The sequence below is a fragment of the Botryllus schlosseri genome, chromosome 8 (genome assembly GCF_051294905.1).
Source record: "Botryllus schlosseri isolate E-star chromosome 8, Bs_hap1, whole genome shotgun sequence".
Classification (NCBI taxonomy): Eukaryota; Metazoa; Chordata; class Ascidiacea; order Stolidobranchia; family Styelidae; genus Botryllus; species Botryllus schlosseri.
In genome coordinates, this window is record NC_137243.1 from 734,826 (window position 1) to 1,023,183 (window position 288,358).

General features: G+C 40.9%; 18 protein-coding genes and 5 long non-coding RNA genes across 30 annotated transcripts in view; 9 read left to right on the forward strand and 14 right to left on the reverse strand.

Moving 5' to 3' along the window:
* The first annotated feature begins 1,075 nt into the window (after nt 1-1,075).
* Nucleotides 1,076-9,597, forward strand: LOC145444602 (uncharacterized). 2 transcript variants are annotated; one of them, XM_080322616.1, is made up of 5 exons: nt 1,076-1,304; nt 1,792-2,007; nt 3,545-3,751; nt 3,816-4,110; nt 5,871-9,597. In XM_080322616.1, the coding sequence occupies exons 1-5, from the start codon at nt 1,247-1,249 to the stop codon at nt 6,202-6,204; spliced, it is 1,110 nt and encodes a 369-aa protein (XP_080178742.1). In that variant the 5' UTR covers nt 1,076-1,246; the 3' UTR covers nt 6,205-9,597. The 2 variants fall into 2 exon arrangements, with proteins under 2 accessions (XP_080178742.1, XP_080178741.1); XM_080322615.1 differs by having other exon boundaries at nt 1,082-1,304; nt 1,789-2,007.
* On the reverse strand, nt 5,771-18,952 carry LOC145444594 (uncharacterized). Of its 2 annotated transcripts, none has more exons than XM_080322606.1 (12): nt 18,767-18,952; nt 18,613-18,711; nt 12,772-12,867; nt 12,685-12,703; nt 12,493-12,628; nt 12,341-12,422; nt 12,179-12,280; nt 11,949-12,124; nt 11,266-11,425; nt 6,552-6,735; nt 6,303-6,404; nt 5,771-6,251 (listed from the first exon to the last, which is right to left on the reverse strand). In XM_080322606.1, the coding sequence occupies exons 1-12, from the start codon at nt 18,855-18,857 to the stop codon at nt 6,221-6,223; spliced, it is 1,278 nt and encodes a 425-aa protein (XP_080178732.1). In that variant the 5' UTR covers nt 18,858-18,952; the 3' UTR covers nt 5,771-6,220. The 2 variants fall into 2 exon arrangements, with proteins under 2 accessions (XP_080178732.1, XP_080178731.1); XM_080322605.1 differs by having other exon boundaries at nt 6,303-6,407.
* A 14,406-nt stretch (nt 18,953-33,358) lies between these two features.
* On the reverse strand, nt 33,359-38,135 carry LOC145444599 (uncharacterized). 2 transcript variants are annotated; one of them, XM_080322611.1, is made up of 10 exons: nt 37,904-38,131; nt 37,708-37,806; nt 36,028-36,123; nt 35,925-35,943; nt 35,733-35,868; nt 35,594-35,675; nt 35,435-35,536; nt 35,203-35,378; nt 34,150-34,309; nt 33,359-33,615 (listed from the first exon to the last, which is right to left on the reverse strand). In XM_080322611.1, the coding sequence occupies exons 1-10, from the start codon at nt 37,980-37,982 to the stop codon at nt 33,416-33,418; spliced, it is 1,149 nt and encodes a 382-aa protein (XP_080178737.1). In that variant the 5' UTR covers nt 37,983-38,131; the 3' UTR covers nt 33,359-33,415. The 2 variants fall into 2 exon arrangements, with proteins under 2 accessions (XP_080178737.1, XP_080178736.1); XM_080322610.1 differs by having other exon boundaries at nt 35,925-36,123; nt 37,904-38,135.
* Nucleotides 38,136-44,812: 6,677 nt separating this feature from the next.
* Nucleotides 44,813-53,839, forward strand: LOC145444601 (cholinephosphotransferase 1-like). The gene is made up of 9 exons (XM_080322614.1): nt 44,813-44,990; nt 46,052-46,182; nt 47,185-47,332; nt 47,516-47,657; nt 48,159-48,243; nt 48,949-49,080; nt 50,009-50,167; nt 51,235-51,360; nt 53,354-53,839. Exons 1-9 carry the CDS (start codon nt 44,900-44,902, stop codon nt 53,477-53,479), a joined length of 1,140 nt encoding a protein of 379 aa, XP_080178740.1. The 5' UTR covers nt 44,813-44,899; the 3' UTR covers nt 53,480-53,839.
* Nucleotides 53,840-54,453: 614 nt separating this feature from the next.
* LOC145444620 (vacuolar protein sorting-associated protein VTA1 homolog) lies at nt 54,454-57,007 on the reverse strand. The gene is made up of 2 exons (XM_080322640.1): nt 56,713-57,007; nt 54,454-55,886 (listed from the first exon to the last, which is right to left on the reverse strand). Exons 1-2 carry the CDS (start codon nt 56,950-56,952, stop codon nt 55,308-55,310), a joined length of 819 nt encoding a protein of 272 aa, XP_080178766.1. The 5' UTR covers nt 56,953-57,007; the 3' UTR covers nt 54,454-55,307.
* A 6,140-nt stretch (nt 57,008-63,147) lies between these two features.
* LOC145444641 (uncharacterized) lies at nt 63,148-90,307 on the reverse strand. The gene is made up of 2 exons (XR_013916734.1): nt 89,471-90,307; nt 63,148-63,383 (listed from the first exon to the last, which is right to left on the reverse strand). It is a non-coding gene; the product is annotated as an uncharacterized LOC145444641 (long non-coding RNA).
* On the reverse strand, nt 65,031-67,941 carry LOC145444579 (nudC domain-containing protein 1-like). Its single transcript, XM_080322583.1, has one exon. It carries the CDS (start codon nt 67,185-67,187, stop codon nt 65,532-65,534), a length of 1,656 nt encoding a protein of 551 aa, XP_080178709.1. The 5' UTR covers nt 67,188-67,941; the 3' UTR covers nt 65,031-65,531.
* LOC145444590 (phenylalanine-4-hydroxylase-like) lies at nt 71,508-100,227 on the forward strand. 3 transcript variants are annotated; one of them, XM_080322598.1, is made up of 13 exons: nt 71,508-72,826; nt 78,667-78,727; nt 78,789-78,896; nt 79,384-79,594; nt 81,729-81,817; nt 81,930-81,997; nt 88,986-89,036; nt 89,095-89,240; nt 92,476-92,611; nt 92,674-92,800; nt 96,385-96,540; nt 99,473-99,662; nt 99,724-100,227. In XM_080322598.1, the coding sequence occupies exons 2-13, from the start codon at nt 78,707-78,709 to the stop codon at nt 99,768-99,770; spliced, it is 1,350 nt and encodes a 449-aa protein (XP_080178724.1). In that variant the 5' UTR covers nt 71,508-72,826; nt 78,667-78,706; the 3' UTR covers nt 99,771-100,227. The 3 variants fall into 3 exon arrangements, with proteins under 3 accessions (XP_080178724.1, XP_080178725.1, XP_080178726.1); XM_080322599.1 differs by lacking the exon at nt 71,508-72,826 and adding an exon at nt 74,321-74,653; XM_080322600.1 differs by lacking the exon at nt 71,508-72,826 and having other exon boundaries at nt 77,881-78,727; nt 79,384-79,567.
* A 2,670-nt stretch (nt 100,228-102,897) lies between these two features.
* On the reverse strand, nt 102,898-105,537 carry LOC145444638 (uncharacterized). Its single transcript, XR_013916731.1, has 2 exons — nt 105,398-105,537; nt 102,898-104,876 (listed from the first exon to the last, which is right to left on the reverse strand). It is a non-coding gene; the product is annotated as an uncharacterized LOC145444638 (long non-coding RNA).
* A 139-nt stretch (nt 105,538-105,676) lies between these two features.
* On the forward strand, nt 105,677-112,606 carry LOC145444587 (phenylalanine-4-hydroxylase-like). 2 transcript variants are annotated; one of them, XM_080322595.1, is made up of 13 exons: nt 105,677-105,827; nt 105,889-105,996; nt 106,924-107,107; nt 107,782-107,832; nt 108,666-108,754; nt 108,867-108,934; nt 109,291-109,341; nt 109,400-109,545; nt 109,949-110,084; nt 110,146-110,272; nt 111,470-111,625; nt 112,226-112,415; nt 112,474-112,606. In XM_080322595.1, exons 1-13 carry the CDS (start codon nt 105,807-105,809, stop codon nt 112,518-112,520), a joined length of 1,374 nt encoding a protein of 457 aa, XP_080178721.1. In that variant the 5' UTR covers nt 105,677-105,806; the 3' UTR covers nt 112,521-112,606. The 2 variants fall into 2 exon arrangements, with proteins under 2 accessions (XP_080178721.1, XP_080178722.1); XM_080322596.1 differs by lacking the exon at nt 107,782-107,832 and having other exon boundaries at nt 105,678-105,827.
* Nucleotides 112,607-112,762: 156 nt separating this feature from the next.
* Nucleotides 112,763-120,358, forward strand: LOC145444589 (phenylalanine-4-hydroxylase-like). The gene is made up of 13 exons (XM_080322597.1): nt 112,763-112,903; nt 113,592-113,690; nt 114,479-114,653; nt 114,731-114,778; nt 115,514-115,602; nt 115,662-115,729; nt 115,789-115,839; nt 115,903-116,048; nt 118,006-118,141; nt 118,579-118,705; nt 118,765-118,920; nt 119,823-120,012; nt 120,071-120,358. Exons 1-13 carry the CDS (start codon nt 112,883-112,885, stop codon nt 120,115-120,117), a joined length of 1,353 nt encoding a protein of 450 aa, XP_080178723.1. The 5' UTR covers nt 112,763-112,882; the 3' UTR covers nt 120,118-120,358.
* Nucleotides 120,359-121,211: 853 nt separating this feature from the next.
* LOC145444592 (uncharacterized) lies at nt 121,212-140,070 on the reverse strand. Its single transcript, XM_080322603.1, has 12 exons — nt 140,052-140,070; nt 139,477-139,606; nt 138,731-138,853; nt 138,568-138,672; nt 138,416-138,501; nt 125,102-125,315; nt 124,915-125,044; nt 124,763-124,865; nt 124,562-124,673; nt 124,133-124,325; nt 123,908-124,077; nt 121,212-123,853 (listed from the first exon to the last, which is right to left on the reverse strand). Exons 5-12 carry the CDS (start codon nt 138,496-138,498, stop codon nt 123,533-123,535), a joined length of 1,326 nt encoding a protein of 441 aa, XP_080178729.1. The 5' UTR covers nt 138,499-138,501; nt 138,568-138,672; nt 138,731-138,853; nt 139,477-139,606; nt 140,052-140,070; the 3' UTR covers nt 121,212-123,532.
* A 4,254-nt stretch (nt 140,071-144,324) lies between these two features.
* On the reverse strand, nt 144,325-147,430 carry LOC145444633 (uncharacterized). Its single transcript, XR_013916727.1, has 2 exons — nt 147,288-147,430; nt 144,325-146,973 (listed from the first exon to the last, which is right to left on the reverse strand). It is a non-coding gene; the product is annotated as an uncharacterized LOC145444633 (long non-coding RNA).
* A 12,860-nt stretch (nt 147,431-160,290) lies between these two features.
* LOC145444629 (uncharacterized) lies at nt 160,291-162,334 on the reverse strand. The gene is made up of 2 exons (XM_080322653.1): nt 160,773-162,334; nt 160,291-160,515 (listed from the first exon to the last, which is right to left on the reverse strand). Exons 1-2 carry the CDS (start codon nt 160,966-160,968, stop codon nt 160,331-160,333), a joined length of 381 nt encoding a protein of 126 aa, XP_080178779.1. The 5' UTR covers nt 160,969-162,334; the 3' UTR covers nt 160,291-160,330.
* An 8,523-nt stretch (nt 162,335-170,857) lies between these two features.
* Nucleotides 170,858-178,253, reverse strand: LOC145444631 (uncharacterized). Its single transcript, XR_013916726.1, has 2 exons — nt 177,104-178,253; nt 170,858-172,838 (listed from the first exon to the last, which is right to left on the reverse strand). It is a non-coding gene; the product is annotated as an uncharacterized LOC145444631 (long non-coding RNA).
* Nucleotides 178,254-180,602: 2,349 nt separating this feature from the next.
* LOC145444635 (uncharacterized) lies at nt 180,603-186,812 on the reverse strand. The gene is made up of 2 exons (XR_013916729.1): nt 183,929-186,812; nt 180,603-183,456 (listed from the first exon to the last, which is right to left on the reverse strand). It is a non-coding gene; the product is annotated as an uncharacterized LOC145444635 (long non-coding RNA).
* Nucleotides 186,813-189,169: 2,357 nt separating this feature from the next.
* On the reverse strand, nt 189,170-190,795 carry LOC145444610 (uncharacterized). Its single transcript, XM_080322627.1, has one exon. The coding sequence runs from the start codon at nt 190,170-190,172 to the stop codon at nt 189,216-189,218; it is 957 nt and encodes a 318-aa protein (XP_080178753.1). The 5' UTR covers nt 190,173-190,795; the 3' UTR covers nt 189,170-189,215.
* Nucleotides 190,796-192,373: 1,578 nt separating this feature from the next.
* LOC145444563 (uncharacterized) lies at nt 192,374-207,888 on the forward strand. The gene is made up of 13 exons (XM_080322560.1): nt 192,374-195,272; nt 196,248-196,352; nt 196,418-196,489; nt 197,538-197,755; nt 198,770-198,939; nt 199,822-200,204; nt 200,485-200,791; nt 201,578-201,984; nt 202,466-202,528; nt 203,665-203,767; nt 204,411-204,556; nt 205,647-205,835; nt 206,468-207,888. Exons 1-13 carry the CDS (start codon nt 192,822-192,824, stop codon nt 206,840-206,842), a joined length of 4,989 nt encoding a protein of 1,662 aa, XP_080178686.1. The 5' UTR covers nt 192,374-192,821; the 3' UTR covers nt 206,843-207,888.
* A 652-nt stretch (nt 207,889-208,540) lies between these two features.
* LOC145444625 (ubiquitin-conjugating enzyme E2 H-like) lies at nt 208,541-211,643 on the reverse strand. Its single transcript, XM_080322648.1, has 2 exons — nt 211,432-211,643; nt 208,541-210,053 (listed from the first exon to the last, which is right to left on the reverse strand). Exons 1-2 carry the CDS (start codon nt 211,556-211,558, stop codon nt 209,629-209,631), a joined length of 552 nt encoding a protein of 183 aa, XP_080178774.1. The 5' UTR covers nt 211,559-211,643; the 3' UTR covers nt 208,541-209,628.
* Nucleotides 211,644-215,598: 3,955 nt separating this feature from the next.
* Nucleotides 215,599-226,672, reverse strand: LOC145444574 (elongin-A-like). The gene is made up of 13 exons (XM_080322575.1): nt 226,531-226,672; nt 225,251-225,307; nt 224,737-224,864; nt 223,809-223,896; nt 223,661-223,747; nt 223,030-223,125; nt 222,407-222,486; nt 221,924-222,111; nt 220,795-220,847; nt 220,097-220,736; nt 218,082-218,371; nt 217,103-217,340; nt 215,599-215,889 (listed from the first exon to the last, which is right to left on the reverse strand). Exons 1-13 carry the CDS (start codon nt 226,597-226,599, stop codon nt 215,825-215,827), a joined length of 2,079 nt encoding a protein of 692 aa, XP_080178701.1. The 5' UTR covers nt 226,600-226,672; the 3' UTR covers nt 215,599-215,824.
* A 7,125-nt stretch (nt 226,673-233,797) lies between these two features.
* On the forward strand, nt 233,798-255,281 carry LOC145444564 (tectonin beta-propeller repeat-containing protein 2-like). Of its 2 annotated transcripts, XM_080322562.1 has the most exons (26): nt 233,798-233,856; nt 233,923-234,001; nt 235,928-236,934; nt 237,689-237,817; nt 239,792-239,923; nt 241,023-241,183; nt 241,622-241,712; nt 242,020-242,182; nt 242,359-242,520; nt 242,606-242,661; nt 244,413-244,514; nt 244,574-244,730; nt 245,626-246,260; nt 246,714-246,852; nt 247,494-247,631; nt 248,179-248,435; nt 249,723-249,834; nt 249,896-250,011; nt 250,595-250,690; nt 250,749-250,863; nt 251,294-251,398; nt 252,524-252,769; nt 252,939-253,102; nt 253,164-253,281; nt 254,304-254,453; nt 255,044-255,281. In XM_080322562.1, the coding sequence occupies exons 3-26, from the start codon at nt 236,488-236,490 to the stop codon at nt 255,214-255,216; spliced, it is 4,164 nt and encodes a 1,387-aa protein (XP_080178688.1). In that variant the 5' UTR covers nt 233,798-233,856; nt 233,923-234,001; nt 235,928-236,487; the 3' UTR covers nt 255,217-255,281. The 2 variants fall into 2 exon arrangements, with proteins under 2 accessions (XP_080178688.1, XP_080178687.1); XM_080322561.1 differs by lacking the exon at nt 233,798-233,856 and having other exon boundaries at nt 233,893-235,277.
* Nucleotides 255,282-257,256: 1,975 nt separating this feature from the next.
* Nucleotides 257,257-264,917, forward strand: LOC145444143 (E3 ubiquitin-protein ligase TRIM32-like). Its single transcript, XM_080322067.1, has 13 exons — nt 257,257-257,457; nt 260,848-260,977; nt 261,055-261,177; nt 261,235-261,339; nt 261,400-261,485; nt 261,544-261,648; nt 262,288-262,399; nt 262,457-262,594; nt 262,646-262,737; nt 263,942-264,053; nt 264,103-264,295; nt 264,352-264,530; nt 264,585-264,917. The coding sequence occupies exons 1-13, from the start codon at nt 257,330-257,332 to the stop codon at nt 264,909-264,911; spliced, it is 1,830 nt and encodes a 609-aa protein (XP_080178193.1). The 5' UTR covers nt 257,257-257,329; the 3' UTR covers nt 264,912-264,917.
* Nucleotides 264,918-281,626: 16,709 nt separating this feature from the next.
* The window catches only part of LOC145444619 (protein meiotic P26-like), a 7,378-nt gene continuing 646 nt past the window's right edge, over nt 281,627-288,358 (forward strand). The window contains exons 1-3 of the mRNA XM_080322639.1: nt 281,627-281,895; nt 281,973-282,084; nt 288,025-288,217. Of these exons, the coding sequence (XP_080178765.1) occupies nt 281,843-281,895; nt 281,973-282,084; nt 288,025-288,217 (358 nt within the window). The 5' untranslated portion in view covers nt 281,627-281,842. The remainder of the gene's footprint in view (nt 281,896-281,972; nt 282,085-288,024; nt 288,218-288,358) is intronic.

Sequence of the window (288,358 nt, forward strand, 5' to 3'; positions counted from 1 at the left end):
TGCATATAAGTCTATGTTGCCTCGTCCTATAACGTTTTATCGTTAGTAGGGTTGGGCTCAATCATGATTGGAATCGACTAGTGAGAGTTCAGCTAAGAGTTAAAGAGTTATACGAAACATTTTAAGATGAAGAAGACGTTATGTATTTTTGTCCTTGGTGTTTTTGTGGCATATACACCGACTCATGATATGCATACACAATACACATGTAGTACAACGCTACGCACGTTAGCGGAAATGGCATATCTGTGAAATTGTGATGAACTCACAGCATTGTTATAAAGTGCAATAAAATAGACATGGTGAAAACATACCAAATTATCTTTAATGTAGTGTGGAACTAGTGTTATATTCCTTCTGGTCGCATAAAAGGTACAAAAGTACTCATATGGCGTCATCATGAGTGATACTCGAATCCTCCAATCGAATCGAATAGTCGAAGCCAAGTACTCGCCTATAATTATTTTGTAGAAAGCACTTTCGAAGCCACCCGACCGACCTTTGCTACGTCACGACGCTATGAGTCATCTCCAGTAGGTCGAGTTATTCGTGGTGGTAAGCACATAAATCTTTCAGGTTTTCAACAGCGGCATCTCACGAGTATTTTCGCGTCCTGCGCGTGTGAAGTGAACACGTTTTTTGCGCTTTAACGCCGTAAAACACGTCCGGTGCGTCATCAGCATATGGACGCGGATACGAGTCAGAATGTGACCAGCGGTAGTAGTCTATTGAAGGAAATACTTAAGCCACAGTTGGACAACTTAACTACTATTAGAATGATAGCTATATCGTCATTTTCAAATTAGATTATGATTATAGTTACTGAATTCGCAAAAACTAGGAGACCGAATTAAATACGGAATTAGTAATACATGCAACAAAAATCAAGCTCAGTTCAAATAAGAGTTGATCATGATAATGGCAAATGCACGTACACGGAGGTTTGGCTCGTTTCGACTATCCAGTTCTCCTGTGGCATTTTCAGGGCAACAGGAATTATATTAGAATTAAAATTAGAGCATAGAGACTGTTCATAAATTAGATTAGAATTATATTACCAGTATTGCGCTCTAATGAGTCTAATTAGGCAGCAAGAACAAATGTTTAAAGTCATTTTGAAGTCTGCAATTTCCAGCTGTGAAATAGGATTGCCGCTAATTCATGTCTTTGTATATATGCACGTGCAGCTACCTATTTGGAATAGTTTTTTTAACAATCAATCACAGAAGAAGCCCGCCAGCTATAGATGATGGAGACGAATGTTCTGTTTGCTGCCGCGTTGGTGGTTTGCCCTGCCCTTGCCGGTTAGTTTTCTATCGCGAGTTCTGAATTCTATAAATATGCGAGGATCAGGGTATGGCGAATGTAACTACAGTTGACCGATTCCAATATCTCGGATAATATCGAGTCGATATCACACGTTGAAAGAAATCGGTATCGGTAAAAATAGATCGGTAATTTTCGTGCAGTCGTAACATGGTATAGTAAGGGAGTCGGAGGACTATAATCTGCTACTGCTTTATCGAGAACAATTATATATTTCTTAAAGGTTACAAGTGCCCAGATGCAGCCTTTCTACAGTTTATTTCACGTCCATTGTCCAAGCATAATAACGGCTGTAATGTAAAGCTGTCCAAATTATTTGTAGTCCTTCTATTTTGAATACCGTCTGAATATATCGGGGATTACCGGTGCAGGCGTTAGTTATCGGTTTTTTCGGTATCGGCTTGAAAATCCGATATCGGTCTGACTCTATATTAAACCACGATCTTGAAAATTTCTACGCAGCAGTGACTTCACACCCATTCGTATTTCCGTTCGATATTTACGCGCGGCCCGTCGTCCTGAACGGGTGGGTCGGATCAGTGAACGCGTCGAGCGATGCAGAGAAATCCGACAGCAACCATCTGAATTGGCACTTTAACGTCCCGCCGGGACCGAGAAACTTGATATCTGTGCGTTTCGAGCAGCTACCTGAAGACACAGAAAGCCTCACTCTGGGGCGAGGTGAGTTGCAGAAACTATCCTGTCGCAATATGCTGGTGAAAATCTCTAGTTACGATATGACAAAAGGAATTCCTACCCTTAACGGATGGTTTCAATAAAATTTATCTGATGCAATAATGTTCCATTTGAGCTTCGGTCAGTGTAGGCCAGTGCTTCTTAACCTGGGATCCCACGAACCCCATACAGGGGCTCGCAAGTCTTCTCGGGGTCACGCTGTGGGTCAAGAAACACACCATCACACCAGAAGTGTTCAATGACGAAATACTTCTACTTTTAGAAGATCTTTTCTACTTGAACGACCTCCTCAAGTGGTTATGAATATACACTACTTCTAGTGACAGTTTTTAGTTTTTCAGGCAAAACTGGACCTAGCGCTAGCATACCTACTTTGTACTTACTTGTAAATCGCAAGTTATACTCTTTGGGGTATAAAGTTATGGAGTTACTTCTACTTCTACTTGAGTAGCGATGGTAACGACTTTAACCACCTTAATGTTCCATTCATAATATTTTAGTTTTATCTGAACTATTAACCGATGTCGCCGAGTTAGTGATGTTGTGTCATAGATTGCTATCATTATCACCCGTAATGTGACGTAATTTCCAAGATATGTAAGAGATGGTATTTCAGACTACGACGCACCATGATATAGTTGATAAGCGCCATTATACTTTTACAAGACTAAAAATAGGCTAGGTAAGAAATCCAATTCTTTATGCCGTAGGACGTCATAGGCAGACTTCACCATACCTACTTATGTAAATGGATTGGGAGGTATCGTTTTCAAGTATGTAACAAGACATTTACTGCTCGAAACAATAAGTATAACTCAATTCAAGTGAGGTTTAGTTACATGCACATGATTAAAAAAATAAGGGATAGTAAATTATTAATACTGTAGTACGTATACGGCTCAGTCCAAGGCAGCTCTACTGTAACACCTCACGTCACCAGGGGTAACGTCTCGTTACCGCACCATTATGCTAAGTGGATTTAGTCTTCATTTAGCGTTGTTTGCTTCTCCATAGATGACTTGCATCCCGGTTAAAATCTTTTAGCTTTTAATCCCTATTATTTTGTGGTACCGGTGCCTGGCTTAGTGAGGTATTTGATATATTAATGTACTAATTTGACCCTGTATGTGTGTGTGTTACTCAGTGATGCAGTATAGGCCTACTGCATTTTATCAAGTCCTTTGGTATCACAATATGGTACAATACGACGAAGCTGAGGGTATAACCGTTGTGCGTTTATGGGATCACTGCCGATTGACGCAGTGTAGCGCATCTGCAATTCATTTATCACCCAACGATAAAAGTATATTTAATTCGTTGTCTTCATTGACGCTTGTTAATGAAACAAACAAAATTCGTTTAATTCGGACAATGCCGTTTTTTTCTCGCTTAATTCGCCCAAAAGTGAGCCGAACCAAAGTGTCCGAATAAAGCGTGTACGAATACGCTGATTATGATAATTATAAAGAGACCATACCGAAAATTGACTCGTGACTTTCATAGCATCACTCGTCTCGTACAGATGGCGCGGAACCCTTCCTAAAATCGGACGTAAGCTGCTACTATTTCGCTTCTCCAAACCAGACTGAACCGAAATGCAGCGATGATCAAGTGGAGCAAACGTGCGAGTTCGTCGTTTTTCCCGGACAAACAAACTATTTGAATATGTTTTACAAGTCGACCATTCGGCCAGATTTCAGTTTCAAATTTGAGTATGTGGATTGTCAAGGTATGTATAATAAAGACGTCACTCCTTCACCAAATAACACCCCTATGTTGTTACACTCCACCAGGAAAATCACTGCTCGCTGTCATCCCACCTCAAAGCACCTCTGCTACTTCTAGCACGTCATCAACATCGACTTCTAAGTCATCAATTGCAACTAGCACGTCCGACATATTGCTCTCAACGACCGGCAATCTAGCGACTCCGACGCCGACCAAAGATGACAAAAATCGCGGCGAAATCGCGCCTTCAACACCAGCCTTGCAATCAGCTGGCATCGAGCCCACGACAGTCGCAGTGATCGCTGTGGCCTCGATTCTAGCGATCTTGTTGGCGGTATTTCTGGTGATCTGCACCAAAAGGTAGCTGTTTAGCTTACTGTATCTATTCTCTTTTGGGAAGCACGGATCGGGATCCTGTTCGGTAAAGCGGAATACTGATCCAATCCAGACCCCGTTTCTACTTGAGTAACAATGACAACAAACTTGGTCACCTCTGGTTGTAGAGGTAGTTTTCTATTATGCCCCAGGCAATGCATTGAGGTTTGCTGGAAGTCTGCGTAATGCAGGAGCTAGCCGAGTTCAAGTCGACACAAAGCAACAAAGTAAACAAACACGCAGTCACTTTCTAGAAATTTAAAATTCTGTCCTGATCCGGCACTCGGGTAACAAGTTAGAATCTGCTGGGTCAGACCTTATTAGTAACACTGGTATCCACGACTTCTCCGTTTAGCGCTCAACATTACCGGGATAATATGGAGGTGTTGTTGCAAGACTTCCAAAGCCTTAAAGGGCTATTTCTGCACCCTCCTTGTGCAGTACAGCGACATATGCACATCATGCACCATGGTATGCATATGGACAGATCGTGTGTATGTATATCATGAGTAGGTGTGTATGTCGCAAAAACATGGACTAAAATATGCAACGTCCTATTTTGTATCCACTCCCGTTTTAAAAAAACGTGTCAGATATCTCTCCAGTTATAATCCAAAATCTCTACTATTCTCACAATGCGATAGCTGTTCTGTAGCTATGTTCGCCCCTCACCCTAATACCAACTGTACAACTTTACTGCGATGTCTCTACAAGACTGCTATGTGTTCCATATGTTATCAGTGGGGCAAGTTTTTGTTGTACTAAAATCGTGAGAAAACTGCACTTAATTTTAATAAAAGTTGCGGTAAGAAGTTGCATTTATAACTTTTTATAATCATTTGGGTATGAGATACTCGAAAGGTTTCGTTGTATATCTCAACAGTTCAAGATTTACAGGATATCTGCTTGTTTCGTTTATTTGTTCGCTATTCAATCTATCCTGCACACACATTTATGTTCTTTGGTTTCAAACCTACATGGCATCATTTCACTGTCAGCTCCCACAGAGCTGTCAAAGTCGGTACTTCCCCATTTCACGGACGCGACCTAGGCCTATTACATTTTGTCCGGTACGCAGCATGAAAATAACACGATTCAGACATAATTTAGTTGGTTCATAAAAAAGTCAAACACCATGACCCAAACATCCCAAGTCTGCAAACTTGGTCGAAGGAAATGCAGCAAAACTCAGTGTTGGCTATAAAATCAATAGCCAGAAAAGGTGACATATTAAAAATGTAATTTTCGGCGGTCTCGCCTGGGCGTCCGTGAAATGGGATAGGGCCTCAAATTTACACGACAGTGAATCAACCAAGCAATCGATTTATATATAGTTCATCCACTTCGGGCTGGAACTTCTAGCTTACATAGATAACATTGAGATGCAGCTAATCCATCACATAGCTCTTTGGTGCACATATCAAAGAGAGAAACATACCATAAATAGTTTTATAGCATGTTTTTGAAATAACTCCATTATATGTTGCGCAATACTTGGTAAAATTTGCACTAAAATATCGAAAGAAAAAAGAAAAAGTCGCAAAAAGCTGCACTATGAGATTCCTTAAAACACCTTAAAACATACTACATATATTTTGAGTATTTCGGAAGCTCCAGGAAGCTGTAAAAAAGTTGAAAACTTGCCTTTGTTATAAGTATATATGTTGTATTTGTATATGTGTTATATGATCAATATGCTCTACATGTCTACATTCTTAATCCGTCCTACATATTCGCTTGTTCAGGTTTAGGCGTAATCGGGAAGAAACCAAAGAGGACGACTCTCGCAAAGCTTCAACGGGAAACTCCGTATCGCCATCTATCGACCCATTGTACGAAGAAATCGCACCCAAACTGCCGAACCGCAACTCGAATATGAGAGAACCAGGTTACGAGATCCCGCTCTGCGTGGTCACAGAAAACGACAATTCAAATCCCTCTCAAAAATACGGTTTGACTGAAAATCAACTTTATCGGAAGTCAAGCGACGCGAACCATACTAGCGGCGAATCAAATCTTGTTGCAACAGAAAAATCAGATCCGAACTCGATCTCGAACGTCCTCTACGATATGAGATGAGATCAAGGGCCGGGATTCATAATTCTTCCTCTCGAAGGATCTTACTCCTGGAAACAGATGTCTTAGCACATCATAAACAGCATCTATGGAGCAATCACCTTATTTTGGGGTTCCTGCTTCTGACGTAAGCCGTTGCCAAGACGACGATGAGAAGCGCCAGCAAGGTTATGGAGATTCCAACAGCGATCGCAGTCTCGCTACTGCTGAAACATAATGAGAAGAAAAATACAAATTGGCTGTCATGTTAAAGACACAAACTAACAGACGCAACACGAATGATATACGGGGAGCGAAAATAGCCTAAAATGAGTCTAATGAGAGGCATTAGGTTTGTAGACTAAACGAACCTCACGCCACCAGCCTGACAGCCACTTCCTTCCGGCCATTTAGTTGAGATGCCGTTTCCATAGAGGCCAGGCTGGCAAACGCATATCGCCGACGTGTTGGCGGTAGGTGGAAGGTCGGAGCAATTAGCGGCCTCGTCGCAGTATCGGCCGCCGAAGTCGTTGTCAACGTTGCACGCGTCAAAGTCTGGAAAAGGTCACTTCGGTTGAGGAAGGGAGAATAAACACAGATAGGAAAAGAGTCTAAGTCAGAGGTGTGAAACTCAACGTGTGTCGCGGGCCGGATTCAAACCTTCAGATCGCTCGCCAGCCGGATTAGTCAAATGATTCTAAAATGTTAAATCCATGCCCTTGTTTTTCACTTGAACACCTTATTACCAAGCCTATACACGTGATATTATATTATATTCAGAGGTGGTCAGTAACGAAGTACTTCTACTTTTTCGAAGTACTCAAATAGATTTCCTCTACTTCTGGTACTTACTCAAGTAGATCTGATTTTCTCTACTTCTACTTCGTAATATTTTGTGATCTGCTTACTTACTATTCGCTATTTTTAGTATGTCAAGTAGAAGTAGTTTAACCCCCCAATACGAAAGATAGCCTGAGGAATTTCGGGGCTGTTTTCACGGAGTACCAACATTTAACATTCATAAAAGTCAAGCAAAGCCCAGAAATTTTGTTGCGCTTCGCGCATAGTAGTTATGGAATGACATATATGTTTTCACGAAAGTACCAGTGAATATAATTTAGGCACCGGATTGCTTATGGTTCCGCTCGCACCGCATTGCACCGATATCAAATATTTCATAACGTTTGAAACTACCGTTTTGCAATCTAGCAATTACCTATCCTGTCGTTATCTAGCATCCCATGACGTGTCCTGCTAATTTGGAAAATCTGCCTTTTGGGAAAGTTACACTTGTTTAAGCAGATCACCTTTAAAGCATTATGGACAAAAGACATGAAATACATTTTCCGCTTTCTAGAAGTGGTAGGCTATTTGTATTTCTATTTCAATTCCGAGTATGATACTCGGAGTATCATACTTCGAGTTCTAATTACTTTCAATTCTTTTGTTTGCAGAACATACATGTTGAAACATAGAAGCAAGTGTAGTAATGCCCAGGCCGATTTAATATATCGCAATTGCCTTAATATATCGCAATGAGATATATTAAGCCTCGAAAAGTGCGATATATTAATCTGCCGTACGGCAGGCCGTGGGGCGCTTCCTAGGCCGTGAGCAGCTCCTGGCACTTGTCATTCCTTACTTAACCTGTTGAACATGCCTCCTGGACGCAAGTATCCATGTCAAAAGGCCTATACGTTGAGCGACTCGGCATAGGCGTTGCAACTTGCAAGCAGTGAAATGTTACCCTGCGATCAGTTACGATTGGTTTCTGCGGTCAGTAAGTGTTAGGACAAAGTAAAGAACAAAACAATGTAATCTATGGGAGTATAAGTGCCACTGTGATTGTGGCTACGTGGCAAGAACGACACTGCGTCTACAGGACCGCATATAACAACATGCCTCCTGAACGCAGGTATCCATTTCAGAAGGCCTACGTTGAGCGATTCGGCATACGCGTTGCAAGGCGTGATGCCAGAGGCGTCGTTGATTCCGCTGTGTGTTCTTTCTGCCAAGTGTGTGGTCGTGAAACCCATCTAACTGATGCAGCAGTTCGGAAACGCAAGAAGACCAAGGTGTTCCAAACGTTCACGAAGGACAAGTTCAATCCAGGAAATATTCTCAAGCATATGCAACAACAGCATCCGAATATGTGGAAGGAGTAGGCCTACATTCAAGCAAGAGATAATCAGGAAGAAGCGCCAGACGCTTTCAAATAGTTCTTCTCTCAGGCTCAGCTGCAAGCGTTCTTTTTCAAGAAGGACGACGTGAATGGGAGGTTGTCATACTCCATTGACAAGTAGATTGTCGAGGTCGTCGTCAAAGGGATGTTGTTCGACTCGACCGAAGAGTCATTGGCTGGAAACATCGCGATGCGTGCGTTCACGCCGGTGAAGAACGAAGCTGGTGACCTGACATGCTACAGTGTTACCATTCGAAACAAGGCACAATTTAACCATGAGCTTGATTGTGTTGCTGCAGCTCTCAGCTTTCGTCAGGTTGCAAACGTTGCGCGATCTGATCGAGAAAATTTGGCTGCTGCTGCTACGAAAGTGGGCACCATATCACCGGGAGAAGCCACGAAAATATTGCGTATTGCATGTGAGATTGGTTTGCAGACGCTGTCTGAAATCATGAAAGCGTCGTGGGCACTCTCCATTGGCTGCGAGGAGTCGAACAATAAGGTTTCACAGGACTCCCACCTTGATTTGAGGATTCGATTCCCATCGGTTGTTGGATTTGAAGGCAGTGATGAAGTCACGAATGAGTTCCATCTTCTTGTCATAGCATTGTTTTCTCTCTCGCACACAGGGAAAGTTTATGCTGACCAATTTATCAAGCTCATGGACGCTTTGTGTTGGGATTGGCGCATGAAGTTGATTGGTTCATCAACGGATGGAGCTGGAAATATGACAGGCCATGCCACAGGGTTCTCGACCCTCGTAGGGAATGAATCTTAAGCGTATTATCGTTTGTGGTGAGTTGCGCATCAGCTCGACCTCGTCACAAAGAAGGCAGTGACTAAACTCGACGATTGTGGTGTATAACATAACTTTCTCAAGAGGATCACAGATGAGCACCTTCTATTGCAAGAGGCCGTTGCCAAAGAGCCCAGATTCAAGGCTTCGTTGCTGAAGGTGGAAGACAGTGCGTCCTTCAACAAGGTGTGGGGGCTACCGCTGGACAGCGTTTTGCATCCTTACGTCAGTTTGCTGCTGGTTTAGCAGCGGTCATGCCCACCACATCTCGTGTGAAAGCAGACTTCTCCTTGATCAACTACCGCAAAGACGAGTTCAACTCTGCACTCTCTGATTTTTCTCTTGAAGGTGTCTTGTTTGCTCGACAAAGAAAGGACCTCGGTTCGTTGTTGGCGTGTTTACACGAGCAGTGCATTAAACGATATTTTTCCTTACAAAACCAGTGCTTTCAATGCCTTTTGGTTGGTTTAGATGGGGTGCGATATTTGCGATATATTAATAAGGGCTCTAATCTGCGATATTTTAAGTAATATATCGCAATATTGCATTGCGATATATTAAATCGGCCTGGTAATGCCTCTATTTTCCGAAAATAAAGCTACACTAAATATAAATTTTATGATCGACAAATCGCGCAAAGTGTTCAAACCGTATCCGATACAACTTCTCCGTATTGCTCTTCGCCTAAACTTCGGGCCTTATAATATGGGGTAGGGCGCCATGCCATAATATTCTCTAAAACGGGGTCCTCTAGTAAACAAAGGGTTAGCATTGCATTTTCATATTAATACTATAATTTACATCCCATGATGCGAAAGAATGCTTATTCTGTCAAAAATTGATACCTCCTGGGATGCATCAATACGAATCAAGCTCTCTGCACCTTCCACATAGCTCAATTTGCAGCTTTTAACAGTCCATGCGAACGAATTAAGACTGTTTTCGAAACTACTTACTTACTTGAGTAGATTTAAAGTCAGTCAATTCTACTTCTACTTCAAGTAGTTTTAGGTGGCTCATGGAAGAAGTACTTCTACTCGTACTTGAGTAGATTTTTTTCGTCGCTACTTCTACTTCTACTTAAGTACTTCTACTTCTACTTCTTGACTACTTTGACCACCTGTAGTGCTGAATAATTACGAGTGTTTTCTTTCATTTCCTCAAAATTGCTTCGCGGACCGGATGAAATCGTCTGGCTGGCCAGATGTTTCACACCCCTAGTCTAAGCAAGAAAGACAGTCGGAAGAGCAACACCGAACGATGTCTTTTGCATTGTGTGCTTTGAGCGAATAAAAATAACAGTGTTTAGAACAACAGTCACAGAAGTCATTGCACATATTGACTCGATTCATGACTAGTTGAATTTTGGAAGTACGAGCCATGATAATAATAATGAAGTCTCTGGATATACCATATTCAAGTCATTGTATTTTGCAAGATGATTGAAGTACAGATTGAGTTGTTGATTATTTATTGTGAATAGAGTAACGAATATATAGTTAATTATACTTGCCAAAAGGCGTTTTATCTGTCACACATATCTTCAACTGCTATTTCAACTACGTTGATAGTCACGAGTCAATCCACATTTCTGAAACGCCAAGCCGAGTCTAATTACTTTTTCAAGATGAGTCCAGTCAAGTCAAGTCATGTGGAAAAGTTACCTCGAGTTATCCCAACAGTGAAACCGCTAACCACCGGTTAACGACTATCACTATTCTCTCGAATTAGAGGTCCGCGAAAAAGTTAAGAGTCAGTCACTGTTTCAAATTATGGTGTATGATTGTAAAACTACTCCAAGCACAATTATGAAGATTCGTGGTAATGCAGAACCGGAACCACTCGAATCGATCTAATTGTCATGTTTTTAATGCTAGTTTTCAATCGAACTCCTACTTGTAATCAGGCCATGACGATGGCTATGACGAAAGTCATCAGCTACACGCATTTCGCAGTTAGGCACTAACAAAAAGTATGTAGGGTTCCGCACTAACAAAAAGGTTAGGAACCTCTGTTCCAGGCCAAGTTTTGACTAAATGAAATCGAAATAAATAACAATAGAGCTCGAAATAAATAGAATAGAAATAGAAATAAATAACTGACTGACCTTCCACCAAATATTGCTCTAGAAAATGAGCTCCGTGCACTATTAGGACGTAATCCGAAGATTCGTGGTAATGCAGAACCGGGACCACTCGCAACGTATGAATCGATCCAATTGTGATGTTTTCAATAGTGATCGCGTCGTGATCATTACCTCCCAATTCCTGTGAAATTAAGCCGGTTTCAGCCTATTGCACGTTAATTAACTAGTATTTGTTGGCGGCCGTCAGCATGCATTTTGAATTAACAATTGGGTCCCAAACTTTTGAGAAATTTTAATTCAACTAAAAAAATTTATTTCCGCTTCACGCGCTTCAAGAGCACTTGCTTCTACGATTTCAATGTAGAAGTGTCCTTGCAATGTGTACTCCACGGTACAAACGAAAACGAAAATGATGCGCCCCATAAAGAAATGCCAATTTGGAATCGTGGGCACCTAACAAAATAAGTTGTCGCGGGAGTCTTCTGTATCCGTGAAAGGATTCTATATACTTAGAAACTGTCATGCATCAGCTATGTAACAGGAACGAAAGGTTTGCGCAGAAACAGCAAGAGCTGTCTGGATTTGATGTCTAGTTGGTCCATAACGATTCTCTCCTGGAATGCAGCCGTACGCTATTTAGGAAATCGATATGCGACCATGGATAGTGAAAAGACACCCCTGATCTAAATGAGCTCGAACAGGACCTGTGGCAATGGATGAGTTTCATCTTTGACAATCAGATATTTCTTCAACGTCGCGTTGGTATGATAATCATACGGACGTTTCCATCGGAAGGACACTTTGGCGCGGTTTTGAGTGTGGTCTATCGTGACGTCATACTTTTCGAAGTGCGAGACCGGCCCGGAGTAGATCTGTCGATCTGAAAACTTTAGGTTAATGGAAAGCTATGGAGGAATAAACGGGATATAGGCACCAGTTATTTGGAACTCTGTGGTGTTGGTGCAGTCATGCGTGTCGATCCCCGCGCCGCTGCAATATTTCACGACCTCATTTCCGGTTGCTAAGGCCCCGAACCCTGCAAGTAAAACACATTATCGCAACCGTGCCTAAATAAATTGAAATTCGTGTTTTTCACCCAATGACCAATAGCTGTACGGCACGACGTGCAGATCGTAAACCTCCCCGAATTCGACCGGAAATTCGAGTTTTCTCGCGTTCTGAAACAGATTCGAAATTATATTCGAAATTCTCTCCAAAAATCAACAATCACCACTCTCCAGTACTGACCGCCGCCACTGTTTTGTATCCCGCGTCCAATATCGCGCACAAATCGCCGCAATCGCGCGAAATCTTTCCCGCACAGGGAAGCTGACACGGGGAATCCTCGTCACGCAGCCAGACACTCCCTTCTACTCCGACACATCTGAAACGAAAGACTAGAACAACGTGGCTAAATTCTAGCAATTCTGCTTCACTTACGCTGTAGCGTTTTGATGATCTGCAACACAAAAGAGTTTGGTGAAGTTCTGAACTATTCGTGATGATCAGACATTTTAAAATTCTCACTTCTGCGCTTATTGAAGAAAAGATTATTTCCGAGTTCTTCGTCTCTGTGGCGAGCGCTAAATTTATAAGCGAACCCGTCGAGCTCGGACGTGTCGTCTGATAAAATCAAAGAAACCCACTGATCCTACATCATACATCTGGTCTCAATATTTTGAAAATGAATGAATTATGGACAAAGGCTTAGGAGAATCAAAATGTACCATTCGTATCTCAATTATCATACAGAGAGTAAGGGAGGGGGAGTATTTTGCTTACACGACGGTTTTCGTCTATTTGTAACCGAATATCTACTCATTAACGCTTGCTGCGTACAAATATTTGTATATTTACTCAAATTATAGCAGTATTTTTTCCTGCTGGCTATATTGAGGATAAAAGCGTGTTGAATAAGTAATTAAGCATACGGGGACGTCAACATGAATTTTACTCGTTTCGTGCGGGTAGAAAAATTATAGATTAAATTCCTTTTAAGGAGTCCAAAAACGTTCACAGCTGAAACGAGATCGAGAAAACCACATAATCCTTTATAATATCGGTCCTTATTTTGTCTTATCACCACAGGTCACAAGCGAAAGGCATGACCTTTTCTGAGTCATCAGGTATATTTCAGGCAATAAATAGACCATACGGCAATATAAGGAGTGAGGACCATGATTAGGCGGAAGTTGTGACCTTTTTCCATTATCAGCTTCCCAAATTTTGTAGTTAGGGAATCAACGCAACCGTATTTAGGGGTACGCGCTCCATAAAAGTTCCAGATATATGGCATATTTTCTATCTCTTTATAAAATATTTTCATTTGAGATATCAAGGAACCATGCCAAGATTAATTGGAATATTAGGTACTTTTACAGCAGGCATGGACTTTTAATTTTACGAAATACCTCCTGGCCCAACTCTGCCACCAATTTAGAGGCATTTGAACGCATGCAACCAAATATCGAAACACGGGGACCTTGCTCTTGGGCCATTGCGATGAACGTATTGCGCAGTTCTACCTCTTTCTTATTGTGGAAACCCGGGGTTTCCAGAATGTTCTGTATTTGCCGTTTAGAAATTATGTTCCGAGGGGTATGGCTGGAGACCGCGTGTTGAGTTAGTTGGCTGAAAGCATGCCTGAAGATGGATGCGAGTAATGTGTATGTCTCTATGTTTGGTAGCGTTAAGTATTAGTAGTAGGGCTGGGCAAAATCGAGTACATGAGTGATTCGATTCTGAATCGCGTATTATGCTTCGAGTCGAATCGAGTATTCGAGTATCACACATTATGACGTCATAACAGAATGTAATATGTCAAAGTTCAAATATATACCTTTTATGCCACAGCAAAGAATATAATGCCTGTTATCCATCACATTAAAGATGCTTTGATATCATTTCGACCACACCGATTTTATTGCACTTCGTGACAAGGTTATGGGATGATTATGACTTCGAAAATGTCTTATTTCACGTTAGCTTTGTAGCTTTGTACTGTGTTTCGTATGCTTCAGTGCAGCCAATCAGTGTTTTAAGCCTTCCACATTGGAAACTAGCATCAAAACTATAATTGTCGACTCGAATCATTAAAATTAATACTCGATTCAGATTCGAGTACTCGAATCATTGTGCCCAGCGCTAATTAGTAGTCGGGAGCAGCGGCATGAAGTAGTGGTGGCATTAGGCAGTTAGGGCGTGAAGTAGTAGGTATAGTTGATCTTGTATTTGCAGGCTTGAGTTGGATGTACCGGTAGGAATCTCTGTGCGTATAGTTGACTGGGGCACAGCCTAGTCACTGACGGTGCTACGCGAGCACCTAGTGAGTGATGTTGCCTCGTTGGTAGTCCGTACTCGCTTGTAGATTGCAAGGCAGCCGCTGGGCTAGGTTTAGGCTGATGGGTATGTGTGCGTGAGGTTGGCGTGGAGTTCCGTTACAATTTGCTGTGCAGTGCATCGATCGTACAGGATTTTTATAGGTCGTCTGGGTTCCGTCGTATGTGTCCGTGAGCATCGCTATTATGAGTTTCTTGTGTCGTATTAATATTATATTATAACCACAGTTCCCCGGCGTATTGTGTGTGTCTTTGAGCAGGCGATAGTTGCAAAGTGAATTGTTTGGTCATCAATTTTTAGTTTCTCCAGCTAACAGTAGGCCTACGTTATGACGGCATACGAGTACAAGTCACATCGGTGCCAGACCTCAGACGTACATGAGTCAAGTGCGGTCGAATGTCTTAAGATATATATTGTGGTGAAGTGATGTCTTCGGTCAGTGGTTCTGAAACTATTTTAGACACGTTATGATGATAGTGAAAATTACATTGCCGCCTCATCGTCATGTCTCAAAAGGCAACCAGAATGCTAGCAATATCAACGGATGATTTGGTGGCATGGGAGGTTATGACTGTAGATCAGAGAATTCTCAAACATGAAATTCGGACTATACACAGAGCAATAACTATGGGATGGAGGTAAATATCTCGGAGCGCGAAAAAAATGTTCAGTCGACCGCAGCTTCGTGCGCCCCTTCAGTTGCTTTCATGCCCACTAAGGGCAGCGGTTCCATACTATTACCGAGAATGCTATTACCGAGAATGGACATTACCGCGAACGGACATTACTGAGAATGGACAATATACCGAGAACGGACATTACCGAGAATGGCCAATGCAAAGAATCTTGCTTACTGTAACTGACGTTGTCGGGAAATTTATACCTGAGAATCGATACCGAATGTGACAACGTCGTGATGCACACACACGACCTGCTCATATGCATAATATGCCTACATTGCATGTATTGCATTCTCGGTAATGTCCATTCTCGGTGGTGTCCATTCTCGGTAATGTCCATTCTCGGTATTGTCCATTCTCGGTAATGTCCATTCTCGGTATTGTCCTTTTCGGTAACAGCATTCTCGGTAATAGCATTCTCGGTATTGACCGGTTTGAGAAACAGGATATTAACAGGATACGTTGCTGGAAGCAAGACTTTCGAAGCGAGATGTAGCTTAAGAATAATGCATGTAATGATAGCAGACATGGGGTAATCGCGATTAGTAATCGTAATCGATTACGACGATTACAGCATTTTCAAGTAATCGTAATCGCAATCGATTACATTCGAAAAAATTCCGAAGTAATCGTAGTCGTAATCGACTACTTCCCATATCTAATCGATTTCTTCGTGAAAGAACGATTACTTTTTATTTGTACAAGGACTACGACATAAACTGAACATTCGTGAATAAGGAAGAGACATTACCAGGTTTATGATAGCACAAACGACGAAACGTCTTATTTTCAAAGGCCATTGCTCATTATTACGTCAGAAGTAGCGTATTAGCTTTGGTAGTCATTCCGTAAGAAGTATCCACAGCAAATAGATATCCAATATACGTACATTAGTGTGATTGTAAGAACACCCGCCGTGCTCTATAGAAGGTTATCAACACGTTCCACACGCCAGTACCTCGCAGCAGGATAATTAATCACCAGTCTGCCTAGTTTAAAATAGTAACTTCTGTATTGATGTTTGGTTATGCTTAGTTAAACGCAGTTTGACCGTTGCTGCTTGGCGAGCAGTAGGCCCATGACCCTATGTAGTACGTGCGCGTGCGTACACCGGACAAAGATTTGAAATTTTGTACTCGTCAAATAAAACATTACGGCTTCCACAACGAAAGTCAACAGCTGCTGATATATATATCATAACCGAGCCGTTTTTGCCGTTTCTCGTAACGGCAGCTTGTAGTATACATCATCTGTATCAAGTTGAAGGCAGAGTTTTATGTTCTCTTCATCTCATTCTCAAATGACTCTACTTGAAATGGGCGCCAATCGTTATTTCACAATTCTTTACTCAACATTGGGACCAGCCGCCATAGCTATGGGCTTACACATCATGTTAGCGTGGGTTGTAGCTAAAATCAGGACCAAAACAGCAATTCGTCCCCCAGTCCAAACGTTGGTCTTTGGTCGCCATAGGGAGATATTTTCAAGTTGAAGACTGAATTTCGTCAATATGGTAATCGCATTATCTTATTATTAATTTTTAATCCTATCTCTGCCCCCGATGTTTAAATTTACCTGTAGAGCGGTGGCACATAATTCATAATTATAACGTCTGGTACCTTGTTATAATTACTTTAGTGTATGTTGTTAATTCGTGACCTCCGGTCTGTTATATAATCAAAAGATATTGTTGTATCCCAAACGTAGCAGACTAAAATAAAAACTTTCGTGAGACGCACTCACAAATTGTCATGTCTTTAATGCTCTGTGGGTAACCGGGTGGCATTTTCATTGTGGGCTGAGATTGGAAGGACCGGACTCTTAGTCACGCCAACCCAGCGCGGTTATTGACAATGGACACATACCCCAAGTTTCGGCCAAGTTCTTTCTTTAGTAGCACACTTCGTGAAGTCGCGTGTTGGTCGAAACTGCATATGTGTTTTGGCGTGTCGTGGCACGGTACTGACTGGAACCTAAATGCCTATGACTATGAATTAGGGCTGCATTAAAAACAAAAATCAATTTAAAGCAAACAAGGCCCTTGTGTTTAAAACATGTTTTTCATTTTCATTCTTTTTGTTTATTTTTAAGCCGGGACGTCACGAATGTAGATTGACATTGACAATTGAAAATATCGGGTAAATAAAGCTCCTTTGACGAAATATCTGTACTATAATTGTTGAACCGACTATTTTCGGGGTTCCAACCATTCCATATCGATGTACGACGGCTAAATCGGGTGGTTGGTAATTGTCCGTAGGCTCATACAACATGCTTTTTCTAAAGTATTTACACGATCATAGCATAATTTTACAATTTGAAAAAACATAATTTAGTTTTTTTTTAAAGCTAGTGTTTTAAACAACCATTTACTTTAAATGCAACCCTTCTATACATTATGTATGCTTTTTTTTGAGGGGGGACGTATGCATTTCAAAATCAAGCTCATCTAGAGAGAATTTTCAAGTTAATTAAATCTCTCGAAAATACTCCATAATTTATATTGGCTTACGAAATACTTTTGAGTCCCATTCGAGCTCGCTCCTTACCCTATTGGGAAATTTGGGGTGAGACAGTCATGGACCTGGCAAAAATTCAAATCGTTGGGCGCAATAAATCGTCCTCTATAAAAATGGCAATAGGTATATTATGACGTAACAAGCAAATGACACGTCTTTTTTTAAAGGAAGTTTGTTATTGCATTAGGCCTCTTCATTGCAATCCATATATTGTCTTCGAATATAACTTCTAAGATGCAAAATAAATGTAATCGTGAGTTATCGTGATTACTTTTCCAGTGTAATCGTAATCGTAATCGACTACTTCCGGATTTTACTGTAATCGTAATCGTAATCGCGTCATTCAGAAGTAATCGTAATCGCAATCGATTACATTCAGGAAGTAATCACCCCATGTCTGAATGATAGCGGATATGATAGGTACCGGTGGAAGTTTTCAAGCCGAAAACCGTAACCACATCATCTACTCTGGCTGTTATTAGTCATTTATTGTAATGTACCATACTAAAATCAATACTGATGTCAGCAGAATCCGTATAACCCTAGTATCAAGAAAGAGGCTGAGTCAGGTCAATTCACCCGAAGAATGATATTTAAGAGAAATTCAGTTGCACAAATACGTTTACTGCAAAGAATTGGAAGATAACCGCGTTGCTAGTACCCTGGTAAACTGCAGTAAGGCGTAACTTGTAGTTTTTGTAAATATTAATTTCGAAGTTGACATGGTACGGTCATCTTCGCTCTTTACGTCAAAGTGAATCTGCAGCGTCACGGTTTTCACACATGAACGCAGAGAGAGAGGGAGAGAGAGAGAGATTTCTTAAACTCACCCGCAATCTCGTATTCAAAGACTGCCCGCAACTTCGAGTCAAAGAAATTGTCGGATTTGTTGAGTCGAAAATCCGTCCACAACTCCGTGATTTTCAATCCTGAAAGGGATGATGTAGCTGCTGCTGCTTCTCTGGTCAGAACCGATGGACTCACCCGTTGCATGATCGCACTTTAGGCCCTCGGCAATCTCCAATATAACTATAAGTGATGACGCCACGATCGCTAAATCCATTTTATCGTACATACTTTGTTAAATATGCTGTCACTGCAAAGTCTGAGGTCATGAAAAGCAACATCATCTTTCTCCGTCGGAAGTTGAATAATGAGCAGCGATTTTCTAGTTCGAACAATTCGCCTTACGGCAACTTGCGTGGTGTATCCGATAATATCTCCGCCATGAAATCGATATCTTGATTTTCTCTCTCTGTTACTTCACGAAGAGTCAGCGGTGAAATCGGTAGAATCTACGTGGAAACCTGAACACCCATTATTTCCAGACATCTTATCCGAAACATTAACACGTTATATCTGTATCATATGTATTGTATATATAGGATATCATGCGCGGAGCGGTATATCTTTGGTTATCAACAAGTCATCGTAATTAGGTTGGACCAAAAACATGACAGGTAATTATAGCGAGGTTCTTCAAGTTGTCATTGGCAGCAGAAATCGCGACTACTCCCGAGAATATGACTCGTTGCGGTCAGTGATCTTACGAACCCAAGAGTGAGACGGAGAATTGTTTTGCAGTGAAACGCGATATTGCTGTTTGCGCATCACTGTTGTGTTGACGTTCTCGGCTGCGGCAACCACGCTATGTAAAGAAATAGGAATTATGTAATAAATGCGCATAATATACAAATCATGCCTACCACCAGCGGGAATATATTTCTGCGATGTTGTATTGGAAATAGATTCACGTGACCAAGCAGAAAAAATTGCATATTATGTAGTCTGATCGGTGGATTTACGTGTATGGGGCGTGATGTTTGTTGACTAGCAGATCAGTTTGATGTATTGCGGCATGTGAGAAAGTAGTGTGAAATTATTTGTTATATAGCGGAACGATTCTATCACATTTGATTTTGGGTTGTTCTAGTTCACGTGTCGTCTTTGAAATTCGCATGATTGAACGCCGACAAATCGGAACGTCTCACCTCGTAATAGTTTACGTTCGATGATCGGTTAATTGACCCAATGTTTTTACAATTGGATTGGGCTTCGGAAATAACTCCCTGTTCTTCTGATTCGTGTAAAGATATATACAACATACATGCGAGATTCGATTCTTCTTTGCGTTGTAAACATCTACAGAGCGAGGTGGGCAATTATTTTTCCCGGTGGGCCAAATGCGAAGCAGGAAATACGTTGGCGGGACGAGACAAAAGTTAAGAATTTAGTTAGACTATGTTCTGCGGCGTGAATTACATTGTTAACACATGTTGCTAAGTGGATGCGGTACTATTAGGCTGCGTCCCCAGCTCTGTGTGATTTGGTAAATAGCCTTGCTGTTTTGCTTCGCTAGCAGGTCCACGGCTTAAGCCGAGTGTATGTATTCTCTGCATGATTTTCTCATAACGCATACTCAACCTAAAAACGGAGAACTGCTCCGTACTCACCATAAACTAAAAAGACCGGTTCGTGACTGACTTCAGTCGACAAATATTTAGTGCTCCAAATCCTGTTGAAATATCAGCCTTCAGACGCATTTTTCATTGGTGGACGTAACATCGTTTGTGAGTGAGCATGAGCATTTGAGCAATGAGTAGGGATGGTGTGAACGTGAGGTTCACGTTCGGGTTCTGTGTGTGAACCTCGGAAATTTAGAGGTTCGCGTTCGCAACAGAACCTTGGTAGGTTCTGCACTATGAACCTTTTTCATATATAACGATTTTCACTTCATTAAACATCGTTGGTTTAAATTTATTGCATTTCAACTGCAGGCCACTCCATGCATGGTGCTGGCAGCATAAAAAATCAACACTAAACGAGCATGCATGCACCTTGACAATCTCAAAAGTTTCACTTGCTTTGTTGCAAAATTTTTCTCGAAAGATCCAGCTTTCCGTTTGTAAATATTTAGTGACTCTCTGCTGCGAGCTTGACCCGCAATCACAAAACATCAAGGGCGAAATAAGCTATGTAGTCAGCGAACGATGCTTATTCAACCAATCAATGAGATTGATATCGTTTTCTGATGTAAAAAATCTAGCAGGCGCACGGGGTCAATCTTGACTTCATGTTTACTGTATCATTAAAACCAAATCGGTACAATTGAGGTGTTGGCTACTGCTGTATATCTTGCTAATGGGGTAATATCAGTAGCAAGCATAGATACCCGGTTCACACTCTGATCAATGTCAATGTAGCAATACTCGGATGCCGAATACATTTTCCGGTCTGTCATACGTAAAAGGGGATTCGAGTCTGATTTGAGTCAAGTCATGACTCGAGCCATCCCAACACTGCTACAAGGCTATATCCGCATCTTCCTTGCCCGGCGGCATATGCACGTCATGTAATCATGGTATGCATATGCGCAGATCGGGTGTATGTATATCATGATTCGGTGTATATGCTGCAAAACATCAAAGACAAAAATAAACTTTCCTTTCCTTATATTCCCTGGTAAGTCCTCGTCGAAATTGTTGGCAAAGCGGCGGAAGATATTGATTTATGGGATTATTATATCATTTGATTGCCCCGGTTGATATATTTAACGACGTTTAAAACGTCAATATCTACTTCAGCATTGTGACGTTATGTTGCCCGAGTCGTCACTAGGTATCGTGTGCATTAATATAGGCTCTCATTTCTTTGGAGGATAGGGTTGGAATTAGCAATATGACGTCACGTGACGTCATGAGGTTCACGTTCGTGTTCACACAGAACCTTTCAGAGGTTCACACCATCTCTAGCAATGAGCATGAGCAGAGCATGGATGACGAGAGCCGCTAATCATCGTGATTGCATTATTTTATGAAATTATGATCTGGAAAGGCAAGACATGACAGCTTAAAACACAGACCTTGCAACAATCAAGATTTGAACTTGAATATGAAAACAGTGACTTGAATTGTTACGACATCATTTGCTATATTGACTTTATTGTGTACCTGGATTACTCACACGACGTACCTACTTACGTAATCACGGTGCATTAATAAACTACACTTCAAAGTAAGCGCATTCCCGGATCAGTTTATGCAGTTTATTCTGAGTGGCCCGCAAAAAACCTACTTTTTAATGTTTCTGCGTAGACTAAAACCGTGGACTGTATAAACTAAACCGAAAATTCCTTTAATATGAAGCCTGTTCATTAATATGCCGCGATTACACAGACTACGTACCTAGCGTGATCCAGATTCAAAATAAAGTCTATGTAGTAAATTATGCCGTAACAATTAAAGTCCCCAAACGTTCTTCGTTGCCATTGTCACATTAGACTACGCACTACACGGCATGTCTGTGCTTCAAATTGTTACGGGATACGTTTCCAAATCCCTAATTCATAAAAGAAATCAATCAGTGCCCGTGATTACTATGTGTCATCAACATAGGCGCCGACTTACGAGGTTACGAGGTGGCGCAGCCACCTCGTGACCATATTTACGAGGTGGCGGCCACCTCGTACAAAATGCTCAAACGCCCAAGTGATTTGTGACCAGTAATTAGTAATAAGGCGAATCGATGCGTCCTCGTTAAAGACGTCTTCGATTTCGATACGCGCGTGTACCACGGGGTTTCGTGGGTCGAACTTCCCTATTTGAAAAGCGAAACCACGTCATTTTGAAATTATCATTCTAACTCTAATATTCAGTCGCAATTCAATAATTGTGTAATCAGTGTTCCGCGCGGCGGATTTGCGAGAAACGTGTTGTCAATTAGCGAGAAGAATCTCCCGCTGAGATGGTCGCGAAATTAGGTCATTCATTCCCGTGCGCGTGGCAATCATCGCTAGCTTGATTTATCGCGTCTCGATCAAGCCTGGTTCCGCAGGCTTCAACAATCGCATCTGCCATAGGCCCAGTTCACAATATATCATCGCTTAACTGCGCAATCGTATCTGCATTGGCGGCTTCGGCCTGGTCTGCACGATATCATCGCTGGCCTACACAATAGCATCTGCAATAGACCTTGAGTGAAAGATATCATTGCTGGCCTATGGCTTAACTATCGCGCCTCGCGCCTAGCATGCTTTTGCTCCTATCTCTCGCTGGTTTCGAGACAATGCGGTCAAGTTTACGCTGATTAGTGATTGTTTTATGCCATATTGATTAAAAAGCGACATCGCGAAACTGAATAACATCAAATCGCTGCAAACAGACTTTAACGTGCGAAATTGATTCCCGCTAATACTTGAACGTAACGACCAGAAGATGTGTATCTCGAGTTCTGAAATACGACAGAGGTTTGAAATAGGTGCAATCAAGTTCGGACATTTTGATTTGCGAAAACTGTAGCCGAGACTGCGTAATACCCGCGCGTATTTAATTGTTCGCGAGAGATAGTGACTCGCTAATTGACAGCACTCCCGGTCTCTTTGGCAAGCTTATCATACGCCTAAAATCGCCGATACGAAGAGATGATCGTTATTTACACATGTACTTGACCCTAATTGAATTGATGCTATATTGGTAAATTTGAAAAAAAATATCCAAATCCCCCTAATTTTTCGACTGGCCACGCGCCTAGAGTGTGCTGAGAAGCACCATCCTAGATCTCCTCTGCCGACCAGGTGCCCAAATATACGTTCTGCTTTTCTGAAATCCATATTATGTGCAGTGTGCATGTGCACCCATATTCGTTTACAAAACCATTCATGAGCTAAGCTAGCTTCGTGATAAGTAATCGGAGCGCGAAATTGGAGGGTGTGTTGGTGTGCGCCTGCAAATTGGAATTCATTTCTGCACAGATTCGTTTCTCTAACAAGGCTTTGCCAGTGACATTAATCGGGAAATGCAGCAATACAGCTTGATCACCGATATAATGAGGAAACAATTGTCGCGACGAAAGCTACGCAATATGGTGTCACACTCAAAACCGATTCGTGGCGATACTGATTAGATTACACGCTCTCTTATTTGCCATCATCCACATTTCTTGTTATCTACTTGATACATTCGTACTCCGAAATTGTCGCACAAAGTCAATTTTCAGTCTTCCTTTCATTATTAACGAGATGCATCACAAGATTAAGGGTGGCACAAATTCTGATTTTATTCGAGTCGTTTGAACAGGGAACCTTCTACATTCCGATAAACTTGATTGCTGGATGTAGTCGTATCGAGAACAACATTATCGAATATTAAACTATTAGGAATAAGATGGACAGTGGATTTCTATTGGTAAGATCGTGGCATGCGTCTGGAAGTGGAATTAATTCTAGCCCAAGGGTGGCCAACCCGCGGCTGTTGAACGAAATTTGGGTGGCCGTCAACACGTAATTCAATTAGTATGCGTTGGCGGCAGTCAACATGCAGATTGAATTTACGAATTGACCGATGTACTTCCGAAATGCTTCGCGGACTTAAATCGGGAAATGCACCAATGTTTTAATCAACAAACAATTGCCGCGATGCGAGTTGGTCAACGCGAAGCAAGAAACCGCAAGAGACAACTGATTGGCTGCGCGATATCGCGTTTGTAATCATCATTATTGTCTGCTTAAGTATTCAAGAGTTGTCGTGTGTTACTTGCAAGGCCAGTGCTAGTGTTATTTCGTTAGTCACACTGGGCATTGCGCGTGAATAACATTGATGCTACTGCAGATTCCGTCGGACGGACTGGTAGCGCAGGCCGCAGTTACACTTCAAATGATCGTACCGTTTTAAGAGATAATACCTCTAATGCATGGTTTGATATTAATGAGTGCAAGGCCGATATTAAAAAGTCACGCGAATGGTTCAACTCTGTCTCTGCACGTACACCAGCGGCATGCACTAAAGTGCGTTTTCGTGCGGCGATGACGTCATCGATATGGAACAATTATGACGTCACAAGACTTCGTCACCTCGTAAAAAAATAAAAGTCGGCGCCTATGGTCATCAACGGATGAAGGGGCATAAAACAAGAAAGCCGAAACCGAAATTCAAAGATGGTTTGGACCAGTGATTCCCAAGCGCGGCCCTCAGATAGCCTTCTTGCGGCCCCCAAAATATATTAAGAAATCGATTTATGACAAAAAATAAAATTTATATTTATAAAATACTCTTGCTTGGTTTGGCCTCAGTAGTTTTTAATTATAGAATTGCAGGAAAGTTGTCAGTATAGACTGCTGTTTCAATGAAACGTGCCCTAACTTTCCAGATGAACGAGCGGTAGCTATAGATATAAATAGAAATTGATAACTTTCAAAACCTGAGGAAAATCCTGAAAAATGGTCAATTTTCCCACTTCGTGCTCGCTTGACCAAAAAAGAAAAAGAGGCACAACTCCCGGAAAATACAGTTTTTCTTTCACATTAACAGGTGGTTGACTGAAATTAAGGTCAACTTTCCGGTCCAGCTCCCATAATAGCCGCCGTAGCGTTCCTACAGTGCTGACTTAATGTATATCGGTCGAATTTGGCCCTATATGTAACCAAAATCCTCAGAAAAAAGAAGACAAATCTCAAAAAAGATGACACTTGGGCGTCCTCCGAGGACACTTTGAAAAAAAAAATCAAAAAAGAGGACAAATCATCTTAAAAGAGGACGTATGGTAACCCTATGATAAATAGATGTGCAACACGTGACTCACGGTTGAATACGCCGAGATGCATACTGCTTAGCCGGCTAAAAGCAGCATAATTGATAGTCCTATAGTCAGGGCCGTAACTGCCTCACTACAAATCCCCCAATTGAGGGGGGCCGAGCTCAAAGGGGGTCCAAAATTATTTCGTGGATTAGCATAAATTATAGAGTATTTTTTGAAAATTTGTGCAACTTTTTCAAAAGTTTTTCGCGCTGTGCGCGATTTTAATTCGCCACATATCTTGATTATTGGGTATTCTTCCCCAAGAAAAAAGACGCAAGATTTATAGAAATGGGCATATAAGCGTTGGCCATGATCGCACCACAACGCACCAAGACATATAAAGGTTTGGGCCAGTGGTTCCCAACCTTTTTCGACTCACCGACCCCTTTTAAAGTTCCACAGCGATCATCGCCCCCCAAATATTGGGAACTGAAAAACAACACTTCATCAGCCTCCCGCCCGAAAAAAACGTTGGTCTTTGGCCCCATATGGTGATCAACCAAACCGCAGACCCCCCTCAGCAAGTGGGCTTTTTGTCGCTATACATATCAGCTATGTCCTATTTCAATGTACTGTTTGGTGAGTCACCGTATTTCGCCTAAACACACGAAGCGCGACAAATTTATATCATTCATGTTTGAATCGGTCAATATGGTCGGTGTGATATGTTGGAAAAGGTAGGACCCCTAAATAATAATTAAACATCTTCGGGCGGAATCGTTGTTATATTGACTTCTTCACATTATGCTATTTCGTGACCTCCTGTATCTGCTATGTCAGAAGATTTGGAAATCGTCGAAACGTTAATCGACAATTACCATGGAGTATAGGGTTGCATTTAAAACAAACATGTTTAAAACCAGGCCCTTGTATAAAACCTACTTTTTTAAGCCATGACGTCAAGAATATTCAATAGTGACGTCATATTGGATTGACATTGACAATTGAAAATATAGTGTAAATATAGCTCCTTTGACGAAATATCTGTGCTATTGCTGTTGAACTGACTATTTTGAAGGTTCCAGCCATCTCGTATCGATATTAGTCGGCTATATCGGGTGGTATTCGTCCGTAGGCTCATACAGCACGTATTTTGGAAAGTATTTACACAATTATGGCATAATTTTACAACTTAAAAAGAATTTTTTTCAAAAGGCCTTTGTTTAAAACACTGTTTAAAGCAGGGGTCGCCAACTCAAAACGGGTCGCGGGCCACTTTCCAAACTTCGTGGAGGCCGCGGGCCGCATGAATTCGATATCGATGTAAAATAGGCAACCACGTTCTAAAACTCTACGTCAGCGCAACGGTGAGCTATCTAACATAGGCGATGGGCACATTTGACCACTAAAGAAATAATATTTAATTTTTAATTTAATTGTGGGAACCCTAAGCCAGTGGTTCTCAACCTTTTTTAGGCACACACCCCTTTATGATACTGAAAAGTCGTCATATCACAAAATGCAACCAGAATGCTAGCAATCCCAACGGCTAGTTTGATGGCATGGAAGGTTATGGCTGTTAATAACATAATTCTATCAGATGAATTCCGGACTATAAAGATAGCAATAACTATGAAATAAAGGTAAATCGTGCGGAGCGCGAAAAAAAATTCATTTGAGCGCATCTCCGCCTTCCCTTCAGATGCTTTCGCGCCCCCACAAGTAACGCGCGCTCCCCAGTTTGGGAACCACTGCCCTAAGCCGTTTTCTATGCGTCTCGGTTTTGGAAGTGTTTGGGCCATTGCAAGTCAAGACGATATGCCCATTCACATCAGCTGATTCTCCCTCGATTGAATGCTGTGGCCATCACCACAGCCGTTTTAGCTATAATGACGAAGTATGATGTTGGGCACAAGAGAATAGCTTATTTTGAAACAACAACAACAACATGTTGAAACTGTAATTAATTTCAGCATTTCAAATTGGTTTTCTTGGCTTTCTTCCTAAATCTCAAATCAGGTCGCGGGCCGCGTGTTGGTGACCCCTGGTTTAAAGCATGTTTTAAACATAGTGTTTCAAACACCGTTTGTTTTAAATGCACCCCGTCCATGGAGCATTTCCAATAACGAAAAGATAGCACGGCCTGTAATAGCAGCATTGTCAGCTTCTATGTCACTCAATGAAAGTTGATCAAGAAATCAACACACCATTGATACTTCTCTTCAGGTTCAAATGTAGCCAGGGTAGCAGTTTGGTACATATCATTATCAATTTAAGAAGCATTCGGTAGACCCAGTTGTTGAATTCAGCTGATATTTTGTTCACCGAGAAATAGTTTCATGACCGCAGTGAAGAAATTACCACCATGGCTTAACGGTACATCACGAATGGGGTTCTATATATCCCTGATGCAAACCTACTCCAGTCTAGAGATGTTTTGTTAGGGTCCGTGGAAAAGATGAAATGCTGGAGATAGCTAAGTCAAACAGGGTGACTTTTAAATGTTTGCCAAACAATCTGGATTTGGAGTGGTCAGTCTCTGCAAATTGTAGTAAACAGTCGTTTGAAATAGAAAATCCAGAATTTTTTCCTAATCTTTCCCAATGAAGGAATTGAAAACTCGCCACGAAATCCAGCTTTCTCCTGTGATATAACCATTAAATAACTTCAAAGTGAGATGCTTGATAGAAATGACTAGGCTGGACGTGATATGTTCATTAGAAACTCGCACCAAAAGCTGCTGTCGGAAGCGTTACGTGTTCATATTACATTCGCCACCACCTATCTTTGTGAAAATGAATTTTCGGCAATCGGCACTTGTTCATATCAAATGGAAGACACGTATTTTCAAGACAATAAATACAGCTGGAAAATTCTCTTCGAAATAATAAAGTAGAGCCAATTTCTACATATAGTGTGGCGCTATTTTCAAAAAAAGTCATTTTGTCGCTGTTTATCACTATAGTCAACAATAAAAAAATTGCACAAGACGGATGGCGGTTGCACTATAATTGAAGTAATGTTGAACTATAACTTGAGGAGGTCCGCGGGGTCTGTGACGGTCCAAAAGGGGCCCGCCAAGACAAAAAGGTTGAGAGCCACTGTACACTGAAGGTTAAACATATGAAGCTTATATATATAATATGTCCAATAGAATATGTACTGTTGGATGATGATTGTGCACAATGTGCAGCCATTGCTCGCTCAGAGCCACCACTGCTAACAGATGGTGTAGTCAGCAGGTGGCTTTTTGGGTCGGAATCTCTCCGAGATAGTGTAATGGTTATGCGTCCGGCTTCTCGATCGGTAGGTCGTGGGTTCGATCCCCGGCCGGGTCATACCAAAGACTCGAAAAATGGTATCCGCAGCTATCCTGCTAGGCGCTCAGCAATCACGGATAGCATGGAGGAGAAAAAAAATCGGGGGCGCAGACTAGATGACCTCATGGGGCCGTATCGCAACTCCGTCGCCAAAGCATCTCGATGGTGCAGGCGAGAAAGAATATCATATCTCTCTCTCTCTCTCATTTCAAACTCGAAACTCCGTTCCTTTGAAATGCCGATTCAATTCTGATATATCCGATAAAATAAAAAGTAATGTTTTGACTAGGAAAATGAATCCAGTTCTGTACGGTTCTTAACCTTTATTGACTTGGAAGCCCTACGTCACAGATGGACAACCATTTCTCTGAAAATGACAGCCAAGAAACACGTTGGCGAGCAAAGTAAAATATTTGTACTCTATTCTGCGGTTTATTAATTTCTAATAATTTATAAATTGAAAGCAATAAATTACGTGGTTACACAAACTTCTGGGTGGATGTGTTACTATTAGTCAATTAAGAATTTAGTGTTAAATTACAAAAATAATATTTATCCCACGCAATTATTCAAAACAATGGTAAACAAGAAATATTGTTAACTCTTTTCAATCACACTAACCCCTAGACACGTACTTCTATCAAGACACCAAAATGTATGGGATGATACAACTTGGTCACTATTCCAAGCGGCAGTCGGGAAGCGAGTGGCGCGGTGTGCTAAGCGACATCGTCACGACACCAATGGTTGTTGGTAGGGATGGGGTAAACCTCTGAAAGGTTCAAGTTCGTGTGAACGCGAACCTTTTTGAAAGGTTCTGTGTGAACGCGAACGTGAACCTCGTGACGTCACGTGACGTCATATAGCTAATTCCAACCCTATCTTTCAATGAAGTGATAGCCTATATTAATGTACACGATACCTAGCGACGACTCGGGTCACATAATGCCACAATGCTGAAGTACATTTTGGCGTTTTAAACGTCGCTAAATGTATCAACTGAGGCAATCAAATGATATAATACTCCCATAAAATCAATATCATCCTTCGCTTTGCCAATAATTTCGAAGAGGAGTTGCCAGGGAATATAAGCTTACGCCTTAACGGTCTTGACCAGACCGGACAATGTATTCGGTGTATGAGTATTGCTACAATGATATTGGGCAGAGTGTAAAACATGTTTTTATACTTGGTACCGATATTAGGCTACCCCAAAAGTTATACAGCTGTAGCTAACACCTCAATCGCATGGATTTGGTTTTAATGATACAGTAAACAGATGATGTGAAGATAGACCCCGTACGCTAGCTAGATTTGTACATAAAAAAACGATATCATTCTTATTGATTGGTTGAATAAGCATCATTCGCTCTCTACATGTTATGTATGTCGCTCGTGATGTTGTTTGATTGCGGGTTGGCTCAGATCAGAGAGTCACTAAATATTCACAAACAGAAAGTTGAATATTTAGAGCAAAATTTTTGTAATAAAGCAAGTAAAATCTTTGAGATTGTCAAGGTGCATGCTCGTTTTGAGTTGTTTTTTTTTATGCTGCCGGCGTCATTCATAGAGTGGCCCGCAGTTGAAATGCAATAAATTCGATCCAAAGATGTCAATATGAAGTGAAAATTTTAATATATGAAAAAGGTTCACAGTGCAGAACCTACTAAGGTTCTGTTGTGAACGCGAACCTCTAAATTCCCGAGGCTCACACACGGAACGCGAACGTGAACCTCGCGTTCACACCATCCCTAGTTGTTGGTCCGAGTCTCGGCTCAACCAAGTTTCCATGCGTCGGGCGTCGGAGGTTTCTCTGGGCCAATGTGTGTGCTGTGAATAAAACAAAGAATTCCCGTGCGGTGTGGTTGTTACTTTGTAAAATCGCCCTGTGGTTTTGCTAATTTCGCTGGCAGGTTTTCCGAATTCGTCTTATCGCAGCCTCAGTCGAATCCCGATTTAAATAGACCCATGTTATATCGACTTTTGAATAGGGATTATACGCCAGGGATCGGCTACCCGTGGCACGCGTGCCAAAAGCGGCACGCAAGATGATTTTTAATGGCACGCTAAATCAGTGGTTCCCAACGTGGGCGATATCGTCCCCCAGGGGCCGAAAATAACGAAGGGGGCGTTAGGGGGCCGAAAACGGATGAAGGGGGCGATAGGGGCGAAAACAACGAAGGGGGCGATAGGGGCGATGGCGCGTTAAAACGGCTATTTTGGAGTCGGGACCGTAACTGCTGCACCCCAAACCCCCAATTCGGGGTGGGGGGCCGAACTCGAAGGGGCCCAATATTATTTCGTGAATTAACATAAACTATGGAGTAATTTTTTAGAAATTCATGCAACTTTTTCAAAAAATTTTCGCGCTGGGCGCGATTTAATAATTTCGCATATCTTGATTTTGGGGTACCCGTCACCAAACAAAAATACGCATGATTTATGGAAATGGGAGACTTCGCCGTCGGCCATTACTGTGCCACGACGCACCAAGACATATGAAGTTAGCGGCCATGTAACATGCGACTCCGAGAAGTGTGCCAGAACGATCAGCAGCGAGAAGACCTTGGCCGAAAAGGAATGCCCTTGTACTGACCGAAAACTTTGATATATTTACATATATGTTTAATTGTCCATAGGCAACTCAATGGCTGGCGTCGAATGTTCCTGTCCTGGCGACCTTAACCCTACAGGACAAATGCCATCCCGAAAAGAAAAAATTATTTGCCAGTAAAGAAATACCAATTTGACATCATGTGCGTCTTTTAGTAATTAGCATCCTGTAACGAAGTCAATATAACAACGATTCCGCCCGAAGATGTTTAATAATTATTCAGGGTTCCTACCTTTTCCAACACACACCACACTCAGCTCTACCGGAAAATCTGATTACGTGAGCAGAAAAAGGAAAACTTTATAGCAATATATATGCAATTCCCGATCATATTGACCGATTCGAACATGAATTACAGAAATTTGTCGCGCTTCACGCGTTTAAGCGAAATAGGGTGATTACCACCAAACAGTACATGAAATAGGGTGTAGCCGATATGTAGCGACAAAAAGCCCACTGACTGAGAAGGGTCTGGTTTATTACCCTATGGGGCCACAGACCAACGTTTTGGGGGGCCTGACGAAGTGCTGTTTTTTGGTTCCCAATATTTGGGGGGCGATGATCGGTGTGGAGCTTCAAAAGGGGGCGATGAGTCGAAAAAGGTTGGGAACCACTGCGCTAAATGATTTGATGTACATTATTCTAACTATAGGGTTGCATTTAAACAAAAATCTATTTAAAACAAACAAGTTTAAAACAAAGCCCTCGTTTAAAACATGTTTCTATTGTGTTTTTTAGTGTTTTTAGCAATGACGTCACGGATATGTGTTTGTGACGTCACAGTGGATTTACATTGACGATTTAAAATATAGGATAAATATGACTCTTTCGACGAAAAGGGCGCCGACCACTATCATAAACAGACCAAAAATATATTTAAACAGGACTACACCGTTATGCAGCATTTTTACGGTCGGGGGTAATCATCATCAGAACACCCATTCCGTACCAATGATCTCTATCTACACGCTAAAACTGTTGAACCGACGATGATTTCGACGGTTCCGGCCACCCCACATCGTATGCGTCGACTATTTTGGGTGCAAATCGTCCGAGGCTCATACTACATGGTTTTTCGGACTTATTTACACAATTACGGCATAATTTGGCAACGTTTAAAAAAAATTTTTGAAAAGAGGCATTTGTTTCAGACACTGTTTAAAACATGTTTAAACAAAGTGTTTTAAAACGCTGTTTGAAATGCAACCCCTATTATAACCATATTTCCTGCAAAAAGTGAAACAAAAGTTTTCAAAATGAAGAAAGCTCGAAGGGGAATCCAAATTATTTCGTAAATCAACATGAAGTATAGGGTCTTTTGGGACAGAATTTATTTTTCTTCAAAATTTTCTCCGCACTTCCCGCGTATAGTCCGTATTTGGCCCGCGGACCGTAAAATGCCCACTTCGGCCCGACGCTAATCTACAAGTCTTCGGGGAACCCCTAATTTTCAGTGAGTCACAAAACAAAAGTCTAATCCATGTGTGCATACCATATGCGTTGTAATCTGCAGGACAACCAGTAAAGCTAGTCTGGCAGACTTGTATAAACAACTCATTTAGTTAGTTGATGGTTTTGGTTGTTTGATGGTTTTTTTGAGTAGTTCTAGCTCTAGTTGCTGATGTTGAAAATTGAGTAATTCTAGTTCTAGTCGTAGATTTTGAAAATTGGATAGTTCTACTTCTAGTTGCAAATTTTGCAAATCGGGTAGTTCTAGGTCTAGTTGCGCTTTTTGAAAATCCAGTAGTTTATACAAGTCTGCATCTAATGTCAGTTTGATAATTACAAAATATTTTTATCTCGTGACTTGTATGGTCATTGTATCGCCTTCGGTATTTCATGTCTGACGAAATAAGCAAACTCTCATGCTCTCTCTCTCTCAGCCATATTGTATATCACAGAGTAGGGTAATTTGATGTGTGTAAAGCCTGAGCTCAAAAAAGCAGCTGACATATCTCTGGCCTGTCTTACTCGGACTAAATTGCGGTTTATACCAACGTAATATCGGCAAAAACGTACAAGTTCATGACACACTGGACAAGCGGCTCCTATTATATTGAGTAGGGATCTCCACCGTCAACTCACTGGCAAAGTTGAAATTATTGTTTGCATCTTTGTTCGCAAAAGAAATTCAAAATCACTGGTCTGTTTTATTTCATAAATACTTTGGTGAATGCGTAACGGAAATCAGTAACTGTAAGTGGTGTTATTGACAGCCTGACAGCCACTTCCTTCCGGCCATTTGGTTGAGATGCCATTTCCATAGAAGCCAGGCTGGCAAGCGCATATCGCTGACGTGTGGGCCGTTGGTGGAAGGTCGGAGCAGTCAGCGGCGTCGTCACAGTAGCGGCTGTCGAACCCGTTATCGACGTCGCACGCGTCGAAGTCTGGAAATGTCACTACGGTTGGAAGTCGAATAAGTAACAGGGAGTTAAAAAATCGAGAGCTCCAAACCACCTCACATATTGAGACATGCCACATCCATTTTCATTTGCTTATCCTTTATATATGTTTACCTAATTACTTTTTATTGTTTTTGTTCAAGACTTGGGGTCCATGATCTCCTGAGTGATTCGCCGACTAGTTTTAAGGAGTCTACTAAAGATCAATATTGACACCACAACTATACAAGTACATTGTCCTTGCATTTATGAGATCAATCAGATCAATGAGATCAATGAGAGAAGAACACTGTAATCGAACTCGTTCTGGTAATTACGCCGTGACGATGGTAGGACTAAAGTGATGGCCATATTTGGTCATCAGCTACACACATTTCGGGGTTAGGCACTAACAAAAGTAAGAACCACTGTTCTAGGCAAATGAGTGACTGAACGACTACTCCCAAGTCGTTTCGACACCCTCCCATCTTCATTATATCGTATTGAACCAATAAAAATCGTAATAAATGACTGACTGACCTTCCACCGAATATTGCTCTAGAAAATGCTCTCCGTGCACGATTAGGACGTAATCCGGAGATTCGTGGTAATGCAAAACCGGAACCACTCTCAACGTGTTATTCGATTCGATTGTGACGTTTTCAATGGTGATGGCGTCGTAATCGTCGCCTCCTAATTCCTGTGAAAATAAGCCGCAGAGATCACTTCGATCTGTAAGCTACTGTTGGTTCCCAAAGGAGGTGAGTTTGAGAAACAGGGGAGGAATACTTGGTGGTCCATTGAGAGCCGAAAATCGTAGAAGGTCAATTATATTGAAACAATAACTGTTTGCATGGCTTTTTGCTAATCGATTGATGTTGATGGAAAATTTGTTCAATGTTCGACTCATCGAAGCCCGCGAGAGGTAAAAAGTATCGAATCTGGGACAGTTGCTGTACATTACACCAGTGGTTCTCCGACTATGCGTCACGAAAGGTGAAAATTTGGGTCACAACCGCACTTGAGCGATCGTACGCTTTAATATAGCATAGCTGTCAGCATAGCGTCAAGATCACTATAAATGAAAATCGAAGAAATCAAGAAATCGAGACATGTGTGCTACCGCCTCACTAGGCACCCTTCGGTGACCTTATGGTGGAGAGGTACAACCAATTTTCAATGCTGAACAGTTTCTTTTCATTTTTCGGGTACCATTCCTCAAAAACAATTTCCTTTTGAAACCGGTACAAAGAGCAAAAAGGTATTCCACCCTGTTCGTAATATTTGCCGAATTTCTTGGGAATTAATTAGGCCTACTTCGCGCGGTCTTCTGACGGTAATTTGTACTTTTCCAAGTCCAGTGTGTTAGGTAGCCTACTAGTTGTTCGGTACTACTAAGTGACACGTGCAGAAAATTGTTACGAGTGAGAGAATTTTTTATTTCGTCTACTGTGAAATACAAGTCATGAAATGAGATGATTTGACTTGTAATTGCCAAAATGACATGAGATGGTATCGACAGTGTTGGCCTAGATAAGGGTAAATGAAACAAAAAGTTTGGGAATCACTAATCTAAACGAACTCGAACCGAACCTGCGGAAATGGATAAAATTCGTCCTTCACAACCAGATATTTCTCAAGCGTTACGTTGGTATGATAATCGTACGGCCGTTTCCATCGGAAAGACACTCTGGCGAGATTTGTGGTATGGTCAATCGTCACGTTATACTTCTCGAGGTGTGAAACCGGCCCGGAGTAGATTTGTCGGTCTGAATACTTTTCAGTTAGTGGCGAGGTTGTGGTTGAACAATCAAAATATTGAAACCTGTTAATGCGAATTCTGTAGTGTTGGTACAGTCATGCGTGTCGTTTTCCGCGCTTTTGCAATATTCGATGACCTCATTTCCAGTCTCTAGCGCCCCAAACCCTGAATGTAAGACAAAGAATTGAACCACGCCTAAAAAGATTGAAATTGATGTTTTACCTAACGACCAATCGGTGTACGGCACAACATGCAAGTCGTAAACCTCCCCGAATTCGACCGGAAATTCGAGTTCGCGCACGTCCTGCAACAAAATCGATTCGAAATTCTTTTCCTAAAACCACAATCTCCGAGCACTGACCGCCGCCACTGTTTTGTATCCCGCGCCCAACATCGCGCACAAATCGCCGCAATCGCGCGAAACATTTCCCGCGCAAGGCAATTGACACGGAGAATCCGCGTCTCGCAACCACACACTCCCTTCTACACCCACGCATCTGAAACGAAGGAATAGAGCAACTTCGTAGAAACCCGGCTTATCTGCTTCACTCACGCTGACGCGTTTTGATGATCTACAACGGAAAAGAGTTTTGTCATGATTATGGATGAAACCTTTAACGATTCGTGATGATGAACACACATAAAAAAATCCTCACTTCGACGCTTATTCAAGTAAAGATTATTTTCAAGTTCTTCGTTTTCACGGCGAACGCTGAATTTGTACGCGAATCCGTCGAATGCTGATGCGTCATCTAAGAAAATCAACGGGACCCCCTTACAAATCGCTTCACAAATATGGTGTCAAAATTGACAATAAATAGTCAGAATGCGTCCCTCATATTCTTGAATATGGCACAGAGAGAGAGAGAGAGAATAATTTATTTGTCACCCGTTCTAATCAATGGTTTACCTTCTAAAAATGCAGTTGAATGAAACAGGGGTTGATAAACACAGTTTCCGGGGGCCTGATATAACAGCATCAAAGCCATAGATACTGCCCAGGATGATTTTACTAGCAGGAGTCTTTATGCCCTCAAAACTAATATCTGGATGTAGGTAATTACATTAACTAACGAAGAATAAACTATCTGTGGTGTTTTGAGCCATCAGTGTTACGAACAAGTCACTACCTTCGAGTCACGAGTCATTTCGAGTCATTGCACACTTTGACTCGAGTCAAGTCAAGTCCCTCGATTTTTGAAGGTGACTCGAGTCAAATCGAGTCAAGTCAAGTCAAGTCAAGTCAAGTCAAGTCAAGTCAAGTCAAGTCACTAGTCAAGTCACTAATCGAGTCCAGTTGAATTTTCAAAGTACGAGAAATGATTCAAAGTCATTGCATTATGCTAACTGTTTTAAATACAGATGGAGTCCCCATTAATTCTGTATCGAGGAATGAATGAGTAGTTGATTATACACGCAAACAGGCGCTCGCTCATACCTACAGAACTGCTAAACTACGCAATTAGCGGTAGCCCCAGTCTTGACTAATCAGCCGAAATGCAAGATTAAATGTAAATCCTCAGAAAGTTGATAAACGGCTATAGTGCAATACCCTACCCACCCTACATATCTATAATATACAATTATAAACGCACAAACGATATTCGTTCGATTTAAATCCTACAAGAGGTTTGGTTAAGGCGAGCCGCAGCACTGGGCATTTTGAGCAGTTTATAGAACAGAGATACATTGCTAGTATATATTACTTTACTACTAGTTTACGACAACGTAGGCTGTAAGCTACGATTATAGATAACTAACCTACGGAGGTTAGTTATCTATACTACGATCACTGCGTTTGCGATCATATACATTTGTGATGTAACAACGGAGGCTCGGTAAAACGCACAATCATTTAGTTATGGGTTGCTCTCACAGGTAACACCAGCGTATCGTTAACAACAATCCGTACTTACACAAGATAGTATATAGCAATTTAGTCGACATCGATTACTTGATGACTTGAAATTGACTCGTGAATTTTGCTTCGAGTCACGAGTCAATCCGCATTTCTGAAACGTCGAGTCAAGTCATTTTTGCAAAGTGACTCGAGTCAAGTCAAATCATACGACAAAGGTGACTCGAGTCATCCCAATACTGTGAGTCATACCGATACTCGCCAGAGAGCGCGGGCAATGTTTCATAGGGATTCTCGTTAACTTTGATTCGTTGAATATAGCTGACCTTATGTTTTTTTGTTAATTCACCCTCTATAAATATAGGCAGATATCTTGCTCGTCTCCGACCATTCAACTTGGCTAATACGCTCACATATACAGAAAGAGAGAGAGAGAGAGAGAGAGAGAGAAAGAGAGAGAGATATTTGTCAAACTCACCCGAGACCTGGTATTGAAAGACTGCCCGCATGTCGGAATCGAAAGGGTTGTCAGATCTGTTGACACGAAAATCCATCGATAACTCCGTGATTTGCAATCCTGAAAGTGAAGATGTAGTAGTAGTAGTAGTAGTAGTAGTAGTAGTAGTAGTAGTAGTAGTAGTTGCTGCTTCTCTATTGGGACCTGGTAGACTTACCAGTCGCATGATGGCAATTCAGGCCCTCGGCAACCCCAAATATGATTAGGAGTGCTGACGTAACTATCGACAAATCCATGTTATCCTGAAGTCTGAGTTATATAAATGCTGTCAATGATCAAGGTATTAAAGTATTGTCTTGTTTAGTGCGGGGTGTGAGTCACTGATGAGCGGATATTGATTTCTGAGAATCCGAATCCGTCCGACAGCTCGAGCCTCTGAGAAACTATACGATCGGATCCGAACGGTCTCAACCAAAATCCAAATAATGCCGCCCAGAATCAGAAAAATCCGAATCAAATATCTTCTCCAAAGACACCTAATTATACAGCTGAGCTGCGAGTAGTTTCTACAGGGCCTAAGGTTAGAGTTAGCCGATAAATATCAGGGATATATAGAACTCCTATATATCCCTGATAAATATTTGCTTGGACCTGTGACAGAGCAGTCCTATCAGAACGTGTTTATTTACTGTCCGTGTTTGGTTGTCGAGCTGACGATATTTTTCTTTCGTCTTGAATCACGTTACGTGAAGTCCCGTCTGGCCAGAGCTATCCAGAAATATCCGAAGCAATAGTTACAACTATCCGGAAGTATCCGAAACAGAATCTGCAATAGAATTCGAATCCGATCCGACTGTCTCAAAATTGTGCAAAATCCGGTCCGAATCCTATCCGAGTCCGTCCGATGCTCATCACTGACGTGGGTATAGGCCTATGTGTGAAAGTGTGAAGTTTGGTGAGTCGGAAATTAGCTTTGATGTATTGCAACATGTAAAAAACAGGTATGGATTTTTTTTTTGGAATATTTGGTCTCAATTCTGCCTCGCCTTATTTTTGGATTGTACCATTTCACGAGTCCTGATTTGAACGAATGCCGACAACCGATCACGCTCGCCTCGTGCTAGCTTACGATTAATGATGGGTTTGTTGAAAGTGATTTCGTTTTGGAAATTATTGCCCGTCGTGTGTTTCCCGTTCATCTGATTGGTATACACAAGTTCATATATGCGATTCTCCTTGGTGTTATAAATATACTGCTATCCAACGTTTCTTCAAACGCGGCGGCCAGAGGTTGCTCTACAGCAGTGATTCCCAACCTTTTTTCACCCACGTACCATTTCGAGGTTTTATGCAGTGATCGCGTACCACCTACATAAGTTACGCGGCGCTGAAGGCGGTCTAAAATGTATCCGTCATTTATGACGTCATACTAACGTATTTGACCTATGCGAGGCGTAATAGCAAATACTATTAAACTAGGCATTATCAGCCAGGGTTGATGGGATGCATGGAATTGTTTTTCCACCACCAGTCACAAAAAGATGAAAAAATATTGAAATAACAGCAAACAACAAACGTCAATTTTTTAAATGCGATGGCTGCATTTGCTTATTTTCCACCAGCTCAGCGTTTCTGAAACTTTTTAGACATGCCCCTCCCCCTGTTAATGATAGCGAAAAATTTAGCGCCCCCTTATCGTCATATCACAAAATGCAACCAGAATGCTAGAAATTCCAGCGAATAATTTGATGACAGATGGAAGGTTATGACAGCTGATAGGAGAATTCTCAAATATGCAATCAGGACTATACACAGAACAAAAACAATAAATTGGAGGTAAATCGCGTATCGCGCGAAAAATATTCAGTTGGCCGCAGTTTCTCGCCCCCCTTCAGATGCTTTCACGCCCCCCAGTTTGAGAACACTGCACTAGCTGGTCGATGCGTGGCATATCTTTGCTCACAGCGCACCGAAAGTCATGCATGGGCGCAAGTCGGTTTCGTTTCTTCGACTTGATACTCATCACTCATCAGAGATGAAAATCCTTGCTCGCACTCCCCATAAAAAAGGAAACTTAGCAGTTGGGGAATAGCGTGAGAAGCTAGAGTTGAGTACGAGGAGGCCATGCTAAGCCTGATGTTTATTAGAGAACAATCTTTGTGTTCAGCCCCACCTTAACTAATAACTCCCCTTCGGTCGAAAAAAAAAACAGAATCCACTTGCGTGCCACCTGGAAGACCTTCGCGTACCACTAGTGGTACGCGTACCACAAGTTGGGAACCACTGCTCTACAGTATACGCATGGCCATTTTCAACACTGTCCATACGACTATAACGCTGGAACACTGCCCCAATCTTCTATAAAGGCGTGTAAGTATGAACATGTACATTTGTAGATGACGCAACATCTCATTATAAATCCTGTTGACGTTTAATAAAATTAGGTAACAGACGGCCTCAGTTGTGAACACCTAGAGGCGTAAGTGGGGTCTTGGGCCGTGCTACAAGTCGGCAGCTATGCCGAATAAAAATGAAAAAAATTGGCCTGGTGCAAATGACCGTATAGTATAGTCGGCAAACACCATGAATACCACAAGCAACGACAACCTGGAGGTCAATCACGCCAAGCGCGAAAAAAGTCAGATTAGATCAAATGAATTCTGTAAAAAAATATTGATTTGCAAAATCAGCATACAAAGTATTTTGGTGATTTTAATGGTCTTTATATTTTCTATGAGACCACTGAGATCAAACATACCAGAGTACTGTTTCGCTGGCCTACCCACGAAGTGCAAACATAATATTATGCATATTTTTAAATGCTGTTTATTTCGAAATTGATTCGTAGTATTGCAATATACTTTCGCTCACATAAAAGGTATAACAATGCTGAATAAGTCTCCATATCTGAACAGTGAACAAAGGCATTAACACCTGCCTCTCGATTAGCCCACTTCCCCGGACGCCACAACATATGCTGGATTTAATGTCAAATATATGAGGATGACCTTTATCTATCAGGGATTTTCAGACAGTCTATAGATATCCCTCCTATATACGAATGTACAGTTACCCATGCAGGCGCATTGCCAGAAATCGACTGGAATGTAACACTGTGACGTTTGAACTTATACTCCACAATGCATTATTGTTGTCAAGGTAAATTGGAGATGCACCGACAAGAGCCGTAAAGAGCCGTTATAATCTACGTCTCCAGATCACACGCCGTAATGATTAGAAATCATATTCCAGGCCGCAGACTATAATAGAAGCCCATCCCATAGTACAATGACCATAAAGGTAATTGCACATTTATCATTTTGATTCCAAAGAAATTTGAGCTTCCCGTGTTTTTAAGCGGACCTTTGTCGAACAACGGTTCACTTCCAACTATCGAATGCTTACTTTCGACACTTCCAACGCTCAACCGTAATTTGAGAAACCCGCCCTTCTATTATTTTACTTAACGCCAATCAATTAGCTTACTTGCTGCCAAGGTCGGTCATTACTTTGAGACGACGACATGAGCATCTCTCGCATGTTTTCATTTCATCGTGTTCGGCATTCTTGCGTTGGTTTTCGGAGAACTATATATCGCCGTGATAAATATATAGAATGGACGGCATATTTAGTATTAATGAAATTGAAATATTCCGCAGTATACTGATGTTCAACGTTTTCGAATTGACTCCATGCGAGTCTCAATCTAAAATCTAGTTCAGCATTACGACCGATGTGACTTCGTTAGATCCTGGTCTGTCGGTTGCGTTTTCCATTTTTGACTCTATATATATTGTCCTTGCTCTGTTCGCTCACCCTTATTGCGTTTTTCTATTGGTTTGTTTTTGTTTAGACGCCGTAAGAACGCCGAGGTAGGATAGAAGGAGCCCAGATAAACCTCCCAAAACATGTCATGACACCAGAGGTGGTCGGTAACGAAATACCTCTACTTTTTCGAAGTACTCAAGCAGTTTTCCTCTACTTGTGGTACTTACTCAAGTAGATCTTTTTTCACTACTTTTATTTCTACTTTGTAATATTTTGTGAATTACTTACTACCTTTCCGCTATTTTCAGTTTGTCAAATAGAAGTAGTTTAATCCCCAATAAGAAAGATAGCCTAAGAAAATTTGAGGCTGTTTTTACATAGTAGGGAGACCGTTGACAATTGTAACACTTTTTGGATTTTCCAACATTACGTGTTGTTCTCATGGAAATTTCATTTCCAAAGTTTTATATAAAGAAGCCAACAATTCAATAGTTTATATAAAAACTAAAATGGAACTCAATCAACACTCAATCATGGAAATTTTGGGTCGCGAAAATCGCCGCTCAAATGTTACAATCGCCCCGTACCCAGGGACAATTGTACCACCCATGCGGGGCAATTATAACAGTGTTATTTATAAGTAAAAACAAACAAAATAAACTACGAAAACAGGATCCCAACTTGTATTATTGCATTAAAAATTAAAAGAAGTAAAAGTTTGAACGTTTCCAGGCTACGCCCCATAGCATTTTGGCATCTGAATACAATATCACCCTTCGTGCCTTCTTCATGAGCTCAAAGTGTACAAGAACCACATTCATTCCATCATCTCCCTACACATATTAGGCATCTTCTACACAGGTGCTGTTGTTCAGCGTGCACAATGGGTTGGCCATTGGGTCACCTGCGAAGGTGCGAAAGCGACCTGGCTAAAATATTTTTGTTGAATGGGCCGATGATAGTGTAGCAAAACGAGGACACAACATTTCGTGGAGTCAAAGCTAATGGCATTCTCCTGTTCTGTACAAAATTAAAATAAATTCTTCACAACAATAAATGACAAAATGTAATTGGGTCCTGCTCAAAGTCAGGGGATGAGGATTCAGTCATGGGCAAATTCTTAAGTGACCATTGAAGGTCGACACATCAAAAGTCGATCAACATGAGGAAAGGTGTTACGTTTGCCCCTGACACGCTCGACCATGATTAGTGTCTCAGTATGGTACCTTTCCGGCGATGGAAGTCCTATAGTTTGTCTATCATCACGGTAAACAGTGGTAACATTGTTCCAGCTACATATATATTACGTTGTAGCCACTTGAGGTATTATTCGTCTGAACAAATTATTCCAGATATTTACTCAAGTGTCCAAAATTTCGTTTTTTTCAAATTATTTCAGAGTGTCGCGTCGTATCTCAACGTAACTTCAGATATGATAGGAGATATAACTACCACATGCGCACACAAAATATCAAGGTGATTTATCCACCCTACTAGCGGTGAGGTCGATTGTTACATTTGCCCCTAGTTACATTTGTCCTCGGTCTCCCCCCAACATTTAATTTTCATAAAAGTCATGACATATACTCAGAATTTTCGTTGCGCTTCGCGCACAGTAGATATGGAGTGACGAATATATGTTTTAACGAAAGTATCGCTGAATATAATTTAGATAACGGATTGCGTGGTTCTGTTCACATCGCATTGTCGACTTTATTAAATATTTCATCACATTAAGTATGGCCCTTATAACGTTTGAAACTACCGTTTCGCAATCTAGCAATTACCTATATACCTAGCAGCCCATGACGTGTCCTAATCTTTTTTATCGTTAGACCTGTTTCATCAGACCACCGTTGAAATTTTCTGAACAAAAGACATGAAATATGTGTTCCGCTTCTTAGAAGTAGTATTTGTATTTTTCTTTCATTTACGAGCATTATGCGTTTAGTTCTAATTATAGGTTAAGTCCTGTTTTCCAGAGAACATGCATGTTGAAGTATAATAGCAAATGTAGTAATGCCTCATATTTTCCGAAAATGAAGCTATAAACTATTGTAACCGCTCGGTTAAGCGAGGACTACGACCGAACGGCTACACTATATGGCATTTTTACGATCTGCCATATTCATAATTAACGTATTCTAATCGCGGAAAGTGTTAAAGTCGTATCCGACACAACTTCTCCATATTGCTCTTCGACTGAACTATTAGAGGCCTTATAATATGCGGGAGGGCCATGCCATGATATTCTCTTAAACCGGGTGTTCGAGTAAACATTAATTTAGTATCGCATTTCCATATCAATACTTTCATTTACATCCCATGATGTGGACGACTGCTTATTCTGTCAAAAACTGACAGCTGGGATGCATCGATATGAATCAAAGCTCTCTACACCTTCCGCAGCCAGACTGTTTAGAGTCAAGTGTACCTGTTTGATGCTGGTGTGATCAGACTAGATGACCCTCACGGTCTTATCGATCATTCCTGTCTAATACCGAATACTGTGCATGCATATTTTCTGTACCACCACCACTGCCGAGTGTTATGTATTTCGGTTTGATGAAAAATAAAGACTCTCTCTCTCTCTCTCTCTCTCTCTCTCTCTCGCATAGCGTCATTTGCAGCTTTTGACAGCCCATGCGAACGAATTACGATCGTTTACACAACTACTCACTTACTTGAGTAGATTTAAAGTCAGTGAATTCTACTTCAAGTAGTTTTATGTTGCTTATGAAAGAAGTACTTCTACTACTCGTACTTCAGCAGATTTTTTCGCCGCTACTTCTACTTCTACTTGAGTAGCTTTCTTAACTACTTTGACCACCTCTGCATGACAGTCATATATGAACACTGCGACACCTCATACAGGTTCCAGACATGATATCCGAGCGAAGAACGAAGCCGTTTCATTTCTTGGAGATAGGGCGTTTCGAAGTGTCGGGGGTGTATCTGAGCTGCATTCCTGATTACTTAGGGGGAAACGCCGAGAAAAATAAACGGTAAAGATCTTGTAAAATGAAGCGCATGAACATAACGGTGGAAAACGTCTAAAGAAAGACCACTGAGCTATATAGAGACAGTCGTAATATCAAGATCAAAAAATGTTACAAAAGGGTACTGGGCCCGTCCAGAGCGGATGTTTGAGAGAGACTTTAGTCAGTCGTTTCGACATCCTCCAATCCGTACACTGTATTTCATTTAAATCGTTTTTCTTGAGCACATGAAAATATAGAAGCCTACGATTACTGATTTATCTTAGAGCCCCGTTGATTGTAGCCAATGATATATATATTGCAGCTGATCAAATCCAGTTCTACCTTTTTCGCTGCAGCGATTGCGATGAGGTGGAGAGTATCATTCGAGCAAACAAACTCGCCGGTCGATTGCTCAGCGTATGCTGCGTTCCTCTTGTTATCTTATGGTGTGATTTTGCCAAATTATGGAGGTGTTGTCGTCTCAACAGCTGAAGAGGCTGGAAAAACACAAGTACAGCTCTCAAGGTTCCTCGCTTTTGGAACCATATTTTCAAGGTAAGTTAATAACTGTGCCACACTGCCATGTGATATAGCTGGTCGGTCCTGCACCAGCTGAAGTTCAGTTCATTTATTACTAATAATAATAATTATCCTTCTTTAAAAACACCGCAAGACTGGATACAATGAAAGAATAGGCGTGTGTTGAAAGGACTTGGAGTGGTCTTTGAAATCAGACACCTATCTAGGCCTAAGGTACACTGAATGAGAGAATGACCCCTACGGAATCTCGTTTCATTTTTTCAATTGAATCCTGCGAGATGAGAGCTTTTCTGCATAGAAGAATTTAGTAATTGAACAGAAAGTTCTGCGTGACGTTGCCAGCAGTTCCACTCCGGCTGAATCATAAGAACGAAAGATTATAGACTGTTTGGTGGTTACGTCTTTATCATCTTGGTGCTGGAACGGTGGATAGCCCATACGAAGACACTTTCTATTCTCAACTTGACCATGAATAATCAGGATTACCCATCTTATCCTTTTTAAATCAAGTGTACATGCCTCTTGTTGCACGCAGTAGGCCAAGGTGGGTGCCAATGCAAGTCGTTTCGACACCTTCACATCTTTTCATCATATCGCAATCTTGTGGTGTATTGATTGGACGATGATGATCCTAAGCACAATTCTAATTATATGGTACTCACAAATCATATGTGTTCTCCACAAACATGACGTAAATTGTACTACATGCAATGATGCATGGAACATTTATTGATGATGCTCAAGTTGTTGTGATGTGAATAAGGAAGTACTCCAGACTAGGAACCGCAAGGTTCTTGAGTCCGCACCACCATTTTCCCCTCCATGCTATCTGTGGAGCCTTTTCTTGCAATAGAATTTCAATAAAATGATTGATTGATTGATTAGTAATGACTTCTGTAGTAAGATGCTCCTTGCCTGGGTCGCTCGGGATTTGAATACTTTGTTATGTCGAGCTTCATGTCTAATGTCTGTGCATCACCTTTGAACGAATTGCATTTACATGTTATCGATATCAAATGAAGAATAAATAATCTCTACCTTTCCCACTAACTCATAGACGTCACTCTCTATTTCAGTGTTTTGGAGATGGTTGATTGAGATTTTCCCAAGGACGATTGCCCCAAACACGATCACCATCACCGGGCTTGCTGTGAACATCATTTCATCGTTTTTTATTATGTGGTCATCTCCGACCGCCACGGAAACTGTGAGTAATTACAATTGCTCTATAGCTATATAGGGCAATGGTTCTCAACCTTTTACTATGGCTGGGCAAGTTCGATACGATTAGGCTTCAAAACGGGTATTGGAATATCACTCATTATGACATCACAAAACTATATGAATGATGTGGAAAGTTCAAATATGTACCATTTACCGTTACCACAATAAAATGTCAGTTTTACTTCACATTGAAGATTATGTGGTAACCTATTTCATTGCACTTTGTCGTAATGCTACGTAGGATGACAGGCTTCCAAATTGGGACATCTTATCAATACAATGCCACTAAGAGTTGATTTAACAACGAGAATTAAAGATACTATCATTTCAGTGATGAACTCTAATCATTGTTCCCAGCCATAATCATTACCCCAATAAGAAACTACAGAATTCAGTCACCCCAATTTCGATACAATAATACTCGATACTACATCTTGATGAAAGAGCAGAATCAGCCTTGCCCATAATTCCACTTCAAACATTCACTCAATATAAATGATATTACAGTGCTAGCAATTACTAATTGAATATATGATGTAGTCGTTCAACTGGAGTGTCCGTTTGATGTGCAATTATGGACTGCTTATGCGGAAACCGGTCTGTATCCCCTATGAAAATCGGGTGTGGACACTGGACAGGCTAAAAAAAAAATTTGTGCATGAAATGAATTTTGACAAGTTACCCTTCAAGAATTGCCAATGCTTTAGTAAAATAGGAATGGTTTCAGGTTCGTGGTAATTAGTCAATTGTAATCAATAGTATTTTCATGTTGAAATAAACTGGAATATATTTGGCTGGCGCGCTTCTGGAGTAGTCAGCAACTAGTAGAGTAGAGAATTGAAAGGAACATCGTTGTTGTGGATTACTCCTGACGAGTGTCAGCCGAAAATATTCGGGTTCAATATGTATATATTATTTAATTGCATGTTGAAATTGTGTACCTCCAAGAGTGTCAAATACTGAAGGGTTTGCTTTCTGATTGCAGGTTCCATCTTGGATTTATGTTTTCAATGCATTCGCATTATTCATCTATCAAGCGCTGGATGCAATCGACGGGAAGCAGGCTCGGAGGACCGGTACGTCGTCACCACTGGGAGAACTGTTTGATCATGGATGCGATTCCATTTCAACAGGTACAATTAGGCTTGTAACCAAGTCACAAGGTTCCGAATTACTGGTCAATGATCTTACTTTTGTAGTTTTGACTCGGGTCAAGGTCAAAAATTAGGACTCTGGGTTGAATTTCGTGCTCCCTTTTAATATTATTATATTTATAACCGAGCTAACTCTGTTTTTTTTTTCACAAAATGTTTCAGTTGTGGTCGCCATCGCATGCAGCTGCTCCATGCTTCTCGGCAAGTCTCCGAACATGATGTTCGCCATGTGCATGGTCTCAGTAATGCTTTTCTACTTTGGGCACTGGGTGTCGTATGTTACTGGGACCTTACATTTCGGAAAGTGAGAACCCTTTTCAACATACTTGCACAAATGTGCAATCGAGATAGTTGACGATCATGTTTTGAAAAGCGAGTAGTTCTATTTCTTGTGGCACATTTTAAATTAATTTAGTTGTTGAACCACTAGAAAACATGTGTAATCGTTTGGTGTGAATCGTGATACCGGTATTCTGTTGTGTGATGTTCTTGCAGCCATTGCTAGATCAGAGTCATCACTACTAACAGTAGCGCAGCCAGGTGTGGGTTTTTGAAGGATGAAATTCCTCCCATTTCAATTTGAAATGCCGATTCTATCCTCAATACATCCTAGCTCATTTGCAATTCAGTGATTCGTATTATCGGTTATAAGTTAGTTGTGTTTTAGTTAGTTGCGTATTTTTGAAGGTCGTTAGTTGTAGTTCTAGCTTGGTTGCACATTTTATATATCCAGTAGTCTGCTTTTTATTCGTCTTTGGCTGAGCCCCGACAGTAAAAAACTGACCGAGAAACTTGATGATTGCAGGGTCGATGTAACCGAAGTTCAACTCGGCACGATGGCCATCTTTATGGTGTCGGGAATATGCGGACCTGAAATTTGGGAGATGGAGGTAAACTTGATTTTCGGAATGTACTCGCTGCAATTCAAGTACTCTTGAATCTTAGTCGAGTAATAATCCTTATGATTCGAGTCGAGTAGTAAAAGACAATTTTTTCGAGTAATGAATTTACGTGCTCCTCTCCACTGAAAGGTCATTTTTAGACGAGAATTATAGTTTCGATACTGTTTTCCACTGTGGAAGCCGTGAAACCTTGATCGGCCGTATCGCAACATACGAAACATACAGTACAAAGCGACCCACGTTAGTGAAAATAACACTTTTGCGAAGTCGTGATCATCCCACAACATTGTCACAAAGTGCAATGAATTCGGTCTGGTCGAAAAAATATCAAAGTATCTTTAATGTGATGTAGAGCCGGCATGGTATTCTTTGTGGTTTAATAGCGTTAACGCTGTTATGACGGCATGTGGGATACTCTAATACTCAACTTGAAGCTTAACTCGAGAATTGAATCACTCACTCTATTTTGCCCAGACCTATACATGACAGAATCAGCTGTTTGGGGATGAATATAATCACTCGACATGATTACACGACTAAAATCGTTTGTTCCGAATTACACTTCACAATGGAAGGAAACATTCGTACGTCACTATTTCAGCCGTATGTTGTCAGGAAGTTGATGTGATTTCGTAGAACACTGGTTTGATGGTTGGTGCACTACGCTGTTTACAAACTTAATTTTGATTTCAGCTGCCGATGTTGTCGATCCCTGCGAAATTCATCCCTCTGTTGTTTGTGTTTGGCGGATGTGCGATGACGGCTCTACGTTTTGGGGCGCTCATCGTGAAAGGGGGTTGCGGACCGAACGGATCGTCCATCGCGGTAAGTAGACCTGACTTGGTTAGGCTGTTTGATTTTGAAAATGCTCAACCACTATTAGAACTAAAACTACTCACTTTTCAAAACCAGCAACTTGAAATAGAACTTGAATTAACCACTTTTGAAAATCCACAACTAACTAGATATAATTTCGGACTTGTACAAACTACTCGCTTTTGAAATCTCCCAAAAACAGTAGTTAGTTGACGGTCAACTAGCTAGATAGGTAGTGTGTTGTGATTTTGATGCTATCGGTTCGTCAGTGATATCAAAACGACATTGCACTTTGAAAGAAATATCGGTATCGAACATTATAGGTAAAAATTCGGCAGGAGTTCATTTATCAACGAGAATTAAAGTTAGGATAGTGTTTTCCACTCTGGCAGCCTGAAAACCTTGATTGGCCGTATCGCAGCATACAGAACATAATACAAATCTGCGAACTTTACTGGAACTAGCACATTTCCGAAGTCATGATCATCCCACAACATTGTCACGAAGCGCAATGAAATCGGTATGGTCGAAAAAATACTAAAGTATCTTTAATGTGATGGATAACGGGCATTAAATTATTTGTGGTAGCATAAAAGGTACATGTTTGAACTTTTACGTATTATATTCTCGACACGAAGCATAATGCGGGATTCAGAATCGAATCACTCAGGTACTCGATTTTGACCAGCCCAACTTACGGGCGTCCAGAGTCAACCTTTCTTTAGCTTACTTCATGTCCAAACATAGCAACCGGTGTAAAGCTAGCTGTTCAAATAAATGCTCTGAAGTTTTTGGAATGTGCCATGAGCATTGAGCGAATTGCCGTAGCTTTTCAATATTGCCTGAATATAACTGGGTTTTCGGTGACGCTGCTGGTTATCGGTATCGGCTCAATAATCCGATATCCGTGAATGTTCTAATCTCGGTTTTGGTCCAGGGAACCAGCGTCCTGTCCCCGTTTTTCAACATGGCCATCGTTTCGTTGCTTGCCCTGATTATCGCGAAGAAATCGGAAACCGATCTGTTCGAGCAACACCCTGTATTGTATCTCATGTTTTTCGGGGTCGTCGGTGGCAAAGTCACGAATCGACTTGTGGTGAGTGCAAAACCGTTTCTATCTCTCTAGCACAGGTGGTGACTAACGCAGTACTTTTTTGGAGTATACAATTGAATAATATATTGTGTGAAATAAACCTCGAATATTTTCGGCTGACACTCGTCAGAGGTTATCGTCAGCAACTAGTAGACAATTAGAAATAATACACAGTCATATACAAGTTTTATTGAATTATATACTAGTTGCTGATGATCGAGTGTAATTCAATTTGAATATATTGTTTAATTGTATGCCAAGATTCACTTATTTGGAGTACTCAAATAGGTTTTACCAACTACTTATACTTCTACTGCACAGTTTCAATGCAAAACTAATACCTTTAATTATACAGTTTTCATTTTTTAAAGTAGAAAATAGTTGGGGTGTCTGTTTTCACGTTTTATGTGCAAAACTGTCGAATGAACTGGACCTAGGTTTCCCTACTTTTACCGCTTAGTTGGATATGCTTTTAGACTACTTCTACTTAACTTTCAGGGCAAAACAACTTGCTTTTGCACTTTGGGTTTTTGGGAGTAGTTTTATGATGGGTTTGCATTTGTCATACAGACTCAATATATTTTCTTAGAATCTACCTATTTCTAGTGCCATTTTGTGTGAGTCACAAAGATATATCTTGCCATTTCGAAAGATGCCATCCCTAATCAAAGTATGCGGCCCCTCGACCCAATCTACTTCTTCGTACTACTCGAATAGTTTCAGATCTCATTTTCTGCTTTCACTTGAAGTAGTTTTGTCACGTCTTTGGTCTTGCCACTTCAACTTGTAATTCAGTAGAAATGTAAGGCATTACTTCTAGTTGAGTAGCAACGATGGCTACTTTGACCACATATGCTCTGTCGATAAATGACTTGAAATTTCATGCCGGTGACGTCACATTTTGTGATACCGATTGTTGATATACAATGTTCTTTCGAATTATGTACTAGTTGCTGACGATGACCCCTGACGAGTGTCAGTTGAAAATATTTGGGATTGTTTCCATATGAGTATATTATTCAAAAGTATGACGAGCCCTGTTTAATTTCGCATACTTTCGTTACTCAAAGGTCGCTCACATGACACGCAGCGAACTGCAACTTCTGGACACTTCCCTCCTCGGTCCAATGCTCTTGTTTCTCAATCAATATTTCAACACAATCTTCAACGAATATTTCCTCCTGTGGATATGTATGGTGAGTGATGGATATGATGTTCAACTCCCCCTACAAACACAACAGGTTTTGCGGATTGAATGAAAACTGCACGATCAGCAGTAATGCGCTCTCACTCTTCAGCAAATTTATATGCACCGCTGATGAACTTTATACAGACTGATTCGAGCTGTGTACATTCTCTGCAGTCTCCTTATTGTTGTGGACAGACTCGTAGTTTTCTATGCATGCAGTCAGACTTGAACGAACTACTCTCTTCAAACTAGAACTATGTCTGCTCACTTTTCTAGACTCGCAACTAGAACTGGAACTGCTCGCTTTCAAAATCTTGCAACTAGACCCAGAACTAACAGCCTTTGAAAAATCTGCAACCAGCTAGCTACAACACAACCAACTAATAAGTGATACGACGAATTACTGAGTTGCAAATGATCTAAGAAATATTGATGAATGATGATTAAATTTGCATTTCAAACAGGGTTGTAACCAAGTCACAACGCTCCGAGTCACAAGTCAATCTCACTTTTATAGTTTTGACTCGAGTCAAGACTAGTCATTTTCAATTCACCACCGAGTCAAGTCCAAGTCATCAATCAGAGCATGGAGTCTGAGTCGTGGTATTATGACTCGGGTCCGAGTCATTGTATTGACTGCTCAGTTTCCAGTTAAAGTAGGCTTACCATATTTTGAAAATGCAAAAAGAGGACACTTTTTCAGAAATTTGCAAGATACAAAACCGGAGTAGAATTCTTAAAAACCGGTGAATTTTTCCCACTTTGCGGTCGGTTGACTAAAAAAAAAAAAAAGGTCATCACTTCCGCTCAGATCTCAAAATACCGTCTTTTACTCTAAAAAAAAAAAAGGTCATCACTTCCGCTCAGATCTCAAAATACCGTCTTTTACTCTAAAAAAAAAAAAAGGTCATCACTTCTGCTCAGAGCTCAAAATACCGTTTTTCTCTCCGCATTGCCAGATGGATGACTAAAAAAAAAAAAAGGTCATCTCTTCGCTCAAAGCTAAATTCACCGTTTTTCACTCCGAAATATCCGCCGGACCGTCACTTCTGTGCTAATTTGCGGCATATCAGACCTACATTTTCAAAAAAGAGGACAAAATCTCAAAAAAGAGGACAAAAGGGCGTCCTCCGAGGACACTTTCAAAAAAGTCAAAAAAGAGGACAAATCCTCTTAAAAGAGGACGTATGGTAAGCCTAAGTTAAAGTCACTTATAATATACTAATTTCCCTCACTTTTTGGTTTCTGGTCGCATGTTCAAGTACCAGTACCAATGGACAAAATCCCTCTATGGTGGTTACTTGACTATTCTTCGGAAATACAATGAAATGTCTGTCTTGGCCGTCTGAGTCTCGAGTCATATTCATATGCGCAATGACTCGAGTCCAAGTGGAGTAAATACACAGATCATCAGAAAATCGTGATACAACCTTGATTTCAAAAGCGCAGGGTTTCTAGGTGTACTAAAGCTGAATTCTTTTTAAAATACACATCTAAAACCAGATTTACTAAAAAAAAAAAACAGTTAGTTGACCCTCGACAAACCAGACCAGGGATGACCAACCTTTTTGAAACCAAGAGCTACTTTCTTGGGTACTATACGACAGGCTACCAGTTACTCCCGCGGGTTATCCGTGATCAGTCGGATTTCTTCTCTTGGACATTCAGAGCACTCATTAAGGGTCTCCGACCCTTGCCAAGAATGGAAAACTCTTACTGATAGGAACTCACACCAGCGTCTCCAGGCTCCGCTGTGTTGCCGTATTACGCACCGAAGCACAAGTTTCCATGTGGAGACTTGGGAATATTAACTAGAATCCCGTTAAGCCTCCGTATGGGCGAAAACGCGCAACGCCGCGATCGAAAACTGTTCCTTAGGGTCAACTAACCCATGTAACACTGGTGCTCATATGAAACCCTTCTTCGCTTCGTCTGTCACATCTCTCATTTGCATTTGCTATGAGAAATCAGCACATATTGTTTTGATCTCATTTTTTCAGATTCATGCAAGTGTTGATCTTCTGCTTTACTTGACGAACACATATCGGCAAATTTCATCGCATCTTGGCATCGCTATATTTACAATACCGCCTCCAGAACAACAGGTTGTTCCAAAGAGTCACTGAACCAACTTCATATCGAGATTATTAGAATTTATTTGTGAAAACGTCCTACTCCCTCCACCGATCTCCCTATTTTTAGAACCTCGCTGGAAAGTTGCTGGTTTAAATTCGCTTACCATTTGCAAATGTGTCGTGACTGTTCTGTTCTGTTGCTCATTTTGACGGTATAACTGTTTCGTTACAATCCAACTTTCGCAGAGAAACCGCATAAATGAATGTGTTTCCCTCGTGATTCTTGCCAATTGCCGTCTGCTCTGGGATATTTTGTGATACGAACATTCCGTGTGAATTATTACTGTAATTTATGAATTGTGATGTTTATTTGGAAATCGGGACAGTTCCTGTATTACATTGCTTGTTGTGCTCTGGTCTTCTTGCATTTAGATATATATATATGAGCAGATCATGGTTTGGTAGAAACTGCAGATTTTGTATACAATTGAAACAGGTCACTTGACTCAGATTTAGAATGATATTATATATTTCAGCTCAATTACAAGTGAAGTAGCAAAACGTCTCAAAGGGAAACACAAAAAAGTATCAAGTCGTTTCAAAAGTAGATTTTGTGGAGGCATCCCAGTTAATTAGAGTTGGTCAGGTAGACAATTCTACTCATTCTTGTAAGAACAAAATCAAGTTCTCATCATTGTCCAATTTCTTTCAAACAACTTCTTCAATTTACGAATTCAGTCATTCAAATCTAGGAAGAAGCTGAAAGTAGTGTTAACTAATGACACAAAGAACAGGTGCAATTTTCAAAGATCTTATTCACCGTGCGATGAGCTATTTCACATATTGATGACCGTGTCTCCATTAAAGTGGTCGGTCCCAAAAGTACTTTCTCCTTTTCAAAGTGCAAAAGTAAATAGTTTTGCATAATAGCCAGTAGAAGTGCGCGTACTCTAAAAGCAGCCACAAATTGTGCTGTGTATTATTCTCGCAATGCAGTGGATGACACTTGTAAGGAATCACACTCATCAAGGAAATTTTGTAATCTTACGTATATGACATACATTTTACTACATAATACAATTTGTGCTTGCCATCAAGTGGCATAAAACCGAAGTTCTACAGAGAAAGCATATAAATCCAAGTTCTGTCAAGAGGATGAGCAGATAAATAGCGAAAAACGCACCGGTCACACAACCCCGAGATGATTTGAGTAAACGTAGTATTCTTGATTCTTACCAAAATCATACCATCTGTTCCTTACAGATCAACAAGAACTCTTGGAAGTGCATATTAAGGTTGTTCAAAATTAAGAATTTTTCTAAATTTTACAGGCTACTTGATACTTGTTGGCTAAAAAATGCAGCATATCAAAATTATCTCAATTTCAACCCCATAGCTATAACAGTAGAATAATTTAGATTTTACTGGATACCTCATGAAAATTTTAAGTTGTCTAAAAAAACAATGCAAAACAAATTTCACTCAATTCCAAGCCGTAGTGATGGTGTAGAAAACTTTTGATTTGGATTTGAAAAAAATAGTATTTACGGTGGGAAATCGTTTTAATTATTATTGTACAGTTCACTAATTTCGCTTCTACCATTTGGAATTGAGCCAAATTTGCTATGTATCGTTTTTCGGATAACCTAAAAATATCATGGGGTAGCCTAGCCAGTAAAATTTCAAAAATAATTATTTACTATTTTTATAATCTAAAATTTTTTACTCTTACGGCTCCGCTTCTACAGGTTGGAACTGACCCAAATTTAGTGAACAGCGTTGTTTTAGCCCGTCTAACATGTGTATCAACTAGCCAGTATAATTTCAAGAAAACGGTTCTTTTAAACGACCATATCGCAACTTCTTGAACCATAAATGTCTATTCCGCGCCCGTTTTCAGAAGTCTGATACATTTTTCGAGGTTATCCAGAGCCGTGGCTACGTCTTGATACATAATCGCGCTGGACGCATACTTGCAAAGCTTCTGCGCATGGTTATATTGCGCGGCCGTCAGTTCCACGCCACTCGCTGTCTGATATGACGGTTCTGGTTCGTAGGATTCGACCGGGGCTTGAGGGGCAGGCTTTGAACGTGTCACAGGTTTGGGTGGTTGTGATGGTTCAGGTTGGGTGACAGGCTCTTGGTAGCTTGAGCCGGATGCGCCTTCTCCGAGTTCATCCTCCCAATTGTCCTCCAGTCCCCCGACGGGGCCAGGTTGCGGGGTTTCGCCATTCTTGAGACAATTGTGGATGTACGTTGCCTTCCAACGGGCGTACTTACGTTGGACTTTCCCCTCATCTGACAATTCATTGGTTAAACCCTCAGCTACATCGTAAAGTACTGAGGAAGTGTAGAAGGCTCTAACAACGTTTTTCCCGAAATCAGAGCCTCTATCTTTGGCGTCGGCGTACGTGAACAATTTCGACGCCTGTTCTTCAACGACAACAGAACCGACCACCTGTGAAAATTTGTATATCTATTACAAAGGGACTTTACTACTAAGACAAAAAGGCACGGATCAGGTGATGATAGGGTTACCATATGTACTCCTGTTTCCAGGAATGGAAAATGTCCTCCAAGGACGCCCAAATGTCCTAATTTTTGGCAATTCATTTTCCTTTATAGCTTTGAGAACCAGGCGATTGTACACGGCCAAGAAAAAAATGACATAAATGACGCAAAATCTGGATTTTGACGGCAGTGACAGTAAGGTTCATTAAAAAGGTCAACAGCAACCTATTTTACATAGTAGAGTTGGAAAAATGACCTGTTTTTCCGCAAAAACTTCCAAATTACCTGTTTCCTTGTCCGCTATTATATCTATTGTAATTTGTAAAAAGTGTGTCCTCTCTTTCGGATCTCAAAATTTGGTAAACCTAGGTGATGAAAAAGAAAGAAAAAGATAGAGACCAGGCGATCGTATTACTGAACAATTAATATAAGTAATTATTCAAATGGTCATGTTTATAGACTACCTCCAGTTCTACAGTTTTCATATTTTTAGGAAAAATGATGTCTAGAATTTTTACTTGAAAATTTCAACTTGTACTTCAGTATATATATTTACAAATTTACTTCTACTTTAGCAACATGTACGATGGCAACTTCGACCACATCTGGAGACGAATGAGTCATTGAACAGGACCACTCAAGACTTAACTTAAGAAACTAGAAAATTTTCAGCTTTTACCGAATTTACAAAAAAAATCTTGGAACTTGAATCAGTTACTTTCAAAACAGACCACTGAGATAAGAGATCGAACTCTGATGACTACGGTACGTACATCAGATGAAATCTGTTCTTTCTTCTCGGGATCTTTAGATAAGTTGCCTTTTTGCGTCTCCAACGAAGTCATCAACTGCAGCAGGAATTTCTTGCAATCTGGTGACTTGCTGTCTATCTTCATTCCAGTTTGCATCGCGTGCATGTCGCAATGATATGCAACAACTGGTTCTCTTTTGCGCATGTCATTTGCCACTTTCAAGTATGGCTGAATAGCCTTGAGATTACCAGGTAACGCCATCAAAGGTATACTGCTACAAAGCAACAATTATGCAATTGAATAATATATTCCAATTCAAGTAAACCTGAATATTGATGGCCAACAATCGTCAGGGCCTCAGGGGTAATCGGCAGCAACCATTTACATTTAGAGATTTCACGAATTTCAGAAGAACTTGTAAAAGCATGTAATAGCGGTTAAAATAAATACTCTCAAGTTTGGGAATTGGCAGATAGATGACATGTCTTTTGAATACGGGCTGAACAATCGGTAGTGAAGCTTTATAGTATTCGTTTTTATCGGTATCGGCTCAAAAATACAGTATTGGTTGGGCTGCTGACTGCTGTCATTGTATTAGCGCATTGGAATTTGCTTCACTACACTATAAACGAGTATAAACAAATGAACAAGCAGATATTACTGAAATCTAATATGAGCTGCATAGCCTGTGTTTGACGCTGTATTTGCATATTTGGCCGAATGGGGCTAGTTTGGTAAACGACAGCTAACCTATGCCTGGTTGTGATGGTGGTTTGGATACTTTACTTGCTAAAACAACTCCCAAGCAGTTTCGACACCTTACTATCTTCTCACTTCTCATTGTATCGCATTTTTGTGCTGTACTGAACTGATAAAATATAGCTAATAAACCGAACTGAATATATTCCATTATATTGCAGGTGGGTGTCTGATCTCAAAGACTACTCCAAGTTATTTCGACACCATCCTATCTTTTCATTGTATCGCAGTTTTGTGGTGTTTTGAAACGATGAAAATATTAATAAAACTGACTGACTGATCAAAGGGAAGTCAGGACTCACTGGAGCGTATACATTTAGATAAGTCATGTGACAATAACATTTTTCGGGTGCCTCTAAACTAGCGGTCCCTAATCAGTCATTGGCGAGCAATGATATATATAAGTGAAATATTTAAGGGTAAATACGGTAATTTTGGGCATTTTTAGGGGTATAAATATCTTCTGACAAAGAGCCAATCTGACAACACTAATGTGCTATTCGGAATCAGCAACCTCAAAAACCCCAGAAGTGGCTCTCAGATGGTCTGCCTAAAATTTTTTTTCATTTTGTTGGCCAGTGTAATTCATGAAACAAGTGAATCAATGCCCATGATTTCTATGAATATATCACCAACCATAAAGGATGTCAAAAAAAAAGAAAGCCGAAAGTTGAAATTCAAAGATGGTTAATAACTGAACCTGCGCTAATCAACAAGGCCATTTCGGCAAGCTGCACACTTCTCAGAAGCCAGCTGCCGAGACAATAAGCTATATATTATCCTTAGGACCGTAACTACCGCACCTCAACCCCCCAATTGCGTGGCGAGCTCGACGGACGCCGAAAATTATTTCATGAGTAAACATAAATTATAGGGTATTTTTTTTGAAAATTTATGCAACTTCATTCAATGGTTTTTAGAATGGGCATTTCGGCGTTAGCCATTACCGCGCCACGACGCACCAAGATAAATGAACTTTAGGCCACCACGGGATTCCGAGAAGGCACTGTAATTGCAGCTGCTGATCAAATTAACTATGTAAAGGGAACAAAGCCAGTGTTGGGATGACTCGAGTCATGACTTGACTCGAGACAGACTCGAGTCACCTTTTTCGTGTGACTTGACTTGACTCGAGTCACTTTGCAGAAATGACTTGACTTGACTTGACTCGGCGCTTCAGAAATGTGGATTGACTCGTGACTCGGAGCAAAATTCACGAGTCAATTTCAAGTCATTATGTAAACTGGTTGATTTGGTGTTCTAAACTTAGAAGATATGAGGAAGCTAGAAATTGCCAAGTTTATGTATCAGTTCCATTGCGGTCAATGTCCCTCAAATTTCAAGGACTACTTCACCTCGGAGACAAAAGCGCACAAGTACAGCACACGCGCGTCAACGAAGAACAACTACCATATGATCAGGACTGAATACAAGAAAACGCATTGCTCTATCAAGTATGCCGGACCCCAATTGTGGAACAGCATCTCGCCGGCTATCCGTCAGTCGTCGAGCATGTCCGCATTCAAGTCGAAATACAAGCAATTTCTTCTAAATCAACACTAGCCAGTCTTCAGGATTACCGGACCACGACCTAACATCGACCTCGCCCTCCGCCACATGCCACCCCATTTTGTCGCTTGCGTCTTATATTTCTCTGCATTACTTTTCATTCAGTGTGCATGCCTCTTATTTACTTCGCCTAGGCTAAGGTGGGTGTCTGATCTTAATGGCTACTCCAAGTTGTTTCGACACCCTCCTATCTTTTCATTGTATCGCAGTCTTGTGATGTTTTGAAACGATGAAAATATTAATAAACCTGACTGAATGACTGACTGTGTCGAATAAATCACCCAATCTTATGTATGTTCGGGTTGTTCGCGACACGCCAGTGTCACTTGTGAAAGCAACCAGTCATTCGCTGATTGTACGTTTCACTGATTCTCCATTGTTACATCACAAATAAATTGACCGTGAACGAAACAGTCACAGCTTACGTTATCGTAGTAGCAATAGATTAATCTAATAGCAGCGTGTATCTTTGTTTCTTAGACGGCTCAGAGATTACATTGCGCAGTGCTCACCTTTACCAACCATCTTGTTTGCTATAAATCGAACGAATATCGTTTATACCAGTGGTTCCCAACCTTTATCGACTCATAGCCCCCTTTTGAAGCTCCACTCCGATCATAGCCCCCCAAATATTGGGAACCGAAAAATGGTCATACTAACTGGGATCACCGGCGAGTTGACTAATCAAAAAAATCGAAATTACACTTTTACAGCTAAATTTTCATGAGTTGACTAAAAAAAGGTCATTTATCCGACTTGACTCCCATCAGGACCGTAACAGCACTTCGTCAGCCCCCCACCCCACCCCCCCCCCCCCAAAAAAAAAAAACGTTGGTCTTGAGCCTCCATAGGGTGATAAACCAAACCCCTGACCGACCCCCCTCATCCAGTGGGCTTCAAGTCGCTATATATCAGTGTTGGGATGACTCGAGTCAGACTCGAGTCACCTTTTTCGTGTGACTTGACTTGACTCGAGTCACTTTGCAAAAATGACTTGACTTGACTTGACTCGGCGCTTCTGAAATGTGGATTGACTCGTGACTCGGAGCAAAATTCACGAGTCAATTTCAAGTCATTAAGTAAACTGTGTCGATTAAATAACCATATCTTGTTTATGTTTTGTTTGTTCGCGATACGCCGGTGTCACTTGTGAAAACAACCAGTCATTCGCTGATTGTACGTTTCACTGATTCTCCATTGTCACATCACAAATAATTTGACCGCTAACGAAACAATCACAGCTTATGTTATCGTAGTAGCAATAGATTAATCCAGGCCTGGTCAACCTTTTCAGCCAAAGGGCCACATTCGATCGACGAAATATTGCGCGGGCCACTAGCCGCGCGAAGCGCGAAATTTTTTCGACATTCATAGCTCAATAATAGTCACTTGACTATATTGCAGGCCTGCAGTATATCGCTGGGCTCAGTTTGCCAGGACTAGACTATTCAGCGCCTGAACATATCAATTTCGAAAGCTTCGACCAACATGCGTCAATCGTTTTGTGCCTAGGTTTCATAGTGGACGGGTCTTTCTGCGAGCGCAAACGCTAGGTCGCATGACACTTTGTCTCGTAATCGAGAATATATAGTTAGACTCAATCTGAAACATTAAGCGTTCTTTCATCTTCACAAAGGGGTAACAATATTAAAAGCAAGAAATCGAGTGACAAAATGTTGCGCGAAGCGTGTAGAAAATATTTAGTTTTGATTAATTTATCGCAAATTATTCTGCTTTATTGTAGTGTACGAAGATCTACCAAAGTGTGACTGGCTCATGGAAATGCCAATGCGTCGTAACTGATATTTTAGTCATAACATCTCAAGTGTTGCTTCCAGACTAATCAAATTTTTGGTTGGCATTGCAAGTTCACAATCTGTGCAATTCATTTTTATAACATTACCAATTTCGGAAATTACCTCGCGGGCCACTCAAAACCTTCTCACGGGCCACATGTGGCCCGCGGGCCACGGGTTGGCCGGCCCTGGATTAATCTAATAGCAACGTGTATCCTTGTTTCTAAGACGGCTCAGAGCTTACATTGCGGATGTGCTCACCTTTACCAACCATCTTGTTTGATATATAACGAACGAATATAGTTTACGCGTTTATATTCTCACGGATGTGTATTTGGGCAGTGTATTGTACCACATCAATTTCTTCAACTTCTCGAGGATTCGTATTCGATACTCAATATTGGCCGATAAAATCAGACTGTAGACGTAACTATAAAATTATTCGCATATTTTATTAGCAGTACGTTCTACGTTTGCGTGAGTGCTGCAACATCGTTTTGCATGTATATTTATCTTTATATTCGTTATTTGATTCAAGATAAATGGCCAATTCATCTGTCCTTAATCTAGTTAGCAAAATGTAATGACTTTGCATCATCACTCATACTTCGAAATTTCAATTTGACTTGAATCGTGACTTGACTCGTGACTTGACTTGACTTGACTCGACTTGACTCGAGTCACCTCCAAAAAACGATTGACTTGACTTGACTCGAGTCACCGTTGAAAATCGATTGACTTGACTTGACTCGAGTCAAAATGTGCAATGACTCGAGATGACTCGTGACTTGAAGGTAGTGACTTGATCCCAACACTGAATGAAGCTCGACAGCGAGAAAACCTTGGCCGAAAAGGACTGCCCTTATGTTGACCGAAAACCTCAAAGTTCAATTGTCCATAGGCAATATTTGCCAGTGAAGAAATACCAATCGGGAATGTGTGGCGAGATAGCGCGGTGGTATAATCCGCGGCTGCAACACCAATGGGTGCGGGTTCGAGTCCGACCGAGGTCGACTTCAGAATTCCGAAACTTAAGTGTTGGAGGTTTACCTATAGGCTCCTCCTCGCCACCTCATCCGCGTTAGCGGTGTCTTACAAAAAGCCTAGAGGTGGGCCGTGCTCTAAGTCGGCAGTTACGGAAAATAATGAACAATATCGGCCTGGTGTAAATGACCATAGTTGTCGACAAACACCATGAATACTAGGGATGGTGTGAACGCGAGGTTCACGTTCGCGTTCTGTGTGTGAACCTTGGAAATTTAGAGGTTCACGTTCACTAACGAACCTTGATAGGTTCTGCACTGTGAACGTTTTTCATTTTTTACAATTTTCACTCATCTTCGGTTGAAATTTATTGCATTATAACTGCGGGACACTATAGGCATGGCGCTGGTAGCATAGACACTAAACGAGCATGCACCCTGACAATCTCAAATTTTTAACCTGCTTTGTTACAATATTTAGTGACTCTCTGCTATGAGCTTGACCCGCAATCACAAAATATCAAGACCGAAAAGCGATTGATGCCTATTTAACCAATTAATGAAATTGATATCGGTGTCAGATGTAATAAATCTAGCAAGAGTACGGGGTTCATCTCGATTTCATATGTTTATTGTACCATTAAAACCAAATACGTGCGGTTGAAGTGCTGGCCACTGCTGTATAGCTTGGTAATGTGGTAAAACCCGTTTACACTCTGCTTAATATCAACGTGGGAACACTCAGACGCCGAATACATTGTCCGGTCTGGCCTAGACGGTCAAGGCTTATGATTATATTCCCATGCAAGTCCTCATCGAATTTGTTGACAAAGTGACGGAAGACATTGATTTTATGGGATAATTATATCATTTGATTGCTTCGCAGTTGATACATTTGGTGACGTTTAAAAAGTCAGTATGTACTTCAGCATTGTGACATTATGTGGCCCAACTCGGCGCTTGGTATCGTGTACATTAATATATATCCCTTCACTGAAATGTACGGTCGGAATTAGCAATATGACGTCACGTTTTTTGAGCAGAATTCGAACCCTGCAAAACCGTGCGATACGGCTGATCTCATCTGTACCTTTACGTACCAATTTATCGCCTTACTACCGTAAGCATCGAATTTTGCGAGTTGATGAACTGTATCGCTTCGAAGTATCAAAAGTTGTTCACAAATATTTTTCCAATAGTCTCCCTCCTGTGTTTGATGACTTTTTCATACCTGCTAAACATGTCCATTCCCATTACACGAGATCTTCGTCTAAAGGAAACGTCTACTTACCCCAACCCAATAGCAACCTAACTAAGAGATCTATCGACTACTCGGGACCTATCATCTGGAATGCATTACCATCACATATCCGTGAATTGCCTTATAATAGATTCAAAAAAGCCCTACTTGATCACCTCTTGTCGTTACACTAACACTGTTGCCCTACCTCGCCCAGACATTGCTTCATTGATCATTTGCTACCATTGTTTAATTTTTTTTCTATTTTCCTTTCGTAACTAAACATTTTTTTACAGCCAGACTGTTCTGAGTCAAGTGTACCTGTTTGATGCTGGTGTGATCAGACTAGATGACCTTCACGGTCTTATCGATCATTCCTATCTAATACCGAATACTGTGCACGCATATTTTCTGTACCACCATCACTGCCGTTTGTTATGTATTTTGGTTCGATGAAAATAAAGACTCTCTCTCTCTCTGAGGTTCACGTTCGCGTTCACACAGAACCTTTCAAAAAGGTTCGCGTTCACACGAACCTGAACCTTTCAGAGGTTCACACCATCCCTAATGAATACCATAAACAACAACCAATCGGGAATCGGGGTCGTCATTTTAGTTTGGAACGCTTCGGCAATGTCAATATCTTTTCACATAGCAGACGGGAAGTCACGAAATAACAACATGTAACGAAGTAGGCTAATTATACCAACGGGCCCTCCCGACTATTTCCAAGAGTAGCCTACCCCACTCAGCTCTAGCGGTAAAACTAAGTAGGCCACTACGTGGGCTGAGAGAGGTTAAAAATATGGCAATATATTTGCAATTACCAATATTATTGACCGATTGAATCATGATTCATGAATCATGAAAAAATTCCGCGCTTCGCGCGATTAGGGCATATAAGACATCCCGTGCATCGTGCATCTCGACGGGGATTGGTATTGATAGAAAAACGCGGATAGGGGTTTAAAGAGAGTTAAAAACGTATCATGTTTAACATTGTTTCAAAATATGACGGCCGGGTCATAACAAAGACTCGAAAATTGGTATCCGCAGCTATCCTGCTAGGCGCTCAGCAATCACGGATAGCATGGAGGAGAAAAAAACCGGGGGCGCAGACTAGATGACCTCATGGGGCCGTATCTGCGCCGATCGAGATGCCGGACGCTTTACCATTACGCTATCTCGGACAATTGAAACTTCTGAATACACGGCTGACTCGTGCGATTTATGTGAAACCTATTGTAGAGGCAATGTACCTGGTAACATCAGTTCGAGATTGCATCCCTGACAGCGATAGGATTTTTAATCGTCATATCGCCAATATTGTTCTGTGTTGAAACGGAGCCGAACGTCGGCTCCTGTTAATCGATCGTCCGTTGATTGTGATTGATTGGTGTCATCATATAATTACCCTCTATTCTTTTTACACTGTGTATTTTGGAAAGTAAAAAGTAGTTCTGGGATATGTTTGCAGCACATTTATGACTGAAATCGTCATAAAGCCACGTGAAATAGCCATGTCATTACAGTTAACTGTTGAATATATTTTCAAATATTGTACTTATCGGAAGGTCGTTATTAGTAATTTCGTGTTAGCTACGAAGATACAATCTTGGTATTTCGTACGCAGCCACCAACGATCAACTGCCAAACGTGTATGTGAAGTGTGAACCCTCGACCAAATCTACTTAGTTAGAGGCTCAGTTCTGCGACCCTTCGTTTTCTACATCCCCCTGAAGTAGTTTTGTCGCGTCTTGAAAATCCGATCCTCGACCCTGGTTGTAAATCAAATTTGAGATTATAGTCTTTTTAAAATTGAGCTCTGAATTCCAAAGGTGATAACGTTTATGGGTGCAATACTTTTACTTCTACTTGAGTACAAATGATGGCTACTTTGACACCTTTGCTCAACACTAGTATAGACCTATGCTCAATGCACACTGGCCCTAATGCTCCTCATTACAATCTGACAGTTCACTTCACACAAGCTGATAATAACATGTCATTATTATTCACAATATCAAGCACCAATGATAAAAACATATTCATGGCTTGTGAAGTGGCTTGCGAATTGGATTTCTGATACAGGTCTCTTACTCAAAATTCTCTCCTCATTTACATATGCCTTTGATCAGTTCATTCCACAGTTACAGTCCTGTGAATTCCACATGCCAACATTAGCAGTGAAATGCATCTTTTAGCAAATCTCAACAATGTTGGTAATGATTATATCCTGTGGTGCTCAAACTGCGCATTTTTGCATATGTCCCTTGATTGCAAGTCAAAGATCTGTTTTTTCAAACATTCCTGCTCATCACGAGATTTGAAGTCTTGGACATTTCTTAGCGAGAACCTTGTGGCCAAATCATTTGGAAGGTTCAGCACAATGGTATCTGGGTAGACAGAAGTACCAATGCCAAAATATTCAGAAAGTGCTTTCCAAACTAGTGCCAGAACCCGAAAGGATTGATGAACACATAGCAGCTTGTCTTATGATTGCGGGGTAGACATTTTGATTACAAAAAGCTCATTTTTGGTGAGCGCAAAGATCATATCGTCAGCAGTGTGGAATCCGCATATCGGATCATTTGAAGGTAAAGTGACCACTTGCTGTTTAGACAGGTGAGCTTGTTTCCCTGTGACACGATTCCTTAATGGCGCTGATGCGGCTGTCGAAGTATGATAAACAAAAACGCGACGCGCTGACTCACACAGAGCTGCAAACGACGCATTCGAGGAACAATTGGAGTACTTCACGTCTTGTTTAGAAGCTTTCACATATCCCAACGCATTAAAAGTAGAAACATGCGACCACGGACATTTCAAATCGTCGTGAGGATTATCGCAAGTCCACATCAATGCGTCCACATCATGACGCAGAACGAAACAACTCTCTTGCTCATGGTAGCAATTGAAAAGCCATTGGTTACTTGCCAAGCTAGCTTCGTGGGTAAATTTTTTGTGATCCCCATCAAAACAATACAGAACTGAACTGGCATCTGGCAAATCATCGCAGTCCTCGTATCTGTCGAGACCAGCTGGCTGAAATCCGCGTGCATCCTGCATTGTGATATCATCGTGTATCTCACGATTAGCGTCGCCTGAAATAAGATATTCCCAACGTTGTTCTTGATCTGATTTTTGCAGAGTGACTTCGAGGATGTCATCAGTAACGGTCCAGGTATTTAATTCAGGATCAACATTGTGGCAGAGTTCCCCTTGCATTAAGGTATGTATCTCTTGATCCATTTTTGTGCCGATTTTAACAGAGTTGGCTTTTATATCGCACACGATATGTTCCTTCGAAAGCTTTCCTGGCAGAGTGATGCTTATTGTGATATCATCATCGCTTTGCTTCCAAACATATTTCATGTCTTCATGTTTATCTTTGATATCAGTAATATCTTCATCCCAATCTGATACAACAGTAACTTTAGCTTGTGATGCGATATGGATCGTGTTCGATTCCTTGCTAAATCCTACAAAGTACGGCACGTGGGATGTCTTGAACAGATTTTGCTCCTCGATGCTCCATTTAGAGTTTTTATTTGCGATCTTGATCCATTCTAGAAAAACCTGCGTTTCAGATTCCTTGTCTTGGAATTTCAAAAGAGCGACATCAATTAATGTTTCGTTTCTTTGCCTTGAGTGTAAAATAATTGTGTTGAACCCGCTTCCACCAAGGTTGCAGTCGGAAACTCTTTCCCATTTTTCATTTTGCGATGTCTGCCTATCTCCGGTAGATACAACAGAAATATGGCCTGTGTCGTCGGCTAGAAGACACAAATTAGACGACGGAAAAGATATAGAAATCGGTAAATATTTCTCTTGGGAATAATGCTGCAGTTGATATACAGATGTTGGTTTAGGGATGGAGGTTTCCACTGAGACACAGCATTGCTTGACCTTGCCGGTTTGATCCACATAATACGATGTCCGACTGCTCCAAGGATCAGTGATCAAATAGTTGTAGAAAGACAGAAGTTTAATTCGTTGGAACGAGAAGTCATCAGCTTGTGGCGCGAGGACATCAGGTCCGTTGTCCAGTTTGACGGAATATACTGCAAGTTGTTCTAGCGAAAGCTTGTACGATTCAAAGTTTGAATCCAAGAGCTTCCAATTTGGTTTTAGATTCACACAAGTCATGATTGAACTCCTTTAAAACAACGGGTTTCTTGCAGGTAATGTCGCGAATCAATACAATCGCCTGAAACCACACACTAATATAAGAGTATCTCTGTCATAAAACACGCAAAAAGTTTTGCAATAAACCAACAATCGGCGATTGATGATAATGGGATGATCATTGCGATCAAGTCGTACAATGCCCCCAAAAACGTCACCGAGTTCATGATCTAAGATGCAGTATCAGTAACTCATAACGTCACTATGTTTCAAATAACGAACTTTAATATTTAATACAGATGTCAATATTTTAAATTTTTTACGAAGCTCCTTAACTAATTCGGAGAAATTTTCGTGCTCAACGTCCAATTGCATCACTTTTTCGAGAACGCTAACAGTTTGCAATAACTTTGTCTCAATTTTTTCATCGTTTACATTCCGCTTCGACGATGTCGCCTGTAATTTCATTTTGAAAAATTCGCAAAATCCGAAGTAATAGGCGACTTCGTCAGACAGGCTCTGACCACGACTAATTCCAATTGAAAATCCTTCGATATTTCCGACCTCAACGCCATGCGCAATGCCCTTTTCGTAACCTCTGTGAGCCTCATCCTCTTCAGCAAATGCAATCTTGTCAAATTCATCCATTATCCAGATTTTACTGTTTTAGTAAAATGAATTACGATATAACATATAGACGAATTACAGAGCAACATTCGTGGAGACAACTTAATGTTCACGTTTATACAATCTAATCAGAGATTAAAACAAATACACGGCCGGATTGGAGAATTTAATAAAACTTGTTTCAATCAAAAGCTTCTGTCGCTGTGTGCTATAGGGTTGTTCAAAATATGCATTGTCAGGTTGGCTAAAAAACACTACGCATCAGATTTTTCAACTCGTAGAAGCGAAGTTACTAGGGATATCATATAGACAGTTTTTGAATTCAAGAAAAATGTGTTATTTTTTTTAGATTGCAATTTCTACCCCATGCAATTGTTAAGTTGTCAAAAAAACGATGCATAAGCCTAACCGATTTGGAACAATTCCCACCTGTAGAAGCTAAGTTATATGAGTGGAAAATTTTGGATTTGAAAAAAGTAGGCCTAATTATGGTGTGAAATTATTTTATTAATAATTATAGAATTTTCTGAATTTTGCAACGTAAGTAGGCGTGTAGGCCTACTATTTTTCAAATCCAAAGCTTTCTAATGCAAAAGCTTTGCTTCTACATGTTGGAATTCTGTCAAATATCTCTGAATACCGTATACTATTTAATTGTATATTGAAGTTCTTTACCTCCAAGAAGCTCTTTAAATATCTTCCTATCGCTCTGCTTAGAAGATTATAAATTCATAATTTCATGGGGTACGAGTATACGGTATTATAGCCATTATCCAGTAAATTCTGTAAGGAATAAAATCGTTTTCATCAAATTCAAAATTTTTTAACTCTAATAGCAATAGCTTCGCTTCTACAGGTTGAAACTTAGACAAATATGGTGTGCAGAGTTTATATCTAGGGCTAGGCTAGCCAATGTGACAATTCCAATTGCATTAGCAATAGATGCCAGTAAAATTAAATAAATATAATATGGACCGCCTCCAGAGCCGAAAATCGGCATTGCTACGATGTAACGAACAATCGCCGTACCGCGATACTGCGATCATACGCTGCAAGGTCGGTATTATACAATGTACGTACAATTTTCAAATTTTAAGCTATACCAAATACCCCAATAAATTGACGCGAATGTGTTAGCCAAGCAAATCATTCATGCGACAAAATAATTGAAGCGCGGAACCACGGAAAACTGACCCAATAAATCAGGGGTGGGCAAACTACGGCCCGCGGGCCGCATGCGGCCCGCAACACCGTTCAGTGCAGCCCGCGAGAGTCAAAAAAAAACTTTTTTTTTAAATATTGATAAAATGCGTAGGCCTACTAAAAATCGAATAAATGCAGGGACTTGATTAAACTTTTTCTTAGTATGTTTGACCATGATAATTCTAAGACAGTGGTTCTCAAAGTGGGTGGCGCTCCCCCCTTGAGGGCGTGAAAGCATCTGAAGGGAGGCGCGAAGCTGAGCTAAACTGAAAAAAATTTGCGCGCTTCGCGCGATTTACAGGCAATTCATAGTTATTCTTGCTCTGTATTTAGTCTGAATTTCATATTTCAAAATATCTCATCCACAGTCGTAACCTTCCATGCCAATAAACTATCCGTTTGGTCTGCTAGCATCCTGCATCCTGGCCGCGTTTTGTGATGTGACGATATGGGGGCGCGAAATCTTTCACCATCATAAGGGGGGGGCGTGTCTTAAAAAATTGAGAACCATTGTTCTAAGGTAAGTACTTCCTATACTCTTTTTTATGTTAAATTTCTGGCGCGACAGCCCGATCTCAAGGCCCACGCAGTTTGAAAGGTTTCAACTGTTAAACATCACAGAAATCCTAAACGAGATTGACATAATTCGGATCACGAGTGTGATTTCTGATTGGCCACTCCAGTTTTAATTATTTCAGTGATGTGCTAATAAAACGATTCGTGCGTGTTTTAGGTAGATTCGTTCTCTGTATGAGAATTGGGGTAATAATATATTATATCTACACATAGTCGAAGCGTGTTTGAAGCTAACATGGCTATGATGCTGTCAGCATTGTGTGTCATGGAACTGAACCAGAACTGGAATTAGTAAATCTATGAATAGATCGCTGCTCACAGATTTAAATTTCAATCCTGTTCTAAGAATCGGGACAACCGACTTTCATCTCTATAGTTTTGACAAATTGGTTATTGAGGTCGACCAGCCTATGAAATCTCGCCACTATGTTTCTGACGCGTGTACGATATCATCAACGCAAATCGCAATGTTTGGTTTGTTTTAAATAAGATCATATATTATCTCTATGTCCTCACTATGTAATCAAATACCAATATTGCGTTTTGGTTTATAATCCCAATTTTATATAGTGCGGCCCGCGAATGGATTCCGATGTTGAATGCGGCCCGCGAGCTCAAAAGTTTGCCCACCCCTGCAATAAATAGTGTCCTACACGGCATGGTTTCGTCACAATACCTAACTCCGTTACAATGCAATATTCGAGGCTTATTTTGGGGGGTTTCAGGGCCACGAGCAGAACAAAATTTATGTTATCGCAATCAGTACCGCGGTAGCTTTCGATTGATACCCGTTTTATCAAATTTGATGCTCGGCAAGGCCGGTCAAAAATCATCGTCAAATTGCCTTCAGTCAAATGGAAAGTGTAACGTAGACCAATTTCACTGAAACGACTGAACTACCCGGTTTACTCTGTCATTATAATATTGCATTGCGCCGTAGCTTTGTCTAATATTCAACAACAAAAATTTATGATTTTATTGGTGTTCTCCTCACTTTGCTCATGCATGGTATTATCGAATATCACATGAGCTTAAATTTTAGATAACCGATTGAACTGCTTCAAAACTGAAAGGAACCAATTATTAAACAGTTGTTTTGACCAACCCTGGTGCACTTAACTGCTTTGAAGAATTCCATATTGCATAAAAAACAGCACATTCAGATATTCGGAATAAATGACTATGGGGGTCGGGAAAAATTCGGTTGGCGTTCGGTATGCGAAAATTCCTTGATAATTTACGGGCTAACGTAATTTAAAAAACGTCTTGAGGTTGCAGACACGACTCGTAGGTGTGCTGTGCTCACTGTTCAGATTATCTTCTGATATTTTGAAATGATGAAAATCTTGTTTATCTGATACTGATCAATTCAAAACACCGCAAGATTGTGATATGAATCAAATGACGGAAGGAGTCAAAATGACTTGGGATAGTGCTTTAATCAAACTACCACCCGTTTATACGGATATAGTATATTTTCAAAAAGAACATTTAAATAAGAAGCATGCACAATTGCACATGCACACGGAATGAAAATTACCATAAAATATATAAGCAATGAAAATGAAGCGACATGTCGGCAGGCGATGACATGCGAAGTCCTTCAGTAGCCAATTTAACATGGGTATTGGGTATTTTGCGTTCAAGTGGTCCATTACGACTGTCCGCTGGAATGCGACCGTACGATATATATGTGATAGAACAGGAGCCGTGAATAGCAAAAAAAGTTGAACACCCCTCCACTAAAATCATTATGTCCCTAGGAGAACTACTGACCATCGACTGCGAAGCCATTTCTACAGCGACCCCCCTATCGCCCCGAGTGTTTCGTCTCCTTCAAAATTCAAATCACCCCATGGGGTGGCGCTGGAGCCAAGGTTAAGTCTAGATAACTAACCTATGGAGTTGGAGGTTAGTTCGTTATCTACAGGTTAAGACAGCGTGTACTCAAAGGTGGTGTGGTATGGAGGTGTGGACACTCGGAAAATCACGGGACTGTCACGCCCAAGATGCCTTTGAATACTTTGTTATTGTCGATACGTCTGCAACATTAATTAAAGGCAACGTCCCTATTGGTCTTCGTTGATTTTGACTATGTTCCATATCGAGTTAGGTGACAGGATTTAGTATGGTATATTTTGATGCTGTCACCTCTCACTGTACCAAGTTTCAAGGCTGTGACTCGATGATTAGCGTAGTAATTTCGCTGTCGAAGTCTAGTATCTGGTAGATCAGCGCGCAGCGATATAATGCCGACTTTGAAAGGAAAGGACGTAGTTTATTTTTGTCCTTGATGTTTTTGCGGCATATACACCGACTCATGATACACACACACACGATCTGCGCATATGCATACCATGAGTGCATGATGTGCATATGCCGCTGGACAAGGAAGTGCAGATATAGCCTTTACGGCTTTCTAAGTCATGCACCACCCCTCCATGCTATCCCAGTAATGCATGAGCGTCAAGCAGGGAAGCCATGGATACCAGTGTTACTATTCAGGTCTTTGGTCTGACCCGGCCGGGAATCGAACCCACGACCTACCGATCAAGAAGCCGGACGCTTAACCATTGCGCTATCTTGTCGCTATCTTGATAACAGAGTTACTACACTGATCATTGAGTGACAATCCTGAAAGTTACTGCGAAGTTGGATAACACAACCGACCACTGTGACGTCACTCAACGTCACCTGATCCTTCGCTCCCGAACGTCCGAACGAACTTTGTCGAAACCACCGAACCTGGACCCGATCGCGGTCGCGTTAGTTGTGATCATATCAGTCGCGTGTTGGTTGTTCAGATCTATGTGTTTGAAGATAGATGAGAAGTAGAACTGATTTTAAAAATGTGGATTGCTTCATCGCTTGGTCGTATAACTGCGCGTTCGCAGTTCGTATCAATTCATAGCTTGCATGTATGTACTGACTAGGCGCCTGACAGCTATATGCTCGAGATTGGAAGGATGATTGATTGGTAGTGATTGAAATCAGAGATATCGGATACGGTTGCACGACATTTGAGCATATGCCACATCATGATAAATCTCAATTGAGCACGCGGTAATTGATCAGGCGCCGGGTGTCTGATTCCCAAAACTACTCGTTTCGATTTTAACCCGCATGCCCAAATGTCGCGTGCCATTGTGTCGCACCTTCAATTGCTCATATGTCTACGGGACAATCGCAGACAAGATGCAACTTCGATTCTTTGCGATTGTAATTGAAATCTCGTTCCTTCTGATATTTCCAAGGTAAGATGATAATAATGAACGATCATGGAAAATTTAGATACGCCATGAGAATCAGTTGTCAGCAACCTGTGGTTCGCAAACCGTGCACAGTGGTCCGCGTGTACTTGTGGTGCAAGTCAAGTGAATTCTCAGAATTAGAGTGGTCAAGGGTCAGGATCACTGATATAAAAAATATTGAAGCATATCTTTTTAATCGAAACATCTGTGTTAATGCTTACTGTACGTACATTATAGCATAATAATTTATAGAGCGCCGAATACAACAATATATCATTACTACACTACAGCACCGTACTTGTTCTACACAAGAGACAAACTTGTTGTATTTACTGTCAGACCGATGAGACACTGAGACCGAAATACATGAAAAACTCTCTATGAAATGCCCATGTTTACACTAGTGAATTTGTTTACAATTGCACGCTGGCAGAATCGTATAGCGTAGGCCTACAGGAGGAGCGTCCTGCCTCTTGATCGGTATAGGTCGTGGATTCAATACCCGGCGGGTTAGGCCACAGACCTGATTAGTAACATTGGTATCTGTGTCTTCCTTGTTTGACGCTCAACATTACCGGGATAGCATAGATGGGTGATGCGAGACTTAGAAAGCCTTACAGGGCTATATCTGCACCTTCCTTGCCCAGCGGCATACGCACACCATGCACACCCGTATGTGCACAGATCGTTTGTACGTATATCATGAGTCGTTTTATATGCCGCAAAATAGGCCTACATCAAGGACAAAAATATACTACGTCACATGCAAACAACGTCGACCTGCGTGAGATATGAGGTCGGTGCGTAGGCCTATATATTTTTCTTTATAACCTTAAACGCGAACAAACCAGCAATCATTTTTAATGTGAAGTGTCGGTTTTGGCTTGTATCGAGCTATATGACGTCACATATTATTTTCATTCAATACAATCCCTGAGTGAACTTTTTTAAATTCAATTACAAAATTTATAGACGGACTCGCCGGGCGGGGACGTTTTGATAGTGCATAAACATATTTTGAAAAAGTCGGATGGGTATGTAGTATAATGTATATATCCGCGGTATAGGTAGAGCTTGGATCGAAGTGTTGGGCCAGAAAAAGGTCTGCTGTTTCCTGCTGAAGATAAGGGGGCCAGAGGCTAGAGAGCAGTGGCGGCTCGTCCTATAGGGCAACTGAGGCATTGCCCCACCTAAAATTCTGTTCAATAACAATTCTTTACCATTTATAGACGCACCGAAATCACAGCGAAAATCGTATACTTCTTGTCCTTTCGCTTGTAAATGCCCATATATAGCGAAGTCTCTGCGAAAATCGAATTATCTTCCTTGTTTCGCTTTGCGAATGCCTAGCCGGGGCATGCCCCTGTAGCGCTCATAACAAGCTTTAACTGTCTATTCTCTCAAAGCCGCGCACAATAAAGAAACGGAGATTTACTCTCTCCTATTCATAAAATTATCGAGCAACCGGCCTACCTACCGAGCAACCATAGCCTAGTTGCCCTTAAGGTGTGATGTAACAATCGTATCTATATCTGAACTCGGTTACCGTCATATGCGTTGAGTCGATCTTTACTGGTATAGGTCGATTTTGATGGTGTTTCACTCCATGATAATTCTTGAAACTTGGTATGTCATGTCGTGATGGTGGTATTTAACACTGTCCTAAGTTTCAGGGTTTCTACTCAAAGTTTAGGGCAGTAATTCCGTTTCCGAAGTTGAGTGTGTGCTGATCCGTCATGTATCGCAAACAGATTTTACTCAAAAACCGGTATTAGTGTCCATTGATTTTGACGATGTTCCATACCGAGATCGGTCATGACATTTGGTACGGTGAGTCTTAATGTTAGTATCGAACGCTGTACCAAGTTTCAATTTTGTCACTGAACTATGTTAGTGGTAATTTCGTTTCCTAAGTCGATTGAGAGCTGAGTCGTCATTTATCGCAAACATATTTTACGCAAAGCCGGTATTGGTCTCCATTGATATTAACGATGCTCCTTAGCTAGATCCGTCATGAGCTTTTGCATGGTATGTCTTGATTTTAGTATCGAACGCTGTGCCAAGTCTCAAGGTTGGTACTCCATGATTTGGGCAGCAATTTCGTTATCAAGGTCGAGTATGGTAGAGATGTGCGCTGATCTAACACTTAGCCTACCTAACGCATTGCGGATTTCACGCAAAAGCCGGTGTATCTGTGTTAACGCTAACTGTGTTCCATACTGAGATAGTTGATGAGATGATGATATCATGAAACGGTTTACTAACATCCTCGGTTTGCATTCAAATGTTTAGTTTTATTTTATATTCTTCAATGTCAATTTCACCGTGCAATTGTGGCCTTCAGGCCATTCGCTTACAATTACAACCCCTGTCAAGCGCGATAGCTGTTTCGTTTTCGATGGCGGCTAACAGCTGATCGCTTGATCAGCCTATTCCTAAGTAAATTTTACGCAAAATTCGGAGTTGGTCTGTTCGTATTAATTTTGACAGTGTACCATACCGAAAACGGCCATGAGGCTACTTCTCGATGATTTAATGTAACAGTGTACCAAGTTTTCGGCTTTCAATCACGTATTTATTCGGTAATATATTTTCCAAAGGCGATTTTGCAGCAGACATATAGACACTATAGACCAGTGATTCCCAAGTGCGGCCCCCAGCTAGCCTTCTTGCGGCCCCCAAAAATATTAGGAAATCGAGTTATGACCAAAAATTAAATTTATATTTATAAAATACACTAGCTTGGCTTAGAGTCTGGAGTTTTTAATTAAGATTGCAGGAAAGTCGTGAGTAGACTGCTATCGTTATGTCCAGTAGAACGATCAGTAGCTATAGATATAGATAAAGACAGGACCATAAATGCCGCACGCCTAACCCCCAATGAAGGGTGGCGAGCTGGAACGGGGCTCAAAATTATTTCGTGAATTAGCATAAATTATTGAGTTGTTTTTTTGGAAAATTTACGCATCTTTTTCAAGTTTTTTGGCTGTAGGCGTGATTTCATGCTACCAAATATCTTGATTTTTGGGTACTCATCCCCAAGAAAAAATGCGCAAGATTTATAGAAATGGGCATTAGGCATATCGGCGTTAGCCTTTACCGCACCACGACGCACCAAGCGAGAAAACCTTGGCCGAACAGGACTGCCTTTATGCTGACCGAAAACGTCGTTATATATACAAAATACTGTCTTGGCAATCTTAACCTCACGAGACAAATACCATCCGGCAGGAAAAAAATTATATTCCAGTGAAGAAATACCAATTTAAAATCGTGTGCGTCACTTGGTGTAGAAAACCTACGTTTGGGCGATTCTATATTTTTTGATATCGCAGACAGGAGATCACAAAATAACATGTTACGGAATCATACTAATAATGGGCCCTACAGTTTCCAAGACACCTCACTCATCTCTACTGGTAAATCTGATTACGTGAGCAGCGAGGACAAGAAATTGATAGCAATATATATGCGATTGACCGATTTTATCATGAATTATCGAAGATTTTCGCGCCTCGCGCTGGCTCACTTAACAGTACAACTAGTTTCGTGGCAAAAGCGAACAAGGTGATAGGGATAGGTTTAACACCCTATGGGAGCTCAAGACCCAAGTTTACTATTTTTTTTGGGGGGGGGGGGCTGACGAAGTGCTGTTTCGTTCCTGCCAACGGGAATATACGCCCGAAGATGTTTCATTATTATTGAGGGGCCCTACCTCTTCAAACACCCTTCCCTCGGCTCTACCTGTAAAACTGATTACGTGAGAAGAGAGAAGATAAAAATTGATGGCAATATATACGCAATTCCCGATCATATTGACCGATTCAATCATGAATTACAGAAACTTTTCGCGCTTGGCGCGTCCATGCGATAAAACCTGACTCACTAAATCGCCCCGAAAGCAGCATAATTGGTAGTCCTATAGCTCACGACCGAAGCGTCCGCATAATTTGATAGGTCCGGTCTTTATCGAAAGCTAGTTTCGCACTGATTCCACAAATGCAAAGTGAAATCTCGCTAGGGCAATAAAACTACTCCGAAATAGCCTCCAAAGGTCGATTGTTCTGAACAATGGGAGCGCAGCAACACAATGACCATAACAATGGCCAATGGCGTCAAGTGATTGATCGGAACAATTCCAATTTTCATATTTTGATGACATTTTGGGTCCGTTTGATTGCCCTGGTATTCGTGCGGCCCTGACCGTGCTTTGAAATTCTAAATTTGGCCCTGACACCGAAAAAGTTTGGGAACCACTGCTATAGACCGTAAGTCGTATGTGTCGTGTGACAGTCTCCAGCCTCAAGGCCAAAATCTCCTATGCTGTACCGGGACCGAACTTCCGAGGCTGCTGTCCGTAGTTCTTCAGAATGATATTTTGGATTCAATATGACATGTCCAATCTATGAGATAACAATTGCGTATGTGTCCGAACTCGTTGACCTTTCCAGTTAGGCTTACGCAATCTCTCGAGTTATAGTCATTTCCATTTCTGCAGATAATTAGTCAGGTGTAGTGCGAACATGAACCGTGTCAAATCTTTGTTCCGCACGCCGTTTACGCAGTTACCACACTTCAAGTCACAGCTCACCAGCAGACCTCTCACGGCACATACGTTAAAATCACTGTTGTCGTTCGTGTTACCGTACCACCAAGTTACTTGTTTATGTTGGAAAACGCCATTGTGACGTCATCTTGGTGTCGCTTGCAGCCCTTGCCCCACCACCCGATATTGTCACGAGCCGCCACTGCCAGAGAGCATTTTGCAATTTTTGGTCCATCGGTACCACATCTCCCCTACAAGTAAAATGACTTGAAACCACATAACGTCAGGCGAGCAATTGCAAAGCACCCTGAAGCCTGAAAGGAAAGAGACGACATGTCCGATCATGTCCACATTCAAGTCGAAATACAAACAATTTCTACTGAACAAATACTAGTTAATCCTCTATAGTCCACCATATCGATCTTGCCTTCCGACACATGCCACCATTTTTTTGTCACGTGTCCTTTTATATTTGTTTTAGGCCTACCTTACGTCCTCTGTTTTGACTTTTTTGAAAGTGTCTTCGGAATAGAGAGAGAGAGAGAGAGAGAGAGAGAGAGATATGATATTCTTTTTCGCCTGCACCATCGAGATGCTTTGACGACGGAGTTGCGATACGGCCCCATGAGGTCATCTAGTCTGCGCCCCCGTTTTTTTCTCCTCCATGCTATCCGTGATTGCTGAGCGCCTAGCAGGATAGCTGCGGATACCAATTTTCGAGTCTTTGGTATGACCCGGACGGGGATCGAACCCACGACCTACCACTCGAGAAGCCGGACGCATAACCATTACACTATCTCGCTCGAATACGCCCAAATGTCCTCTTTTCTGAGATTTTGTCCTCATTTTTTGAGAATTTTGGTTAAATACAGGGCCCAATTCGACTGAAATACTGTAAATCAGCACTGAAGTAACTCTCCGACGGGTATTTCGGGAGCTGAGCCAGAAAGTTGACGTTTTTTTTAGTCAAGTGACCACATTGTGGCAAAAATTTACCATTTGTTCCACCGGTTTTGCAAGTCTGAAAATTTTAATAAAGTGACCTCTTTTCACATTTCCAAAATATGGTAACCCTATTTTATATTAACTGCTTTTACTTTTCATTCAGTGTGCATGCCTCCTTTTTTTACACCGTCTAGGCCAGGTGGGTGTCTGATTTCAAAGACTACTCCAAGTCGTTTCGACACCTTCCTATCTTTCATTGTATCGCAGTCTTGCGGTGTATCGAAATAATGAAAACCGTAGCAATAAATTGAATTGAATTGAACGATGTCAACTATACCATGTTTTCGAACAGTTCATAGTGACGAATTACATCGGCTGACGGAATTTACAGCATGGACGCGAAACCACGCAAGGTGAGAAATGTCGCGTTCTCGGTAGTGCAAATAGGGGAAAGATTTGAAAACGCTGTTCCAGGAATCCGCGCATGACGAAGACCGATCTGCCGCCACGGGTCCAACGAATATCATCTTCTCGGTGAAGGAAGAAGTTGGTGCTTTGGCGAAAGCTCTCAAACTATTCGAGGTAGAGTTGTTGGCACCGCAGCAAAATGTTTCGCGTTTCGTAATTTTTGTGAGGACTGAAATGGCGATAGGATGAGTAGCCTACACTAGAAATGTCCGCCATCATATCGACTATCGGTTTAGTTGTTTAACCAATTCTGGTTGTGTAGTACAATGAATTTACACGCTTCCGTTGAACGCGGTATCTAAACCACCTTGGCGTGTACGACGTATTTCCTTCATAACATCGGCCGACAACGACAACTATATGAAGTTCGATCTCTGCGTGACTGCTGGAGCGTGAAGTTGCTATTAAAATTTCAATAAATTGCAGCTCCATTACGGTGGCGTTCTGAAGAAAACGGCTGCGGCCAAATTTTTTTTTCGTTCTGCCTTCAATTTGAGACCACATCATTTTTAGACTGCAGTGCCCCTTTAAGAAACACTATCCCTGAGCGCGTAAATAAGTCGCATGCACACTGGATAAAAAGCGACAAATAACTTTTCAGACGAAGGGTGTGAATCTGACTCACATCGAGTCGCGGCCTCCCCGAAAGAACGACCGACAATACGAATTCTATGTGACGTGCCAATGCACCAACGGCGTCATCAATGACGTGGTCGAACTCCTCAAAACCGAGATGGGCGCTACGGTGCTGCAATTGTCTCATGGCAAAAAGACAGCAGACGCGAGTTTGTTGACAAATGAAATAAGTTCATGTATAATAATAGTTTATATCAGTGGTTCTCAACTTTTTTGTCTTCGCGGGCCCCGCGGACCCGCCACCGCGCCGCTCAAGTTTTACTTCAAATTTAGATCAATTATCGTGCAAACGTCATCTATCTTGTACAAATATTAACAGTATAAGCTAGTGATAAACAGCAACAAAATGACATTTCTTGAAAATATTTATATAGAAATTGAGAAGACTTATATTATTTCAAAGCGAATTCTGTAGATGCATTTCTTGAAATATGCGGGCGTGTGTTGAAATTCCGCACCGTCGATTTGATATGAACGAGGGCCGAAAATCCATTTCCACAAATATAGTAGGTGGCGGGTGGCGATAACGCTTCCGGTGACACTTTTGGGTATGATCGCAACATATATGGCACCAAAATTGAGAAACAGATTTTTAATGAACATATAACGTCCATCCTAGTCATTTCTATCTAGCAACTGATCTTGAAGTTATTATGTAATATTGGTTATGTTTATCACAGAAGAAAATTTTTCAAACACATTTTTTCCAAAACCCCAACGAAACATCTCTAAACAGCAATATGTTTGTATCAGTGAGCTGATGGCAATTTCAAAATTAAACTGAATTTGCGCAGTCGAATATTTCATCTCAAACGGCCATTATGTTTATGTGGGTCCTGGAGTTCCAGCAGTTATGGAGCGAAACCGCCTCGTGATTTCTATCCACGTCCACTGGGGCCGGTCACAATGATTCGAGTACTTATTGTTATGATTCGAGTCGAATAGTGAGAGCATAGTTTTTCGAGTACTGAAATCGTTTCAACTTGAAGGTATTTTATCAAGGAAATTATAGCTTCGATGCATATCGTATCACAGCATCCAAACATGAGGGGCAACGCTACGCACGTTAGTGGAAACAGCATTTCTGTGGTGATGTGATCAACCCATATCTTTGTCACAAAGTGAAATGCAATATACCATCGGAAAAATACCAAATGATCTTTCGGTGGTGTATAACTGGCGGTATTTCCTATCCTGTAGCATAAAGGTATATATTTAAAATTTCGCTTCAAAGTCGAACGTCATACTAAAAAAGATTCACCGCTAAAACTATGCGACCCATCGAGCAAATTCAATTTTAGAGAGCAGTAGGCTAACTGAAATCTTAATTTCCACTTTCACTTGAAGCGCTTTTGTCATGCCCTAGAAATCGTTACTTACTTCCAGGGTTGTAATGACTCGAGTCACGATTTTTTGTGGCTCGACTTGACTCGAGTCGTTTTTTCAAATGTGTAAAATGTGTATTTGTGTATAGTCCATGGCTCGAGACTAGGACGGCCAAGACAGACATTTCATTGTAACTTCGAAGAATAGTAATTCACCATATTACTGGTATTTCGTCTAGCAGTTCTGATACTTGGAAAAGAGGGCCAGAAACTGTTAGGACTGAGGAAAATCACGATAATATGAATGCGAGCCATTTTATATCACTCGAACAGAGTTGAAAAATAGGTTGAACCGGATTGAACTCAAAACTGAACAGTGACCACAATGTCTTGGACTCGGACTCGAGTCACAACACTATGACTCGGACTCGACCCTCTACTTAATGACTTGGATTAGGACTTGACTCGCTGGTGAATTGAAAATGATTCGACTTGACTCGAGTCAAAACCAGAAAAGTGAGATTGACTTGTGACTCGGAACCTTTGTGACTTAGTTACAACCCTGCCTTACTTCCCCTTGTACTTGAGTAGAACTTTACGGCGTTATTTCTAGTTCTTCTCAAGTACCGACGATGACTACTTTGATCACCTTCGGCTGTCGTCGTTCGTCGCGTCAAGTCACGACTTGAGTCATCCAAACTCCATAACAATAGATGGCCTCAGACGAATTTCGTCCATTCTTTCGTTGTGCCAAAGTAGATTCGCCTGATGCTTGCACTACTTACCTACGTGGCTGTGTTTTTACTTACTTCCGCTAGATTTTGGATGTTGAAAAGTTGGAAGTGCTTTTGAGATAAGTTTGAGTTACTTTTGTGATTGAGATCGATATGAATGGGCGTCTTAACTCTCGACTCTTCACTTCTTGCTTCCTCCAAGCTTGGATGATTTTTCGCCTACGCCACGTTAATCAGTTCTCGTCCGACAGCTCCATGGTTTCCAAGGACCATCAGAGATCTCGACCATTTCGCGAAGCAGATTCTCAGCTACGGAGCCGAGCTGGACTCCAAGCACCCGGTGAGAGTTGACGACACGTATGAGCTTTACCGAATAGAAATTTTGGAACCGTTTTATCCACCTCCTGTGGCAAACGGAAAGGTTGAATCCAACACTGATGTATTCATTTCAGGGCTTCACAGACGAGACTTACCGCGTTAGGCGAAAACAATTCGCTGAAATCGCTTACAATTACAAACAGTAAGTGTTTTGTCGCTACTAGGGATAGTGTGAACCCCTGAAAGGTTCTGGTTCGTGTGGACGTGAACCATTTTGAAAGGTTCTATGTAAACGCGAACGTGAAGACGGACCTTTGACGTCACGTGACGTCATATAGCTAGTTACAACCTTTTATTTCCGTAAAGTAATATAGGCCTACCTAGTACATGGTACCCAGTGACAACTCGGGCCTCCAAATGTAATACAAGCAATTACTACTAAATAAATACTAGTCCGTCCACAAGATTACCGGACCACGGCCTGACTTATCGATCTCGCTTTCCATGACATGCCAACCCATTTTTGTCGCTTGCTTTTTTCTACTATATCTTTCTTTTACTCTTCATGCAGTGTGCATGCCTCCTCTTTACATCGCCTAGGCCAGGGGTGGACAAACTACGGCCCGCGGGCCGCATTCGGCCCACCACAACATTTTTTGCGGCCCGCGAAGGCATCGAGAAACGTGATAGAAATATTGATAAAAATGTGCAGTGGAAAATCAAATTACTAGAGCGACTTAATTGAACTTTTATTTTAAACATTTTAACATGAAATTGATTAAGTTATAATTTTATTTTTTTATTTTTTTATTGTTAGTACAGTAGCCCAACCTAGGGGCCTACGAATTTTGAAACGCTTTGGTTCCTAAATATCCAAGACAATCAAAACGTAAATGAGTGAGTTCGGATCATAATTGTGATTTGAGAACATAACTTTCAGTACTGTACTTGGAAAAACGATTCGTGCGTGTGTTTGGTAGATTAGTTCTCTATATGCGCAGTTAGTTGCAAATCATTCATAAATTCGGTTTCAAATCATTCATTATGAGTAGTCCAAAGCAATACAAAAAGCGGAAAGTTGAATATGAATGCTGCTGCAATCAAAAAGAATCAACTTATAGATGGGTCTACTTCCGTTCCGGCGTCGATGGTAACGCAATACGTATTACTTGTCATAATATGATATTATTATGAATTCGTTGCTGCAATTCAAAACACCATTTGAATCCAAACATCCGAATTATAGGCACGATTTATCAAATTATGAGGTGCAAAATAAATCAACGGAATTATGCTTGAGACAATAGTAAATTATATTGAAGTCGTCCTCACGAAAGAACGTGAAAAAGGCAAGTTGAATACAGTGAGCCCTATGCTGAAACTCATTGAAAGGTAACATGTTGGTGTCAGAATTGTGTGTTCTTAAGTTTGACTAGACGCAGAATCAACATATCTATAAGCCGATCGTTGCTCATATATTCCAATTTCCATCCTATCCTAAGAATCAGCACAACCTTCTTTCATCCCTTATTTTGACGAATTGATTCAGGATGGCCAGTTTATCAAATCTTCGTAATGTTTCTGACACGTGTGCGTTATCATCAAATCAACATTTAAATTGTATCTTTACATATGTATTATCTACACGTCTTTAGTTACTTTATATCAGGGGTCCTGAAAGTATGGGTCGCGAAGAATATAATTTTGGGTCGCGATGGCATCAGAGCGGTGATTTAATATATATTTGTTGAAAAATGCATACGATTTGATGTGTGAGGCTTGGGTCGCGAGATGCCACTAAAACTCGGATTTGAGTCGCAGACAAAATGGTTTAAGAACCACTGCTTTATATAATCGAATAAAAGCTTGCGTTTTGGCTTATAAATGCTATAGTGCGGCCCGCGAATTAATTCAAATGTTGAATTCGGCCCGCGAGCTGAAAAATTTGCCCACCCCTGGCCTAGGCCAAGATGGGTGTCTGATTTCTGAGACTACTCATAAGTCGTTTCGACACCTTACTATCTTTTTCATTGCATCGCATTTTTTGTGGTGTATACAGGGGCACAATGGTACATTGTGAATATTTTTGAAACCCGACAGGAAGAATATACATCGCTTCGATGATTAAGTAGTGTCATGTCAGCCGTAATTCTGATATGGTTTGATTTCGCCAGGGTCGCTGCCTTTGTGAGAAAATGACGATTTGCTTCATTTCGCTAACCTGCGCGAATTTAAATCGGGTCTTAGGTGGGTATGTCTTGTATGTTTTCCTTGAAATTAGTATACAGTTTAGTCAGAGCAGCTATTAGTCGCCCTGTAAGATCATTCTATATTAACAGTCGTATCACCAAATATGACGTCACCGACATGAAATTTCGAATAATGGGGGCGAAGAGAGCGCTTAAGCTCAATGTGCTATTTTTATATGGTACACGAACTCCTTCCGTCGGCACAGACTTGTTTGGCCTATTTTGACAAAAGTTAACTTCATCATCATCATCATTGGTTTATTAGCAATTTTATCAGTTCAATACACCACAAAAATGCGATACAATGAAAAGACAGGAAGATGTCGAAGCGACAAGGAGTAGTCTATGGAATCTGACACCCACCTTGGCCTAGGCGATGTAAAGAGGAGGCATGCACACTGAATGAAAGTAAAGAAGATAGTATAGAAAAAGAATGCGACAAGAAATAGGGAATGGTGATGTCATAGGAAGTCATGGTGATGAAATAGGTGATGTCATGGGAAGCGAGATCGATAGGTCAGTCGTGGTCCGGTAATCTTGAGGATGGACTGTATTTATTTAGTAGTAATTGCTTGTATTTCGACTTGAATGTGGACATGCTCGTAGACTGTCGGATGGCCGGCGGGATACTGTTCCACACTTCAGTTGAGTGTGCAGGAAGAACGTGTCTTTATGTCGTCAAATCACGTTGATCTTCACTGTGTCGTAACACTTACTGAGCGCAGAAATCGACAGCTTTTCAAAGCGGAAGGAAATAGGACCAATCCGTGGTAGCTGAATATAAACATGCTTGGTTGTTCGTTCGGTGTGCTCTGTTGACATTTTTGCTTTAAAGTGCGTTAATTTCCTCTAGAGGAAGGAAGAGGAAGGAGATTTCCTCTCGAGAGGAAATTAACGCAACTTGATTTTTACGACAGCCCAGCTGCTCTGACTAAACTGTATACTAATTTCAATTTCAAGTGTAGTTTATAAACAGGGTTGCCATACCGTCCTTATTTCTAAGATTTGTCCTTATTTTGAAGGGTCACGTCTTAGAAAACTCAACTGTCCTTATTTCTAAGAAATGTCCTTATTTTCGACTTGCGTCCTTATTTTGTCTTATTTTCAACAACTACGATCGTTTTCCTTTGGCATCTGTGTAGCACAGGGGTTCTCAAAGGGTGGGCCACAGGAGCATTTGAGGTGGGCCACAAAGCTATTTAGAAAATTTTGGAATTAATATAAGTTTAGTTATATTTTTTATGTTAATCGCTAAAAATATATATTTATATAATCTAATAATACTTAGGCTACGTAAAGCTTTTCATCAGACTCTGATGAGACGCAGTGGCAGTATCGAGTCAGCATGTACAAGTCGAAAACGGGAGGTAGAAACGGCGGCATTTTCCACAGGCTATGACAACCTATACGGCTAACAGCAACTAAAATAATTTCGAGTGGAAGGTAATGCTGAAGTAAACAAGTATTCCGGCATGGTCATATGTCGTATGCCGTTGAAAGGGGTGTGCAATAAACTCGGAACGAAATGTAAGTGATGTATAGATTTACTGTACTTATGCAAGTTGCATCATTGTAGGATAAAAATATCCAGTTATCCACACTTGCAAATTATTAGCAACTTCTGGTGGAGGTATACTGCACCACCGCAACAAATCGTAATGGATTGAGGATTTAGCGGAGCGCATTAATCTTTGGAGTCGGTTTAAAATGTCCGCCTGGAAATCATTGTACATAATGTAAGAGCCACATGAATTGATTGTATCATTGGATTGAATATTCTGACATCGCAACTTCAGTTGGTTTGGTACAAGACATACAATGTGCATTGTACAGCAAGCATATTAAAAAATCTTTCTCCAGTTCCCTGTAGTACCCCATTCACCAATGAATTGTTTGTAGCTGACCCAGAATGATTAACTAAAATTCCAATCACACAGTGGAAGCGTGCATTTGATCATTGTGTTTCGCGACGCGAATGGAGCAGCGGACGATCATAATATACACAGGAGTTTTGGCCTATGATCTGCCAGGGCCGTAACTGCTGCACCTTAAACCCCAATTGCGGGAGTTCGAAGTAGCCCAAGATTATTTCGTTGCGTCGTTTGTTGGAGGATATTTATTCGACTTGAAAATTTTCGTCGCGCTTCGCGCGATTTCATGGGCCGAAAGGTCTACATGTAATTGTCATCAGTAAATTAAGAGATAAATGCGCATATTTTACAGAAATAGGCATATCGGCGCCGTCGATTACCACGCATTTAACAGAATTATGACTCCAAGATGAGAGGTGGGCCACAGCACATTTTCAAATCGGAAAATGGGCCACGGCCAAGAAAGGGCTGAGAACCCCTGGTGTAGCATAATATTCTAAAATAATGATTTTGCGTCGACATTTCATGACATCAGAAATGAAAAGAATTTCCGATGTGTACACACCACAGGATTTGACTTCTAAGTGGTGAGATCATAGTGTCCCAAAAGGTGTGGACACAGCGAGATTGAACGGCTCACTGCATCTGGGTTTACGTCATACTTTTCATTCGGCCAAAGGCAATTTTACGGCCATTTTTGACCGGCTTGCCAAGCGCTAACTTTAATAAAATGGGTAAGAATGGAAAGCTGCTACAGTACTGATGACGAAAATATAAATTTTACTCTGTTCGTGACCCTGGAACCCCAAAAATCATCCTCGAATTTTCCATTTGTGACACAACAATTTGTCTGGCAGAACGAGAGTGCAGCTCAAGAGAAAGAGCCAGACAGCATCGTTACATTACAAAGTCAAACTCCATCTCAATGCAAAATTCGAGGCTGACTTTTTTTTAGGAGGTGGGGTGGGGTGGTGGTGTGGTGGGTTCCAGGGCCATGAGCAGAACAAAGTTTATATTTTCGTAATCAATACAGCTTTCCATTGATAACCATTTTGTTGAATTTAGCGCTCGGCAAGCCTGTCAAAATGGACGTAAGTTGAAATGACAGTCAAATCCCGGCTACCAGTAAAGGTAAACCAAACCTAGACCTCAGCTGTCGTGAGATCCATGAAGCACTTTCTAATAACAAGTAGTTGCTGGAGCAAATTATTTTGTCAAAAAGTATTCCAATCAAAGTAACAATATGGCATCATCTGTTGGTGGAGGATGCCAGTGTTAGCACATCACTGAAGCCACTGCAAAAACCACAGCATCAGGTTCTCTGTATCATAGCCAGAGCCTCAAAGGGACTGGGATGTGTGTCCGGCAAGTCACTGCTCAAACGATTCGTTGTCCTAAACATAAAAGATATGTGGAAACTAGAAATAGCCAAGTTTATGTATCAGTGCCACCGCCCCGAAAACTTCAATAACGTTACCTCGGTATCAAGGATGCACGACACATGCGCGTCCACGTCGTCCAACTACCATATGGTAGACAAAAAAACATCGTCGCTCCATCAAATATGCAGGTCACAATTTTTGGAACAATATCTCGCCAGCTATCCGACAATCATAGAGCATGTCCTGTCCACTTTCAATTCAAAATACAAACAATTTATACTGAATGAATCCTAGTTAGCCTTCTTGTTTACCGGATCACGACCTGACATATCGATCTCGCCTTCCGACGCATGCCACTTTTTTTCTCCTGTCCTTTTATAGTATCTTCTTTTACTTTTCATTCAGTGTGCATGCCTTTTTTTACATCGCCTATGCCAAGGGGGGTGTCTGATTTCGAAGACTACTCCAAGTCGTTTCGACACCTTCCTATATTTGATTGTCTCGCAGTCTGAGGTAAATTAAAATGACGAAATTATTAGCAATAAGATGAATTGAATGTGATATACCGCATAAATACAAACTAAATATGTACAAAAACGCTTTTTAATGCTAGTCTAACTTTTCGACCGTCCTTATTTTTGGGTCCATGTCGATGGCAACTGGCAACCCTGTTTATAAATATAAGTGCCACTGTGATTGTGGCTACGTGAAAAAACGCAACAACGTTTGCAGGCCAGGACCGCATAAAACAACACGTCCCTAGATTTATTAGAACACGCGCATCGCGAAAGGTGAAAGGCTCACCCTTGGCTCATCCCCTGAAGCTTGATTCAAAACAGGCAAAGGCCATAAATTCTGCCATTGGTAAACATTTGTTGAATAATCCTGTTCGCGCGAAAAATGACCGATACGACAGATTTCTTGTTGTCGGGAGCGACAGTTCACACTTTCATTTGGGTGTCTTGGAGTCGACTTTTATCAAAATGCACCAATCAAGTCTGTGCCTACAGAAGGAGTTCGTGTACCATCTAAAAATAGTGCATTGAGCTTAAGCTCTCTCTTCGCCCCGATTATTCGAAATTTTATGCCGGCGACGTCATATTTTGGCACACGATTGTTGATATACAATGTTCTTTCCAATTCTCTACTAGTTGTTGATGATTACCCCTTATGATTGTCAACCGAACACATGCGGGTCCATTACAATATGAGTATACTATTCAATTGTATATTGAAGTTCTGCATACTTCGAAGAATACCTTTGCCTTTTTGTTTTGTTTTGTGGGTAACGACTTATGTAATATAAAGCTCTGAGCTTGCGAGAATCGGCTTCGATTTCTCTGGCTCTGCTATATCGAGCCTCCCGTTTATATCTTGCTGATCATCCCACATTATATCAATTGAATTTTTGTTATGTATGTTATTGATGAATAAATGTTCTCCTCTCTCTTACAAGTGGGAGTATAGGCCTACTGAATAAGTAAACTAGGAAGTATTATGAGCCCATAGTTTTCCCTAAATATATGAAAGCTGTCGAGTAAAAGTAGTCGAAAACCATAATTACGTACGTAAATTGTAAGTGGTGTGAGTAATCAATCCTTGCTTGAGCATTGCGAAAAAGTTGGGATACTACGTTACTGATGAGCCCCTGAATTTGACGATCCATAATCATTGCTATTTCTTTTCAGCGGCCAACCGATACCAAGAGTCGATTATACCGAGCAAGAAATCAAGACATGGTCGGTCCATATCACTTCAGAAACGCCCCACGTGAACTGACTCGCTACATTGTTGCAGGGGGACCATTCTGCGACATTTGATGGACTTGTATCCGACGCACGCGTGCAGGGAATTCAACCGCATCTTCCCGATACTTCAAGAGCAATGCGGCTTCCAAGAAGACAAAATACCGCAGCTGGAGGACGTGTCGCAGTTTCTGCAGAGTGCGTTAGGAGGCTGTGTGCAGACTTGGACAACTAGATGTTTCTAGTAGTCTAATTAGACCAGGGGTGTCAAACTCAAGTTGCGTCGCGGGCCGGATTCAAACCTTTGGATGGCTCGCGGGCCGGATCAATCAAATGATTTCAAAATGCTACCTCAAAATCCATGCCCTCATTTTTCTTGAATCAATTGTTACTAAGCCCACCCCTACATACATAATCGTATATATTACATATATCAGTGCTCTTCAACCTTTTTCGACGTGGTACACCCTTTTAAGGTTTGCTCAAAACTCGTACACCCCTGTTCATTAGGGGTCTTCAAACATGACTATTTTTCTCAAATCGTACTGGCTACTTGATAAAATTGTTAGGTTACCTAACTTAAGCCTACACACCAAATTTGGTTCAATTCCAACTAGTAGCCGCCTTGCTACGGGAGAGGAAAGTTTCTATTTACTATAAAAAAATAAATAACGAAAAATTTGAAATTTTTCTGTTCACCCCATGAAAGTATTAGATTGTCTATAAAAACTATGTTCTTCAAATTTGCTTCAATTCCGACCAGTAGAAGCGGAGGTATTGCCGTCAAAAAAATTGGATTTGAATAAAATAGTATTTGGTCACAGAGTCTATTCGCAGCCAGTTAGGCAGCCCGCCACGCAAATTTGGGCTTACCATATTTTGGAAATCTAAAAAGACGACACTTTTTCAGAAATTTGAGACTTGCAAAACCGGAGAAGAATTCTAAAAAACCGGTGAATTTTTCCCACTTGGTGATCAATTGACTAAAAAAAAGGTCATATTTCCGCCCAGAGCTCAAAATATCGTTTTTCTCTCCGCATTGCTAGGTGGATGACTAAAAAAAAGGTCAACTTTTCACTCAGAGCTAAAATCACAGTTTTTCACTCCGAAATACCAGCCGGAGCGTCACTTCTGTGCTGATTTATGGCATATCAATTTGCTCTAAATCTGACCTAAATTTTCAAAAAAGAGGACAAAATCTCAAAAAAAGAAGACAAAAGGGCGTCCTCCGAGGACACTTTCAAAAAAGTCATAAAAGAGGACAAATCCTCGGTATGGTAACCCTACGCAAATTGGAATTTATTTCGTGTCAGAGCAAAAACAGCATGATATAACGAACGATATTCAACCTAAATGTAACAGTATTGGGGGGAGAGTAGTTAAAGCTACTGCTGCAGAAGCGGTAATTCAGATCAGCGATGATAGCAGGTGCACCAGCCTACTGCGCACCAGGCCTGCCACACACCACACACAGTCGATATAAGTAGCACATGGGCTGCAAGAGATGTCAGTAACCTCAGATCGTATGCCGCTATACACAGTCTATTGTCGCTAATTTACATCACTTATAACAAAATACTAAATATGGCGAAAGATTGGACATACAATCGGCATTTTAAAACAAAAGGGTTTCGATTTCAATATGGAAGCTGTTTCGACCCTGGCTAGCTACGTCACTTCATTTATGTGCATTGCGGTATTTATTAGCGTCGGGTAGGAAGCACGGATTCAAAAAGTCTGAGCTATCGCGGCGGTTTCCTCACAAATCAATAAAATACAAATGACTAGCTGAACACATGTTTGTTAACTGCATACTTTACAACACCAAACGGAACCATTGGTCTATTGCCGACGGCTAAATGAATAGAAGAAATATTTGCTTATGACATCACAATCAAGCGGTGCACAGTATTACACATGAGATAACATTGTGCCTTATTGCTCGTTAACCTGTGCGTCAACCTGTCTGTACTGACCTATAAACCGGCATTTGTGATAGCTAGCCATCGGCTCATTGTAATTTGGATCTGGTACACCCCTGTACACCCCATCCGAGTGGTACACCCTTTGCGAATTCTGGTACACCCTAGGGTGTACGACCACCCCGGTTGAAGAGCACTGACATATATTACGTATTTTATGGATTCTATTCCACCAACACCTTTATTCGCAAATAATGGAAGTACGATAAAGTACGATAATTGGCCGGTGAAATAGTTATAAACCGCTTAAACAATGGCTGTAACGACGACATATGTTGGCAAATTTATATGCCCCGTTTGATATAGCCGTAATCTGGCGGCAGCCGTGGGTATGCGTTGTGAGGAGTTAGCCCCGCGGTCGGTGGAAATAGGTTTATCAGTATTAAACCGCGACTTGGGTTTATGTGGAGGTCGGGGATCTTTTGAACGAAAACTGATATAGAACTGCGATAACAAATATTTGAATTACATTTTTGTGGCTATTTTTCTTTATGTAACCTGCTTATACGGTTTCACATTGACGTTTTTGCTTCTGCGAATAACTACATTTGGCCCATATTGTAGACGTCAGTGTGCATGTGCACTTTTTGCCTTTACGGAATTGGGTGTCAGTATCTGCGATGGTTCCTAATAGCGATTAGAGTGAAACCTTGTAACACCGCTGTGGAACAGGTTTAAAGTGATCCATGATCATTGATCATACTCGACATTTGCTATCCTGACGGATGATTGCATTGAAGTATTTCTTACTAAAATTAAAAAAAAAATTGGGAATGTGCTGCATAATACAAGAATTTTTCCAATCTACTCAGAATTGCTTCGCGGGCCGGATAAAATCATCTGGCGGGCCGGATGTTTGACACCCCTGAATTAGACTGAAATGCCCGTGATCTAATTCTAATCTAATTTGTGAAACGTTTCTATGCTCTCATTTTAATTGTAATCTTATTTCTGGTTTACCTGAAAATGATACAGGAGAACAGTATAGTGCGAAACGAGCTAAGCTCTGTTTACAGACATTTGCCATTATCTTACTTGTAAAAATGAACCCTGATTTGGTATGAGCTGAACTTGATTTTTGTTGCATTTCTTTCTAATTAGAAATTGAATTCAATTTCAGAGTTTTTTTTACGAATTTAGTAATTCTAATTGCGATCTAATGTGAAGAAAAAAAGTGTATCTATGTATGTATTCACGGTCAGTATACGGTGGTGCTTATCGCCTTTTTAGGCCTGGTGCTCCACGACCCGAATTTCATATTATTCATGGGGTCTTTGCTGTGGTAATCTCGTGGACGTCTTTCCCTCTTTCTCGCAGTCCTTTTTCAGTCGTGGTCTTTTCTGCCCACTTGTAGCTCGGCTCACTTTGCGCATACGTTTTCCAATGTAGCTATAATTTTCATTCTAATCTATATTGTGTGCAAAAATTGAATGACTTGCCGATGATTTCAGGAAGCACCGGCTGGCGCATTCGTCCCGTGGCGGGATTTCTTACGCCGCGAGACTTTCTGGCGGGCTTCGCTTTCCGCGTTTTTCACGCGACGCAGTACATTCGCCATTGGTCGCAACCGCTTTTCACCCCAGAACCGTGAGTTTCCCTCCGGCGTACGCGCAATTTCACGAACGTATCATCCTAGTTTTTGCGCTCAGGGATATTTGCCACGAGCTGATCGGTCACGTGCCGTTTCTCGCCGACCCTTCATTCGCGCGCTTTTCGCAAGAAGTCGGTCTGGCTTCGCTAGGCGCGCCAGATGATTGGATCGAAAAACTTGTCACGGTAAGTTGCTGTTCCCTTTCGAGTCATCCATGGTCAGATTTGCCATATCGCCGTGATTTCAGCGCGAATAATGCCGATTTTCGACTTTGAATGACAATTTTAAGGTGGTTCCCAGTCAACAAAATAGGAAGCAATCGCCCGGCGTATCGATGCCAAAATGATGCTTCAAGAGATACACTTTTCGCACTTCAGCTGCAGACTCATTAACCCTTTCATTGCCGCGCATTAACCCTCTCGCTACTGCAACTTACAACCGCTGGTACCCCTATCTTTACCTGAATCATTGTTGCTTTCTGGCAGACATATTGACCCTTGTGCTGCAAAACTTCACAATTTGACAATATGTTTTCATTGTCGTGTTAGTTATAATAAAATCCACCACGATCATATATACAAATACCAGACAGACAGTCATATATAATGCATGGAACAACACATTCATTTCAGTCGAACAGAGAGATCTTCTTTCCGAGACAAGTTTGACACAACTATTCCAGTTCTTGAGATGAGCATATCTTCTCTGTTGAATTGGAATAGGGACGAAATATGGTTTATCAAACAAGTCTGTACCTTGGCGGGAAGAATAGGATCAAGGCAACGCTGAGCTACCATCAGCAACCTACATACTGTGTGGCACGCTAACTTTATTCAGAACGCAATTTATTTCTGCCAAGTTTAGGCATGGTGTCGTCTCTGATATCTGGGTAATTCTTCTGGCCTCATATTCCTGCGATGTACTGTCAGCCAGATAGCATTAGTAGAGATAGTCGGCTGATCGTGCACATTGTCGCTCCAGGTTGAACCAATGCTCGGAGGACGATATTTTATAAACTGCTGCCTTCGCCATCGCTGTATTCTTTTCAATTCAGCATCAGATTTATACGGATATTTGGACGTATCGCAATCACTTCATGGCTTCAGTCTCTATCGTAAAATGAAGGCTAAATATATCAACAAAATAACTCGTATATCTACTGAAATGAGTATCACAAATATCAATCAGAAATTATTACAAGATATAGTATTTGGTAAATGCGAAACGTTGTATAACGAACATCATTGATTCTAAATCTGGGGTGTCAAACATACGGCCCGCGAGCCGCAACCGAACCGCCAGGTGATTTCATCCGACCCGCGAAGCAATTCTGAGTAGATTGAAAAATTCTTACATTATCCAACACATTTTCAACAAATCTTGAGATTTTTGCCGGAAATACTTCCATTAAATATTTCATCAAGACAGCAAATGTTCATAGGCCACATTATTACCACACGACGTTGTGGTCTCACTCTACTCGCGATTTCATAATATTAAACCAAATTCCATCAACGCCCGCGTTTACAGTTAAATATCTTGTATTCTTCACAACGCATATCTAACGGCATATCACGACTAAAGCAAATTAGAGCATAGAAATATGCCAATTGATATCGTCGTTAGCGCCTCTGTTACCGGTTCTTACCTGTATTCAATCAGACAATCATCCTAGTTTTGCTTTGCCAATTCCATTGTTCGCGAATAAAAGTGTTGCGACTTGCTAGAATAAAACCCTATGATCCGTGTATTATCTATATATGCCAGATAATAAAGTATTAAAGTGAAAAGCGAGGGCATGCAGGAGGTCACATTTTGGAATCACTTTACTTGTCCGCCCCGCGAGTAGGGCTGGGCACAATGATTCGAGTACTCGAATCTGAATCGAGTAATTATTTTAATGATTCGAGTCGAGTAGCAAAATACGATTTTTTTTCGAGTACTAAAATTATACGCTCTTCGCTGAAAGTTATTTTATAAACGATAATTATGGTTTCAATACTATTTTCACTGCGGAAACCTTGAAACCTAGATTGGCCGTATCACAGCAGATACGAAACACATAGTACAAACAAAGCCAGGGCCGTTACTAGAAAACATTTACGAAGTCATGATCCTCCCACAGCATTGTCACAAAGTGCAATGGAGCCGGTAGGGTCGGAGAAATACCAAAGTATCTCTAATGTGATGGATAACAGGCATTATATTCTTTGTGGTGGCACAAAAGGTACATATTTGAAGTTTGACATAGCACATTCAGTTGCATTTCGCTGTGACGTCATAATGAGTGATACTCGAATACTCGACTCGACTCGAACCAAAATACGTGATTCAGAATCGAATCACTCAGGTACTCGATTTTGCCCAGCCCGACCCGCGAGCGATTTGAAGGCTTGAATCCGGCCGCGACCCAATTTGAGTTTGACACCCCTGTTCTGAATTCATTCACAGACATTGTAGACACAGGCAATATATGGTTTGAGAATATCCCATGTTTCGTTACCAATGCATACCTTAATGATTGTACTAACAGAAGATGTCAAAGCTATAACCACAACACGCGAAGATTCGGTAAGGGGTTACGACACTCTATCGCGGTTTAGCATTACAAATATCAACGGACAGGTAGTACGCATTATGTTCAGAGCTCCAATATCTTGACCAATATCACACTGTTCACTGAAATCTGACATTTCAGTCCACGGAAAAAGTAAAGTAAGCATTTATATCAACTCCAATTTACAAGCCTACTACAAACAAGCATGTTAATCAGACTGAACTGCTACACGAAACACCATTTAACTACATCAACTTATCTCAACGAAGAACTTCATTCTTATTCTCTTCCATCGCTATAATATCGGAAATACAATTCGCCGGTACGGACGGAATATAATTTAAACTCAAGTGTGCAGCGGTAAACAACATCCGATGACTTATGACATCACAATCACTCCACGCTCAAGTGCTCGATAACCTGGCAGAAGGAACGTCACGGTGAAGCCGCGTGATAATCATGCGCAATTTGATTAATTAATAATGTTGACACCAATCTGTCGGGCCGTCGATTCAGGAAGAACAATCGATCTTTTGAATTCGAGTGCGATCAGTTTTTGTACATCAAAAGTGCCGCCTCACTATAGTGAGAAAACTTCGCCTAGTCCGGCATTGAATATACACACTTTTGTTGACTGGGTTGCAGTGCCCTTGAGCTATTTTCTGAATCAGTATCAGAGTAAGACCACTTTATCAGTACAACCCGACCGATCATTATCGGTTCGCCGATAATGTCGAGTCGATACCACACGTTGAAGGAAATATCGGTATTAGGGATAAAAATATCGGCAATTTTCGTGAAGTCACTTTATGGTAGTGCGGTTTTGGCGAACTATAATCTGCGACTGTTAGTCTGAAAATATTGACCAATTTTTTATAGCTTACACGTGTCCAGATGCAGCATTTCTAGTTTATTTCATGCCCGAGCACTGTACAGCAATTGCTGCAAAGCTGTTCAAATAAATGCTCTTTTGAGATGCAATGCACCTTAAAAGTTGGATGCAATATCTCTTCAATATTGGCTGAACGTATCGGCATTACCGGTGAAGGTGCTAGCTATCAGTTTTATGGTATCGGCTCAAAAATATGATATCGATCGGCATCTATTACGTGTTTACGAACCTACGTAAATTGTTTGCTATACAATTTTGCTTAACCGTGTTTCGCATCTATCGTAAGTTAGTTTTCTATAATCTGATCGCCATGGTTTCAGTGTTACTGGTTCACGGTCGAGTTCGGTCTCTGCCGACAAGACGGTCAGTTGAAGGCGTACGGAGCAGGGCTCTTGTCGTCTTTCGGAGAACTCAAGTATTGCCTTTCGGATAACCCGGAGATTAGGGAATTCGACCCGGAGAAGACCGGGATTCAGGTAGGTCCGTATTTTGCGAGTGTACAAACACGTTTCAATTCAAGATTGATTTATTTTTTTCATTTTATCAACGTAAAACATTGAATTTGGCAATCTCGCCATTTTCCTTTGGGGGCAGGTTGCTCCCCGGATTATGTGTGTATTTACCAGTTTTACTGTGAATAAAGAATATAAAAATAAAACTGCGCGATACCTTACTCAAAACCAAGACTTTACTTCCGATTTTATGTATTTGGTGCTATAAGGTACCTGAGTTTATCTAAAATTACTAATAATGTATATTAGACAGTGTACCTGTTGGATACTGGTGTGACCAGTATGGTTTACATCACGGGTCAGCACCAACACGCGGCCCGCGACCTGATTTGAAATTTCGGAAGAACGCTTCTTCGTGAAGCATTTTGAAATGCTGAAATTGATTTCAGTTTGAACAAATTTTTGTTATTGTTCAAAGTAAGCTATTCTCCTGTCCTCAATACCACTAAAACTATAGCTGATACGGCTTCGGCGATGGTAATATCCAGTGTTGGGATGACTCGAGTCATGACTTGACTCGAGTCAGACTCGAGTCAACTTTTTCGAATGACTTGACTTGACTCGAGTCACTTTGCTAAAATGACTTGACTTGACTTGACTCGGAGCATCAAAAATGTGCATTGACTCGTGACTCGGAGCAAAATTCACGAGTCAATTTCAAGTCATCAAGTAATCGATGTCGATAAAAATCATTGTATCTTACATATGGTCGGATTGCTCGCGAAACGCTGGTGTAACCCGTGAGAGCTACTAATCATTCAAATGATCGTGCGTTTTACTGAGCCTCCATTTTTCTCTCACAAATATATTGACCGCAAACGAAGTGATCGAAGCTTATAGATTAAGATGTCGAAAGTAGCAAAATGTATATTTCTGTTCTCTGTTCTTACCTTACCAAACCTCTTGTTTTATTGAAATTGAATTCGAATATAGTTTATAGTCATCAACCATTGGCGCAGGCTCGAATTGTATCATGTCAATTTGTAATTGGGTAATGTACTGCATCTTATCAATTCCTTTCTTTATTTTCGCTGGTAACTAAATAATGAGGCTGTACAATTACTGACGTAGTTTAGCAGTTCTACGTATAGCCTATGTGAGCGATACGGCGCCTTATTGCGTGTATATTTAACTCTATATTCGTTCATTGGTTCAGAATCAATGATCACTCAATCTGTATTTCAGACAGCCAGCAAAATGCAATGACGTAATCATGCCTCATACTTCGAAAAGGCAACTTGACTTGAATTGTGACTTGACTCGTGACTTGACTTGACTCGACTCGACTTGACTCGAGTCACCTCCAAAAATCGAGTGACTTGATTCGACTCGAGTCACCTTCGAAAATCGATTGACTTGACTTGACTCGAGTCAAAATGTGCAATGACTCGAAATGACTCGTGACTCGAAGGTAGTGACTTGATCCCAACACTGGTAATATCATTATATGGAGGAAGAATTTGCTGATATGAACGGGCATATAGCCTTGGCGTGCAATGGCCCCTCGCTGCCAAGACCGAGACGCTTAGAATACGACTTCGGCCTCCCAAAAAGACCAAACCTTACGAAGAGATAGTTTTCCGGCAAGTACCGTGCCTAACCCCGGCCAATCTGTTGCAGTGAAAGGAATATTATGCGGCCGTCGACACTTGATTCGATTAGGATGTGTTGGCGGCCCTCAATATGTAAATTGAATTTACGAATTGACTCCCTAATTAACAAGAGGTTTGAATTATTTTTGAAATTTTTTTTCGCAATACGCGCGATTCAATGCGAGTGGTTTTCGATTTTAATATAGTAGGCTAGTGTCCTTTGTAATCTGAGCCCCACAGTACACATGCGAACAGCCGGGAGAAATGATATGTCCCATTAAGAAATACCAATTTGTGATCGTGTTATCCTCGTCACGAAGTAAATTTGTTTCTGATAGTCCTACGTTTGTGAGAATCCAATATATTTCCACTCTACCGACAATCCTGATGGGAGGTCAAGAAATAACAGCATGCAACAAAGGTCCACAACAGGTATATACAATTAAATAGTATATTGAAGTTCTGTACCTCCAAGAAGCTCTTCAAACAGGTATATATAGAACTATATATCCCTGGTCCACAATAACAATTGGTCTACCCAAAGATGCAGCACAGAATTAATAACTTCCCTAAATTTATGAAGACTCCTCCTACATCAACTCTACCGGTAAATCTGATCACATGGGCTGAGAATAGATAAATATTTGACAGTGATATGTGAAATTATACTAATATTAAAGACGAAATTCCTACATGAATATGAAAAACTTTTCGCGCTTCGCTCACGATTTCCGTGCTCATAGAAAGCCGATACGAGTAAATAGATTAGTCCGGAGTTTGCTGACAATGGACAATTGGACATGGACACTGGACAGTTTAAGGTGGGAATTGGGCCTCCAGTAAGCTCATTACGATTATGCACTGGAATACGGTAATCAAAATGCGGCCGTGAATGGCAAAAAGGTTGGCGACCCGTGCTTTAGTTGCTGAAGAGTGTTGTCGGGTGTCGTGCGCTGCTCATAGTTCAAAATAGAATGAAAGTGATGATTTTGATATTTTTCGTTGTCTTTGTATTTCTTCAATAAATATTATTTATTTTGAGCACAGCGTTCTTGACGGAGAGTTATCAAAAGGGGGTTGTTAAACTACGTTGCCTATTTTTATTTCGATATTGAAGTCATGCGGCCCGCGACCTCTACGAATTTTGAAAAGTGGCTCGCGACCTGTTTTGAGTTTACATCTAAGATCTTATCTATCATTCCTATCCTATACCAAATATTGTGTTTACTTTTTTTCTGTATCATTACTGTGGCTGCTTGTTTGTCATGTTTTCGGTAAGTTAAAGTAAAAGTCTTTCTCTCAAGCCTTATACCATCACGGAATATCAGCCTATTTATTACGTCACCGAGAGTTTTGAAGACGCGAAGTCAAAACTGCAGAAATTCTGCGATCAGATTCCGAGGCCGTTCGTCCCCAAATACAATCCTTACACGCTGGAAGTGGAAATTCTCGACAATAAAGATAAGATCTTTAATCACGCCGCCAAACTGAAAGGTGACGAGAGAATGGCTCATGTTCGATTGTCCGTCGTTTTCATTCTAACCTCTCGTTTCAGATGACTTGGAGATCCTGAGTGAGGCCCTCAGTCGACTGTGCGCTTGAATTTCGTGATTCGTCGATTAGAATATCTTTTGCCATGTTGTTAATGAAATCCTGCAAACGTTGTGTATAGTTGCATGTCCCTAGATTCATTAGAACACGCGCATCGCATTCGGAGAAAAGCCCACCCTTGACTCATTCACTGAAACTTGATTCAGAACAGGCAAAGGCCATTAATTCTCTCATTGGCGAACATTTGTTTGATAATCCTGTCCGTGTGTAGAATTATCGAGGCGACAGATTTCGCGTTGTTGGGAGAGGCCGTCCCCTCTTTCATTTGGAGTTGAGTTTTATCAAAATAGGCCAGCCAACTCTGCGCCAACAGAAGTAGTGCGTGTACCATCTAAAATAGTACATTGAGCTTGTGATATACAATGCTCTTTCCAATTCTAGTTGCTGACAATTACCCCAGACGAATATATTCGGTGTCATTTCATTATGAATATATTATTCAATTGTGTATTGAAGTTTTGTACCTCCAACAAGCTCCCAGGCTATCGTTGTGGTCTCCGCCCTTTAGCGATGTGAGCAAGGAGTCAAAGCGATTCAGTTATGTTAAGAAATGGCAGCACAGCTGGCAAGGAAAAGAACACCGAATTATCAACACCGAGTTATCAATCGCACAAGTTGAGATGAATGAAGCAAGAAGAACCGCCTAATAAACAGGACAACCGAATAAAGATTAATATCGAAAAAAGTGTGCCATCGGGTACTATAGGGCCGAGGTGAATAGTGAAATGACGAGACCGCAACTGGTCGTATCGGCATCCTCCTATCTGTTCATTACATCGCATTGTGTCTTATGTATCGCATGGCACATTGTGTGTGTCTTGATCGGATAAGAATATAACCTGACGATCATTGATTATATTACAACACTGTTAGTAATACGACTAGGGGTGACAAAGTTCGATTCGCGTTCGGTATGCCAACATTCCTTGATAATTCAGAGGTCCAAGCACTTTTCAGTCTTCGAAGTAATACGACCCGCGATTGTGCTGCGTTTCATTGAGTTCAGTTTAATGATAATTTTATCAATCCAAAACACCGCATGATTGCTACACGAGTAAAACAACTGGAGGGAGTCTATCGACGTGGGACGGTCTTTCAATCAAACAAGCACCTTGGCCAGCAGATATTAATAAAATAACATGTAAATAGGAGGCATACACACAGAATGAAAATTAACTGAAGATAACATTAAAAGGTCGAAGGGACGAAAATGAAGTGACATATGTATCATTGCGTGTGTCAGATCGAGATCTGGTTGACCGCGAGCTGGCGTCGTCACACCACTTGTCAGACCCAAGTGTTATGGTCTAATCCAGTGCTTCCCAATATGCGATATCACAGGTGGGTCGCGAAAAATTTTCTAAATGTAATGATTTTCTATTCATTTTGCCTAATATGCCAAACACCTCATCTTCTCACGATTAGACGGACAAATACCCGCGCGTATAAGTGCCGTAAGCCACTTTCCCGTGCTCACAATCATTCATGATGCAGGTTTGAAATTCATTTTCTTAAACAAATGCTTTGCGAACGTTGATTGGAAAATGCGATCCAACCCGATAACTAGGGCAAGTTTTTGCAACTTTTGCTACTTTTTTCACAGCATCCTACAGCTTCCTAGATACTCAGAATATATGTACTATGATATTTTAAGCTATTTCGAGGGATTTTATAGTGCAACTTTTTGCAACTCTTCCCTATTTTTCATACCAATTTTTACTGCAAATTTTATCAAATATTGCGTAAAAATGTAAAGGAGTGATTTAAAAACTTGCTATAAACTATTTCTAGTATGGTTCTATTCTCTTTGATTTGCATAACAATGAGTTATATGATGGGTTAGCTGCAACTCACTGTGGTATCTATGACACAATGGCTTGCAAGCAAAAAGTTCAACTACCCCGCCAAGCACGGAAGTGTTCGAACAATATTTAAATAGATAACTTTATTGATGCAGTAGTTAAAATTTGAGGTAGTTTCCTATTTCACGAACGCCCAGGCGGGGGACGGCCGAAAATTACATTTTAGCTGGGTCACCTTATTCAGCCTATAGATTTTGTTAAAGTCGCCAAGATGAGTTTCTCTACAACGCCTTTGGTCAAGTTTGCAGACCTAAGGGATTTGGAGTGTTGTATTTGACATGTTTTAGGGGGAGGGGGTTATAGCTATGCGGTTTGACTTTTTGAGGGAAATTATTCCCGCATTGCGTCATTTTCTCGCTATGTGCCGGTAAAAATGTAATTTCGTGCGTTAAATGGCAATAAAGTAACAAATTTGACAATTCTGTAGGAACTAGGTTATAGATCGGAACCTTTCGAGTATCTCATAACCTAATAATTTAACAAAAATTATAAATGCAACATTTTACTGCAACTTTCGGTAAAGATAAATGCAACTTTCTCGCGATTTCAGTGCAACAAAAACTTGCCCTACCGATAACATATCAGCAAACAATCGCCGCGACGCTGGCTATACACGGAACACCTTTGTGTTCGACATAAAAGACGAATTACTGCTTGAATACGTGCTATCTTGTTTGTAATCACGTGTATTCTTGTATGCTTGATACATTCGTCTTCTCGAATTGTCGCGCAATTTCACTTGTGGGCGTCTAGTTGAACTTATTACTCAAACAACAGATTGTACGTCGTATCACGTTTTCATTCGTTCGGACATATCTCATGGTGGGTCGCTCAATGAAAAATGTATCAAAAGTTGGTCGCAAACTGACAAAGGTTGGGAAGCACTGACCTAATCGGGCTCGCCTTCGAGTGCGACCCGACTTCGATATCGGATACATTTTCATCGGACTCAATCTCACTCTAGCTTGAAAGCCATAATTGCCGTATGAACCACGTCTCTCTCGGCTTATAAAGGTCCATAACAATCAATTTCCCATTGCTAAATGTGAACCGACCGAGTGACCGACATGATGCAAAACGCGATTCCGTGATTTTACTGATGCTCGCGTCAACCAGCCAACCGGCGCGCGTATAGATAAACACATATTTAACAATGTAAATTCGAGCATCGCCTTCGACAATAATCGGAATATGAATGATGCATAACACATAGAATCTGCAATTCACCTTATCAATAAATATGCAATACGATGGTCTTCTGTAACACATCTGTATTTAATAAAGGTTCTATATTGCGAACATTTGGTGAAATGTGAAGTTTTTCCAGCATCTTTGATTAAAAACAGGAAAGAAAATTCATTCGAAACTTGATATAAACCTTGAATCATCCAAAATTATTCTGACTCCGAAGGATTTTGCCGTATATTTTGAAGTGATACCAAAAGAAGCCTTTAACGGAGACAAGACAATTCGGCGTCGCGCTAAATCAAGATTGCGATGAAGAAAAGATGTTGACTTGTGAGCATATAGCTTTAAATATCTCACCACTGACACGTCTACAGAAAATGATTTGAAGTACTTTATGTCTTGTGTTGGCAACAGTTGCTTTCTGGTATCAGACAGCATTATTTATATGTCAATTGTCGAGAATTGAAACGTTTCATGCAGTGATAAAAATTATTTAGTTCAATCCGAGTCGGTTAACGTTTCAGGATCAGGCGATCTTCTCAAACATTACCGAGACACTCGATTGTTAAGCAATCATGTGAGGCGTGATGTCACATCGGATGTCTGTCATGTTCCCAAGCTTATCGAGTGTGAACCTCTCTGACGTTTCTAGACAAATATATGGAATGAAAATGAACTCGATTACAGAGACATGCATTCGATTGGATTAGAAAATAGGCGTGTCACCTGCAGCTATCACAACAATCGGCTCTAAACGAGAACAGACTCGTGCCCTCACTTCCGGCATGCGTGCGTGGTCGCGAGAGCTGTGATCAGATCAGCGGCATATTATGTTGAGTTCTATGTTACGAGATACCTAAAATAAATGATAAGTAGAACTGCTTTTAAAAACGTGGATGGCTTCATCGCTTGATCATATAACTCTAGATAACTGACCTACAGACGTTAGTTATCTATAGTATAACTGCGCGCTCACAGTTCGTATCAGTTAATAGCCTGCAAATCTGTACTGGCAGGCCGCCAACGGACGTTTACTGATAGTTGTATGCTCGAGATTGGAAGGATAATAGATATTGATTGAAATCTGCGATGTCGGAAACGGTTGCCCGAAATTTGAGCATGCTACATAATGATAAATGACAGTTGAGCGCGATGCTTCACCATGTGACTTTATAAACTCAACTCTATAACCCTAAATTTATCCCCCAAACCCAAGGGTCGCGTGCTCTTGGGCCGTATGCTTGATTACTCATATGGACGTACATGTACGTGTACGTACATAGTACAATGTACTTGTGATAATCGAAGATCGGGTGAAACTTTGATTCTTTGCGAATTCAATTGAAATTTAGTTCCTCTAAAGACATTAGGATGATAACAATTAGCTAACACGGAAAATTTAGATACTGTGCTGTGCATGTGCATTGTACAAACTAGTCGTCAGAAACCAGGGGTCCGCGAGCCGTGCCGGTTCCCGAAAAGTTCATGTACTTTGGTGCAAGTTTATTGAAGGTTCAGAATCATAGTGGACAGGATCACTAATACAAATTTAAGAGAACGAGTTAATGTATTTGATCATGCGGGCTACTTGGCATTCTTTCTTTACTAAAAATTGCTCTAACCTAAACCCAATGTATTTTATTGAGTTGTCGAGACTAGCAACGTAGAAATATTCTTATCACATTGTTTTCTCGAGTCTAGCAATGGCCTTTACAAACTGGCCGTGAAACATACGAGTGTCATTAAGCTCTGCAATTACTATGGTGCGGTCGCGGCAAAACAAGCCCAAGGCGCACATTGCATAACGAGCTACAATAAACCTTCAATGCTGAATATTCGTGTATTCGAGGACCGTTAACGCAATAAACATTTCGTTTTGAAACCAGTACGTGGAGCTAAACCGCTTGCAAGCCCGTCTATTAGATCCATCAGTTCAGTCGATTTATTGAAATTTGAATCAGATCAAAACAGGATTGAGATATAATGAACAGATAGGAGGGTGTGGAAACGACTTGGAGTAGTCTTTTAATCAGACGCCCACCTTGGCCTATAGGTAGGGCTGGGCACAATGATTCGAGTACTCGAATCTGAATCGAGTATTAACTTTAATGATTCGAGTCGAGTAGTAAAAGTCGATTTTTTCGAGTACTGAAATTATACGTTCCTCGCCACTGGAAGGCAATTTGTCAACGAGAATTATAATTCCGATACTAATTTCCTTTGTGGATGCCTTGAAACCTTGATTGGACGTATCGCAGCATACGAAACATATAGTACAAGACTAACGCTACAGAAAATAACACATTTCCAAAATTAAGATCATCCCACAACATTGTCACAAAGTGCAAAGAAATCCAAATGGTTAAAAAATACCGGAGTATCTGTAATGTGACGGAATACAGGCATCATATTCTTTGTGGTAGCATAAAAAGTGCTCAGTTGATCTTTGACATATGACATTCTGTTATGACGTCATAATGTCTGATACTCGAATATTCGATTCGACTCGATGCATATTACGTGATTCAGAATCAAATCACTCATGTACTCGATTTTGCCTAGCCCTACCTATAGGTCATGTAAATAAGAGACAGGCGTACGGTACTGGATTTTGTAAGTAATAAAAGGTAACATAAAAGGCCAAACGATGAGTGTGGCATGTGTCGGTAGGCGAGATCGGTATGACAGATCGTGTTTCGGTATTTTGAAGGCTGTTCAGAGTTCAGTATTTATTCAGTAGAGACTGCTTGTATTTCGACTTGAATGTGGCCACGCACCAGTCGCTTGTGATTTGCTGTGATAATCTCTTCAGACGATTCCAACCAGTCGTACGTGACAAATGAGTTGACACGAAACAGCGAACAAGCAATTATAAAGCGCCCTGAAGCCAAAAAGAAAAGCTATTCCCTTAACTATACTTTTGTTATGAACAGTTCATAATCAGTGACGAATTCTATCGGCTCACGCAATTCGCAACATGGACGGGAAATCGCGCAAGGTGAGAAATGTCGTGTTATCGGCAGCGTCAACAGGTGAAAGATTAGCGAACTCTGTTCCAGGAATCCGCATACGTCGAAGACCGAGCTGCCGCCACTGGACTCACGGATCTCATCTTCTCGGTGAAGGAAGAAGTCGGTGCTTTGGCGAAAGCTCTCAAACTATTCGAGGTAAAGATGTTGACGCTGCAGCGAAAGGTTTCATGTTTCATAATTTGCATGAGGTCGGAAATAGCGGAAGGATGCGCAAACCAGAAATGGCCACGATCATCGACTTTCAGTTAGGTTATTTTCTCGGAGAACAAGCGACGAAATTTGATATATTTCTGGGCCGCAGCGCGGTGTCTGGAAGCGGTCATTGTAATGACAGCCAGCCAGTCATTTTGTTGAAATTTTCATAGCATCAAAACACCACAAAATTACGATGCACTGAAAAGACAGCAGAACGTCGTAATGACCAGGACCTTGGTCAGAGCAAGATTTCTTGACCTGGGGTCCTTGAAATAGAGTTATGCAGATGCGGTCAAAGTGATCATCGTCGGAACTCAAGTACAAGTAGAAGTAACGCCGTAAATTTCTTCTCGAGTAGAACTAAAAGAAGCGATTTACACTTGAGTAAAAAAGTAAGTATTCTGGACCTTGTTATTTAGAAGTAGACGTAGTCTAACAAGTAGCCATAACAATTTGAGGCAGCCGTGCAAGTAGGCAAAATCTACTAGAAATATTTAAAAAGGTAGAAGTACACACTGACTCCTCTGGTTTAAGGAGTGCATGAAAGGCCAATGTCGAAACTACAACTATAAAACTACATTGTTATTCATTATATTTGTCCTCATTCCCAACCTTTATTTAGTCACCAGGTAGCTTTGCAGTCAATTTGAACTTTGTTTAGCCAACCCTGGTTGTGTAATTCAATGAATATATAAATAGGGGGCCTACACAACCACCAAAAAAGTTTCGGACCCGCTAACAAAAACGTTTAGAAACACTGGTTTTAAGCGAGTAAATAAAAGGCATCCAAACTGGATAAACGTGACAACAAATTTTTAGACGAAAGTCGCATGCACACTGGATAAAAAGCGACAAATAATTTTTCAGACGAAGGGTGTGAATCTGACTCACATCGAATCGCGGCCCTCCCGAAGCAACGACCGACAATACGAATTCTTTGTGACGTGCCAATGCACCAACGGCGTCATCAATGACGTGGTCGAGCTCCTCAAAACAGAGATGGGCGCCACGGTGCTGCAGTTGTCGCGTGACAAGATGACAGCGGACGCGAGTGAGTCGATAAATGAAATATGTTCGCGTATAGTCGGTATCATAGATGTCAAAAATGAAATCGTCGTTTCTTTGAACGGCGCATTTGATCATTCGACATTTCATGACACAACTATCACAGTTGCTATAAATAAGACTGTGACGGACTAAAATCACGTTTTCAATTGATGATGTCCCTGTTAAGTACATTCACCAGGGCAGGTCACAACGATTCGACTACTGGAATTCGAATCCAGTACATGTTGTTATGCTTCGAGTTGAGTGCTGATCTTCGATTCCTGAAATCCTTTCAACTAAGAGTTCTTTATTCTAGGATAATTCTATTTTCGATGCCTTTTTCTTACGTGGAAGCTTTCAAAGCTCAATTGGTCGTATAGCAGCATCCAATACACGTAGTACAAAGCTATGCACATCAGTGGTAATGGTATTTCTGTGAAGTCGTGATCAACCCACAACATTGCCACAAAGTGCAATGCAATGGCTGGTCGAAAATACCCAAGTATCTTCATGAGTTGTAGAACTGACACGATTTCCTATCTGGAAACACAAAAGATCTATATTTGAAAACTTCCGCTCCTTGTCGTAATGAATGGTACTCTGATTAATATCACTCATGTATTCGATTTTGCCCATCCCGACCTATCACACGTTTGAACGGAACGGTTTCTTTTCAAGGTGGCTCTTCGGAGAAAGTTCGTTCCGAGCTTCCGGATTTATCAAAAACCGGTAAACCGCCTGGTTACGTTGACGTCATCGGGTGTTGGAATTGCTTCGTGTGGCTTCGTCGCTTTTCTGTTAACTGCGAGTCTGTTCGACTGCATGCACGAACGGAGCAATTCTGCTCTGTTGGACCACGAGTCGCTTCAAAGCCGAAATTCTTGCTAAAACCAATTAATTGCCAAAAGTATGCGACCCATCAACCATATCTACTTCTTGTAACTCAAGTCTTCAATTTCTATTGTCCCTCGAAGCGGTCTTGACATGCTTTTGAAATCGTTACTTACTTCCACTTGTACTTGAGTAGAAATTTACGGCGTTACTTCTAGTCCTATGCGAGTACCGACGATGGCTACTTCCATTACCTCCAGCTGTCGTCGCGGGGTCGATTCAAGCCATGACTTGAGCCATCGCTATAGCAATGAACTACTTCTAGTACTACGTCCAGAAGTAACGCTTGATGCATAATCGGAATGTCTCAATGAATAGCACTCACCAATAAGCGGTTATCAATGCTAGAATTTTCGCTGTAATCACTTGAGCGTTTCCTTCCGGCTCTGAATGTGCTCTGAACTTTGAAATCCAGCCCAACACCGAAAAAGGCTGAGAACCACTGGCTAAGATTGCATTTAGAATACTTCGTCAGTTTTTAGACTATTAAGACTTACGATGTACATTTTGTATGTTGAAAAGTAGCAAGTGGTTTGGGAATAAGTTTGCGTCACTTTTATGAGAGATGTGAGTGTGAATCGGTGTCTGAACTTTCGTCTCTTCACTTCTAGCTTCCTCCATGCCTGGATGATCGTCCACAGACGCCACGTTAATCACTAATCTCTTAACAGCTCCGTGGTTCCCGAGGACCATCAGAGATCTCGACCAGTTCGCGAACCAGATTCTCAGCTACGGATCCGAGCTGGACTCTGACCACCCGGTGAGAGTTCACGACACGAACGACCTTGTCCGAATGATATAATTTGACACAGTTTCCTTCACCCCCTCTGGCGAACGGAAAGGTTAAATCCAACATTATGCATTCCTTTTAGGGCTTCACCGACGAAACTTACCGCGCCAGACGAAAACAATTCGCTGACATCGCTTACAATTACAAACAGTAAGTGTTTTTTGTCGATACCTCTCTGGTTTGTTTCTCTTCGCCCACTCAATAAATGATTTGATGGCTCTTCACCTAGACATGCCGATTTGTAGACAGTCCCTCGAGTGGCCTGCTTCGCCATTTGATCGGGAGTCAAAGCATTCATCGATGATAGTAGACTAAGTAAAAAATAAAGCGTAGTTTTTCCACAAATATAAAAACTGTGAAGTAGAAGTGGAAGTATTACAAAACTAAAACCGCATAGGCAAGAAGTCAAAGCCTACTTGAGTATACTCCGAAAAAGTTGAAGTTACTCGTTACTGACCACCTTCGCGTTTACCGATCCGAAATCTAAACAAATTTCCTAATTTCAGCGGCCAACCGATACCGAGAGTCGAGTATACAGAGCAAGAAATCAAGACATGGTCGGTGCATATCGCGTCGCAAATGATCCACATCGACTGACTCGCTATATTGTTGCAGGGGGACCATTCTGAGAAACTTGATGGATTTGTATCCGACGCACGCGTGCAGAGAATTCAACCGCATCTTCCCGATTCTTCAAGAGCAATGCGGCTTCCGAGAAGACAACATACCGCAGCTGGAGGAGGTGTCGCAGTTTCTACAAAGTGCGTCGAGAAACTAGATTATTCTAATTTATAATTAGAATGATTAGAGCTACGTGCCAGTAGTTAATTTTATTCTGATTTGTGAAATGTTTCTAAAATTCTAATCTATAATTTCTGATTTTCCTGAAAATACCACAGGAGAACAGTATAGTGCGAAATGAGTCAAGTTCGGTGTACACTGTACAGACATTTCAATTATCATATTTATAAGAATAAACTTTGATTTGATATGAACTTGATTTCGTTGCATTTCTTTCTAATCCGGAACTGAATCCAATTTCAAAGTGTTTTTGCGAATTCAGCGATTCTAAGTCTATTCTAATCTGGGAAAAGACTATAGCTATGATTTTCATTTTAATTTAATTTGGAAATTCTTGAAATAAACTCTGGCCATCGATTTCAGGAAGCACTGGTTGGCGCATCCGTCCCGTGGCAGGCCTTCTTTCGTCACGTGACTTTCTCGCAGGCTTGGCTTTCCGCGTTTTCCATGCGACGCAGTACATCCGCCATTGGTCGAAACCTCTCTACACCCCAGAACCGTGAGTTGTCGCTCGGGCATACGCATAATTTCAGTTTAAAATTACTAGTTTTTGAGCTCAGGGATATTTGTCATGAACTGATTGGTCACGTTCCGTTGTTCGCCGACCCCTCGTTCGCGCGCTTTTCACAAGAAGTCGGTCTGGCTTCGCTAGGCGCGCCAGATGATTGGATCGAAAAACTGGCCACGGTGAGTCGTTGTTCAAGGTGGAGACACCCATGGTCTTGATTCTTGACTTCTGACTTTATGACTTTTACTTTCCGAGTATAAATCTTCTTTTTTTAGTATCAGTGCCACAGTACGAGACCACTTTCTAAATAGGTTCACACCAGTTGCTATTAACAAATTTGGCGTTCTGGTCGCAAGGTATAACATTATCATTACAACCCGGCTGATATTATCGAGTCGATACCACACTTAGTAAGATATCGGCCATTAGAGGTAAAAATATGTCGGCAATTCTGATAACGTCACAATATGAGAATAGGGAGTCAGACGGCGTGCTATAGTTCCTTGGTATAAGGTGCTATAGTTAGGGTTGCATTTAAACAAACGGTTCTTTAAAACATTTTGTTTAAAACATGTTTCAAACGGTGTTTTAAACAAATACCTTTTAAAAAATATTGAGTTTTTTTATCTAGTAAAATTATGCCATAATTGTGTAAATACTTCCCAAGAAACATGTTGTATAAGCCTACGGACACTTACCACCCGATTTAGCCGACGTATATCGATATGGGATGGTTGGAACCCTCAAAATAGTCGGTTCAACAATGATAGTACATATATTTCATCGAAGGAGCTATATTTACCCTATATTTTCAATCGTCAATGTCAAATCATTATGACGCCACCATTGAATGTTCGTGACGTCATGGCTTGATAAAAAAAGCCTTTTTTTAAACATGTTCTTTTTAATTGATTTTTGTTTTAGATGGAACCCTAGCTATAGTTATTACTTTTATAGGTATAGACTCAAAATCCGATATGCAACCTTAGCGAGAAGAGTATGTATTCACACCCAAAGGACCCAAAAGGGTGGTACATGAAAACAGATCCTAACCCAGAATTATATCGCGGTCATAAATCCTAAGTGTCTGCGTGCCTGCATAATTTGGATTAAAATATTGCACTCGATTTATAAGTCTGAGCTAGAGTCTGGTTTGGAGTGCCATGGGTGTATATTCACACCCGTATATCATGGGTGCTATACGGGTGGAAATACACATTCTGTTCGCTCAGTGTCGGTCAGGCTCTATTGCCATATCTGTTTACGAAGGTTCGATAAATTGCTAGCCCTCTCTGTTCATCCAATCGCGCAGTAGCGTGTTTCGCATCTATCGTAAGTTAGTTTTCTATAATACAGTATGAATGCCATGATTTCAGTGCTACTGGTTCACGGTCGAGTTCGGTGTCTGCCGACAAGACGGTCAGTTAAGGGCGTACGGAGCAGGGTTGTTGTCGTCGTTCGGAGAACTCAAGTATTGTCTCTCGGATAAACCGGAGATGAGAGAGTTCGACCCGGAGAAGACCGGGGTTCAGGTAGAATTTTCAATTCCAGAAATCTCTTCATTTCGTCATACCGGCGTAAACAGCATCGACTTTGGGAAGTTTCTGGACTATAGGCCTACTGCTTCGAAGTGTGAAAAGTTATACTAAAATATATTACAGAGTTGGTCTATAATGCGTTTGGTGATGTTGAATGAAGATGCTTACTCTTGTAATACAAGATCCTCCCCCAAGAGAAATATGTAATTATGTCCACCAAATAGTAACCTAGCAAAGAGATCTATTGACTATAGGCCTACTCACTCAGCAATACACGCTCGTCACAAGTATAATTGCAGTATGATAGATTTTAAAAAGATTGACTTGATTATGTTTTATCGTTATGTTGACACTGAGGGATACCCGACTTAGCCATACTTTGCTTCCAATTTTATATATTTGCGGCTATAAGTTACCTAGAATTACTATTAATGTATATTAGACAGTGTAGTCCTGCTTGTGTGACCAGTATAGTTTACATTTAACGTCGTATTGACCATTATCAACCGATACGAAGTATTTTTGTGTCATTATTGTGGCTGATTGTTTGTCATTTATTTCTGTAAGTGAAAACAAAACTCTCTGTCTCTCAAGCCATACCCCATCACGGAATACCAGCCCATTTATTACGTCACTGAAAGCTTCGAAGACACGAAGACGAAACTGCAGAAATTCTGCGACCAAATCCCGAGGCCCTTCGTCGCCAAATACAATCCGTACACGCTGGAAGTGGAGATGCTCGATAATAAAGATAAGATCTTGAATCACGCCGCCAAGCTAAAAGGTGCCGATATTTGAGAGAAACTTTTGCCGGTGGCCTTCACTCTTATCTCTTTTTCCAGACGACTTTGAGATCCTGAGGGAGGCCGTCAGTCGACTGTGCGCTTGAATTTCGTGCTTTGTGGAGAGTTGGTGATGGGCTTCTAATTCTATGAGGGGACTTTTTTGTCAAATACATATTTAGTTTTATTGCAATGTCATAGTAGAAATTGCGGTCATTGGCTTAATGCGACAGGAAGCAAAATACAGTTTGGAAAAGCAGCAATGTCGTTAAGAAGTGATAGTCTTCAGATCCGCTTACTTCGCACAGACGTCAGACAGGTGTGCAAAAATAATATTTTATGGAGAGAAGTTACGTCACAGAAAAAGCGCTCCACCTAGTGTAGCCATCTCTCAAATTTAAAAGCGAAGACTTATTAAGAAAGACGTTTCAATCTCCACAAGTCTCCGTAGAAGCTTCTGTCGATCGCTATGGATATCCAGACGAAGAAGGTAAGATCAATAGTTACTTCGATAAACAGAAATTATTCTTTACGAGATAAATCCATATGAATTAATATCACCTCCATCCCATTATACGGGCACCTTTTTCGGTATTTTTACCTATTATACGCTCCTTACAATATTCATCCAAACCTAATTCAGCAGTGAACTATTTGAAACCTACATTCCCGTGGTTATTCGACGCGTTGTGAGTGTAAAGTGTTCAATCCTGGATTGAACACGAGCAGCTGGTTGCTGTGCAGAGGTAATCTGATTGGTCATTCGGGTGTTTATGAATAAAGCAGCGATGTCTAGGTCGGAGATTATAAAGTTAGCTTATCCGGGAGAATGCTAATCGCCCGATTAAAACTGTTACTCGTGGCGCATAAAGCTGGATAACATTTCGGGTGATTATTATCTCGACCCGTATGGTGGAACTTTTAATCCAGCGAAGTAGATTGCCACGATTATCAGTTTTTAATCAGATGATTATAACATTTTCGCGGATAAGCTAACTTTATGATGTCCGTCCCGGAGGTTCTAGAATCCCTTGGAATTCCAGCTCCCTGGAAAGGCATAAAGCAGGAGGCCTGAATTAATGTCGCCAAATTAGCGATAAATGAGCGAACCGAGAAAACAAAGCAATGTTCGAGTTTGCAAGTAACGCCACCGATTAGGAACATTTGTCTGACTTCAGGATTCAACGCATCTCGAATCGGATGATGATTCGACTTTCGACGCTGTTTTGCCATTGAAGGAATCCGGGGCGTTGGTGAAAGTCCTCCAACAATTCCAGGTGAATCATACCAATGATAGAGTTTGCTTGATGACGAAATAGTCGCTAGATTTCGCAGAACTAGCCTTACAATAACAGCGAAGGCGCTTAATCCGCCCATGCACACAAAATTGGACAACTAAAAATTTTCAGCCCTTTCAAATTAGATTGGCATTAGGCTTGGTGTAAATTACCGTTGTTGTCGACAAAGACCATGAATACCCCAAACAAACAAACTAAATGTTTAGTTTGTAGAAGTCTGTAGGTTTGTATTACAATTAGATCATAGAATCATTTACGAACTCGATTAGTATCAGGGGGCCAGCATTACGCTCTGATAAGTATAATCAGACTACTAGAATTATCTGCAAGGTGGCATTCACAACAGTATCCGTAACAACTCATTTCGATTGCAAATAGGGTTGCAATTAAAACAAAAATCGATCAAAAACTAACCTGTTTAAAACAAGGCTTTTGTTTAAAACATGTTTTTATCGTTTATTTTGTGTGTTTTTTCTTAAGCCATGACGTCACCAATATTCGATTGTTACGTCATAGGGGATGGACATTGACAATTGAAAATATAGGGTAATTATTGCTCCTTTGACGAAATATCCACTGCTATAGCTGTTGAACCGACTATTTTGAAGGCTCCAACCATCTCATATCGTGTAATTCGGCTATTTCCGGTGATATAGGCTCATACAACATATTTTTTGGAAAATATTTACACAATTATTGCATGATTTTCCAACTTAATAAAAACACATTTTTAAAGGCCTTTGTTTTCAATGCAACCATAATTGCAGAGAAGCGGGATTGGTTTGACTCATATCGAGTCAAGGCCGTCGCGGCGCGTGGAAGGAGAATACGAATTCCTCATCTCAGGTCGAGGAAAAGACAGCAAAGGAACGAGAGAGATCATCAAAAATCTGGGAGGCGACCTAGTCCGAGTTTCGGGAAGTCGAATCGAATCGAATACAGGTTCGTCGAATTTCCAGCGTTCGGTATCGGTGAGTTTCTGATCGCGTACTGACAAAGGATACTCTTGGTTTTCAAAGGTGAGGCGGCGGCAGAAAGCTCGGAGCCTTTCGACGGATCAGTCACTGGTGGGAGTTGGATAATTTTTACATATTTCAAAGATCTTTTTGTGACGCGTTTTTTTTTTGTAGATTTGTTGACAATTCCAAAATTAACTGAAATATCGTATAAGTATCACTAGGTCACTTTGAAAATAAAACCAATATAAAAAAGTACGCCGGAACTATTTAAGTCACAGACTTTGTAATTAGAAATGTTTTAATGACAGCAAACAAGGTTTAAACTATTATACGAATACAGTTTTGCGGAACTTGAATACGACGAATGCATACTTTAAACATAGAATGCTGTGAGATTTGTAAGTTGCAGAGAAATTATTTAAGTCTACATTAACTTGGATTGGTCAACATCAATAAATGTAAATTTTAAATTGCAAGTTCAACGTTACGGTTTCGTGTAGCATATTATAGGCTATTCGAACCTTGTTTGTTTCCATTACGAATTACATAGTCATTGATTTTAATGATGATATGTTTTTGTAAATATACCCTCACCTATTTATTACCTAGTAATAAAACGTCCTCTAGCGGCCTGTGTAGACAATGGCATTCATTGCTTACAATTTAGAAATATTATGACTACGCCAAAGAATATATTTACTTTTGTCTTGGCCCAGCACTACATTTTATGCTTTTCATTTGGAGCCTTGAAAAAAATAATAGCTTATGCCCCAGTTCCAGAGAGTGACTGGTTTTTTTCGAAGAGTGTCGAAAATTATAATTTTATTGAACTGGATTTTTTAGCGTTCCGTTTTCCGAGAACGATTCAAGACCTCGACCAGTTCGCGAATCGGGTTCTGGATTACATTTCGGATCTACCGCCAGACCATCCGGTTAGATCGGGTCGCGTATCTGCCAAACTATATTCGATGGCAACGCTTTCAATTCGCAGGGATTCTCAGACGCCGCGTACCGAGCTAGAAGAAAAGAAATGACGAACATCGCCACCAACTATAAGCAGTGAGATTCCCTTGAATGAGTTTGATAACGACACGCGTCACACTATTCATTGCATTCAGCGGTCAAAGCATTCCAAGGATAGAGTACACCGAAAAAGAAGTTCAGACCTGGTGATTATTCCACAACAACTCAAAACTATTGGTTAATATTTTTGAAATGTCTTACTTTTACAGGGGCACGGTCTTTCGTAACCTCAAGAAAATCTTTCCGACCCACGCGTGCGAAGAATACAACCGAGTTTTTCCGCTACTCGAGGAGCAGTGCGGATTTAGGGAAGACAACATCCCACAGCTTGAAGACGTATCACAGTTTTTGCAGAGTAAGAACGCCATAGGCTATCTATACCCAGAGGTGGTCAAAGTAGTCAAGAAAGTTACTCAAGTAAAAGTAGAAATAGCGACGAAAAAAATCTACTCAAGTACGAGTAGAAGTACTTTTTCCATAAGCAACATAAAACTACTTGAAGTAGAAGTACAATTGACCGACTTTAAATCTACTCAAGTAAGTAAGTAGTAGCGAAAACGATCGTAATTCGTTCGCATGGATTGTCAAAAGCTGCAAATCGAGCCAACAGGTATCCAATTTTCGACAGCATAAGCATTCGTCCACATCACGGGATGAGAATGCTAGTATTGATATGGAAATGCGATACTAATCTTCCGTTTACTCGAACAGCCCGTTTTAGAAGATATAATGGCGTGGCGCCGTCCCCCATATTATAAGGCCCGTACTTTAGCCGAAGAGCAATGCGTAGAAGTTGTATTGGATACGGTGTAAACGCTTTTGCACGATTAGTAAACTTTGATAAAAGATATGGTAGATCGCAAAGATGCCATACTGTGTAGCTTTATTTCCGGAAATTGAAGGCATTCCTACACTTTCTTCTCTACTTTAACATGTATGTTCTCCAGACAAAAGAAGTGAAACTAATTAGAACTCGTGTATGATAGTGGGAATTGAAAGAGAAATATAAATACTACTTCTAAAATTGGAAAATTTATTTCATGTCTTTAGTCCAGAAAAGTTTCAAATGTGGTATGCTAAAACAGGTCTAAAGCTAAAAAAAAAACAGTCAGAGTCCATACTATTCCAAATTAGGACACGCCATGGACTGCTAGATTACGATATGATAAGTAAATGCTAGATTGCGAAACATCAGTTTCAAACGTTATGATGGGCCATATATAGAGTAATGAAATATTTCATATGGGCGACAATGCGGTGTTAACGGAACCACGCAACCCGCAACCTAAATTATATTCACCGATACGTTCGTGAAATCATATTAGTCTACTGTGCGCGAAGCGCGACGAAAATTCTGGGCTTTACTCAACTTTTATGAAAATTAAATATTGATACTCCGTAACAACAGGCCCAAAATTCCTCAGGCTATCTTCCTGATTGAAGGAATAAACTACTTCTACTTGACAAACTGAAAATAGCGAAAAGTAAGTAAGTAGATCACAAAATATTACGAAGTAGAAGTAGCGGGAAATTTGATTAACTGGAGTAAGTACCCACGCAGCGGAAAACTACTTGAGTACTTCAAAAAATAGAAGTACTTCGTTACTGACCACTTCTGCCTGTACCAGGTGTTCGCAGTGGCGAGAAAGCGCAGTGCAGTGGTATAATCCACAGCTGCAATGGGTTGTTGGTTCGAGTCCGACCAAGGTCGACTCCAAAATTCGTACCTACGAGTTGAGCGGTTATCTAGGCTCCTCCGCGCCATCTCATCCGCTCGAGCGATGTCTTATAAAAGGACTACAAGTGGGCCGTGCAACAAGTCGGCAGCTACGGAATAAAAATGAAGAAAATCGGCCAGGTGTTGACCATAGTCGTCGACAAACACCATGAATACAAAGTACTAGGTCAATCCGCAAGCCTCCCATGAACCGCAAATGTTCGCCTATAGCCACAGCGACGTAGTTTACCTCCTTACAGATCTATTACATTACTATATAATACTGGTGTATTAACTTGTACATCAACAACGGTGTTCGTAGAACAAAACCATTAAAACATGATTAGCACAAAATTTAGACGACAACGAATATTTACTGCAAGTCAGTGGAAATTATGGTGTTCCTTTTCAGAGGAATGCGAGGCGTCACCTCTGAATAAAATGTCTCACAATAGCATACGATATGAATTGCTGCACCGCAAATGAGCTAGTAGTGTATGTAATTGGAGGTATAATCGGCTACTCAGAAGCATGGAGTGAAAACCACTGATTTATACATTATAAGCACCGCTGTTTCACTTAAAATTTCATCCAGAGAGGACCGGTTGGCGTCTTCGGCCCGTAGCGGGATTCCACGCGCCGCGAGAGTTCCTCGCCGGGTTGGCTTTCCGAGTCTTCCACGCGACCCAGTTTATTCGCCATTGGTCGAAACCGCTTTATACTCCTGAACCGTGAGTCGGATATTCCTTTTGACCATCTGTGTAAAGTTTATATTTTATTGATTTTTCTTTTACCACTAACACTTTTAACTCTATTAACATATTTAAATGCATTTTCTTCAATACCAGCATTCTATAGTAATATAATATAATCCGGTCGATTTCTGTTTTCGTGACGTGGCGAAAATTTTGGGTTGCACGACGGTTATCAAGGGTTAAGAATCACTGCTTTATGCCGAGGTTGGCGTCCAATCAAGAGATTACTTCAAGTCGTTTCGACACCCGCATGTCTTTTCACTATACCGCAAACACGTGGGGCTTTGATCTGATGAAAGCTTAAAAAACGACTGACTGATAATGACAGACGGAATTGAATTTCTTCTATGTTGCGAGTTGTATTTTTTAATAGTACCGCTCCCTATAGGTGATTTGAAACCCCTGTTTTCTAGAGATGTGTGTCACGAATTGATCGGTCACGTGCCGATGTTGGCAGACCCAAAGCTGGCGCAATTCTCGCAGGACATCGGTCTCGCTTCACTGGGAGCGCCCGATGACTGGGTGGAAAAACTCACCACGGTGAGATCGAATGTCACAGTGTTTCACGCATTGCACTTATCACTAGATGCTATTTCCAGTGCTGGTTTTACACCATGGAGTTCGGTGTATGTCGGCAAGAAGGTCAGGTGAAGGCGTACGGTGCAGGACTTTTGTCATCATTCGGCGAACTACAGTATTGTCTTTCTGATAAACCGGAGATGAGAGAGTTCGAGCCCGAGAAGACCGGAGTTCAGGTGAGGGGAGCCCCGAGGTTGAATGCGAATGTTATTACTCATTACTAAAGCTCGACCGATGTCGAATTTTGAACCGAGATCGATAACTAGAACGTTCACCGATAACATTGATCTTTTCTGGCGATATTACAAAATATGGCATCTCTATTTTCCACAATTTCAGAGCGATTATTTGAGCAGCTCCAGTACTTCTACCTGAGTCAGAGTGTAAAGTTAAGAGGTTACTTTTACTTGAGTGCCAGCTATGACTACAGCACATCTGTTTGCAAGCTACAAGAAATAGATGAATATTCCCAGTCTAGAAGTCGCAGATAATAGTTCTCCGGCTTCCTAGTTCCTACTACCATGCTGTGGCGCCATGAAAATAGCCGATATTTATTTATTCTTAATGTCCGATACCGATATCTCTTCAAATTTGTGATATCGAGTCGATATTATCGGGGAACCGATAGTCGGTCGGGTTTTAGATATTAATGTTGCCAAAACAACAACAGCGCAATCGCTTTGATACTGCAGCAATTGACGGCTTATTGTCTCTTGTGGTGTGCATTAAAAATATAGCAAACCAATCGTCTTGGTGCTCGGCTATACAATACTTATCTGGAGATATAGCCTGTTGCTCTTGGTGGAGCTCTTCGTAACAGATGTACGCTCAATACACTGGTTTATTCAAACGTTATGAAGTAGTAGCGTATAGCGTCTCAATCATAATCTTAATAACCATCTAACATGTGTTACATTCACTTATACGAGTCTATAACTCTGTGGTCTAGAGTCATCACAAGAAGTAGTTTCTTATGCTAGACATCGCGGATCATCATATACGAGTGATCACAGCGAGATAGCTGCAATACATATATCCGGCCCATCTGTATTTGCTACCTTTCATTCTACGATTAAAGCCCTATCGGAACACGGAATACCAGCCCATTTACTACGTCGCCGAGAGCTTCGAAGACGCGAAATCGAAACTGCAGAAATTCTGCGACCAGATTCCGAGACCTTTCGTCGCCAAGTACAATCCGTACACGCTGGAAGTGGAGATGCTCGACAATAAAGATAAGATATTGAATCACGCCGCCAAACTGAAAGGTGCAGATGCTCGAGAATGACTTTGGTCCGTGGCCATCATTCTTATCTCTCGTTTCAGATGACTTTGAGATCCTGAGGGAGGCCGTCAGTCGACTGTGCGCTTGAATTTCGTGTTTCGTTGATGAGAATACCTTTTCACATGTTGTTAATTAAACACGCAGCCTATATGTTCGTTACGGGACTGCTGTAAAGACCATATTTAATAAGGGGTGTCGTGAATTCAACACATGACACTTTTACGTGGTTATTATTTACCGCGAATCGCTATTTTCAACAATGTATTAGCTAATGCAAACATCGCATATGATCCACATGTTTACATGAGCAATGAAATATGTTGATCGGGTGTTTCCTGCAGTAATCTGGTGCAAAAGATTGCAACTATCACGAATCTGATTAGAGAGTCACCTTGCTACGAATTTCTTGAGGTGTATAGAACTGCATATATGCCTTCATTAATCTGTGTTCCGACATCTTACATACGCTGTCACTCGCCGACGATACGTGCGGACTCCATCATCTTAAGATGCTAATCCAGTGGTTTTCAATAGTTTGTCATCGTGCGTCGTAAGTGCGTTTTTCTACCGCCTAAAGATTGGAACTATGGAGTGATAACAAAGCAACACACCTGTTGCTTCATACCAACACTGTTGTCGAGATCGCACTTTTCAGACCACAACCTAATTCTGAGTTTTGTTACCATCTCGCGATCCACTCATACGTTGTTGAAACATCTGTGCTATAAAACACAATGTCCACCACGCAGTCAGTTTTCAGATTCAGATTTGAGATATAGGCGAAAGCTTGGAAAAACTTTGGACCTACTACAAATTTTACTAGTTTTTAAGTGTGCTGATCATCACGCCATGTTTCATTCCATGGTTTATAATTCGAAATGAGTATAGACAATATGCCATCTACAACAGTAAGCCTGCAAAATAGGCTACAAGGTGTAGAATGTGAAATGATAAGTCCACCGACAGTGCAACCTCCACGATACCAATGAAATGCAATTTGCAAAAAATTGACTTCGTAAACAATTTCGACAATTTTTTGATTTAGCTCTACAATTTTGACAAAATTTTGACGTTTTTGTACTGTCAAAAAATAATTGCCCAACCGATAGGGAACGAGTCTCTCAACATCTAATTTTTGCTCTGACTAAAGGCAACTGCGTAAATGAATCGAATAAACTCGACTTAGTGCCACTGACAATCTGATGTTACATGTTACATCAATATTTGAGAACTGCCGCGCACTGTAGAAGTCAGTAACGAATTTAACTACAATCTCGCAAGGGAAATTGCACGACAATTCAGGAATACGAGTGTACCAAGCAGACAAGAATGAATACAGAAAATTGATGTTTACAAATTGAAAAGCGCGCATCCAATCCCTAATTGCCCTCTTATATCCAACACCAGAAAGACAACACCAATGGGTTGTGGGTTCGAGTCCGACCGAGGTCGACTTCAGAATTCCTACCTAGGTGTTGGAGGTTTATCTGAGCTCCTTCTAGCCATCTCATCCACGTAAGCGGTGTCTTACAAAAAGCCTAAGTGAGCCGTTTACAAGTAGGCAGATACGGAATCAAAAATAAGAAATATCGGCCCGGTGTAAATGACCATAGTAGGCCAGTCGACAAACACCATGAATATCACAAACAACAAGGCACGGCTAGGATCGGACAACGCATTGAGTATTGATTTGCTCGCATTGTGACAATTGTATGCGGAATATAATGGCGTTCTGGGCTGCTTCCATGCATTTCCCTATGTACGTTCGCAAATCGTTACTGGAGTAAACGACCATGCACTGTAATGAATTTCAATATTTCAATTCGTAGGCATAAACGATATCCAATATCGCGCTACGACTAAAAAACTACATACATAGAACGTGCATATGCTCATCCCATTCAGATTGGAGACAATGTTTCTCGGCGTGCGGCATGCGTGCCTCCAAATCGACATGTGTAGCAAGGTCACGTTTTTATCCTCTTGCGTGGCTTATATATTTGTCTCATTACTAATTAGTTAAATTTCTCAGCTCACGCATCAATCCCTTTTTGTGGCATGCATGGTGATCATTAGTTTTCGAACCACACAATTGGTCAATGGCCCGGCCATCGGTGTTGTGCTGATTACGAAATTGCGGGTATGCCCAGAATACAGAATAATTACGGGCTAAGCGCGGCATATCCAGCCTAACCATGAGGTTTAGCGCCCATGTCTGAACATGGTTACTGGTTAGTTAGAAAAAGGGGTGCCTCCGGGAGAACAATTTAGTGAACGATTATCGTGAAATTAGGTGAATTCAGCCATTGGTAGTGGTGAGTGGTGACGTCATATTTTGAGCTACGATTGCTGATATACGATTTCCTTTTGAATTAGTTGCTGACGATTACCCCTGACGAGAGTCAACCGAAAATATTCGGGTTCATTTCCATATGAATATACTGTCCATTAGTAGTAGCATAGAATTTTATGAAATACATCGGGGCCGGAGCTACTTTTCACACAACCGGCTCCAGCTTCGGCTCCTCTTCAATTTTATGTAGAGCTCCGGTTCCGCTGGAAATGCACGGCTCCGGGGCGCCGGCTCCGGCTCTAAAGCTCTCATTTCCACAGTGCTGCGATCGTGGCCTTCGGCACGGCATTCTGGTTGTGAGAAACGATATCGCTTCTAGTTGACGGGCATATTTTCCTAAATTTATGAGTAGAATATATCCGCCTTAGTAATGATGAGACCTGTTCAAGGTGAAATGGCACTGTCCGGATCCTGTGATAAGTCCGCGATATTTCAAATAAATTTTGATGGAGATTTTGATGGAGAAACATAAATCAATCATCTCAGAAAACTGCTCGAGGATATGGTGGTTTAATCCAGGATATATTCTAATTAAAGAGTCCTTACCAGATAATAAATTCATTCTGTAAAGTTTCCAAGCATGAAATGATTGAGGAGCTGATTACATTACAGTGTAGAACAATTTTGAGTTCAACCCGAAGTTCAAGAACTTCAATCAATTGTTCTGGACACACAATTAAATCAAATGAAAACAGTCTCACTGGAGTCGGGTTGATTTTTCATCGTTATGCTTCCCCACTCATATTTGATAGAACGTGTTTCTGACTCACAGTAGAAACTGACTGACTATACGGGATTGTCAACACCAATATGACGACGATGGTAATGATAATAATACTACACCATGCAGCTTCTTCCGTCTCATTATTAGCTTTGATAAATGCATAAAAACTTTCGTTTTATGATTTAGCTGTGTCTTGTGAGGGGGTCGGAGGGCGCTGGCACTTTATTCGGTGTCCAGTGGGGGGGTGGCGATAGCTCAAAAAGTTTGAGAAACACTGCACTATCGGAAAAAATCGACAGCTTTCTTTTCCTGGACGCGTTCCCACACAGCAGCTGTGCGCCTGCACCGTTGTCATCCATAGCAGCGGTAGCATAAATAAAATAACAAAATGTGGAATCTCCCGTTCGAATACCAACATTTTGCTGCTCAAAATATTTGTATTCTGTTGTTGCCACTGTCAGTGACCACGATGCCCCCGTCTGACAAAATGCAAACTCCTTCCAGCATCCTCATCTGCCCCGGCTCAGAACCCGAGCTCCCAAACCATGTCACGAAAGATCCGTTACTCGTGAAAACTTGAATGCAGTTGTTCCAGCTGTCACCGACAATAATGTTGCCTTGCTGATCTGTGGCGATTCCATGCGGCTGATTGAAGGGAGACACGTTCGTTCCTTCTATTCCCAACGGGAAAAGATGGCGGCCGTACCCGTCGAAAGCCTGAACTGTGTGGTTGCCTCCGACAACAACCTGAGAAAACGTCAACTGTTAAAGGAGTTCAGATGGAACTAACGAGTCAATTACTGTTCCATTGGAAGTCACAGATAGATATTGCGGTGAATTGAAACGGAACTTCCGAATGAACTGCCCATTCCCCGAGAAGACTTGAACTCGGTGATTGTGTTGGTCACAAACGTAAATCTGTCCCCTGACGTCTGTTTCTACTCCACAGGGGTATTTCAGCTGTCTATCACCTGAATTAAAATCAACGTAACTCTCATCGAAAACTGTGAAATCACTCAATGTCACCTGATCCTTCGCTGCCGAACGTCCGCACGAACCGCCCGCGTTCGTTGAATATTTGGATTCGGTGATTGAAACTGTCCGAGGTGACAATCCGACCCCGAGACGTCACACACACGTCAGCTACACCATCGAATTGACCTTCGGAGGTTCCCTTGCCGCCGATGACTCTCTTCACGACCCCGTTCACGTCGAAGATCTGGAAGCACGATTTTTTTCGGGTAATGAAATTACACGCTCCTTACCACTAAAGTTGACTAATCTGAGAGAATCATAGTTTCAATGCTTTTTTCGCAACGTGGAAGCCTTGGAACCTCAATTGGTCGTATCGCTGCATACGACAAGTGTAATAGTCATAGTCATAGTCGCAAGTCTCAACAAATCATTCCAGCTGTTAGAGCGGGGTTGCGAGTTCATAAAACAAAGCCTACGAACCTGAATCCGATCGTTGCAGCTATCTGCGACTATGATATGGTCACTGGCCGTTGAGGAAATGCCACTTGGGCTATTCATCTGCCCTAAGTCATTGCCTTCCATCCCGAAATACCTGCGTATAGATTTCATTCCAAATACTTTTTCACCGCAGCTTTTCACCACAGCCTTGAACCAGGTTTATGAAGACACGAGACCACTCACTTTTTCACTTGTCCTCTGTTACGATATCGCTGCAAAACTTCATTCACGCAAGAGTTTTCATCCTCACCCGATGGTTGGGCGTCGCGTTGGCGTCTCGGACGGTCTGAACGAAGTCGATTTGTGAATATACCAAAACAGAATCACGAGCAAACCTGGTGTTCTGCAAAACCGAGCGCCGTCGTCCGGGTTCAAGTCAGCAGCAAATGCCAGCTGCGCATGCGCGGAAACGATGCCAAAATAGGATATTGCGGAAAGCACAACATTTTCATTGCGATTCGTGAACTGAACACGATTTGATTAGTGTGAAGTCACTGATGTTTTTTCCACAGATTCACTCACTTTTATTATTTGACGAACTCCGTCCGACAGGATTCCGTTGCTTTGGAGATGTTCACGACTCCGTTGCGCCAAACGAAGTATTTCGCTCTGCAATTTCTGGATTTCTGGATTGCTGAGTGTAAGAGGTAGTTCGCATATTTCACTTGCGACCTGGCAGTGAGTCTTCAAGGCCGCCGTTTTGACTTTATGCTCATTACGCTCTCGTTGCAATGATCTGAACGGAACTCAGGAATTGCTACCGGTATTTGCTACAGAACAGGTGTACATTTGACATCTTCGTGTTTATGAGAAAGAACGCTGATTTGATATGAACTAAACTTGATTTTTTGTTGTAGGCCTACTTCTGTCTAATTAGAAATTGAATTCAATTTCTACGTTTTTGCGAACTCAACCATTTTAATGCTAAACTTTGGAAAAAATGTTCTGGTTGTGTTCTGGCATCTCTGCTATACGGAGAAGAGATCTGACCTTTGTTCGCAAACAATATTTTTGACAGATTGAATGCAGCTGTAAACCGTTAAAACTGTGGCTCTAACTACCGCGTTGCGACGGATATGCCAGTGGTTCTCAAACTATGAGTGGGGCGTGAAAGCATCTGAAGGGGGCGCGAAGGCGCCTGAGTGAAATGAAGTGTCTTGAACTCGAAATGAGTTCAATAAGTGCTGGCGCTTCCAAGTTTCAAAAACTGCAATAATCCTAATCGTACCATCCATACACAAATGCTAAATTGTGACTGATACCGGACCTCCCACCGATCAGAAGATGTTACCTGGTGAATGCGTGCATTGCAGATGTTACCTGATGCTTTCATGGTCTGTCTGTATGTATGTCAATCAGCTTTACAGAGTGAATTGAGGTATTTGCTTATAAGGTCATGTCACATGCCACTTATAATATACCTTTCGAATCTAAGAAACATTTATATAATAGGCCTACTTGAGTATACTCAATTAGGACACATTTTATAGAATGCCACTCTCAAGAAGATCGATGTGTCGCAGCCGAAAAGTATTCAAATGAATTAGTCTCTTGCCGAACGAACACCTGCTACCAACTAAGAAAAAATGTTCGTCCCGTGACGAAGTGCCAAGTTTGAATAGCGTGTTACTCGCCAGCGCCATTGCTTTTTGAATTATAGCTTATGGTCGGGTGCGTTTGAGCCAAGCACAAGTCAGGAAATAGAAGGGATTAGACACCAAAATCGCCTAAATATTTGCATGTTACGTGCTACCATTGCACATTATTGTATTTGACAAAATATGCAACTGAAAATTTTTTCGCGTTGCACCCGTTTTAAATCCAGCTCATTACTACTGCTCCATGTATAGTCTGAGAATAATATTTGAGAGGTCTCTCAACAGTCATAACCTTTCATGCCATCAAACTATGCGTTGGGATTGACAACTTTGTGGCTGTCCTTTTAAAGATTCTTTGATAAGCTAAATAAATTCTGGTTTACACGTATACGGTTTTTAGTCATGGCTTGGGCGATTTTTTTACCTAAAAACGGAAGATTTTGCCCTAAAATATAAAAATTTTGACATTCTAATTTTATCAAAATATTGTCCTCGTGTTTGTAAATTAGGGGTTTTCGCACATAATGTTAGAGTTGTACTACTTATCTTCATTTCTGCTTGGAACAGTCTGTCCTTATGAAGTAGTTTGTCCTGAAAAAACTTTTTGACTTGAAAACTGACAAATTTTTGCTTGAAAAAACTTTATTTCGACAAAATCTGGACCTATGAAGAATTACTCGCGTTATGGTAGAAAATATAAAAATCTGTTGCAGTACCACGAAAGTACTTTCCTACATTCTCGCGTAGAAAGTGTCTGTCCTTACTAAGCAGTTTGTCAAGAATGGAGAAAGAACGTTCAACAGCAGCAGCAGTTATTATCATTATTGTTTCACATTTTACAGTGGTGCTTCTCGCCTTTTTGAGGCTATGTGCACCACGACACGAATGTTTGTAGGTCTTTGTTTTTAGTTAACTTGGGGACGACTTCTTCAAACTTTCACTCATTCAGACGTCAGACGCTCTCACATCCATGCGTCCCCGCCGTGGTCTTTGTTGCCGACTTTCAGCACGGTTCACTTTCGGTCTGGGCTTTTCAATGCACTGCAACCGCAGGTATGTCGGCGATGAGGAGCCCAGAGAAAACTCCGACACATAGAAGTTGGTCCGAACCGGGATTAGAACCACTACCATTGGTGTCGTGACGCTGGCGATTAACCAACTGCGCCACTCGCTTCCCCAACAGCAGCAGTTGTAGGCTGACAACAGCGAAGTTGTGCGTACACTGCTGGAGACACACCGTGTTGCTTTTCATTCTGCCAATGTTGTCTACATCACAATTCTTCACCATGGTCTTCTTGATATCAGAACCAATGCCCACACAGTTTTGCTTCAGTTAGGATATTGCGATATGTTGGGCATAACATCATGTCAACCTATTTGTTTCATTTGATCTTTTATTAGGGTTACCAAATGTCCGCTTTTAAGAGGATTTGTCCTCATTTTTCAATAGATTTTAATTGTCCCCAGAGGACGCTAAAATGTCCTCTTTGTTGGGAATTTGTCCTCTTTTTTTTAAGTATTAAAATGCGATTAAAAACTTGACCTATCTTTTAGTCAACACGGTACTATTGGCTGACAAATTTTCAAAACCACCTGTTTACTCTCCCGGTACTAGAGATTCCAGAATGCTTGAATAGTACCCTCTTTTTCGGATCTCAAAATATGGTTACCCTAACCCAGGGCTGGCCAACCTTTTCAGCCAAAGGGCCACATTCTATTGACGAACTTTTGCGCGGGCCACTATCCGCGCGAAGCGCAAAAATTTTTTGAAGGTCATAGGTCAATAATATTGCCACTTGATTATATTGCTGGCCTGCTGTATATCGCTGGGCTAAGTTTGCGAGGACTGGGCTATTCGGCGCATGGACATATCGATATCGAAAGCTGCGACCAACATGCGTCAATCATTTCGTGCCTAGGTTTCATAGTCGACGGTCTTACTGCCAGTGCAAACGCAAGGTCGCGTATGTTGAACGACACTTTGTCTCGTAATCGCTAATATAGTTAGACTCAATCTGATACATTGGGTGTTCTTCAATTTTCACAAAAGGGGAACAATATTAAGAACAAGAAATCGAGTGACAACATATTGCGCTAAGATTGTAGAAAATTTTTACCTTTGTTAAATCTATCGCAAATTATTCTGCTTTATTGTAGTGTACGAAGATATACCAATATATGAATTGTTGATGGATCTGTCAATGAGTCGAAACTGATATTTTAGTCATCACATCTCAAGTGAAGAGGCCAGACTAATCAAATTTTTGGTTGGCTTTGCAAGTTCACAATCTGTGCAATCCATTTTTGATGATATTAGAAATTTCGCAAATTACCTCGCGGGCCACTCAAAACCTTCTCGCGGGCCACATTTGGCCCGCGGGCCACGGGTTGGCCGGCCCTGCCCTAACCTATATGATACACAATGAACAGACAATGGGCCGTCTAAGCATATAAAGTAGGCTACAAGATGTAAAATGTCAAATGACGAGTTCACCAGAACTGCAATTTTGACTTTGTAAACAATTTTGACAGTTTTTTGACCTAGCGCTACAATTTTGACAAATTTTGACTTTTTTGCAATGTTAAAAACACCCTAGTCGTGGTATAAGAAACTTATGCCGCACTGAACCAACTCGACTAGTTAGATACTGACAAAGTAGCATAAAGGTGGACCGTCCAACTTATTATGGTCGGTAGGTTGTGTCCGAGATGAGCAAAGATTAGGATTAGGTTTTGAAAAAACAGGATTTGTGAAATTTTGACGGATTTGGATTGGATTTGGATTAGACATTTTTTTCAGAACGGATTAGGATTTGGATTGGATTGAACTATTTTCCGGGAGATTGAAATGTCGTGTGGCGGATGGCGACAATTTTTATTCAGATCAGTTAATAATGTACTTATGGTTACTAGGCAATCTTGATCAAGTGAATCGTTGGTTGTGAAAGATAATTTTCGAATCCCTTCATTGCTTAAATTAGTTTTTTTTTCTGAATTTCCAGTTGGAATCGGATTAGGATCGGACATGGACTTCAAGATGAAAAAGTTATGATTTAATATTTGGATTTGGATTTGAAGGTTCGGATTTGGATTGGATTAGGACATAAAATTTCAAATCCGCTAATCTCTCATTCGAGCATTTGGCGAGCTACCGTGCGGACGTGTCTGATTACGCTCACGGGACTGACAATCAAAGGCGTGTTCTCTATCAAGAACTGTTAGAGTATGTCTCGCTCAGGAAAGGTCGTATTGAATGAGGAAGAAATGATAAAGAAGATATTGCCTTCGCTGCTAGAAAAGCTAACAGGAGAGATCAACAACATGCTGCAAAAAAACCAAGATCGGCTGTTAGAGGAGATTGCCACCATCAAGAGCAATACCTCCGAGATATCTGCTAAAATGGACAAACTTAATACGAGACTAGATGCGCTAGAAGAACAGGTTCAGAAGAACCTAACAGATGTGGAAGCCAATCGAGAAAGTATCGAGACTGCATTTAGTCGCATTGACGAGCTCGACCGCATATCTCGCCTCGATTTACTAGAATTTCAAGGCATTGTGAAGAAAGAAAACGAGGATACAAAGAAAGTTGTTATGGATATCTGTAAAGCGATCGGGGTAAGTCTGGATGAAGAGGACCTATCATTATGCTATCGTAAACCTCTCCGAGATGCTACAAAAACAGCCCCTATCATGGTCAAATTCTTCGATCGAACTATCCGAGATGAGATCTACTTTGCAAGATTGAAACTTCGCGACGTTTCGAGCGCAAAGTTGGAAAATTGCAGCTCAATCTTCATCGTGGAAAATCTCACCGAGAGGACCCACAAGTTATTGTATGACGCCCGTCAACTGAAAAAGAAGCAAAAATTTGATTTCCTTTGGACCAGACATGGGAAGATCTGGGCAAAAAAGAACGTTGACTCATCAGCATTTCTAATCGAAAAACATAGTGACCTAAAGAAGATCCTGTGAGTAACTATTCTCCCTCACGTAATCTATTCATATTAAGCGCATTATTTTTCATTCTTTCATTCATTATTATGCCTTTGCCCCACTATTCCTTTGATCTTGCTAGTAGGCGACATGACAAACACAATATCAATGCCTCGGACTGTTTGCAATCTCAATCAGACCTCCATGAAGGTGCTGATTTGTCCCCAGAAAGCTTCAACTTTAACAATGTCAAGAAATGTGAATATGTTTGCCTAGATAAATTGACTGATATCTTATCGGGATCCTCCAACCAAGATCGATTCACAATATCTCATTTTAATATGAGATCCCTCCAGAAGAACCATGATGATCTTTCTGAAATTATAACGTCGCTGAATAGTATGCCTACTCTCATCGCTATTTCTGAGACCAAACTCAAATCTGATCCGACTTCTAATATAGCATTGGAAGGATATACGTTCCTGCACTCACCGACCCGTTCCAATGCGGGCGGGGTAGGCCTCTATATCAAATCTAATCTGCGATTCACTGTGCTAACGGCCTATAATCTTGCGTATCGAGACTGTGAGCAGCTATGGGTCAATTTGGAAGATTTCCAGCATAACAGGTCCCTAATCATTGCGATCATATATAGACACCCTAGATCTAGCGTGGATGATGTCACCGAATTCACAGAAGAAATGAATCGAGCCTTATGTAAAATTAACGAAAAGTCGAACGATTGTTTCATCATTGGAGATTTTAATGTTAACCTCAAAGCAAAAAATAGCCCGACTGTGAACCGATATATCAATATGTTACGATGCTGTAACTTCGTACCATTAATTTCCCAACCGACTAGGTATTCGGACAGTTCTAGTACTCTTCTTGACCATATATGCACGAATTTAACCACCCGAGAAATCCAACCGTGTGTTTGCTCATGTGTAATATCTGACCACTTGCCTGTTTTTGCGATAGTTGATTTGAAAACTAGCAAATGCAAACCCTTGCGTTATTATAAACGTGACCTCGATGGTATCGATCCTTCCCGTCTAGCAACCGAATCTCAATATGTGTTCTCTAGATTATTTGACAAACCCTTAACCTTGAGCAATTTTGAAGCATACTTCGATGCTTTCAAGAATGCCATTGACGAGTTATTGAACAGTCATGCTCCTCCGATCACACTCAGCAGGCGCGACCGTAAATTACTCCGCAAACCTTGGATATCGAAAGGTATTCTGATCTCTATCAGACGGCGTAACACAATGCATTATCCTCTTTTTGTTAAGGGCAATGCTGAGCAGAGAAAATTTTATAAAACTTACTCGAATAAGTTAACTCGTATCAAAAAAAGGGCTAAGGAAAACTATTTCTTGAAAGCTTTCGTAGAGAATAGAAATAATCCGAAAAGGAGGTGGAAAATGATCAACAGTATCATTCATAGGGATTCTAAAACCTCGAGTAAGCAATTGAGTATCACTGATTTGACTGGCGAGATGATGATTACCCCGGGTGAGATTGCTGAATCGTTTAATGACTATTTTTGCACGTTAGGTCCATCGCTAGCGCGCGAATTGCCATCGCCGACTGAGCGCCAGTCATTTGCCTCGACTTCCTCGAAATCCATTTATTTGAGATCCACATCGCAAAGAGAAATTGTACAGACTATAGCTGGCCTTCGCAGCAATAAGGCTAACGGTGTAGACGGCATCCCTGCAGCTTTTCTGAAATTAATTTGTCCGTACATCTCTCCACTAGTTTGCAAGATATTCAACTTCTGTATAAATAATGGAATCTTTCCGAACCCCCTAAAAATAGCGAGAGTAGTCCCAATCTTCAAGCAAGGAGATGACACCAACAGAAGTAACTACAGACCAATTTCTATACTACCAACCATGGCTAAAGTGTTCGAAAAGCTAGTCCATATGAGGTTGATGGATTTCCTTGATAAAGAAGAAATTCTGTCGAAACAGCAATTTGGTTTCCGGGAAGGATTCAATACCTCCCAGGCAATTCTCGATGTGACGGAGAAATACTATAAGGTAATTGAGCAAAACAAAGTGGCATGCAGTATATTCCTTGATCTCAAGAAAGCCTTTGATACCGTTGATCACGACATCCTTCTTGCCAAGTTATCGGCCTGCGGTATCAGGGGTGTCGCCAATGACCTTTTCAGATCTTACTTGAGCAATAGATCTCAATGTGTCGATATCGGTGGCATCAACTCGTCGCCTGGCGCCATACGATGCGGTGTCCCTCAAGGGTCTGTTCTTGGTCCGACATTGTTCTTGATATATATCAACGACCTAGCTAAATCCACATCGATGGAAACCACCCTATTTGCTGATGACACGCACCTCTTCGCCTCGTCAGATTACGTTGATGAGCTCAATGCGAAGCTTAATAGGGAAATGACTTTGGTATCCAAATGGATGATATGTAATAAATTAACGCTGAATGCTGCCAAAACCCAGATTATATTCATTAGTAACGTCTTAAGTACTAAAGAATATCGCACTGTTAGTGTAATGGTAAATGATAAGACGATAAACCCTTCTAGGGTTGCAAAATATCTTGGCATATTCATTGATGGCGATCTATCCTGGAAGGACCATACCCAGAAGCTAGCGGTTAAACTCTCCCGTGGTGTTGGCATCTTACGGCGCCTTAGACATCTAGTTCCGAAGACGGTGCTCCGAGAAGTGTATTTTGCAATGGTTCACAGTCACTTGCAATATGGAATTTTGAGTTGGGGCTTCTGCAACAAAAGTACTTTGCATCCAATACAGGTGATTCAAAACAACGCCATTCGTGCCCTTACGGGGTCATTTCGATGTAATCTTGGGAAGTCATATCGGGAGTGGAGAATATTGAGAGTTGAAGAAATTAAATATCTGGAAGTAGCTAAATTCATGTATCGTTTTCACAATAAACAGCTTGCCTTTAGTTTGGGGGATAAATTACAACTATCAACATCCACCCATAGTCACAATACCAGATTTTCAGCCGCACCAAATTATCGCCACAATTTAGTAAGGAAGGAATTCTGCAAACGATCTCTTTTGATAGCCGGTCCTATCATCTGGAATAATGTACCCATTACAATTCGTGAACGAAGCTTCAACGGTTTTAAAAAATCACTGATAGACTATTTGCTGGACCCTTCTAATCAACCTATTGGTCTGTAATTGATGCACTGTTGTTGTTGCTGTTCGAACATGGCTTTCTTATGTGTATGTTGTTCGTTTATACCGATCTCTTTTATTTTTGTGTTTTCGAAATTTATCATTGTGTTCGTCTGTCTCGTGAGTTATAATTTGTATGCTCTATAGGGAAGGGATTGACTATATGACTTCTTGGTCGTATCGTCCCTTCCCTGTCCATACCGATTATTTGAATGTTTCAAATTTTCCTGGTGAGACGAATTTAATAAATGATCTATCTATCTATCTATCTCTGGGTTGTGTGTTCAATCCCCGGCCTTGTCAGACCGGGTAGGCTATCCATGCCATTCTCGCTTGGCGCTCTCAGAATTACCATAATAGTATGTAGAGGCTGTGCAAGACATAGAAAGCCTTTCAATGCTATTTTCCCCTTATTTGTCCAGCGGCACATGCGCATCATGCACTCAATCAATCAGTTCTATAAAATTTTCGTCATTTCAAAACATCACAAGACTGCGATACAATGAAAAGATAGGAATGTGTCGAAACAACTTAGAGTAGCCTTTAAGATCAGACACCAACCTTAGCCTAGGCAACGTAAAGAAGAGGCATGCACACTGAATGAAAAGTATTGCAGAGAATATAAAACGCAAGCGACAAAATGAGGTGGCGGCATGTGGCGGAAGGCGAGGTCGATATTAGGTGGTGGTCCGGTAATCCTGAAGGCTGGCTAGTATTCATTTAGAGAAGTAGTAGTCATTCACTCATTGTATGCATATACACAGATCGTGTATATGTACATCACGAGTCGGTATATATGCCGCAAAAACGCCAATGATAAAAATATACAACGTCCTATTCAATATTCTTAGCTCACCAACCCGAGAAAATGAGAGATGCCAGGAACCAATATTCTTTGAAAGTTCAAATAAATGGATACTTACTGAGGTTCACACACCAGTGTTGGGATCAAGTCACTACCTTCGAGTCACGAGTCATCTCGAGTCATTGCACATTTCGACTCGAGTCAAGTCAAGTCAGTCGATTTTCAAAAGTGACTCGAGTCAAGTCAAGTCACTCGTTTTTTGGAGGTGACTCGAGTCAAGTCGAGTCAAGTCAAGTCAAGTCACGAGTCAAGTCACAATTCAAGTAAAATTGAATTTTCGCAGTATGAGTGATGATTCAAAGTCATTGCATTTTGGTAGATGCATGAAAGACATATTGATTGGCCGTATAAATTAAATCAAATAATGAGTATGAAGTTGAATATACATTCAAAAAGCCGTTGTATCGCTCACGCGCACATTTATCTGCTAATGAAATACGTGAGCCAAAATAAAGGATCGAATACGAAGCGCCGAGAAGTTGAAACAAATTGATATAGTACAATACACTACCCCTTTACACATCCTTGAGAATAAACTAAAGAAAAAAGACAAATAATAAACTGTATTCGTTCGTTCAAACCATACAAGAGGGTTGGTTAGGGTGAACATTGCGCGATGTAAGCACTGAGCCGGCTAAGAAACATAGATACGTTGCTATTAGATTATTCTACTGCTAGTACATAAACGTAAGCTGTTTATCATTTCTATTTTGGTCAGTCTATCTGTGATGTAACAATGCATGATTAGTGAAAGGTACAATCCGTGAATGACCGGTTTCTCTCACAAGTCACACCCGGCGTATCGAGGACAAGCCGAACATAGAGAGAGAGAGAGAGAGAGAGAGAGAGTTCTTTTATTCGTCAACCATGAAATATAGTAAAGGCAATGTCCACAAACATTCACGTCCAATAGTATACATTTTTTAAATTTTTTCCTAACTATAATTTGCACGGTATAGACTGGGAGACCCGATATGACCGAAGTCTTCTAGGCCGGAGTCACCCAAGCATATTGGCAGTATTAATTATAATATGGATCAATTTCTTCTCTCAGTCAAGTAGCACCGCAAAGAGTAACGAAATAAACAAAAGTAAATAAAAGACAGCAACACTAGTGAAGGACGGTTACCATAGTTAACAGTGTGATCAGAAAATAACAATTTGACCCATGTACACAGTGGTAATATTATTGTAGCATATTAAATGAATTAAAACAACAAACAACATTACTGTGGTCATGAGATATGTTCTTCTTAGTACTTGGATAATATAAATTTGCAATAGCGAGCTTTAAATGTATGATAAGGAAGAGTACGGTACAAAGTTGGTACATTGTTCCAAAATTTCACACCTATATAAGATAGGGAATTTCTTGACAGTCTTGATGAATTCAATTTAACAAATAGGGACTGATTCTGTGAGAATCTTGTGTTATAATGGTGAATTGAATTGGGGCATTGAAAAAAGTTGTCGAAATATTCAGGTTATGTTCTTTCATTATATTGTTTTATGATTTTTACAATTTCAAATTCATACAAATCCGAGACCTTGAGAATGCCCAATTTTCTAAATTCAGGACTGACCCTGCTACGTGCAGGTATATTAGATATAATCCTAATGGCTTTGTTTTGTAATACCTGGAGCTTGTTTATATGCTTCTTGTAAGAGCAGCCCCACACTGTTATTCCATATGTAAGATGGCGGTGGACGAGCGCATAAATAGGGTACAGAGATTTAATCGACACCGTTTACTTGATGACTTGAAATTGACTCGTAAATTTCGCTCCGAGTCAACAGTCAATTCACATTTCTGAAGCGCCGAGTCAAGTCAAGTCATTTTTACAAAGTGACTCGAGTCAAGTCAAGTCATACGACAAAGTTGACTCGAGTCAGACTCGAGTCAAGTCATGACTCGAGTCATCCCAACACTGTCACACACAGAACGCGAACGTCAACATCACGTTCACACCATCCTTATATATTGTAACCGCCTGACCTATGACCTCTGCGCGGCAAGACCACTCAGGCATGCAGCAAGGGGAAAAAGGCCTTCTGAGTTGTGTTGTCGAGAGCGTGGCGCGTGCAGGGGCTTGTACCAGAGATGAGCATGGATTAGGATTAGGTTTTGAAAAAACAAGATTTGTGAAATTTTGTCGGATTTGGATTGGATTTGGATTAGACATTTTTTTCAGAACGGATTAGGATTTGGATTGGATTGAACTATTTTCTGGGAGATTGAAATGTCGTGTGGCGAATGGCGACAAACTTTATTCAGATCAGTTATTTTACTTATTAATGTACTTATGGTTACTAAGTTATCTTGAATCAAGTGAATCGTTGGTTGTGAAAGAAAATTTTCGAATCCCTCCATTGCATAAATTAATATTTTTTCTGAATTTCCAGTTGGAATCGGATTAGGATTGGACATGGACTTGAATATGAAAAAGTTATGGATTAGGATTTGGATTTGGATTTGAAGGTTCGGATTTGGATTGGATTAGGACATAGAAATTTCAAATCCGCTCATCTCTGGCTTGTACCCCGTGCGTTTTGGTGAATACATGATATATCCGCTCCAATTGGTGCAGTCTGTGTATCCAGGGAAGAACCTGAAAGGAATAGTCATCCTCTTCTGCTACAGTGTTAGATGAGCGAGGGAACGGCTACAATGGCGAGCACGCAGTCCAATCCTGGATATGGCAGGCATGCGATGATGGAGAACGGAGAATGTCACGAAGGACCTGATGTATTTAATCGAATAGCAAGAGATTTGGTGAACGTTGCAGATAAACACACGAAGGCAAGCTGGGATCAGAACATTCGAATTGCACAAGGTAGTGATTCTTCTGCATCACGAAGTTGCTGCTCTAAGCCGCGACGTTGGCATTGGAGCATTGAAGTTGATTGCATTGTGGGATTCGTCTTAAGACGTTGGCATTGAAGTTGATCGTATTGTTGGGTTCGTCTTAAGACGTTGGCATTGAAGTTGATGGTATTGTTGTATTCGTCTTTAGACGTTGGCATTGAACTTGATTGTATTGTGGGGTTCGTCTTAAGACGTTGGCATTGAAGCTGATTGTATTGTGGGGTTCGTCTTTAGACGTTGGCATTGAAGTTGATTGTATTGTGGGGTTCGTCTTTAGACGTTGGCATTGAAGTTGATTGTATTGTGGGGGTCGTCTTTAGACGTTGGCATTGAAGTATTGTTGATATTGTGGGGTTCGTCTTTAGACGTTGGCATTGAAGTTGTTGGTATTGTTGGATTCGTCTGAAGAAGTTGGCAGTGATGATTTGATGATATTGTTGGTTTTATCTTGAGACTTAACATTGAAGTTTTGTTCATATTGTGGGGTTCGTCTTTCGACGTTGACATTGAGTTTTTGAAAACATTGTTGTGGTGGTCTCATGATCATTATGGGTGTGTGTAACATATCTCTTGTACATGTTCTTTTGTTTTTTTTACATGTGTTTTCCTTGCTGCGTCTTGATGTCTTGTCGCTTGTGAGTGATCCTGTGTCACCTCTGGATCACTCAAACTATGGAGGGGGATGTGTAACCGCCTGACCTATGACCTCTGCGCGGCAAGACCACTCAGGCATGCAGCAAGGGGAAAAGGCCTTCTGAGTTGTGTTGTTGAGAGCGTGGCGCGTGCAGGGGCTTGTACCCCGTGCGTTTTGGTGAATACATGATATATCCGCTCCAATTGGTGCAGTCTGTGTATCCAGGGAAGAACCTGAAAGGAATAGTCATCCTCTTCTGCTACAGTGTTAGATGAGCGAGGGAACGGCTACAATATTATATCCCCTGAGCAGTAATAGGTCAGCAGTGATGTACTCGCCTCTGCAAATATCTACATTTATGAAAACTCTGAACTTTGTATGCACTACTTCACGCTGTCGGCGTCGATGTCACAGATTTATTACTAATGGTGACCAGAGTGATAACGCAGCATTGCCGCCGGATAGTCGGGATGTGCTATATGGATTGGATATGTTAGCCATAACTGTTTTGAGTGATTATTGAGGTCGATATTTCTAGCATTTTCAAAGATTTCAGTAGCATTGCTACGCTGACCGGATGATCCTGCTTGATGTGCCGGATGCAGCCGCGGGCTGTATGTTTTACACCCCTGTACTACAAAATCTCTATGCTGCCCTCTATCAGGCGCGGTTTGTGTTCTGTCTTGCTGTCCTAGATACTGTCTGATTCTGATACTGTCAGCTCAATACCCAGAAATCACACGAACCCGATCTCCGTGGCGACCAACGTGTCTACTTCCTCGAAAAGACATTTCTTTCGCGACTGCAGATCCGAGATGATCCGTTCCATCGACTGTGGAGAAATTATCGATGAAATTGGAAAACGGGGAGGATATCCGTGAAATCATGGGCGACCGACCTGCGCTATTTCACGTTTTAATTTCCTGCCATTTCCTTCCAACTTCTTCGCTCTCTCTCGTAAATCAGAATCCGATTCTGCCAATTTGGAACCGAGTCGCTTGACCTGAAATTGGCGTAGACAAATGCAGGGTCGGCAAAGAGGTCAAAACATTGGGTCCCACCTGATTAAGATATTGACGCAAATCTTGCTGCAAACCGCGCGTATGACTCGCAATGCAACTTCTGCACAGGAACTCGTCACAGTGATTGCACTTGTCGACGTCACCATCTCCTATTTCACATTCCTGATTTAAAAGACACAATCTAATCACTAGGGCAATTTATTTTTACATGTCAAAAAAATTAAAAATTAGGTCAAAATTGTAGCGTTAGGTCAAAAAATGTCAAAATTGCAAACAAAGTTAACATTATTTTACAAACTGCATTTCGTTCGTATCGTAGATTTTGCACTGTCGGGGAACTTATCATTTGACCTTTTACAGCTTGTAGCCTACTTTATAGGCCTATACCGTTGTAGACGGCCCATTGTCTGGTCATCGTGAGTCATAAACATTCAAATGAAACAAATAGGTTGACATGGTGTTATGCTCAACGTACAGCAAAATCCTAACTGAAGCAAGACTGCGTGGGCATTGCATTGTTCTCATATCAAGAAGCGCATTGTGAAAAATTGTGATGTAGACACCATTGTCAAAAATGAAGATAAGTAGTACAAATCTAACATTATGAGAAAAAAACTAATTTGCATACGTTAGGTCAGAATTTGGTCACAATTAAGTTTTTTACGGTCAAAAAATGTCAACATTTTAATTTTTTAGGTCAAAATCTTCCGTTTTAGGTAAAAAAATTGCCCTACTGATCATCATACCGCCACTCATGAGAAAACATATTCAATGTTTATTCCTACCTGGCATCGTCGATGCGGTCTTTGTTGATTCGGAAGATTGAGGAATCCCACGATCGTCGTATTTGTTTTCAGCCCTCTGACGCCATTACACGGGAGACGGTGACGAGCATGACATTCGGGACAGCGAATACTGAATAAAAGGTTATCTCTCAGATGGTGTCCGACGCAGTACGTTTGAGCACCAGGACGAATTCATATCCAAAGTTTTAGCCTAAATTCGACGGCTCTTTTGATCCAAAATCTTCTCGGAGGCGCACTTTTCGGGCGATCTACAGCCTTGTGCCATTGTTCGAAGACGTAGAATTTCCTTCGGTATTAACGTACCCAATCATCAATAATCGTCCGGCTGTCGATGGTTAATAAGAAGCATTTCCACTATAGGAATCTTTTCATTACCCAGATATACGTTTCTTGTTTTGTTAATGATATTCAGTTTGGCTAGTGCCCCTTATTCGACTAGGGCATGGGCTCCCAAACTTTTTATGGTCGCTCACCACCCCAACTATTCATTATAAAAATTTGGGCTCAGAGTCTGTGTAGCTAGTGATGCGGCCACGCATAAAAAGAAGAGACACCTGTTATGTTCGACGATATTCTGCAGTCTGTAGTCATTTTGAATAAGTGTGACTACATTTCTAAAATGGATTTAATTCTCGGCGACAAGTCTAAATTCGAAATCCTTGGCCCTGCGTGCGACAATGACAACACCTCCAAGATAGAAGCTCGTATTCAGCGTCTACTATTGACCCTCAAGAAGGCGGGAAAAATCTCTTCTGCTGAATACGACGACATCAGACCCACTGGCTCCATTCGACCACGTATGTATGGTCTTCCGAAGACCCATAAATCGAATGTACCCTTACGTCCGATACTATCGATGGTTGGATCAGCGTATCACAAAGTCGCGAAGTGGATTGCGAGATATCTTGAGCCGGTGAGTTTGTTCTATGGTGGTAACTGCATTCGTGACTCGTTCACATTTGCTGATACCATTCGTAATGTTGATCTCGATGAGTCCGAAATCTCTATGTGTTCGTTTGATATATCTAGTTTATTCACGAACGTGCCAGTTCAAGAGACTATAGAGATTTGTGCCAATGAACTCTATGGTGGTGTCCTTCCATCTCCTCCATTCTCAAGGTCTTCTTTTGTTAAATTAATGCGATTGATCACTTGTGATGTCGAATTTAGTTTCAATAACACCATATATACACAGATCGATGGTGTTGCAATGGGATCGCCGCTTGGTCCCATTCTGGCTAACATTTTTGTGGGGTATTACGAAAAACGGTTATTCGAAGATATTGATCGACCATTAATGTATCAAAGATATGTTGATGACACCTTCGCCATATTTGAAAATGAATCCCAGTGTGATTTGTTTCTGAGCAAATTGAATGGTCTTCACCCATCACTGAAATTCACAATGGAAAAAGAGGTCAATAATTCATTAGCATTCCTTGATGTTGTAGTGGAAAAGACGGGTGCTAATTTTGTTACATCAGTTTACCGTAAGCCTACATTCAGTGGGCAATACATTTCGTGGGATTCTTTCTGTCCAGTAAAACGTAAAGTAAATTTGATAAGAACTCTGGTACACAGGGCTCTGATGATTTGTAGTAAAGTCAAACTTGATTCTGAATTGGAGAACATTCGGTCAATCTTTCAGTCAAATGGTTATCCTGATCATATCATTAAAATGACCATAGATCGTAAACTCAAAGATTTCAGAAAAGTTAAACCGTTTGGACCTAGAAAATGTCCTGTTTATTTGCATCTTCCTTGGATTGGGAAAGTGTCCAACAGGTTTGAAAAACAAATTAAATCGTCAGTGAGCCATTGTTTTTCACAAGTAGAACCTCAGATAATCTTCATGACGAAATCTCTGATGCCTGCAACGCAAAAGGATGTGCTACCTGCGACAAATCAAAGCAACATAATATATGAATACACGTGCCGATGTGACAGTCGGTATGTAGGTCGCACGTCTCAGCGCTTGCAGCAAAGAATTCGCCAGCATGTCCCACGGCAAATTAGAATAAATAATGTTTCTCCAACTCCTTCATCGCAGTCTGTTGACACACTGCGTGATTATGATCAAGTTACTGCTTGTAATTCGGCTATTGGACAGCATCTCTTATCCCATCCAGAATGTGCTGATCATTACAATGACAGTCAATTTTCTATACTTGCTCGTGGCCGTTCTCTGTTTCATTTAAAGGTCCTGGAATCTACGATCATAAAGCTACGAAAGCCGATTCTCTGTCGCCAGAAGGAACGCCTCTACACTCTTGGAATATTTCATTAATGTTATGTGTTGTGTTTTCGGTTATTTATAACCGAATATGTACTCGTTAACGTTTGTTTTGTACCGTTACTACCGTATCTAGCCCGTCTACTAGTTGTTTGTTTTTGTTATTATTACGTCATACAGACAAAATAGTTCTTACATTTCGAATTTGATTCACCCCATCACTAACGTTCGCTACTGATGAGAGTTAGTCGAAAAGCTTTTAGCGAATAAATTAACAATATGAAGTTATTGTTTCGCGTTATTCTGAAGTTCTGTACCACAAATCACTTGTTCAAATACTTTCGCAAAAGGTACAGTGACCAACAATTGGAGATCCTTAATAAGTTGGTCAGAACTCGGGGGAAAATTCGAAATCTACGGTATCATGTAGCCTTTCTTAAGGCTTGTATAAAGAAAAGAGTTGTACCAAAGTTTCTGAAGACGAGGATAGAGAAATCGCGTGCTCGCATCAACTCCAGGATTGAGAGTGCATTTTTACATGATGAGATCGAGAACAGCGTAAAAGAGATGAGTACCGTAACTCAGCGTTGTGCCAAGCTTAAGCAGCAGGCAGTGCAGTTTCTATCTTATTTTGACCTGATACGGTTTTGTCGTTATATGGCCAAAATTGATGCACGTAAAGAGGATGAGAAGGTACGGCAGAATGAGCGTAACATCAGCTTGCTTCTCAAGACACGATACGGTACCAAGGCAGTTGCTGGTAGTAAGGTTATTACCAACTTATCGGACTATGAGCTGAGTGACACAGAAGAGTTGGTACTATCTCTTGGTCTGGATTTTTCTGTGCCACCGACAGAAATCAAGCGTGAGGAAGTCTTTGCTGAATTTGAGGTATTACTTGGACAATTGTCACATCATCACCAGAAATTTGATGATGAAAGCAGAGCAAAGGAACACAGTGAGAAAATTGTGGCCCTTAAAGCCAAACTAAGTAGCTTAGCGCATGGTTTTTGTGGAACTCCAATCGACAGAAGTGATTTCACGATGACTTCCGATTGCTACAGGAGCATCAGATCCCTGAAATCCAATAAGTCAATTCACATAACCAAACCTGATAAAGGATCTGGTGTAGTCATTTTGAATAAGTGTGACTACATTTCTAAAATGGATTTAATTCTCGGCGACAAGTCTAAATTCGAAATCCTTGGCCCTGCGTGCGACAATGACAACACCTCCAAGATAGAAGCTCGTATTCAGCGTCTACTATTGACCCTCAAGAAGGCGGGAAAAATCTCTTCTGCTGAATACGACGACATCAGACCCACTGGCTCCATTCGACCACGTATGTATGGTCTTCCGAAGACCCATAAATCGAATGTACCCTTACGTCCGATACTATCGATGGTTGGATCAGCGTATCACAAAGTCGCGAAGTGGATTGCGAGATATCTTGAGCCGGTGAGTTTGTTCTATGGTGGTAACTGCATTCGTGACTCGTTCACATTTGCTGATACCATTCGTAATGTTGATCTCGATGAGTCCGAAATCTCTATGTGTTCGTTTGATATATCTAGTTTATTCACGAACGTGCCAGTTCAAGAGACTATAGAGATTTGTGCCAATGAACTCTATGGTGGTGTCCTTCCATCTCCTCCATTCTCAAGGTCTTCTTTTGTTAAATTAATGCGATTGATCACTTGTGATGTCGAATTTAGTTTCAATAACACCATATATACACAGATCGATGGTGTTGCAATGGGATCGCCGCTTGGTCCCATTCTGGCTAACATTTTTGTGGGGTATTACGAAAAACGGTTATTCGAAGATATTGATCGACCATTAATGTATCAAAGATATGTTGATGACACCTTCGCCATATTTGAAAATGAATCCCAGTGTGATTTGTTTCTGAGCAAATTGAATGGTCTTCACCCATCACTGAAATTCACAATGGAAAAAGAGGTCAATAATTCATTAGCATTCCTTGATGTTGTAGTGGAAAAGACGGGTGCTAATTTTGTTACATCAGTTTACCGTAAGCCTACATTCAGTGGGCAATACATTTCGTGGGATTCTTTCTGTCCAGTAAAACGTAAAGTAAATTTGATAAGAACTCTGGTACACAGGGCTCTGATGATTTGTAGTAAAGTCAAACTTGATTCTGAATTGGAGAACATTCGGTCAATCTTTCAGTCAAATGGTTATCCTGATCATATCATTAAAATGACCATAGATCGTAAACTCAAAGATTTCAGAAAAGTTAAACCGTTTGGACCTAGAAAATGTCCTGTTTATTTGCATCTTCCTTGGATTGGGAAAGTGTCCAACAGGTTTGAAAAACAAATTAAATCGTCAGTGAGCCATTGTTTTTCACAAGTAGAACCTCAGATAATCTTCATGACGAAATCTCTGATGCCTGCAACGCAAAAGGATGTGCTACCTGCGACAAATCAAAGCAACATAATATATGAATACACGTGCCGATGTGACAGTCGGTATGTAGGTCGCACGTCTCAGCGCTTGCAGCAAAGAATTCGCCAGCATGTCCCACGGCAAATTAGAATAAATAATGTTTCTCCAACTCCTTCATCGCAGTCTGTTGACACACTGCGTGATTATGATCAAGTTACTGCTTGTAATTCGGCTATTGGACAGCATCTCTTATCCCATCCAGAATGTGCTGATCATTACAATGACAGTCAATTTTCTATACTTGCTCGTGGCCGTTCTCTGTTTCATTTAAAGGTCCTGGAATCTACGATCATAAAGCTACGAAAGCCGATTCTCTGTCGCCAGAAGGAACGCCTCTACACTCTTGGAATATTTCATTAATGTTATGTGTTGTGTTTTCGGTTATTTATAACCGAATATGTACTCGTTAACGTTTGTTTTGTACCGTTACTACCGTATCTAGCCCGTCTACTAGTTGTTTGTTTTTGTTATTATTACGTCATACAGACAAAATAGTTCTTACATTTCGAATTTGATTCACCCCATCACTAACGTTCGCTACTGATGAGAGTTAGTCGAAAAGCTTTTAGCGAATAAATTAACAATATGAAGTTATTGTTTCGCGTTATTCTGAAGTTCTGTACCACAAATCACTTGTTAAAATAATTTAACATTCTTCTCAGATCGGAAATCGAGGCCAGGTCTCCCTCGCGATTACCAGGGATTATACCATTATCCCTGCCCAGTGCCCATGCAGCCACGACGTGGCAACGACCGGCCGGCTCTATATCGGCATTGTCATACACCGGTAATTGGTTTCATATCGTCATACCTGCTGCCTGTTACATCAGTTAGAGAGCTTTTAAGTCACATATGCTTGTCTGCATGCCATATCTTAAATATTGACACAATTATGTAGCAAACCTCCAAAAATATTCTCTTTACACCTAAGAATTTGTGGTGGCATACTATAGTAAGGCACGTTACACAATTGAACATTAGTGATCTACCCTGTCAAATCACAACAGGAACAAACTTTATACCTATGCTAAACAGTTGCGAGATGCTTCAATGCATATTTACACAAGCTAACTCAGCAAACGATTCGTTTTCACAGTGGGCCGATTTCGACTAATAAATAACCGACGTGGTTCATCACTATTATATAGCAGCAGTTGACAAGACACTGCGATAGGTATAATACTTTGCAACATGACAGAAATTGCATTATAGGCGTTACAAACAGGGGGTGTCAAACATACGGAACGCCGGACGATTTCATCCAAACCGCGAAGCAATTCTGAGTGGACTGGTAATGCTTGACTTGCACATTTCTAACAAATTTTGAGATCCCATACTTCCCACACGGCAGCAAATGACAAGATAATAGGCCACATCATAACCATTCGACAGCAGTGCTGTGGATTCACTCTAGTTACCATCAGGAACAAGGGGGTAACAATGACATCTAATTCCGAAAACGCAAAGAAGTGTACAAAGAGTTCAGATTTTAATGGAAAATGAGCCAAAATGTAATTTAACACAGAATTTAAAAGCCAAAACGAAACCGTTATGCGCAAGTCACGAGGAGAATATAGTGGTTACACAAGTGTATAGTCCAAATATATGTGGTCGCACTGCTGTACTCTCACAGCGCATACGCAGAGTAAACACCAGATTACGGCTATATCAAAGGACGCAGAGATATATGTCAACTTTTTTCGTCGTTAGAGTCACTGTTTTTGCGGTTAATACTTGTAATCAATCGACCAATCATCAGAGTTTTGCCAATTCCGTTGTCCGAATTAGAAACGGATATCATAAGCTGGTCGTCGTCAATTCCCTAATTTCCAAAATTAAGAATGAAAGTCGGTTGTGCCGATTTTTATAACAGGATGGAAATTTGAATCTGTGAGCAGAGGTGGCCAGTAGCGAAGTACTTCTACAACTACAAGGCACGCTCTTCGGAGTGTTGATTTTCGATTGCCAATTAGTGAATGCTTCCGCAGTCCCTTTTCAATACATGTATGTTGATGTATTTTCTCCTTCATTTGCTACTATCGCTCGCAATAAACGGAGCTTTCGCTTCAATGGTGACGCCGATATGCAGGATCGTATTTCTGCACTACGAGCATGGACCAGCAAGCCAGCAAGCAGAACGCGGTAGCTGCTAAGCTCCCAACGTTTTGGGCAGAGGAACCACAAGCTCGCCTTGAAAGGAGTTGTGGAACGCAAAATCTCCTTTACGAACGCAGAAATTACGTTGCTCAAAATATCTGGACTCTGTTGTTGTCTCGCTCACAGACCGCGATTCCTCGGTCTGTCAAAAGGCAAACTCCATTCGGCGACTTCATCTGTCCCAACTCAGAACCCTCGCGCCCGAAGCAAGAAACGTGAAAATCTGAACCCGGTCGTGACGATAATGTTGCCGTGGTCATCTGTGGCGATCCCTTGTGGAGTCTTGAACTGCGATTCGTTCGTTCCTTTCGTTCCAAACTGGAAAAGATGGCGGCCGTCGTGTGAGTCAAAAACTTCAACTCGTTGATTGCCGGAGTCACTGACAACGACCTGAAAAAGGTCAAAGATAACGACAGATCATATGCGACTCGCCTACTCTGCCGTTTGAAGTCACGGAAAGATAATGCGTGAGATAATGAGCTGCTCCCCAGTCCCGGCAGGCAGGTCGGCTGGATCAACAGAGAACGGATCGGTCATGTAGGCACAGCATTTCACAGGGACGTACCTTTGCCACGACGGCGACGACGGCTTCAAAGACTCAAAATCCACCCCACCTGAAGTTGAGAACCACTGAGCTATACCAAAGAACGTACTATCAACTTGCTACTCAATTTCAAGCATCGCAGCAGTAGTTGGAAAGACATGTCATTACGAATTTAAGTAGAATTCGAAAATGAAGGTCTGAAAGTATTCAAGTAGTTTGAAAAAGTCGATTTGAAGAGCAAAAACAGCAACAACGCACATCTAAACATGCATCAACCTGCCAAAATCTGAAATGAAACGAACGGAATGAGGTCACTGCAAACGCAATTCAGTGGCAGCTATTTTTTTCGTTTAGGTGTGGGCCTTTTGTTCGTAGTTTACTCACAGGCGTTGACGACCTTCGACGGAGCGGTTTTCTTTTCCATCATGTTCTATCTGATGATTATCACGCTCGGATTGGACAGCACGGTGAGTCTGCTGATCACTATCTTACACGAAAACGTAAACTAACCGACTCGGAATCGTATCGCGATTATAAATCCCATACCTATACCTACGTTCCTGCGCATGCATAATTTGGATTAGAATGTCGTATTTGATATGAATAAGCCTGAGATAGGCACCGGATTGACGTAGCACGGGTGCATATCTCACGCATTATCTCCGAACCAAACTTCCGAACGAACTTTCCTTCCTCCGAGAAAACTTGGAACTCGGTGATTTTTCCTTCGTCGTTTCCTGAATTAAAATCGTCGTTAACTTCATCGACAGCTGTGACGTCACGCACATGTCACCTGATCTTTTGCTACCGAACTTCCGAACTAACTTTCCTTGTCCGTCGAATGTTTGGATTCGATGATTGTCGAAGTCCGAAGCTACAATCCATGTGACGTCACACACACGTCAACCACATGATCGAATTGATCTTTTGATGTTCCCGAAGACTCCTGTCCGTTGACGTCTGGAAGCACGAATGTTCGAAACAAAACAAACCCGCGAACCTGAATCCGATGGTTGTAAGTCGATCACGATATCGTCAGCGGCCGTTGAGCAAATGCCAAATGGACAATTCATCTGCCCTGCGTCATCACCTTTCTTCCCGAAATATCTGCGAATGCGATTTAGATATGTTTCAACTTTTCACCGCAGATACACGTTTCATGACGACATGAAATCATTCACTTTTCTGGTTGTCCATATCGCCGCAAGGCTTCTATGACGTGGCTGTTTGAATCCGTTCCGTGGTCGATGCCACCTGGAGTAATAACACTAAATCGAAACCAGAGGCTCTTAAAGTATGGGTCGCGACGGCACTAGAGAGATCTTTTAATATGTATGTAACATTTGTTGCATTTCATGCAACAGGAAAAATTCGTCGCGCTTCGCGCGATATCCTCTGGATAATTAGTATATTTCTGGGATCGCTGTGTTGAATACTACACCCAATAAGCGAGACACGCAGCAAATAGGCCTACGGCTTGATCATGGGAATGTGCGGACCTTTGTATTACAAAAATTGGTTTGTAGTAATGATAAGATTTGTCCGAAATTTGTTTTTCTGGAAACACGGTTGGAGACCGATATGATGCTTTAGTGTAGGGGCGTGACCCCAGCGGGTGTGGGATTATGATACACAGATATTCCGAGCCAAACCCCTTCCGCGCCGGGACATGGAGGCATGAGGTTTTGGCCAGCATGCGGCGCGCAAAGTGCGGTCAACGTCAAAAAGGGCTGTGGCGATAATACCCTGGCCAAAATTGACCGTCGCTGGGTGGCCAAATCCTTCGATATTGATATGTCCAATGTCCATTCATCGAAATGGTCGGCACCGAGTTGTCCAATCTTTCAATCTCAGTAGACAGTATAGTACAAACGCATTAAAAATGCGACCCACCAGAGGAAATAATGTACGCCAATTTGAAGTATCGTGCGTCAGACATATTTCATAGAGGTGCGTTGCGTACAACTATGCTCTCTAATGTCTTCACGTTCTCTATATGTCCCACATGCTCGAACATCATAGCATATACTATAAAATATAAATTCTTTTAGATGCGTGAGGCTTGGGTCGCGACATGCCATTAAAACTCAGATTTGGGTCGCGGTCTGAAAAGTTGAAGTACCGCTGATCTAAACGGAATCGTTTAGAACAGGGGTCTCAAACTCAAATATGCTCACGGGCCAATTTATCAGTTTTAGATGACACCGCGGGCCGCAGCATCAACAACAGGGTAATTCAATCTATTTCTAAGTACATCGAAATGTGATTTGCTATTGTAATATTCACGCCTGGCACGAAAAAAATACATTTTTTTAATATTTGAATAAAATTTATGTTGTACTTGGCATAATTTGTCAAAATTATTATGTTATATAAACCATGCGAGAGGACAAATGAATAATGCAATCGTAAAATCAGTCGCGCTATAATTCTGCAGCTGGTGGACATTTGACGTGACACATTTATGGGTAGAATATTTTACAATCTAACAAAGATTAATCTGATATCAGAGCATTGGAGCAGTTTAGCCTAATTCCGGCTTCGGGCATGCTCCTGATAAGTAGGCTATTGATCATGCCACTGGCAAAGTCAAATTAAATCAGCGCTAGATTTACCTTCGAATATTGGAACAGATCGATAACAGCTTAAATATAATAGTTTATGTGCCCTAGTATCAGAAATGTTCAATCGCCGAACAATCCAATGGTGTTATACAATTGTTAAGCGTACAACTACTGTACCCGCGATCTTTTACTGACGATAATAACACGGGTAAAGAGTCCCAAGATGGAGGGGGTAGCAGAATGCCAATGGTTGCCATATCGATATTGACAAACTGAAAATAACGAAAAGTAAGTAAAAGTAGACCAGAAAATATTACGAAGTAGAAGTAGCGGAAAGCTACTTGAGTACTTCAAAAAAGTAGAAGTATACTTCGTTACTGACCACCTCTGTTCTTATTACGTCAGGAATGATCAATTCGGAAGCTACCAGTATAGCACGGGCAGTGGGATTTATTAAGCCTCCAGGGGAAAAGTTTTACACGATTATCGGGATGTTTGAACTCGCACTGTTACGTGCCGACTCGTATTTGGCATATCGACGAAACCGGAATTACCAATGTCAAAAAACTTGGCAACATCATTGCGACCAAAGGTGCAGGGGAAATTGGTATATGACGAGCGGAGAAAAAGGGTAAACTGTCACGATAATTTGCGCAACGAATGCGGCGGGATCATACATACCACCTATGATTTGCCCAGAAAACGAATGGAGGAGAGGCTAATAAGAAATGCTTCCACTGGAGCAATTGGCCACTGCACTGCAAACGGCTTGACCGAAAAAGGAAGTTTATTAGTTTGGCTAAAACGTTTCGTTGCAATTGCAAAACCTACAATTGATGAAAAATATTTAATCATCATGGATGTTAACCATATATAGCCATAACACCCTTGCTACAATCGACTATGCCCGTTTGAACGGAATCGAACTTTTGACATTACCACCTCACAGCACCCGCACAATGCAACCACTAGATAAAACGTGTTTTTTTTAACTCTAAAATCAATTTGTAATTCCTTAGTAGACAATTGGACGGTCACAAACCCAGGAAACAGGGTCCAATTTTTCGACATGGCAGAGATTTTTGCTGTTGCTTACAAGAGATGTGCGACGGTATAGAAATCCGTCAATGGTTTCAGAGCCTGTGGACTTTGACATTCAATAAATACATTTTCTTGGACGAAGTCTTCACTGCGTGCGACCTGATCGATGAGCCATACCCACATGCCAGATATGCTGTCAGCTGCGAAGGTAATTCCACCGCTACCGACCGAAGTGGAAGGAACTGATACCAACACGGATTGTGAGGTGGTTAAATCAACTCTCATATCTTCAAGTTCAAACAGTTCAGAGGCACGAGCAGCAATAGATGAGCTATGTTCGCTGGTGAAATCAGCCACAAAACGAAAAAGATCTATATAAGCAGAAAACTCCAAAGTGCTCACGTCATCACCTTATAAAAACGCTCTGCAAAAAAGATTAAGTTACCAAAGCCGGTTACCCAGAGATCGAAAATTTAGAAAGTGCCTAAGAATAAATATATCCACCCAAAAAACACAACAGATAACAAGGAATTGCCTTGCTTAATTTGTATTGAGCCGTTTCGTGATAGCAGGCCCGGGGAAAATGGATTCAGTGTCTGAATTGCCATTTGTGGGCAGTTGGGCACATCAAGAATGTACGCTTGGAGATCGCCATTTTATTTGCCAAAATTGCGATTCTGCAGAAGACGACCTTTCTGACTGATCACAGCACAATATTTGCCTTTGTACGTCTGATTTTCGTTCATCATTAGACTGTGCTGCGTTTGAAAATAATTTTTCAAAGGTCAAAGATGTTTTAACTGTTTTTGAATCAATTGTTTGCGCTGAACTCAAAAATGCAACAAGGTTTTCTCAATCAGGTCAAGTTTGTTCTCCACGGCATATTCAAATATGCTAACGTTTGGTCATTATTCTACACCAAGAAACTAATTTCTGTGATAGCTTGATTGGGTATGCATGTTGTAAATTTTTTCAAGATGGTATTTTCATTTGAATTCAAGGTTTCTGCCATGACAGCCGTTTTATATACTACTAAAATATAATAACACAGTTGAAATAGAGGCACTTAAAACTAACCAAGAAAGCATAATTTTGTTCAATGGCGCTCAACCTACCAGAAGAAGGTATACGTTAGGGTACCATACGTCCTCTTTTAAGAGGATTTGTCCTCTTTTTTGAATTTCTGGAAAGTGACCTCGGAGGACGCTCTTTTGTCCTCTTTTTTGAGATTTCGTCCTCTTTTATGAAAATTTAGGTCATATTTAGAGCAAAATGCGGGTGATATGCCTTAAATTAGCACAGCAGTGACGCTCAAACGGTATTTTGAGCTCTGAGCGAAAAGTTGTCCTTTTTTTTAGTAAACTGATCACAAAGTGGGAAAAATTCACCGATTTTTGAGAATTCTTCTCCGGTTTTGCAAGTCTCAAATTTCTGAAAAAGTGTCCTCTTTTTAGATTTCCAAAATATGGTAAGCCTAGTATACGTTGATATGTTACACTATAGTCACGTAAACACTTTTAACATCAGAAATGTGTTTTAAATGCGAAATCTTTGCCAACATCAATGTGGGAAGTGTGAAATGAAAACGAAGTATTCAAAATAATTTAACAAAGAAAATGTTGTGCGGAACATGAGGACAAATTAAACTAATACTGATACTGATATTCCGACGATAAATACAATGACAATACATGATGTAGGCCTAAATGATTTATGCTGACAATAGATGTCACTTCAAAGATTTTCTTCTATGTGTGGAGTTATGTGGATCCTCTTTAAGCACAAACGGTGATCTGCAAACATGTTTAAATCCCTGTATCCTTGATACCTTTCTTACATCTGGCGAAAGTCTTGGTGTAATCTCTCTTCTTGTTATTCGCTGCAATCACCACAGTTGACTGGAAAAGTAATCCTAATGAGAAGTCAGAAATTGCATTTTCACAGACATCGGGGCTCCAAGGGATTGAAATCTTTCAAGAATCTCTTTGACCTGTCCTTCATAATCAGGGCTTCTATGCTTTCCGGGGAAGTTTAAAATGATTACTCAAAAAGCTGCCCATGGATGGTCATTTTTCTACTGCACCCATGTGTGCAGTGAAACCTTCATCTTTGATCAGTTCACAGATCAGTGGCCTATGCCCAAAGGTGATAATAATCCTGAAACTTCTTTACAGTATACTATAGGGCAGTGGTTCTCAAACTTTTTTAGACACGACCCCCTTTTTGATAATGGAAAATTTCGAGCCCGCCTGCTCGTGATATTACGAAATATTAAAGAGAGAAATCAGATTGCTAGCAATCGCAACGGATAGTTTGATGGCATTGAAGGTTATGGCTATTGAGGAGAGAATTCTCAAATACGAAATTAGGACAATAGACAATGGATATACCATGAGCTGGAGGTAAATCGCGCGAGGCGCGAAAAATTTCAGTTAACAGCGGCTTCGCGCCCCCCTTCAGATGCTTTCGCGTTCCCCACTTTAAGAACCACTGCTATTGGGAATGGTCGTCGTCATAATTGAAATATCTTCTAAACTTTTCATCAAAGCATGGTTGCTAAATCCTTTTTATGACGTCACAATTCTCAATCGCATAACGCTGAAAACTGCAGTTTTCGAAAATTCAAATGCAATTTGCCAAAAATCTAGACCTGATTGAAGAAAAAGGATAACAGTTTTGGATTCAGCATCAAAAAGTACACTAAGAACTGTCAATAATTTAGTAACCCTAAAATTAACGCAACACAGTGTTCAGACATGGGGTGATTACTTCATGAATGTAATCGATTGCGATTACGATTACTTCTGAATGACGCGATTACGATTACGATTACAGCAAAATCAGGAAGTAGGCGATTACGATTACGATTACATTGGAAAAGTAATCACGATTACTCACGATTACATTTATTTTGCATCTTAGAAGCTATGTTGGAAGACAATATATGGATTGCGCTGAAAAGGCCTAATGAGATAACAAACTCCCTTTAAAAAAGATGCGTCATTTGTTTGCTACGTCATAATGTACCCATTGCCCATTTTCATAAAGGTCAATTTATCGCGCCCAACGATTTGCATTCTTGCCAAAGCCATGACTGCCGCACCCCAAATTTCCCAATAGGATGGAGAGCGAGCTCGAAGGCGGCTCAAAAAGTATTTCGTACACTAACATAAGTTATAGAGTATTTTCGAGAGATCTAATTAACTTGAAAATCCTCTCTAGATCAATGATTCCCAACCGCGGGTCCGAGAGCTCCATGCGGCTCTCAGCTAGTCTACTTGCAGCTCTCATTGACGTTCGAAAATCCAACAAAAATAATTTAAAAAAATACAATTCATAACGAACAAAAAATTGATATTCGAAAATTTCACTTGCTTGGCTTGGAATCTGTAGTTTATAATTATGGGCGAAGACCAATTCCTCTGGTGTCGAGTAGCGATTCTCTACTCAGCAACGATTTCGTTACTCAACTCACGTCAAAAAGTATGCTCACACTCAAATGCGTTTGGACTGGCACTCAAATTTAAGTCAGTCCATAACCAGACTTAATTAAGTGCAGGTGGTGTTACAACACGTTTCACAACGCTATCTGACCAGCAAACCAAGGGATTATTTGACTTGTTTGTTAAGTTCAACGGTCGCATTGACGGAATGAATGCTTTTTTACCCATGATGAAAATGTTTTCAAGTCCTATTGTAGCTAATGTGGCCGCTGACGCTGACCCTATAGTACTTTACAACTTGAGTTGCTAGACATGCAGTCAGATATGAAGTCATGACAGTTTCTTTGTGCGTCTCACGAAAATTTTTCTTTTAGTCTGCTACGTTTGAGCCACTACAATATCTTTTGATTATATAACAAACCGGAGGTCACGAATTAAGAACATACACTAAAGTAATTATAACAAGAAACCAGAGGTCATAATTATGAATTACGTTCCCCCAGCTCCACAGGTCGGTAATTGTGTGGCGAGATAGCGCAGTGGTATAATCCACGGTTGCGGGTTCGAGTCTGACCGAGGTCGACTTCAGAATTCCTACCTAAGTGTTGTAGGTTTATCTAGGCTCCTCCTTGCCGCCTCGTCTGCGTAAGCGGTGTCTTACAAAAAGCTTAGAAATGGCCCGTGCTACAAGTCGGCAGATACGGAATCAAAAATGCAGAAAATCGGCCTGGTGTAAATGACCGATGTAGTCGACAAACACCATGATTACCTCAAACAAATAAACTCTACATGTATATCTGACCATCGGGGGGATGAGAGAGGAATAAAAATTATTAGTAATTTATTGCAATTATTAAAATTATTGACGAAACTCAGTCTTCAACTTGAGATTACCACACTATGGGGGCTAAAGACCAACGTTTGGGCTGGGCCGCTGGGGGACGAATTGGTCCTGGCTCCAGCTAGGGGAGACCGGGGACAAATGTAACTAGGGGCAAATGTAACAATCGACCTCACCGCTAGTAGGGTGGATAAATCGCCTTGATATTTTGTGTGCGCATGTGGTAGTTATCTCTCCTAACATATCTGAAGTTACGTTGAGATACGATGCGACACTCCGAAATAACTTGAAAAAAAGAAATTTTGGACACTTGAGTAAATATTTTCTGATCTGGAATAATTTGTTCAGACGAATAATACCTCAAGTGGTTACAACGTAATATATGCAGCTGGCACAATGTTACCGCAGTCTACCTTGATGATAGAAAAACTAGGACTTGCATCGCCGGAAAGGTACCATACTGAGACACTAATCATGGTCGAGCGTGTCAGGGGCAAACGTAACACTCTGTTACTTTTGCCCCGTTACAACATCTTTTCAATGCTGAATATCTTTGTTCATATGTTGGTATAACCATTTATCTACTGCAGATGAATCTTGAAACAGCCAGAAGTTCAATACCAGAACAGATAATACCTTGCCATACCAATTCTAACATGATCATCTGTCGGAATGGTCATACAGCAGTGGTTATGTGAATCTTACGGTTCGGTTATTTCCGTGATTCTACCATCCTTTCTCATGTCGATCGACTTTTGGTGTCGCGACCTTCAGTGGTGACTTATAAGAACTTGCCCATGACTGAATCCTCATCCTCTGACTTTGAGCATGGCCCAATAACATTTTGTCATTTGTTGTGAACAATTTATTTTAATTTCGTACAGAACAGGAGAATGCCATTAGCTCTGACTTCACAAAATGTTGTGTCCTCGTTTTGCTACACTAACATCGGCGCATTCAACCAAAATATTTTAGCCAGGTCGGTTTCGCACCTTCGCAGGTGACCCACTGCCCAACCCATTGTGCACGCTGAACAACAGCACCTTGGTAGAAGATGCCTAATATGTGTAGGGAGATGATGGAATGAATGTGGTTCTTGTACAATTTGAGCTCATGAAGAAGGCACGAAGGGTGATATTGTATTTAAATGCCAAAATGCTATGGGGCGTAGCCGGGAAGCCTTCAAACTTCTATTTCTTTAGCTTGATGCAATAATACAAGTTATGGTCCCGTTTTCGTTGTTCATTTTGTTCGTTTTCACTTATAAATAACTCTGTTATAATTGCCCCGCATGCGTGGTACAATTGCCCCTGGGTACGGGGCGATTGTAACATTTGAGCGGCGATTTTCGCGACCCAAAATCTCCATGATTGAGTGCTGTTGATTGAGTTTCATTTTAGTTTCTATATAAACTATCGAGTTATTTGCTTCCTTATATAAAACTTTGGAAATGAAATTTCCACGAGAACAACACGTAATGTTGGAAAATCCAAAAAGTGTTACAATTGTCCCCGGTCTCCCCTACAACCCACGCTAACATGATATATAAGCCCATGGCGGCAGGTCCCAATGTTGAATAAAAAATTATGAAATAACGATAGGCGCCCGTCTCAAGTAGAGTCGTATGATAAGACGAAGTGAACATAAAATTCTGCCTTCAACTTAATACAGGTATTGTACTGCAAGCTGCCGTTACGAGAAACGGCAAAAACGGCTCGGTTATGATATATATAGCACCAGATGTTGATTTTTACTGGTTCGTTGTGGAAACGGCAATGTTTTAATTGACGAGTTCAAATCTTTGTCCAGTGTACGTACGTACTCGTACTGGATAGGCCTACTGCTCGCCAAGCAGCAACGGTCAAACTGCGTTTAAGCATAACCAAGTATCAACTTCAACACACAAGTCCCTATTTTAAACTAGGCAGAGCGGAGATAAATTATACTGCTGTGAGGTAGTGGCGTGTGGAACTTGTTTATAACCTAACATACAGCACGGCGGGTGTTCTTACAATCACACTAATGTACGACGTACGTACATCGAATATCTATTTACTGTGGATACTTCTAACACAATGACGCGCAAAGTTAATAGGCTGCTTCTGACGTAATAATGAGCAGTGGCATTAGAAAATCAGACGTTTGTGCTATCACCAACCTGGTATAATATATTTTCCTTGTTCACGAATGTTCAGTTTATGTCATAGTCCTTGTACACATAAAAAGAAATCGTTCATTCACAAAAAAATCGATTAGATATGGGAAGTAGTCGATTACGATTACTTCGGAATTTTTTCGAATGTAATCGATTGCGATTACGATTACTTGAAAATGCTGTAATCGTCGTAATCGATTACGATTACTAATCACGATTACCCCATGTCTGACAGTGTTATCAGTTGGTTTTTGTTCATTACAAGTTTGGTTTGCAACATTTTTACAAAATACGGTTAATAGTGGGCGTGTAAGCATATATAGGAATGAAAAAGAAATCGATAACAGAGTATCAGTGGGCAAATTGTAAGACCTGGTGGGGCAAAACGCCTTCGTGCATGTCCACATTCAAGTCGAAATACAAGCAATTACTATACTAAATGAATACTAGTCAATCCTCAAGATTACCGGACCACGAGTCCACGACCGACCTATCGATCTCTCCTTCCATGACATGCCACCCATTTTAGTCGCTTGCTTTTTTTCTATACTATCTTCTTTACTTTTCATTCAGTGTACATGCCTCCTCTTTACATCGCCTAGGCCTAGGTGGGTGTCTGATTCCATAGACTACTCCCAGTCGCTTCGACACCTTCCTATCTTTTCATTGTATCGCATTTTGACGAACATGGATGAATCATAATTTTACTGCTGATAAACGATACATAAGCTTTCCACACATTCGTCATAGATTAATTGGGTACGACATCTCGCGTTGAAACTATGAAATTCAGACCGACTCGAATGATACGGCGGATTTTCTGGTATCTATCCCTTGCGATAGGCGTTTACCCCACCCTATCCTATATGACCGACACATTGGCGAAGGACTCGGACATTTAATCCGCTGTCGCAAAACCGCTAATGATTGTAGCGATGTAAAATTGCATTCTAAGACATATTCTAATGAAACAATACTTTTGTTTTACGTAATTTTGTAGATGAATTACTGCTAGCAGCACGTTATGCCAAACAAGTTTTACATGTCATGATCTTTTGTTGAGATTCCAAAATAACCCCGTATATATTTTACCATAGTGTCCTATATGGTGTCGACACAAGCAAATCTCACGGTTCAATGAAATTGTATCACGTCACAATTTCCATTTGGCTACAGGCAATTTGACGGTTATCTTTGACCGGCTTGCCGAGCAATAAATTTGATGAATCGGGTATCAATCGAAAGCTGACTCTGCACTGATTACGAAAATATAAATTTTATTCCACTCATGGCCCTGGAACCCCCACAATCAGCCCCAAATTATTCATTGTTGAGTAGATTGTCAGTGTGACGCAACAATGCTGTCTGGCGAAACGAGAGAGAAACTCAAGAGCAAGGATGCGGCCGAGCGGCGAGAGTGGAATCAGCTGACGTCGCGGCAATAGATATGTGCAATCGCGTATTCGCGTCGCAGAGAAACGCTGCGCTGTTGATACTTTTTCTATTTGCTTCGGTACAAGCGAGCACGCCTTATCAGCCTTTCCTTGACTTTTAAGCAGTGTTGCCAATTTAGCGATTTTCGCGCTAGATCTAGCGATTTTTCATCCGGTTTAGCGCCAAAAAATATGAATCTAGCGCCTAGTGATAAATCTAGCGATTTTTTAAAAAGTATTTAGCGATTATTTACCGCTTTTTTACCGAAAATAACCACTAAAGATCAGTTCTGGCTGACGACTGCATTGGCTATACCGGTCACCAGAGTGCTGACTCCGATGATATATAAATATAGATTACTACCTACCGATAGATAGCAGAGATGAGCATGGATTAGGATTAGGTTTTGAAAAAATAGGATTTGTGAAATTTTGTCGGATTTGGATTGGATTTGGATTAGACATTTTTTTCAGAACGGATTAGGATTTGGATTTGATTTACCTATTTTCTGGGAGATTGAAATGTCGTGTGGCGAATGGCGACAAACTTTATTTAGATCAGTTATTAATGTACTTATGGTTACTAAGTTCTCTTGAATCAAGTGAATCGTTGGTTGTGAAAGAAAATTTTCGAATCCCTCCATTGCATAAATTAGTATTTTTTCTGAATTTCCAGTTGGAATCGGATTAGGATTGGACATGGACTTGAATAAGAAAAAGTTATGGATTAGGATTATGATTTGGATTTGAAGGTTCGGATTTGGATTGGATTAGGACATAGAAATTTCAAATCCGCTATCTATGATAAATTTAGATTGTAGATACGCAACTCCTGGCGGTTACGCATGGGCAAACAGTGTCTCTTCCTGCTGAGTAATCTAAAAGAAGCATAGTTGGCAGTGCTACATCTGGCGACCTGAACGCTGAAATTTAATATAATTGGCCATGATCGAAAGATAGTGTCGCAGTGATTTCGAAAATACAAAATAAAATCTCGTCTGGACAATGGAACCATGCACCCCGAAACAGCCCTCAAAGTCTGAAAACTGGCTTATTGCTCCAACAATGGCACCGCCGCAACACAATGAACATAACGATGAACAATTTCGTCCAGCGATTGTTCTTATCAATGCCAATTTCCAGACTTTAGGGGCTGTTTTGAGGTCGCTCCATTGTCTGGTCATTCGTTTAGGACCAGATTAATTACATTTCATACCCCGGGTTGGTCCTCGGATTATTTTCTTAAGGTCTCTACTTATAGTGGCAAACAAACCCGTTTCAACGTCGTGTTGTGTCGGATCAAGTCGCATGTCGTGTACTGTACACGTGTGTCAATCGCATGTCGTGTTCAAGTAGGCCAACTCCAACACAGTTTAGAGAAGAAGTCAAGCGCATAACCACGGTACATCGCATCACGTATTCACAGACGCATCGAGTAAGGCACGCTGATATAGTGAGCGGTTATGCCTGCAAACCTGGTCAGTGTTCACGTACAGTAGGGTTGTTCAGAATTGATCGACTTTCAAAATGTCGTGGTTTTCAGTCCGATTCCCATGCCTTATGCCATAAAAACATATTCTAGGTACTTTTTTTCGTAATTCATCCCTTGCATCCGTGAGCACATTGAGCTGGAAAAATATCGCCTAAAAATAGGGGATTCCCCTAAAATTTGAGTGTCACTATTCGAACTAGGCTAGTAAAACGTCATATATAAGCTGGTTTTATGTAGCTATTGCGGTTGGAGTGCTACATAACCTCACTATAGAAAGTATTGTCAGTTCAGGACACCATTTTCATGTCCCACACTGCCTTGGAACTCCTCAAAACTGCCTAAGACTGATAGTCATTTTGTTGGATGACCTATCCTACACTCCTCAACACTACCCGAGATTGTTCATCAATTGCCGGGATCACCACGTGCAAGAATACAACTGTAAATGTATCATTCACTCACAGCCACATTATAAACATCACATTGTTCAAAGGAAACGAAACAAAAAGGCAAAGAAACAGATCAACTTGGCAAATACTACTTAAATCAGGTCCGGATGAAATGGTTGCTCTAGAGAAATCGGCATATCTGTTCCCGTTATCTTCCACGGCTTGTAAGAGGCTCGCTCGCTGTTCTTTGTCATCTGTTTTGAAAGCATCAAAGTCGGCATTCAATTTCACCAAACGCTCTGCTGCGCCGTTAACTATTTCAACGCTACTCACAAATTCTTGAGCAGTCACGAAATACGAATCAGTATGCCATTCCGAAACTGGAAGACTAAACCAATCATGTTCGACAAGTATAGCATTGAATAGAAACCATGATTCCGGTTCAATTAAAGCAACCATACTCATTGACTCAGAGACAGAGTCAGAGATTAGACTCAGAGGTATAGCCTACCTCTGCGAAATTGTTCAAGGATTGGCATTTGCAGCAATTTAGCAGCCATCGCTTCCTTCACTTTGTCAGGAATCTTTGGTTTAGCCGAGAACATTGTTGATACCACCGTTTCCTCGGTGAGATGCCAATGATGTTCTCGCATCTTTTTATATACTACATCAGCAACTGTGAACTCGCACAATGAAAAGTCTGTCATGCCATGAAGGAATTTAAGATCAAGATACAGTGCGTCACATGCATTACCAGTTTTCAACCAAGCTGGGACATAAAACAGGGCAACTTTCTAATTAACTCTTCAGAATAGCCCATTTGCTCTCTCCACATGAACATTTTTGACAGTACAGCACTTGACTCATCCATCCAGTGCTATTAGTAGCACCAGGCTTGCGAAAACGATTATCAATATATTGGGCAGCTACAATCGCCAAGGTGCCTGTTGCACATTCTCTGTAGTCATTTATTATCAAGACTTCTTTCTGCTTTCCATTATATGGCTTCATCAGTGGAATTATTTCTTGCTTAGCTTCATCAGCTTTGATCGCCAACCAGCTGCATTCATCAAACTGAAGTGTTGTAGAGCTTTTTAATTGATCAAAATCTTTCCACTTCTTGGAAGGTATTAAAATCTGTGTTTTCAGGGCCTGTGGTCGCAGATTCAAACACACTTCACTTCCAGACCTCCCCGGATGACTGGTTCATGAATATGATGGCGACAAGCAGAAATAGAAAGTAGAAAACTTTCCTGTTTATCAATTCTTCAAGTAACAGAACCGCACCTTTATTTTTTCCATTGTTTGAGGGTGTTGTGTCAAACACAAGAGCTCTGACATTATTTGTTAAATTATAAAGTTCCAGCAGTTCAAATGACAGAGCAGCCTGTGCTTTTCCTGTAGCACTCTCCAGAGTTCGATTGCCAAGAAGTTTGCCTTTCTCAAATGCGTTGGAATACGCAGACTATATGCCAGCACTGCCAAGGCCTCAAATTTCCCTCCGAAACGACTTCTAGTGAGCTTTGCATCCCAGTGCAATGCAATGTGCCAAGTTGATCTGTTTCTTTGCCTTTTTGTTTCGTTTCCTTTGAACAATGTGATGATTATAATGTGGCTGTGAGTGAATGATACATTTACAGTTGTATTCTTGCCCATGGTGATCCCGGCAATTGATGAACAATCTCGGGTAGGGTTGAGGAGTGTAGGATAGGTGATCCAACAAAATGACTATCAGTCTTAGGCAGTTTTGAGGAGTTCCGAGGCAGTGTGGGACATGAAAATGGTGTCCTGAACTGACAATACTTTCTATAGTGAGGTTATGTAGCACTCCAACCGCAATAGCTACATAAAACCAGCTTATATATGACGTTTTACTAGCCTAGTTCGAATAGTGACACTCAAATTTTAGGGGAATCCCCTATTTTTAGGCGATATTCTTCCAGCTCAATGTGCTCACGGATGCAAGGGATGAATTACGAAAAAAGTACCTAGAATATGTTTTTATGGCATAAGGCATGGGAATCGGACTGAAAACCACGACATTTTGAAAGTCGATCAATTCTGAACAACCCTAACGTACAGCGATCGCTGCGCAAAGCGATCTGCTTTATCGAAATGCACTGCCGTTTTGTCCCGCTTAGATATGACTATTACGTATTATGAACTAAAAATATGATAAGTGACTTTGGCCCAAGACGAGTAAAATATAGCTGAGAAGAATATATCAATATAATGGTTCAATTTAACACCTTTAGCAATTAATGCAGATTTAGCGCTATTTTTTAGCGCTTTTTTCTCAATATTTAGCGCCATCTAACGATTTTTGACACCAGTTTTAGCGATTTTCTTCCATCCGGAGTTGGCAACACTGCTTTAAGGGTAGAACTGGGTCCACAGAATGTATTAGGGCCCTACCAATTTTCGCGGATTATCCTTCAACTGATAGAGATATTTAGGCTACGTCTAAATTGTCTACATTGGATATGTCACATTATTATGATATCGATTGCCTTAGCCCGCTAGTTGCGTCGGGCTCCAGAGACGCGTGGCGCTGTTGATACTTTCTATAGGCGCTTGGCTAGAAGCGAGCACACATTACCAGCCCTTCCTTGATTTGTAAGGGTAGAACTGGGTCCACAGAATGTATTTGGTCCCTACCAATTTTCGCGCATTATCCTTCAACTGATAGAGATATTTAGGCTACGTCTAAATTGTCTACATTGGATATGTCACATTATTATGATACCGATTGCCTTAGCCCGCTAGTTGCGTAGGGCTCCAGAGACGCGTGGCGCTGTTGATACTTTCTATAGGCGCTTGGCTAGAAGCGAGCACACATTACCAGCCCTTCCTTGATTTGTAAGGGTAGAACTGGGTCCACAGAATGTATTAGGGCCCTACCAATTTTCGCGCATTATCCTTCAACTGATAGAGATATTTAGGCTACGTCTAAATTGTCTACATTGGATATGTCACATTATTATGATATCGATTGCCTTAGCCCGCTAGTTGCGTAGGGCTCCAGAGACGCGTGGCGCTGTTGATACTTTCTATAGGCGCTTGGCTAGAAGCGAGCACACATTACCAGCCCTTCCTTGATTTGTAAGGGTAGAACTGGGTCCACAGAATGTATTTGGTCCCTACCAATTTTCGCGCAATATCCTTCAGCTGATAGAGATATGTAGGCTACGTCTAAGTAGTCTACATTGGATATGTCAGATTATTATGATATCGATTACCTTAGCCCGCTTGTTGCGTAGGGCTCCAGAGATGCGTGGCGCTGTTGATACTTTCTATAGGCGCTTCGCTAAAAGCGAGCACACATTACAGCCTTTCCTTGATTTTTAAAGCTAGAACTGGGTCCACAGAATGTATTTGGACCCTACCAATTTTCGCGCAATATCCTTCAGCTGATAGAGATATGTAGGCTACTCTAACGAAATATATTGTTCACGCCATTTTAAGATTTGAGCAATAGGGAGTGTTGTGAACCTTACCTAATTCCCTGAAGTGAAAACCCGAAAGACCTTCGTGAGTCGTCTATTTGTCGTGTGAATTATAGATAAGAGAAATAAATCGTACGATCTTTGGTGCATGTAATCTCTCGTGGCTATGATCTATATACGAATGTAACACAGCGTATATACACGTTAATTCATGATTATTCGCTGATTCGGAAGTCCGTTGCATTGTCGTACGTGATTCAATAAAGTTACAAGTCGTGGAGACAGAAACAAAATATATTCGTCAGTGTGATCCATCGAATACGTGTGCAATAGACAGGCTTCGTGGTACGTCAGCCAACAAGGCCGCACGGCGCGGTTACGCCGGCCCGTCAAAAGAAACACGCAGCGAATTGTAAACGCAGCCTTCTGGAGTCAATTATACAACTATAAACATTCGCTCTGCGTTATATATAAGTAGTCTACATGGGATATGTCAGATTATTATGATATCGATTACCTTAGCCCGCTTGTTGCGTGGGGCTCCAGAGATGCGTGGCGCTGTTGATACTTTCTATAGGCGCTTCGCTAAAAGCGAGCACACATTACCAGCCTTTCCTTGATTTCTAAAGGTAGAACTGGGTCCACGGAATGTATTTGGGACCTACGAATTTTCCTGCAATATCCTTCAACTTATAGAGATCCTTCCGTCTGAGTATAGCTAGGTTAGTTATCTATAATTGCACATAGCTATTGCCGCTACGTCAGCTGATCCCACTCTCGCCGCTCGGCCGCATCCTTGCTCTTGAGTTTCTCTCTCGTTTCGCCAGACAGCATTGTTGCGTCACACTGCCAATCTACTCAACAATGAATAATTTGGGGCTGATTGTGGGGGTTCCAGGGCCATGAGTGGAATAAAATTTATATTTTCGTAATTAGTGCAGAGTTAGCTTTCGATTGATACCCGATTCATCAAATTTATTGCTCGGCAAGCCGGTCAAAAATAACCGTCAAATTGCCTGTAGCCAAATGGAAATTGTGACGTGATACAATTTCATTGAACCGTGAGATTTGCTTGTGTCGACACCGTTATAGGACACTATGATTTTACGTTCCGTCTTCGATGATTAGCCAATCTACACCGCTGACATATGACACAAGGAAATTCAGGATAGAATTGGAGCATTGGGCTGTTTAAATGGATAATTTCACCCAAAACAATCGGAATATAAACGTCGGACATGTCCAGATTGTCCATGTCCACTGTCGAGATTGTCCACGCATCAAAAATAGAATGTTATCTGAAAGGTAGGGCAACTGGAAAAGTATGGAAAAATATCAAATTTGGTAAGGAAGAATGTTGCTATGGTATGGAAAATTATAAGTATGGTATGGAACGATTGAATCAGGTATGGAGTATGAAAATCTTTCACACCATACCATGACCCGGTCATAGTGAAGCGAACTGCCGATGCGTAACGTACTAAAGTGACTGGTGTTTGTGTTTTTAGTTTTGTACAGCTCAGTATTGACTCTTCACTGTCAGGGCACATGCTTACAAACAGAAATACAGCATACGGCACATGCCTGTAGTTGTCGGGAAAGGATACTGCTAATGAAGTGTGTATAATGTGTATAGCATTACCTATCTGATGACAGCCCATCCGAGCAGTAGGTTAATAATTTGTGTGATTTCAATAATCAGAACGTGGCCGTCGCTACTCGGCCGGTGTGAGTTTGCTAAATTCTGTTTATTCTAATTTCAAAATACCAAAACTCGCGACATAATGAAAATATAGGAAGGACTATAATCGACTTGGAATAGTATTTCATTTAGTTTACAGCTCAGGATAATGGACTTATGATGCTGTAAGTTAGAACTTATTTAATTCACAATGTTGGAGAGAGCATTCCAAAATAGTATATTCGAGGAGAACAAGGCGATTTAGTAAAAATTTATGCTAATTCATTAATGGCAGACCCCATCAACTCAATGTATGACACTGCTCACTAAAATAGTGCATTGGCTTTGATCAAATTTCTTCTATGATAAGCTTCTCAGGCAGTGAGGCAGATATGTCGCATAAAATTTTTGACCTTACCTGGAGTTGTGATAAGTTTACAAGTGGAAGACATCTACTTGATGACATCAGTCACAGGGGTAGGCTACTCATGAGAAAAGCCTGTTACATACAGCATATCATATATACCTGCAGTTGAAATTTGTATGTTTGGGGTTAGTTAATCTATCTTTGTAATAGTAGTTTTCCTGACCCTCGGTACATAGTCAGAATATCTGTAGGATAGATAGTTTGACATCTTCTTAGCATCAGTGCTTGATGTGTTCAGGTCGACAATCAAGTCATTGATAGATTGTAAGACTGCTTTGCTATTTCGAAAATAATGATCAACGCATAAGTATGCAAAGCAAGAGGTCTAATTCTTAGTTTAAGAATTCCCGTGTGGGCATATCTGCCGCCATCTTGATCGGCATCATAATTTATGATAATTGATCATTCACGTTGCAGTTATAAATTATGCTCACTGTGAGTCATACCACACAAACCTTGAATGAAATATGGCTTGCAGCTGCCTTAAGGGAAGTTATGCTTGAAAAGCCATTTTTCACTTGTAGTCCAAGAATATTGACTGGACAATTGTTTGAAAGTCTGTGCTTTCATTGTGCGGATCACTGTTATAAAATAGGTCTCAAGAAGTCGTAATTGTTCAGTACTATGCATTTAATTTTATGGTAAAGTACTCCACGCGTAGTACTATGATTAGAGTGTCAAATCTGATTGCAAAGAATGTTACAGATATCCAAAACATTGCAACACGACCCAATCATATAAGTTGACTGGCTCATAATCACACAAGGTTAGAAGAAATCATATGAAATGACAGAAACCTCAATTTGATCCTAGAATTTTCTTTAGATTCTCATTCAGGCTTGTGACAGTGCTCAATTCTATAGTGAACCAGAATAATTACTTCCATGGTGATTGCTCCCAATCTTTGGTGCACTCGTAGACCTTTGATGTGCAAAAAGAAGGGCTGAGTAAAATCGAATACCAGATTGATTCGATTCTGAATCAAGTAGTATTAGGCTTCGAGTCTAGTATTCTAGTATTGTTCGTTATAACATCACAATAGTATGAATAATACGGAAAGTTGATTTACAGTAGGCTATGTACCTTTTATGCGACCACAATGAATATAAATATAATGCCGATTCTATTTCACATTAAACCTTATTTGGTATTAATTCAACTATACCTATTTCATCGCTCTTTGTGACAATGCTCATGGGTTAATCACAACTTCACCGATATATCAATTCTACTAAAGCAGGGATCACCAACACGCGGCCCGCAAGGTCATATTTTGCGGCCCGCGACTTGATTTGAGATATCTGAAGAAAGCTAAGAAAACTTAAAATGATGAAATTGACTACAGTTTCAACATATTGTTGTTGTTGTTTCACAATAAGCTATTCTCCTGTGCCCAACATCACTATTCATCACTAGCTAAAACGGCTTTGGCGATGGGAACAGCATTCCATCGAGGGAGAATAATCAGCTGATATGAATGGGCTGGGCATATTGCCTTGACGTGCAATGGCCCAAACACTGCCAAGACTGAGGCGGCGCTTAGAAAACGGCATAGGGAAGTGGTTCTTAAACTAGGGGGGGGGCACCCCTCTTGTGGGGGCGTGAAAGCATCTTGGGAGGGCGCGGAGCTGCAGGCAACTGAAAAATTTTTCGCACCCAGCGCGATTTACATCAAATTCAAGTTTTGTGTATTGTCCGGAATTCATATTATACAATTCTCTCATCAACAGTCATAATCTTCCATGCCATCAAATTTTCCGTTGGGATTGCTAGCATTCTGGTTGCATTTTGTGATATGACGATAAGGGGGGAGGGTCAGTTCATTTCAGGTGCTCCAGAAAAATTTCAAAATGTACCCCCACCATCTCAGATTTTCATGAAAATTGGTATGCTTAGAAAACTTTTCTTTCTGATTTCAGAAAAACAAATTTTATGAAAATCGGTCAAGTACAACCGAAAATGCGGCCGTTCAAAAATTACTGGTTTTGTGATTGCTCAAGCGGAAAAAATGTCAGAAATTTACACATATATTTGAAATTTGCTATATTTTAGTCAAATTAGGGTTGTTGAGGGTGACACTCTCACACTTGTTCATTTACATCCTACTTGATACTTTACCCCCTTCTTTGACACCTGGGGTTGCATAGTCTGACCTTTAACCCCGTGATTCTGTTCATGTCTTCAGAAATCGCTCACGCGTGACGTCATTTTTAATTGCAAATATCTTTTGGCTAAGAGGTGATGTCATTAAGTGTAAGGTGTCATTGGAAAGCTCTTGACAAGGACTTTCAAAATCAACAATAACATTCCTGGATATAGAATCATTACATACCATAAGAGTGCCATGAAACTAACCTGACCAATAACATGTTTTAATTAAAAATCTCACCTTTCTGAACATGACACAAACTCTGTGAAACAACTAATTTTACTTTTATTCTATGTACAGTACCAATTGATCTATAGACAGGGTAATCAGTATAACTCAGATCAGATAATTGCTGACATAAATTATGCTGGAAATAAATTTGGAGATATTTTTGAAAATTGGATAAAAATTTGCTACACAGTTTGAGGTGAACACACAGTACTTCAAAAATGAATCTGAATTCACAACTAATGCAATGATAAGATGCAATATTTTATGTGTTCTACACAATACATTTGGGCAACGATCAGCACTAAACAATGAAATGAACAATAACAATGTCCTGCGGGTTGGTAGTTTTCATATTATGGTGAGATATTAACTATGCACATATCAGATATATTATTTTTCGATGCTATATCTTCCAAACTTCATTGGACTTTCAGTGTTGTTTATACACATTCTTTTTAATGCTAACTCGGTCTTTCATCCCTGGCATCAACCTACTGTGTTCGTTGTTTTCAAAAAACTTCACAACTTTTTCAATTGTTTCACCTGAAAGCATCTTCCCTTTTCGTGGTGGTGGCTAAGAAAAAACTCCATTGTCATTTTCTTGCTTTTCGCATCCCTCGCCAACCTTTCACATACTCCAAAAATTTTCGAGATTTTTTTTCTTGACCAATTTTCTAGAGCCATTGTTAAGACTTGAATTTTTTGAGCTCTTGTTGAATTAGGGCTATTGATTTTTTCTTTCATTTTTGATATCATATTTTCAAAAGCAGCTTCATTTTCATATTCCTTTTTTGCCGTCACTACTAATTCTTGAATCTCATCAACATGTAAAACCTTGGCAAGCTTTGCTCTAACATTGAGATTCAATTCTTATATTTTCTTTTGCCGTTTCTAATTTTTCGATTACCAGAAAGAGAATGCAGCTTTACTGGAGATTCACATCCAGCATGAAGACTCTGATATGTGCATAGTTAATATCTCACCATAGTATGAAAACTACAAACCCTGAAACCGGCAGGTCATTGATATTGGATTTCATTGTTGTTGTTCATTTCATTGTTTAATGCTGATCGTTGCCCAAATGTATTGTGTAGAATACATGAAATGTTGCATCTTATCATTGCGTTAGTTGTGAATTCTGATTCATTTTTGAAGTACTGTGTGTTCACCTCAAACTGTGTAGCAAATTTTTATCCAATTTTCAAAAATATCTCCAAAATTATTTCCAGCATAATTTATGTCAGCAGTTATCTGTTCCGAGTTATACTGATTAACTTGTCTATAGATCAATTGGTACTGTATATAGAATAAAAGTAAAATTAGTTGTTTCACAGAGTTTGTGTCATGTTAAGAAAGGTGAGATTTTTAATTAAAACATCGTATTTGCAGGTCAGTTTCGTGGCACTCTTATGGTATGTAATGATTCTATATCCAAGAATGTTATTGTTGATTTCGAAAGTCCTTGTCAAGAGCTTTCCAATGACACCTTACACTTGATGACATCACCTCTTAGCCAAAAGATATTTGCAATTAAAAATGACGTCACGCATGAGCGATTTCTGAAGACATGAACAGAATCACGGGGTTAAAGGTCAGACTATGCAACCCCAGGTGTCAAAGAAGGGGGCAAAGTATCAAGTAGGATGTAAATGAACATGTGTGACAGTGTCACCCTCAACAACCCTAATTTGATCGAATTATGGCAAATTTGAGTTACATGTATATATTTCTGTCATTTTTTCCGCTTGAGCGATCACAAAAATGGCAATTTTTGGACGGTGATATCTTCGGTTCTACTTGACCTTTTTTGCTGAAATTTGGATTTCTGAAATCAGAAAACAAAGCTCTGTAAGCATGCCAATTTTAATGAAGTTTCGAGATGGTGGGAATATGGCCTGGAGCAACTGACATAATATGACCCGGGAGCGAAATTTTTCAGTATCATAAAGGAGGGCTTGGGGATTCCCCCCAAGACTGAGCTTTACCTGGAGATGGTCTTTCAGCTAGTAACGTATCTCGCTAGCCCTAATATCGATTCCTTAGTCGCTGAAAAGCGTTTTCAGGTATCATGTACAGCTCAGAGTTCAAAATAAAATGAAATTGACGATAACGATTTTTTGTTGTATTTGCATTCCTTTAATAAAATATTACTTCTTCTATGGTCACTATGCCCATCGCCTATGTTAGGTAGCACGGCGTTGCACTGACATAGAGTTTTAAAACATGATTGCCTAGTTCAGTGGTTCTCAACCGCCGGTCCGCGATGTCATTCCTGCCGGTCCGCCAGGTATATTACAATTTTATACCTTAAGTTCAAGATGCAATGTTGAAGGCTTGTCCATTGATAATATGAATAAAACATCAAATTTTAAACTGATTCAGAACTTCGTGAGGTAACATTATGGCTGAAAACATGTTCGATTTGACTTATTAAGTCCAAGACGTGTCATTTGACGACATGCGGGCGACAAGTACAGAACAGTTACGAGCTGACTCATCGCTGAACAGCGCAATTTGCGCGATAATTCGTTTTCGATTCATTCATTTTGTGCAGGACCGTAACTGGGGCACCCCAAACCGCCCAATTGGAGAGGGGCCGAGCTTGAGAAGAACCCAAAATTATTTTGCAAATGAACATAAATGATAGCGTTTTTTTAAAACTTTTCCCAACATTTGCCATTTTCTTTTCGCGCTTAACGCGATTTATTGTCACTAAATGTCTTGCTTATTCGGTGCCCTTCTCCGAAAAATACGCATGATTAATAGAAATAGGCATTTCGGCGTCAGCCATTACCGCTCCACGACGTACCAACACATAATCAAGTTTAGGCTAACATGGGACTCCGAAACGCGTGCCGAAAATTCGGCAGCGAGAAAACCGATTCAGTCATGAATGATCGAAAATTCTCGCCATTGGCGCCTTTTGGGCCCAAGACCAACGTTTTGGGGGGTGGGCCGACGAAGTGCTTTTTCGGCGAAGATTGCATGTATAGTGAGGTATTTTCTTCCGGCGCGCATTGTCCTTGTAGTTGGCAGAGTAGCCTATGCGTTCGGTCGCAGTGGATAATGAGCAAAGGCAACACGAGAAGGTGCTTGGTTCGACTCCGAAATGCTTCTTCTCTCGATATTGTCAAAGAGAAAAATATTATTCGAGTTGACATAGTCTGTTAAACCCACGGCCTTTGGCGCGAAAGACTGTAAACGACTCTCGGCGGTAGCACGTTTATCTGGACGAGGCACTTTTACCTCGACTCAGCAGACTGACTACCATAAAATCACATGGATGCCATCATGAAGATAATTAATTACTATCAAAACCCTCTAAATGCCACTCTCTAGCATCATATAATTGCAAAAAACGGTTGCATACTTTACATTTTGGCTTCATTTCAATTTTGAAAGTTCACCGGTCCGCCAGACATTTTTTGACATTTTAACGGTCCACGAGATGAAAAAGGTTGAGAACCACTGGCCTAGTTTATATCGATATTGAATTCATGCATCCCGCGGCCGCTACGAAATTTGAAAAGTGGGCCGCGACCTGTTTTGAGTTGGCGACCCCTGTACTAAAGTGTGTAGCTTTGTACTAGATGTTTTGCATGCTGCAATGCGGCCAATTGAGGTAGCATGATTTCTACAGTCTAAAATACTGTCGAAACTATAATTATTGTTGATAAATTAACTCTTAGGGGCAAGGAGCGTATCATTTCAGTACTCGGAATAAATCATCTCTCACTGCTCGACTGGAATTAATACTTGGTTCAAATTTGAGTACTTGAATCATTCTGCCTAGCCGTACTTAGGAGTTGCAATGATCACACCCAACGTTGTCCATTACTAGTGTGACATTGTCACCTGGATAGGAAGGAGAAATCTCCAGCAAGGTGTTTTTGTTTGTATTCCAAACATAATTAGGAATTGTTGCGCCCAGCTCACCAAGCTAGATTTTGCTCACTTCCACCACTTTAAGTGGATATGCTTTGAGACTACTTCCACATTTTTAAAGCATAACTACAAACTTTTTACAATTCGAATTTTGAAGACCGGAAAAAAATATTGTGAAATTATCATACAAACTACACAAAATACCCCCTGTATCATGGTATCTAAATATTTATTTGGAGATTGTAACGTCTGTAGTCTCATTTGTCGTAGTGCGTTAGTCACAAATATGCATATTGTAATTTTGAAAGTAGCCACCTGTTACTGCCAAAATCATGCAAAAGGATGCAACCCCTCGATCAAATCTAATTTTGCAACTACTTGAGTACTTGTCATACTTCTCATTTTCTGCTTTCACTTGAAGTAGTGTTGGCTTGTCTTGAGAAAAACTACTTGAGTAGTAACACTGACTACCTTGATCAACTCTGTGCTCAGCCGTAGTGAATGCCATGCTTCGGTGTTTGTCTCTATTCCCTATAATTTATGGGGTTCACTGTCAGTAAGGAAGAAATATTTAACGGTACAGGCTAGGCTGAACTCTCCGCTCTTTGAAACAAAGAAAGCATTGTGCCGGTCAAACATCGGGAGTTGTCAGTTCGATTAGCGGCAGATATCGTCCGCCAACTCGCGAATCCACGAAAACACGTCGATCGGATGTCCTGTCTAGCCGATGTCTGCGTTTCGCGTTTTTGATCCTGCACCTGTTTGACCACGAAGACAGTGTTATTGATTCGGTCTATATTGTTCGATCAAGCGACCGTGACCTCCCATTTGATTTCCAACGACAGTGACGCAAGGGCCATTCCCAACCTGGACAACAAAAGTTGGAACCACCACGTTCCCAAATCTTCTGAAATTTGGTACATGCATAGATGAGTTAATTTCGAACACAATAAAGTTTATTTGAGGAAAATTGATCCCCGGGGTCAAAAGTTATGTCATTTTGAAAAATTGACGATTTTCTGCTCATTTCAGCTCTGCAGCATTCAGGTTTATCGATGTAAAATTCAAAAAGGTGTAAACAGATGTTGGATTACAGTTGAGATTTGGCACTGGGTTTTCTGAGTAGCTAGTATATTGGTCTATATTCTCATGTGGTATTGAATGCCATGCGGTGTAGTGTTAAAGGTTAAATTGAGGCGAAACTTGGTCGATGGTCTGAAATCGGTCAAGCGTTACACAATTTAGAATGCGAATTGAACAAAACCAGAATGCGAATTGAGCAAAACCTTATAAGTATATTCCAGCGAGTAGGGTATCATATGAAAGCTGGTTACAAAGACAATTTTCCATAGCTTTATTATTTTGGTTTTTTGACTGTAAGGTGGGGAAATCGCCATGTCAAGAGTACACTGCATTTGTACATGGATATGCTTAAGTTTGGAATACGGTAAACCGATGGTTCCCATACTTTTTTGACTCAACACACCTTGTTAAGCTCAACATATATTCATCATTACCCCTGAAGACTGAAGCTGTTCCTTGGGTATATATTAATGAGAAATTTTAAAAAATAACCTAACCGTTAACATCGCTGGTCAGCCCGTTTCCAACACAGATAATGACAAATATCTCGGGGTTTTATTGGACTCGGACATGTCCTGGAAGAGTCATATTAAGTCCCTAGACACTAAATTATCACCGAAGTGCGGCCTGTTCTACGGCCTTGGACGCTTCATGCCAGCCTGGGTTCTTCTGAAACTATTTAAATCCTTAATCCAATCGAAGTTACAATATGGCATCCTTTGTTGGGGGGCTGGCAATAAAACTGCACTCGAGCCACTGCAAAAACTATAACATAAGGTACTCCGTAGCATAGCTAGAGCCCCACAGGGGCCTGTTGGTCCATCCAACAAGTCGCTGCTGAAGAGAAGAGATTCGGTGTCCTAAACATAGAAGATATGCGAAAACTAGAAATCGCCAAGTTTATGCATCAGTTCCACTGCGGTCGTTGCCCCGAATATTTCAATGACTTTTTTGCCTCGGAATCAAAAGCGCACAAGTACAACACACGCGCGTCCACGTCGTCCAAATATCATATGATCGACCGAAAAGATCATCGCTCCGTCAAATATGCCGGACCTGATGTGTGGAACAGTATTCCGCCGGCTATCCGACAGTCGACGAGCATGTCCACATTCAAGTCGAAATACAAGTAATTACTACTAAATGAATACTAGTCCATCCCCAAGATTACCGGACCACGACTGTCCTATCGATCTCGCCTTCCATGACATGCCACCCCATTTTTGTCGCTTGCTTTTTTCTATACTATCTTCTTTACTTTTTATTCAGTGTGCATGCCTCCTCTTTACATCGCCTAGGCCAAGGTGGGTGTCCGATTTCATAGACTATTCCAAGTCGCTTCGACACCTTCCTACCTTTCATTGTATCGCATTTCTGTGGTGCATTGAGCTGATAAAATTGCTAATAAACCAATGATGATGATGATGTGCATGCCTCCTCTTTCCATCGCCTATAGGCATAGGTGGGTGTCCGATTTCATAGACTACTCCAAGTCGCTTCGACACCTTCCTATCTTTCATTGTATCGCATTTCTGTGGTGTATTGAACTGATAAAATTGCTAATAAACCAATGATTATGATGAGAATAGCTACCCATTGCTTCCGTCGTTTATCCGTCCGTTGCAAAATTTCTCAACTTTGACATTCAGAGTTATATTTTTCAGCAGAAACTCTACCGATAGTGCTCTGAATGTCAAGGTAAGGAAATTCAACATAGGTGCGGGTTAACGACGGAAGTTCACGACGGGAGTAAGGGTGACCCAGGGGGTCGCCAACTCAAAATGAGTCGCGGGCTACATTTCAAAATTCCGCGTTTGGATAACTCTAGGTCAGTACAACGCTGTGCTAACATGGGCGACGGGCATAGTTACCACAGAAGAAATAATATGTTATTGAAGAAATACAAATACAACAGTGCATGCATGCACACTGAATGAAAATAGAGAAGATAGTAGCCTATAGAAAAAAGCAAGCGACAAAAATGGGGTGGCATGTCATGGAAGGCGAGATCGATAGGTCAGTCGTGGTCCGGTAATCTTGGGGATGACCTAGTATTCATTTAGTAGTAATTGCTTGTATTTCGACTTGAATGTGGACATGCTCGTCGACTGTCGGATAGCCGGAGGAATACTGTTCCACACATCAGGTCCGGCATATTTGACGGAGCGATGATCTTTTCGGTCGATCATATGATATTTGGACGACGTGGACGCGCGTGTGTTGTACTTGTGCGCTTTTGATTCCGAGGTAAAAAAGTCATTGAAATATTCGGGGCAACGACCGCAGTGGAACTGATAAATAAACTTCGCGATTTCTAGTTTTCGCATATCTTCTATGTTTAGGACACCGAATCTCTTCAGCAGCGACTTGTTGGATGGACCAACAGGCCCCTAAGGGGCTCTAGCTATGATACGGAGTACCTTATGTTATAGTTTTTGCAGACTACTCCTTGTCGCTTCGACATCTTCCTGTCTTTTCATTGTATCGCATTTTTTGTGGTGTATTGAACTGATAAAATTGCTAATAAACCAATGATGATGATGATGATGGCTCGAGTGCAGTTTTATTGCCAGCCCCCCAACAAAGGATGCCATATTGTAACTTCGATTGGATTAGGGATTTAAAGAGTATCAGAAGAACCCAGGCTGGCATGAAGCGTCCAAGGCTGTAGAACAGGCCGCACTTCGGTGATAATTTAGGGTAGGGACTGAATATGACTCTTCCAGGACATGTCCGAGTCCAATAAAACCCCGAGATATTTGTCATTATCTGTGTTGGAAACGGGCTGACCAGCGATGTTAACGGTTAGGTTATTTTTTTTTTAATTTCTTATTAATATATACCCAAGGAACAGCTCTTGGTTTCAAATAGGTTGTTGGAAATTGACATATAGTCTTCAGGGGTAGTGATGAATATAAGTTGAGCTTAACAAGGTGTGTTGAGTCAAAAAAGTATGGGAACCATCGGTTTACCGTTTTCCAAACTTAAGCATATCCATGTACAAATGCAGTGTACTCTTGAGATGGCGATTTCCCCACCTTACAGTCAAAAAACCAAAATGAAAAAGCTATGGAAAATTGTTTTTGTAACCAGCTTTCATATGATACCTTACTAGCTGGAATATACTTATAAGGTTTTGCTCAATTCGCATTCTAAATTGTGTAACGCTTGACCGATTTCAGACCATCGACCAAGTTTCGCCTCAATTTAACCTTTAACACTACACCGCATGGCATTCAATACCACATGAGAATATAGACCAATATACTAGCTACTCAGAAAACCCAGTGCCAAATCCCAACTGTAATCCAACATCTGTTTACACCTTTTTGAATTTTACATTGATAAACCTGAATGCTGCAGAGCTGAAATGAGCAGAAAATCGTCAATTTTTCAAAATGACATAACTTTTGACCCCGGGGATCAATTTTCCTCAAATAAACTTAATTGTGTTCGAAATTAACTCATCTATGCATGTACCAAATTTCAGAAGATTTGGGAATGTGGTGGTTCCAACTTTTGTTGTCCAGGTTGGGAATGGCCAGCAAGCAAGTTGTCTCAGTTAAATTATATTTTAATCACGATTCGTTTTTAGTTTATTGTTGAAAACACCACAAGATTGAGATGTAATGAAAAGTTAGGAAGATGTCGGAACGGCTTGGAGTCGTCTATGAAATCAGACACCCAGCCGGGTCTAGCTAGACGACGTACAGATGAGGTATGCATGCTGCATCAAAACAAAAGTAATAAAAGTGAACATAAAACGTACAAGCTATAAAATGAAGTGGCGTATGTCGGAAGACGAGGTCTATGTTCAATCATGAAGGAGTTTTATTATTTGTATCCATTCGAGATACCATGTGATGTAATAAAGATATAGCTATTAGCTGGACGTCGAAACGACCAAGTATACATTCTCTTGAATCAATCAAACATCCACCTCTGCCCAATCTCCGATGAAGCAGTATTCGATGGCTATCTTCACTTCTTTTGGACAGTTTCCCTTCCTTTTTTCATTCGTCTCTCTCAGGGCTTTTATGCAGAGTTCGAGCATTCCAAAATTATATTAGAAGTGACGCTACATTTTTTTGTCAAATTAGACTAGAATTTGAATTACTGAACTGGAAAGAACTTGGTAAGTGAAGTAACTTCCTAATTAGAAAGAAATACAACGAAAATCAAGCTCATTTCGTATCAAACCGGAGTTCATTCTGATAAGCACGAGGATGGAAAATGTCGGTACGCCAATTGGCTCCTTGCTCACGATATAGTTCTCTCGTAGCGTTTTCGGGAGAACCAGAAATTAGAATCTAGAACTAGAATTATCTGGTATTCCATGTCTGTTTTTATATAAAGACGCCGTAAAAACATCGAGATAGCTGAGGATGAGCCCAGATAAGGATATGACGCTACTAAACGTGCTACCGGCGACACTCGAACCAAATTCGCCAACTACGCCAAATATTCTAGATGGGATTTGTTATCGTTTCAAGGCCGACTCTTCTCGGCCGAATCATTGAGAATGTCTTCACTGAATGACTTCATCAAATGTCTAGTCTGCCTTACGCTACTGTCTGAAGATGGGACTTGTTTGAAGGTTTCCTCTGCGGCCAACGGGCGTGATTTCGTGATCGGTTTCGTTGTATGTTGATTGTTCGTTGTTGTCTTTATGTTAATAGCAGACTTGACAGATATAATTGTTTCGACTGATTATGAGCGAAATGTCGATAATCTAATTCTAATCTAATTTATGGCTTTCCTGGAAATGCTACAAATGAACTGTATATTGCGGAACGACCCAAGCTCTATGTACAATTGTACAAATGTACAGACATTTGCCATTCTGACGCTTATGAGAATGAACTCGAATTTGATATGAACCGAGCTTGATTTTTGTTATGTTTCTTTCTAATTCTGAAGTTTATTCAATAACCAAGTTTTTACGAGTTCAGTAATTCTAATCTAACTTAAAAAAGCTGACGATTTTCTAGCTGTCCAGCTCGATAAAAATATCAGACATCGCCCGGCAAGACTTACGATAAATTAAATCCAGCCTCGATATCCGTGAACGAATCCATGTATTGGACTGTATATTTATTTCTATTTGTTATTTTTATGTGATTTCAAAATAAACTGTCTCTGCGATAACGTAAAAATCCAGCGTCTGTCTCGAGTGATTTTCTTAAAATGTGCCCGACAGCATTTTAATATGTATCGTGCCGATACTTTTTTCCCTACTTTGATACACAGCTAATAGACAATAATTGCAGTCGTATCTTGAAGCGATACGTGACGCTATTCGTTCTGTTTGCTGATTTAGAGGAAGTGTTTGCCTTTTCGCGTTGGTAATTACAGAATAATTTCAGACATTTGAAAAGTTCTCGGTAGAATCCTAGTATTGTCGAGCAGGGTTGAAGTGTTGAAGATGATCGATCATAGATAGGTGAGCAATCGCAGGGTTTAATTTGTGACATCTCGGGATTCCGTGCTCGTAAGACTGAATGAATAAGCTGTCGCATTTTCCACACATGTAGTTTATTACTCGTATTTGAATCGAATATTATCATAGTGAAATTATCATAGTCGCCAATCGCCATAGTATTTTCAACTACGGAAGCCTTGATACTTCGATCGGTCGTATCGCAGCATTCGAAACATGTGATACAAAGATACGCACGTTAGTGGAAATGACATATCTGTAAAGTCGTGATTAACACACAGAATTGTCACAGGGTGCAATGGAATAGGCATGGTCGAAAAGTACGCAATTATTTCTAATATGATGTACAGCTGGCATTATATCTCCTTGGTCGCATAAAATGTACGTACACGTACACATTTGAAGTTTCCACATCTTTCACACTGTCATGAGATCATACTGAGTGGTCTGCCAATAGTCGACTCGACGCCTAATACAATATTGAGGATCGAATCGCTAACATACTCGCTTTTGTCCAGCCCAAACTGTAAGTTATTACCGGAATGTTTTTCTTCTGATTTCTGTGTTTCGTGTGCTTCTGTAGTGTACAATCAGACATGTGATCCATTGTTCGAATTTGTGGACGGCGAATACTCGTTGCGTTTATTTGAGTGTGTGGGATTTGTGAACACCTCACTCACGCAGAGGAGATCTAATCGTGACACGCCGATCGGATGCAATCCAGTCTCGCTATAGATAACGAACTTACCGCGAGTCAGATATCTATGGCCTCACATTGCCTCATAAGTCGGAGTCGCGTTCGAACTTGTTGCGCGTGACACATTGTGACGCGACAGTGCTCGACCGCCGACGGCAGTCACATCTTGCTTAACGTCATTGCGTCGTTGGCACAAAACCGGCATTTCGTCGGATTCTTTAAAGTTGAAAGTCTTGACGTTTTAAGAATATAAACGAGTTGTTCTTACTAACCTGGAGAACCATTAAGCCAGGGGTCTCTAACACACGGCCCCAATCTGATTTGAGATTTCGGAAGAACGCTAAGTGAAGCATTTTATATGCTGAAATTGATTTCAGTTTCAAAATATTCTTGTTGTTCTTGTTTGACAATAAGCTATTCTACTGTGCCCAATATCTTTATACCTCACTAGCTGAGACGGCAACGGCGATGAGAACAGGCGGACAGCATTCCATGAGGGAGAATCAGCTGGTATGATTGCCTCGACGTGCAATGGACCCCACACTGCCAAGATCGAGACGCTCAGAAAACGGCTTTGGGCTTTCCCACAATATCAAGGTTTAAAAAGAGATAGTATTTCATCTAGTACCGTTTATCACTAGCCCTATTATCGATTCCTTAGTAGCTGAAAAGCGTTGTCAGTTATCGTGCGCAGCTCATAGCTCAAAATTTAACGAATTTGATGATCATGATATTTTTGTTGTATTTGTATTTCTTCAATAAAATATTCCTTTTTTTGTTGTAACTGCCTGTCGCTCATGTTAGAGAGCACACCGTTGTACTGACGTAGAAGTGTAGCCTATTTTATCTCGATATTGCGTTCTTGCGGCCCGCGGCCTCCACAGAATTTGAAATTGGCCCGTGACCCGTTTTGATTTGGCCAGTGCCCACCCTTGCCCTTCGCTAGCCTTCGGCAAACCCCAAATTTTCGCCGAGTCACAAAAACAAAACCTGCCATATTCCACATCTAAGACATTACTATAGTAGGCTATACTAGTGCAGAAAATGAACTGTGCGTCAGGGGCAGTGTTAAAAGATCAAAAACGAAAAGATGATAATGAATACTGCAAATAAGTGTGACTTCTGTATGAGTCGAGTGCGTGTATTGACCTTCAGCGAACCCCAGTCAAGAACCATCGGAATAAATACAGAAACAACTATTATATCTTTCCCCTTATCGACTGCTACTTCTTCTCCGGAGCTATCTACCGAAATGTGGTCGAGAATTCTGCAAAATGATTTTGAAATCGTTGCACACCTCCGTAAACTGCATCAGTAGTTGACAATCTATTATTAGATTGATATACATACATACATTGAATGCTATACAGCGTGCATGATTCACCATACCAAAAATGTTGTAGAGCACTGGGCTAGATTGCGCCGAAATGTTGCCATACTTTGCGTCATCCTATTTCTAAACTACTAAAACGATGATTTCAGATTTATCGGCACGGCTGTTAATATAAATTGATGAGAACGCCGACTACAGGGTATGCACCATTTAAATAGTGTGGAAGTACAATTCAGCGACGCTTGTTGGTTGAAATGCTGCATAAGATAAATAGCTTCATTTGTTTGTCACACCAGTGAAAACCCGATACAGACCAGGAGACCAACCGGGGAGTACGCACAGTGTTGACATTAACGGTGAAAAATAAATAAGATACTAAACTACAAAAATGAACACGAGAAATAGTTAATTTCGTATGCAACACAAGATACGCACAAACCAATATAAAGGTCGCTCTAATTTCGTGTTTGTGTAGGGTAAAAAGAAAGTTTGTGTGCACAAGTTTGTTACCAATATATATTCATCGAAATTGCCAATAAAGGAGCAACATTAATTCTTAAACACTTGACTGAATACATTTACGCACGGTTTTGATGATATGATAACGCCAGTCAAGACCATTATGGCGGTCATGCCGAAGTTGTGATGTCGTGCTAATGGAACTAACTGCAGAGAACAGATAAACGGAAATGAAATACAGTCGGAATTAATATTTATCAGGTGGATTTGCGAAGTGGAATATTTGGTGACTTGACTCGAGTCACACGATTCCTTCGATAATTTCAAACGACGAGTCCGATGCAAATGATTTCCAGGCAGTGACCCAAATGAAGTAATTGATAAACGTGACTCGAGCGGACATCCAATTTAGTTCGTGGGCGTTCAACTTACTACAGTGTTTTTGAGTAGTTCTAGTTCTAGTGGTGGAGTTTGAAAAGTGAATAGTTCTAGTAGTGGAATTTGAAAAGCCACTAGTTCCAGTTACAGAGTTGAATAAAAATAGTTGCTAAAAACTAGAAAACACTTGTCATCTTTTGCGTGAATCTTGTGATAACTTTGTCGTGTGAAGTTATTGCAGCGATTGCTAGCTCAGAGTCAGCACTACTAACAGCCAGGGGTAGGTTTTGGGGGTCGAAACCCCTCCCATTTCAAACTAGAAACCTTGTCCCTTTCAAATGCCGATTTTATCTCCAGTATTTCTTTGCTCATTTGCAATTCAGTAATGCGCATTATCAGTTACTACTCATTGGTGTTTAAGTTACGTAGTTGAGGATTTTTAAAGGTCGTTACTTTCAGTTCTTGTTCTAGTTACATATTTTGAAACTCCAGTAATTTGTGGAAGTCTGGATTCGAGTCTACCAACGCAATGGATATGGTACTATGTTATTGAGAAACGCGCGACCATGTTGGGATTTCCATTGTGTCGTCATGGCACGCGGATTTTACCGAATCCTCCATTACGGTTGACATTCTATCAGAGAAAGTTCACAGACTCTGTAAAATTAAATATTAACTCGCAAGTTGACATAGTGGCTATTTCTGACAGGGAGCGCATCCTTGAAATAAAACGTGGAATCGATCGTAATGCGGCCCGAATTGAACTCTTTGTTGCGCAGCAGTGGGATATTTGCGGCAATACTCCCACGAAAACGACATGGTAAATAATATTGGGCTAATGCTCAACCAGGCAAGCTTCAGAAAGATCTGTTTTGTTAAGCGGCAAATTAGGAAACTAACCTCCTGGTATGTCTGTCTTGAACGAGAAAAATGCTCCTTTTACGAGACAGGACACATCGAACACTTGGCCTTAAACTGATACATTTCATTCAGTGAGCAATGAGCATGCTGCAGTAGGTTTAATAATTTCATCAGTTGAAAACTACACAAGATTGCGATCTATTGAAAAGACAGGAGGTTGTAGAAACGAATTGGCGTAGCCTTTTAAATCAGACACCCACCTTGACCCGGAGCACGTAAATAAGATGCGTGCACACTGCACAGTGCACACTGGATGAAAACAAGTATAGTAAAACATAATAATACTACCGCAACAAAACTTTTCGTTGATATTTGTGGCAAGGAAGTAACGCTTCAGTACTCGAAAAATCATCTGTCACTACTCGACTCACATCACTATAGAATTAACACTCCAATCATTGTACCAATTCCTAAAAAGGACTAGCGATGTAAATAAAGTGATTGGTATGCTAGCGTATTACAGGCGATGTCGATACCTCAGATCGTGGTCCGGTAATCTTGAAGGTTAACTAGTATTCAATACATTATTATTGATAAACTGTTCTGAAGTAGCCGATCTATTGCGAGTAGAGGTAGACGCGAAACTCAGTATGAGTTCATTGATAATTCTATCATTTCAAAACACCACAAGGCTGCGATACAGCAATGATATATATAATATTGGGTACAGTGAAAAGAGCTACGTCCAAAGAAAGTTGCTCGCGGTCACGTGTCGCCTTTAGCTTTCGAACTCGTTTCTCGCGCCATTTGTTTGCGTCATCCAGCCAATCTGTTTACAATCTGGCGATTCCTGTTCGCGTCACTCTTCAGACGCTGACACAGCCACGGGCGGTCGACTTGACGAAGGAATTTCCGACAGATTATCACTCACGGGCAGAATGCGCGTCTCGATGGGCTCAGGAAACCAAGTGTTTGCGAAAATGTATCTCTGATCAATTTCTCTCGCTTAGAGATTTGCGCGACAGCTTCGTTTGCGGAACGTTTGCCTTGTTTGTGGAGCCAGTCGGTGTTGATTTACTACGTTTGATTTTGCGACAGGACGGTTTAGTGACGTCAGCTGTGTAACTAAAAGAGTTAGGGTTGAAATCCGAGGCGTTGGGTGTAACTTCCTAGTAGATTTGAACAACTATATAATTCTAGTTGTCAAATTAGATTAATCTAATTCTAATCTAATTTGTGACATGTTTCTATGCTCTCATTTTCATTCTAATCTAATTTTACTGAAAATGCTACAGGAGAACTGTATCGTGCGAAACGAGCCAAGTTTGGCGTACAGACATTTGTAATTCTCGTGCTTATGGGAATAAACTCTGCTTTGATACGAACTGTCGGAACTGAACTTGACTTTTGCTGTGTTTCGTTCTAATTTGGATTTGAATTCAATTTGCAAGTTCTTGCGAATTAGTAACTCTAATTCTTATCTAGTTTGGAAAAACTGTGCAGCTATCATTCTAATTCTAATATAATTTGGAAATGCTGAAAATTTAGTAGTTGCTCAACTTTACTGCCTAGTTGAGGGGGACGTAGTTGTCATTACCTTCTCATGTGTTGAATCAATCTCTCTGTCCACCGTAGTGCTTTGACTGGGATTCTGTGTCCGCTGATTGGTCAGTTCCGTTGCCGCTCTCTCCCGTTCGTGTTGTCATGTTCTTTTGTTATCGAGGTAACGATATCAATTACTACCACACTATCGAGTGTTGGCTTCTATTATGAGTGGAAGATTTACGTGGATCGGTTGACGCCGATTGTTGGCGAGCAGACAATTCGTCTGCTGCACCCACGCTCAGAGCCTACTCGCACTACTTACACAGGTGTTTGTTTATGTTGTCACACTACTTCCAACTTTACTGGACAGTGGACAGTTGTTTGTCGAACTACATAGCCTACTTGGAGTTTGAAGAGCTTAGCTTGGAGGTACAGAACTTCAATACACAATTGAATAATAGATTGATATTGAAATGAGCTCGAATATTTTCGGCACACACGCGTCAGGTGTAATCGTCATAAACCAGTAGAGAATTGGAACGAATATTGTACATCAACAATCGTACGATTCTATTGTACAGTGGAGTTTGTCATGTAAAGAGTACATTTTGTATGTTTACATCACCTTAATATGTGATGTTGTTATAACTTATAAGAACCGCGCCAATAAGCTTCTCTATCACAGTATCTGGATATATATTCTAAGATTCTACATATTTGTAGTGGCATATTTCGTTTTTAAATCATGTTTCTCCAAGTTCCCGAGGGTTATATGATAACTTTCCGGTATTTCGTTGTGTAACACCCTAAGTTACATCATATGCACGCATTGATTTAATTGAGGCAAAAGCCGTTTAAGAGATATTGGCGAACTTAGTGATTTTGTGGTATATTTTTTTTTTTTGAAACCAAGTTTTGTCTATGTTCCCGAGGGTTATATGATAACTTCCTAGTATCACGTTTTATAACTCCCATAGTTACGTCATACGCGCGCACTGGTTTGATGAGCGATATTGTCATTGGAGTCGCACGAAATAGCCCATGTATCCCGTTGACTGAATATTATTTTCGAAAATTATGCATACCTGTAGTGTTATTGCTCATTTTGCGTAAATCGCGCAATTGCAATTTCGAAATTTGCCACCCCCAGATTAACATCTGAAAGTATGATACTTATACCGAATGCACTATTGGCGTAATGCGATATGATCGCACCGGCCGCGCGCATCAGTACGTCATTCGATCGCCATTGTTGCGTTAATCGTGTGCGCGAAAGACAGAATTCCACTTTAGATTATAGCGGATGATTCCCCTGCAATGTTGGTAATTTTTTTTGCCCGACGGCGGTCGCATCTCTCCACGATCTGCCATTCTTTCGCTGCTGAACAGACCTCGCCAGTGTTCACTCCGATATCTAATATATCTCCAGTCCACGCAAATAGAAACACTGCCCGTAGATTTGTACGCACAGTATCATTCTTTATGAAGTGAGTCTATATTAAACTTGAACTCCACATATTCTAGCAGCATCTCAAGTTCAGATGAAAGTAATATCCACAGCGAAGGGAACATGGCTCGTTGAAGGCTCGTTCTATAAATAGCCAAGCACTACGCGCTCGACGGCGAGTGGTAGGACTTGAATAACAAATTCTTTAATTATGACGTAAGTCGATGTGGTGAACTGCGCCGTAACAGACACACAATAGAATGAGGCGCGAGGCGTTGTATGGTTAGCAGAGCTGCTGGATTAATGCGAGTATGTTCGCAATCGTTTCTTTTGTTCGGGTTTTATACGCGACCAGCAGATGTTTCACTTGAAACTCGTGTCGTTTTCGAGCGTTCTGTCGCGGCTCTTTATGAACGCGTTTATGATCGAAGCAGAAGTCCTTTGGCCAAAGAACAGCATTCAGCTTACTCATGCCTACCCCGTTTCTAGCAGACTTTGACAACTAGATAATTTTCAGCTTTTATAAGTTAGATTAGAATTAGAATCATAGCTACACAGTTGTTTCCCAAATTAGACCAGAATTAGAGCTACTCAGTTCTTTCTCGATTAGATTGGAATTAGGATTGTAGCTACTGTTTTTTTTTCAAATTAGATTAGAATAACTACACAATATTTTCGAAATTACATTAGAATTAGAAAATTTGGACATTGAATCAAGTTCAGTTCGTATCAAATCAGAGTTCATTATCATAAGCATGGGAATTACAAATATCTGTACAGCAAGCTTGTCTCGTTTCGTACTATACAGTTCTGATGCAGCATTTTTAGGAAATCCAGAAATTAGATTAGAATTAGACTTAGACCAAAGAAACATTTAACGAATTAGATTACTGGCATTTCGCTGTAATTAGTCCAAGTCTGTTTTCTAGCACACCATAATAACAGCTCCTGCCAAGCCAAAGTCTGCTCGTAGTTAGCGTTAGCGTGTTGCGAAAAAGCTACTACTGTTGTAAAGTGCGTCATCAATTCTCCAGGGCCGACGGCTTGTTTTAGCAACTTTGACGCTTATGCGGCTGGAATGACGCTTTCTGACCGGATAAAGGACCTCGTGACGTTTCGAGGCCCGGATTACATCTGCCTGGTAGAAGCGCGTGTGCCGTGGTTGGCGGTGTTGGCAGAGTTTTCGCCAGTTACTAACACTCAGCACCGATTTCTTGCTTCTGTCCATTGGCTGGCTTTGTGGTGTTTTTAAGCAAACCTAGGCCTGCAATACTTACTTTGATATCGTTGCTTCAATTCGAGTACGAACGATGATTACTTTGACCACCTCTGCACTCGGCAGACGCTATATTCGCCGACACACAAAGGAATTTTAACACAGCGTACAAATGTTTGAGTTTGCCAATGTCTACCCACAAAGCCCGCTGTTTGAATAGAAACAGGCTACAGTTACCAGAAATAAGTAAAACTCGAAACGAGACTAAAAGGTTGAAGCGATCGGCAGATTTCAGAATTATGCTCTAAATTCGGACAAGCGGTTCACAGCACGACGCTTTGACCTGAATATCGAATCTATTTCGAGCCCTGCGTCGCTCGCATCTAACAAAATGTGTTCGATCGGCTATTCGAAAAACGCGACAAAAGTCAATTTCGTTGCCGGCATACTTGTTATGCAGACAGGCACGTCGTGAATGTGCGTGTGCGCAACGGTACGGCTCGCATGACGTCATACTGCTATACATTGAATTGATAATTATCGATTCGTTGAACGTTGAACGCATTTCTGATGCAGCACAGCGGCTTTGGCTGGATTTCGGTCACAAGCAACATCGATTGTTTAGATATCAGCTAGCGTTGGCGTGTGAGCGTAATCAGTGAAGCTTACTCTGAATCATTGGATACTTATGTCATGCCTGAAGAAGTTCTTGGAGACACATAACTTCAATTGACAATTGAATAGTATATTCATATTGAAATAAAACCGAATATTCAGCTGACAGAACTTCACTTACACCATATCGTAGTCGCAATATTTTACAATGATTGTATCGAGCAATCGAGGTTTTATTGAGAGAGCCAGTAGCATAGTAGTTACCGCTTAGCAATGTAGACACACAAGATAAATCGGAATCGAAGTGTAGACAGCCGGCGGGTTGTGATGTGATGATGGTATTAGGACGTGAACGAATGCTGAAATTGTTCGTAACGGCGGTCACGTTGCACCAATTATTATCTCATAACGACTGTTTTGCGTTTCGTCTACGCCTCAGAACCAGAGTTTGGACTACTAGAAAATTTTCCGATCAGAATCAGAATCGTAGCTACACAGTTTTTTTTTCGACCTAGATTAGAGTGACTGTATTTGCAATGAATTCAATTCCGATTCCGAATTAGAAACACATACAACAATAATAATAATCAAGTACGGTTCGTATCAAATCAAGAGTTGAATCTCATTAGCACGATAATGTCAAATGTCTATGCACCGAGCTTGGTTCGTTTCGCACTATACAATTCACCTGTAGCATTTTCATGAAAACCGGAAATTAGATTAGATTTAAGTGAAAGTAGAGTAACATTTCCCAAGTAACATTAGAATTAGATCACCGGCATTCCGCTGTAATTACTCCAATTAGACAACTGATATTATCTAGTTACCCAAGTCCGCCCGGAATATAGTGATAGACACTCCTGTCGCTTTTCAGACAAGCTCCTGAAACCGTCACAATTTAGTCATTACGTTGTGTGTCATTTTCGCGTGAAATGTCTCGCACACAATCGGAAGTAGGATTGACGAAATCACGGTAGTTCAATGAGGTTCCTTCGCATCTCCATCGTCAAAGCACCGCGTTGGTGCAGACGAAAATAAACTGCCGTCGTCCTAACAAATATGCCTCCATTTCTTGTGGTGAGACTCTTGGATGCATACAGAACTACAGTATATTCGTATTGGAATAAACCCGAATATTTTCGGCTGGCTCTTGTCAGTGGTAATCGTCTGCAACTAATGGACACTAGACATACAATGTTCTTTCCAATTCTCAGCTAGTTGCTGACGAATGCGAAGATTACCCCCGACGAGTGTCAGCCGAAAATATTCCCGTTTATTTCAATATCAATGGATTATTCAATTGTATTTCTTGTGGATTGTCTACACCGCGAGCCAGCCTTTCACATACCGAGGTTGGCGCACCTAAGTATATTCAAATGTAGTCAAAGTTGTCATCGTTGGTACTCTAGTAGAAGTAAAAGTAATGTAAATTTCTACATAAGTACATGTAGAACTAGAGATTTCCGAGTAAGTAAAACAGGGAGTATTCTAAGCCAAGTTTTGGCAAAGAAACCGAAAATTGTGAAGTAAAAGTCTAAAATCAAAACCACTTGAGCAATCGTTGCTGTTTACGACCGAGATATTGAATAATACGCATTTTATGACAAAACATTTATCCTTTCACAATCAATCAAAATATCTCAGCCGAATATAGGAAAGTCGTTCGGGACGATAAAGATGTCTATCGCGTAGAATTGGAAGTATTTGAAGATACTCTTGGAAGTACAGAACTTCAATATACGATTGAATTATATATACATAATGAAATACTGTAAAACCGAATATTTTCGGCCGACACACGTCATGGTAATCGAGTGCCATCCCAAAATATCAGGGTTTATTTCAATATGAATATATTATTCAATTATACAATATATAGAAGTGGTAGTAATATAAATACATGCATGCTTCGATGGGTAGAGGAAGCAGTCAACACTTACTCGAGTGCTCCGCAACAGTAAGAAGTAGAGGCGCTTCGTCACCAACCTCCGAGTGTTAGATTTAGAGGGCCGCCGTCTTATAAGCAATGGTGTATTGTATTGTCGCAAAAAAATCAAAACATCAACATAAAGAACTGTCCGACATGGAGGAATGATTCTTGGAAGCTTTCGGCTTGGAAGCCGTTGGCTCCCCGCACCGAAAAAGAAGAATCGATAAGTCCGGCATCGCAATTTCGATGTACTCCCTAGCCCGGTGATGTAGCGCGCTACCAAACGCCGTCCCGACGGCACAGTGCCACGTAGGGCCGAATTGTGATTCGAACCTTCGCTTCACACGTTCCGCGATATCTTCCTCCATTCGTAAATCGACGCAAGCTCGAACGGCTATTTCTGCAGCCGCTTCTTCCATATCAGGCGGCATACTTGAAAACGTGATCATTTTCGACGAACCTTTGTTGGCCGGATGCAATAAATTACGCGCCATGTGTTGTTTTACTGTCCGTACCAGTTGTGCATCAACTTTAGGCCCTTCTTCGTACCTGTGCTGGCATACGAGCGCCATAATAGAGCTAATCGCAGCCAACAGCACCATATAGAAAGACGTTGAGTAGGCCACCGACAGACCTGCAGTGTGGAAGATATGCGTCGTTTTGGTCAATGTTGACGTCACGCTCACTCGAAATATCGATATGAAGAACGTGAGGATGTTGAGAGCCGCTGAAAGCAGAGTTAAAAATGCGCGCGCTCTTTTCGACGAGATTTCTTTCAAAGCAGCGGACTCGCGGTCCTGGTCCGTGATCAAGACGAGAATCGCGAACTCGCAGATACCGGACGGTACCGCGCTGAGAAATGTAAACCATGCGAAATCAGTCTCTTGCCGAGTTAGAACTTCTCTTGAGGAATCGAATTCGTAGCATCCCAACGGCGGAGGTAAAGGCAGACAGTCTAGAAACGAAAGCTGGCTCCATTTGGCCCAACTATTCTGTCTGAATGCCTCAAACGAAAGCACTATCGACAGGCCTCCGAATAACGCATTAAGGCCGTATTGAGTTTTGTCTTTCCCGCGGAAGAACTTCATCGTCACTAGAACAAACTGACTGCAGTCGGAAATCTTTACAAAGGTTTTGCCATTACTACAAGCGGTATTGTGACGCGATAATACCAGCGGAAGCGGTTTCAAATGTGCGCTTTTGACTAGAGCGGACGACTAGTAAATTTTCAGCTGCATCAAAATAGATTATATGAAATACAGCTACAGATTTTTCCAAATTCGATTAAAAGTACAATTACGGAATTCGCGAAAACTCAGATATCGAATTGAGTTCCTAATTAGAAAGAAATACGACAAAAATGAAGTTAAGACTATATCAAATCAGACTTCGTTCCCGTAAGCACGAGAATGGAAAATGTCTGTACGAAAAGCTTGGCTCGTTTCGCACTATACAATTCTCCTGTAGCATAATCAGGAAACCAGAAATTTCATTACAAATAAAACGAGAGCATAGAAACATTTCGCAAATTAGATTAGAATTAGATTATCGGGATTTCGATCAATTAGTCCAATTAGACGAGCAGAATTATCTAGTAGTCCAAGTGTGTAGAAATCCGTACGCTCAACTGCCGTTTTTCACACGCTCACGGAGAACCCACGCGAAAAATAAATCTCGGCGCTGCGGTTCGCGAAAATGAAAGCTATTTGTGGCCTGCGTTGCGTAATCCGGGCATATTTAGCTGAGCGCCTCGCTTTGTTGATGCTATTGAACAGAGTGTGAAGCCGTGAGACTTCGAACGCATTTCACAGGCATCGCTGATAACGAGTGGGTTTCCCCGCGCTCCTTTGAGGTGCGAGATTGTCTGGCGTAGCGCGCGTGTAATCAATTTACTCATTAGCGAAGTGAACGGCAACTTGATCCAATTATATTTATGTTTGTCATCGACGGTTTAGACGCCGCAACATATCAAATAGTAGCGCCACATTTTATCCGCGCGTACGAATCAGCTAACGAAATGCCTGGTCTTCCATTGCTTTGTGACTTGATCATTGCTCCCAATACATAAGCAGAGGTGATCAGTCGAAGTACTTCCGTTTTTTTACTACCTGCACAACTTGCGTGGTTATGTTTTAGAATAATTCCCTTTCTACAGAACAGTTTTTTACATGTTACATGAAGCAAAAGTATTTATGAGTGAAATAATGATAACAGCTGGGCGAAAATATAACATAACTGAATATTTTTTTAAAATTGTTTTTGTTATTCTTCAAATATTTTGCTATTTCCGAAGTAGCCACCTCTGATTAACTACTGAATGTATCCAACCCATCGTTGAAATCTACGTAGGAAACTACTTACTTGAGTGCTTTTTAGATCTTTATTACTTCTTCACTGGAAGTAGTTTTGAGATATATGTATTCAATTTCTACTTCTACAGTCTGTGATTGAACATACATTTATGGCGTTCCTTTACTTGTATTTCTATGTTAGTAGCAACACTGATTTCTTTTTCTCCAGTATCTAAGGTAGACAAGCACTCTCCTTAGACAGATTCGAATATTATCAGTCAGAGGTAGGCCTACTGTGTTTGTTCACCAAAACTGACAAAAGGCAAAGTAGAATTCTGTAGAGAGAGAGAAAAACATATTCATCTTCACAAAATAGAATAAATCAATCTTTTATGTGTCAGTTGTATTTTGAACTACCGGGGTAGGCTACGTATCTGAGTTGACGCTTCTTCAATATACGCCCTAGATCGAAAAAGTCTTTCCCATGTCACCAGCAAGTGTTTCCCACGAACACGATAAAATTTTATAAACGGCAAACTAAATTGTTTTCTGCCTTTGGAGAGACGGTTATTAGGGTTGGATGTAGGTTAGGGTCAAAGTTGGGGTTAGGGTATCCCTAGATTAGGGTTGGGGAGGGGGTATTAAGGTTGGATGAGAAGAGGATATTAGGGTTGGGGGAGAGGGGATATTAGGGTTGGGAAGGGGGATATTAGGGTTGAATGTGGGTTTGGGTATCCCAAGATTAGCGTTGGGGAAGGAGGATATTAGGGTTGGAGGTGGGTTAGGGTATCCCAAGATTAGGGTTGGGTATATTGGGGTTGGATATCGTGTCCCTCACCCTCAAAACCTAATCTTGGGATACCCTAACCCACCTGTTACCCTAGCCCCAACCCTCTCCCTTAACCCTAATATCCCCCCTTTTACAACCCTAATATCCCCCTCTCCTCCAACCATAATATCTCCCCTCCTCCCACAAAGGCAAAAAAACAATTTATTTTGACGTTTATATATTTTATTGTGTTCATGTGAAACATTTGTTGGTGTCATGGGGAGTACTGTTTCGATCTGGGGCGTATATCGAAGAAGCGCCTCGGAGTTTTTGTTAGTTTTCTTTTTTGCGATGATGAATAAATGTTCTCTCTTTCTCCAATTTTTCTCATGGTAGCTCATTTGCAATTCAAAAATTCGTATCATCAGTTATAAGTTACTTGTGTTTCAGTTAGTTCCGTATTTTTAAAGGCTAGTTCTAGTTCTAGTTGCGAGTTTTGTGAAGCGAGTAGTTATTAGAGTTCTAGTCGCGAGTTTTGAAATGTCTGTAGTTTGTTCAATTCTATATTAATTGCCTTGTTTTGTTTTCAAAGATTTTGCTTAGTCATGTTAAGCTAGCGTAATTGCGCAATGCATTGTTTGCCTCAACCGGCACACAGTGTGGCTTGACTCAAGACAATGGGAGACAACCGCAACAACCGCTTTGGGCACCATGACGGGCATCCCAGTATGGGGGCTCTCATATCGGCGATGGAACAGCAGCAAAGCGGGTCATCTAGCCCCGTCATTTACCCAACATTGCACGATCATGTTAAAGCAATCATCGCGGCCAACCCGAATTTAACAGAGACTGAAAAAGAGAGACTCATTGCAACATCAATGTTTCCAAACGTACCCGGGTCTAGTTATAGTAACCCTGGGTCTTTTTGGGGTTCAATGGGTGGATTACCGTTCAATTTAGGCATGCAACCGTTACCGATGTTACTACCGCAAACAACTATCCCCGGATATCCAAATATCTCACATTTAACTGCTGACAAAGTGGGTGCTGCTAACGGTTTGACTTACCCGGGACTGAATGCGATGTCGCCATTCTTAAAAATGCCAGGGTACCCACCTATGTTACCCGGTGGGAATATACCATCACTATTGCATAATCCTGCTGCGTTAGGAGCAGCGTACTCTCAATATTACCCTGGATTATTCCAGAGAATGCCTCAAACTCACCCGAATGCAATGCTGAGGATGCCAATGAGTCGAACCCCACCCCCTCAATCCAGAAGTCCGGAAATTTCTACGATGAGGACAGAATCTCCGTTACATATAACTAACAATCGGCCCCAAAGTTTACATTTGAAAGAAAACTTGCAGAGGAGATTGTCAGCCCCTAATTCGAACCATCAGTTTAGAACCCCGCCATATCCTGATGTCCTAGGGCCGTCGCCACCACAACCTACTGACGATAGGTCAAGATCTTCTGCGCATATTGACACAAAATCGATCGGAAAGAGAATACAAGATATTATCTCTCAAAACGAGAAAATCCTCTGCAGTCCGCAATTGGATCGTGTGAAACCGCGTCGCGTGACAAGGCGTAACAGCCTGGACACTTGTACTCTGACACCGTCAGCTGCTAAACACACCCCTCTCACCGCGACTCTGTCAGCCCCAAGATCTCTCGATAAGTATTCGCGCCCCGACAATCTGCTTGTACCTGGCAGATCTGACGTTTTGTCCGTACCCCACCATAACCCACGTCGAACTGATCCTAATCATGTCACGTACAGATGCGATTCATGTGGGGCTGTCTTTTCACAACATGAAACTTTGGAAATACACAGGCGTGAATACTGCCGCAACAGAGCTCGCGAGTCCCCGACTTTGCGAAGGAGCGTCATACAACACACTGAACCCACCCTCCTTGACCCCCATTCTGACATCACAAGCAATGGGGGCCCGATCAGAAACATGACAAGGGACGCGTTGAGAAAAATGCACAGAGACCTGCACAGGGCAAAAAGTGCGGATTATGCTTTTGTAACAAAAAGTAACGAACCCGACAAAGACCAAACGAGTCTGACTTTACCTGAACCCCGCGTCGAACCCCCACTTCCTAAAACCCCACCCGCCAGAAGTTCAATCCCAACTAGCAAACTACCCCCTAAAAAGAAACAGCTGCAGTTGATGAGAAGCAACCCTCATTGTGGGACCTCAAACTCACCCGCCTCTGATATTTCCCCGACAGAAACCCCTCAATTAATATCAGAACCAAAGCTGCGACCCCCAAACTCCCTCCCGCTCGAACTCCTACAACCCCAAAACAACCCCCCACGATGGGCACCCACATCGACTCCATCTCCGACCCAAAGTTTTGAGAGCTTGCCAATGATAGCCAGCCCCTCCCCTACTCATGACACAAGTCCGATATCACCCAAGTCACCGAAGTCTCCGAGTCGTCGCGCTTCCCCAAATCGTGGGTCACGATCACCCTCGCATTCACCCACCGGTAATCTGGAATCTACGATACCCAGAAGCAATTACAAACTGTTGCTTCACCAAATCAGTTTGCGGAATATGCAGGATATGGGATACTTGTCGGAAGCATATCATCATTCGAAAAATAAGGATTTAAAGCGAAACATCGCTTCTTTGCTCTGGACCTCCCCGAAGAGCGAAGGGCCCTCGAATAGGGGTCAAAAATTTCCGGGAGAAGTCCCAGACTTAGAAGAGCTTTATCCTGGCAAAGCTAAGTTGGCGAGAAGATTATCCCCAAACAAAGACACGCGTTTGAAAAATAACGATGCTACTAAACTCACACTAAGTCAATCGCACAGTAGGCCTTATGAGAGCACTACACTTGAATCTCATACGAGCGTAACGCGCAGTCACAGTGTAGGAGCTAGTTCCGATATCAACAGCAATATAAAACAGTATCTGCAGAATAAGAATCGGAATCAGCGGGCTGGGCAAGCCAAAGGTCACAAGCCTCTGACGAGGACTAACGCGAACGCACGGTACTTGATCAAGTCTGACAACAGAGCTCAGCATGAGACGACACGTCAGATTTCAAGCAAAGCGCCGTTGCGATCTGCTAAATCTGCTGGTTCCTCAGCCGTGGAAAAAGTATCGGTGAGTGACTTGTGCTGATTTGAACATTCAAATATTTCTCTGTTGAATAGCCTATTAGCCTATATTGATGTTGAAACTAACCCAAATATTTTCAGCTGCCACTTGTCGGAATCAAGTCTCAATTTTCCATTGACTCGAGTCATTTTCTTAAAAATTGAAAGTGACACAATTCAACTTGAGTCAATGAGTCTATATGATTATTAAAGTCTCGTATATCAGGAACGATGACAATTCAAAATAGTCAGTCTTTTAGCTGTTTGAATAAGCATATTTAGATTGAGAGAATTGAGTATATTATGAATCTCAGGCCTTCGATATTACCTACGAGTTTCATAGCAGCGAGTTGAACCTGACTGGAACTCAATACGGAACAGTAAACACAATGACTTGGACTCGGACTCGAGTCTTCACACTATGACTCGGACTCGACCCGTTACTCCATCACTTGGACTCGGACTTGACTCGAGTTAAGACTATACCGGTCGAATTGACTTGTGACTCAGAAACTTGTGACTTGGCTGCGACCCTGGCTTCTACTTTTTGTAACTTTTCCATACTTACACTGCTTACTAAAGCGATCATACTTTTAAACTACTTCCAAAACTATTTGCTCTTCACACTATGGATTTTGTAAAGTTTAAATTATAGGATATGTTTTTATGAATGAAATTGTCATAATAACAAAGCAAAATAGCCCCATAATCGTGGTAAATGAATATATTTTCAAAAATTGCACTCATTTATAGTATAATTGGTCATCGAACAGTTATGCAGTGTTTACTTGTGTGCTTTTCAGACGTTCATGACGTACTAGAAGTAGTTTTGACGTGTCTTTAAAAGCATGTCTTCTACTTCAAATTGAGCAAAGCATACGGTATTACCCCTTTTTCTACTAGAGTAGCAACGCTGATGGCTTTGACTATAATATTTATTATTTTATATTATGTATCATTATTTATTATTTCACCACAATAGGACTCTTTGAAGCGTTCGTCCTCGTGCAACCCAGAATCTTTGCAAGAAATCCGTAAAAAGAGACAAAAATTGATCCCAATCTCGAGTCAATCTGCGACTTCCTTGGTGAGCCCTGGCTTACAAACGAGAAAAGTTTCCTGAGTCAACCTATACATTTTCTGTGGTTTCAGTCTGCAATTTTGCCTGCAACCCTCGTCACTGCCAGCGTCCCGAAGAAAAAGGACACTCCTGTAGCGAAATCGGTGAGTGTGATTCTGTGTGTATCTGTATCAAGGCTGTAATTACTGGAGTCACAAACCTTACTTTGGCACTTCGGCTAAATAGAATTACTTCAATTCTGACCATCTTTGGCTAAGAGTAAGAAAAAAGAGTATATTATGCGTGAGACTGATTCGTTTCACAAAAGCACGGTTAAATAGTATATTCATATTGAAATGAACCCGAATATTTTCGGCTGACACTCGTCAGGGGTAATCGTCAGCAACTAGTAGAGAATTGGAAAGAACATTGTATATCAACAATCGTATCACAAAATATGACGTCACCAGCATGAAATTTCGAATGAGAGAGCGTTCAATGTACTATTTTTAGGTGATACACGAACTCCTTTTGTTGACAGAGTTTTGGTTGGTGTATTTTGATAAAAGTTGATTCCAAGGCACACAAATGGAATTGTGAACGGCCTCGACCTACGATTCGAAATTCGAATCGTAGGTCGAGGCCGTTCACAATTCCATTTGTGTGCCTTGGAATCAACTTTTATCAAAATACACCAACCAAAACTCTGTCAACAAAAGGAGTTCGTGTATCACCTAAAAATAGTACATTGAACGCTCTCTCATTCGAAATTTCATGCTGGTGACGTCATATTTTGTGATACGATTGTTGATATACAATGTTCTTTCCAATTCTCTACTAGTTGCTGACGATTACCCCTGACGAGTGTCAGCCGAAAATATTCGGGTTCATTTCAATATGAATATACTATTTAATTGTATATTGAAGTTCTGTACCTCCAAGAAGCTCTTCAAAAGCACGGTTGTAAAAATTGGCTCAAACTAGAGACTTAACAGTAATGTAGAGTGTGTTCGGACTTAGACTTGAGTCTCAACAGTAAGACTCAGACTTGAATTGGCGGTGAATTGCAAATGAATCGACCCGCCTCGGGGCAGGACTATAAAAGTAAGATTGAAATGTGACTCGAAACCGTGGGACTTCATTACAGCCCTGACCTGTATTGACAAGATGTTACTGCTTGATCCAATCTTAATATAACTAATTCTATCACAGACGAAGCCCCACACTGTGCAAACCCCGTTCCTTCTGCATCCGCACGCTTCACCCAGTTTTGGCTTTGAGCCCCACCCGACATTCTGTTCGCTGGTGAGCCCGCAACCTATGTACGTGGAACTGGAGCCGACGACGCCGTCCATGTACAGCCAATGGGCCGTCAGCGAGCCCATCCTACCAAAAGGAATGACGGTGAAGGATATATTTGAAAATACAAGGTGTGTTGATGAGTTTGATGAGAATTTTCAGTTCTTCCAAATTAGAATTGGAATTATAACGATAGCGACGCAGTTTTTTCCCAATCAGATTAGATTTACTGAATTTGCATAAACTTGGAAATTGAAGTTTAATCCGTAGCAGAAAGAAATGCAACAAAATTCGAGTTTTCTTTGTACCAAATCATAGTTCGTTCTGGCAAATGTCAGTCCACCAAATTTGCCTCGATTTGCACGATGTTGTCATGTAGCATTTTTTGGAAAACTAGAAAAAGATTGGAATTGAAATTAGAGCAAAGAAACTTTTCACAAATTAGATTAGAATTCGATTACTGTCATTTCGCTCCAATTAATCTATGCAGGCGACTAGAATTATCTACTTGTCCTAGTCTGATGGAGTTATCAGTTGAGAGGCTTACCGCGCATTAATTTCCCTGTGTTTTTCCATTGCATTGTATGTTTCTATAGGCTATTCAAGTTCTGTACCACAAGGAAGTTGCTTTCCCATCTATCACAACGACTCGAGACTTGCACAATTTAGTTAGTTAACGGTCAACCTACTACCGGTTTTTTCAGTAGTTCTAGTTCTAGGCCTACTTGTGCATTTAGAAAGAGTAGTTGTCAAACAACTAAAATACGCATATCCTTGTTTGGCGTGAATTATGAATTCGTGATACCTGTGTTCTGTTGCGTGATGTTCGTGCAGCCATTGCTGGTTCTGAGTCATCACTACTAACAGTGACGTAGCCAGTGGTGGGTTTTGGGGGTCAGGAACCCCTCCAATTTCAAACATGTACTGATGCTCATGTGGGAACCTGATCCTATTCCGATAAAATGAAAATGAATAAGTTGCTTTGGAATGGAATCTAATTATTTGTGTTTTAGTCAGTTGGTTGCATATTTTTAAAGGACTTAGTTGCGAGTTTTGAAAAGCGAGTAGCTCTAGTTCTAACTCTAGTCATGCATTTTGTTAACCAGTAGTTTTGTACAAGTGTGATAACTCCATTGTTTCTTCAGGCAATTGAGAGCAATGTCTCCCTACATCTCGTACAACACGTTGTTTACGGAATCGCACAGCAAAGGCAGCCCGTTGAAAGTGATTGAAAGCAAGGACTACGAGAAGACTGACGAAGCGAAAGAGTCCACCTCCGCAAAAGTGAAAAGTTCAAAACCCTCCCACGCGGCTGGTATGTTTCTTCATATTCTACAGATGCGAAATTCGTGAACGCCTGAACAGCGACCAGAGAGATCACCTTATCGACTTAATGAAAGGACTCGTATCTAGATCTGAGCACAATGGTTTGATTCCTCCAATACGAATTGAGCATTAATTGTAATCATTGAAGTCCAGCAGCGAACGATGATTTAGTCAAGTGCTGAAATTATACACTCTATGCTATGCTACTAAGAGATAATTTATCAATTTGATTTGTCATATCGCAGCATACAAGGTTGTAATGACTCGACTCGAGTCCGACTTTTGACTCGAGTCATATTCTCAAAATGCGGAAATGACTCGACTCCACTCGCATAACTCGAACCAAGTCATTCGACTCAAGACTCAGACGGCCAAGACCGACATTTCATTGTAGTTTCGAAGAATAGTAAAGTAACCGCACCATTGGGATTTCGTAAATAGGTACTTGAAAATGCGACCAGAAACTGCTAAAAATGAGGAAAATCAGTATATTATAAATGCGAACCATTCGATATCACCAAACAGAGTTATAAAAAGTGGTTTTAACAAGACTCTAACTGGAAACTGAGCCGTCAGTACAAAGGCTTGGACTCGGTGGTGAATTGAAAATGACTCGACTTGACTCAAACAGCATTGTCACAAGGTGCGAAGAAATAGGCATTGTCGAGAAAATATAAATTATCTTTAATGTGATGTAGAATTAGCACTATATTCTTCGTGATCGCATAAGGGGTACGTGTTTAAGCTTTCCACCTCTTTCATGATGTTATGTCGTCATAATGTGTGAGACTAGAATATTTGAATCACTAAGGTACTACTGTTTATGTACGATTTTCATATCAATATCAATACACTATTCGTTTTTTCTCAGCTTGGAGTCTCTCTCGGATGATCCAAACGTTCCATCAGGCGCCTACGTTTTGTTACACCTCCTGTCACAACAAAACCAGACATTCCGAAGCCTCCTCCCCGGTCCACCCTCCGAAAGCAGCAACTGCCAAAAAATTCCCGAAACTCTGTCCCCCCAAAGTGTTCGTCCAGCCGCCCTCCCCGGAAATGGGCGCCAGCGATGGTAACGACGAGGTCATAGCTCTGGAATTCTCCGATGACGATTCTGTTGATGATGTCATCGATTTGGAATGCGCAAAGCATGATGACTCAACTACAAAGCAAATTGCTCCTGTGGGTCTGTCTGGGTGTGACGTAGTGCAAAATGAAAAAGGGGAAAGGCAGTTGTCGGCGGACCCTACTTTGGTGAGTTTGGCCGCGGAGTTGGTTTTGTGATTATTTCGAAGCAGGAATTAGATTAGAATTAGAATGGTAGCTACACAGTTTCTCCAAATTACATTGCAATCGGAACTACTGAATCTGCAAAAACATTGCTTTTGGAACATTTTTCAGCCAAATTTTGACTTTGATTTCGACATGTTACCAAATGACTTATGGATTTTAGCTTAGATCAGAATCTAAAAGCAGGATTTGGATATTCAAACATGAATTTAAGCGAAATGAATGAAATATCGAATATTTCCAGGCGGTCCACCCGATCGGAGCGTGCTCGGAAGACCCGGCTAAAATCTGCGCCCTGTGTCGCATGAAAGCGCCTAAAAAATCCGACACAGTGAACGAAAAAGGGGCGGACGACAAATCGTCCAGGGCCTGCCCTCCATCCCCAGAGATTTGCGATACGTCGGTGTCAGCCCAGACGAGCCCCAGGTCACACACCCCTACCTCGTCAAAACCTCGCGTGCCCTTGACGGTTTCGGTTCCGAAGAGAAATCGGGACAGGTCCGCCAGCAAATGCGGGCCGCTTACCCCCGGCATTCTGGATAAAGCCAGAGGTGAGTTTGTGGTTTCGGATTTAGCAGTGGTTTTCTGTTGATGGTCTGCCAAACGGATTGCAAAGTTGGACACTCGTCAAGTAATTAAGCCAGGGTTTCTTAAAGCAGACTTAGACAGCTAGATTATTCTTGTATAAACTAGTCTGATTAGACTTGTTCAAGCTAAATGCTGCTGGTGATTGAATTGTAATTTAATTTGTGACATGTTTCTTTGTTCCAATCGAATTGTAATCTAATTTCTGGTTTCCCTGAGAATTCAATAATTCTAATTCTGTCTTGAATTTTTTTTTTGAGCCTGACCCCTTCAAGGTGTTTAGGTGGCTGCGTGTACCCCCAATTCCGGAAGCCGATGACTAAACAAGAAAGGTCGTCACCTTTGCACGATCGCTATTTAGGCTATTTCATGCCTGAGAGGCTGTCTAATGACTCTTCGCAATATATTCTTTTACATTTTTCAAAGCTTTTCGATCGGCTAAAATGCTAAAGTCTACATATGATGAAATTGAAACGGGCATAGTACAATACTAATTTATAAATTTAAAAATGTTCCTGATACAGTTGAATAGTATATTCATATTGAAATGAACCTGAATATTTTCGGCTGACACCTGTCAGGGTTAATCGTCAGCAACTCAAATCTTCCTGACAAGAGTCAATTGAAAAGCTTTGAAGAAAGAAATACAAATATTGCTATGAATATTCGATTGCGATTAATCTTCAAGTTATGTACCATAATTCATTGATGCGAATCTGTTGAAAAAGTACCTTCTCATTCTTCGTACCCAGGCAAAGGAATGACTCAACATTGGGTGACAACCACAGACCTGCATCAGCCCGGGTCAAGTCCCAAATGTGCCGAAACCAACTCGGACAAACGACCCTCAAGCCCTGCACAGTCATCGGACACGTGCGATTCCCCACCCAGCAGCACGACGCAAAGCAAAGAGGCGTTGGCCGCGATCGTATCGGGAGTGATGAGATCGGCAGCTATCCAGACGAAGAAAAAGAAAGAATGTCCCAAATCGGAAATGTCTGAACTTTTGTCGCATAGTCGACCCCTGGTCCCCGTGTCTGAACAAAACGGCTCGTCCAATAAGACATCGGAAGCGGACCAGTCTGAGAGCAAGGAGAGCTCGCTGTCTTCGTTGGCGACGTTAACTTCGTCTGTGGGGCCCGATCAGTCTGATAACAAGGTTTGTTTGTATTGTTAGTACTCAAGGAGTACATTGATAATATAGAAAGATAGTTTTGGAGGTACAGAACTTCAGTATGTCATTGAATAATATATTGATATTGAAATAAACCCGACAATACTTTCGGCTGACACTCGTCAGGGGTGATCGGCGGCAACTAGCAGAGAATTGAAAAGAACATTCCACGTCAGCAATCGTATCACTAAATATTTGAAAAGAGCATTGGTGATATGGCTGTCGATGTGCATTGTTCTTTCCAAATCTCTACTGGTTGCTGACGATTACCCCTGACGAGTGTCAACTGAAAATATGTAGGTTCATTTCAATATGAAAATGTTATTCTTTAATATATTGATATTGACGACAGTCAATTGAAAAGCTTTGGGTTGAATAAATCTGGGAATATCAATATATCGTTTGTTTCGATGTCGAGCTTTGTTGGGCTTGAGGTTGTCTGCGTCTGACGTATTTTTCGTTACAGGTCGATTCGGAATTCGACGTTTGGAAGAAATCCGAGGAATCCTACGATGACGATGGAACGAAAGTAATTTTGATCATTTCTTTATACTCAAAGATTTTTCAAGCCCGTTATCTTGCTTTGTTTTGCATATGTCGCTTTTACCGTAGCGATGCTATTATTTTACCTGAAGACACTTTTGGGATGAAGAATTTTAATATGCATCTTTATGACATAATGCTAATATATAAAAAGCTGACACTGTTCTGGGGTTATCGTCAGCAAATGAGGAATTTCATAGTCGTCCGTCTAACTGCATTATATGCATCCAATTGTGACGTCTTTCTGGCAGGGTTGTAATCGAGTCACAAGGCCTCGAGTCACAAGTCAATCTCAATTTTATAGTTTTGACTCGAGTCAAGTTGAGTCATTTTCAATTCACCACCGAGTCAAGTCCAAGTCAGCAATCAGAGGGTCGAGTCGCAGTCATGGTATTATGACTAGAGTCAGAGTCCAAGTCATTGTTTCAACTGCTGAGTTTCCAGTTAAAGTCCTAAAGTCTTGTTGACCCACATTTTATAACTCTGTTGATATCGAATGGTTCGCATTCATAATATACTTGCTTTAAGCAGTTTCTGGTCGCATTTTCTAGTTCCCGTACCAATCGACGAAATCCCAATAGTGTGGTAACTTTACTATTCGTCGGAATCACAATGAAATGTCGATATTGGCTGTCTGGGTTTAGAATGACTCGAGTCAATTCGAGTCGTCAAAAAACCGTGACTCGAGTCATCGCAACCATGCTTTCTGGCAACGCAAGCCGTCAGAAACGCTGTAGTAGATACTGCAGTTCTCAGTCCACCCCTCTGCCCCTGAGTCTTTATCAGCGTGATGATTTATTTAAACTGAACGACAGCCATGAACGAAGTCAAATATCTAAAAATTGTATAACTAAGCCGTCAGTTCTTGCAGATTATTCAAATATTTATGTGTGTGACGTCATATTTTGCGATACGATTGTTGATATACACTGTTGTTTTCAATTCTCCACTAGTTGCTGACGATTACTCCTGACAAGTTTCACTTTGCTTTGGTTGCTTCAGTATGAAATATTATTCAATTGTACACCATATTGCATTTAGGCCGATGTGTTCTTGCTCACTATCACGAAGCAGCTATTTTTGTGATCACATTCAATGCTGAACCCTCATTTTTTTCTGCAGGATGATTTCGAGACAGACATGAACCCCAGGCCGCATAAATGCGCCGAATGCAAAGTCGCGTTCAGAATCGCAGGTCACCTCGCCAAGCATTTACGTTCTAAAGGTGAGAGAAAAGCCCTACCAGAAACAACCGACATTTTTCCACAAGCAGAGGTGCTCAGTATTCAGCATTGAGTACAAGTCGAGTTAATACCGTAAATTTGCACTCGATTATAAGTAGAAGTAGCAATTTCTAAGATGTTTCAAATCTACTTTAAGGGAAGGGAAGGGGAAGTAGACCATGAAAAGATGTGACAAACACTCGAGTAATTTAGAAGTAGATTTGGCCGTGGTTTCGCATGCTCTTAGCAGTGTTAGAGACGCCCACTTAAGAAATTCCAAGATGTATATTCACGACTGAATCAAAATGATTATTGACACCGCAAATAATGTAGGGTCACCATATTTTGAGACCCGGGAAAGAAGACACTTTTTTCAAATCACAAAATTTATAACATCCGATGAGAAAATCTTTAAAAAGGTCGTTTTTCCCACTCGACTCCCAAAAGAACTGCTCAAACTTCTCAACTACTTATTATTCAATATCTAAATTTAAAAGGGTATGTAGTTATGCCTAAAAGAACTCAAGTCGAATTGGAAGTATTCTAAAAATATGACGGCATGAACAAGTGGTGCCAGTAGGAAAAACCTATTCGAGCACTCTGAAAAAGTCGGAGTGCATCTTTACCGACCGCCTCTGTTCTCAGGTCACATTGTCGCGATGCAAAAGAAAACATTGAATCGGCTGAAACAACAGAAACTGTCCACCGCGCAAGATTCCGCGATACCGGGGGGTCAAGGGCCAGTCGCGGGACTGCCGGACCCAAGCCCCGATCCTCAGCACTCGGAAGAGGTGGGGATTTGAGATTTTGACAAACGCCATGTTTTTTGTCATTAGTTATTTCAATGGATAAACTGCAGTTACTAAACTTGCATATTGCTTTCAAGCCGACTTGTACCATCAGTCTCGTTAGTTGACGATAAATTAATCTGTTTTTCGAGTAATTTTTGTTCTAGCTGCGCATTTTTAAAAGTGGCTATAGTACTAGTTGAGAGTTTGAAAATAACTTGAAAATACGAGTCGTCTTCCAGGCTAGTAACCAAGTCACAAGGTTAAGAGTCACAAGTTAATCTGACTTTTATAGTTTTGACTCATGTCAAGTCTAGTCATTTTCCATTCACCACCGAGTCAAGTCCGAGTCCAAGTCAGTGAATAGAGGGTCGAGTCCGAGTCATATTGTTGTGACTCGAGTCCAAGTCATTTTGTGCAATGTTCAGTTGCGAGTTCAATCCGGTTCAACCTACTTTTTCAAGTCTGCTCGCATGATATAGAATGGCTCGCATTCATAATATTATGATTTTTCACACTCCTAACAGTTTCTGGCCCTATTTTCCAAGTATCATGAATGTTAGACGAAATACCAATCATGTGGTGACTTTACTATTCTTCGAAGTTACAATGTCTTGGTTCGAGTCATGCACAATGACTCGTAGAAGTCGAGTCAGTACACAAATTGACTTGTCGAGTCATTTAACGCATTTGAAAAAAGGACTCCTTGATCGGTGGATAATCCAAGAATTATCTAAGAAAAACTCAAATAACTCCGCTTCTACGTGTTGGAATTGAGTCAAATTTGTTTTGCATCGTTTTCGAAGACAGCGCAACAATTTCATGGGGTTGACAGATCAATTTGAAGAAGTTTTTTTTTGCATTCTTGGGTAAATTCAAAATTTTCAAACTGTACGAAATCCGCGATTACCAGATGGGATGAATTCAAATTTGGTGTGCGTCGTTTTTAAAGGCAAAACTAACGATTTAATCACCTAGCCAGCAAGTTCAGGAAAAAAAAGTTTGTTTTGAACGGCCCTAACGGACATACATTCAACTGACGTGTAGCAGTGTGTATCAATGAAATTTTTTTAAGAGACTCTGTTATTTCCAGCTCCTGAACCAGCTCGGGGAGGCGCAGGTCCGCGCCCTGTTCGAAGGCAACGAGGAGTACGCGGAAATTCACACCGAGACCGAGACGGTGCCGGAAGTTTCCGACGACGAATCTGGAGATCTGCAGACTGGGAGTTCAGACCCGCGCCCGTTCAAATGCATCGTGTGTAAAGTCGCTTTCAGATTCCAGGTCAGTCCCGTGTTGAATTTAACATAGCTAGGGCTGAGCACAATGGTGCGAGTTCTCGAATCTAAATGGAGTAATATTTCTATAGTTCTGATACTATCTTCCATCGAGGAAGCCTTGAAATCTTGATTGGTCGCATCGCAGCATACAAACACGTGGTACAAAGCTACCTACTACTACTAGGGCGGTTCAAAAAATACTTTTCCTTCATATTTCACTGGCTACTTGATAAAATTGTTAGGTTGGTTAAAACAACGCTGCACACCAACTTTGGCTCAAATCCAACCAGTAGAAGTGTGATTCGTGCAGTAGAGAGTTTTGAATTTATCATGAAAAAATGAAAAAAAGAAATTTCAAAATTTTTCTGTCGATCCCATAAAATTGTCAGGTTGTCAGTAGAGATGATGCGCACCAAATTTGGCTTAATTCCAACCACTAGAAGCTCCAGAAATAACCGTCGGAGCGTTACTTCAGTGTTGATCTGGTGTATCTCAGTCGAATTTTGCCCGATATTTAACCAAGTTCTCATAAATAGGACAAAATCTCAGAAAAGAGGACGTATGGTAACATTATCTTTGATGTGATGTAGTACTGGAATTTAACTCTCTCTCTCTCTCTCTCTCTCTGTCACGCAGGGTCATTTGGACAGACACTTCCGATCCAACACCCACTTGCTGGCTGTGGGCCATTTTGAACGCGACGCGTCAGCCGTCGTTTGCAGTCCGGACGAAGAATCATCGGAAAAAACAAGTCCGAATAAAAACAGATCTGATGCAACAGTCGCGAAGCCGTTTGTTGATCTGAAAGTGCAACCGATTTCGTCCGAAGGGCAGATCAACGGTGCGAGTCACAACGACGCGCCAGACGACGTCTCAAATTCAGAGGAATCAACATTGCATAGTCAAAGTTATAATAAAGAGCCCACGGCTTTACGAGACACACCCCTGTCCTCATCTGCCCCAGTGCCAAAAATACAACAGCTCGAATGCTCCAGTCCCGTAGCTATTTGAATTGCGTGTGCTCAATGATCCAAGTACGGAGTACTTAATCTGAATTAAGTATCAATTGTAATGATTCGATTGCTTGAGCATTGTCAGCCTGAGCACTAAGCATTGAGAGTAGTATTCGATTATCAGTATCACTCATTATCCCGCCATAATAGTATGGACGATGTGGGAAGTTTAAATATGTACCTTTTACACGACCAAAAAGAATATAGTGGCATATAATCTGACATTCTTTAAGCAACCTATTTCATTGCATTTTGTGATGATGCTGTGGTTTGATTTTGACTTTGTACTACATGATTCGTAGGCTGCCATATGACAAATTGTGGAAAATAATGTCAAAACTATAATTCTCAGTCATAAATGACTTCTTAGTGGCAAGGAGTGTATGATTTGAACACTAGAAAAAAATCATCACCCAATGCTGGTCACGAAACGTTAAAATAGACACTTAAATTTAGATTGAGTATTCCAATCATTGTGACCAGCCTTAGTTGCTGGCACGATACATTCCTGCTGTTTAGGGATTTTAATGAGATGTTTCCTAAATCTTGAACGACTATCGTTTTCAAGTCAACCCGCCAAGATCTTTTTATGTTGCCAAAATGAAATGTTTGCAGTTACATTGTTCAAATGAATTGTAGTTAAACATTATTTTTTAAAACCAGTAGAAACTCGCGTATGTCGCGAGGTATTCCTGAATTTTTCATATTTTACGTAACAACGATGCAGTTTACGATTCGTTTCTTTCTGTTTTCTCAAAAAGTTCCATATTTTTGCATTGAGACCAAAATCGTCTTTTTTGATCTCACAGTGAGTCGTTCCCCGCGTGTGAATATTTTCCAATTTTCAAGTCGCTACTAGCGTTGTTTCGTTCAACCTTTTCGCGGGATGCTGTTACCGCATTCCTTCGTGTGTCCTTATTGTCAATGAATGTTCAACGACTTGGTCAATTTATTCTGCTGTTTCCGATAATACTCTTTAATGAATATTTTCTCTTTTGAAACGAGTTTATGGAAGGTGCAAAATCAAGCAAATATCTTTGTAAAGAGCCTGTTCGATCGTGAGATATCTGTAGCTTTTAGATTTTAGTACGCAACATCTAGCGCAATGGTTCTCAACCTTTCTGACCCCGCAGGGGTGGTAAAGAACACTAACGCCGGGCCGAGTAAAGTCAGCTAGTAGAAGGTCGAGTCCAAGTCATTATGTTGACTCTTCAGCTTAACTGTTTCTAATACCAATAATGTGGAAACTTTGCTATTCAAACTTACAATGAAATGTCTGTCTTGACCGCTCCAGACTCGAGTCATTACAACCATGGTTCTAGGCTATATTATACTGCCAACTGTCGTTCAATTGTAAATTCGTTTGAAAGTATCAATAGCTTTCACATTTAACTTGTCGGAAATAAGCTGTAAGCTACATTTAAACACTTTCGTACACGCACCAATGTGACGAACGAAGTAGATCATAAACTGTCTATATGACACCAAACAGAAAAATATGTTCCAAACTTTTAAATCAATTTAAAACTTGATGCATTATTCTGTAATTAATGGACAAGAGTCCGACTTCTTTCATTTTGGAATTGAGATATAGAATTCAAATATACTTGGCAGGGAACTTGCGACGGAGCGGCGTTTGAGAACCACTGATCTAGCGTATTCTGTCCAGTCCAGTATAAATATCAAGTCTTCAAGCTTTTAGTACGCAACAGCGAGTGTATTCCAGTCGAGTAAAAATATCATAGTAATGAGAAAAAACACGTAAGTAGCAATTGAAAGAGGGTCAGATCAGGTGCGCTATCACAAAACTTGCAATAGGGTTGTTCGAATATAACATTTTTCTTCATTTTTTCTGGTCATTCAGTAAAACCGTTAGGTTGGCTACAGAAAACACTGCACAACAAATTTAGCTGAAGTCCAACAACATGTAGCAGCAAAGCTCTCGAGTCAGAACACTTTAAATTTATTACGAAAAAAAGAAAAATATTTTTAGTTATTGCTGACAACCACATGAAACTGTTTACATAACACGATGCATACCAAATTTGACTCAATTCCACTCACTAGATAATTTTGGATTTTAAATAATTTAGTGTTTACGGTGGGTGGTTCTGTAGTATTTTTCAAATCCGAAGTTTTGTGATACAATAACTTCGCTTCTGCAGGTTGGAATTGAGCCAAATTTGTTACAAATCGTGCTTTTAGACAACGTAACAATTGTATGGGGTTGAAAGTGAGATTTGCAAAAAAAAAACTTTTTTTATGGTAAATTCAATATTTTCTAACTCGTGTAGCTTTGCTGCTACCCGTTCGAATGGGGCTAAAGTTGGTGTTGAGCGCTTTTTCCATTAGACTAACAATTTTATCGAACAGCCAGTCAGTAGATTTTGAAGAAAAAGGTTCACCTCGAACAACCCTATTGCACACAAAGCCAGTTGCCCCCGGCCAATTCATAAATATATATTTTCGAAACTCATGCAATTTCATATCCTTATCAACTTCACGTGCAGCGCCAGCTATTTTAATAAAACCCCATCGAAAAGTACAGCAATCCACGCGAAGGCACTGCCATAGGCTGGCGGTCAATTTGCAGGGAAATCGTTCATTCGCGAAGGCTGTAGGTGTCAAACGCCGATCAACTCAAACTCTATGATCATCGCTCCTTTGCAAGTTTATTACAGCTGCCCGCTTCACGAAAACGTGATAAATTCAGTCTTTGTTCCTCCGCTACTATCCTCAGCATGGATATGAAAATGCATGAAAAATGATATTCCATAAAAAATATCACAGTTCCATGTTTTCCATTTCGTCTTCCGAAAAGTCACTGATCGACGACTCGTCGCCGCTTTCCCCATTCTCAGTGCTAAGTTCCTTCAGTGCCTCCTCTGTGGCGTATTTTTGAAGATAGTCCTTAATCTTGGCTTCGTACTCCTCTGGTTTGTGCAGGTACAGAGCAGCAGCATCCCTATTCAGTGGGTCGCTGGGGTTCGGATACGTTAACAGCTGTGGTAAGAAGGTATCGAATACGTTCTTGAGGTCATAAAGAGCGGTCCAAGTTTGGTTTATGACATCCAGACACACGGTTCCGGACTGTTCGTCGATGTTAGGATGGAAGATTTTGTTCAAGAACCCGATCGACGGGGACTTGAAAGGATATTTGTCGGGTAATTCCACCCTTACTTTCCACACACCTCCCGCATACGGTGTGTCTGGAAAAAGGCAAAATTTCAACAGTGCTGTTAATGAAAGGATTTTAATGAATTAATCCTGAAACAAGAGATTCAGGCTCGTGGCTCCCTAAAGAGGCGAAGTCGCCCCCTGGGGAAGATTTTGTGAGACAAGGGGATGAAAATGTGAGAACATTCAGTCAATTTTATTGATAGAAACACTAGACTTGAGAAAAGTGGACATATGGTAAGCCAAATATACGGTATCTGAATTGGAACACCCTTTCATGGAATCACAGTTGAAAATCGTGTTAAGAAAGGTCCAGTGCAGTGGTTTTTGACCTTGCGAACCAGCCAAATATCAAGATAAATGCTGCAGACCTTTAACCATTATTAATCAAAAATTAACCCAAATTGCAATGCGACAAATGCATGAAACTAAACATTGGATCCTACATTTAATAGTTTCTGCAAGGCGAACTTAGTATGATTGTGATGTTTCCTTGAAAGAAATGCTACATTACTGTTTGCTCGACTACATTTTACTACTTAATGTCACGAAATTGTACTGTGGGAATTTTACAAACTCTGTTCCAACTCCTTCTAGCTTTCATGCACATACCACTGTTCCTAAACCAATTGCAGGATACTTTTAAATAGTTTCATAGCCCTCTTAGAGCATTGTGCGTGCCGCACACCAAGTCAAGAGGAGCCTGTATAATACCGAAACCAGGCGTGCAACCAGCCGAGAGAAAAGAAGGGATATTTTGAAAACAGCCAATTTTCTAAATCCTAATAGATTAATCGGGTTAAATATGTGTACAAATGCCAATGCAGCAATGATCAGTCCACCTTGCTCGTGATAACGTCTCGATACACATTATGCGGTATGCCAGTTATGGTATGGCCACCCCATTTTTTTCAGATGGCTTCTTTCTATACTATCTTCTTCTACTTTTCATTCAATGAGCATGCCTCCTCTTTACATCGCCTAGGCCAAGGTGGGTTTCTGATTCCATAGACTACTCCAAGTCGCTTCGACATCTTCCTATCTTTCATTGTATCGCATTTTTGTGGTGTATTGAACTGATAAAAATTGCCAACAAACCAATGATGACGATGATATAGATCTAGATATATGTCCAAGTGTAATGAGCCATAATTGATGAAATAAACATATTACAGCAAAGCAGAAGTTGAGATATATCAACCCAGACTCAACCCTCACCCTAATTAGGATCATACGATACCCTAATCCTATGATCCCAACCCCAAACATACTATAAACGACAAACATTTTGACGTGTTCATGTAGGCTAGAAGATTCGTGGCGGTCATGTTGTTGTGGATCAGAAAGTACACTACACCACCCATTCAGACACTCCTTATAATGGATTTCAGCGAGGATTAACGAGTCTACCTGGCGGTCCCCTGAACTTTACCACAAATTCATTCAATCCTCCGAGAAGCGTGACCTCATGATTGCTTTCAATGAGCTTGACAACATCCGTGTCCATCCGACGCTTGCCAGGATTTGGAGACGACATAACTCCGAAGAGAAAGTAAAATAGTTTTCAAGTAAAAACCAGTGACTATAAAACAGCTCTGTCAAAACAGTAAATATCAGGAATCAAACAAATAAACATTTCTAATCGATAATACTATTGTTGATACCGGTAGGGTAAGCAGTTTTCTTTCCAATTGTCTACAAGTTGCTGACAATTATCCCTGAGGAGTGTCAGCCAAATATATTCATGTTCATTTCAATATAAATATATTACTCAATTGCATACGGTACCAAAGTTCTGTGCCTCCAGGAGTCTCAACAAATTCTCAATAATAACAGGTTTCTCCATTGAAGTCGGTGGTACTCATAATTTGTCATCAACTACAATATCAGTGTTGCGAAAAAGTCGCAACTTTCGTGTCATTGCACATTTTGACTCAAGTCACGTCACTCCATATTTGAAGATACTCGAGTCTAGTCAAGCCACTCGATTTTTGGAGGTAACTCGAGTCAGGTCAAGTCACTCAATTTTTAGAGGTCAAGTCAAGTCGAATCTTTGCAAAGCATGAAAAAATAATAAAACCGTCGATTATCCAAGTCTTTTCATTTTCAAGATGATTGAAGTACAGGCAAGTTGCTATTTATCGTGAATCGAATAATGAATATATGATTGTAAACGGGCGTTCTATCGCTCACACAAACACAGAATTACTAAACTACGTTAGTAGCTCTCCACAAGTCTACATGAAGTCTATAAGCCAAAATAGTAGATAGAATACTGAATACGAAGCTTCTGAAAGCTGCAACAAATTGATATGACAGATACACATATCCCACTTACACTTTAAGCCTGCACCATTTGCTGACGATAAATATAAATGTGTAACCTGCATATCTGTTCGATTTTAATTGCACAATAAGTTTGTTTAGGTGAGCACTGAGCAGGCTACAAAACAGAAATACACTGCTATAGATAGATTACTGCTTGAGTATGCTACTAGTCTACGACCACGTAAGCTGTAATCACTTTGTTCGCGAGCGGTAATTCGTATGTTGAGAACATTTACAATTTGAGCATGTACCATTGTACAGGTACAGCAATTTAGTCGACGCCGATTCGTTACCGACTTGAAATATCCCTTCAAGTCACGAGTCAATCTACATTTCTGAAACGCCTATTCCAATCAAGGCAATTCATGCGAAAAACTTGACTCTTGAATAATATATTCATATTCATTTCCAAAGTTTTTAGAGCTGGCACTCATCTGGGGTTACTGTTATAATGTGAACATTAAAACCTTTGTTTGACAACAATCATCACCACGACACAAATTCACTGAATCTTTCACGCAATAGGCTACATAACAGTACGGAATGAATGCTTGAAATGTGCGTGTTACACATATATCACGTCATAATAGTGATTTTGAGAGAAACCAATGCTTGCTACCAACATCACGATTAAGCTTGCTGGTGATTGGTGCTTCATGTAGAGTCGAATTGTTGTACCAAGATACCCACTAGCTGTAAACGATATGCTTATACTGACATTAACCATGAAGTAGGCTTACCACAATGTTGGTTTTGCTGTTATCTCAGTCACAATATCAGTTAGGCTGCAACAATTTGTGACTATGTCCGAGATGAAAATTGAAATGTTTTAGCAGTGATCGGAAATAATCTTTTAAATAGGAATGGCATATGGGTTGTCGTAAGTGAAGGGTGATCTTATAGTGACGGAATTCAGAGGAGCCCACTGAACTTTGTGCGGAATTCAGCAGACGAGCGGTGAATACAAGTTAGTGAAATGAGTGGTCAGGTCATCATCATCATTTTATTAAAAATTTTACCTAATCAATACATCACATCACACGACTGCGATATAATGAAAAGATAGGAGGGTGCCAAAACGAATAGTCTTTTAATCATTACACCTACCTTGGCCTACACTCCTACAGCATGTAAATAAGAGGTATGCGCACTGGATTTAAGAAAGGATAACAAAAAGAATGCTACAAAAAGGAACGCTGCATGTGTCGGTAGGCGAGATCGATATCACAGGTTGTGGTCTGGTAATCTCCTGGAGTGCTGACTAGTATTGATTCAGTAAACCAGCGAGCAACATTCATTGATTTGTCACAGCAATCATTCTATAGATTGTATTACCAGCGTACTAATTTCATGGTAAACATAAATAAACAACACAACAGCAGTCGTGGCAATATGCTAACCATACTAATATAATGTTGTTACATTAGGGGCCAGCTATATATAGGTAGGAGGGAATCATGAACAAAACATATCAAATGTTATATACGATGATCCACTAATCCATCATTCCATATTTCGCAGCGTAGTGTTGCGAGATGACAAACAGAGTAACAAGTCGAATATAGGGCTGGGCAAAATCGAGTACCTGAGTGATTCGATTCTGAATTACGTAATATGCTTCGAGTCGAGTCGAGTAATCGAGTATCACTCATTATGACGTCACAACATGATGTACTATGTCGAAGTCCAAATATGAACCTTTTATGCCACCACAAAGAATGTAATGCCTGTTAACCATCACATTAAAGATGCTTTGGTATTTTTTCGACCATACCGATTTCATTGCACTTCTTAACAAATTTGTCGGATGATCATGACTTCGGAAAAGTGTTATTTCCAGTAACGTTCGTAGCTTTTTACTGTGTTTGGTATGCTGAAACACGGCCAATCAAGGTTTCACGGCTTCCTCAGTGGAAAATAGTATCAAAACTATAATTCTCGTCAGTAAATTAACTTTCAGTTGCGAGGAGCGTATAATTTCAGTACTCGAAAAAATCGTCTTTTACTACTCGACTCGAATCATTACAATTACTACTCGATTCAGATTCGAGTACTCGAATCATTTTGCCCAGCCCTAGTCGAATAACGATGTTGACCCGAGACCCGTTCGCGTCACCTTTAGCATCCAAAACCGACCGACCGACCAAGACCCGTCCTTTGTTTGTGTGGTTCGTAACGTAGCCGAACGCAGGGTTCAAAATGAGCGAACGGTGACGCCGGATAAACAATGAAACTTTTTCGTCGCAATCAGCTGATCATGGAACTGATCGTTCTCTGACGTTATGTAAATTACCTGATGTGTGACGGTCGTTTCTTGGTACACCGAAGTTGTTTAGAGAAATTACCCTCTCATGCAGTGTAAATTTTTCTCATTGAATGGTGTTATGGATTCTAGTGCGGTATCCTTCACTCAAATACGTCCACAGCATCGCTTTATTGTACCTTGCAGGGGGTCGGTAACCTTTTTGCTCCGTGAATCGGTTTCAAAATGAAATTATTTTCGCGGACTTGTGTTTTGTGTTATAAAAATACACCATTGTTCAACGTTGAAAATTGATTGCACCTCATGCAGTATAAGGCCAGTAACGGGTGCACAGTAATGCTGTAACAAATGTGCTTCCATCAATGATAGATACATTGATATATATATATATCATTGGCTGCCATGCAAGAGATTAACTTGACTTGTTTCTCTTTCACTATGCTAAAGTGTGCGAACTTTTCACTGACCAGTAACGAGCTCCTCGCTGATCGTTATCAGGTTGCGAACCGCCGGTCGCCGACCACTGCCTTATGATATAATATCGGGAGGCCCACGCCCACCCTATTTCAAGACTACTCCCAAGTCGTATCGACTCCTGAGTTGAGTATATTATCAATAACCTTGATCCTTCCTTCCAAGCCGATCGTATTTACCTGATACGCAAGTGCATCTAGGACGGAGCCAAATCTCCTCCAAGCACCCACCGTTTCCCAGAACACGTCAGCAAAATTGGCATTGTCTGCTGAATTAAGTGACAGAGGAAGTTTTTTCCATGTCATCTGCAGGCCAAGGTGTGTGTTATTGAAACAGTATATTCCGCGCCGTTTCGACACCCTCCTATCTTTTCATTATAACGCAATCTTGCAGTGTTTCAATCTGACGAAAATTCCAATGTTATGACAGACTGACAGATCTAACCTCGACCTATCCGACCCCAGTTACTACAAAAACATAACTCCGCACAAGCGTCAGCACTGAAACGGCGATTCATCTCTCTTGCAATATATTTGAAATACTCACCCACATACAGTTAGGAAAATCTGTACAAGTACGAGTAAAAGTTCCTAGTTGGATAATAACAGCATACTACTCATCGAGGGTATCATATCTGGCGATGACAATCTGTGGACAACACACTTGCAAGCATAGCTGCAACACCTTGTATTTTTTGTCGACAGCAGTTTCGGTAGCCGACAGCAGACAGACAGAACGTCATCTCCGAAATCTCATCTTCCCGATTGATTTCAAAGTCTTCGCCATCATCGGAGCGATACGTGCTGAAAATGAATTATTCGTTATCGTTGCAGCTGAGAAAAATCGAGGACTTGAGTCATTCCAATTCTGAATTGAGTTTTTAGTCAAGTATTCAAGTATCAATCATTATGACGTCACAAGATTATGGTTGATATGGACCGCAAATAAAATAACGCAAGCTCTAAACCACAGAAAGATAATTTGGTCTTTCTTCGATGTCAGCTGCAAGAGTTGCACGATTAAAACATTTCCAGCCTTTCCAAATTAGACCGCAATTAGAAAGGTAACAAAATTGTCTTTTTTCAAATTAGATTACAATTAGAATTCGCAAAAACTTGAAAATGAATTGGATTCAATTATGTATTAGAAATAATGTCTGTACAACCCGCTAGGCTCGTTTCGTATAACACAGTTCTGCTGCAGCATTTTCAGGAAAATTAGAAACTAGATCAGAATAAAGATGACACCATAGAAACATTTCACAAATTGCAGCAGAATTTGAGTAAAGGCATTTCTCCTTAACTAGTCCAATTGGAAAATGCTACATGATAACTGTATAGTGCAAAACGAGCCAAGAAGCGTAATGTACACTGTACAGTAGGGCTGTTCAAAAATAACTTTTTTTCCCGGATTCCAGCCATTCACTGATTAAATTGTCAGGTTACCTTAAAAAACGCTGCACACCGAATTTGGTTCGATTCTGACAAGTATAGGACTCCGCAGATCCAATTAAAATTTTTAATTTATTAGGGGAAATTGAAAAAAAAAATTTTAAAATTTTATTGCCAACCCCATCAAATTGTTGAGCTGTCTTCAAAGACGATGCAAAACAAATTTGACTCAATTCCGACCAGTAGAAGCGGAGTTATGTGAGTTTTTCGATGATAATTCTTGGATTCCACCATGGATAATGAAGCTGAGCCAAATTTGGTGTGTAGGCTTAAATTAAGTAACCTAACAATCTTATTAAGTAGCCAGTGCGATTTGAGAAAAAACGTCATTTTTGAAGAGCCTTACTGTACAGACATTTGTCATTCTTGTGCTTATTAGAATGCTGGGATATGATTTGATATGAACTGAACTTTATTTTTGTCGTATCTCCATCTAATTCAGAATATAATTTGATTTCCACGTTTTTGCAAATTCAGCGATTCTAAATCTAATCTACTTTAGAAAAAACGGTGTAGCCATCGATCTAATTCCAATCTAATCAATCTAAGCTAATTCAATTCCTACGTTTCTTGATTTCCCGAACTTGCTGCATTCGAGCCTCTCTGTCAACCGTGGCCGCCGTGATCGAACCGACCGGGACGGCCATCCGAGAGTCGACCAGATCTCTTCTGACGGATGACGACGTCGATTGTGACGCCGTACTGCTGGATGGTCGCGACCTCCCGGCTGTGCCGTACTTTTCCTGAGCGCGACGGACGCTTCTGGGCGGTTTGGCGTTTGCTCCGACATAGGCTAACATCACCTGCGAACAGTGGGGCTGTTCAAACTTACCATTTCTTCAAATTATACTAGCTACTTCATAAAATTACAAAGTTGCCTTAAAAACACTGCACATAAAATTTGACTCAATTCCAACCTGCAGAGGCATTGCTATTAGAGGATAAAGTTTTGGATTTATTAAATAAAAATGAAAAAATTTGAAATTTTACTGGCCCCATGACATTGTTAGGTTGTCTTAAAAAAATGTTCAATTCCAACCCGTAGAAGCGGGTAGAAACGGTGGTCAGTTCTATAAATTAAGAATTTGCCACCGTACACATTATTTTTTGCAATGCTCCTACCAATTGGAATTGAGCCGAATTTGATTTTGATCGGTTTTCAGGCAACCTAAATATTTTATGGAGTGGCCAGTAGAATTTGAAAAAAAAAATTAGCTTATTTTTCACATATTCACATTTTTCACATTATGGAGCGGCCATGTTTTTGGACTTCGCGCTTCTACATTAACAGTTTTTCAAAAAAAGCTATTTAATTTTTAGAGCTTGTAGTACTTGAAAGATGAAGAGCAGTTTTCAGATAACTCGAGTACCTTTCAGATAGGACTGGGCACAATGATTTCATTTTCTACTTACACTCGGGAGTAATCTTTACATGTCTTGGAAATCGCTGCCTCCACATCTATTCAGCTAGCTACGCTCATTATTCTGATCATCTCTGGTTAATAATTACTGTACGCAATGTAGAGGAACATTACAAAGCATACCTTCTTTTCCAGCGGCTTTTTCTTCGCTTCTTTCATCGAGATGATTTGTGTCAAGCTTGCCAGTTTACGATCCCGTTCGTCGCTCAGCCTCAAGTACATTTCCCTCCAAGATTCCATCTCGTCCGGTCGCTGGCTTCGAAATTCGCTGGCGCAATGCACCTGCCACAGAGCGTCCGTGTCTTCCAACAGATACGGATTGGAGTCCTCCAGTCGGTAGAGCTGTTCGGACGTGCATTTCCTCAGGACGGGATGCACGATTTCAAACGGTATCCCGCCGAATGAGTCGATGGCTAGAAAACAAAACTGATATATTCGTGTTGCACAATTTATTCCACTCGAAGCAGACTTGTGAGCTACAAACTACCAATCCACTTAGTTTTGTTAGCTTGGCTGTAAGTAGTTCTAGTTGTAGATTTTGAAAAGTGTGTCATCGTGATACCGTTGCGTGTTGTTCTGGCAGTCATTGCAAGTTCAGAGACATCACTACTAACAGGGATGTAGGTAGTCAGGGGAGGTTGCACTGATATTATGTGGAAAGCTGTTCTGATTACAACAAAATAAAAATTAATGAGTCGCTTCAGGTTTGAATTTGCTTAGTTGTGTCTCGGTTACTGAGTTGCTGCAGTTCTAGTTCTAGCTGCGAGTTTTGCAAAGCGAGTAAAGTTCTAGTTGCTGAATTTTGAAAACCCAGTGTTACGTCACAGGCTACAAGGCTGTTGTCAGTATGACGTCAAAACTACTAAATTCTTCCTATATTTCAAATTTGGTCAACTGCATTTACTGACGTTCGCTGCTGATGAGGGCATGTCACATTTTGCGATATACCAGTTCTGCGCTTCTAAAAGCCTACTTTAAACCAATAGAAGAGCTTCTTAGAGGTACAGAACTTCAATATACAATTGAATAGTATATTGATGTTAAAATAAAACCGAATATTTTCGGCTGACACTCGTCAGGGGTATTTGTATTCGATTGTCGATATACAATGTTTTTTTCCAATTCTCTACCAGATGCTGACAAATACCCATGATGAGTGTCAGATCAAAATAATCGGGTTCATTTCAATACGAATGTACTGTAATTTTCTATGTATAATCCGCAAAATTTTCACGGTTTTTTGCCCTAAAATCGGGGGGTGCGTATTGCTATTATACATGGGAACAACACGCTTGAAAAAAATTTTCCTCGATAAAAAACTTGAAATCACACCTTTCTTCATGTTTGTTTGCAATCGCGCATCACTTTCAGCCATCGTGCCCAGTAATTCGTATTATCAGTGTAATGCGCTACCAATTAGCAAAAAGCGGATTGCCAATTAACGAGAGTCGTCTGCACAGCACGCAATCTCCTGCTGAGCTGGTTTGCCGTTTGCATGCGAGCGAAATTAGGTCATTCATTGATTGCTGAATGCGCGCTCTCCTCGCTAATTCATCGACAGGCCATGTGCGCAAAATATAATCGCTTGCGTAATCAGTCGCACCTCCAACAGGCATGGTGTGCGCGACATACCCGTTGGCCTGAGCAATCGCATCTGGCCTCGTGCGCAAGATGTCGCGTCGCCAGCCTCGCAGGCTTTGGCTCCAATCTACTATCGTATAGAGGCAATGCCGTTACATGTATAATGATTACCAATCGCATCTGTAACAGGCCTCATGCGCAAGACGTCGTGTCGCTGGCCCGAACTATCGCGTCGCCAGCCTCGCAGGCTTTGGCTGCTCTGTACCGTCGTTTAGAGACAATGGCGTTGATTGCATAATGATTAGCGATGGTTATGTCATGATTGTTCGACAGTGACATCGCGAAACAGAACAACACCGCGTACTAAAACACAGCTATTCATGTACTGCGAATGCAGGGTGCGTACTATACAAGGGTACAGGCATTTTCTCCAAATTTGCATGCCATTTTAAGGGTGCGTATTATACATGGGGGCGTACTATACTTGGAAAATTACGGTATTTCTCAATTAAACCGACAGAGTGTAATTCGAGGTAGAAAACAAAAAGCCAGCTCACCATCAATGTTATTCATCAGCACCATCATGCATTGATCGAACAGCGACATCATTTTCGGCAAAATCGCTCCTCCCCCGCCGGAATACACCAGCATTTTCTTGGTCTGTCTCTTGGCGTGAAGCTCCGCGGCTTGACTGTCCGTCAGCGAGGCGTCTTTTCTCTTGACCTGGACGGGTTCGGGGGCCGGCAGGGGCCTGTACGACGCCTGGATTTTAGGTAAGTGCAGGTTTAGTTTCGGTTTTATACTATCGTCTGGTTTGGATTTCGATGATTTTTTCCTTTTATGATTCGCGACGACCGGAATGCCCTCGAAAAGGAAGTTTGCTTCCCGGACTTCGTGCTTTTCCACTTTTATTTTTTTGCCGTGCCGTTCGCCGCTTTTTGAATTTTCGTCCGATTTACGCTTTTTTGATTTTTCGCTACTTTTTTGCGTTTCCGACGATTCGCTTTTAATTTTGCATTTTTTGTGAGATTTCACTTTGGAAGTGTTTTTCGGGGATAGTGTTTTATTTTTGGTGATTTTCCTGTACGAGTCGGCTTCTTTGTCCTCCAAATTATCGACTTTCGAGCCCCACGAGCCGTCCTCGCTGTCCACGCTCTTGTTCCGAGAATAGAGGGTGGTCGAGTGCACGAAGGAGGTCTGGAATAAAGACAAGCTCGAGTTAGAGTCAAACTCGAGTACGGACGTCAAAACTCACTCTTTCCTGAGGCCGCGACTCGTTGCTTTTCTGGGGATGGAGAAGATAAGCTCCTGGAAAAACACAAAACAGAGGCGGTTATTAAACAACTACTTTTTCAAAAGTAGTCAAGCAGGTTTTGCCGACTTGGACTACTAGCTCAAGTGGTTATGGTTTTCGAATACTAGTACATCAGCTCCGTCAGCCGAAAATATTCGGGTTCATTTCAATATGAATATACTATTAAATTGTATATTGAAGTTCTGTACCTCAAAGAAGCTGTACATCAGCTATACAATTTTCAGTTTTTTCCACAAAAATAGAACCTTTTTTACTTGCCAAGATACTCTTGGAGGTACGGAACTCCATATACAATTATATAAAACAGGGTTTTAATGACTCGAGTCATGACTGGACTCGAGTCAGTATTTTCCGATGACTCGACTTGACTCGAGTCATTTTCTCAAAATACGCAAATGACTCGACTAGAGTCAATCTGTGCATTGACTCAACTTGGAATTGAGTCATTGCGCATGACTCGAACCAAGTCATATGACTCGAGACTCGGACAGCAAAGACCGACAGTTCATTGTAATTTCGAAGAATGGTATAGTAACAACAACACTATTTGGGATTTCATCTATTTGGTACTGGTATTTGAGTATGCGACCAGAAACTGCTAAAAGTGAAGAAAATCAGTATATTATAAATGCGGACCATTTGATATCGCCAAACAGAGTTATAAAAATTGAGTTTAACAAGACTTTTAAATGGAAACTGAGCAGTCAACACAATGATTTGGACTCGGATTTGACTCGGTGACGAATTGAAAATGACTCGAGTCAAAACTATAAAAGTGAGATTGACATGCGACTCGGAGCCTTGTTACAACCCTGATATAATACTTGGATATAGAAATGAACTCGAACACTTTCGGCTGACACTCGTCAGGGGTAATCGTCAGCAACTAGTAGAGAATTGAACATTGTTTATCAACAATCGTCTCACAAAATATCACCGACACGAAATTTCGGATATTCTGAATAAAAATGTACATTACTTCTAGACTTCTACTGTTGCTTGAGTGCCAGAGATAATATGGCTGCCATGAATACTTCTATACAGAATTACAATGCTACAACAAACAAACCAGGCTCATCTTCCAGGTATGAATCTTCCGAGTCGCTCAACTTCGACCGACTCAACTTCGAATTGGGTCGATACGCAGATTCCGAGCCCCCGGGGTCGTATTCCTCGTGACATTCCTGGTCCGATTCCGGGTCGGAGTTTGGCGTAGGCGACACGACGTAATTACTGGACGGGTCGTACTCTTCGATCCTGGCGTTGAAATTCAAAAGATCAGCTCCGATACGCACAAACTCTCAAACACATTTATACAAACTACTGGGTTTTCAAAAGGCGCAACCGAAACTAGAACTACAGCTATTCGCTTTTAAAATCGTAGTCAGAAGTACAACTATTCACTTTTCAATATCTAGAACTAAAATTACTCACTTCTTTAAATACGCAACTAGAACTGCAACCACCAAAAACAGTAGTCAGTTGGCCGTCATCTAGCTAGATAGGCAATTTGCACAAGTCTGAGGCAGACTCTCACACGCAGCTAGGTTACCTTGTCGGAGTGATTGATTCCACGGTGACACCGCGGCCGTCTTTGGGTCGTCGCGAGGTTCCCGCATCGCTGACATCGTTCTGCACATAGCATCATGTTACTGACAAATCAAATCATGGCTAGGCCTGGGAAAAATCGGGTACTCAAGTGATTTGAGTATCTGAAAATAATGACAGCATAACAGCGTAGATGATGTGTGGAGTTCGAGTATCTACTTTCTATGTGACCACAAAGAAAGTAATACCATCAATTAGGTATATATACGACGATACCTACCTCAGTGCATTTTGTGACAATGCTTTGGATTGATTCGCAGATATGTCAGTAACACTAATGCGTGTGGCTTTGTACTGTATGTTTCTATGCTGTGATACAATCAATCGGGGTTTCAAGGATTGGGCAAAAAGTATAAAAACTATAATCCATTTTGACATATGTAAATCTTAATAAAAAGGGGTGTATAGCTGCAGTACTCTAAATAATGGTATCCGACCACTCTTGAATCAGCGTAGTAATAATCGATTCAGATGTGAGGGCTCAAACCCCAGCATAATCGCGGCATTGATGCTTATTGTCGTGTGCACAACATGAATTTTCACATCTACACAAATAAGGAGCCTCACTTCAATATGGCGGTTTTTCCGTTTCTTCTTGGGTTTGGGGGATAATTTTTCTTTCTTGATACGGATGGGCGGAGTCAAGGCTTCTTGTTGTGTTCCCTGTCAGAGAGGGAAAGCAGACATTTTCAGTTCCCGTTTTTAGCTTAAAACTCCAGCCTGACAGATTATTATCAGTTTGCCGATGATATAAAATCGATATCATGCTTTGAAAGAAATAACAGTATCAGTTAGAGGTAATAAATTATCACAGTTTTCGTGACGTCACAATATGGAAGTAGTAGTAGTGTGGGAGTCAGACAACTAGAATCTACAACTGCTAGGGTGCGAATGTTGAAATATTTCTTCCTATAGCTTACAAGTGTCCAGACGGAGTCATTTAGTTTATCTCGTGTCAAAACATAGCAATGGCTGTAAAGCTGTCCAAATAAATGCAGTGATTATTCGAAATTTCAAGCGTGTGACGTCCGAATTGGTAATACAGCTGCTGTTAAACGAAGCCGACTTGGATAATTCTAGATAATATTTGGGGTATTTTAATATATGCCATATCTTTTGAATATATGGAGGTTATCCGTGAAGGTGCTAAGCATCGGTTTTATAGGTGTCGTTTCTTACCAACTGAAGGAAGACTTACCTCACAATGCCAATTTTGCGAAGGGTCATATTCTTCATCTGTATCATTTTGCACCTGCATTTTTGCGGGTTTGTACCCGTTTGACTCCTTAAACGAAAGAATGCTCGATTTCATAGACATACACACAAATTCAGTGAAGCTTTCTCACCGTATGGTCCAAGGAATCCATTTTCCAGTTCTGGGCAGGATCGTAGGAACAAGGCTCGCTTTTAACCTTGCTGGCGTAGTAGTTTTCTCTATAAAATATAAATGCATCAGCAGACTTTTCAAAATGTGCAACTAGAACTAGTACCAACAACTTAGCTAGAAACTAGCTATTTAAAACACAACTAACCAGATTCAATTTCAATGCAATCATTAATTTTATTTTGTCGGAGCGGCTTTCCAATTAGCATCTCTTACCCCCACCCAATAGCAACTTAACTAAGAGATCTATCGACTACTCGGGACCTATCATCTGGAATGCATTACCACCACATATCCGTGAATTGCCTTATAATGGATTCAAAAAAGCCCTACTTGATCACCTCTTGTCGTTACACTAACACTGTTGCCCTACCTCGCCCAGACATTGCTTCATTGATCATTTGCTACCATCGTTCAATTTTTCTTCAATTTTTTTTAACTACCGTAACATTTTTTACAGCCAGACTGTTTAGAGTCAAGTGTACCTGTTTGATGATGTATTTTGGTTGGATAAAAATAAAGACTCTCTCTCTCTCTCTCACTACAAGTTTGAGATAATTGAGTGTTTCGATCTGAAAAACCTACCCCTGGCTGCGGCACTGTTAGTAGTGAAGACTTTGAGCTAGCAGTGGCTGCTATAACATCACACAACAGAACACCAATATCGTGATTCACGCCAAAAGACGACACCGTATTTTAGTTGTTCAGCAACTAGAACTAGGATTACTCGTTTTTCAAACTATGAAACTAGAACCAGCATCTTTACTAAAAGCGGCAGCAAGAACTGGGATTATTACTCAACAAAACAATAGTTAATTGACCATCTGTCAACTAATTCGACTCGAAGTTCCCACGAGTTGTGTGAGATAGAACAAAATATGGAAGGTTACCCTTTGTTTTTACTGAGTTGAATGCCGACATTTGCCACTTTCTTCCATTTGGCCACGATTTCTCGCGAAAATTCACCGAGAGCTTTCTCTTTACGTAGTTTGTGAACGGCTTTACCGACTCCGGTGGCCTGTGATGTAGAAGTGATTCATAATGTAAATAAGTGAATAGTATATTCATATTGAAATAAACTTGAATGTTTTCGGCTGACACTCGTCAGGGGTAATCGTCAGCAACTAGTAGAGAATTGGAACTCTACTAGTTGCTGACGATTACCCCTGACGAGTGTCAGCCGAAAACATTCAAGTTCATTTCAATATGAATATACTCTTCAATTGTATATTGAAGTTCTGTACCTCCAAGAAGCTCTTCAATGTAAATAATGTGATGTAAATAAATAGGATATAGGCTGAATAATACATACACTCAAAATTTCAATATGCAATCAGTTTGATGCGTAAGGTACGTGGGATAAATTTGAAAATTTATACAGTGTTACTCATGCTCATTGCTCACCTTTAAAAGATCGACTGTCATCTCAATTTCATTCAGTTTTTGCAGAGCTCGGAATACCTGAATAGAAGTCAATTCAATTTAGGCTCTATATCAAATCACCGAATACTCAATATCTCCACGTCGACTTGAGTTACGAGTGGACGCATGATGGCTTATCTATACTTAATTTACCAAGTCAGACTTAAATTATGATAACTTGTAATTCGAGCATGTGACAGTTTAGCATGTCACTCTAAAACTAACCCTAATAGTAAATTTAAATCACAAGCCAGAAGTTGTGCAATGTGCATAAGAGTTGAACGTACAAATTGCCGATAGGCTGTTGTTCAAACAAACTGTTCTATCCAGGGGGTGTCCATTGCATGAACCACTGCATAAAATTTACAGTTGATCCATGATGAAAAGATATCACGAAGGGAGTCGAATACGACGTCAGGTTAAGCATACTACATCCTCATAAGGTTACCAGTAGCAGCTATCTGTGCTAGACATGGTACAATCATGGACTTATGCATCAGTGCGAACGTTGGCTTAATTTCTGGGAATTTAGACCTTGTGACATTATCCGTTTTCAAAAGTCTCAAGTATACGGTATTTCGAGGTAACTGTTGGTTGACCATATCCACGTGTAAATATGTTTTGAACATAGGATTTCGTATTAGGTACGTCGGTTCATGCATTTGCATTCGTGTTTAAGATGAATCTTCTGAAAAGTTCGACTAACAAAATCGTATATAAGTATTCGCATATATAAGTCAATTCAACTCGCCAGTTGAGACATTATCATGTATGGTAGATTAGGGCAACAGCCAAATGCAGCGCAGTGTACAAATAGGGTTAATCAACTTACGAAAGTTTAAAAAACTGCTATGAACTAATCTACATCTGTACAAATTTGATACGTCATAACTATGAAATCCGGTATTAGCAAAAGCAACGAGCGACATTCATTTTTTGTTCTGTTGGTCACAGCGAGTGTGAGAATTGTAGTTTTTATTTCTAGCTGGTTTTTTAAATCTTGGTTCTAAAGTGGTGAGTGTGAGGCGAAAGTTTACACTGGTCATACAGATGCGAAATCTATTTTTCATCAAGTTCATCCCCGAAAAAACTTCACACCCACAAATCAACAATACTGGGTTTGGTGATGTCAAAAAAAAACTAGTATACGGAAAATTAAGGTCCGGATGCAACACTGAAAGGTTCAGCCCTGGTCTCTAAGCACCTTTTTGGCCTCATTTTCTCCGAGTAATCACATGACTACATGGAATCAGCACACTGACCTTCTTGAACTCATACTGTGTGTTTAACCGGGCTTTGTATTTTTCAATCAATGCAACAGTTTCTTCCATTTCTCTTGCTTAAAATTGCTTCCTGTTTTTGGCACAGATCAGCTAACAAGTATTCAAACGACTTCCATCTAAATATATCAAGAAAACCAAGAATGAGTAGATCCGATTGGAGTTAACTCGGACAGCAGTGATCAGATCACAGTTAACAGACTAGAAACCATGGTTGTTTTCAGCAATTAATCGTGCGCGAGTCAGGCGAGTGAAGGGTTTATTGCATAGAATATTCACTTCAACAGAAAATTGAACGTTATGTTTTTGTTTCAAATCAATTCCACCACAATCACGAACTCCAATGGATCCCAGACAGTGTACATGACTTTACCTTTAGGCATATTAATTGAATTAGGCCAAATTGGGGCAGCTACAGTACAGTTTACAAAGCTGATTCGGAACAGGAAGTTTTAAAATTTTATAAATAAATTCGAACTATATTATATAACTACACAAGATTTTGCAGCACTTCATGTTTTACAATTGGTATTCCTTCTTTCAATTCATTCTTGAAGAATCACACTTAACGATTGCATAAATGAGGACACGGTCATAAACTGAGATGCAAAAGTATTCGAACAAATGCCATCAATCCACTCCAGCACGAGTCGAGCAAAGTGTATGTTTAAGCAGCTCATCGAAGCGTGACGCCAGCTGGTTACGACGTCATCAACTCATCGAGTCAATCAAGTCATCATGAAGGAAGTGAAGGTCAAAGGTACAAATCCACCATTCCAAATTAGAAATATATTCGATATATAGATATTGGTCACGCACGGACCATGGTTTTACAGGATCAAGATCCAAACCGGTTTAGTAACATATAATCCAAATCCAAAATAGTCCTGCTAGTAGTCGTCGATATTTTTCTAATCACACCGCGGCAATGTATTTCAGAAGTTTTCTATTATCGGTTCGGTTCGGTTTATTAGCAATTTATATCAGTGAAAGTGTGAGCGACCCCTTCCGAGTATACTATTCTACTATACTAGTCACCAGTGGCGGCTCGTCCTATAGGGCAACTGGGGCATTGCCCCACCTAAAATTCTGTTCAATAACAATTCTTTACCATTTATAGACGCACACCTATCTATATAAACCGAAATCACAGCGAAAATCGTATACTTCTTGTCCTTTCGCTTGTAAATGCCCATATATAGCGAAGTCTATGCGAAAATCGAATTCTCTTCTGTGTTTCCGCTTTGCGAATGCCTAGCCGGGGCTTGCCCCGGTAGCGCTCATAACAAGCTTTCACTGTCTATTCTCTCAAAACCGCGCACAATAAAGAAACGGTGATTTACTCTCTCCTATTCATAAAATTACCGAGCAACCGGGGCACGATAGCTCTGTGCCCTTAAGGTGTGATGTAACAATCGTATCTATAGCTGAACTCTGTTACCGTCATATGCGTTTAGTCGACCTTTGCTGGTATAGGTCGATTTTAATGGGGTTTCACACCATGAAAACTCTTGAAACTTGTTATGTCATGTCGTGATGGTGGTATTTAACACTGCCCCAATTTTCAGGGTTTCTACTTAAAGTTTAGGGTAGTAATTCCGTTTCCGAAGTTGAGTGTGTGCTGATCCGTCATGTATCGCAAACAGATTTTACTCAAAAGCCGGTATTGGTATCCATTGGTTTTGACGGTGTTCAATACTGAGATCGGTTATGACATTTGGCACGGTAAGTCTTAATGTTAGTATCGAACGCTGTACCAAGTTTTAAGTTTGTCACTGAACTGTGTTAGTGGTAATTTCGTTTCCTAATTCGAGTGAGAGCTGACTCGTCATTTATCGCTAACAGATTATACGCAAAGCCGGTATTGGTCTCTATTGATTTTAACGATGCTCCTTACCTAGATCCGTCATAAGCTTTTGCACGGTATGTCTTGATTTTAGTATCGAACGCTGTGCCAAGTCTCCAGGTTGACACTCAATGATTAGGGCAGTAATTTCGTTATCAAGGTCGAGTATGGTAAAGATGTGCTCCGATCTGACACTTTAGCCTACAACACATTGCGGATTTCACGCAAAAGCCGGTGTATCTGCGGTAACGTTAAGTGAGATGATGATATCATTCTCAGTTTGCATTCAAATATTTACTTTGATCGTATATTCTCCAATGTCAATTTCACCGTGAAATTGTGGCTTCAAGCCATTTGCGTACAACCCCCCCGTCACTTGATCAGCCTATTCCTCAGTAAATTTTACGCAAAATTCGGTGTTGGTCTGTTCGCATTAATTTTGACAGTGTACCATACCGAAAAGGGCCATGAGGCCACTTCTCGATAATGTCATGTAACAGTGTACCAAGTTTAGGGCTTTCATCCACGTATTTATTCGGTAATATATTTTTCAAAGGCGATTTCGCAGCAGACCTATAAGACAGTAATAAAAACGTATGTGTCGTGTTACAGTCTCCAGTTTCAAGGCCAAAATCTCTTATGCTGTACCGAGACCAAATTTCCGAGGCTGCCATTCTTAGTCCTTTACAATGATGTTTTGGATTCAATAGGACAGGCCCAATCTATGAGATAACAATTGCGTATCTGTCCGAATTCGTTGACCTTTCCAATTAGGCTTACGCTATCTCTCGAGTTATAGTCATTTCCATTTATGCAGATAATTAGTCAGGTCTAATGCGAACATGAACCGTGTTGAATCTTTGTTCCGTACGCCGTTTACGCAGTTACCACACTTCAAGTCACAGCTCACCAGCGGACCTCTCGTGGCACATACGTTAAAATCACTGTTGCCGGGAAATTCATGTTACCGTACCATCATTAAGTTACTTGTTTACGTTGGAAAACGCCATTGTGACGTCATCTTGATAAAAAGTCGCTTGCAGCCCTTGCCCCACCACCCGATATTGTCACGAGCCGCCACTGCTAGTCACACTTTCATATGTGTGCCTTGGAGTCGACTTTTATCAAAATACACCAGCCAAGGCTGAGTCAACAAAAAGGGTTCGTGTATCATCTAAAAATAGTACATTGAACGCTCTCGTATTCGACATTTCGTGCTGGTGACTTAATATTTTGTGTTGCGATTGTTATATTATAGATAACTAACCTACGGTAGGTTAGTTATCTATAGTTATATACGACAGGACTGGGCAAAGTGCGGCCCGCGGGCCAAATGTGGCCTGCCGAGCGATTCTGTGCGGCCCACGAAAGGGTGCTTGAAATTTAAAATATCAAACCTAATTTTTAGTGTTGCTGCGTGGAATAAAACCATACGATGTATAAACTGGACCGGAAATTCGTTTACTATCAAGCCTGTTCATTAACATACCGTGATTACGCAGCCTATACGTACCCCACATGCCTAATCCAGATTTCAACTATAAAAGTCAATACAGCAAGTTATGCCGTTAGAATTAAAGTCACAAGAAGCCACCAAACCTTCTTTGGTACCATTGTCACATTACGCATTACACGGTCTGTGTTTCAAATTGTTACGTGATGTGTTTCCAAATCCATGATTCATGAAACAAGTGAATCAACGCCCATGATTTCTATGAATATCACCACCCAAAAAGGATGTCAAAAAAAAGAAAGCCGAAAGTTGAAATTACAAGATGGTTAATAACTGCAACCTTCGCTAATCAACAAGGCCATTTCGGCAAGCTGCACACTTCTCAGAAACCAGCTACCAACACAATATGCTGTATATTATCCTTAGGACCGTAATTACCGCACCTCAAACACCCCAATTGCATGGCGAGCTCGACGGACGCCCAAAATTATTTCATGAGTGAACATAAATTATAGGGTATTTTTTGAAAATGTATGCAACTTCATTCACTGTTTTTTAGAATGGGCATTTCGGCGTTAGCCATCACCGCGCCACGACGCACCAAGATAAATGAACTTTAGGCCAACACGGGATTCCGAGAAGGCACTGCAATTGCAGCTGCTGATCAAATTAACTATGGAATAAAACTCGCCGACAACGAGAAAACGTATTGGCCGAAAAGGACTGCACTTATGTTGACCGAAAACCACAAAGTCCAATTGTCCATGGGCAATATTTGCCAGTGAAGATATATACCAATCGGGAATCGGGGTCATCTTTTTAGTTTGGTACGCTTTCGGCGATTTCAATATTATTTCACATAGCAGACGGGAGGTCACGAAATAACAACATGTAACGAAGTAATTATACTAACGGGCCTCCCGAATATTTCCAAGACAGTACCTCACTCAGCTCTGGTGGTAAAACTGAGTAGGCCACTACGTGGGCTGAGAGAGGTTAAAAAATATGGTAATATATTTGCAATTACCAATATCATTGACCGATTGAATCATGAAAAAATCAAATCAATACGCTGGATATTCTAAAATTTCCGACTCGGCCCGCCAACATATTTCTGCTCCTCATTTGGCCGCGGAAAAAAATAATTGCCCACCCCTGATCTAGGTTAGGCCTACCATATTTTCAGATCCAAAAAATAGAACACTTTTTTCCACGTTTCAATAACAGACATAAAAACGATGGATTCATATACAGATAATTGTAATTCTAAATGAGTTGATCTTTATTTACAACACTCGCGGCAATGCCCGAAAACCCCGGTTTCCATGGATAGTTAATTGTGTCGGGTTGACCTTTTTAGTTTTCACGGTCTAATCCCGTAAAACTCAAAGCAAAAAAAGAAAGAGGACGGCATGCTAATGATGATTACTACTAAATAAATATAGTCCATCCTCAAAATTACTGGACCACGACCTGACTTATCGATCTCACCTTCCATGACATGCCACCCCATTTTTGTCGCTTGCTTTTTCTATACTATCTTCTTTACTTTTCATTCAGTGTGCATGCCTCCTCTTTACATCGCCTAGGCCAAAGTGGGTGTTTGATTCCATAGATTACTCCAAGTCGCTTCGACAACTTCCTATCCTTTCATTGTATCGCATTTTTGTGGTGTATTGAACTGATAAAATTGCTAATAAACCAACGATATGATGATGATGAGGATGACATTTGAGCAGCGGTGGTCAAAGTAGTCAAAAAGGCTACTCAAGTAGAAGTAGCGACGAAAAAATCTACTCAAGTACGAGTAGAAGTACTTCTTCCATAAGCTACCTAAAACTACTTGAAGTAGAAGTAGAATCGAATGACTTCAAATCTACTCAAGAAAGTAAGTAGGTTTTGAAAACGATCGTAATTCGTTCGCATGGATTGTCAAAAGGTGCAAATTGAGCTATGCGAAAGGTGCCGAGCTTGATTCATATTGATGCATACCAGGAGGTATTCAATTTTCGACAGCATAAACATTCGTCCGCATTATGCGATGAAAATGATAGTATTGATATGGAAATGCGATACTAATCCTCTGTTTAATCAAACAGCACATTTTAGAAAATATCATTGTATGGCGCACTCCCCTATATTACAAAGGCCCGTAGTTTAGTCGAAGAGCAATACGGAGAAGTTGTATAGGATACGATATCAAACACTTTGCGCGATTAGTAAACATGAATAAAAAATATGGTAGATCGTAAAAATGCCATATTGTGTAGCTTTATTTCCGGAAATTAAAGGCATTACTATACACTTGCTTTTATACTTCAACATGTATGTTATCCACACAAAAGAACTGATATTAATTAGAACTCAAAGTATATGATACTGGGAATTAAAAGTAATATATAAATACTACTTCTAAAAGTGAAAAATGTATTTCATGTCTTAGTTCAGAAAGTTTCAAAGGTGGTATGCTAAAACAGCCCTAAAACTAAAAAAAGTCCACTTTTCCAGCGACACGTCATGGACTGCTGCGATATGGTCAGTAAACGCGCTAGATTGCGAAACATCAGTTTCAAACGTTATGATGAGCCATATGTACCGTGATAAAATATTTCATGTGGGTGAAGGGCGACAATGCGGTGTGAACACAAACCCCCTAGCTAAATTATATTCACCGATACTTTCATGAAATCATACTGGTTACACCGTTTCAACTGAGCGCGAAGCGCTTCGAAAATTCTGAGTTTTACTTAACTTTTAAATTCAAAACAGCCCTGAAATTCCTCAGGCTATTTTCCTGATTGGAGGATTAAACTACTTCTAGTTGACGAACTGAAAATGGTGATAAGTAAGTAAGTAGATCACAAAGTAGAAGTAGAAGTAGCGAGTAAGTACCGGAAGTAGATGAATACTACTTGTGTATTTCGAAAAAGTAAAAGTACTTCGTTACTGACCAACTCTGCATTTGGGTGTCCTTGGAGGACACACCTCTTTTAACAAAGAGGACAAATCCTCCTAAAAGCGGATATATGGTATCCCTAATTTTATCATTTTTCAATTCAATTCAATTTATTGCCAAATATTTTATCATTTCAATACACAAGACTGCGATACAATGAAAGATAGGAAGGTGTCGAAACGACTTAGAGTAGTCTACGATATCAGACACCCACCTGGCCTGGGTGGTGTAAAAAAGGAGGCATGCACACTGAATGAAAAGGTGACAAACTAAGGTGTGTCGGAAGGCGAGATCGATGTGTCCAGTCGTGGTCCGGTAAACTAGATGGCTAACTATAGTATCCATTCAGTAGAAATTGTTTGTATTTCGACTTGAATGTGGACATGCTCGATGACTGTCGGATACCCGACGAGATACTGTTCCACAAATCAGGTCCGGCATATTTGATGGAGCGATGATGGATGATCGCTTTCGTCCATCATATGATAGTTGGACGTCGTGGACATGCGTATGTCGTACCTATGCACTTTTGATACCGATGTAAAGAAGTCATTTAAGTTTTCGGGGCAGTGGAACTGATACATAAACTTCGTAACTTCTAGTTTCCGCATATCTTTTATGTTTAGGACATCGAATCTTTTGAGCAGTTATTTGTTGGACACACATCCCGATTAGCTATAATACGGACCTGATGTTTGCAAATAATAATGAGAATATCTATTTTGATGAGCTGAATTGATTTCCTTTTCTTTGTGGTCGTATATTAGTATCTGGAATTTAGTTGAGCCTAAATAAGGCGGCAGAGTTAGTGATTCTCACTCCTCTTAATCATACTTGACTCACTAACATTATTCTCATCAAATCTAAACGCCACAAGATTGCGATATTATGAAAAGATGTCAATGGTTTTGTTTATTTGTTTCGCATGGATGCATTCCAATTGGTTGATAAATAAACCAAACTCCATGAAGCCACTATATAAATTTACGAGTGACTTTGCAAACAACCCGTTCTACTACTGCGTGGGATATACAGAGTAAAACGCTATTGTTTGTATGATCTCCGTGAATTTATGGTACACCTAATATACTAACACCGTTCTTTTTTTTTATATATTAGTTGATGTATCTGGTACTGGATATCATTGCCTTGAACTGGGCCCTATTGGAATCTCGGTACGTTTTGCCTGATATATCAGGTGAGCAGCAATGATTCTCCAAGTTGAAGTAATTTAATAAAAAATATTGAAAAAATAAAACGTAGTGTGAGCACAGGACACCGATTCCATACAGGGAACTGGGTGGGTTAGAGATTACAAATGAAGTTTAGTCGCTGTAATATGGTCAGTGTACACAATATGTAGAATCAGTTAGCAGCACTAGTCATAGCTAAAGTATACACGATGCTGACTAGATCACATACAGCTTCATCTTGCAATTACTCTAACTTTATAATAACCACATATCCCTACTTTCAGGAATTGAATTTCGCTCTGTGCATTCAATCAATCTTCTTTTTGGGTCTTGTAAAATTTTTATTCCATATTTGAATTATGGAAACTTCACTTCAATATCGAATGATAGGAAACGCCACGACACAGCCACCTGAGCCATGTAGATACGACCTCCTTTGCTTATATAGATTTATTCATCATTCATCGTTTTCTAAACTAAACTACAAGAAATACCTGATTTTGGTTTCAACATACAACAAACTTGAAGATTTTATTTCTTTTTATGTTCTGTTATGAATAATATAGCAAATGAAAATAATTATCTTGGCGAGTTGAACATTTTAGTGTATTTATACACCATACTCTGACGTGTGACCATTTTATATAATCAAGTGTTTGTGCTATTTTTCCCACTGTACCCTCTAGTATATTGAGTAAGCTTACATACATATTTTGCATGAATATATTGGCTAATACTGTTGAACAATCAATCAGCAATCATATGTTTTTATATTGTAATCCTATCTCGACACATGTACAATGCCATCAGTTGCAATGGTTGCAAATAAATTGCCATTTATGATCTGCCTTCTATGAAATATGTGTTGTTACTCACTGGCTCTTTAATTCGGCTATCTTTAGAGGAAGGCTACATGAAAAGTTATTTGCTTGGTGGAAATACCGATGGGCGAAGACCGTTTACGCATTATGATGTGTTCTAAATGCTCTGTTTTTCAGGGTTCTAAATGCTCAGTTTTCTCAAACTGTGAAGTCGTTGCCTTCATCCAGAATTTATTGTTGTAATATTTTTGGTCGTATTTGTATCAAATCAGTGTACGGACCATCGTCCGCCAACATCTGTCTTCAGCCATGAACATGTTTTAGATATACAATCGCCTCCTAATTCCGACACTTTAGTTCCGCTCACTTTTAGCCAAATGGTTCGGAGAAGCGGCTTTGTACGAATTATGCGGAAAATCAATTGCTTGTTTCACGGTGAATTGGTCATGCGTAAGAGCAGGTAATGCCTTCAAAATACTGTTCTGTTGCATAATAAATGAATTGCAGCTGCACCATACTGCAGTAATTAGCACTGATCACATCAAATGCGAAGAGTTATAATTTCAAGACAGGCTTATTGTGCTGTGCAATACTACGATACAAAAGTATTCAACAAATACTGTATGCTCTATTACTGTACTAAACCATTGAGCAAGGCATAAAACAGACTGTATTTGTTATTTCTGTCCAAAGTGGGAACATACTACCGAGTGTGGATTATGGTCACGACATTGTTCTAACACAGTGGATTTGGTCTAAATTGGATTTTCTTTGATGAAATATTTCACTTTTCACTATGATGCTTCAATGTGGCTTGAATAGAAAGCTAGTGAACAGTGATGGAATGATCATGTGGTTACACTTTGTTTGCACATTGGTTTTTCATGTTTGTTATCAAACAATGCAGTGAGCTTCTCTATATCAGATTGTATTATGTTATCTGATGTCATACTCGTTGCATAGACAGACGTCGAGCAGTCTCTCGAACAATCTCAGTCTGAAAATGATTCAATATGTCGTCATAGCGATATTAGTTACTGAGCAATTGAACACAGCTAAACCTTAACGCAATACGTTTTAACATCAAAATAATCCAAGAACGTATTTCAGGATTATTGCCGACCCGAAGACTGTCACAAGACAGAAAACAATGTTGGTATAATTAGAAATGGTAAGTTAGTCCGTGATGATATTGAAATTTTTATCACCTCAAAACACCACGAGATTGCGATATGATGAAAAGATAGGAGGGAGTCGACAGGACTTGGATTATAACTTTGAAACGACCGTACCCGTGGCTCTGCTATGTATATATTTTAACGCGAGAACGTTAAGTTCCAGGGCCCTCTCATATATGGAACTCCATTCCGTCCATATCAAGGATAAACCACTCCACATATTCAAACAAATGTTTCATGACCACTTTACAGGAGTGTACCGAAACTAATCAAGTTATTATCTTGTTAACCAGTGCCTATATGTCGTCTTGACCATTATTTAAGTTACTTACTGTGAGTGTTCCCACTTCCGTTTTCTTCTGTTTTTGCTACATTACGAATGTGTTATCACAGGATCATTGTTGTTGATTTAGGCGGTTAGCCCACCTACGTCTAAAACACCTGATATTGAATAGGAGAATATGAGGGAGTAACCGGGTCATTTTTCGGACCATGATGGCGAGCCCATCTGAAACTAGGATTAATCCTATGGAATACGACGACCATGCAGCTGAAAATGATCAGGTCACATCTTCAGAACTATGCCAGCAATCAGATTCTAACGAAATCAGCGCGTCCAATGCAGATAAACAAGCTCTTGAGGCTCGGAATAATCACTTACCAATCACAAGCCCACAGTTACGGAAAGACGCTTTCACCGAGGATATCACTGATAAAACTGCAAAGGTCGCATCACCTCTATCAAACTTCAAGGAATTCCCGTCTATCGATTCTTTAGACACAGTCGTCCCGCAAAAAATCCAACGCGGATTTTGGAGCACATCGGTTTCAATCACGTCGATGGATTCTGAAGGAGAATATTTCCTCTACGGCACTGATGCTGGCTGTGGCTTCGTCTACAACAGAACCACAGGAGAATTATTGAAGCTGTCTCTAGAGGTGCAATTTCCCTCATCGATTGTGCCAGACCTGGATAACTAGATAATTCTAATTTCCCGATTACACTAATTAGAGCGAAATGTCGATAATCTACTTTGCTGAAATTTGTGAAATGTTTTTATGTTCTCATCCTAATTCTAATCTCATTTCTTTTTACCTGAAAATACTACAGGAGAACTGTATCGTGCAAATTAAGCCAAGCTTACTGTACAGGAATATGCTATTTTCATGCTTATGACTTGGAAATGAAATCTGATTTGATAAGAAACGTTTGGTTTTTGTCGTATTTATTTCTAATTCGGAGTTTAATTCAATTTCCAACCTTCCAAAATCTCAATAATGAACGGTGAACTTTATGACTTGGACTCGGACTTGACTTGGTGGTGAATTGAAAATGACTGGACTTGACTCGAGTCAAAACTATGAAAGTATATTTGACTTGTGACTCGGACGTTGCTGCTTGCTTACAACCCTGATGTATCGTGCGAAATGAGTTAGACTTGGTTTTCAGACGTTCACCATTCTCATGCTTATGAATATAATACTGAACTTGATTTTGTTGCATTTCTTTTGAATTAAGAATTGAATTGAATTTCCGAGTTTTAACGAACCCAGTCATTCTTATTGTAGTCTAATTAGAAAAACTGTGTAGCTATCATTCAAATTCTAATCTAGTTTGGAGAAGCTGAAAATACTACTCGTAAAACTCTGGATTGTTGTTTTTCTTCACCACCACCTCCTTTCTTTTTAACAGTCTCGCAAAGAAAAGGTGACGCGAGTCAAACTGTTTGTCGGCATCGACTGTCAATGCGGTCTGGCATCGTCAAACGGTCGCATCCTCATCGCAGTTCTTTCTACTGGGTCAGCTCCAAGCACCAAGCGGGTGAGTTTTCTGCCCCATGGTCACTGGTCAGTGACCAAGTTACTTCTCGAGTACTAAAGTAGCCTATCACTACTTGCACTGCTCACTTACATGGTTGTGTTTTAGAGTACTTCCATGTTTACTTGAACATTTTTTTTTTACCAAATGCACGTTATAATGAAATTTTCATCACTACATGAGTGAAATTGTCATAAGAACTGTGTGAATGAGCCGCCGTAACTGAGTATATTTTGAAAATTTCATCTATTCGAAGTGTCGTTAGTCATTTTGAGTTACCGTAGTCGTAAAGTAGGGTTACAATATTGTGAGATCTGAAAAAGAGGAGACATTTTACAAGTTGCAAAAGTTATAGTAGCGGACGAGAAAACAGGTAATTTGAACATTTTTACTGAAAATATTATTGGGTTGACTTAAAATATAAAGGTCATTTTTACAATAGAGCTCCCGTAGTTGTTCATAATTTCTTTAGCCATCCCTGTCTGAGTGCAATTTCCACGTCTATTTAAATGCTTTTTCTAGAAAAAGAGGATAAATTCCGAAAAAAAGCGGACAATTGGACGTCCACAGAGTACACTTTCGATTTCTTGAAAAAAAGAGGACACATGATATCCCTATGTAAAGATTAGGGCGGTTCAAAAATAACCTTTTTTCCTTAATCTTGCGGGCTACGTGATTAAATCGTTAGGTTGCCTTAAAAAACGACGCACACCAAATTTGAGTTCACTACTCGGGACCTATCATCTGGAATGCATTACCATCACATATCCGTGAATTGCCTTATAATAGATTCAAAAAAGCCCTACTTGATCACCTCTTGTCGTTACACTAACACTGTTGCCCTACCTCGCCCAGACATTGCTTCATTGATCATTTGCTACCATTGTTTAATTTTTTTCTATTTTCCTTTCCTAACTAAACATTTTTTTACAGCCGGACTGTTCTGAGTCAAGTGTACCTGTTTGATGCTGGTGTGATCAGACTAGATGACCTTCACGGTCTTATCGATCATTCCTATCTAATACCGAATACTGTGCACGCATATTTTCTGTACCACCATCACTGCCGTTTGTTATGTATTTTGGTTCGATGAAAATAAAGACTCTCTCTCTCTCTCTCTCTCCAACCAATATTCGCGGTTTACGTAGAGTTTGAAAATTTTGAATTTGCCCAGAAACGCAAAAAAATTTGTTTTTCAAATTTTTCTGCCAACCCCATGAAAATGTTGGGCTGTCTTCAAAAACTATGCAAAACAAATTTGACTCAATTCCAAGCCGTAGAAGTGGAGTTATATCAGTTTTTCCTTGATAATTCTGGGATTATCCTTGATCGGTGGATAATCCAATAATTTTCATCGAAAAACTGGAATAACTCTGCTTCTACGGCTTGGAATTGAGTAAAATTTGTTTTGCATAGTCTTTGAAGACAGCCGAACAATTTCATGGGGTTGGCAGAAAAATTTGAAAAAATTTTTTTTTGCGTTTCTGGGCAAATTCAAAATTTTCAAACTCTACGTAAACCTCGAATATTGGTTGGAATGAATTCAAATTTGGTATGCGTCGTTTTTTAAGGCAACCTAACGATTTAATCACGTAGCCCGCAAGATTAAGGAAAAAAGGTTATTTTTGAACCGCCCTAGTAAAGATACATCCTGGTTATTTTAAAGTAGCCGCCTGCGGTTAACTGACTGAAAATGTGAATAATCAACCAACTTTTTCAAACTACCTACTGGAGATATTTTCCTGACTTCATTTCCCACTTCTACTCCAAGCACTTTTGACACATCTTTGAAATTACTACTTCATCTTGTAATCAAGTAGGAACTTACGATGTTCCTTCTACTTTTACTTGAGTAGAAACACTGACTACTGTGGCATTCTCTGTTAAAATTGTAAGATTCCTGACAATATGAATAGGAAGCATTTCCGACAACAAGAGTTCATAAGATTTCCATGAATCTCCATTTTGTTTCTTTAGGTTAATCAATACCCAGTTGTCGTTCCCAATACGTCTGAGATCACATGCCTGCAATGGAGTTCGAACGGAATGAAGCTATTTTCCGGCGATAAGAGCGGAAAAGTTTGTGTTGTCGATCTGAATTTTGAGAAGGTAAGGTCATTGGACATTTGCTTTTTCAATTCGTCGATCAATTGATTTGACGACTAATGACTAGGACAAGGACAATTGATCCGAGTAATTAAATCTAAATCTAGTATTAATTATAATAATTAGAGCGGAGATTGGTGAGAGGTGATGCTGGAATGATATTCTCCTTGCCAGTTGCCACTGAGAGTTAATTTATCAACGAGAATGAAACTTTCGATCAGGGTTGTAACCAAGTCACAAGGTTTCGAGTCACAAGTCAATCTCACTTTTATAGTTTTTTCTCGAGTCAATTCGAGTCGAGTCGGCAAGTAGAGGGTTGAGTCCGAGTCATAGTTTTGTGACTCGAGTACGAGTCCAAGTCATTGTGTTTACTGTTCAGTTTTTAGTTCAATCCACGTTTTTCAACTCTGCTTGAGTGATGTAGAATGGCTCGCATTCATAATATCGTAATTTTCCTCAGTTTTAACACTTTCTGGCCCTATTTTCCAAGTATCAGCACTGATAGACGAAGTACCAACAATGTGGTGACGTTACTATTGCTCAAACTTACAATGAAATGTCTGACTTGGCCGTATTAGTTTGCATGCCCAATGACTCGAGTACAAGTAGAGTCAATACACAAATTGACTCGAGCCGAGTCATTTTACGCATTTGAAAAAATGACTCGAGTCAAGTCGAGTCGCCAAAAAATTGTGACTCGAGTCGAATCATTACAACCCTGCGTTCGATACTAATTTTCAGTATGGAAGATTGAAACCTTTATTATTGGTATGGCAGCATATGAAATATCTAGTACAAAGCTACCCATGTTGGTGGAAATAACATATCTGCAAAGTCTTGATTAACTTACAACACTGTCAAAAAGTGCAATAAAATAGGTATGATAACACCACATAATCTTTAATGTGATGTAGAACTGGCATTACATTCCTTGCGGTCGCATAAAAGGTAGTCCTACATATTTTACCTTTCCACATCATTCCTACGGCTATGACGTCAAGATACTCGAATGCTCAATTAAGAATCGAATCACTCAGGATTTTGGATTTTCTTACCCCTACCAATGCCTCGCAATGATGTAATGCCGCGACTCCATTTGTAGAACGACTGTCGGCACTCGACTGTGTTAAAAGAAGATCATGAAGTCATCAGCATTTCCTACAAACACAAAGTTCTATTGGTTTCCACCACAGAACGAACAATCGTATTCAACACAAATCTACCCGACAACAGACTACTTTGTATCGGATCTAAGACGCGACAGTGAGAATTACTATGTGGTTGAAAACAATCTGACTTGGAGCACTAGATAATTCTAGTTGTTTCATTAGACTAGTTAGAGTGAAATTGTAATCTGAATATAGTCTAATTTCTGTGCAGGTGAACTGTATCGTGTGATACAAGCCAAGGTCGGTGTACACTGTGCAGACATTTGTCATCCTCATGTTTGTGTTGTAAGAACGAACACCAATCTGATATGGACTTAACTCAAATTTTGTTGAGCTCTCTTAATTTCATTTCGTTTTCAAGTTTCTGCGAATTCAGTAAATCTAACCCCGATCTAATTTGCAAAATAACTGTGTGGCTATCATTCTAATTCTAATATTCATAAACCTGAATATTGTCTAGTCGTTCAACTGAGACTCCTAGTGCTTGTGCTTTTGACATTGAGATGGTTGGAATCTCTTCTTTTTTTTTCAGAGGCGTTTTTGGAGCTTGCTTTGGACCCGATTCTGTATCAACATTGGATCTTTTGATTTATTGCGCAAGGCCTGGCTATAGGATATGGATTGTGAGACCCATTTTTTGCAATCTTGATGCAACAGATTAGAATTAGTAACCCTATTATTGGATTTGGTAGGGCCTGATCTATTTCCAGAAGTGGTCTGTAACGGAGTACTTCTACTATATCGGATAACTCAAGTATGGCCTGCTTGCACTACTTTCTCAACTAGTCATAATGCTAGACTACTTATACTTCACATTTTTCAAAGTTTTAGGTAAAAACAAGACTGGAATTTATTACTTGTAAATTTCTTACTCCTACTTAGCACCGCTGATTTCTCGTGTTCTCTCCATAACCTCTAATTTTTTGACAGGCAGATATTGAGGGCAGGGTCACGAAAACGCTACTTCTGAGAGATTCCGTTTCGGACCAGAGCTTTGAAATTAAACTCGTCAACCCGCCGCTAGTTATCAACAAGGACCAGCAATTCAGAAAACTGATGTTTTTTCAGGATAAATATCTGCTAGCTTACTCCGGTAAGGCAACGGAATTTTGCGCAGAGTCAGCACTGCTGCGAACGGCTCATTTCCATTCACTACTTAGAGATGGCGTAATTATAATTTTGATCTATTTCTTGAAAAAGCTGTCGCCAACATTCATAATCTGATTTTGAAAAGCTAAAAATTTTCAAGTTCTTCAACCCTGTATTTAGGGTCTTCACTTTTCCTCATCGATACTGTCCAGCCGAGCGTTCTTGCCACATCCCACGACTTTTCTGAGATACTGGATGTGTCTACCACCAAGTCTGAAATTTTCGTTCTATGCGAAAACCGCAGCATTCATAGACTAGCGGAAGGCTCTGACAAAATTGCATGTGAGCAATGGTTTTGATGAAACGATCAATTTTTAGAATTTCAAAACTCTGATTTTGCCCGCTGAACATTCAAATCAATTCTCAGCAAAACGAAAACTCCTGGAGGAAGAAAACACAAACGAAGCTCTCAAAAAATTGAAGGTAATTTTTATTGTCCCGAGCAGCGATTCACAACCGCGGCTCCAAGCTAGCGTTCTTGCGGCTGTGAATATGCCACAAAAATGTAGTTGGCAGTTGTTGTTAGTTTCTATGAATAGTTATAGTCAATTTCTGTACATGGATGCTAAAATAGGGGATATTGGTTATGTCTAAAGCCGCTTCTGAAGACGGAGAAACGGAATTCTTGCAGACTAGCATCAAATAGATGGATGAATACCCGTCAGACAACGATATATCTTGAGTTCTGGTGCTCATAGACCTTTATATATAGTCTCTGTGAAGAGTAAATTCCGACACAATTCTACTGGCATCAAAGAAACGGCTCATAGTCAAGTATAAATTTCAATATTACAAATATTACTCAGCGTATAATCTCCTCAAACTTGAGCATTAAGTGCTGGAATGTATGAAGAGCTGTCACATAATGGTATATTGTAGTAATGATATGCATTTTCAGTTTATTTCAATGTATAGCACCCGCCAAACTGAGTCTATCAACCGATATAGAATCTATAGAAGTCAGTGTGCATTCTTTTGAATTAGGTGGATGTTGAGATCCAGAGGTGTAAGTAGTCTCCTCGAGTGTTTTCATGCGGCTCCATAAGTACTGTGAAGTTCGAAATGCGGTTGTGACATCCCAAAAGGTTGAGGACCACTGATCTCGATGCCAGTGTTGGGATGACTCGAGTCAACTTTTTCGTATGACTTGACTTGACTCGAGTCACCTCGAAAAAATGACTTGACTTGACTTGACTCGGCGCTTCAAAAATGTAGATTGACTCGTGACTGGGAGCAAAATTTACGAGTCAATTTCAAGTGATCAAGTAGACGGTGTCGATTAAATCTCTGTATCTTGTTTATGTTCGGATTATTCGTGATACGCCTGTGTGACTTGTGAAAGCAACCAGTCATTCACTGATTGTGCCTTTCACTGACCCCCCTTGTTACATCACAAATAAATTGACCGAAAACGAACTGATGACAGCTTACGTTTATGTGCTATCAGTAGCATAATCTAATAGCAACGTATCTCTGTTTCTTAGACGGCTCAGTGCTTGCATCGCGCAGTGCCCACCTTAGCCAACCCCCTTGTATGATTTGAATCGAACGAATATAGTTTATGCGTTTATATTCTCACGGATGTGTGGATGGATAGTGTATTATACCATATCAAGTTGTTTCGACTACTCGACGCTTCATATTTGATCCTCTATTTTGTGGCTCACGTATTTTATTAGCTGCTCTACGTCTGCTCAAGCGATACAACGCCTTTTTGCATTATTTATATTTAACTTTATGTTCGTTTGCATGTATATTTGACTTTATACTCGTTATTTGATTCAAGATATATGATCAATACATCTGTCTTTCACACATATAGCAAAATGTAATGACTTTGAATCATCACTCATACTTCAAAAAACCAATTTGACTTGAATTGTGACTTGACTCGTGACTCGACTTGACTCGAGTTACCTCCAAAAAACGAGTGACTTGACTTGACTCGAGTCACCTTCGAAAATTGATTGACTTGACTTGTGCAATGACTCGAAATGACTCGTGACTCGAAGGTAGTGACTTGATCCCAACACTGCTAGATGCCATATCTTCTGAATATTGGCCGAATAGATCGAGGTGATCTGTAATATCCTTCGGTCTCTAGTCGTGAATATGCCGCAAATCAGTGGCAATTTTTCTTCACATCGCATCCGATTTATTTCCTCATTTGATAGGAGCTGAAGAGTTCGATTTCCGATGTCAAGACCAATCTCTCATTTCGAGCATTACGCGTACCAGGCATCAAGTCTGAACCTGAACATGAGTTGCAATTGCAAGTATGCAGCTACTGTGTCTCATGTTTGAGTATGTGTTCACTATTAAACCAATGTAACAGGCAGAGAATTTGCATGAAATGCTTCCCGCTGTCAAGTCAACTCATCAAGAAACAGGTCAGTCTCAAGAAAGCAGCATAGCAACCACGGCTCTTTCCACAACAAACAACTGTGAGGAGGAACCCAGTTCTGTTGAACAGATAAAGAATGTTCAAGAAAGTAATTATTGTTACTTTTAATGACGTAGTAGAATTGTAAACATATGCTACAAACTTTCAATACAAATCCAATGTATTATACTTCAAAAGCAGTATGACTGTAAGACAGGCGACAACGCGACATAACATCACTATCCATAGAGCAGATAAAACAAGACAGGTTTTAAATACAAGGAAATACGGATCGACATTATTCAAAAAAGAGTTCAACCTTACCAACGTAAATGCATGAATATAGCTGTTATGTTTTGTTTGTGTGCTACATGGGCGCCGGATGATGAGTCGCCAGAAGTGGTCAGATTAGTCATTATTGGTTCTCAACTACACATAGAGATAACAAAAACTGCTTGCGTTAAAGAAAGTTTGTTGCAGTTTCACTCATGAAAGGGAATCTTGATATCACCAGATCACGAATTGACAGCAGTTTTTCAATAGATTTTCATTGTAGGTCTGCAAGAGGTGGGTGTGAGTCAGTGGTTTCCAACCTGGGTTGACACAAACCCCAAAAGTTCACTGATTCGGTCTGATGGGCTCGTCAGTGGTCAAGACACATACCCGACTCATACAGCCTAAGTGGCAGTAAATATTCCTTATCTTTTTGTTTTGTGTGAAAGCCATGTTTTACTTTTTTTTTCTTTGAACACTGTTGTTGACGCAGACTATAGTAATGTACTTCAAGTGTAGTGCGGTAGTTTTTTTTAAATTCGCTGAAGGCTTGCAGGTTAGAGTAAGAGTTTACCTGATTAGAGAAGGTTTAGAGTCCGAGTTCTATATCTTGGTTCTTAATTCCGTACTTTGATTACTGATTCAAAAGTAATTACTCTCCCACAGAGAGAACTACAGCTTTTTCTGGACGGCTCCATATCAATGTTATGAAATTGAATTTGTTCACACAGGTTCGGAAAATAATGACAACACTGAAAGCGAAGACACAGCGGAAATCGTGTTTCAATCACGAAGAAAACGCAATGAATCCAGATCCCGCAATCGACCCTCTTTCCATGATCTTTCAACGTCACAGCACAGTTCACAGCATATATCACCAGATGCCTCCAAATCTGACGCCTCACTTACGGATTGCTCTGAGAACTCTGATATGCATTGTAATACCGAAGTCATAGAAAACATTTTAGAAGAAAAGATTTCAGAAGGAGAGAAGCTATCATCTCCCGAATCGACTTCAAGTGAAGTCTCACTCTCTCAAATTACAACCCAACGTGAAACTAACAATGATAAACTTGATAATGAGTCAACAGATCTCTGTGCAAATGAATTATTTCCATTTCCTGATACTGAACCTGTTCGAGATTTTTCTTCGGATCCTTCCGACACTGAAGTCGAAACTTCAAGAAATGAAGGCGGTCTTCATTTTAACACTGACATAAGTCAACCTTTGAAAATATCTGAATCAGAAGCCGATATCTCACCTGGTTACGAACAAGATCTTGCTTCAAGTCCTGATGATATTTATGCGGTCGACGCGTGGACGAGAGACTTTGAATGTGAAAAAACAAGTGTGTTGGACACAGAAGTGAGTTCTTTCTGCGACATCAAGATATATGTTTTTTAATACTATTGAATGATATTTTTTTTATTGAAATGACCATGGATATTTTCAGCTGACACTCGTCATGGGTAATCAGCAACTAGCAGAGAATCGGAAAGAACATTGTATATCAACAATCATGTTACTAAATATTACTTCACCGGCATGAAAATTTGAATAATTGAGACAAACTGATAGCTTAAGCTCAATGTAGCCTACTATTTTGAGATATACAAACTTCTTCTGGGGTCACAAACTAAAATAAATTTTTCAATTCAATTCAACATTCAATTCTCTACTAGTTGCTGACGATTCTCCCTAACGAGTGTCAGGCAAAAATGTTTGGGTTTATATCAATATATTATTTAGTTTTATATTGAAGTTTTGTACCTACAAGAGTCTACGTATGTTTGTTTGAGTGAAATCTTGAAATTTTAGTGTCCTCCACCGACCTCCGACAAAGGAAGTCCTTCAACAAGTATGACCAGCCCCAGAAACACAGACATACATGTCCCTGGAAAGCTAGTGGATTCATGGTCGACCGCCTCTACACCACACCATGTTTCAAGTATTACAGGTATAGCACATTTGCTTTATGATCTTTTGAATGCTAGTTTGAAAACAAGTATCTTCTACTTTACCAATCAAGTTTTGCTTGCGTTGCTGGTACTCAAAGCGTCGGGATACTACTTGTAGGCTAGCCTGTGCCATTTGCGGGCGTTGCAATCCATTATAAAGCCCGCCAATATTGAATGTTGAGCCGGCAGCGATAAAACCGATAGCAACCAATTTCACCGATAATCTCGATATATTCAGCTGATTTTAAGAAGGTACAGCATCTAGTTTAAAGCGCATTTCCAAAACGTCAGAGCATTTATTTGAAAAGGGACGGCCATTGCTATGCTTGAACATGAAATCGGCTAGAAAGGCTGCATCTGGACACTTGTAAGCAATTTGAAATAGATCAATATTCCCAGTGTGGCAGATGCAGATGATAGTTCTCCGTCTACCTACAACCATGCTGTGACGTCAGGAAGATTGCCGATATTTTTTACCACTAATGGCCAATACCGATCTTTCTATCAATATGTGATATTAACTTGATATTATCAACGAACCAATAATCGGGTTTGGCCCTAGTCCACTGTGGTTCACTGAACTAATGAGGCAGAACAAAGTCCAAAAAATATTTTCGATTCAATTTGATCATGATTACAGCTTCCGGAAATTTTGTCTGCTACATCGACCTCTCCCATCGTGTGTATTTGGCCGAAGAACTTATCGGTGACACGTTCGCTTCTGTGAAGTGGAGGAGATTCGGTAGAACGGCAACAAAAGTTTGCATATCTCCAAGCGGTGAGTCATTTGTGCTTAACCGTTCTTGAGGAAAAACTACTTGAAGTAGATTTAACTTGTTATGTAATCTCTACTTCCACTTGAGTCAGTGTTGGGATGACTCTGTGAAATTTTTCACTTGACTTGACGTTTCAGAATTGTGGAGTGACTCCTGACTCAATGCGACATTTCCGAGTCAGTTTCAAGTCATCCAGTAATCGACCTAGACTAAATTTCTTCATTTTTGTACATACATGTTCACTCTGCGATGGTGTGTCAGTGACTGAGCGTCCTTTTCCAAACATAGTAACTCTAAATTAGTTATATGATTCACAACAAATAGTGACTCAATTTTTTTCAATGATCTTGGAAAATGCATTGACTAAGATCATGCCTCGTACTTTGTAAATTTGATTTGACTTGACTTGCTTCCAACACACTTGAAGTAATTTTGACATATCTTTTAAATGATTACTTTTGCTTGGAATAGAGCACCAACTCCCACTACTTTGACCGTCACTTCTTATATCAGAAATCTATTTGTCTCATAGTTCTTTTTTTCTCCCAGGTGACGTGATCTGGCTCGTTGGGAAGACAGGCACGGTGTATGCGTCAGTGCTGCCCGCCATGTTTGGCTCTGACGAACTAACTTTGGAGTTGGTGTGGGAGGAAGTGACATCAAAGGCGTCTTGCGTCGCGCTCGGGCACGGAAATGCTTTCGTGTATACGTATGACGGAGTCATGAAGTCGCAGAGCGGACTGACTCGCTCCAAGCCATTTGCCGGCTCTTGGAATCTCATCTCGTGGAAACAAGGCTGCGGAAAGGTGACTCTCAGAGTAGGCTTTGGACAATTAGATAATTTTAGTCGTCTCATTTAACTGATTAGAGCAAACTGCCGATGATATATTTTTAATCTAATTTGGGGGATGGGCCTATGCTCGCGTTTTCATTCTAATCCAATTACTGGTTTTCCTGAAAATGCTACAGGAGAACTGTACAGTAGGGCTCTTCAAAAATGACTTTTTTTCTCAAATCGTACTGGCTACTTGATTAAAGTGTTAGGTTACCTAATTTAAGCCTACACACCAAATTTGGTTCAATTCCAACCAGTAGCCGCATTGCTACAGAAGAAAGTTCCTATTTATTAAATAAAAATAAATAACAAAAAATTTGAAAATTTTCTGTTCACCCCGTGAGGGTGTTAGGTTGTCTATAGAAACGATGTTCACCAAATTTGGTTCAATTCCAGCCAGTGGAAGCGGAGTTATTGCCATCGAAAAATTGGATTTGAATAAAATAGTATTTACGGTGGGCACCAATATAATAAATAATTAAAGAATCAGTCACCGTAACTACTATTTTCTTCATAATCCAAAGTTTTAGACGGCAATAACTTCGCTTCTACTGTTTGGAATTGAACCAAATTTTGTGTGTAGGCTTAAATTCGGTAACCTAACAATTTTATCAAGTAGCCAGTACGATTTGAGAAAAAAGGTCATATTTGAAGAGCCCTACTGTATAGTGCCAAACCAGCCAAGCTTGGTGTACAGACATTTGCCGTTCTTGTGCTTATGATAGGGTTACCATATTTTGGAATCGGGAAAGGAGGTCACTTTAACCAAAACGTAAAAGTTGGTCGATCAAAACTGAAAACGGCCGATTTTTGCAATATTTACTGGAAGTTTTGTTGGAATTTGTGGTGTTGACTAAAGAAAAAGGTCATCACTTTCATTCGACTTCCGAATGACCCGCTCGAACGTCCGTGTTATCTATTTCACATCATTTATGCCGTGTTTCAGTTGAACCTGTCCGTTAGCCTAGCTGTAAAAGCTGTTAAGGAGGACATTTAGGCGTCCTCTGAGGACATTTTCAAAACCCTGAAAAAGGAGGAAAAATTAGTACAGAAAAAGACGTATGGTAACCCGAGCTTATGAGACTGAACTTTGATTTGGTATGAACTGAACTTAATTTTTGTTGTCTTTCGTTCTAGTTCAGAGTTGAATTCAATTCCACGTTTTGCAAATGCAATCATTCTAATACTGAGCAAAGCCTTCTTGAGTACTCTGAACGAGTAAAAGTACTTCATTAAGGACAACTTATGTGTTGTGCAGGTCGTTGAAATGGCCGTCACGGAATCCATGGTTTGGTGCAGGACTGACGACGGCAGTTTGCTGAGAAGTGACATCGAAAACATTGATGGCGACAATGTCCGATGGGAGACGAGTAATTTGTCAAAACTTCATTCGTTTGTGGTTGTGCGTCTGACAAATTTTATTTCTGTCAGTTGTCGACAAATCACCGTTCGTTTCGAGCCTGGCAAGCGACGGAAGAAATTGCGTTTTCATTGTGGACGAGCGCGGGGTGGTTTCGTTTGTGAATGAAACTGGCGGGCCTTGGCAGGTGAGACGGTGTCCTTTGATCTGTTTGCGTTGATGTATCGATACTGGGGCTGGACCCAATGAATTGGGGACTCGAATCCGAATTGAGCTTTAATTGTAGTGACCCGAGGCGAGTAGTGGGAGAAGATGTCTTCGAATACCGAAACTGCATGCTCTATTCCATTTTATGAGTTATATTTAGAGTGCGACTGATTATATAGAATTGCCAATAATATTGAGTTGATGTCACACTTTGAAAGAAATATTGGCATCGGCCATTAGAGGTAAAACCTAAAGGAAATGTTTCTAAGATCTGAGCTTAATTTCGTCTACTTTGTGGTTTTACGGAAAATGCTGCAGGAGGACTGCACAACGTGAAATGAGCCACGCTTGGTGTACAGTAGGGTTGTTAAAAAATCACTATTTTTCAGGATTTCGTGAATTTACTGATTAAATTGTTCGGAGTTGAATTCAATTATCAAGTTTTGTGAATTCAATCATTCCAATTCTAATCTAATCTAGGGAAAACTGTGTAGCTATAATTCTAATTCTAGTCTAATTTGGAAAAGCTGAAAATTTTCTAGTCGTTCAACTGTAATAATCAGGTGGACGTGGGTGAATATCTGGACGAAGACAGGCATCTCATTCCGAATTCCGTCGTCCAATCTCTACCAACCAATATCGCTACGTCGGCACACAAGGTCTTTGAAATACGACAAGATTTGATATTTCTGCCACTACGGCGTAACTCTGTTACAGATGCAGCGTTGGATGCGACGCCCGGCTCGAGCCAGATTTGTCGCGGCCAACGATATGTCGGTTTGGATTGTTCACGATAAACATATTGCCTCTGTTACTAGAGGCCCGATCAGTGGTAAGTAGGCTACTTGTATTGAAATGGCTACTAATTTAGAACATGCGCCACCGTGGTGATATTTGGAAAACCAGAACATATTGAGCTTTTCCTCATTAGAATGATAGCAAATGGCTGTGCATCAAGCTTTGGCTCGTTTTGTGCTGTACAATTCTCATGCTACATCTTCACTATAACCTGATATTAGATTAGATATAAAATTACAATATAGATTATTGTCAGAAACGTAGGGATTTCGAAAGTGCATTACCCAGAGGGGGTCAAGTAGAGAGTGTTGTTACGCAAGTAGAAGTAAAAGTAGTACTTTCAAGCCATTATAAAAGGAACTGGTCAAAATACTTCAGTCAATGAATGGAAGTACTCCAAATGTATTCAAGTCGGCTACGTAGAAAAGCAGAAATAATTCGTCATCACCTCTGGATTTGGGCAGGGCAAAGATGGGACGTCACAACGCCGCTCGGGGTGGCCGTGTCTACAAAATGGCAACATATCACGACATCGTCTATATTTTCTGCCGATATCGGAAACTGGGTCGGTGAGTGTCAGGTTTCGAGAACAGACTTGTGCAAACTACAGTTGTAGTTGGTTGACGGTCAACTAACTACTGCATTTTTAGCAGTTCTAGTTCTAGTTACGGATTTTGAAAAGAGAATAGTTCTGGTTCTAGTTGCGGATTTTGAACAACCAGTAATTCTAGTTACAAGTTTTGAAAAGAGAGCAGTTCTAGTTCTAGTTGAGAGTTTTAAAAAGAGGGTAGTTCTAGTTCTAGTCGCGGATTTTGAAAAATGACTAATTCTACTACTGATAGCAAGGTTTAAAATGTGAGTAGTTGTAGTTCTAGTTCTAATCGAGGATTTTGAAAAGTGAGTAATTCTTGTTCTAGTGACGTATTTTGAGAATCCAATAGTTGTAGTTCTAGTTGCTAGTTTTGAAAAGTGGGTAGTTCAAGTCGCGGATTTTGAAAAATGACTAATTCTAGTTCTGTTCAAGAATTTTGCAAAGTGAGTAGTTCTAATTCTACCTCTAGTCACGGATTTGGGAAAGTGACTAGGTCTGTGTCCAGTTGTGAGTTTTGAAAAGAGAGTAGTTCTAATTCTACCTCTAGTCACGGATTTGGGAAAGTGACTAGGTCTGTGTCCAGTTGTGAGTTTTGAAAAGAGAGTAGTTCTAATTCTACCTCTAGTCACGGATTTGGGAAAGTGACTAGGTCTGTGTCCAGTTGTGAGTTTTGAAAAGAGAGTAGTTCTAATTCTACCTCTAGTCACGGATTTGGGAAAGTGACTAGGTCTGTGTCCAGTTGTGAGTTTTGAAAAGAGAGTAGTTCTAATTCTACCTCTAGTCACGGATTTGGGAAAGTGACTAGGTCTGTGTCCAGTTGTGAGTTTTGAAAAGAGAGTAGTTCTAATTCTACCTCTAGTCACGGATTTGGGAAAGTGACTAGGTCTGTGTCCAGTTGTGAGTTTTGAAAAGAGAGTAGTTCTAATTCTACCTCTAGTCACGGATTTGGGAAAGTGACTAGGTCTGTGTACAGTTGTGAGTTTTGAAAAGAGAGTAGTTCTAATTCTATTGGCGCAATTTTAAAATCCACTAGTATGCGCAAGTCTGTTTGTGAAGCACGATACCCATTCAGTCGTTTCCAACTCCATTTCCCTTCCCACAGCTCTGGTGTGGGCGTCCAGGCCTAACGGAGAAATCTTCTGTTTCCAATCGCAAGAGGTTGCCACGACTCGTCCAGTATCTTTGCCTCCTCCGTTGTTAGACAGTGTTCCTGTTGCGTGCATGTCCGCGTGCAAGGGCGCATTGTGGGTTTTGTACGAGAATGGTGAAGTGTATATACGTTCTGGAGTGTCTAAGACGTGTCTTCAAGGAACGGACTGGAGCCGTCTCGACACGACAGAGCAATTAGGTGAGACTACCTAATATACCTAGCGAGTGTTGTACTGAATGTAAATCTGAGGAAAACAACAGAAATTTCTACACGAATGTAAGACGAGTTTCCGTGTAAGTATTCCAGGCCTAGGCTTACCTTAAAATGAAATTGGTTTAGGTTTGAGCTAAATGTCTCTGTGTTGCAGGCGACGCGAAGATCACCCACATCAGCTGCGGCACTCAGAATGTATGGGCTGTTGACTCGACCGGGCAAGTTATATTCCGTATTGGGGTCGGTTCTGTTGACCCGCAATCCTTCCCACCCGCTTGGATTCCGATCGAATCACCCCCGGGATGTCACGTCACCCAGGTTCTTGAGAACAAACACTTTCTCCGAATCTTTAGGTATATTTTTCCGTTTTGTGTCTCAGATTGAATGCGGGCCGTCTGATAATAGCGTCTGGGCGATAGACGAGTTGTCGGTGATCTACGCGCGGACGGGGATCAGCCCCAACATGCCTGTAGGGACGAAATGGGAGGTGGTCCCAGGTATTGGAGTATAGATAACTGACCTTCGGAGAGATGCGAAACAAGAAAGTTACTGACGCACTGAATGCGAAAAAATGTTATATTTTGATAATAAAATATTATCAGTCAGAAATCGGCATTGTTGAGATTAAGATTACTAGTGAATTCGGCATTTACCAGACCTTAATTCTAAGCTAATCCCGAATACACCAAGTGCTGTAGCCTATATCACTGCTCAGTGCTCACGCAATACCGGGGATTTGTAGAACCATATGGGGTTTTATTCATCCCTGGCTCATATTCAGTGAAACAATCATGTTTAAATTTAATAGCACCATATTGATGCATCGCTTTAGTAATATACATAATAGTAGGGTGGCCGTATTTTGAGAGTGGGAAAGGCAGACACTTTTCACAGGCTCCAAAAGTTATTGAAGCTGAATAGAAAACCATACAGCCAAATTCATCGGGTTGACTAAAAAAGAGGTCACTTTTCAGATTTGAAACCCACGTGACCCGTCGTCTATCTTTTAAGCCAAAATTTAACGTCTTTCGTGGTATTTTTTGGGCATTTTAGGCTAAAAATGAGGATATTTGGGCGAAGGGAGGACATATGGTAACCCTACATAATAGGCTTATTCACCAAGTTCTGTATATCATTGTCAACGAAAGATTAGAATTCAGTCATATAATTTCGATGCCGCTTTCCTGATAATAATAGTTTATTAAATTTCGAATGCCGAATTCACCAAGTGCTGTATATCACAATTCACGCTCATATTCAGTGAATATCCGTATTCGAATAACAGTTATTACGTTTGTAACCTCAAATTCACCAAGTGCCGATTTCACTGCCAACCATTGTTCCGACTGATTTTGATAAAATTTATGCTGGGTCGCCAGCTATTAAAATTCTTGTATTATACTGGTTAGCGCAACCATGCGGTCACTCGTTTCGCATCCATCCGCAGGTTAGACATCTATGGTTTGAGTTTGACCCCTAATCGCATCAGAGAATCGCGACCGCTGTAAACTGTGCGCAGGTTCTCATGGCCGCCAAATCTGCGTCAGCAACAGCACCGTGTGGGGTCTCAGAACCAGCGGTAATTTACTGCGTAGGTGCGGAATATCCTCGAGAAATCCGCTGGGAAACTATTGGCGGAAAGTGCGCGGGAGATTCGAGCGAATCGCAGGTTTGGCTTTGTTATATCAAGCCTCTTATCGATACGTTGCTCATCTTTATGTTATTTCGTCGAAATCTGCCACATCACGCATATAATAGAATGCCAGTGCAAAAAATGAACTGGCCATCAACAGTGTTATGGAACAAATGGATTTTCACAGAAAACAAGATTATGTTGTTAATCAAAGTAGCTTATGTCCATTTTACTCTCCGTCATGGTTAACCTTGTAATAATGCCACAAAACGCCGAAAAAATACGAAAATTTTACAAAAACTTGGATTTCTATCAATTCGAAAAATAGTTCTCAATATTTGATTCCGCCTCGACCATATAATCAATATTCACGTTGTGTAAGTGTCGGGTGTGTGTCTTCACCCTCAGCGAACCCCTGGGTCTCGGGTAAATCCCCGGTTAAAAACCGCTTTATTCAGGTTGTTAGTTAGGGTAGGTTTGGAATGGGAATTTTGGGGCACCGAGTGCCAAATTCGCTGGTAAGCGATTTAAAAACTACTTAAGGCATTTTGGCACCGCTCTCGTTTTATCGGATTCTTGTGGTATTTAAAAATATGAATAACACTGAACTGAACATTGCGTTTTAGTCACCCCATACGACGAATTGTGGGCGATCGACGATGCGGAACGCCTCTATCATCTGTATTCGAGTCAATACTGTCCTCTTGTAGTAGAGGCGCAGTACAAACCAGACGATCACCTGACGGACGATGATTTTTTCCCACCTCGAGACACCGACAAGGAATGGGAGTTTCTGTGAATGACGAGTCGTATTATTCGGGCTTAATCGTGGGCCTTTCCGGTTGTTGCAATAAATCTTTTTTTGTGATCTTGTCTACTGCTAGTGAAAGTGGGTGATTTTGAGAAACAAAGTGGCCAAACGTCGGAAATCACAGTAGAATGATCTGCTGGGTGTCTTGCTAAGTTAAATTTACGACAATCGGTTTTCACGTCCCAAAATAACGAGAGATGAAAACAGTCAAATCGGGAAAATTTACTTCACATTTACGGCGATCGAACTTATTTTTAAATTCTCCCAACCTCGTAGCAACGTGTCGGTAGAGTGCGTCCGTCCGAGTGCGTGACTATTTGGTGTAGAAAGGCGATAACGATGCCGCAGCTTAGGACCAAATGAGCAGCAGCGAGTGTGAGTGTTCAACGATCAATCGCTTGCGCAACAACGGGCCTTGTTGCTTGCGCTGCTGCCTACTTTTTTCCTGAGCTGCGGCATCGTTATTCTACACAGTGTTGTTGCGTGACAATGCCAAATTCGAGAGTGGTTTCGGGACCACGAGCAGAATATAATTTATATTTTTGTAATCATTACCGCGGTAGCTTTCGATTGATACCAATTTTGGCGGGGGCGGTCCAGGTGGCCGCTGGGTGTCGTGCTATTTGCTCGTGTCCACACCACTGTAGGACTTTAGGACACTATATGGTCTTACGTTTAGGGCTGGGCAAATTCTAGTATATGAGTGGTTCGATTCTGAATCGCGTATTCTGCGTCGAGTCGATATCACTCATTATTACGTGATAACTGAACGTGATATGTCAAAGTTCAAAATTGTAGGCCTACCTTTCATGCCACCACAAAGAATATAATACACCTCTTATTATGGAGTGACTGATACTGTTATCCATCGTATTAAAGATACTTCGGTGGTACTTTTCGACCATACCTATTTCATTGCACTTTGTGGCAATGTTGTGGAATGATATTGACTTCAGAAATGTGTTATTTCCAGTGTCGTTCGTAGTTTTGTACTATATGTTGCGTATGTTGCGATACGGCCAATCGAGGTTTCAAGGCAGTGGAAATAAGTATCGAAACTATAATTTCAGTTGATAAATTTACTTTCAGTGGCGAGGAGCGTATAATTTGATAATGTCAGTACTCGAAAAAAATCGTCTTTTACTACTCGACTCGAGTCATTAAAATTAATACTCGATTCAGATTCGAGTACTCGAATCATTGTTCCCAGCCCTACATTAGCACAAGTGACAGCAATGGATTGAAATAACCTGAGGCAGACTTCAAGTCAACAATGATACTATCGACAATATTACATTTTACGTCCTGCTCCTGCTATAGCTAGGCTGACTCTCCAGAGCAAAACTAGCTCGTGTAAAAGGGGGAGAATGGCTACAGGAAAGACGTAAAACTTGAAGATCAATGAGCATTTAGCAGTGTTCCGCTGACCCCACACTGGATAAGCCCAAAGATGCTATGATTCCACGTGTGCTTTCATGAGAATATCCAAGCGGACGCAATTTTCTCTCTTATATTTGCGAGGACACCGCGATGTCCATATGGGTTTACGGTGTTTTGTTGTTTTCTTATCATATAGTTCGCATATTTTGATAAGCGTCCTAGCAGGATAGTTGGCGTAGTGGTGATGATAAACTCGATTCCACGTCGGCGCCTTATCTGAGTCCCTCTTCCCCGCGTCGCTGTTCTTGTGGCGACAAAAAAAAGCCCAGAAAAAGACCCGATGAAAGAACGCACTCATAAGGAATAGAAAGAGGAAGAAAGAGCCGCGGAATAGAGATCAACATCGGGCACTAGGCCGAGTTGAACCCCCAGTTTAAGAAACCACAACTTGTCTTTCGACATCCTCCCATCTGTCCATTACGTCATACTGTGTCTTATCGCATTGTGCATTGATTAGATTATATTATTATTAGATCGATATGATGCTTTCTGGTTGAAATTTGAACGCTTGCATTGATGGCCACCCGCTTGCTGGCGGCCGTACGCCGTCGACGTTTACGGAATGCAATTGTCAAAACGAAAGTTCTCGACGTGGATATCAGACTAGATAGCTGACACGTAATATCGTTTCTGCAGACGAATTAGGATTCAATATTCTGTAATGGACCAGCTTGGAGAACTTCTGGAATGTCCGGTGTGTTTGGATCGATTCAAGGAACCAAAAATGTTGCCTTGTCAGCACACCTTCTGTTCGAGACCCTGTCTGCAGAACATCGTCGAAAATAGCAGGTAGTGCCCTTTTCATACGTAGAAGAATCAGTACCATACATAAGATCTGAACTTTTTATAATAAACAACAGTCGAAGACCAACAGTTTGAGTAGGCCTACTGAAAGATCTGTCGAGTGACTTATAGCCTACATTGACTCGAGTCAAATTTAGGCATCGTAATTCCTAGTTTACTAAACATTTGATGATGCCGTCAGTCACACGCTTATTGGTAGCATGGGTCAGCTAGAACGAACAATTTTCATAACTCTATGTTCTCTTATGATGTAGTCTCATCCCTATCATTATTATGGTTATATATATTGTCTTCGAATATTGGTAAAAGGAAGCAAAATAATTGTATAAAATTACCATTAATCGTTAAGACTTTCTCCATATAATCGTAATCAATTACATGGACACAGTGTATTCGCCCCCTGTTTGGTCATGATGCGCATCTCTGATCTCCGGGCAGCCAAAGGTCCTTTGCTATACGCCATAAATCGGCCTGGTGTCAAATAACCATTGTTGTCGAAACACTATGAATACAATAACAAAAACGACTCTGATTACGATGATGAAATAGCTTCGCTTATTGGAACGTAAAGGCACTGGCGAGGCAGAATAACAAATCTAACAAACAAGTAGGTTAAATCCCGGGATGATAAAATAGAACTACGGTGATGGAAATGCTCTGTAGTGGCTTCTTAGGACACCGAATCCGTTGACATCGACACCACCCTCTCGCATATTAATCAGTAAAAATGATGATTTTCATATTACTTGCGATTTTGTTAAGTTATAGTTGCTGACGATTATATCCTTGACGAAAGTATCCAGGTTTATTTCAATATGAATGTAGTAATATTATTCAAGTATAGCATGCAATTGTATATCAATGTTAATTGTTGTATATAACTGTACGAGTACGACGTACTTATGTGTCTATATCCAGTGACTTACAGCGCACCAAAAGTCCTAATAAATGTTTAGAAAAGCGAGTATGCAGTAGTCCGGATCATGGACCGGAGCCGGATTGGATATCCGGCCGGATTTTTACAATTTTGACCGGACCGGATCGGAGCCGGATCAGTACTTTTTCTGTTACGGCCGGAGCCGGACTACTTTTTTGATCCGGTCAGAATCTTTATGGATAAGCATAACTTTTATAACTATATAACTAACCACCAAGCCAGTGTGAACATAAACTAGGCATATTTATCAATTCACGGAACCTCCTACCGAGTAGGGCCGATTTCTGGCCGGACTTTTTCATTTTTGGCCGGAACCGGATTGGAGCCGGATCAGTACTTTTGCTGATGCGGCCGGAGCCGGATCGGAGCCGGACCAGAGAATTTGTCGATCCGCTCCGCACTAGTATGCAGCGACAGCAGCGTTCATTAGCGCGAAAAATTTCAAATTTACCTAAATGGATTTCGTCTCTAAATTACGAAATTTTTGCCTAGGGATACCTTATGTCCTCTTTTTAAGAGGTTGTGTCCTCATTTATCAAGAAAACTAAAAATTCCGATTTTTCGTAATTCCTCCACCTTCATTGTTTCGAGTGTTAGACGACTCTACTGAGACAACTAAAAATGTCTTATCGTTAAAACTCGTCTACTAACATTATATATGACCTTTTTCATACTGGACTTTCGAGAATAACATTTCCCAGTACTAATTGTTATCACTCAGAGTTGGATCAATTGTAATTTGTAATTGTAATTGAATGTAATTAATTACATTTTTCAATGTAATTGTAATGTAATTGTAATTGAAGCATTTTTATTTTGTGTAATTGTAATTGTAACTGTAATTTGACAAAAATTTTGCTAAATTACAATTTCAATTACATTAAATTGCTATTGAGACCTGACAAGCACAACCTAAAATAATTGACTTGTAATGCATTCTCTGTCTACAAGGAATTTGGTGGATCCATTCGCGGAAGCCCTTGACTGCGCCCTTGCGGGCGAAGTTTTTTTATATTTACCGCTATGCTGGCCTCGGCTGCCATTGTATACAATTTTTAGATTACTAACCAACGGATGGATTCGCAACACGTGACTCACGATTTAATACGCCGAGAAGCCAACTGCTGATCCGGCTAAAAGCAGCAGAATTGATAGTCCCATAGCTGACGATCCAAGCGTCGAAATTTGATATGTATGGACCTTATCGAAAGCTAGTGTCGCACTGATTCCGCAATAAGAGTATATTTCCAGGCAGCGCTCTCACTTTTCAGAACAGTCGGCCTTAAACGGCTATTTTGGATCAGTTACATTGCCCTGACGAGATTTTATTTTGTATTTTCGGAATTAGTACATCAATAGCTTACGATATAGACCAGATGCATCAAATTTGGACGCATGAAACGCCAGCTCTAGTACTACAAAGTTTGCTGCTTTTAGCCGGCTCTGCAGTACGTTTGTCGGTTCATTCATCCGTGACTCACATCTTGCGCATCTATCCGTGGGTTTGCAATCTACATTACGATTTCAGATCACGATGCTGCATCGTTACTTCGTCTGGCTAACTAACCAGACCACTGGATATTATATAACGTCTTATCTGACAAAGCACGGTTTTGTTTTTACTCCTCATCCTAATTCCTACGTCCCTCGATAAAAATAATATTATTTCTTTAATTATATACTATATACGCAAATCCAACACGTGCATATATTATAATACTTTTTCAACGATATACTGCACCCTATCCTTAATCCTGACCCATAGGAAATTAGGTAAATAACAGTTTACATTTCCAATTACGTGAGCCATAATTACCGAGCATACAAAACACGCTTGTATTACGTCACAATGACATCTTACATAGCATACTATGTACTTGTACGCACATAAACGCATTTATTACCACACAATCTGAACTACTAGACTTGAATTGTTGTTAAATACGACGCTACGGTTGTCAAGGAGCACGGTTGAATTTATTATTATTCAATTACTTGTTCAGCAGCAGCAATTGTAATTGTAATTGTAATGTAATTGAAGCATGCAAGGAGTAATTGTAATTGTAATTGTAATTTGATATTTTTAGCATGGAGTAATTGTAATTGTAATGTAATTGAAACAAGCATGAAAGTAATTGTAATTGTAATTGAACTGAAATAATGTAATTGATCCAACTCTGCAATGGGTGTTCATTTGGATGCTGTTTTTCCTGACGAATATTCATTCGACATGAGGTTGATTGTGATTTCATTGGTATCACGCCGTTGAACAGGTCGCTGTAAAACTCTGCTGTGTGAATGAAACGAATAACATCAAGTATAAAAGCTGATCTTAGACCAAAGTGAACGGTGCATATTCAAAGCATTATTAATTGTCATCTTTCATCTTTTCCTGACGCGTAGAAACCAATCTGAGAAAAATACAAACCTTCATTCAGTATCCGCTGTCCCGAATGTCGTGCTCTCCACCGTCTACCGAATAATGGAGTCGAAGGCCTGCCTCCGAATTTGACGATTGGTAGATTGCTAGATCTTCCGGATCAACAGAGACCGCATCGAAAATGCAATGTAAGAAAGTAGTTTTCGTGAATGTGTTTTCTATGATTTGCCGAACGCCGGTGATCATATTGTGTTTTCTAAATCAGGAATGTAAAATGGGAAGTGATGACGTGGACAAGTGCAACCACTGTGACGAGTCCCTGTGCAGAAGTTGCATTACGAGCCATACACGCGATTCGCAGCAAGATTTGCGTGACTCTCTCACTCAGGTGTGACCCACAACATCGCAACCCTTCCGGCCCTGCTTTTGTCTACGCCAATTTCAGGTTAATCAACTCGTTTCCAAGCTGGCAGAATCGGATTCTGATTTACGAGAGAGAGCGAGGAATTTGGAAGAAAATGCCAGGAAGGTGAAACGTGAAATATCGCAGGTCGGTCGCCCACGGTTTCATGGTCCCTGTTCTTCGATTCCATCCATGAATCTTATACAGTCGATAGAACGGTTCATCTCGAAACTGCAGTCGCGTAAGAAATGTTTGTTCGATGAGGTAGACGCGTTGGTGACCGCGGAAACCGGGTTCGGGATATTTCTTATCCGTTGTTTCGTTGAAAAAAACAACAGGAGTTGCTTTCAGGCCATTGCAACGTGAGCAGCAAGAGCTTGAAGTGAAAATGGAGGCTTTGACGACTCACTGGCAGGTCACAAGTGAAATATGCGAACGACCTCTTACACTTGAGGGGTGAGTTTCATATTCAAGTACACAGGGTAGGTCGGTATCTAATTACTGCTACTTTTGGAAGGATTAGGAATAGGACGTTTGCATCTTTGTTCTTGATGTTTTGCGGCATATATAACGAGTCATGTAGCCTAGCAACGCCATGATATAATCTCCACACGATCAGTGCGCATATGCATACCATCGATCAAGAAAGGTGCAGAAATAGCTTTGTAAGGCTTCTAAGTCGTGTACAATCCTGTCTATGCGATACAAGTGGATCTAATTTTCCGCTACTTCTACCTCATAATATTTTACAGAAATCCCTGATATTTTATAATTTATGTTTTTACTTTTTCCGTATTTACTTACTTACTTACTTACTTACTTACTTACTTACTTACTTACTTACTTACTTACTTACTTACTTACTTACTTACTTACTTACTTACTTACTTACTTACTTACTTACTTACTTACTTACTTACTTACTTACTTACTTACTTACTTACTTACTTACTTACTTACTTACTTACTTACTTACTTACTTACTTACTTACTTACTTACTTACTTACTTACTTACTTACTTATTTACTCACTTACTTACTTGTAGAGCTTCTTGGAAGTACAGAACTTATAGTAGCATTTCAACTTATCCCCAGCACGCACGAAGTCCAGCAATTGCAGAGCGAAATACTTTGTTTGGCGCAACGAGGTCGCGAACTTTTCCAGAGCAACGGAATATCGTCGGACAAAGTTTGTCAAACGATAAAAGTGAGCGAAGATGTGGAAAAGCCATCAGTGACGTCACGCAATTCAAAATATGTTCAGGTCACGAATCGCGACGAAAATATTGTGTTGTCCGCGATATCCAAGTTCGGATACGTTTCCGCGCAAGTGCAACTCGCAATTGGGGATGATTTGGTTCAGGACGGCGGACCGCGGGTTGGCAGGACATCAGGTTGGCTCGCAATTCTTCTTTGATACGCTTTCTGAAAATTATTTCGTTCAGACCGTCAGCAACGCGGCCCCCAACCATCGGTGGAGACGGCCGCGTTGGTCGAAGTGACAGAAGTCTTGCGTCAATATCGAAACAAAGGACAAGTGAAAAAGTTTACGACTCTTTTCCTCATTCATATTATATAAACGACATTGATAATGCATCTTTATTCCGCACAACCCTATTTGCTGATGATACTCACCTCTTTATAACCTCCAGCACTGTCGATAATTTGCATGCATCTGTAAATAGGGAACAATCAAAATTTCACTGTGAACATCAATCATAAACAAATCTCCATATGTGACTCGGCAAAATATCTCGGTGTGACCATTGATCGCAAACCATCTCTTTTTCTCTTTTCCACTATCACCTGCAATATGGAATCATGGTTTGGGGAAATGCATTATAGGCCTACGGATAGATAGGCCTATGCAACACCCGTCATCACGCTTGCTTGTCTGGAGGAAATAACTGCTCAGCAATCTGAACGCAACCTAATTGCTAATCCCATAGCTCAAATTAAATAAAGTTGATCTTATTTTGAAGCTATTATCGCACTGATTTCGAAAATATACATTACGCGAAACAATAACTTCATTTTGTTATGTTAATTTATTCACTAAAAGCTTTTCGATTGACTCTCATCAGTAGCGAACGGCAGTGATAGAGTGAATCAAATTCGAAATCTACCAACTATTTTGTCTGTATGACGTAATAAAAAAGCTGACGTTCACTACTGATGCGAGTGCGTCGAAAAGCTTTTACCGAATAAATTAACATAACAATAAGAAGTTATTGTTTCTCGTTATTATGAAGTTTTGTATCACAAATGGCGTGTTCAAATGTACATTAAAATCTTATCAGGGGAACAGAACGCCCTCGAAATACACCTCAAAGTCTGGAAATCTATGAATGCATGCACATCATTTTGTGCAGAATTCGCACCCTGCTCTCGCAACTCGCACGATCGCACGATCGCTCATCTGTACCTTTACGTACCAAGTTATCGCCTTACAACGAATTTTGCGAGTTGACGAACTATATCGCTTCGAATTATCGAAAGTGTTACACAAATATTTTTCCAACAGTTGACCAGTTTGGTGACTTTTTCATACCTGCTAAAAATGTCCCCTGACGAGATCCTCGTCAAGGTGAAATATCTACTTGGCTCCACGCAATAGCAGCCTTGCCAATTAAGAGATGTACCGCAGCATACCACAACAACTTGAGTATTTTGATTGGATGAAAATATAGAATCTCTCTCTCCCTCTGCACAGAGAGATGTAAAGTCGCTTAAATTGATCTATCTGCAGACATTTCGGGACTGAAGGCAGTAACGTAGGGCAGATGGATAGTCCAACCGGCATTTGCTCAACGGCCTCTGGCGATCTCGTGGTCGCAGATTGGGGCAACGACAGGATTCAGGTTCGTGACTTCTTTTGAATACCTATGCCTACAACATTCGTGCTTCAAGATCTTCGACGTCAACGGACGAGCCAAAGGATGCTTCGGCGGTGAAGGAGCCACAGAAGGACAATTCAATACTGTGATCGACGTATGTGTGACGTCATGGGGACGGATCGTCGCCTCGGACTGTGACAATGACCGAATCCAAATATTCGACGAACAAGGAAACTTCGTTCGGATGTTCGGTGACTCTGGATCAGGTGACGTGTGAGTGCCGTAACATTGCTCGGTGATAGTGACGTCGATATTTGTTCAGGAGACGGAGAACTGTGTCGTCCTCGCGGAGTCGCAACAGACGAATCAGGTTCGATCTACGTTTGTGACTACGGCAATGGCCGAGTCCAGGTCTTCACGGAGGAAGGGGAGTTCGTTCGAAGGTTCGGATCGGAGAGTTTGATGAAACCGTATTATCTTTTCGTGACTTCGAACGGGAGGGTGAGTGCGCTGTCAGTACCGTTCGAACTCTCGTGGCCTTTCAACTTTTCTCAGGTGGTCGTCAGTGACGTCTGCGGCCATGGGGTTCATGTTTTCGACTCGCACGGCCGCCATCTTTTCCAGTTTGGAAAGGGAGGGACGGACGAGGGTCAGTTCCAGTATCCGGCGGGTGTCGCCTCAGATCGTCACGGCAACATGATCGTGTGTGACTTGGGCAACAACCGCGTCCAGATCTTCACGAGCGACGGAGAGTTCGTAACTGGTTTCGGTAGCAAAGGTTCTGCTCCTGGGCAGATGGATAGGCCGAGAGGAATCTGCGTTTTGTCAGACGGAGGGATCGCGGTCTGTGACAGCGACAACAGCAGAGTGCAAATATTTTGAGCCACCAGACCCTACCCATCAATTTACATTGTGAAGGCGTTCTAGTGTCAACTGAGCACGATAATTCCACTGCTTTGTCAACAATTTAGACACTATACTTGCGGTACTTACTCTACTAAATCCGATTTCCCGCAACTTCTGCTTTGTAATATTTTGTGATATACTTAGTTACGTTTCGCTGTTTTCCGTTTGTCGAGTAGAATTATAATATTCCCGCAATTAGCGAGAGAGAATTTGCGGGCTATTTTCGCAGAGGGATATAATTTTAATGGAGCCCAGAAATTTCGTCGCCACTCGCTTCGTTGAATATATAATTAAGTTCCGTTGTCGCCGCCGCATTTTTGCGACTTTTTCGAGCGTTAGACCTGTTTTAGCGGATCAGCGCTGACGCTTTTTTGGAGAAAAGAGATGAACTATATTTTTCGCTTTTACGGAATAGTATTTGTATTTTTCTCGTGGTATCCTTACTTTGATTTCTGATAAACTTGAGTTCTTTCGTCTTGCGAACTTATCTCTTGAAGTTTAAAAGCAAGTTTACTATTGCATCTATTTTTCGGAAATAATATTACAGTATATGACGTTTGCACGATCCGCCATTTTTTTATTAAAGGGGCATTTCGCTATAAATTTGAAGTGGTCTTACTACCATATTTCTGCAACCCAAATTCTGGACACTCTTTAGCGCCCACTAGTGGGTTTCAAATTGAATTTATGACGTCACACCAGCAAAGCTTTGCTTCTAGACCAGAGGTGATCACGATCCGGTTCAGGATTATGTGGCTGTGTGTTGTGTAACTGTAGATAACTAACCTACGGAGGTTAGTTATCTATAGTGTAACCGGGACAGAAAGCAGGGCTTCGGAGCCGGATCCGGAGCCCCGAAGCAGTGCATTTTTACCGGAGCTGGAGCCGGAGCTCTACTTAAAATTCAGCCGGAGCCGGAGCTGGAGCAAGTTATTTGAGGGCTAGCTCCGGCTCCGACGTATTTCATAAGATCCTATTATATATGCAACAACCATATCTGCTGAGTTCACATAATTCAACAGCAGGCCTTCGCGAAATTAAGAATCTTTTCCTCTTTGGCGCTACCTTTTTCGACTTTATCTATAATTATGCTCCTTATACACTGTAGGGTAATTGATGCAACTTCTAGGCGGGGGGTGCTTGCTATATGAATCTGGTTTCTATATGCAGGTGGTCGTTAAATTATTTGTGTGAATTCTGTCAATAATATTGGTTTTTCCATATATTGCTATATAGACACCACTCTCCGCCCACATGACCAGAGTAGCGGTAGAGCTGGTGGAGAATGATGAGTTCGAAAATACAGGGAGCGTAATTGCACATCGTTAAGTCATGTTCATGTCCTGCCGATAAGATAGTTTATCAGCCTTGTGCCGGTGCGCACCACGGAGCTTTAAAAACACCCAACATCACCACTATATTTGAAAAAAGCATTTAAACGGCCTTAACGATCTCTAGGAATATAGCGTTCTACTATGATTGCTATTACAATTAGGCTTATTCCAGTAAATGAATGTTGTTTTTGTTTACATTTTATTGCAGTTTTTGCGAGGGTGGTAGTCTCCATATCAAAGTCAATAAATGTTACAGTAAATCGCGCGCTGCGCGAAGAAAAGTATCATGCATCAGCATTAAATATTACCAAAAAATATAGTTTTTTATGCTGATTTACGAAAAAAATTATGAGCCCACGTCAAGTCTTCAAAATTCCGGACATTTGGCATATTTTAGAAATTCCTCCCGGACGCTAGTTTGAACAGTGAAATTCTGGACATGTCCGGGAAATTCCAGACGTATGGCAACCCTATCTTAAATGAAAGATCAAATTAGGAAACTATTTTGGCCGCAGTCATTTACATCACAAACCCACCGTAAAGGAACTGCAGCTAAACGAAAATTCCAACTATCACCATTGCACGCCAGTTGAATAAATAAATTTCTCTATTATGGCGCGACTGCGCGTCTCCGCGTCTTCCAGGTGGTACGCGAGTAGATTCTGTTTTTTTTCGACCGAAGGAAGTTATTAGTTCAAGCTGAAGCTGAAACTGAAACTGAAGCAAGCCTGCTTGGGCATCGCGTGGTTATTTTATCAAGAAGCGCATGATGAAAAATTGTGATGTATGACAACATTGTCAGAATGGAGGAACAGGTTGCGTCACCAGTAGTTTACGCTGCGCAGCTTTGGTGTTGTCAGCCAACAACTACTGCTGTTACACGGTATTTCTTCATCCTTGGCAAGCTACATAGTAAAGGCAGACACTTTCTACCCGAGAATGCAAGAAAGTATATGCTTCGTTGTACTGCAACAAATTTTAATTAACCCTACCATAATACGTGGTGTAACTGCTGGGCCAGATATCGTTAAAATAAAGTTTTTTAATGACAAATTTTGTCAGTTTTTCAGTCAAAAACGCTTTTTCAGGTCATACTACTTCGTAAGGACAGACAGTCCCAACCAGAAATGAATATAAGTAGTACAATTTTAACATTATGTGCGAAAACACATAATTTGGGTACGTGAAGTCAAAATTTGGTCAAATTAAGTTTTTTTACGTCAAAATCCTCCGATTTTTAAGTAAAAAATCGCCCTAGTTATTTCACCTCTCATAGCTCAAATACGTGAGTATGACGTCATAAATGGTGAAAATATTTTTGACCGCCTACGGCAGTGGTTCCCAACCTTTTTCGACCCACGTACCATTTTGAGGTTTTAGGCAGTGCTCGCGTACCACCTATATAAGTTACGTGCGTTTCCACCATTTATGACGTCATACTCACGTATTTGACCTATGCGAGGTGTATTAACAAATTCTATTGAACTAAGCCATGGATGTCAAATATACGGCCCGTGGGCCGGATCCGGCCCGCCAGGCGAATTTATCCAGCCCGCATAGCAATTTTGAGTACACTGAAGAAAGATTATATCATCGATCACATCCACAGTAATAAACCAAATTACAACGTCCGCGTTGACAGTTAAATATATTGCAAGGGTGGCCAACCTTTCTGCCATTCACAGCCGCATTTCGACTACTGTGTAGCCTACGGCCGCATTCCAGGGCATAGTCGAAATGAACGAGCTGATGGACGCCAAATACCCAGGTTAAAGTGTCAATGTCCATTTCCGGTGAACTCCGGACTAATCTATTTAATGATAGGCTTACTATGCGCACAAAATCGTGAGTAATGTTAAGGAAGGAAGCCAGCAGAGTCGCGCGAAGCGCGAAAAAAATTCAGATTCACCAATGAATTTCGTCATTGATATTACTAGTTTTACATATTACCCTCAAACATTTATCCTTTCTCATCCCGTGTGATCAGATTCACTGGTATAGAGTTGGGGTGTTTTCGAAAATTTAAAGCAAGTTATAAATTATGATGCATCTTCGGGTGGGCCAATTGGTATTAGTCACTTTGTAGCATGCTGTTATTTCTTGACCTCCCATCAGGATTGTTAGCATAGTGAGGAGCACACGATTCCGCGCTGATATTTCCATGTGAGGCGCATCATTTCCCACTGATGTTCGCATCTATATGGTGGGGCTGTGATTGCAAAGGGTGCTACTATAGTAAAGTTGAAAAATGTAATCGCATTGAATCACGCGCAACGCGAAGAAAATTTCAAAATTAATGAAAATCTTTCAAGAAATCGGGAGTCAATTCCTAAATTCAAATTTCATGTCGGCGGCCGCTAACACATACTAATTGAATTGCGTTTTCTCTGGGCTCCTCATCGCCGACCTCACTGCAACTGCAGTGCATTGAAAAGCCCAGACTGAAAGTGAGCCGTGCTACAAGTCGGCAGCAACGACCTCGATGGGAACGCTTGGGAGCGAGAGTGAATGAAGAATGACTGCGAGAGACATTGAAAGACGTTCCCAAGAATACTAAAGGCAAAGACCTCTGAACATTATGAAATTCGTGTCGTGGAGCACAAGGCCTAAACGGCGATAAGCTCGACTGTGTTGTACCCGTTAATAAATAAATAAATTGAATTGCGTGCCTACGCCCACACAAATTCCCTCTTACGACCGCAGGTTGGCCACCCCTGGACTGCAGCAAAGGGAACACTTAAATATGTCCACTTGTATCGCCGGTAATGCCGTTTTTTTAGCGGTTTCTAACTGTATTCAACCGGACAAACATCATATTTTCGCATTGCTCGCAAATAATGGTGTTGCGACTCGCTAGAATGAAACCCCTACGATCCGTGTATTATCTATATATGATTGATAATAAAGTATTCCAGCGAGAAGCAATGGCACGAGGCAACATTTACGATTCCGTTGACTGGTCCGGCCCGCGGGCGATTTCATGACTTCGATCCGGCCCGCGAATCCGCGATGCAATTTGAGTTTGACACCCCTGAACTAAGCATTATCAGCCAGGGTTGATGGGATGCATGGAATTGTTTTTTTTTTCACCACCAGTCACAAGAAGAACAGCGTAATGAAATAACAACACACAACAAAAGTCAATTTATATAATGCGATGGCTGCATTTGTTTATTTTCCACTAGCTTGTCGATTCGTGACGTACGTCTGCTTACAGCGCATCGAAAGTCATGTATGGGCGCAACAATTCGGTTTCGTTTCTTGGACTTGATAGTCATCAGGAATGAAAATCCTTGCTCGTATTCCCACGTATATATAAGTGAAAATTAGCAGCTGGGCAATAGCGGGAGACGACGGCTTCAGAAAACTCAAAATCAACCTCACCTGAACTAATAACTCCCTTTGATCGAAAAATAAAACAGAATCTGCTCGCGTACCACCTGGACGACCTTCGCGTACCACTATATAGTGGTACGCGTACCACAGGTTGGGAACCACTGGACTACGGCGTTCGTAAATTGTGTAGGTGGTACGCGAGCACTGCATAAAACCTCAAAGTGGTACGTGAGTGGAAAAAGGTTGGGAACCACTGCTTAGCGAGATATCTACACTAATTAATGAATTGGCAACCTCGACTACTTATTCTACTTCTACGCTATTTGAAACGGAACTACTTACTTTGTAAAGGTACAAAACTACGATTTATTCATATTTGAAACAAACCAGAATATTTTCGATCTGACATCCGATCATCAGGGAGAATTATCAGCAACTGTAGAATTCCATAACTTTATATCAATATATCGCATCACCTATATCACATGAAAACTTGATTAATCATGACAAACAGACGGATTTAGGCTCATGTGCTATGCTTAGATTATACAACAACTCCTTCTGTTGACACTAACTATGCTGTCGAATTTACATAAAAGTTTATTCCAATGCACACAAATGATATAAGACCGTTAGCTTCCGGTGATATATATATACCGTGTAAATCAGTGGTTTTGTTTGTTTGTTTGTTTTGGGGTATTCATGGTGTTTTCCGACTACTATGGTCATTTACACCAGGCCGATATTTCTCTTATTTTCCGTAACTGCCGACTTATAGCACGGCCCCCCTCTAGGCTTTTGTAAGACAACGCTGACGCGGATGAGGTGGCGAGGAGGAGCCTAGGTAAACCTCCAACACTTAAGTATCGGAATTCGGAAGTCGACCTCGGTCGGACTCGAACCCGTAAATCAGTGGTTCTTGACCTTTTAAAAACTTTTCTAGGTCTAGCGTCCCCCCTCAATCCCATTTGTTAAGTATTGTCGATAAAAAAAACACTGGGTAAGAGCCCTAAGTCCGGTCGGTCTTTTCAGGTTGGGACTTTACTACTGGAAGTATTTCGCGCGTGAGGACCACTCGACTAATTAACGATATCATAATCGTATGTGCTATATTCGGGATCGAATTAAGGTTGTTGCAACAACCATCAGGTACGGGCTCAGATAACATCTGGTTGGCGAGCCAGATGTATACTTCCCGAATTCATATCTGCTATTGGCAATACGGGTTATATTTTATTGCTTTGTGTGACAATAATAAATCAATTGAGAATGTGGTAGAGATCTTTGCTCGCTCGCATTGAATTTAGTACCGCACCCAGTTAAGAACTTTAACATGAATGTATTTCAAACAAAGCAACCCATATCATATATATAACCAGAGGTGGTCAGTAACGTATAACTTCTACTTTTGTAAGTACTTGAAGTAGATATTGCCTACTCACTTTAAGTAGTTATGATTTTAGACGACTTCTACTTCTACTTGGCAGTTTTCAGTCATTTAGGAAAATACAAGCGTAGAATATCTACTGACTTACTTACTTACTTACTTACTTGTGAACCACAATTCCTACTTCTACTTGAGTAGAAATTCCGGCGTTACTTCTACTTCTACTTGAGTAGCGACGGTTACTACTTTGACCACCTCTGTGAGGTTGTGGGTCACAAATAGTGCTGGGCACAATGATTCGAGTACTCGAATCTGAATCGAGTATTAATTTTAATGATTCGAGTCGAGTAGTAAAGGGCAATTTTTTCTAGTACTGAAGTTATACGCTCCTCGCCACTGCAAGTCAATTTATCAATGAAAATTGTAGTTTCGATACTATTTTCCACTCTGGAAGCCTTGAAACCATGATTGGCCTATCGCAGCACACTGAACATATTACAAAGCTATGAACGTTCCTGGAAATAATACATTTCCGAAGTCATGATCATCCCACATTGTCACGAAGTGCAACGAAATCGGTATGGTCGGGAAAGTACCGAAGTATCTTTAATGTGATGCATAACAGGCATTATATTGTTTGTGGTGGCATAATAGGGTACTTATTTGAACTTGGACTTCTTACATAGTGTTATGACGTCATAATGAATGCTACTCGATTACTCGAATCGACTTGAGGCATAATACCTGATTCTAAATCGAATCATCTATAGGTACTCGAATTTTCCCAGCCCTAGTAACAACACTAAACAGTATATCACTCTTCAGTCTTCATGTTACGATGAAGAAATATTCTGAAAATTTAATTTTGTAGCTCTCAAATACAAATAAATTAAGGTAATCATTCTGACCAAAAACTTCAAAGGATCTTCCATGTGCAAAGGGATCTCACTCTTAAAAGTGCACACTGCTCAGTGTATACAGTACCTCTTTCTTCGACTTCGACACGCTGTGCGCTGCGGGATAAACTATCTAGTTCGAAACGGTTTGTGGAAAATAACCCGAGCTAGCGTGACGAAAGTATTTTAACGGGGAATTGACGATCGTGCAATTAATAGTACGTGCAATTAATTTTACATGAATTATAATAAACTATTGCATTCGTGGAATCATGTTGCAAACATCACCGGCAAATATTTCGCTCGACTAAAAATTTCGAGATTTGACAGATTTTGTCAATTGTTAATTTGCAATGACAACTCGTGGACATATAAAACTGTTGTTATACTATATAATCATATGTCCCTACTGCACCCTCTACCGCGACGCCATTTTTCTTCAGAGTCCCCATACCGCCCCCTGTGCCAAGCTCCCCCCATTTCGCCCCTGAGCGTTTCCGCCCCTTTCAAAATCCAAATGGGGGGGGGGCGGGCGCTGACGACAAGGGTAAGAAACACTGGTGTAAAGGATTTTCAAAACAAATGGAATTCTCATTTAAACTATTTGGCGATGACGAAATTCATGACCATTTGCTGTTCCGATTCAAGCTTCAATATTGACGTTTTTGGTGCAGTATTGTTGAGTGGGAAGTAAAATATTCGAATATATTCCGATCACTTTCATGAATAACTGGACTCGCGGTAATAGATTTTCGAACCCAGGAGTAGCCTAGTTCACATGCTGAATGCAACAATCCATCAGTAACGAATTCGAATATACGAGTACGGCCCGAAAAGGTAGATTTGGTAGTGATAGATTTCCAGAGTCGGTGCGGACGGGTCCTCTCGTCATTATGCGATCCGTTCGTGGTTAAAATCATTCTGGAAGATGTTGGCTGAGTATTTATAGGTATTATTTCATCCGACATCTTCGGTGAAAGACAACAACAGCCATTACACCAGGGGTGGCCAATCTTCGGCAATGGAAGGAAAATTATGCGGTAGTCGGTAATTATTTCGATTTGGAGATGTAGCCGGCCGTCAATATGCAAATTGAATTTACGAGTTAACTCCCTAATTAATGAGAGGTTTGAATGATACTTGCAATTTTCTTCGCGGAATGCACGGTTCAATGCGAGTTTATTTTCGTTTTTAATATAGTAGTGTTCTTTGTAATCTGAGCCCCAGAGTACAGATGCGAACAGCAGTGACAAATGAAGCGCCCCACAACGAAATACCAATTTGTAATCGTGTTCTCCTCACCACGAAGGAAATTTGTTTCTGGTAGGCCTACGTTTGGGCGAATCCAATATCTTCCCCCTATGTCAGGGGCGGCCAACTTCTCCAGTCGGCGGGCCGGATATAGGAAAAATTAGTACTTGCGGGCCGGATTACTAAATCGAAATAGTAATCGTCTATTTATCAACCTGTAAAAGTAATAAATCGTATATAATGTGAATTTTAAGTTGAGAGAATAGAGCCCAAAACAGTATTTAATGAATTTATTAACGCAATATACTTCATTAGCTGTTGAAGTCAATGAGATCTGTGGTCGATCAAAGTTGTCGACAAGTTCGTTGAACTCTGGTTGCATGACGGACATAGAGACCCTTGGTAAAGATGGCACGTGAGCATCAGTTAGATTGGAACGCAGCCTTATTGTCTTTCCGTTTTCTTGGTCTAAATGTTTACTTGGAAATGAAGTAGACCCGAATAGAACAAATGGTTTCATGGCCACCTTTCTCCGGCCGCAGGCCATGCAAATTATCATTTTAGACCGGATCCTCTCGGCGGGCCGTTTAAAATCCCTTCGCGGGCCGTATGTTACCCGTCCCTGCACTATACCGACAATACTGATACGATGTCAACAGCATACAGCAAAGAGGACTAATAACAATTGATCCACCCACAGATGCAGCATGGTATTAATAACGTCCAGAAATTTTCTAAGGCATCCCCTGCATCAACTCTCTGGTGAATTTGATCACATAGGCTGAGAAAGGATAAATATATGATAGTAGCCTAATAAGTGGAACTATACTAATATTAATGAGGAAACTAACTCAAGACTATGAAAAACTTTTCGCGACTAACGAATCCCTGTCGTTCTTCGTGACATGACTACTCAGGATTTCGGTGCGCATTGTAAGGCGATATTAGTAAATTGATTAGTCCGGAGCTCACCAGCATTTTGGACAGGGACAGTTTAACGTGGGCATTTGTCCTTCAGTTAGTTCATTGCGACCATGCACTGGAATTTGGCCGAAGCCAACATAACTAACCGAAATGCGGCCGTGGATAGCAAAATGGTTGTCCACATCTGGTTTAGTTATTGAAGAGTGTTGTCCGGTATCTTGTGCAGCTCATAGTTCAAAATAGAATGAAAGTGATGATCATGAATTATTTTGCTGTAGATGAATTTCTTCAATCGAATATTACTTCTTTAGTGGTAACTATGACCGTCGCCCATGTTAGAGAGAACGGCGTTGTACTGACATAGAGTTATCAAAACGAGCTCTTAAATTGCGTCGCCTAGTTTTATCTCGATATTGAAGGCATGCGGCCCGCGGCCTCTACGAATTCTGAAAAGTGGCCCGCGACCCGTTTTGAGTTGGCGACCCCTGCATTACACGCTCATTCCTTCCCGATCCCAATGAACCAGTGACGTGCGGTCCAATGAGGCAGGTGAGGCAGTGCCTCACCTGTCGTCTGGGTGAGTAAGTGAAAATTGTGAAAACCCTTGATGAGTCGATGATTAATGGTGTTTTACATCGATGTTCATAAATATTTAAATTTGAACTTATTTTTCACCCAACATCATAAATATACATAATTATGATTCAAAAATACAGCGCGAAAGGAAATGTGAGGCAGAGGTGAGGCACGGACGGGCGTGCTTCACCACTCACCAGCCATGAACCTCACCGCACGTCACTGCAATGAACAGAGTATTACGATGGCACCATAAATTGCATGGTAATTGTGCCGCCATTCTCGTGGCTTGTATACTTCCTTTCTGCTTCACAATGCGTGTAAGAATAAAGGATAAACGGAGCTACTAGGGATGGTGTGAACGTGAGGTTCACGTTCGCGTTCTGTGTATGAACCTCAGAAATTTAGAGGTTCACGTTCACAAACGAACCTTGATAGGTTCTGCACTGTGACCCTTTTTCATATATTACAGTTTTTACATCATTATAACATCTTTGGCTGAACTTTATTGCATTTCAAGGATAGGCCACTCTATGCATGGCACTGGCAGCATAAAAAAATCAACACTAAACGAGCATGCACCTTGACCATCTCACAAATTTTACTTGCTTTGTTACAAAAGTTTGCTCGAAATGTCCAGCTTTCCCTTTGTGAATATTTAGCGACTCTTGTCTGTGAGCTTGACCCGCAATCACACAACATCAAGTTCGAAATACACTACCTGTAGTTAGGTAGCCTACCTCGGTAGTCATAGTCAGCGAATGATGCTTATTCAACCAATCAAGGAAATTGATATCGATGTCTGATGTAAAAAAATCTAGCAGGCGTTCGGGGTCAATCTTGCCGGCGAGAGTGTGAGTGTACTGTACACTGCTCATGCTCAATCGCTTGCGCAACAATGGACAATATTCATAATGCTTGCGCTGTTGCTCGCTTTTTTCCTGAACCGCGGTATCGTTATTCTACACAGTGTTGTTGTGTGACAATGCCAAATTCGAGAGTGGTTTTGGGGGTTTCGGGACCACGAGCAGAATGAAATTTATATTTTTGTAATCATTACCGCGGTAGCTTTCGATTGATACCAATTTGTTGCGGTGCATGTAGTGTAGTGGTGATGATGGTAGTGTAGTGGTGATGGTGACGACAAGCGCCTGGCGGCCCAGGCTCGATTCCGCAACGGAGGTCATTCTGGGCTCCTCCCCCCTCATCGCTGTTCTTATGGCGACAATATAGTCCAGAAAAATACCGGATGAAAGAGAGCACTGTTACGAGGAATCGAAATAGCAACAAAGAGCCGCCGAATAGAGATAAACATCGAAGAAATGACTGCGACATCGGGCACTAAACCGAGGTGGATGCCAGCTCAATAAGAGACCGCAACTGCAACAGCATCTGGTCGTTCGACATCCCCCTGGATGATACTCGAATTCTCGACTCGACTCGACGTATAATACTTAATTCAGAATCGAATCACTCAGATACTCGAATTTGCCCAGCTCCAAATGTAACACCATAGTGTCCTACAGTGGTGTGGACACGAGCAAATCGCACGACACCCTGCGATCGGGCTCACAAGTAATAATTTTCCAAAGGTAGCGTAATTTCACGTTAACAAGCCTCATCTACTATTGATATCGCAGAAACTTTTCATGATAATTTAGACTTTCCGCTCTCCTCTCTCGAGCAAGATATTTTGAATCCATAACTCTATATCAGCCTGTTTGATGCTACCGTGATGGTAAAGGATACGACAGAGTAAAGTACCTTTTTTGCTGCCGTCGATGTGTGACGTTGTCCGACCATAAATTATATTACCAGCGTACAAGTGATAACAGATTGTTGATTAGTAATGAAACTACAAAGCTTTACTGATGGGAATGCAAATTGCGATAAATTATTGATCGAATAGTTTGCAATAATATATCATATCCAGTGATGAGCATCGGAGCGGAATCGGAGTGGATTCGGAGCGGAGTTTTGCCGATTTTGTGACAGTCGGAGCGGAGTCGGAGTTTACTACAGATATTTTTTCGGAGAATTTCGGAGTATTGTAACTTTTGTCTCCGATCTCTTTGGATAGCTCTGACCAGAATACACTATTGCAGTGCTTTTCAACCTGTGTGACGGTTCGCACTAGTGCGAATGAAAAAAATTGCAGTGCGAATGACGAAAGTGGTGCGAATGGTGCGAATGAAAATTCCAGATGAGTGCGAATGAGAATCACGAAAAATTTTGTTAATTTTTCTGACCTGGAATAATTCAAAAAAACCTAATAGGAAATTCAAGGGCAGTGTAACTTTTGTTGTTGCGATATAATTGTAAATTCTTGTTTTACTTACTACCCACCACTAATCGTAGCTCTCACAAGCCGTAGTGAATTAATATTTTCGCATTAAAATTATTACGTAACCATAAATCTAGTTTGAAAGGTTGTTTCGAGCCCGCGACAGGCTGGAAAAATGACGTCAAATTGACTTCCTGCTTTCTTTCGCCTAACAATCTTTCGTAATAACTGTTCGATTAGTGCGAGGCACGAGGATAGTAGCATACTAAATACCATCGTGGCAGACTCGCATTTGCAAGTTATTGTAACGCAAATTTTTATCGCTTCAAGGGTTATTAAAGTATGGAACGCAAAGGGTATAATTTTGGGTCGACACGGTGCCAGAGCTATCTGTTAATGAGTATGTAATATTTTTTAAATTTATTGCAAAAAATCCTGTGATAGTTTTTACAAATCTAAGGTTGCGGTGTTGGGTAATAAGCGAGGCACGCAGCAAATATGGCTTTATCGTGATATATAAGATTTGTCCGACTGGTAAACATGGTCGAAGGCCGTTGGGATGAACTAGTGTAGGGACTAGGGATGTGCAACGAGCGAGTTCAGGTCTATGAGACTCATTCATTTCGAGGCGAACCCTTCCTGCGTTCGGGAAAATGACGACGTAAAGTTTGGCCAACAAACCGCTGATATAAACGCGGTGCCAAAACATATGCGTCGATAAAACCTTGGCCAAAAATGACCGATGCTGGACGGCCAAACCATTCGATATGGATATGCTCCGTGGTCGCCATGGAATAGTCGCTTTCTTGCAATCTGAGTAGACTGCAGTAGTACAACTGCGACATGCAGAGGAATTTACGTCAGACATATTTTGTAGAGCTGTGGTGGATAGAATTGTGTTGTGCGCGTTATGCATGTTATACATGTCCGTAAAATCGTAGCATATACTATTTTGTAATATTAAAAATGAATTCCTTATCATGGGTGAGGCTCGGGTCGCGAGATGCCACAAAAACTCAGATTATGGTGGTAGTCCAAAAAGCTGCTTTGACGTTGTCAAACTGTTATGAATTCTCAAGTTAGATTGAGCTAAAGAGCATAACACACAGAATCGTGAGTTTATTTGTTTTTTCCACATATTCGCGAGACAGAAAATGTAAAATTGAAAAAAAGTTGGTGCAACCTATCATAAGGTAGCAAGCTCTAATAATGTGCCTATTCTCCTTCATCGTATTGACCTCGTTTTCCAAGACATAATGCAAAAGCTCAACACAAACAAGTGGGTTTTCAGCCTTTCGGCATACTGGAGCCTCCTAGACCTTTTTGTCAGCTCTCAAAATCGATTTCTTCCAGCAAGCATTTTTCACTCGTGGAAAAATACGTTGTATTTTGGATAGGAGTGCCGAACAGATTTTAAGACCTGGCCAACCAAGCACTAATAGACGTTCTTGTACAACACCCCAACAACTTGTTTGTCCAAGAAGGGTTTTAGTGAAATTGTTGAAATCAAAACGAGGGAAAATTGTAGCCTTTTAATGAGACACTTGATAGCATAAGATACATAGTAGCCAATTTGTTGGAAATTTGAACAAATAAATGTGGTATTTTCATCTTCTTTTTGTATGACAATTTTCGGTTAGTTTGTGCGAATGAAATATATTTTACAAAAAAAGTGCGAATGAAGCTCAAAATGGTTGAAAAGCACTGCACTATTGAATATGATTACAAACCAAAACACAGACAGTTGACACCTTGTAAAGTTGTAATATGACGGGTAACATGCGGAAATGATGGTTAAGTGCATAAAAATCAGCCATCTGCACTGCAATTGGGGACTGGAGAGTAAACAATACTATGAGGCCAACCATATTATCACATGTAACATGTTGTACCATGTACCATGCTTGCCACTGTTTCGGATACTTGACGAGATTCATCGGAGTATCTCGGAGTCTGGGATTGAGCTCTTCGGAGTCGGAGGGAGTTTTCCTCAGACACACAGTTGTCGGAGGGATTCAGAGTCTCGAAAAGCACTATCCGCTCATCACTGATATCAACACACTGAGCAGTCTGGTGGCATAATAATAAAACACAAGTATTATATAGTACAAATCTCATTCACATATAGTAACAATGCGTACACTATAGACTACATTACAGTGACATATGCGAGAGAGAGAGAGAGAGAGAGAGAGAGAGAGAGAGAGAGAGAGAGAGCGAGAGAGAGAGAGAGAGAGAGAGAGAGAGAGAGAGAGAGAGAGAGCATATGCATATGATAAAGTAACAGACATACTCTGGCAAATGACAATCGACTATTTAGTCAACAAAAGTGTGTACATTTATAATGCCGAACCAGCAGGCGAAGATAGTCAAGGAGAGAGGTGAACGAAGCCGTTTTCTCACGATAGTGACGGCGGCACCTGTGATGTGCAAAAACTGATCGCTCTCGAATTCAAAAGATCGATTGCTATTCCTTTCATCGACGGCCGGAAAGATTGGTGGTCGTTATTAACAAATCAAATTTATAAAATTATCAAGCGACTTCAACGTGTCTTTTGTCAGGGATATCTAGAAGGAGTTCTAGAGGTAACCCTGGTCTTTTCTACTGTCTGGCTTTGTCAGGTTTTGTGACACTTGAGCGTGGATTGATTGGAATGTCATCATAAGTCATCGGATGTTGCTTGCGGCCATACACTTAAGTTTGAATTATATTCCGTCCGTACCGGCGAATTGTATTTACGAGTCAGTCCTCGCCAAGAACAACAACTTTTGGCCAATCAACAGCAAGGTCACGAACTTCCGGTTTCAACCCGTGAACACTCCAAACGGCGGGTGTATGTCTGTCGGTAATGTTTATTCTCGGCACCGGCTTTCTCGGAATTGACTGGACTCAAGATTATCGGACCATCACGACCTGACCTATCGATTTCGCCTTCCATGACATGCCAACCCATTTTTATCGCTTGCTTTTTTACAATCTTCTTTTACTTTTCATTCAGTGTGCAGTGCATGCCTCCTCTTGACATCGCCTAGGCCAAGGTGGGTGTCTGATTCTTAAGACTATACTTCAAGTCGTTTCGACACCTTCCTATCTTTTGATTGTATCACACTTTTGTGGTGTTGCTGTTGTAAGTAGTGGTGTTGCTATAGTAAACCGAACTGAATTGAACTGAACTGTCACCGCCACATGATACCTCTTGCGGATAGCTTTTTCGATACTCTAGAGCAGTGGGTGTAAGTTAAATTAACATTGAGTGACGGTAATGTTATACTACTTCAAAGTGTCTGGCCACCCTGCTTCCCGACATTTCGCATTAAATCGAGGTTATTTTCTACAGTGTAGTATAATTAAGGCATCATGAAATGAAGATTCCAATATTGCATTTAAGTTGCATGCATTTTCATAATTGAATTTAAAATGAATTTTGGTTATTGAAGGTTCCCCGGTCCGCAACTTGTTTTGAAGTTTTACCGGTCCGCGACGTCGGAAAGATTGAGAACCACTGCTCTCGAGCACTGTTTCTTACCCCCGTAGGTCGAGTTCTCAGTGCAAATTAACATTCACCAAAATCTGCCAAGTATCAAAATTTTTCGTCGCGCGTTGCGCGAAATATCAGCCGGTCGTGTTTGCAACATGTTTCCGTGCATGCAGTGGTTTATTATAATTCATGGCGTACTTTTATATCGCCAATTCCCCACGGGCTATTTTCCACAAAATGTTTCAAACTAGGTATTTTATCTTACAACGAACAGCGTGTAGAAGTCGAAAAAATAGACACCGTACCACTTTTAAGAGTGAGCGTGAGAGCCCTTTGCACATTAAAGATGCTTAGAAGTTGTTTGGTCAAAATGTAAATGCATTTGTATTTGAGTGTTACAAAATTAAATCTTCAGAATATTTCTTCATCGTATCATAATGGATGATACTGTTTAGTGTTGTGAGCTAGGGCTGGGCACAATGATTCGAGTACTCGAATCTGAATCGAGTATTAATTTTAATGATTCGAGTCGAGTAGTAAAATACCATTTTTTCGCATTCTGAAATTATACGCTCCTCGTAACTGAAAGTTAATTCATTAACGTGGATTTTAGTTTTGATACTATTTTCCACTGAGGAAACCTTGTTTGTTTGTTTGTTTGTTTGTTTAGCCGTGTCGCAGCAAACGATACATAGTAGGCCTACAAAGCATAATGCCTGATTCAGAATCGAATCACTCAGTTACTCGATTTTGCCCCGCGCTAGTTGTGACCCGCAACCTTACATGAACGCAGGGATATCTAGAGTGCTAGATATCCCTGCATGAAAGTTATATCATACAGGTATCTCTGTTCGAAACACATTCATGTTACAGTTAATCAACCAGATAGTATGACCCAGTACCCGATGGTTGTTATGAAAACCTTGATTTGATCCCGAATATAGCGCATACAATAATCATAGCGTTAGCGTCAGTGTTAACGTTAACGTTAGCGTTAGCCTGGGGCGCGATTCAAGCTATTTCTAATAGTGAAGTCCCGATCCGAAAAGATAGACCGGACTTCGAACTCTTACCCCTTATTTTTTTCTACCGTCCTTAAGATATAGCGGGCACCAGACCCAGGCAATTTTCAAAAGGGGGCGCTGCGGGACCACTGCTCTTGATGGCGATCTTCTTGTTACTATATGACACGCCGCGATCGAGCATGCAGATGTAACTTCATCTCTATTTTAGCGAATCGACTCAAAATCGGGGTAAAGTTGGCGATTTCAAGTTGGATTTGAATTTGGACAAATAATTCTCGTAAGTTATTACCATTTCAATTTTGATCAAATTTCACCCAAGACCCAATTTGGATTTCGACGTGTGACGAAATTAATTCGAGTTAAGGATTTGAATTTTAAATTCAGGATATATATTGAATTCGTTCATCTCTGAATCATGAATCCGAACGAAACCTTGCAGCTGTATCAAAACAAAGGACAAGTGAAAAAGTAAGTGGTTTTATGTCGCCACAAAGCGTGTCTATGACTATATCTGTGGTAAAAATTCGTTCAAAATCTATTCGTAGATGTTTCGGGACGGAAGGCAATGGCGCAGGAGAGATGATTTTACCGCATGGCATTTCGTCAACGGCCTCTGACGATATCGTGGTCGCAGATTGTGGCAACAATCGGATTCAGGTTCGTGGTTTTTGTTTCTATAACTGCAGTCTCAACAAGTCCAGTCTCCATGCCAGTATAGAGTATGGCTGGAGTGAAGACTCCAATGTTCTATACCATTGTTCGCCGGCAGAATGGTCACGGTCGGACGAAGCCACCGAGATAAGCATTGATTGCAGTTGCGGTCGATGTAGTTAACACTTCTCAATAATTAGGCCGATCAACTAATTGCAAACGTCTGGTTATGAATGGCGCGGCTTCACAACACAATCGCTCTCCTTGTTCCTCATCATTAATACGCGCCGACACTCTCTCTGTTCGGGTCATTTCGTCACATAGGGCCGCCGATTGAGAGCGAGTTTATTTGTGAAACCTTCGTCGAGAAACAGCTCGACTACAATAATAACAACTTCACGCAGGGTTGAGCTCAAAGAAATTCGCTTCTCATTGTATGCCACACAAACATATCTGCTTCAACAATTCTTTACAACGAGATACAAAGAAACAATACATTGATCGCGTATCTATTGTTATCTAGGGTTACCATACGGATTTGTCTTCTTTTTTGACTTTTTTGAAATCGTCCTTGGAAGACGCCCTTTTGTCCTCTTTTTTGAAAATTTTGGTCAAATTCGCGGCCAAATTCGACTGATATGCCGTAAATCAGCACCGAAGTACGTTCCAGCGTGTATTTCGGGAGCTGAGCCGAAAAGTCGACCTGTTGTTTTAGTCAACCACCTGATAAAGTGAAAGAAAAACTGTATTTCGGGGACTGAGCGAGAAAGTTGACCATTTTTTTTCAGGATTTTCTTCCGGTTTTGCAAGTCTAAAAATTCTGGAAAAGTGTTCTGTGACTCGCTATATATTTTCAAACGGAAAATCAAGACCGTTTTATTCACACGAGCGTTCGACCTAGAGTAGTGTTCATTCCGCCCTACAACTATGCACTTCGTCTTTTATACATATCGTTTACCTTGATATTTTATTGCCTTTTATGTACAGCGCCCTGGTGTAGTAATGATATATTGTTATATTCGGCGCTCTATAAATTATTATATTATTATTATATTCTTTATTCACAGTAGAACTGGTAAATACACACATAATCCGGGATGCAACTTGCACCCAAAGGAAAATGGCGAGATTGGAGTAAATTTTTGAAATTTCAGTAATACAGTCAAATTGTTATTCCTATTCAATACATGGAGAAGTCAGATTACAGCATTGGAGTAGAGTAGATGAAGAATTGGCAAGGGTTACAGAGCAGAGGTAGAGATGATTGTCGAAATTACAGAAATTATGCTGTGATTCACAAGTGTAATTTTAGTCCAGTGGTGCATTCAAGGCAGGGCTTTGGAGCAGCCGTAAATTTAAACTGCTCCAGCTCCGGCTCCGGAGCTTTCTTCTATCATACATTATAGCTCCGGCTCCAGCTCCGGAGCCGCATTATTACCACTGCTCCGGCTCCAGCTCCGGCTCCGGCTCTTAAATTATCGAATGGGCCTGTCTATATCAGAGGTGGCCAACCCGCGGGCCAAATGTGGCCCGCGAGAGGGTTTTGCGTGGCCCGCGAGGTAATTTCCTATTATATTATCGAAAATGAATTGCTCAGATTGTGAACTTGCAATGCCAACCAAAAATTACAAGTCTGGCTGCGACACTTGGGATGTTGATGACTAAAATATCAGTTCCGACGCATTGTCAGATCCAGGGTACACATTTGCAGTAAATTGTCGTACATTACAATAGACTAAAATAGTAGTGAAAATTTTCTTCACGCTTCGCGTGTTTAATTGTAACATGATTTCTTGCTTGGTAGCCTACCCACCCACAACTGAAAATGAAAAAACGCCTAATTTACCCGATTGAGTCTAACTGTATTCGCAATTACGAGAGAAAGTCTTTTCGCGTTTGCGCTCGCATAAAGATCGTCGATGGTGAAATTTAGGCACAGACTGATTGTCGCATATTATCGGAGACCTTCGATATCGATGTGGCCAGACGCCGAATAGTCGTGTCCTTGCAAACTGAGCCTAGCGGGCGGTATACAGTAGACCCGCAATATACTCGAGTAATAATATTATTGACCTAGTTTATTTATAAACTTTGAAAATTTTACCCGCTTGGCGCGGCTAGTGGACCGCGCACTCGTTCGTCACTTGCATGTGCCCCTTTAACCGAAGAGGTTGGCCATTCCTGGTCTATATAGATTACTAATCTACCCATAGGTTAGTTATCTATAGTAATGTCGAGTCTGTCAGCCGTCAGTAACATCCGATGTAGCAACGAAGACATAGGTGCCGCCGTGCCGGCTTGTGACGTCATAATGAATACTTGTCAATTGTCGATAACATCATAAGTTGCACTAGAACGCACTTTACTCTATGCCATTGCTGTGCACAGCATTAAAATCCAGGCCTGCTGTTCAATTATGATAAATCAGCAGATGTGGTTGTTGCATATATAATAGCATCTTATGAAATACGTCGGAGCCGGAGCTACTCCTAAAATAACGGGCTCCAGCTCCGGCTCCGGCTCCGGCTGAATTTTATGTAGAGCTCCGGCTCCGGCTCAAGCTCCGGTGAAAATGCACGGCTCCGGGGCTCCGGCTCCAAAGCCCTGATTCAAGGCCTTCCGAAGAATATGCACAGTGCCCAATAACGTGATCTTTTGGATCAGGTCGAATCGAACGTTGCCCAGAATCTGTTGGATATGCCTCATGAGTTTTTTGCTTACGACCCCTGTAGCGCCAGTGACTATCGGTACAATTTTGCATCGCCACATTTTCTCGCATTCCATTTTGAGGTCTGCGTATTTCGACTGTTTTTCTGATTCTTTTTGCATTATATTGTGATCAGCTGGGACAGCCAGTTCAATGAATAAGCATTCTCTTGTCTTATTTAGTTTGATTATCATATCCTAGGGTTACCATACGTCCTCTTTTAAAAGGATTTGTCCTCTTTTTTGAGTTTTTTGAAAGTGTCCTCGGAGGACGCCCTTTTGTCCTCTTTTTTGAGATTCTGTCCTCTTTTTTGAAAATTATTTAGGTCGGATTTAGAGCAAATTGCGAGTGATATGCCGTAGATTAGCACAGAAGTGACGCTCCGGCGGGTATTTCGGATTCAAAAACGGTTATTTTAGCTCTGAGCGAAAAGTTGACCTTTTTTTTTAGTCATCCACCTAGCAATGTGGGGAGAAAAACGGTATTTCGAGCTCTGAGCGGAAAAATGACCTTTTTTTAGTCAACCGCTCACAAAGTGGGAAAAATTCACCGGTTTTTGAGAATTCTTCTCCGGTTTTGCAAGTCTCAAATTTCTGAAAAAGTGTCCTCTTTTTAGATTTCCAAAATATGGTAAGCCTATCATATCCGGGCGGCTGCTCCTGATTTCGCGGTCAGTTATAACTGGTACATCGCACAGAATTTTTACTTGGTCGTTTTCTGTCACTGGTGCTGGGTTGTAGTCATACCAATTTTTTGTCGAAGTGTTGATGTTGAAATGTTTGCATAATTCAAGATGAATGTAGGGTTGCCCGACATATGAGCATGCGACACAATGAAAAACGGCAGTTTAGCATGCGACGCTATAGCATGAGGACACATTAGCATGGTAACACATGAGCATAGGGACACATGAGCATGGGGACACATGCGCATGGGGACATATCAGCATGGTGAAACATGAGCAAGGGGACACATGGGCATGGAAACATATTAGCATGCGACACTTGAGCATGGTTACACATTAGCATGGGGACTAATCAACATGGTTACACATGGGCATGGTACCAAGTGAGCATGGAGGCACATAACCATTGGGACACTTCAGCATGTTGACACTTCTACATGGTGATATATGAGCATGGTGACATATTAGCATGGTGACAAATGAGCATGGGGACACTTGCGCATGCGACACTTGCGCATGCGACACTTGAGCATGCGACACTTGAGCATGCGACACTTGAGCATGCGACACTTGAGCATGCGACACTTGAGCATGCGACACTTGAGCATGCGACACTTGAGCATGCGACACTTGAGCATGCGATACTTGAGCATGCGACACTTGAGCATGCGACACTTGAGCATGCGACACTTGAGCATGCGACACTTGAGCATGCGACACTTGAGCATGCGACACTTGAGCATGAGACACTTGAGAATGCGACACTTGAGCATTTGTCATTTCTTAGTGTGTAGTTAACTAGCGTCAAAATCATGGATTTATACCAGTCCGAAAATGATATATCTCCCCTCCTCCAACCCTAATATCCCCCCTCCCAACTTTGATACCCATCACCCCAACCCTAATCTTGGGATACCGTAACCCTAACGCAAAGCCCAATCCTAACCCTAACTCTAACCCTAATCTTGGGATACCTTAACCCTAACCCTAACCAACCCTAATATCCTCCCTCCCAACCCTAATACTCATCACCCCCAACCCTAATCTTGGGATACCTTAACCCTAACCCTAACCCTAACCAACCCTAATATCCCCCTCACAACCCTAATACTCATCACCCACAACCCTAATCTTGGGATACCTTGACTCTAAACCTAACCAACCCTAATATCCATCCCCCCAACCCTAATCTTGGGAAACCTTAACCCCAACATGGACCCTAATCATAACCCTAACCTAACCTAACCCTAATCCTAACCCTAAGCTAACCCTAATCCTAACCTAACCCTAATCCTAACCCTAACGCACCTCCAACCCTAATGTCCCCCCTACCCACCCTCGGCACGAAAAAATAAAATAATATAACAAGTCCCGTGTCGAAATGCGAATTTGCAATCGCTTTCGTCTCACAAAAGGATATATTCTTTTAGTTCGTCTGATACGTGTAAACGATTCCAATATATGTGGAGCAATGACAACCTTTATCGCTTTACCGTGATATTTGGAGCTTTTCAGACAAATCTATACGGTCACATGCTCAAGTGTCGCATGCTCAAAAGTCGCTTAAGACACGCAAGTGTCGCATGCTCAAGTGTCGCATGCTCAAGTGTCGCATGCTCAAGTGTCGCATGCTCAAGTGTCGCATGCCCAAGTGTCGCATGCTAAAGTGTAGCATGCCCACATGCTCAAATGTCGCATGCTCAAGTGTCGCATGCTCAAGTGTCTCATGCTCAAGTGTCGCATGCTCAAGTGTCGCATGCTCAAGTGTCGCATGCCCAAATGTCGCATGCCGAAGTGTCGCATGCTCAAGTGTCTGCATATCCACGTGTCGCATGCTCAAGTGTCTGCATGTAGACGTGTCGCATGCTCAAGTGTCGCATGCGTACATGACCCCATGCTCAGGTGCACATTTGCTCTTATGTCCCCATGCCCATGTGTCCATATGCGCATGTGTGCCCATGCTCTTGTGTACCCATGCTCATGTGTCGTCAAGGCTCATGTATCGCATGCTCATGTGTCACCATGCTCAAGTGGCACTTATTAAATTGTCACCATGTTGACGTGTCCCTATGCTCATGTGTATCCATGCTCGTGTGTCCCTATACTTATGTGTCCCTATGCTAATATGTCCTCATGTTAACATGTCCCTGTGCTGATATGTCTACATGCCCACGAGTCGCCATGACCAAAAGTCGCTATGCTCAAGTGTCGCATGCTCAAATGTCGCTTGCTATTGTGTCGCATGCTAATATGTCCACGTACCGAATGTAGTGACCAATCCTATTGTGTCTCCATGTGTATTCGGTAGTTGCAATATTATTATTATTTTCAGATTTCCAAAATATGGTAACCCTATTGTTATTCATGTCATTGTGACGCGTCTCAAACGAAGGCTGAAGAAACAACCACAGCGCAATGTTTATTCATCCAACCATTCTGCCGGCGAACAATGGGAGAACAATGTAGTCTTCACTCCAGCCATACTCTATACTGGCATGGAGACCAGAGCCATACTCTATAATGCTGAATCAACTCTTCTATGACCGACTTCCAGATCTTCGACGTGAACGGACAAGTGAAGGGGGCCTTCGGGAGCGGAGGAAGCGCAGAAGGGCAATTCGCGGGCGTGTTCGACGTGTGTGTGACGTCACGCGGACATATTGTCGCCTCGGATACGGGTAACAACCGAATCCAAGTATTCGACGAACAAGGAAAGTTCGTTCGGGAGTTCGGTAGAGAAGAATCAGGTGAGGTGTGTACGAAAAAAGTACCTACAATATGTTTTATGGTATAGGCTAAGGCATGGGAAGCGGACTGAAAACCACGACATTTTGAAAGTCGATCAATTCTGAACAACCCACAGTCGTCGATGAAAGTGACGCCGTTTT

Excerpts from the sequence above, each read along its gene's own strand:
- LOC145444602 (XM_080322615.1), top strand. The coding sequence starts at position 1,247 with ATGATGGAGACGAATGTTCTGTTTGCTGCCGCGTTGGTGGTTTGCCCT. Across the intron at positions 2,008-3,544 it reads AAGCCTCACTCTGGGGCGAG|ATGGCGCGGAACCCTTCCTA; the intron begins GTGAGTTGCAGA and ends CGTCTCGTACAG. Across the intron at positions 4,111-5,870 it reads CTGGTGATCTGCACCAAAAG|GTTTAGGCGTAATCGGGAAG; the intron begins GTAGCTGTTTAG and ends TCGCTTGTTCAG.
- LOC145444594 (XM_080322605.1), bottom strand. The coding sequence starts at position 18,857 with ATGTACGATAAAATGGATTTAGCGATCGTGGCGTCATCACTTATAGTT. Across the intron at positions 12,868-18,612 it reads CTTTGAATACGAGATTGCGG|ACGACACGTCCGAGCTCGAC; the intron begins GTGAGTTTAAGA and ends TGATTTTATCAG. Across the intron at positions 11,426-11,948 it reads AAACTCATCCATTGCCACAG|GAATTGGGAGGTAATGATCA; the intron begins GTCCTGTTCGAG and ends TTAATTTCACAG.
- LOC145444599 (XM_080322610.1), bottom strand. The coding sequence starts at position 37,982 with ATGGATTTGTCGATAGTTACGTCAGCACTCCTAATCATATTTGGGGTT. Across the intron at positions 35,869-35,924 it reads GATCATCAAAACGCGTCAGC|ATGCGTGGGTGTAGAAGGGA; the intron begins GTGAGTGAAGCA and ends CCTTCGTTTCAG. Across the intron at positions 35,379-35,434 it reads TACAGAATTCGCATTAACAG|ACCGACAAATCTACTCCGGG; the intron begins GTTTCAATATTT and ends AAAAGTATTCAG.
- LOC145444601 (XM_080322614.1), top strand. The coding sequence starts at position 44,900 with ATGGAGGTGTTGTCGTCTCAACAGCTGAAGAGGCTGGAAAAACACAAG. Across the intron at positions 47,333-47,515 it reads ATGCGATTCCATTTCAACAG|TTGTGGTCGCCATCGCATGC; the intron begins GTACAATTAGGC and ends AAAATGTTTCAG. Across the intron at positions 48,244-48,948 it reads CTGAAATTTGGGAGATGGAG|CTGCCGATGTTGTCGATCCC; the intron begins GTAAACTTGATT and ends TTTTGATTTCAG.
- LOC145444620 (XM_080322640.1), bottom strand. The coding sequence starts at position 56,952 with ATGGCGTTACCTGGTAATCTCAAGGCTATTCAGCCATACTTGAAAGTG. Across the intron at positions 55,887-56,712 it reads AAGAACAGATTTCATCTGAT|GTGGTCGGTTCTGTTGTCGT; the intron begins GTACGTACCGTA and ends AAATTTTCACAG.
- LOC145444579 (XM_080322583.1), bottom strand. The coding sequence starts at position 67,187 with ATGACTTGTGTGAATCTAAAACCAAATTGGAAGCTCTTGGATTCAAAC.
- LOC145444590 (XM_080322598.1), top strand. The coding sequence starts at position 78,707 with ATGGACGCGAAACCACGCAAG. Across the intron at positions 78,897-79,383 it reads AAGCTCTCAAACTATTCGAG|ACGAAGGGTGTGAATCTGAC; the intron begins GTAGAGTTGTTG and ends ATAACTTTTCAG. Across the intron at positions 92,801-96,384 it reads GGATCGAAAAACTTGTCACG|TGTTACTGGTTCACGGTCGA; the intron begins GTAAGTTGCTGT and ends CCATGGTTTCAG.
- LOC145444587 (XM_080322595.1), top strand. The coding sequence starts at position 105,807 with ATGGACGGGAAATCGCGCAAG. Across the intron at positions 105,997-106,923 it reads AAGCTCTCAAACTATTCGAG|ACGAAGGGTGTGAATCTGAC; the intron begins GTAAAGATGTTG and ends ATAATTTTTCAG. Across the intron at positions 108,755-108,866 it reads AGCTGGACTCTGACCACCCG|GGCTTCACCGACGAAACTTA; the intron begins GTGAGAGTTCAC and ends CATTCCTTTTAG.
- LOC145444589 (XM_080322597.1), top strand. The coding sequence starts at position 112,883 with ATGGATATCCAGACGAAGAAG. Across the intron at positions 114,654-114,730 it reads TCGAATCGAATCGAATACAG|GTGAGGCGGCGGCAGAAAGC; the intron begins GTTCGTCGAATT and ends TGGTTTTCAAAG. Across the intron at positions 114,779-115,513 it reads TTTCGACGGATCAGTCACTG|CGTTCCGTTTTCCGAGAACG; the intron begins GTGGGAGTTGGA and ends TGGATTTTTTAG.
- LOC145444592 (XM_080322603.1), bottom strand. The coding sequence starts at position 138,498 with ATGGAACGGATCATCTCGGATCTGCAGTCGCGAAAGAAATGTCTTTTC. Across the intron at positions 125,045-125,101 it reads GAGTTCGTCAAATAATAAAA|TTCACGAATCGCAATGAAAA; the intron begins GTGAGTGAATCT and ends AATCGTGTTCAG. Across the intron at positions 123,854-123,907 it reads CTGTGACTTCCAATGGAACA|GTTGTTGTCGGAGGCAACCA; the intron begins GTAATTGACTCG and ends ACGTTTTCTCAG.
- LOC145444629 (XM_080322653.1), bottom strand. The coding sequence starts at position 160,968 with ATGACAGACTTTTCATTGTGCGAGTTCACAGTTGCTGATGTAGTATAT. Across the intron at positions 160,516-160,772 it reads CCTTGAACAATTTCGCAGAG|ATGACAAAGAACAGCGAGCG; the intron begins GTAGGCTATACC and ends CTTTCAAAACAG.
- LOC145444610 (XM_080322627.1), bottom strand. The coding sequence starts at position 190,172 with ATGAAGTTCTTCCGCGGGAAAGACAAAACTCAATACGGCCTTAATGCG.
- LOC145444563 (XM_080322560.1), top strand. The coding sequence starts at position 192,822 with ATGGGAGACAACCGCAACAACCGCTTTGGGCACCATGACGGGCATCCC. Across the intron at positions 195,273-196,247 it reads CAGCCGTGGAAAAAGTATCG|GACTCTTTGAAGCGTTCGTC; the intron begins GTGAGTGACTTG and ends TCACCACAATAG. Across the intron at positions 200,205-200,484 it reads TGTCGGCGGACCCTACTTTG|GCGGTCCACCCGATCGGAGC; the intron begins GTGAGTTTGGCC and ends GAATATTTCCAG.
- LOC145444625 (XM_080322648.1), bottom strand. The coding sequence starts at position 211,558 with ATGTCGTCTCCAAATCCTGGCAAGCGTCGGATGGACACGGATGTTGTC. Across the intron at positions 210,054-211,431 it reads AAAGTTCAGGGGACCGCCAG|ACACACCGTATGCGGGAGGT; the intron begins GTAGACTCGTTA and ends GCCTTTTTCCAG.
- LOC145444574 (XM_080322575.1), bottom strand. The coding sequence starts at position 226,599 with ATGGAAGAAACTGTTGCATTGATTGAAAAATACAAAGCCCGGTTAAAC. Across the intron at positions 223,897-224,736 it reads CAACTCAGTAAAAACAAAGG|AGAAAACTACTACGCCAGCA; the intron begins GTAACCTTCCAT and ends TATATTTTATAG. Across the intron at positions 223,748-223,808 it reads TGGATTCCTTGGACCATACG|GAGTCAAACGGGTACAAACC; the intron begins GTGAGAAAGCTT and ends CTTTCGTTTAAG.
- LOC145444564 (XM_080322562.1), top strand. The coding sequence starts at position 236,488 with ATGATGGCGAGCCCATCTGAAACTAGGATTAATCCTATGGAATACGAC. Across the intron at positions 242,183-242,358 it reads ATATCTGCTAGCTTACTCCG|GGTCTTCACTTTTCCTCATC; the intron begins GTAAGGCAACGG and ends CCCTGTATTTAG. Across the intron at positions 249,835-249,895 it reads CAATGTCCGATGGGAGACGA|TTGTCGACAAATCACCGTTC; the intron begins GTAATTTGTCAA and ends TATTTCTGTCAG.
- LOC145444143 (XM_080322067.1), top strand. The coding sequence starts at position 257,330 with ATGGACCAGCTTGGAGAACTTCTGGAATGTCCGGTGTGTTTGGATCGA. Across the intron at positions 260,978-261,054 it reads GACCGCATCGAAAATGCAAT|GAATGTAAAATGGGAAGTGA; the intron begins GTAAGAAAGTAG and ends TTTCTAAATCAG. Across the intron at positions 264,296-264,351 it reads GTTCGGTGACTCTGGATCAG|GAGACGGAGAACTGTGTCGT; the intron begins GTGACGTGTGAG and ends ATATTTGTTCAG.